Raw genomic sequence first — 280,000 nt, 5'->3', positions numbered from 1 at the left:
GCTCTGTCGGTTCAGAAAGGTGGATGGTACCTTCTGTATCTTACACCCTGACCATGCTCCCAGTACTGTCCTCGATCACCTCAAACAAACACCCCCGGATCCAATTCACTTTGAAGATAGAAGAAGTCAGAGGCTACTCCTCCTTGATGTGTCCCTTAAGAACTCTCACGACAAGATCACGATTATGACGTTACCTGTTTGACAGAAACCTGGCTCCATGAAGGAATTTCAGATCATTGTATTCAGACTTCAGGCTTCCAGTATCCTCTCAGGAATGAGAGACCTACAAGGGGTGATGGGGTTTGCTATTTACGTTAAGGACGCATTGCTAAACGTATGGAAACATTAGATAAGACTGGCCTTGAAGCATTATGGGTAGAGATCCGTTACAAGAGCAGAAAGTATCTACTGGATGCATGCTATAGAGCAGACAGAGGCGAGCAGTACTGGAATTTGTTAGATCAATCGATTGGGGATGCATTAGATATAGATTTTAGTACAATAATTGTCGGAAACTTTAATATAGATATTTTAAACAAATTAGACACTAAAATAACAAATCTTATGGCGACTCACGGTTTACATCAACTTATAGAATCACCGACCAGAATTACTCAAAACAGTGAAACCGTCATTGATTTGATATTTGTTTCACGTCTTGATATGGTAAAAGATTCTAATGTCTTGCAACCTTTCTGCAGCGACCATTGTCCAGTATCCGTAATACTAAAGGAACGTATGAAATCGACACGCACATATCAGACAAAGGTCTACAATCAGATAAATAAAGATAATATTTGCTCCCAAAAATACTGACAGTACTGGAATAAGCGACACATCATTGAATTGGTTTGAAGGTTATTTACAATATCGAAAGCAGAGAGTAGTTATTCAGGGTACAAAATCAGAATCCAAACCGATAATAGCCGGAGTTCCCCAAGGATCAGTTCTCTTGCCTCTTCTATTCTTAGTACACATTAATGACATAGTTGATGGAATCGAAAGTAATATACGTCTCTTCTCAGAAGACATGTCGCTGTACGTGATAATTGACTATCCTTATACAAGTGCGTGTATGCTAAACGCAGATCTAGACAGTTTATCCCAATGGTCAGAAATCTGGCAAGTTAAATTTAATCCAAACAAAACTGAAAATCCAATTCTCACGTAAAAGTGAACATTCCGTGAAACCTCCCCTCACCATGAATGGTAGGATCATAAAAAGAAGTTCAGACTCATAAACACTTAGGTATTACCTTTCAGGGTTACTTTGGCATTCCCACATCAATGAAATGATCAGCAAAATTAGCCCCATGATTAATTGTTTTCGTAGTTTCAAATATAGGCTGTCACGCAAAACATTGGAAATAATGTACAAATCCGTTATTCTACCAATATCTGATTATTGTTGTCGTCATTTCTGGGACAATTGCACAAACGAGCAACCCTTGTCACTAGACCAACTTCACTTAGATGTCATACGCACAATATGCACGAACCATGATAAGTTGTATAATGAGACAAATCAAACCTCCTTAGCGAAAAGAAGAGAAAGATCCAAATTAACATTGTTTTATAAAATGATAAACCACATGGTTCCTGATTATCTTTGTGATCTTGTTCCAGGGATTGTATCTGACAATAATGATAATAATGTTGGAAATTATGAAAATTACCAAACTATCAGATACAGATCTACAAATTACGCCAATTCGTTTCTACCCGATACAATCAGACTGTGGAATAATGTACCTACAAATGCGACTAGTGCCTCTCCTGTTGGACAGTTTAAGAATCAAATCACACCCCGCACAAATACTGATATGAAGTTTGATCTTGACTATGGCAGTCGATTCTGTCAAATAATACACAGTCGCCTTAGACTGGGATGCAGTGACTTAAACAGTGACAAATACAACCGTTTCATTTCTGATAATGCTTCTTGTTCGTGCTGACACGTTTCTGAGGATGCTTTCCATGATTTCTTCACGTGTCCTCAATATAAAAGTATACGATATGAATCATATTTCTATATGAAAGTTCACACTGCGGGACGCGCTGAATGGCAATGATTCAGTTTCACAACCGACAAATGTGGATATTCTACACCCAGTTCATCAGTTCATCATTGCATCAAAACGATTTGATACTAAAAAGTTTTAGTAGGTAATAATTTCTTTGTATTAACTGGCCACGAAACAGAAACAAATATGAACAAATATTAGTAAAGCAACTATGTTTACTTCTTAATGTAACTTAAAGTTTATCATACCAATGCAATCTGTTCTTATTTGATGACTGATTTGTTTATCGTACGAAACATTCTGACTCATCTAAAATAACAATACTATGTCAATGTATAGTAATATCATGTAAAATTTCCACGTACAAATGTGAACAAAGCATGTGTTCTGGAGAAGCATTAATATAAGCCATACAGGCTTGTTGGCCAATCCATTTCGAAGTGATAGACTGACCACCCCTTCAGTATATCGGAAACCCACCCATGCAGATCAGTATATCCACCACCCCTTCAGTATATCGGAAACCCACCCATGCAGATCAGTATATCCACCACCCCTTCAGTATATCGGAAACCCACCCATGCAGATCAGTATATCCACCACCCCTTCAGTATATCGGAAACCCACCCATGCAGATCAGTATATCCACCACCTCTCCAAGCACCATCATCAGATCAAGTGAGTCATAGCAGCAACCTTGACTAGACGAGCCAAATCCATCTGTGACCCCGCCCATCTCCCAGCTGAAATAGACCACCTCAGAGCAACATTTGTCAACCTCAACCCCAAACATCTAGTAGGAGAACTAGAGCCTCAACTCTCCAGCAGCAAGATGAACGCCCTCCCAAACCTGAACGTCCCCAGTCAGAATCAACACACTCTACCGTGTCCAGGTCAGACACATCAGCCGTCTCTCTAAAGTAAACTGCCGGCATCCATGTAACTCCGACAAGACCCTGAAAACCATCCTGAGAGCAAACGGACGAGTTTCCTCAAATAATGCCCCAAGCAGGCCCAGGGGGTGCACATACAAACTGCGATGTGATTTTAGCTCCCCATACACAGGTGAAACATCATGCTCATTTGACATACGACCGAAAGAGCACAAAACATCTGTAGAAAAAATGGACCCAAAATCAGTTGTCTGAGAGCACATCATGAAAACCCCTTCTCACTCCACTGACTGGCAACAATCGACTATGCCCATGATTGGCGCAAGCGCAAACTATTGCATTCTTTAACGATACGACAGTTACAGCCGTGGCTGAACAGGGACTAAGGAGGGTACGTACCAAGTGCCTGTGAAGTCAGTTAGATCATTACTGACTTCTACTCATATCTGTTAGTTACTTGTATAAACTCTTCCCTTGTATAAACAATATACCCATTGTCTGCATATCTCGCCATTTCATGACCTGTTTCTATTTCAATTTATTGAATAGATCTTGTTTGTATCAATTCCCCTGACGAAGGATCAAGGAATAGCCCAGAAACGTTGTGACATCCAATAAACCAGAAGTTGTCATCCATGTTATTTGCCTGTCGCTTCACCATGTTGCATGTCCCCATCATCAGCTGTAGTGTTGCCCGTACGTAGTGGAAAGAGTGATTGTCCTAATCTTTGACTGTCCTAATCTTTGATTGTCCTACTTCCGAGGAAACTGCACGGCTCTTCGGTCGTTGGTTTCATAAACAACACAACAAAGGTCGGAAGTTAATGTATGAGTACGTATTGACTGACATCCTTTCATATGGAAGTGAATAACAATAGATTATGTTTAGATCTGAAGTTTTGAGGAAAATATACATTAATACAATATTAAAAGAAGCTGGTCACTGACGCTGAGAGTGACTGGTATGACTTACAGACCCCTAAATAGTGATGTTGCCTTAATATTGCCAGCTTTGCTTTTCTGTAGTTGACGAAAGATTAAGTTCACATTAGATACTTTTGTATATGCTGCACTATCTCTCACTAACACCAGTACGTAGGCTTGAGTCTTGTAAATTTTATCAAGTTCAAGTAAACTAGCAGAACAATTATCTCGGTGTGTTTTCTTAAATTGTTGAGGGAATATGTGTATCCTGTACAAAGGGCACAGACCAGTGTGCGAAACAGCAACTGGCCGGCCAGCCCGTGGCTAGTAAAATTCTAATCGGGCCAGTAAATCTCTACAGTCACTGGCCCGCCTGTCTAGTGAATTTCCAAGGGGTCATTTAGACACTATACCATTCTTTCGGACTTGTTAAGTTTATACTACACTTTTATATCACACAAGATGGTGGCATGGTGAAATGTTCTTGATATTAGCAGCTTAATGATGAAACACGTGTCATTCCGACAATCGTTTTCTTAGTTTCGACATTCAAATTTCGGGCCGATAAATTATTTTGTGGGCCAGCACCTTTCAGGCATAGCTAGCCACACTGGCTAGCAAAATGTGGAAACTACTTCGCACACTGGCACAGGCCCATGTACATTTCATAACATGGTCTTTAGGGACAGTTGTACATATGATGGATATATCAGCATAATAATGAAGAACGTGTAGACAAAGCTTTTTTGGAATTATTTTGAACTCTTAGAGGTCACATGCAACGTAACACACAAAAATACAACTTTGCAGGGTCTGAAACCTTTCGGTATGCACTTACCGAAACAAATCATCAAAAATGCCAATTCAAACTATAAAGTTAAGATGAAAACGCGCCGAAAAAGCCCGCGAAATCGGAGTTCAAATGATTCACTAATTTTCCCCCAGCACTGGGGAAAAAGTGCTTTCAACAGCTATGTTGCGCTGCGCTCATAACGCATGCGCAGTAATGAGCTTGAAACAGAAGCCGGAGTTTGAGGTTGTGAGCAGTAGTCTTATCTTGGTTGCGTACACAAACAAGTATATTATCTACTCGTTACATAAAAAAAAAGATGTTCAATGTGATAAGCAGACTCTGTCACAGAGGAAACTCAATGCCTGGTTTATTGACACTTGTATGTCTACCTGTCTGTCTGCAACTTCAGTCACTTTCCACATGCAGTTAACACCTGTGGGGCTTATAAGCCAGAAACAAAGAGCCGGCTAAGTGTATCGGCAAATGAACCAGTGGCCAATGAAAAGGCTTCGTTACGCTTGAGTGAACACCCACCCGCTCTGACTGGGTACGGTATCGCGGCTGCTTCGTTTCGAGGGAGGAAAACTCAAGTACAAAATATTGCACTTTTAATTTGCGATTATACGCTTATAGTTCGTTTGGGTTTTTTGTTTTTTGTTGTTTTTTTCTTCACCAGCAATGCATTTCACACATCATGAATAAGTGGTAACTGTTTTAATTATGTTTGATTGTGTGGTTGCATGTGGCCATTTTAATGAAAGTCGTCAGAACTGAGTGTATGTGTAAATGTGTTTTTTTGTTTTAATCTGCATTAAAATATTTAAACATAAAATCGTAATAAATACCACATTCAAAAATAAAATAAAATTAATTCTTTATGACATTATAATGACAAGCTGTATACATGCTCAAATTTATATCAATGCTCTCCTCTAGCAACATTTTTCTCTATTTGTTTTACATGCACCTATCATCCTTCTGATGCATTAATGATAAATTGATTTCAATGGTGAATATAAATTTAAATTCAATTGATCAATAATCTTTAAAAACATGTTTCAAAACAAACCCAACCCATATGAGTAAATAATTTTTTGTAATGTTTGAGGCCCATCAGTAATCTTGCCGTGTTGTCGTTTTATCTTTATTATACTGTAACATTGTTTTAGGTGCCTATTATCAGATGTGTCAACAGATTTACACCAATATCTGACACGTTTACGTTTTCACAAATAAATATCAAAACGCACACAACAACAGCCGCTCTGTCGATGACTCTCCAACTCCCAGTATATATCTGCACAGGTGCTTCCCATTTTAGCCACCCTAAATATCTCACCAAAACAAAATAATAAGGTGTTGTTTTTTTTGAGAATGTTAGAGAAAACTCAAAGAGGAATAATTGCTTTCTGAATGTATGAAAGTAAAATCCAAGTTACATTTGTGGTAACTAGATGATGTTTGTATAGTTCATGATCAGTCAAACTGTAACTTCCACAGATCAACCTACCCATTTATCTAACACTAAATGTGACTGGTCTAGAGAATTCTTTCAGCCAATGAATAATGTTGTTCTTTTCTGATGGCACTGACACTAAATGACGTAACAGTGACCACCACGTCATGGTGTTATTAAATTTGCTTTTGCACACCTTTAAGTTTATTCATTAATTACTTTCTTTTCACACAATATCTCAGTTTCCTAAATTTAATACAGGGCTGGTTACGCGTTAACAGGGCCGGCAACATTTTTTAGTTATCAGCCCTGTAGGCGTCCTGTCTTTTGTAAGAGTTTCATACACTGAAATTTAAAGGCATTATATCTTTTTTTCAGTATGTTTACGTTTACCACCAATAGGGAATGCAAGAATTTCAGTTCACAAGCTTGGAAAATAATAATAATAATAATAACAACCTTGTCTGACAGCATTCTGAAATACTACCACAGCTGTTGTAGTTATAAAATAGACATCACGAATAATATTTAACATTTGGGTACTGTTTTACCATGGGCAATGATTTTGAAAAGAAAATACCACAAGTCTGTCAGTGGAATGACGGGTTTTGTGAAGTCGACAATTAGATAATATAATGTACCTGCGATTTTGAAAAATGTTAAGAATATCATGTAGAATATCATGTATATGTTTTCATACCAGGTAGGAGGTGATCGGACTTTACTCGGGGAATAAACAAACACGGTATTTTGTTCAGCACACTTTAATTGTTGAACATTTCTCTAGAGTGAGTGAGTGAGTGAGTTAGTTAGTGTGGTTTACACCGCTTTTAGCAATATTCCAGCAATATCACGTCGATGGACATGCATGAGATATGGACTTCACACATTGTATCCATGTGGGGAATAGAATCCGGGCCTTCGGCCAGACGAGCAAACATTTGAGCTACGACCCCACTGGCCATTTTTCAGGGAACTGTAGTATGGCTCAAACACTAAATGCAATCAACAAGTTAAACGACATATATCGAACATCCATTGTGATGAACACGTGAGTTGAGGACAACTAGATATACAGCAAAGCTAGTAGGTAGTTTCTGTTTAAGCTGGTAAGTGTCAGCAAGGTGTCTATTTGGGAACAGACCGAAGTACACCTCACACACACACACATTACTGCCCTTGGAAGTCGTCTTGTAATTTACTGGATGTGTATCCCCACATTCTGACTGTGCGTACACAGGTCAAATACAGTATTGGCATAGGGAAAACTGATTTTCATTTTCATCTGTACAATTTATTTAGTTGATATGCGAAAATGTGAAATACCTGTTAAAATAAGCTTGGCCTAACTACAATTCCAGTGGCAGGGGGATAGGAAATGTAAATGCACTTTACTGAGGACAGGTTAGTGCTGAAATGAGCGATGCGGATTTTTTTTTTCGAAGTCCAAAGCAACTTATTTGGTACGGACCATGGCTTAATGCAAATTTGTGTGCGATGATATTGTGTTACAAAGGACACTTTTTATATGCCCATTTTGATATTAGACTTACCTTCATTTTTAACAATAGCTGACGTAAAAAATCCTAACTTTCTTGCTGAAACTATTACGGATGTAGGTGCCGTGGAGTCTCACTGTCACCATAAAAATAAAGGCAGGAGCGGGGTCGTCCTGAGTCGTCTCAAAATCAAAACCAGGACGAGTGAAGAAGACAAGGGCTGGGTAGGACTAGGGGAGAGGGATATCAGATAAGATATCATAATCATATGGGGTAAGTGAAGCAGGGAAGAACGCGGCATGTCCTGACACACATAACAATATCCAGTCCTGTCGATCTTCAGGTAATCATTCCACATATAAATGGATACATTTAATACAGATAATACTAATAATAGTATGCTTTTATATGGGTATCAGGTATCATACTCTTTTACATACCTTAACATAAACTTTATGAAAGAAAGTGGCGTAAGATGTAAATCAATAGAGGAGACATATTGAACGCACATGAACAAGCACCAAATATCTTTGAGATGGCCCCTCTGTGCCAGTAGGCAGTGCATGCATTTCATGCCAGGTGAGTCGACTGTCGGTTGTCATACCGAGCTGAGCGACATAATTGCTGTCTATAATATAATCTATTGTTTTCAGCAGCTATTCGTACTTTTTCTAACTTTTACCCGAATTTATGATTAAACATGCTTTTCTGGATATCCTTTTACGTATCCCGCTTAATGACCAGTGGTCGAAGTGAGGTATTTCGACATATCCTATGAGTTGTGTAAGTTTCCGACAGTACTTTAATATCCTTGCAAGGTGTGCCACATTGGTATTGTGTGTGCACACGGTATTCCGGCATTGTGTTTCAAGTACAATATAACAGAAGAAGAATACAAACAAATACTCGGCCGAGGGTTGCTCTACAAATAGGGGCGTAGCGTGTTTGTTCATCGGAGGATATGTCGTAATGTATTCTTTCAAGTCGGAACGACTAATGTTTTGGAGCGTTTCTGCACATGACCGTGCTAGTAAGTCACATGTACACCGTGTGACAGTGACGAGTCATAGTTTAATGCAGGAAAGTCCTAACGTTGTTTTGGGTCGCGGCTAAACCGTCCTCTTCAACGCCGACGTCAGTGCCGGATTGACGACGTCGGACTTTCCTCAGCATCCCGTGATAGTTTTCCTCGTTCCTTGTCGGTTGTCACAGATGCATGTAAACCTGATCGTCACTAAGCCCGCTGCCAGCCATACATTTCTTCTGGACGAGTCGAGATGAAGCTAGTCTTTCAGTATTCTGGATGTTCTATAACTGTGTATTAAAGGCGGTGTTGGCAATGCCACCCGGTGAAATATATTGGTATCGCCATGTTAGGTACAGATGTATTCAACGCGTAATCCGTTATTCCACTATATGAGATACAATATCATTGATATATCCACCATATCAACATAATTTATGACAACAGATATATCACTTGCAACAGACTGGTCATGTGATATGCATGATACATGTATGATATGTCTGTCAAAAGTCATATCGCCATATGCCATAACAGTCATATAATCATATGTCATAACAGTCACATCATCATATGTCATAACAGTCACAATATCCGGGTTAGGAAATGTCTTGAGAAACCAATGCTTGTGAGCGGCGACTAACGGGATCAGGTGGCCCGGCTCGGGACTTGGTTGACACATGTCATCTTATCCCAGCTGCATACATCTATGCTCGTAATCTTGATCACCTGATTGCTTGGTGCAGACACGATTGTTTACAGACAGCTGGAAACCTGGAATTTCTTAAAAAATAAACAACACGAACGGTTTATCCCAAACATGCCACTCAGTTTCCTACCTTTTGTATTAGACCCGGCTTGATTCAGCTGTGATATTGCTTCACTGCACTAAAAAAGAGAGGCATGGGGTGAAACAGACAAAGAGGAAACAATCACAGTATGACATGAGATATCAGTCATATCTTCATCCTCGATACCAGTAATCTCATCATTATGCAACGTCCTGTCTATGTGGAATGCATTCATGTGATTCTGACAAGAGGGTCCATGGTGCATTCTGTAACGACTGGACGTTATCTGTGATGGAGGACACTTGACTGTGCTGTTGTCCACTCGCAGTCTCCCTTCATCCAGGAAGGTGACCAGATATTGTGGTACTGTTATACTTTCCCAGGTCAGATAGACCTGATTGACCCACACAATAACAGCGCCAGTAGACAGGTGCAACACATAAACAGACAACCACCCGTTAAAACTACTCAAGGAAAGAGGTAGGATAGTTTAGTGAAGATTCTTCTTATGTTGTGGTTTTAATCATCAGCAAAAACTTTTACTACTGCGTATGATTTCAATTCATCAGGTACACATCTGTTTCGGTTAACGTGTTCCCAATTTAGAGGGATATATTTTATCTATTTCAACACGTTATCCAACCCGACTTAGGCCATCTGTATGAATGTGCTTCTCACGCCTTACTTCGACAAGAGAGCGGGACGGATAAAAAGAAACAATTAAAATCATAATTATTTTCACTTATTGTGTTGGGCTTTTTTTAAAAAAAATATGAATTTTTAAATTTAGGCCTCTTTGTCATAGTGCTTATGATAGTTTATGATTTCGATGTAGAGGATGTCGCTAAGGCAAATTGATGTAGGAATACTCTTTTCTTATTTCAAGTCGGCACGAAAATTCAGGGTTGGAGCGAAGTGATATGGTAGCCAAGCAGTTATGGTGTTCGACCGCCAGGACTATCTCACGGTTCTATCTCACAGACTGCAGGAGTAGTGTATTATAGTTCTTATTGATATTTGAAAATATTTGACATACAGTTTTATCTTAGTCATTACTTGTGGTTAAAGCGTTCGCTTGTCACGCCGAAGGTCCGGATTCGATTCCCATGTGGGTAGAATGTTTGTCCTCCGTCGTTTAATTGCTAGAAAGAAGTCTAAACACATCTTGTTCATAATAGCACCAGAGGCTAATTATTTAAAGCATTAGATGAAATAAACTTTAACCATACAACGTTGTAAATGGTGGAGTGAGTGAATATGGTTTTACGCCGCTTTTACCAATGACTGTGGGGGACACCAGAAATGGGCTTCACTTATTCTACTCATGTGCCATCGGGCTGCCGGGCGAACGCTTTGACCACTAGGCTACCCCACCGCCCAGTAAAGGGTGGAGGATACCAGTACCTGGCTTCACATCTTTGTAGCTATGTACCTGTGACTTCAGCATGGTGATCTACCGCTTCAGTCGTTTGGACATCAAACTTAGTCCCGATGACCGATTGATCGTGTATTCACCTGCATGTATGACACAGTATTTCATTTCATGTTTCAGGCGCCGGGTATTCAGAATGCAACTGGGGAAATTTCACGCCATTCACCATGGCAACCAGCGCGCAGAACGCTACAGACACAAGTGAAGGTAACTCTGATAACTTCCTGTCCTGTGTGTGTCACATGTGGAGTGGTCTCACTGCTGCAGTAGGATATACTGGCCCTGATTTCACATACAGCGTTTCGTCTAATCTTTTCTTCGTGAAAAATGCCCCAAACAGCTTCCATTTTGTATCCTTAGACTAACTACCCAATCCAAGTAGATTGGTAGTTCGTTTCAAGTTAACAGCGGTGATACAGAGACTGGTGGTACCTAAGATCGCTAAGGGTCGAGGATCTAGGGTCTATTGTACAGCGTTAGGTCTAGGGTCCAGGGTAGATCTGATCTTAAGTCATATCACGTATTGTACTTTTTTAGCTGGCCTTAACATTTCTTCCTCTGCCCTATCGTCAGGTAATTAAATTTGAAGTGATGTTTCTGAATATGCGATTCGTGACAGCAAATACTTTCGCAAGAGACTTTGACTTTTTCAGGAAGTTCCAGTGGAAGAGTGTAGACATGTCTAAATGACTGATTATGTCGTTCCGACTGGATGTCGGGTACACTGTCGGTGGCAGGTGCGTGGTCCTTCGACAACATGGTGTATTTGTTATGAGGTGTTCCACGGGGGAGATGTGGGAAAGCACAGTGGTTAAAGCGCTCGCTCATCACGCCAAAGACGCGGGTTCGATTCCCGATATGTGTACAATGTGTGAAGCCCATCTCTGGTATCTCCCGCCGTGATATTACTAGAATATCGCTAAACCTAAACTCAGTATCGGTCATTGGCACGTTACACGAGCCCTTCCAGATATTAGAGTCGTCCCTCACGTCTTGACCAATACACTTGCAAGACAAGATCCCTGGGAATCTGACAAAGATACTGTTAAATCGTGACAAAAGTTCCTGAACGGAAGACGTTTGTGATATTTGAGCAAATCAATCGAATCACATGTCTTCCGAAAACATTAATTTCACGTGTGTGTGTGTGCGAGTCATTCTCAATATATGGCAGCGTCTTAGTACGAAACATTCACGTCTGTAGGCAACACAACTCGCCCTCGACGTATGCACGACAGAGGAGTGGTTGGTGATATTGATGCCATTATTTTACCGTTATGTGTGTAGAGACAAGGACGTTATATCCATACAATACTGACCATTATCACCTTGACAACGACATCGAACACAACAGCACACTCGCGTAATACATGTTTCCTTATTTCGTGACCAGTAAAATTGATATTTCCTTGAATGAGACAGCTATATGAGAAAATATCAACTCTGCATTTCACAAGATCAGGTAACGTGATGTTTTAACATTGAAAGACAAACCAAATATTAAGCATTTTCTTCTAAATCTTTCGTTCTCTGTAAACGAGTGTCTGACCTGGACTAAAAGTAGTCCCGGCTCATACGACCAAAGGGAAATATCGATTTTTCGCCGTCAAAAACCACATTATAAATGGTATCGTGTAAATATTTTAGGATGAGTATGTTTTAATAATACAAATTGTCACATTTGTATATTTTACGCGTTCATGAGAGACTTCGGAGTTTTAGCAATGAAGTACCCAGGTGACAGCCAAGGCTGTATGTAAACCTGTGCGTGGAGACTTTGAACTCTGATCATGCGCGTTCTCGTAACAAAATAATTCCACTTCTACCTGCTCCGTGTATCTAAAGGCGCGTATGTTCGCCATGGAGTGTGGGCATCTCTTGTCAGTATTCCAGTAATACTATGCCATAAATGATTGAAAAAGGTAGTTAATGTGAAATCCTATGTTACGTGCACTGGCATTTTCCCAGCCACAACGCACCGGTGCTGGGATTCCTTCCTATTGGATACATGGTTCACGTATGAAAAACAGGACCCGTTTCACAAAGATACCTTAGCACTATGATGGTCTTAGAGCTAAGAACTGGGCCTAGATTTTCGAAGCTCTATTAACGCTGAGATAGAAGTTAGTTACTGGTTATGTATGGCACTTACGACTATCTTAGGGCTAAGAGAGCTTCGAAAATCTAAGCCCTCAGAATATTGTCAAACCTACAATTTTAGGATAGATTTTGGTTTTAGTTAACTAATTTGCTGTAGATGACGCTAGAAAGTAATATTCCGCCTCACACATAAAATGCGGCTATAAATGAAGTGTTTGATCCCCACCACGTTACACGAGATCGGTTCTCGCCATGTGTGATTATCAGTGGGAAAGACAAGGACTTTCAGGTTCCCAGTGCTTTCAGTGACGAATCAAACCCGACAAAATCCCAAATTTCACCCCATATAATACGCATCTGCCGCTATTTACAAGATGTATAGACAGATACCAGTTTAATCTTAAACAAGGATGTATAGACAGATACCAGTTTAGTCTTAAACAAGGATGTATAGATAGATACCAGTGTTATCTTGAGTTGGTGTTTTGGGAGAGATACCAAAACGTTTCTGACGTATTTTCAGGCCTAATAGTACTGATATATCTTGAGTTAATTCCTGATTTACGCAGATTGTTGAATAGAGGAAGTTGTTACCCAACCCACCAGGTATGCATGTCCGGTTTTTCAGGCTTGACTGTGAGTTGCCTGAGTTGCGCAGTATATGTGTGGGTATTTCTACGTTTTCCGTGTTTTGAGATACATTCGGCCCTGTAGATGTGCGGGTATTTCTACGTTTTCCGTGTTTTTAGATATTTCTACGTTTTCCGTATTTTGAGATACATTCGGCCCTGTAGATGTGCGGGTATTTCTACGTTTTCAGTGTTTTTAGATATTTCTACGTTTTCCGTGTTTTGAGATGCATTCGGCCCTGTAGATGTGTGGGTATTTCTACGTTTTCCGTGTTTTGAGATACATTCGGCCCTGTAGATGTGCGGGTATTTCTACGTTTTCCGTGTTTTTAGATATTTCTACGTTTTCCGTGTTTTGAGATGCATTCGGCCCTGTAGATGTGTGGGTATTTCTACGTTTTCTGTGTTTTGAGATGCATTCGGTCCTGTAGATATGGTAGAGTCCTCAGTCTTTCAACTTCTTAGCGTATCAGTTAGATAACACGAACAAGGTGGTCATTCATAGTATCTACATAAAGTCTCGTTCAGTGTAATTAAGTTTGATAAATACCTTTGTGTAGTCATAGAACTATTTCTGTTGTCTTGTCTTTTGTTTGAGTGGTTCTAAGAGTAGTTCCTGTTCCAACGGAAGTTTTTCTGTGTTTGAAAAGACGTCAATTTTCTGCTGGAACTAGTCTCGACTGTGCGACCTGTTCATGTCTCTGAGCTCTTTAAGGACTTCTGGCGATTGCAGATTTCAGCACGTTGGACAGCTTATGATTTTATTTGACCTTTGTGACCTTTGTGTCTGCAGTATTCTGTGCTCAGTGTGAGGAAGTGTTGAGCACGGTGAAGGTCAGGAGTCAGGAGTCCTGCTTCCTGTGTATGGACATTGCCGTCACCATCCTCAACAACAAACCCAACAAAAAACAGGTTTGATATTTTTGTATATGTTGTTTAAGATGGCAGCACGTATAGTTTACGTCATGTCATTTCGTCATTGTTGGGTTACTCTCAACTTACCGGCAGTACGTGTACATGCAGAGAACCGGGATCACGACTAACGTCTAACGTCTCTTCCCCAAACAACCTACCTCACGTCATATATACAAACACACAAAACATTGGTTACTTTAAACAAGTTACACTGGCGACATAGAATAAGATCAATCTATAGTCGTCGCCATTTGGAATGAAATCACGCTCTGGCGAGATCTTGTCACATATTTTCATAACTTTGATGGCAAAAAAGATATAGGGCAAGTAACGAATGTGTCCTTTGATTTACTTAGTGTATATAGTCAGAATTTCAATGTGCTGTAAGATCATTTGACTGCAGGTTTATATGATCTGTATTCAGTTACTCACTGCCGGCGTCATACACCACGTGCATTGTTTTCTGACGTGTAAACTACAATACAGACATTCTCTCAAAACCGGATAGATTGTCTCCCTTTATGACATTGATTCTATATATTGAACTAGGTAAAGGAGGAGAGGAAGAAAGAGAGGGTCAACAAGTCGGAGGAACTTGTCAAGAAGGTGACTGCACTGAGAAACTCCAAGGGAGGAATCCTTCTGGTGCACATCACGGGACTTGACAGAGGGGACAGGTTTCTGGGATACTTTGATGAATTTGTGGATGAGAAGTTGAATAAACTGATTGAAGACGGGAAGCAGTTCGTGGACACGTACAGCCGCGTGTGGTTATCTGATAAACCCGAGTTCGGAACGGCGGACAGCTTCGTGTGTCTGACCGTGAAGTCATCATCAAGTATATCCACAACCGACTTCAAAACAAAAATTCCTCTGGATAGCGCCATCGAGAATCCTTCAACAATAAACATTTTGTCCCTTCTTGCCCAAAGAAGGAAGTTCGCCGACAGAGACCCTCAGATCCGAGGTAGTCTCCAAAATCTCGCGCAGCTCAACGAGAGCAGGAACGTACAGCTCAAGGCTTTCTTGCTTGAAACAAAAAAACGTGACGAACTTCTGAAGGACGTCGGTTTGTTGTGTGAATACATTTGGAAGGACCTGAGGCTCCGGGAGTACATCAGTGCCTTCACCAAGGTCGAATCGGGGGGTTCATTTTTTCTTGGAATCGAAGAAAGAGAATCGAGATCCACACAAGGAGACTATTACACAAAGGTCGTGCAAGTCCACGGTGTTCCTCTCCCACGCAATCTCCACGCCCCGCTGAAAGCCAAGATTCTCGACGTTGTCAATCAGAACATCCTCATCTATAACTACGACGGGGTAAAAGTTCCAATCCCATCCAATTTCGTCCACGTTGTTTTCCATAACGCCAGTGAATACACCCGGAACAACAACGGAAACGCCGACGACAACGTCTATGTCGTCGAAGTCTCCGTCAAACAAACAACTGGAATCGTGTTTTACGAGAACTCTGGTCCTAAGTCATTTCGGTTGGTGAAGAACTGTATTGTCCCCGTGGATGGGAGGAGGTGGTTTAAGATGATCAGAAAACTCACCGAAAGTTTCAAAGACAGGAAGTAGAAGATGGCAGCACGTATTGCAGGTTAGCACCTCCATTATACAATAAAACCCCGTCAATACAGATCCCCGATAATCTGAGAAACCTACAGTCCAAACAATTGAAGTCGACTCAAGGGTCCGTGTCGTTTATGGCGTGGTTTACCATCAACATCAACATCCGCGTGGCTTTATGCGTTTTAGAATTTTGGACTAATTTTACGTTTTCGTTCTTTTACGGAAATTGGTCAGTGAGTCTTGTTTTGACGAAATATTCCCCGAGTCTATTCCATACAGTTCGTCTATTCTTAGCATGTCCTGTTGTATAGTTTAAAATGTATGCACATGTTTCTTGACACCTTCCTGTCACTTTAAGCTTCCTGGTCGCGATGAAAGTAAAACACCGACCCAAACCTACTCGCTTCTAACTTTAGTTGTTCTTGTCTAACCTATCCCACTGTGATGTCACTCTGGCCTCCAGTGATCCGTGGTACTCCCAGGTGTAGAGTCACAGTCACGTGGTGGTGTTTCATACAAGTCGTTCTTGGCGTGTTTGGTGTAGGTCACGTTGATCCCCACAGTGGGAACCTCTGATTTTCCAACACAGTACTTTTATCTCCTAACTCAGTTATCATGACTTTAAATTGTTTGACTTGGTCGAGATGTTGAATTTCTCGCTCAGTTTAAACGATTTTACATATGGTTACTAAAGTATGGATGATTTTGCCTGGTGTGATGAAAGATTCGTATAATGACCCTTTCATGACGAATGTTATCATAAGATATTTGACAAGAGTAACAATAATTAACTGACCAGTGTTGCTGCAATGTTAATGACGGTAATAGTTGTTGTTACTATGGTTACATGTTTGTTCCAGTGAGGCAGGACTCTGGGGACGACGTCCTGGACTCAGGTTTCATCGTCGATATGACAGGTACGTCGAGGTGTCAGAATGTATAAGTGTTCCTCAGGCAGCATTAGTCAGTCGTCTACAACAAAGTGGAAGGCGCTGAAGCATAAAGGTCACATGCAACCAAAAAATCAATTATAAACACAAATTATCAGTTATTCATGAAATATAATATACACTGCTGCTTTTAAAAAACAAATAAACAAAATTATAAGCCTACAGTCGCGATTCAAAAGTGCAATATTTTGTACTTGGGCGTACTTCCCTCGAAACGAAGCCCTCGGGAGACCGAACCCACTCACAGAGGGTGGGTGTGCACTCAAGTGTAACGACGGTTTCATTTGCTGATACGCTGATTGCTCATTGTGTGTGCAGAAAGATGATCTGTTTGGTGGGCATTTTAAAAGTATGGCGAGTCACAAGAAAGATTCTTTATGGATAACAACTTCTTTTATTGTACTTGATGCGTCCTTTCAGTGTCAATTCATATACCGTTTTCAAACAAAATCATTTACACTAGAAGGAGGTGTTCTCCATAAAGAATGTATATACAGCTGTTGGGTTTTGTAAATACATGTTCTCTGAATCTGCGTTCGATCCAATAAAAAATCATCTCAGTAGAGATGGTGAACTACTGACTGGTTGGAAACTGTCATTCGTCCACGTACAAAGCAGGACTTGAAATTGACAAGAGTTTGCACCAGTTTAGGTCAGATCAAGTCATCCGAGAAAAATGGATGTAGTTCGTTTGCAGCCCATAGACATAAAAACATGTCATGTGTACAAGTATCACACCTGCCTAAGTAGATAATGTGGCAGAGACAGGACTCGCGTGCACAAGTCATCAGTCAGTTTATGTTGTTTATGGCATATAGTCTGATAGGTGTTATGTTCAAATTGCGTGTGGTCAATGATTGAAGCTGTGCATCGCATATTGTCTTTGGCAGACAGGCAGGCAGACATAGGTGTCAATAAACCAAACATTGAGCTTTCTCTGTGACAGAGGCTGCTTACCACAATCAACAAGTTTTTTTGTTGTTTTATGTAACGAGTAGATTATTTACTTGTTCATGTACACAACCAAAATTAGACTACTGCCCACGACCCCCTACTCCGTTCTTGCATATTGTTTCAAGTTCCGCGAACCTATTCACTGCGCATGCGTTATGGGCGCAGCGCAGCACAGCTGTTGAAACCACTTTTTCCCCCAGCGATGGAGGAAATTTAGTTAATCGTTTGAACTCCGATTTCGGGGGCTTTTTTTCATCGTTTTTTTCAACTTCATAGTTTGAATTGGCATTTTTGATGATTTGTTTCGGTAAGTGCATACCGAAAGGTATCAGAATCTGTTGTGTTTTACGTAGCATGTGACCTATAAGCTTTATGCATAAAATAGAATGACAATATCAACAACTGAAGAAGGGGCAAGAAGTACCCCAGAAACGTCGTCTTGCACAATAAATAATGAGCTGCCATCCATACACTCGTCGTCTACACGCCAACAACGTCGACAGTCGTTAAATGACGTCGTAACATGCTCTGTTATATTTTTAATCACTTCACGGTGAAACCCACGTTCCAAATATAATCTGAGCTCGACTATACACGTTTATTCTCACCGTTCTGGCTTGATATTTATCTCGACCATTTCCCCACTTAAACTTCATTACGGAAGTGACATCACATCTCGTGTTTTAACGGTACGTCCCAACGTCATGACGTTTGACTTTCAAGAAGGACGAATGTACGATGACGTACAAAAGGATTTCTCATATCAGAATACATTTGATAAGTTCGAGTCACAGCTCCGACGTCATCTAGGCGTCCTGAAAGAAAGGTGTCCGGGCTGTGGAGGTTACTGTATCATAAAGAGAATTAGTTAACTCAAATAGAAGGGCAGAAACCCTGGAGTAGTGGATAGAGCGTCGGTCAGGAGAGCGTAATGTCGCTGGTCCCAATACATAACTGTGTTGAAGTGTCACTTGTGGTTTCCGTCCTCACGTTATATCATTGGATGGAACAATGGAAACTCAAACTCAGTATATAGTGACTTAGTGAGTGGAGCAATCATATTATACTGCGTATCTCAGAGAGCAAGCACCTGCCTTACAGACCATGAACCATACATATCCACGCAAGTCTGTATCAGAGGTCACATGCAACGTAAAACACCACCTTGCAGATTCTGATACCTTTCGGTATGCACTTCCCAAAACAAATCATCAAAAATGCCAGTTCAACCTATAAAGCTTAAAAAACCGCGATGAAAAAGGGGAGAAGAGGTTTCAAAATATTGCACTGTTTGTTGGCGATTGTACGCTTATAATTTTGTTTATTTGTTTTTGCCTAATCAGCAATGCCGTTCATATATCATGAATAAGTAATATGTCATGAATATGTTTGATTTCTTGATTACATGTGACCTTTAAGTCCAGATTTCCTCAGCTGAAAATGAAGAAAGTCTCAGGACTCCCTTTCGTTATATTATGTTTTTAAACTTTGAACTCTTTTTTTCTGCAAAATGTGTTCAGTTCAGAGACTAGTTGTTAGTCTAGCAGTATATAATGAGACCTACTTAGTACTAACAGCCTCGCGCACAGACACGCACGTAATCACGTACACACGCCCTCGCGCGAACACGTGTGTGCAGTTATATTGAATATGGCTTTAAAACCTCGCGCAGCGTCACATTACCTAACTTTTCAGAACAAAACCGAGGGAGTCGGTGTGGATAAGGCAGATTTTGATGGTCGAGATATATCATGTGCATTTGCTCATACGACTGGTCACTGTCTAAAACACGACTCCAAAGTAACCATGGTTTCATCGGGTCCTAGAACAAAAGACATTGTAATACACTAAAACTCCGTATATCTCAGTTGATGTACATGTTTTGTTTTGAGTAAATGTGTAAGTGACACTGACGCCTCCTATGTTGTTGTTGAGGTCTCCGTGGGGAGGTGTGGCGTCATGAAGCCCAGGCTGTTTAGTCGTTAACGCCACACGTCTGTCTGTAATATCGCACAACTAGCTACGTCTCTTGTCGGCGCGGCCATCACAGGGCGACGCTGGCATGTTTTCATCAAATCAAAGTGGTGATTCACCCAAGGCCTACTACAGTAGCCCATAGATCTGAAATGTAGGTTCCCAGTGGTTGAAAATAATCCACTTAGTGGATTCTCAGGCCTACAGAATCAGAAATAGGAGCTTTTCAAGCTCTGGCGATCCTCTGTAGGTCAACCACTTGGGGGTTCAACGGATATACAGTTTCTTTACTGCAATTACAGCGACCTTTGGGTTTAGATACTTTACTTACATAAAGCAAGTTATCTGCAGATTATATACAAGTGGATAAGCGCTGTTTAGAAATAGATGGTTGTAAAGAACGATGCTGTAATGGTATACCTTGAAGAACAAATAGTATTAACAAAGGATGATGGATACACAACGCCTCTAAGAAGGTTGTGAATGTAATATATACAGAACAGCGAACAAACGAAGCTTCGAAAAAATGAGATCTCACAAAAGTAAGCGTTCATGTTTATGTCATCAATTTGTGTTTCGTTTGCTGTTTGGTATGTTATATTTGAGATTACACTTTCTCAATGAAGTACTGATTCCAATACATTCTATGGGTTGGGTCCCACCATGGGCCAACAAATGAATGTCTAGACCACATAGTTTCTTTAACCTTCTGACATGTATAAACTGGAAGGTGACATCCACAATGTCTTTACAAAGTAGTGAAATGTACCATGGCATATTTTAGGATTACACTTTCTGAGTAAAGTACAGATTGTAGTACGTCTTGGTGGTTGAGTTCCATCCGGGATTCGAACCCAGACCCACTAGCCACATTACATAACTAGGGAACCGAGTAAAACACCACAGAGGGTGTTTAGGATAGGAGGTCAGTATTACGATGGCAACGATTAAGTTGTATGTAACGGCTGAGAACGTCAGGGTACGAAACCCAATTACCGAGTGTGGGCACCAGGGCCTAGATTTTCGAAGCTCTGTTTGTACTACTATAGTCGTGTGTTAATGTTAATGTATGGCACTTACGACTATCTTAGCGCTAAGAGAGCTTCGAAAATCTAGGCAAAGGGTCCCGATCCGCAAGGCTTTCGTAGTCAGTCGTGATCTTACCCACACTCACATAATTTCTGTTTAATTCTCCGTTGCTTATTTAGCAAATGGCAACAGTTTAATCACCATGTGTACAGTGCCGTGAATTCCTTCAACATGGCGGCCTATGGGATTGTGTATTGTGGAACCATACGTTAGTTGCTAAATGAGATGTCTGTAGTTAAATAGTGGTCGGAGAACTCAGCTGAAATTGTGTACGCAGAGCAGAGATCATTTCAAATTTGCGTAATTCTAAGGAAATGAAGTTCAGTGACGAACACTTTTGGCACGGGTCTTTAGTTTTAATCCGAATTCAGTTATGTTATGATATCAAACATCACAAGTCGTGGTATCGTGGTATGGTTGCCATTATCCGGCTGTATGGAAGTGTTGTCCTCGTCCCCGCGACGTCGTGCAGGTAGCAAAACGCGTTCTAAAGCTTCCGCCTCCGTTTTTGTACTCTTGTAGTTGAAGGTCAAGGACATCGGGTCGCCACGTGTCGCTTTCAGTTTCGTAATAAGGAAAACTTTGGATTTGAAAAGTCGGTTTGTGGGAGTGACCAGTAAATAAAATATCCGTGAATATCTCGACAGTCATGCGCGTAATATTACTGACCTTGAACCTTGACCATGGCGATATAACAAAAGCATCCGTGTACGTATCATCAGCTGTTTAGATAGCACGAGATTTTCTGAATATTTTTGCTGTCGCCCGATGGCCGCTGAATGCTCTCGGAAGACAACATCTCGTCATCTTGTTTGCATGACCGACTGCTGTAGACACATAGGTACTGACCCACGGTCAGTGACGTGGCACTAGGACGAAACAGGCCTACGAAATTGTCGTATTTAGACAGATTTCCCGTTAACTGCGGTTTCCTGTGGTTTTCGGCTTCCCATTAATTTCCTTGAATTTGTATGTTTAGATACTCGCTACTATCACCAAGACCTGAACCCGAGGAGGATGCGCTCAGACTTGCGACAGAGGCTTGCCTCGTTGACACTCACACTTGGTCTTACTTATTGGTGCTTTCAAACAAGTAGTAACAGGTTCCTGAATAGATGAATAAGGAAGTGTTTTGTATCACAACGGGTCATTGGGCTGGCATCAGCAACAGTGATTATACATTTAACAACAATTTCATTTAAGTTTCTTTTTAAAATGGGACCTGCGGATATAAACATAGGTATATATTGTGTTTCCTTTAGTCACAAAGTCAGTGAGTTGACTTCTACGCCGATTTTAGCAAATGTCATGGCGAGGGACACAAGGTTGGCTTCACACAATGTACCCATGAAGGGAACAGAACCGAGGCCTTCGGCGTGAAGAGTGAACCCTTGAATAAATAGGCCCGTTGGTACCGAGGTGTGGTCAGCCTGGGGTGTCATTCCTTCAGCCAGACAAAGACAGACATGTGGCGACTGTTGCAAAATGGGCACTTCTCGAAAATGTGATCTTGTTTCGATTTGCTATTCATGATGGCATGCACTGTTCTAATATAACATCTGCTAACAGTCTAAAAATTTTGTTTCAGCTCGCATCAAAGAGGAGAACTGCCGCGATTTCGAACTGTCCAGCAACGATCCATTCCTGCCGAATCTACACCAAATTGGGAACTCCCTCGATGACATTGCCAATCACTTAACGCCCAGAGGTCACTCACTCGCTCACACACTCACTCACTCACACACTCACTCACTCACACACACATTCTTCATATTATTATCCAAAGTTTCAGTTAAATTGTTTTTATTTTTGGCGACATGGGGCATCAATATATTGTTCAGAAGAGAACGGTGCACATCTGATTCGTTTTTCTCATGTTGGCATTCTTAATCATCACACGGGTACTCAGCTTTATCCATTTATTTAGTAACACTCACCTGTTAAATTGCTGATACTTACTAGGGATAATTACAGGTGGCGTGAGCTTTTACCCCAGGAACATGAGAAAGAATCCTTCCGAGTTGGTAAAGAATCTGTGCTCCCGGATAGAGAAGAACTACGGGTCGGATCAACAAAGTTTGGTGTATCTGGCTAACTCGCTCTCCGTCACCATCAACATCCCCGTCCACAAGGTCCCTCGTGAGGTTGTCTGTGACGTATGTATCGTGTCCCAAAGCGCACCTGTCGTGGTGGTGACGCTTGTGAAGAAATATCCTGAAGCACTTGACCTGGTCGAATATAACCTCCTGATTACCAAAGGTTTGGTGTCTCAGGTTCGTAACTTTACCGATGAACACTTCAGTGCTATGTACGGTGTTCTTCAGGAGAGTGACGTTGTGTCCGACGCCTCCTTCCAGGACGCCATCGAGAGGATCAAGTCCAGCTCCTCTTCTTTCTGTATTCCTGACTCGCTTAGTATGAACGAAGACAAATTCCGGAACATCCTGAAAGCCCTAGCGGCATCAATAGCTGTATCCAAGGCAGTGCAGGCGACCAAGTCGTCCTCAACAGAAGCTACAGACGGGGCAAACTTTGAGGATGAGGACCTCTGGTTTCTTACAAAGGAACAGTTTGTGTTGCTGACGGAGAATATCGACACCTCTGGAATGGTAGTGGTATGGGCATCCCAACATACGGGTTCTAGCACGCTCTTGATGGAGGTCGCGAGCAGACTCCAACAGAGTGGGAACACGCTATTGGTGTCGGGGTCAGAGGTCGTATGCAAATCCGCAAGGTGAGTATTGATACTTGTATGCCTGATTTATTTGTGACACCATCATATCAGAACTACAGCGTTCATTCATTCGTTCGCTCGCTCATCCATTAACGCATTCATTCCTCCATTCATTTTTATGGCTGAATTTGTGTAAACTGCCGAGTAAGAACCCTCATTAGAACAGACCCTCATCATTCCATTGCTGATCAGGATGGGGATGTATTCCACTGTTCCAAATTCCCAAAACTGTCTGTCGCAGATGCAAGACTTTACTCCGTTGATACCGACTGGTTCTCCATAACCTAAATAGCCACAACAATCAAACAGATAGTGTGTGGAGCATAGTAAAACAGATACATAAAACAACTGTCCATATTTTTAGGAACAAGCGGGTATGTTACCGGGTTTTGAGCAGTAAGGACTTCCGGCAGCTGCGAGCGGATACCGGCGGGATGTTGGCTGAATTCGAGCACATTGTCGCCGAGGACGTCCCCGAGGCGATGTTGCACAACGCCCGGAAGAGCCACGTGTGGCTCTGTTTAAAGCTAAAAGGTGACACAACGGGAAACTTTCAGTCTTCCTCAATTCATAATAACTGAGTATCAAATTTTTAAAAAGTGATTTAGTATTGGAGTGTTTTCGTGGTTCATAATAATTCGTTTTAATTCACAGAAAAATTATAGAATATAAATCACAGTCGAGTGTTGGTCGATGTGACATGTGAGTATGACATTTCGTCTCTCATTCAGAAAAAACTCCGAAAGCCAGCGCTCAGCCCCCGAGGGCACCTGTCTTTGACACAAGGAACGGAGCCTCCGTCTCTAAACCCGGCCCAGCTGCCACGGTGAGAGGAAAAGACCCCGCTCACATCACTACCATCAGCTTCGACCTCCCTGTCGACTCTATGGACCCCTGGGTTTACGACTTCACTGTTGTCACGGCCAACAACAAGAAGATCATTGTGGCCATAGACAAACCGAACTGCAGGATCAAAGGTTTCTGCAGAGAAAACGGAGAAGTACAAACCAGCTACTTATCTGTGGATAAAGACACTACGGGGATTACGAACATTGACGACAAGGTGGCACTCACCGTACCCAAGTCTCGCCTCATCCGGTTCATCGAAGTCCTACCTGAATTTGTCCCTGTCAGTATCATCCACACTCAGAGACGTTACTATGATATCGCCACCTTAGCCTTTGAGAAGATGGCGGTGAGTGCCCCTCATGACGGCCTCCCTTGTGTCGACATCATTGACTACAGCGGGAACATTCTCAAATCCATCGCCACCGACAACGAGGGTCAGAATTTCTTCAGTCATCCTCTCACCGTTCAGGCCATCTTCCCCAATAAGATTCTTGTGTATGATAAGCAGAACGGCGCCATTGTGTGCGTGTCAGAACGAGGCCAGTTGTTGTTCAGATATATCCAGGAAAAGAGACTTGAAAACCCGTGTGGGATGACTGTGACCCCGGCCGGGGACATCCTCGTGGCTGACTCTAGACAATGTCTTGTAGTCCATCTGAGCCAAGAGGGTAAACTCGTGAGAAACATTCTGACCCGCCGTGACATTGTCTTCCCCTATCGCCTCTGTTGCGACGATACGGGGTTGCTTTATGTGGCTTCTCATTACAAGGAGGTCAGACTGTTCGAGTTTAAGTGATTTGTTGCAGCAATGAGACCTTCATCTACAGATCAGACTGTTCGAGTTTAAGTGATTTGTTGCAGCAATGAGAGCTTCCTTAACAGACCAGAGTGTCAGAGTTTAAGTGACGTTTCGCAACAATGAGACCTTCATTAGCAGACCAGACTGATTGAGTTTAAGTGACGTATAGCAACAACGAGACGTTCCTCAAGAGATCATAATGTTTAAGTTTAAGTGATGTATTTCAACACCAAGAACGCCATTAACAAATCAGATTGCACTTTAATGGAAACTGCTGATGAAAGGCAAGCCATACTTCAAGCATCGTTCATATCAACATCGCCGATCTCCGCCCATTGTGAACCAGTCGTCTGATCATATTTCAAGGTGGTCCAAGGTTTTTGGGTAATTATACAGCACGTTGTTGCGATAATGTTACCTGATTACACAAGGGAAATATGTATTTCATATTCAGTGTCTATACCCGAAACCGAAAATGAAACCTCTTTACGTGGAAACACTTAACTGGATCATTTATAATCATTTAGTTGATGGCGTCAGTCATTGAAATAATAATCTAGCTTTACTAACTTTATTGCTGTCGTGATTCCCACTTGAAGAGTGAAGGTCATTAGTCATCTTCACATTGCAGTACAGAATGGAAAACTTTTTCACATATATGTAAAACTCTTTAGCATTTTGGAGATATTACTTGACGTTTGCAGAAAATGCAATATTTGACAATAATTATTCCGTTAAACTATTTGATTTGACGATGCATCTAGCAGTGCTACTGGTTGTAAGTGTTTGGGATAATATTTGATGTTTGTCGGTGTGCGGCTGTCAGTGTGTTGGATTAATTCAGTGTAGGTAGGTGTCACAGGCGACTTGTCTCACCACTTGAATGTCATGGGTTCGATTCCTCATCAGTCGGAGATAGCAGTCAGCTATGGCTATAACGAACGAGAAGGGAACACTAATATTAGTTCATAATGCGCATTTTGTATTATTTGTAGAGCAGGTGCCCGTTAAAAAGCCCCAAACAACAACGAAAATCAAACAAGTTTGTGATGTCTGTCACTTCGTTATGAAAGTGTTCGCTAGAAACCTAGTTTACTGTAACTATACTGAAAGGCAAAAGAAACGTCGTAATATTGCAAATGGCATTTTCGTGGCTGTGGAGTATATGAACCTACTTTTTCAAAAATATAGACCGGAAGTCAAGTTTGAGGCAAACATGAATCATGGTCATATAGCCTGTTTTGTCCAATAAAGTATTGTTTGGGATTGAGATTAAGAATGTTTTTGTTTATGGAAAGGGTTAGCACAAACACAAATTTGAAATCTAGATGCATGTGCATCATGCATGCATGCATGCATTCAGGCATGAAGTGGTGGTTCGATTGGCAATCGTTCACTTGCTTCGTGAACAGCAGCTATGGCTAGGTTAACGGGAGATAACAACAAGCCTTTAGACGTCTACACGCTGGTAAACGTGCTCCAGTCATTGCTGATGACTTGCAGCGCACGAACGATAGAACAGAAGACAGCTGTACATCTCCACCAACAGCACCTATGACCGTTCACGCAATGATCGACCGCATGTAACATCAAGTCTCCAGGACCATCATAGCCCCCATCAGCACCAGCAAAACCTATTCGCAAGGGCAACAGAAAGCAAATGAACGATTGCCATTCAAGCCGGCAATTTATCCCTGAATGCATGCACGGTGTGCGTGCATCTCGATTTGAAGCTTGTGTTTGTGCCAAATCTTGCCTTTCCACAAACAAAAAAAACATGTCTAACCTCGGTCTCAAAACTGTATTGGGCAAAACAGGATATACGACCACGAACCAAACTTGACTTCCGGTGTATATTTAAACTAAAGGTTCAAATACTCCATTGATACTTAAATGTCATTTCTAATATTGCGAGGTTCTTTTGCCTTTCGGTACATTAAGTATATTAAATCATAAGTCGATTTCGTGGGATATTAATGCCTTTTCGCCGCTTTTGACAACAACAACATCGTGTCCCCAAACACCATAAATTGTATTCAAGCGTGATCATTCTTGCTCTGTTGAGGGCTGTTTGGCTTACTGATCAAAATTGCAAATATTGGTCGGTGATACGGAGTGCTTATCCGGATACGCAAGGATCTATATTTAAACGTAATGCCCTAGTAACAAAGTGACTGGGGGACATGGGTTGGTCTCTACTCACTCACACTTATTCTCATCCAGTGTGCAATATACATCGACGTCACACCAGCGTGAGATGTCTCACAGGCAGCAAACTTTGCATGAATTATACAACCAGACCTTTACATCAACATTATATGCAGAGATGCTTCCCTTGAAGGTCTACAAAACCTGGTTCGGAGCTACTTGTAGATTCCCCCACTTTATGATCGCGAATGTCAGGCGCTGCCCTCACTTTGGGCTAAACCAAAACGATCTTCATCTCGTGACCTACGTCTTGTGGATGACATTCCGTACAAAAGTGGAAATGTTGTTGAAACCGGGGCGTAAAACTATTTTGATCAACTCTTCAACATGTCCGTTATATGCCCTTCTCGCACTCCATGTAGCGTTAGACAAGGACTCGGATTACACAAACAGTGTGTCTACTGACGCCTGTCTGAAGACTTGACACATACCATGCGGATAACGCGGAACCTTCTAATGAAATACCACCTTGTTTTCAATAATTATTGTTGCCCCTTTATTGTTATGGGTGTAGTTACATTGTGTTCCGATATATACATTTTTTAAAAAAGAATTTGTTTATTATACTTGATCTGTACCAAACAAATTGTTAAAATATTTTCAAATTTATATTGATTACTTTTGTAATAAATTTGTCGCAAACAAACGTTGCTTTAGTTATATATTTTCCATATACAACCTGTTGAGCAGCAGTAGAAGACTTAAAAATAACTCAACAATTTTCAAAGCTCATGTAGTTTTACTTGCATACCTTCGAATCAACGAAATATTCCAACGTCACTATATTCCCCAACATGTCCTGATTTGACACGACACGTGACACGATATAGACAACGGTCTGAACGGTCCCACCATGTGGTTTAAGCTGAAGTCCTTATTTGACTTCTAATACTTGTGCCCTGATTTGGCACTATATACGAGACAGTCACCGACCGCGTGGCTACCCTAATGAAAACATATCTAAAACTCTCCTGCTCAGATGCACGTTTTTCACGAATCGCTGGCCACCGTGTTCAAGTGGTGCGTTCGTGCGAATGTTTTGGGTTCGTTCGGACCTTCTGTCCACAGCCGCCACTGCTACTACTACTACTACCACTACTGCTGCTGCTGTTGTTGCTGCTGCTACTACTACTACTGCTACTACTAGTTCTGCTGCTGCTGTTCCTGCTACTAGTACTGCTGCTGCTACTGTTACTACTTCTTGTACTACAACTGCTACTACTACCGCTACTAATACCACCACTACTACTGCTGAAAATACCCAAGTTGCTACTGCAGAGGTCAAGCTGACATGCGCGAGAATTCCAGAGCTATCTATTCTGGAGCTTTCTGTAAAATGATTGATCGGAATATGCTGAGTTATACCTGATGCTGTATAATCTTCCAGATCAGACTTTACTCCCTCTAGCACATCACTGCCCCGTACAGCTGTACAATAAATGACACTCACTTCCTCATAAACCACCCCCATCACCTCACAAGGCCCGAACCACATACATGATAATCACTTACATGAGCTGTACTAGGTATGGATGTTTCAGATAATCCGGCGGTGGCGGAAATGTTGATAGTAACCATCTCCCCGTGTTCTATGATCTTATAGGGATTTAACGGGAGCTTCTGTCTGTATAAGACAAAATAATATGGACGTCAGGTTGCCTTTATTGTATACACAGCGTTTCTGGGCTTTCCATGAGCCTTCGTCATTCACCACAGGGAGAGGCAAAGAAAAGCCCATAAGCGTTGTTTATACAATAAAAGAGAAGCTGACATCCATCATATTTTGCGTTATACTTGAATACCAACTTCTACATGCCTCTCAAGAAACGGTTCTATACATACTGCGACGCGAGGACACAGACAGCTGGCGTTGTCATGAAAAACTTGAAAAAGAATCTTGTCAAAGACACAAAGACAGAGCTCTAGTGACGACTATAGTCACTGATTTGTCATGGAGTGGTCATGGAATATGACTTACTCCAAGTCAAAATTTGAGACTAATTAATTTAAGCTGATTTGCCCTTCTTAACTAGAGCGTTTTGGGAGCTTCGAATTATACTGGTTGAGAAAGCGATTTATAAGAGTGTTTGTTGGTATACATTTCGTGAGACCTCGCTTGATTGCTCGTATCACGCGATGGACACCCAGCTGAGCATTGTGTCTTACTCCAGGACATATTTCAAGCTGAACCGTCAGGAACTTTATCAAGGGACATAACTCGTGCAGGTTTATAGGAAATTATGTGCAGTTCCTGCTGCAAAGTGTTAGTGCGATTTGACAACTGAAAAGTAGGCTGAATGAGCCCATATCCCTCCCTCCCTCCCTCTTTCTCGATCGATCGATCGATACTTCAACACCTGTATACATTAATACTACAAGTAGAGTACATTATTACTTCAACAAACATAGCCATTGCCGTGTGATAGTCACGGCATCAACGACAATACTTGCAACAGTTAATGCTTATGAGGACGGCGACGACCACCGTAGATAAAACAATCGTCGTCCTCTTTTGAGATGAAGACGGTGGTGTGTAACAACGGCGACGATGATTACGTTAATCACTAACGGGCATCGCTACAATCGCCAACGAATACTGAGGGTTATATTAACAGACACTGACCTCTGGCGATTTCTTCCTTGTAAAAAGTGGAAGTATGGGCCATGTGACCAATATCACCTGCGCGTTTACAAACAAATGCGCAGACGGACAGACAGTTGCAAATATATCTAGCCATGTCGAGGACTCCCGAATCAAAATGTCCGGCCTTCTTTCTGTTGATCAACGTAGCTTATATATAAAATGGGCCCTGACACCCCAGACAGCCCCGGGTCCCTTGGCTACCAGCAATATTAACCGCTACAATCAAACTAACTGTCGTAAGAGAACGGTAGCATTATCGCTCAATCAACAACCCAGTCGAACAGCTCGGGCTGGCCACAGACACACAGCACTGCTCCACCGATAGGCGTGTGCTGGCCAACGGTCTCTCCTCGTAATTGGGTTTATTTGGTCGTTGGATTTCCTTCCCTTTTGATCTGCTTCAGTCGTGTTAAGCTATAAGCTTGATATAATCTGTTTTCTTCGCTATCAAATTTCCTGTTGCAGTGATCTGCTGTTCATTTGCAACAGAAGACGGAGACAGACTTGGAGCGATCACACCTCGTTGTCTGACCAAGCACTTCTGGCCTCACTTTTGGCTATTATTAAATTTTGTACTAAGTCCATGGCGATATTAGTTCGTGTTTCAGTACATTATCTGTTAGAGATGGAGCAGGAAGAATGGTAAAAACGCGCTCTGTCACCGATTTGCCTGAAACCGGTGATGGAATAATCCGCAATCCGCCCCGAGATGTGCCACCATTCTGGGCGAGAGGTGCCGTAGAGACGTGCTTATGTTAACGATAATTGAAATTGTTGGTTATTTTGTGATCTGAAAACTGTTTTGTCAGAATTACGTCTTATTAAGATAAATCGATAAAAATTAACTTTTACAGTATTTAGAGCTATTCCTCAAGACGGGTAATCCAGAGGTAGACGCTAAGCTTCGCAATTGACTTTGGCATCACCGTAATTTAATTCAGCAAACCAATTTCACCAGTTCTCTTATTTTGCAACTTAAAGGCGTTCCGTAATGTGTGATGTGAAAAATAGAGATTAATGCTCTTCGATTTCATTATTTGCAAAATAAATGATTGTGGCGATTTATCCTGTGAATGAAGTTGAATCAGTTACCTTCCTACTGTAGGAAGGACGTTCAAGGCCTGAGATTTATTAATTAGCCAAATTCATAAGTGTCTACATTCCGTGTGAACTTTGACCTATGTTTTCTGTTTGGCTTGAATGACGATAGATATTCTGATAATGTGATGTAATTACTGCTGCTCTTGGACAATTCATTTACAGTAAATGTAAAGCAAAATAAACTACCCTAAATGGCAACCACTTGAACAATATACAGGTACATCATTCAAACAAACGAAACCAACAGACGCCAACATATTCCAGACCATGTTGATGTTTCACCATGCACTAGCTCAGGTACATATGTCTGTCTCTAGCTCAGCGGTCTTCATTAGTAGTTACAGTCATTCTTGTTTGTGTAAACAATATTATCTTTCGGGATGACACAACGTTATGGATGATCAACTTCTTTATTTCGAAATATGCTTGAAAACGGGTTTAGAACTATACCGAAACGTCATTATTGTTAAAATAGAGAAGTTGCTTTCCCATAAAGTAGTGTCAACTCTATACTAACATATTCTAGAACGTCACGCAAACAGATAAATATGTTTTGATGTTACTGTTTTGAACTTTTGTATAAGTTTGTACAGAATGGGCTCGAAAACAAGTGTAATATGAACATGGCTAATAGAATGAAAATGCAGGTAGATTCTGAAACTACATTGTGGAACTAGAAATATCGAAACAGTTCACTGTTTGTTACGAGGGAGGAGGGCAGAGATAGAGACAGCCAGGTGATCGAGAACTTCAGGACAGCCATGTCCAAATATTTCTACAGACACCTTTCTATGTGCCTATCATTAATTATGTATCAAGGATGATTCCCCAAGTTCTACGTCAAAATGAAGAGATTGCAAACGTCTTGATCAACATGGATCCTCAAAGTCGCCATCTTGAATAGAGACCATACCGCAACCACCTTTTGGACAACCCACAAGTTAAGGAAGTAGGAAGGCAAGTAGGTACGTCTCCCCCATAGAGATCTTATCACAGCCATCAACATGGAGAACATGTATTCATCCAGAAGCCACCTTATGGACAACCTACAAGTTAAGGAAGAAGCGAGATACCACAGACCAAGCAAGTAGGTACGTCTCTCCCATAGAGATCTTATCACAGCCATCAACATGGAGATCGTGTATTCATCCAGAAGCCACCTTATGGACAACCTACAAGTTAAGGAAGAAGCGAGATACCACAGACCAAGCAAGTAGGTACGTCTCTCCCACAGAGATCTTATCACAACCATCAACATGGAGATCGTGTATTCATCCAGAAGCCACCTTATGGACAACCTACAAGTTAAGGAAGAAGCGAGATACCACAGACCAAGCAAGTAGGTACGTCTCTCCCACAGAGATCTTATCACAGCCATCAACATGGAGATCGTGTATTCATCCAGAAGCCACCTTATGGACAACCTACAAGTTAAGGAAGAAGCGAGATACCACAGACCAAGCAAGTAGGTACGTCTCTCCCACAGAGATCTTATCACAACCATCAACATGGAGATCGTGTATTCATCCAGAAGCCACCTTATGGACAACCTACAAGTTAAGGAAGAAGCGAGATACCACAGACCAGGCAAGTAGGTACGTCTCTCCCTCAGAGATCTTATCACAGCCATCAACATGGAGATCGTGTATTCATCCAAAAGCCACCTTATGAACATCTTCAACACTGACATTGTGTACAAGACAGATCATTAGGATTTACTGATCTGTGTGTACTTAAATGAACTGAGTGCAGGATATACAATGTGTTGTTGTTGATAAGTGCAAGCAGGTATGTTTGATCATAGACCAGTACATTACTACCTTGTTATGTCTATACCATATTGTATTTCATGCATGTGAACATTGATTACTTATATAGATATAAACTGAAGTCAGAATAGGAATATTCTTTTGTCCAGATACCCATAACCACATTTTTATCATGTGTCAATATTATATTAAGGCACTAACAGCAAAGTAATATTCAGCATTTTAAAATTTTGAAGTCAGAGTAGGGTTGTTATTAATACTTCTTTATTGGGCACAGCACCCACAATATATGGGCAAGCTCTGTCAACGACACAGGAATAGCCCCCACTGTAGGAGTATTTTTTTTTCATTGGGCATAGCACCCGCACTATATGGGCAAGCTCCGTCACAGACACGGGAAGAGCACCCATCATACTTAAAAGGGCAACAGTACCCACAGGTACCGTCTAAGTCGCGCGCTAAAGTTAGACTCCTGGTTTCAAATATCGTTGAAATTTTTGCTGAGATGTTTAATGCATACTTTTATGACGCTAATTATTATCACTGCTTGGTACTGAACCTCACCGCAAAGCCAAACTCTATCAATATGATGATACTTTCTCTGAAATGATCTGTCCGAAGTCGCCAATACCTGAAAGTGAAATGTACATTGCAACGATCCTTTGATTATTTTCCCAATGTCAGATTGGCTAGATGATCATTCTCTTACTATCACTGCATAGATATATTTGCTGCATGGCATGTCAACGACATGAAGGATTGCTTTACAGTGAATATGTACAGATTCGCACTGTTGGTATTTACATAGCTTACATAGCCATGTCCAAATATTTCTACAGACCAAAAACTATGTAGCCAGGCTATATGATATGTAGTTATTATTATTCAATCTGCAATCTTGATCTTTATCACTACCGCAGAGTACATTGTTTTTGTCAGCTACCTTGTTTCTCTTTGTCACTTCCATTAATTACTGTATATGGCATATGGCCTTTATTGGTGACCCCCCTTGGCTGTGTCTGTCATCACAACAACTGTAGAAGGAAGCACTATTGTTTCTCTAGCTGTCCATCCTTGAATCTTTGCCTGTCTATTGCTGTTAAAAACTATATATATGTATGCTATCTATACTGTACGTGAGATGTGAGTGTGGAGACCGGCATTCCGACTCACCTCATTCATGTATACTTGTTTGTCATGTCTTGTGAAACCAACTAAAGAAGTTTGAACAACTAAACTATGCCTTCGTCTTCATCAACGTATTCATTTGTTTTCGTCAACGTAATGTTCATCAAAATCATGTGCTAATTCACTACAAGTCGATAACTACAGGCACCCGTTGACAGAAGCAAAAGCCTGGTTCCCTGGGTCCAACACTGAGCGTTAGCGCAGGCGTAACAGACACAGCGAACCAAGCTGGAGAAGTGCCGGCAATGGGTTTTTTTTAATTCATTAAACTGAGCTGTGCCATCTTCATGCTTCTTCGCACATCTGGCTGTTCCTTTCTCTGCACTCCTCCCTCGTAACAAATACTGAACCGTGTGTAGATTTTAGTGACAGATTATTCAACACTTTTTAAAAAATCATTTTTAGGACCAAAATTCTGCAACAACCTCACCGAGTTGGTATGATGTTTTTGATTATGATCGGCGTTGAGTATTTTTGTTTATTAGGTTTCAGGCCCGTGAAGGTCTCGGGGTAGAATAGGCCTTCAGCAACCCATGCTTGCCATAAAAGGCGAATGTGCTTGTCGTAAGAGGCGATTAATGGGATCTGACTGTCAGGCTTGCTGACTTGGTTGACACGTTATCGGTTCCCAATTGTGCAGATCGATGCTCAAGTTGCTGATCACTGGATTGTCTGGCCCAGACTCGTACATTCGTACAGACCGCCAATATATAGCTGGAATATTGCTGAGTGCGGCGTAAAACCCAACTCACTCAGATTGCGATTCATCGGTCCGCTTTTGAGCCAAGCGGACTATAACGAGATGTGGTCAGTTTCGCTGATTTGGTTGACACATGTCACCGTATCCCAGTTATCGATGATGATCTATGTTCATGCTGTTAACCACTGGATTGTACGGACCAGACTTGATTATTTACTGGCCACCATCATATAGTCGGAATATTGCCGAGTGCGGCATGTAAGTAAACTCACTCACTCACTCACTCAAGGGACGTGGAAGTGAAAAGTAAGCCAAATAAAGCCCATTCCACAACATGTTCATTCAATTCCGATGATTTCCGTTGGGCAGTTAAATATTACCATAAACAATGAAAACTGGGCATTTATTCAGTTTTAATTTTCGTGAAAACAGTTCTTTAAGAATAATCCAATTTGGAGCATGGAGAAGAGCTTCATTGACGCTAAACCGGTTTAATGAGAACCCCCGGCATGTTACTGCACGGGACCAACATGGTAGCTGACTGAGAGCCTATTATAATCTTAGAACTATTTTAATTATAGATATTAAAATAGTTTTGCAGGCGGGGTGCAGAAATGGTTAGATAAAAAATAGATGAACCAAATACAGAAATGAATAAAACAGCATAAAAGCTTTCCCTGAAAAACCTTTAGTAACAAAAAACAATTTTTCCTAAAATCAAAACCCAAAGGATCCATAACTTTACTCCTAGCTTCAAGATGTGTTATATATGAATAGATGACAGGTTTATAGGTATATGGTCAAATATCGAAGCTGGCTCTGAGAAGCGAACAAAATGAACACCTGAACAGATCCACAGGAGAGATTCAGTCATGACTGCATTTGAAACCCCGTTTTTGGTCTTGTGTGACAGAATCCGAGATATCTTAAGCTTGATCTGTTTATAAATGCTCCTCTCGGTGTCATGTGAAAATAGCATTGATAGATACGTTGTCAATTTGGACAGGTCTCTAAATATAGGACTTGAAACTGGTGAAAATAATATTGTGGAGGACTTGGTTTGATAAGAAGCAACACTTGAGCTGATGCGGGCCTCTCCTTCACCTAATCAGCTGTGGCGACATCTCTGTAATTGGCTCCGGTTGTGGGAACCGATAGTGAGGCAGGTCATTGTGGCTAGCGTAGAAATGTGAGTGTCCCAATATGTTTGATGTAATGTAATAACGGGTGACACGATGTGACAGGGACATGCAATAACAAGTGACATGTAATAGAGGATGACGTGTACTATATTAAGAGGCAAAATAACTGGTGATGCGAGGAACAAGTGACGTGTAATCAACGATTCTAAGCAAGAATTTTCAGGATTGTTTGTGGTGGCTTTGACGGGAGGATTGGTGGAAGTGCTGGTACTATTAGTGTTAGTATTGATGGACGTACTGGTGTTGTTGGTGTTAGTATTGATGGACGTACTGGTGTTATTGGTGTTAGTATTTTTGGAAGTGCTGGTACTATTAATGTTAGTATTGGTGGAAGCACTGGTGTTATTGGTGTTAGTATTGATGGACGTACTGGTGTTGTTGGTGTTAGTATTGATGGACGTACTGGTGTTGTTGGTGTTAGTATTGATGGACGTACTGGTGTTGTTGGTGTTAGTATTGATGGACGTACTGGTGTTGTTGGTGTTAGTATTGATGGACGTACTGGTGTTGTTGGTGTTAGTATTGATGGACGTACTGGTGTTGTTGGTGTTAGTATTGATGGACGTACTGGTGTTATTGGTGTTAGTATTGGTGGAAGTGCTGGTGTTATTGGTGTTAGTATTGATGGACGTACTGGTGTTGTTGGTGTTAGTATTGATGGACGTACTGGTGTTGTTGGTGTTAGTATTGGTGGAAGTGCTGGTGTTATTGGTGTTAGTATTGATGGACGTACTGGTGTTGTTGGCGTTAGTATTGATGGACGTACTGGTGTTGTTGGTGTTAGTATTGGTGGAAGCACTGGTGTTATTGGTGTTAGTATTGATGGACGTACTGGTGTTGTTGGTGTTAGTATTGATGGACGTACTGGTGTTGTTGGTGTTAGTATTGGTGGAAGTGCTGGTGTTATTGGTGTTAGTATTGATGGACGTACTGGTGTTGTTGGTGTTAGTATTGATGGACGTACTGGTGTTATTGGTGTTAGTATTGATGGACGTACTGGTGTTGTTGGTGTTAGTATTGATGGACGTACTGGTGTTGTTGGTGTTAGTATTGATGGACGTACTGGTGTTGTTGGTGTTAGTATTGGTGGAAGTGCTGGTGTTATTGGTGTTAGTATTGGTGGAAGCACTGGTGTTATTGGTGTTAGTATTGATGGACGTACTGGTGTTGTTGGTGTTAGTATTGGTGGAAGTGCTGGTGTTGTTGGTGTTAGTATTGATGGACGTACTGGTGTTGTTGGTGTTAGTATTGATGGACGTACTGGTGTTGTTGGTGTTAGTATTGGTGGAAGTGCTGGTGTTATTGGTGTTAGTATTGATGGACGTACTGGTGTTGTTGGTGTTAGTATTGATGGACGTACTGGTGTTGTTGGTGTTAGTATTGGTGGAAGTGCTGGTGTTATTGGTGTTAGTATTGGTGGAAGCACTGGTGTTATTGGTGTTAGTATTGATGGACGTACTGGTGTTGTTGGTGTTAGTATTGGTGGAAGTGCTGGTGTTGTTGGTGTTAGTATTGATGGACGTACTGGTGTTATTGGTGTTAGTATTGATGGACGTACTGGTGTTGTTGGTGTTAGTATTGGTGGAAGTGCTGGTGTTATTGGTGTTAGTATTGATGGACGTACTGGTGTTGTTGGTGTTAGTATTGATGGACGTACTGGTGTTGTTGGTGTTAGTATTGGTGGAAGTGCTGGTGTTGTTGGTGTTAGTATTGATGGACGTACTGGTGTTGTTGGTGTTAGTATTGATGGACGTACTGGTGTTGTTGGTGTTAGTATTGGTGGAAGTGCTGGTACTATTAATGTTAGTATTGGTGGAAGCACTGGTGTTATTGGTGTTAGTATTGTCCTGTCCTGTCTTTTGCTCTGTGTTACATCGCTAGCCACCATCATACATCTGTCTCGTGTGATGGTGTTCCCTCGGTGCTCCTCTCATGCACATCATTCAGTTCCTCTCTGAACTTTATGAAATGAATAACATCTAACGCAGCTTTGGGTTCATCATCATGTGTCTTCATTACAATCCTACATATTTCACGTCAACAGTCAGCCAACGATCAAACAAACCCATCTAAAAACCCATAATGCATCAGTATTCATGTTTCCGCCCGGACCTCCATACAGCGTTTCACAAAGCGGAACCCGCTCTCGGTGACGAACAATGATGTTTTACAAACACAAAACATCATTTTCTCAAACCCCAGGGACGCCTCATCAGATACCGGAGACATGAAAAATAGTTAGTGTGTGCACAAGAGCTGCCCGGGGGTCGGACTGTCTCCAGCTCTAAACCTCACCCCCAGGAGCGACGTGGCCACGGTAATGGGCGTCCAACATATGGATACCGTTTTTGTACACGTTCATTGTGATGAACACGGGCTTTTGTATGCGGCAATACTTTGAGAGTACGTTCACTAATACTTTGGTAAACAACGTTTGTCTTGGGCTTGACATGTGGTAATTACAAACATTCATGAGGGAATGAGTTAGGGGACATCACCGCTTTATATTGCCGCTAGTTATATGTATGATCAATGTATTCCATATTAAATACACAATACTGAATGTGATTAAAAACAGAGCTGTAGATAAAAGACTGTTGTCTCCACTATACTTTCACTTGGACTGGTAACAGTTGTATGACTAAGGCCATTGTCTCCGCTATACTTTCACTTGAACTCGTAACAGTATTGTAACTAAGGCCATTGTCTCCGCTATCTTTTCACTTGGACTCGTAACAGTACTGTAACTAAGGCCATTGTCTCCGCTATACTTTCACCTGAACTCGTAACAGTGTTGTAACTAAGGCCATTCTAAGTAAACTTAGTCGTAGTGTATTTCGTTACAGTCCACCACCTAGTAGAAGGTCGCGTCAGGTAACCTTTGAGCTACTTATGACCGTCCAATCAAACGCGAGACGGTTAAATAGATTGAACCAATCAAACAACGGCTACTATTTAGAGATCGATGGGACTTTCAAAATATTGAGGTTACCGACAGAGATCTGTCAACAAAAGAAATCTGTATATAACACAGTTATTTGACCAGCTGTATATACGCTTTGGGGTTCTGTTGACACGGTTACCATTCGCCAATGTTTCCGCAAGAATCCTTGAATATTGCCAAAAACACTATTTTTAGGGACTGTTTACTCACCGTTGTCATTGTTGTAGCGTGCGCCGTGTGCATCACCCGGAAGGGATCGTACACTAAATAGCATTCGGAATCGTTCGGGTACGAACCTTTTCGAGATAAAAAGTTCAAAAGGTATGTGCGAATGTCCACTTTCGCTATTTGGTAAGCTGTGTTCTCATTGGTCAATCTCAAAGGTTACCTGACGCGAGGTCCCATAAGGTTTTGTTAGACTCAGTGGTAGAGTGTAACGAAAAATACTGAGGATAAGGTTACTTATACTGAACTAAGGCCATTGTCTCCGCTATCTTTTCACTTGGATTCGTAACAGTATTGTAACTAAGGCCATTGCCACTGTTATATTTTCACGTGGACTCGTAACAGTTATGTAACTAAGACCATTGTCTGCGCTACACTTTCACTTGGACCCTTGGACTTACAGTTGTATGACTAAGGCCATTGCTATTTGACATGAATTCGCGAAGAAAATATAGCCAGGAGTATTGTCACCGCTATATCTTTTCGCAACTGTTTAACTGTACGACTACATTTACTTCTATACTCTGACGCTGACTCATCACCGTGTGATATGACCGTCACCGTGTCATATGACCGTCACCGTGTGATATAGACGTCACCGTGTGATACAGACGTCACCATGTGAGATGATCGTCACCATTACCATGTGTTATATACGTCACCATGCGATATGATCATCACCATCACCATGTGTTATATACGTCACCATGCGATTGTGATATCATCATCACCATCACCATGTGTTATATACGTCACCATGTGATATGATCGTCACCATGCGATATTATCATCACCATCACCATGTGTTATATACGTCACCATGCGATATGATCATCACCATGCGATATTATCATCACCATCACCATGTCTTATATACGTCACCATGCGATATGATCGTCACCATGTGATATTATCATCACTATCACCATGTCTTATATACGTCACCATGTGATATGATCATCACCATGTGATATTATCATCACCATTACCATGTGTTATATACGTCACCATGCGATATGATCATCACCATGTGATATGATCATCACCATCACCATGTGTTATATACGTCACCATGTGATATGATCATCACCATGTGATATTATCATCACCATGTGTTATATACGTCACCATGCGATATGATCGTCACAATGTGATATAGACACCACCACGGGATATGATCGTCACCATCACCATGCGATATACACGTCACCATGTGATATAGACGTCACCATGTGATATACACGTCACCATGTGATATACACGTTACCATACTGTAGATAATATGCATTTGTTGCCATGGTATTTATTAGTTACCGCTGAATAAAGACTGTATAGAGCCGTCACGAAGAATTATGGGTGATGCCAGGCGATATAGCTATTGGTCATATAGCTGTAACATGCTACAAAGCTGTAACAGTAAAATGAAGCAATAAACCCACTTCACTCACACGGCCTTTGCATTCACAGTCCAATGCTATCAGAAACAATCACATATTGACAAGCGATACCGCATTCTATAAGTAAGAACTATTGACGTATGCATAAAGAAATCTGAGTTTGTAAAACATGAATTCGTCACCGTGAGCACTTCATATTTGATCTGTCAGTAAATTCTCCGAAAACTAATTCGGAAAAATAGATGCAGCTCATCTGGCTAAGTCCGATTTGTAGATCAAATCTCTATTAAGCAATTCTCTTGTGGGAAACTGTTAAACTCCCTGTTAAACTGGACATTCTGTGGCTGGACAGTCCCTGTTTGTTTCATCAAAGTGGACATTTAAAGTCGCCGCCGACACGTGGCAATCTGAATAATACGGGTTGTCGTGAACGTAGGATACAAGTTTTGTTTCCACGTTGATCCAATCAACGGGAATTATTTAAAAAAGAGCCGGAGGTCAAAGATTGTGAATACTTTATGGACTGACGCCGTATGCTTCAGATGGTCTGAACACTCCGCAGCGATTGCCTTGCACAACGTGGCAGTAGTATCTGTAGGCGCCTGCTGAGGCCGGGGTTGATCATCCATCAGTGCTGATGGCGCCAGGTATCGCCCTAACGTCTGGGTAATCTGGATGATGGCAATTCGTGTATCCACGGCAGGTCTACTGGGATCCCCTCTGCCACCCGAAGTCAGACATCACAAATGACAATTATAATCTTTTGGAAGAATCCCAACCAGATAAACACAAGTTGGAAATGCTAACAATAGGTATAGCCACTCGAAACAAGTATGGCGAAAATGAAAGCTATGTAATAGGGACTGGCATTTCTTCAAATGAATATGCAACCGGTGTTTAGACCCGGGAGGGCTTTTTACATCTGTTATAAACGTACTATCAGAACATCACAACTGACGTCACCCTGGTACATAATATGTCAGTACGTTCTGCCACTGGCAAGACGAGCAAATGAAACACGTAACATTTAATGCCATAATGAAAGTGTTCTTCCTCACAAAGATTTTAGTGATACTACACGTTCACTGGTCATACACTTACCATCTGTTCAGACGCAGTGAGTGAGTGAGTGAGTGCAGGATGGTGTAAGGCCAATTATAGCAATATTCCAGCAATATCACAGCGGGGTACATCAGAAAATGCCTTCACACACTGTACAAGTACTTCACCGAAGAAGATAGGCACCAAGCAGCATCTGCGTTGACAGTTATATGACATTCACGTGTAGAAAACATATCATCAGGGCTGAGGTTCATCAAAGTGGTCAGAATGAGTAAATGAATGTTGTTTTATGTTACAATGAGAAAGACTCCACCCACATCACAGCTGTTTTTGAGAAGGTGGGAAGTGTGTAGGGTTTTTTCGTTGTTGGAGGTTTTGCCAAATTCCTGAGAGAGGCACGTTACATGCTTTAGTGTTGAACACAATGTTGTGTTTTTATGTCAAAATGTTTTCATAATGCAATACCGAATTTCGCAATTCAGTTAGCTTCAGTGGACTTTGTCATGATTGGAATAGTCGGTCACGTGACGTTGCGTAGAGCTCTCTGTCACGTGATGGCCCCAAGCCACAATGAACAAACCAGGAAAAGATGTAAGGTTGAAGGATCATGTGCAAATTATTTTGTAATGACAATTTATGAACACACTCCTTCCACACTAACATCCCTGCTGCCTATATAATGAGAAACTTCAATGAGAAACAGTTTTTCTTTTATTTTCATTCAATTGAAACTTGTCATAAACCAGCGCGATTGAGACACGCCGGGTAATTTTGGAGCAATATGGCGTAATTGTTCCTTGTTCGACAAAATTGATAAAATGATTGTTATTAAAGAATGTGAAATTGAACAGGTCTTATTACATGCGAGTTGTTTTTAAACGGATTCTTATTAACAATAACAGTTTGAGTTCGAGAACCGATATCATCAGTTCTATTGAAACTGGTTTGAAATTGGTTGGAATTATTGGCCTGTTATGTTGAAATCTGCATTGACGCATTTAATTACTTAACACACGACTAATGGAAAGCCACGTGACTTGGAAAAACGTAAGCGGAGGCTTCGAACATGAAAGCATTGCGTAGACCTGTTACGTGAGTCGTTGACGTCAACGTTGGCAGCAAATGGCGACGTTCAGAGCGAAGACACAATGTTAATTAACGCGATACAAATAATTCTCAATGTTCCAGGTTCACGGGCTATACTGTAACTACTATTTTCCGTCCGGCTCCAGCATCTCATAGAAAGTCATCTATCCTATTGAGAAAACAGTCCCCATTGTTTTGGTATGGGTGCAGAAAGCCTTCAGGATTGGTCACTTCACGGGTAACACTGAGCTACCAAAGCGCACATAAAATATACCCGCTTTTTCTGGCAAACTTCAATGACGGTACCCGGTGCTCACAAGGGTCCTCCTCGCGTGTGTGGGGGAACGCATGTGGTGGCCGTGTACTTCGCAACATTGGGGTGTAGCGGACTTCATTAACACCCGAATTAAAATGTTTTCTGATTACTGTTAATGGATTAAAAAGAGGTATTAAAAACAGGGATGGTGGGTACAGGTAGACAGAATACAACAAATGCACGCGGTTGTAAAGTACAGGCCATATACATATTGAGGGGATGGGGGATGGGGTGGTAGGATGGGTGGAGGGGCGTGTCGGGGAGAGTAATTCTGTCCGGCCGCTGTAAGTTGAACATACAGTCGGGGAGACGTACCACAGCAGAAATGCGCCCGATGCTGTTAAATCTCAACTGTCTGTTTCAGTTCGTAATCCATGTTAAACTCAACTGACATATACATACGACACATATGTAAATTTGGCGCGTCCTGCTGTTATATTTTGTCACGAAATTTTCAGATAACAGCCATTACGCAACCCCTGCCGTGGTAATGTTGCATGCCAATGTATTCAATTTCAAGGAGCCGAGTGGCATTGTGTGTCAGATGGGAATGTAGGATGTTTGGATGTCATTTAACGGCGGGGGACAAACACATTACACAAGTGATAAATGACAAGATTCGAACAGATCTTTCAGCAAGGCAGTCTAACCACTCTCAGTCCCGTACTCACGGGATGAAATGTAGATCATGGAGACGTGTGCAGACTATGAAATGTTGCGGTATTGCTGTGTTACAGTATTGTTGAGTTGTATTGGTGTGTTACGGTACTGTTGTGTGGTATGGCTGTGCTACGGCTTTGTTGCGTGGTATTGCTGTGCTACGGTATTTTTTATTTTTCGTTGTGTGGTATTACTGTCTGACAGTATTGCTGCGTTACGGTATTGGATTGTTTTGGTATTGCTGTTATGGTATTGGATTGTTAAGGTACTGGTATGTTACGGTACTGGTATGTTAAGGTACTGGTATGTTACGGTACTGGTGAGTTACGGGGATTGCCTATTGGAAGGTCTGACAATAAACAACAATGAATCACCCATTCTATCAGAACGACTTTTTATGCATGTAAATATATGTATGGAAGGCTTGGGACCGAGTTAGTTACATGATTTGGTCGACAGCCCGACTTTCATGTCGCCCTGACGCCAGGAGCTGAATATAATACATAGATATATACTTTCATAGATATATACTTTATCATGTCGTGAAATAACATTTGGATGTGACTTGTCTTTAATCAACTGAATATATCAGAAGTGCGTTAGACAGGAACCAGTTCGGTGACTAGGGACGGAGTTGGTCTCGACAGCCACGCTATGCTTGTATCACTGTCACAGATCTAGGTACGGCCCTGTCCTCGCGACGTCACGCCATGCGACACCGTGACGCGCACCTTGTATACAATAAGCGCTCCTTGGTTCTACTCCGTTGCACCCGGCCCTGTCTTGGCTCCTGCGTGAAGTTCATACTGAGATTCACTCAGGACCTCGGTTCATTCATTCTCCTGTCGTTGAATTTATCCAACAAGTCCCACGGCAACACACGCGTTGTTGACAGTCGTCCCATCCCTACCCCAGTTATCTCCCCTTGTATGGAACACTCCTCTGTCTCTGTTCTCTCGTGACGTATTCAGGCTAACTGAAAAAACTGATGAATTTCAAGAAGGGTTTAGGATTGAGACAAGACACAAAGGATTAGAGATATTTACATTTTTAGGCTGACTTGTATAGAATACCCGACTTGACTGGGGGCATTTTGTATAAAACCTACACTACTTGGTTCGACAGAGTGGATGAGGGAGATATCCCCACCGGGTGTATTTCCTCTCAACTCAGTAAAACATTCCCCATGCAAGAGCGGATTTCAGTCCAACTACATAAACGTTCTTCCAGAATAATGTTGAACATCTTGGTAGCTGCAGGGTGGTTTTGTTTGTGTTAAAGTGCTTAGGTCGATAGTTGTACACATCCTGTTACCGCCGATACCTGCGCTCTTGTTAGACTGAAAGGTCAGATACTCTGAGTACAAAGAATCATGTTTAAAACACATGCTTTGAGTGTCAGGATTTAGTCCATTAGAAATAATTCCAGTCTCACAGAGTGGCAGAGACCAATGTGGAGGTCAGTATGACCAGTGTGAAGGTCGATATGCACCGGCATGGAGAGCTAAGTAAGGCAGGGTGCATGCCGGCAGAGAAACAGTATGAAGATCGACATAAGAAACAACTCCTAAACCCGACCCCGTGTAGGTCGATGTAGGTCAATGTTAGGGTGATCTACAGCATTGTGAAGGTAGATATAGGGCAATGTTAGGGTGATCTACAGCAATGTGTAGGTCGATATAGGTCAATGTTAGGGTGATCTACAGCAATGTGTAGGTCGATATAGGTCAATGTTAGGGTGATCTACAACGTTGTGAAGGTAGATATAGGGCAATGTGTTGGACGATATAGGGCAATGTGATGGTCGACAGAGCAATGTCAAGGTCGATATAGAGCAATGTGAAGGTCGATATGAGCCAGTGTGAGATTCACATTGAACAATGCGAAGGTCGATAGAGCCAGTATGAGGATGATATCGAAAAAGAACAATGTGAAGGTCGACAGAGCAATGTGAAGGTCAATACAAAGCAATGCGAAGGTCGCAATACGACCGTGAATAACGTGAAAATCCATACACAGCAACGTGTGGGCTGTGATAGGGCCACCCATTCCAAAACAACAATATACTGAAGTGTTATTATAACTCTCTCCATCTTTACATCTCTCTCACCCGCCTTTCAAGTCAACTTCTACCCACAGAATCCCCGACCCTCCTGTCAATACATCTCCTCCTTCACCTATACGTCACCCCATCTTTCGAAACAGTCACCCTCGCACCTCCTTTCAAAACAACCTACCCAGCCACCCATTCTCCCCGCCATCCACACCCACACCCAGCCTAGATCTACATATGACACAACACGTAGCCATCTGTAGCATCAGATTCCTTCAATGAAGGACAGAATTGGTCACAATACCTTCACTCAATCATTAGGGCCATCTGTCAGAAGCAAAAGTTCCTGGACAAAATGTGTCATGCGGATACTTCAATACTTTACTGTGTAGTCCGTCTCACAGTCCCTGTACCACATTATTTCCCTATGCCTAGCCCTGCCTGCAGTTCATAAGTCAGTCTCACAATCCCTATACCACATTATTCCTCTAATGCCTAGCCCTGCCTGCAGTTCAAAAGTCCGTCTCACAGTCCCTATACCACATTATTCCCCTAATGCCTAGCCCTGCCTGCAGTTCAAAAGTCTGTCTCACAGTCCCTGTACCACATTATTCCCCTAATGCCTAGCCCTGCCTGCAGTTCAAAAGTCCGTCTCACAATCCCTCTACCACATTATTCCCCTAATGCCTAGCCCTGCCTGCAGTTCAAAAGTCTGTCTCACAGTCCCTATACCACATTATTCCCCTAATGCCTAGCCCTGCCTGCAGTTCATAAGTCTGTCTCACAGTCCCTATACCACATTATTCCCCTAATGCCTAGCCCTGCCTGCAGTTCAAAAGTCCGTCTCACAATCCCTATACCACATTATTCCCCTAATGCCTAGCCCTGCCTGCAGTTCAAACGTCCGTCTCACAGTCCCTATACCACATTATTCCCCTAATGCCTAGCCCTGCCTGCAGTTCAAAAGTCCGTCTCACAGTCCCTATACTACATTATTCCCCTAATGCCTAGCCCTGCCTGCAGTTCAAAAGTCCGTCTCACAGTCCCTATACCACATTATTCCCCTAATGCCTAGCCCTGCCTGCAGTTCATAAGTCCGTCTCACAATCCATATACCACATTATTCCCCTAATGCCTAGCCCTGCCTGCAGTTCATAAGTCCGTCTCAGTCCCTATACCACACTATTCCCCTAATGCCTAGCCCTGCCTGCAGTTCAAAAGTCCGTCTCACAGTCCCTATACCACATTATTCCCCTAATGCCTAGCCCTGCCTGCAGTTCAAAAGTCCGTCTCACAATCCCTATACCACATTACTCCCCTAATGCCTAGCCCTGCCTGCAGTTCAAACGTCCGTCTCACAGTCCCTATACCACATTATTCCCCTAATGCCTAGCCCTGCCTGCAGTTCAAAAGTCCGTCTCACAGTCCCTATACCACATTATTCCCCTAATGCCTAGCCCTGCCTGCAGTTCAAAAGTCCGTCTCACAATCCCTATACCACATTATTCCCCTAATGCCTAGCCCTGCCTGCAGTTCAAAAGTCCGTCTCACAGTCCCTATACCACATTATTCCCCTAATGCCTAGCCCTGCCTGCAGTTCAAAAGTCCGTCTCACAGTCCCTATACCACATTATTCCCCTAATGCCTAGCCCTGCCTGCAGTTCAAAAGTCCGTCTCACAGTCCCTATACCACATAATTCCCCTAATGCCTAGCCCTGCCTGCAGTTCAAAAGTCCGTCTCACAATCCCTATACCACATTATTCCCCTAATGCCTAGCCCTGCCTGCAGTTCAAAAGTCCGTCTCACAGTCCCTATACCACATTATTCCCCTAATGCCTAGCCCTGCCTGCAGTTCAAAAGTCCGTCTCACAGTCCCTATACCACATTATTCCCCTAATGCCTAGCCCTGCCTGCAGTTCAAAAGTCTGTCTCACAGTCCCTATACCACATAATTCCCCTAATGCCTAGCCCTGCCTGCAGTTCAAAAGTCCGTCTCACAATCCCTGTACCACATTATTCCCCTAATGCCTAGCCCTGCCTGCAGTTCAAAAGTCCGTCTCACAATCCCTATACCACATTATTCCCCTAATGCCTAGCCCTGCCTGCAGTTCAAAAGTCTGTCTCACAGTCCCTATACCACATTATTCCCCTAATGCCTAGCCCTGCCTGCAGTTCATAAGTCTGTCTCACAGTCCCTATACCACATTATTCCCCTAATGCCTAGCCCTGCCTGCAGTTCATAAGTCCGTCTCACAGTCCCTGTACCAGATTATTCCCCTAATGCCTAGCCCTGCCTGCAGTTCAAAAGTCCGTCTCACAATCCCTAAGCCACATTATTTTCCCTAATGCCTTGGTCTCCATGCAATACTAAAACCCAAAATGAAACTGATGTCTAAATTTCCCCAGGTTCGGAATCTCGGGTCCTCCTGTGGCCCCCATTCAATTCAAATGGGTTTACTTGTTACAATCAAAATTACGTGTATATTCCGAAACTAAGAGTTCGTTTATGTGAAGTCCCATGGGAACATCTTCTTAAGATGTGCTAACGTGTTGTCTCTGAAACATATTTCACAGAAAACAGTAACCACACTTTTGTAACAGAATGTGGTAAACAAGAGCCATAACACTTTCATAATCTACACAAAAAAGCAGCTGGACAAATCTAGTCAAATCTAGTCCTTCCATCTGCTTGGTTTGTATTTGGGTAGATTTGTTTCAGGGTCGATCCCTGAACATTCGGATTAGAATAGGTCTTCAGTATTGCATGCTTGCCACAAATGGCGACTATGGTTGTCGTATGAGGCGGGATAGAATGGTCAGGCTTGCTGACTTGTTTGATACATGTCATCGGTTCCCGATTGCGCAGATCGATGCTCATGCTGTTGATTACGGAGGTCATTAAAATGTTGACGAATGAAGATCTGTTATCGTCACTGTGTGAGCGGAATAATGTCACTGTGACGCAAAGTCCAGCTTAACGCCACGACGGAGATCTGTTTAAACGTTTGTACAACAACATCGTACACATCTCCAAATGGTCATAGTTCTGAGCCATATAACATAATTGGTAAAAAAAGGAAACAAAATGACAAATTGATAAAAAAACTCCTAAAACTAAACAGAACAGGAAAGGGCAGTACAGTCTCTGAACTTCACTATATCCCCTGCTGTCTAATCCTTTAATTACTGCAATGCTAAAGCCCTAAATGAAGCAGGACGAGATTTCCCCAGGTCAGGGATCTCCCAACTCACTGATGCACCTTTTCAATTTAAATGGGTTTATCCTTTGTCCTGAAAGTGTCTTCATGAAAATGAAAGAGCTACCTGCTTAAATAACAAATGCCATGGGCCAACTACAACTGGTCCTTGCAAAATCCATTTCAGAGTGTATGTGATTTTATTATCAAAACATAATGTTTTACTTTTAAACGTGACACATTGATGATTGTTTTCGTACAGTAAGCGGATTTTAACCTTTTTAGGTGTATACGTCATGTATGAAACGAGTTGAAATCGTTTTCTAAAAATCGGATTACATTGTGGAAACAGATTCCTGAAGCGGCAATGAGGTGCTGTATTGGTTTCTGTGACAATAAACTGGCACTTCCTCCGTCCATCCCCATAACGTGACACATGCGGACCATACACATCATTAGCCGTGTCAGGCAGAGAAAGCCTTCCCAGCTTTATCTATCTCCGTAACTGGAGCTCCGGTGCGGTGATTGGGCCTCTGTTCATTGTCCGTTTAACCAAACACAACTGAACGCCATACTCCAATACTGCATCAAGACTACAGAGAGTGTTCCGTTGACCGGCTAACTGTCTTGATTTCCCTTGACGTGCAGGGGTATTATGTCTCGAAATCAGGATCAGATATCAAATAAATAACACAGATTACCTGGAGGCAGCCCGAGCGTGGTATCCCAAAGTCAGTATTAAATACAACGACTCCGGGCTGGGATGTGAGTATGCCAAGGGCGAGACTGATCCTACTAATTAAATCAACGGTGAAACATATCTGGTCAGAAGCCGCGAGACATCACTGTAGAGTTACTATAGGCTGTTCATGGTGTTAACACATCACTCTAGAGGCCGGTACTGTAGACTATCACTGATGGTGACACTTCACTGTAGAGGCCGGTACTGTATTGGCTATCCATGGTGTGGACACTTTACTGTAGAGGCTGGTACTATATACGCTGTCCATGGTATGGACACTTCACTGTAGAGGCTGGTACTGTATAGGCTGTCCATGGTGTGGACACTTCACTGTAGAGGCTACTACTGTAGGCTGTCTATGATGTGGACACTTCACTGTAGAGGCTGGTACTGTATAGGCTGTCTATGATGTGGACACTTTACTGTAGAGGCCGGTACTGTATAGGCTGTCCGTGGTGTGGACACTTCACTGTAGAGGCTACTACTGTAGGCTGTCTATGATGTGGACACTTTACTGTAGAGGCCGGTACTGTATACGCTGTCCGTGGTGTGGACACTTCACTGTAGAGGCTACTACTGTAGACTGTCTATGATGTGGACACTTTACTGTAGAGGCTGGTACTGTATAGACTGTCTATGATGTGGACACTTCACTGTAGAGACTGGTACTGTAGGCTGTCCATGATGTGGACACTTCACTGTAGAGGCTGGTACTGTATAGACTGTCTATGATGTGGACACTTCACTGTAGAGACTGGTACTGTATAGACTGTCTGTGGTGTGGACACTTCACTGTAGAGACTGGTACTGTATAGACTGTCCATGATGTGGACACTTCACTGTAGAGGCTACTACTGTAGGCTGTCCATGATGTGGACACTTTACTGTAGAGGCTGGTACTGTATAGACTGTCTATGATGTGGACACTTCACTGTAGAGACTGGTACTGTAGGCTGTCCATGATGTGGACACTTTACTGTAGAGGCTGGTACTGTATAGACTGTCTATGATGTGGACACTTCACTGTAGAGACTGGTACTGTAGGCTGTCTATGGTGTGGACACTTCACTGGAGAGACTGGTACTGTATAGACTGTCCATGATGTGGACACTTCACTGTAGAGACTGGTACTGTAGGCTGTCTATGATGTGGACACTTCACTGTAGAGGCTAGTACTGTAGGCTGTCTATGATGTGAACACGTCACTGTAGAGGCTGGTACTGTATAGACTGTCTATGATGTGGACACTTCACTGTAGAGGCTAGTACTGTAGGCTGTCTATGATGTGAACACTTCACTGTAGAGGCTGGTACTGTATAGACTGTCCATGATGTGGACACTTCACTGTAGAGACTGGTACTGTATAGACTGTCTATGATGTGGACACTTCACTGTAGAGGCTACTACTGTAGGCTGTCTATGATGTGGACACTTCACTGTAGAGGCTGGTACTGTATAGGCTGTCTATGATGTGGACACTTCACTGTAGAGGCTACTACTGTAGGCTGTCTATGATGTGGACACTTCACTGTAGAGGCTGGTACTGTATAGACTGTCTATGATGTGAACACTTCACTGTAGAGACTGGTACTGTATAGGTTGTTCATGGTGTGGACACTTCACTGTAGAGGCTGGTACTGTAGGCTGTCTATGATGTGGACACTTCACTGTAGAGACTGGTACTGTATAGACTGTCTATGATGTGGACACTTTACTGTAGAGACTGGTACTGTATAGACTGTCTATGATGTGGACACTTCACTGTAGAGACTGGTACTGTATAGACTGTCTATGATGTGAACACTTCACTGTAGAGACTGGTACTGTAGGCTGTCTATGATGTGGACACTTCACTGTAGAGGCTGGTACTGTATGGACTGTCTATGATGTGAACACTTCACTGTAGAGACTGGTACTGTAGGCTGTCTATGATGTGGACACTTCACTGTAGAGACTGGTACTGTATAGACTGTAGATGATGTGGACACTTCACTGTAGAGACTGGTAATGTATAGACTGTCCATGATGTGAACACTTCACTGTAGAGACTGGTACTGTAGGCTGTCTATGATGTGGACACTTCACTGTAGAGACTGGTACTGTATAGACTGTCCATGATGTGGACACTTCACTGTAGAGGCTGGTACTGTATAGACTGTCTATGATGTGAACACTTCACTGTAGAGACTGGTACTGTAGGCTGTCTATGATGTGGACACTTCACTGTAGAGACTGGTACTGTATAGACTGTCTATGGTGTGGACACTTCACTGTAGAGACTGGTACTGTATAGACTGTCTATGATGTGAACACTTCACTGTAGAGACTGGTACTGTATAGACTGTCCATGATGTGGACACATCACTGTAGAGGCTAGTACTGTAGGCTGTCTATGATGTGGACACTTTACTGTAGAGGCCGGTACTGTATAGACTGTTTGTGATGTGGACACTTCACTGTAGAGGCTGGTACTGTATAGACTGTCTATGATGTGGACACTTTACTGTAGAGGCCGGTACTGTATAGACTGTTTGTGATGTGGACACTTCACTGTAGAGGCTACTACTGTAGGCTGTCTATGATGTGGACACTTCACTGTAGAGGCTGGTACTGTATAGACTGTCTATGATGTGGACACTTTACTGTAGAGACTGGTACTGTATAGACTGTCTATGATGTGGACACTTTACTGTAGAGGCTGGCACTGTAGGCTGTCTATGATGTGGACACTTCACTGTAGAGACTGGTACTGTATAGACTGTCTATGATGTGAACACTTCACTGTAGAGGCTGGTACTGTATAGACTGTCTATGGTGTGGACACTTCACTATAGAGGCTGGTACTGTATAGACTGTCTATGATGTGGACACTTCACTGTAGAGGCTGGTACTGTATAGACTGTCTATGATGTGGACACTTTACTGTAGAGGCTGGCACTGTAGGCTGTCTATGATGTGGACACTTCACTGTAGAGACTGGTACTGTATAGACTGTCTATGATGTGAACACTTCACTGTAGAGACTGGTACTGTATAGACTGTCCATGATGTGGACACATCACTGTAGAGGCTAGTACTGTAGGCTGTCTATGATGTGGACACTTTACTGTAGAGGCTGGTACTGTATAGACTGTCTATGATGTGGACACTTTACTGTAGAGGCCGGTACTGTATAGACTGTTTGTGATGTGGACACTTCACTGTAGAGGCTACTACTGTAGACTGTCTATGATGTGGACACTTTACTGTAGAGGCTGGTACTGTATAGACTGTCTATGATGTGGACACTTCACTGTAGAGACTGGTACTGTAGGCTGTCCATGATGTGGACACTTCACTGTAGAGGCTGGTACTGTATAGACTGTCTATGATGTGGACACTTCACTGTAGAGACTGGTACTGTATAGACTGTCTATGGTGTGGACACTTCACTGTAGAGACTGGTACTGTATAGACTGTCCATGATGTGGACACTTCACTGTAGAGGCTACTACTGTAGGCTGTCCATGATGTGGACACTTTACTGTAGAGGCTGGTACTGTATAGACTGTCTATGATGTGGACACTTCACTGTAGAGACTGGTACTGTAGGCTGTCCATGATGTGGACACTTTACTGTAGAGGCTGGTACTGTATAGACTGTCTATGATGTGGACACTTCACTGTAGAGACTGGTACTGTAGGCTGTCTATGGTGTGGACACTTCACTGGAGAGACTGGTACTGTATAGACTGTCCATGATGTGGACACTTCACTGTAGAGACTGGTACTGTAGGCTGTCTATGATGTGGACACTTCACTGTAGAGGCTAGTACTGTAGGCTGTCTATGATGTGAACACGTCACTGTAGAGGCTGGTACTGTATAGACTGTCTATGATGTGGACACTTCACTGTAGAGGCTAGTACTGTAGGCTGTCTATGATGTGAACACTTCACTGTAGAGGCTGGTACTGTATAGACTGTCCATGATGTGGACACTTCACTGTAGAGACTGGTACTGTATAGACTGTCTATGATGTGGACACTTCACTGTAGAGGCTACTACTGTAGGCTGTCTATGATGTGGACACTTCACTGTAGAGGCTGGTACTGTATAGGCTGTCTATGATGTGGACACTTCACTGTAGAGGCCACTACTGTAGGCTGTCTATGATGTGGACACTTCACTGTAGAGGCTGGTACTGTATAGACTGTCTATGATGTGAACACTTCACTGTAGAGACTGGTACTGTATAGGCTGTTCATGGTGTGGACACTTCACTGTAGAGGCTGGTACTGTAGGCTGTCTATGATGTGGACACTTCACTGTAGAGGCTGGTACTGTATAGACTGTCTATGATGTGGACACTTTACTGTAGAGACTGGTACTGTATAGACTGTCTATGATGTGGACACTTCACTGTAGAGACTGGTACTGTATAGACTGTCTATGATGTGAACACTTCACTGTAGAGACTGGTACTGTAGGCTGTCTATGATGTGGACACTTCACTGTAGAGGCTGGTACTGTATGGACTGTCTATGATGTGAACACTTCACTGTAGAGACTGGTACTGTAGGCTGTCTATGATGTGGACACTTCACTGTAGAGACTGGTACTGTATAGACTGTCTATGATGTGGACACTTCACTGTAGAGACTGGTTCTGTATAGACTGTCCATGATGTGAACACTTCACTGTAGAGACTGGTACTGTAGGCTGTCTATGATGTGGACACTTCACTGTAGAGACTGGTACTGTATAGACTGTCCATGATGTGGACACTTCACTGTAGAGGCTGGTACTGTATAGACTGTCTATGATGTGAACACTTCACTGTAGAGACTGGTACTGTAGGCTGTCTATGATGTGGACACTTCACTGTAGAGACTGGTACTGTATAGACTGTCTATGGTGTGGACACTTCACTGTAGAGACTGGTACTGTATAGACTGTCTATGATGTAAACACTTCACTGTAGAGACTGGTACTGTATAGACTGTCCATGATGTGGACACATCACTGTAGAGGCTAGTACTGTAGGCTGTCTAGGATGTGGACACTTTACTGTAGAGGCCGGTACTGTATAGACTGTTTGTGATGTGGACACTTCACTGTAGAGGCTGGTACTGTCTAGACTGTCTATGATGTGGACACTTTACTGTAGAGGCCGGTACTGTATAGACTGTTTGTGATGTGGACACTTCACTGTAGAGGCTACTACTGTAGGCTGTCTATGATGTGGACACTTCACTGTAGAGGCTGGTACTGTATAGACTGTCTATGATGTGGACACTTTACTGTAGAGACTGGTGCTGTATAGACTGTCTATGATGTGGACACTTTACTGTAGAGGCTGGCACTGTAGGCTGTCTATGATGTGGACACTTCACTGTAGAGACTGGTACTGTATAGACTGTCTATGATGTGAACACTTCACTGTAGAGGCTGGTACTGTATAGACTGTCTATGGTGTGGACACTTCACTATAGAGGCTGGTACTGTATAGACTGTCTATGATGTGGACACTTCACTGTAGAGGCTGGTACTGTATAGACTGTCTATGATGTGGACACTTTACTGTAGAGGCTGTCACTGTAGGCTGTCTATGATGTGGACACTTCACTGTAGAGACTGGTACTGTATAGACTGTCTATGATGTGAACACTTCACTGTAGAGACTGGTACTGTATAGACTGTCCATGATGTGGACACATCACTGTAGAGGCTAGTACTGTAGGCTGTCTATGATGTGGACACTTCACTGTAGAGGCTGGTACTGTATAGACTGTCTATGATGTGGACACTTTACTGTAGAGGCCGGTACTGTATAGACTGTTTGTGATGTGGACACTTCACTGTAGAGGCTACTACTGTAGGCTGTCTATGATGTGGACACTTCACTGTAGAGACTGGTACTGTATAGACTGTCTATGATGTGGACACTTCACTGTAGAGGCTGGCACTGTAGGCTTTGAGTGATGTGGACACTTCACTGTAGAGGCTGGTACTGTATAGACTGTCTATGGTGTGGACACTTCACTGTAGAGGCTGGTACTGTATAGACTGTCTATGATGTGGACACTTTACTATAGAGGCTGGCACTGTAGGCTTTGAGTGATGTGGACACTTCACTGTAGAGACTGGTACTGTATAGGCTGTCCATGGTGTGGACACTTCACTGTAGAGGCTGGCACTGTAGGCTTTGAGTGATGTGGACACTTCACTGTAGAGACTGGTACTGTATAGGCTGTCCATGGTGTGGACACTTCACTGTAGAGGCTACTACTGTAGGCTGTCTATGATGTGGACACTTCACTGTAGAGACTGGTACTGTATAGACTGTCCATGATGTGGACACATCACTGTAGAGGCTAGTACTGTAGGCTGTCTATGATGTGGACACTTCACTGTAGAGGCTGGTACTGTATAGACTGTCTATGATGTGGACACTTCACTGTAGAGACTGGTACTGTAGGCTGTCTATGATGTGGACACTTCACTGTAGAGACTGGTACTGTAGGCTGTCTATGATGTGGACACTTCACTGTAGAGGCTGGTACTGTATAGACTGTCTATGGTGTGGACACTTCACTATAGAGGCTGGTACTGTATAGACTGTCTATGATGTGGACACTTCACTGTAGAGGCTGGTACTGTATAGACTGTCTATGATGTGGACACTTTACTGTAGAGGCTGGCACTGTAGGCTGTCTATGATGTGGACACTTCACTGTAGAGACTGGTACTGTATAGATTGTCTATGATGTGGACACATCACTGTAGAGGCTAGTACTGTAGGCTGTCTATGATGTGGACACTTTACTGTAGAGGCTGGTACTGTATAGACTGTCTATGATGTGGACACTTTACTGTAGAGGCCGGTACTGTATAGACTGTTTGTGATGTGGACACTTCACTGTAGAGGCTACTACTGTAGGCTGTCTATGATGTGGACACTTCACTGTAGAGGCTGGTACTGTATAGACTGTCTATGATGTGGACACTTTACTGTAGAGGCTGGCACTGTAGGCTTTGAGTGATGTGGACACTTCACTGTAGAGGCTGGTACTGTATAGACTGTCTATGGTGTGGACACTTCACTGTAGAGGCTGGTACTGTATAGACTGTCTATGATGTGGACACTTTACTGTAGAGGCTGGCACTGTAGGCTTTGAGTGATGTGGACACTTCACTGTAGAGACTGGTACTGTATAGGCTGTCCATGGTGTGGACACTTCACTGTAGAGGCTGGCACTGTAGGCTTTGAGTGATGTGAACACTTCACTGTAGAGACTGGTACTGTATAGGCTGTCCATGGTGTGGACACTTCACTGTAGAGGCTACTACTGTAGGCTGTCTATGATGTGGACACTTCACTGTAGAGACTGGTACTGTATAGACTGTCCATGATGTGGACACATCACTGTAGAGGCTAGTACTGTAGGCTGTCTATGATGTGGACACTTCACTGTAGAGGCTGGTACTGTATAGACTGTCTTTGATGTGGACACTTCACTGTAGAGACTGGTACTGTAGGCTGTCTATGATGTGGACACTTCACTGTAGAGACTGGTACTGTAGGCTGTCTATGATGTGGACACTTCACTGTAGAGGCTGGTACTGTATAGACTGTCTATGATGTGGACACTTCACTGTAGAGACTGGTACTGTAGGCTGTCTATGATGTGGACACTTCACTGTAGAGACTGGTACTGTAGGCTGTCTATGATGTGGACACTTCACTGTAGAGACTGGTACTGTATAGACTGTCCATGATGTGGACACATCACTGTAGAGGCTGGTACTGTATAGGCTGTCCATGATGTGGACACATCACTGTAGAGACTGGTACTATAGGCTGTCCATGGTGTGGACACTTCACTGTAGAGACTGGTACTGTATAGACTGTCCATGATGTGGACACATCACTGTAGAGACTGGTACTGTATAGACTGTCCATGATGTGGACACATCACTGTAGAGACTTGTAGTATAGGCTGTCCATGGTGTGGACACTTCACTGTAGAGGCTGGTACTGTATAGGCTGTCCATGGTGTGGACACTTCACTGTAGAGGCTGGTACTGTAGGCTGTCTATGATGTGGACACTTCACTGTAGAGACTGGTACTGTATAGACTGTCTATGATGTGGACACATCACTGTAGAGGCTAGTACTGTAGGCTGTCTATGATGTGGACACTTCACTGTAGAGACTGGTACTGTATAGACTGTCCATGATGTGGACACTTCACTGTAGAGACTGGTACTGTATAGACTGTCTATGATGGGAACACTTCACTGTAGAGACTGGTACTGTAGGCTGTCTATGATGTGGACACTTCACTGTAGAGACTGGTACTGTATAGACTGTCCATGATGTGGACACATCACTGTAGAGGCTAGTACTGTAGGCTGTCTATGATGTGGACACTTCACTGTAGAGACTGGTACTGTATAGACTGTCCATGATGTGAACACTTCACTGTAGAGGCTGGTACTGTATAGACTGTCTATGATGTGAACACTTCACTGTAGAGACTGGTACTGTATAGACTGTCCGTGGTGTGGACACTTCACTGTAGAGACTGGTACTGTATAGACTGTCCATGGTTTGGACACTTCACTGTAGAGACTGGTACTGTATAGACTGTCCGTGGTGTGGACACTTCACTGTAGAGACTGGTACTGTATAGACTGTCCGTGGTGTGGACACATCACTGTGGAGGCTAGAACTGTAGGCTGTCTATGATGTGAACACTTCACTGTAGAGGCTGGTACTGTATAGACTGTCCATGATGTGGACACTTCACTGTAGAGACTGGTACTGTATAGACTGTCCATGATGTGAACACTTCACTGTAGAGACTGGTACTGTATAGACTGTCCATGGTTTGGACACTTCACTGTAGAGACTGGTACTGTATAGACTGTCCATGATGTGGACACTTCACTGTAGAGACTGGTACTGTATAGACTGTCCGTGGTGTGGACACATCACTGTAGAGGCTAGTACTGTAGGCTGTCTATGATGTGAACACTTCACTGTAGAGGCTGGTACTGTATAGGCTGTCTATGATGTGGACACTTCACTGTAGAGGCTGGTACTGTATAGACTGTCCATGATGTGGACACTTCACTGTAGAGACTGGTACTGTATAGACTGTCCATGATGTGGACACTTCACTGTAGAGGCTGGTACTGTATAGGCTGTCCATGATGTGGACACTTCACTGTAGAGGCTGGTACTGTATAGACTGTCCATGATGTGGACACTTCACTGTAGAGACTGGTACTGTATAGACTGTCCGTGGTGTGGACACATCACTGTAGAGGCTAGTACTGTAGGCTGTCTATGATGTGAACACTTCACTGTAGAGGCTGGTACTGTATAGGCTGTCTATGATGTGGACACTTCACTGTAGAGGCTGGTACTGTATAGACTGTCCATGATGTGGACACTTCACTGTAGAGACTGGTACTGTATAGACTGTCTATGATGTGAACACTTCACTGTAGAGACTGGTACTGTATAGACTGTCCGTGGTGTGGACACTTCACTGTAGAGACTGGTACTGTATAGACTGTCCATGGTGTGGACACTTCACTGTAGAGACTGGTACTGTATAGACTGTCCATGATGTGGACACTTCACTGTAGAGGCTGGTACTGTATAGACTGTCTATGATGTGGACACTTCAATGTAGAGGCCGGAACTGTAGGCTCTCCATGGTGTGGACACTTCACTGTAGAGACTGGTACTGTATAGACTGTCCGTGGTGTGGACACTTCACTGTAGAGACTGGTACTGTATAGACTGTCCATGGTTTGGACACTTCACTGTAGAGGCCGGAACTGTAGGCTGTCCATGGTGTGGACACTTCACTGTAGAGACTGGTACTGTATAGACTGTCCATGATGTGAACACTTCACTGTAGAGACTGGTACTGTAGGCTGTCTATGATGTGGACACTTCACTGTAGAGACTGGTACTGTTGGCTGTCTATGATGTGAACACTTCACTGTAGAGACTGGTACTGTACAGACTGTCTATGATGTGGACACATCACTGTAGAGGCTAGTACTGTAGGCTGTCCATGATGTGGACACTTCACTGTAGAGGCTACTACTGTAGGCTGTCTATGATGTGAACACTTCACTGTAGAGGCTGGTACTGTAGGCTGTCCATGGTGTGGACACTTTACTGTAGAGGCTGGTACTGTATAGACTGTCTATGGTGTGGACACTTCACTGTAGAGACTGGTACTGTAGGCTGTCCATGATGTGGACACTTCACTGTAGAGGCTGGTACTGTATAGACTGTCTATGGTGTGGACACTTCACTGTAGAGACTGGTACTGTAGGCTGTCCATGATGTGGACACTTCACTGTAGAGGCTGGCACTGTATAGACTGTCTATGGTGTGGACACTTCACTGTAGAGACTGGTACTGTATAGACTGTCCATGATGTGGACACTTCACTGTAGAGGCTGGTACTGTATAGACTGTCTATGGTGTGGACACTTCACTGTAGAGACTGGTACTGTATAGACTGTCTATGATGTGGACACTTCACTGTAGAGACTGGTACTGTAGGCTGTCTATGATGTGGACACTTTACTGTAGAGACTGGTACTGTATAGACTGTCTATGATGTGGACACATCACTGTAGAGACTGGTACTGTATAGACTGTCTATGATGTGGACACTTCACTGTAGAGGCTAGTACTGTAGGCTGTCTATGATGTGGACACTTTACTGTAGAGGCCGGTACTGTATAGGCTGTCCATGATGTGGACACTTCACTGTAGAGACTGGTACTGTATAGACTGTCCATGATGTGGACACTTCACTGTAGAGACTGGTACTGTATAGACTGTCCATGATGTGGACACTTCACTGTAGAGACTGGTACTGTATAGACTGTCCATGATGTGGACACTTCACTGTAGAGGCTGGTACTGTATAGACTGTCTATGATGTGGACACTTCACTGTAGAGGATGGTACTGTATAGACTGTCTATGATGTGGACACTTCACTGTAGAGACTGGTACTGTATAGACTGTCCATGATGTGGACACTTCACTGTAGAGACTGGTACTGTATAGACTGTCTATGATGTGGACACTTCACTGTAGAGACTGGTACTGTATAGACTGTCCATGATGTGGACACATCACTGTAGAGACTTGTACTATAGGCTGTCCATGGTGTGGACACTTCACTGTAGAGGCTGGTACTGTATAGGCTGTCCATGGTGTGGACACTTCACTGTAGAGGCTGGTACTGTAGGCTGTCTATGATGTGGACACTTCACTGTAGAGACTGGTACTGTATAGACTGTCTATGATGTGGACACATCACTGTAGAGGCTAGTACTGTAGGCTGTCTATGATGTGGACACTTCACTGTAGAGACTTGTACTGTATAGACTGTCCATGATGTGGACACTTCACTGTAGAGACTGGTACTGTATAGACTGTCTATGATGTGAACACTTCACTGTAGAGACTGGTACTGTAGGCTGTCTATGATGTGGACACTTCACTGTAGAGACTGGTACTGTATAGACTGTCCATGATGTGGACACATCACTGTAGAGGCTAGTACTGTAGGATGTCTATGATGTGGACACTTCACTGTAGAGACTGGTACTGTATAGACTGTCCATGATGTGAACACTTCACTGTAGAGGCTGGTACTGTATAGACTGTCTATGATGTGAACACTTCACTGTAGAGACTGGTACTGTATAGACTGTCCGTGGTGTGGACACTTCACTGTAGAGACTGGTACTGTATAGACTGTCCATGGTTTGGACACTTCACTGTAGAGACTGGTACTGTATAGACTGTCCGTGGTGTGGACACTTCACTGTAGAGACTGGTACTGTATAGACTGTCCGTGGTGTGGACACATCACTGTGGAGGCTAGTACTGTAAGATGTCTATGATGTGGACACTTCACTGTAGAGACTGGTACTGTATAGACTGTCCATGATGTGAACACTTCACTGTAGAGGCTAGTACTGTAGGCTGTCTATGATGTGGACACTTCACTGTAGAGGCTGGTACTGTATAGACTGTCCGTGGTGTGGACACTTCACTGTAGAGACTGGTACTGTATAGACTGTCCATGATGTGGACACATCACTGTAGAGGCTAGTACTGTAGGATGTCTATGATGTGGACACTTCACTGTAGAGACTGGTACTGTATAGACTGTCCATGATGTGAACACTTCACTGTAGAGGCTAGTACTGTAGGCTGTCTATGATGTGGACACTTCACTGTAGAGGCTGGTACTGTATAGACTGTCTATGATGTGGACACTTCACTGTAGAGACTGGTACTGTAGGCTGTCTATGATGTGGACACTTCACTGTAGAGACTGGTACTGTAGGCTGTCTATGATGTGGACACTTCACTGTAGAGGCTGGTACTGTATAGACTGTCTATGGTGTGGACACTTCACTATAGAGGCTGGTACTGTATAGACTGTCTATGATGTGGACACTTCACTGTAGAGGCTGGTACTGTATAGACTGTCTATGATGTGGACACTTTACTGTAGAGGCTGGCACTGTAGGCTGTCTATGATGTGGACACTTCACTGTAGAGACTGGTACTGTATAGATTGTCTATGATGTGGACACATCACTGTAGAGGCTAGTACTGTAGGCTGTCTATGATGTGGACACTTTACTGTAGAGGCTGGTACTGCATAGACTGTCTATGATGTGGACACTTTACTGTAGAGGCCGGTACTGTATAGACTGTTTGTGATGTGGACACTTCACTGTAGAGGCTACTACTGTAGGCTGTCTATGATGTGGACACTTCACTGTAGAGGCTGGTACTGTATAGACTGTCTATGATGTGGACACTTTACTGTAGAGGCTGGCACTGTAGGCTTTGAGTGATGTGGACACTTCACTGTAGAGGCTGGTACTGTATAGACTGTCTATGGTGTGGACACTTCACTGTAGAGGCTGGTACTGTATAGACTGTCTATGATGTGGACACTTTACTGTAGAGGCTGGCACTGTAGGATTTGAGTGATGTGGACACTTCACTGTAGAGACTGGTACTGTATAGGCTGTCCATGGTGTGGACACTTCACTGTAGAGGCTGGCACTGTAGGCTTTGAGTGATGTGAACACTTCACTGTAGAGACTGGTACTGTATAGGCTGTCCATGGTGTGGACACTTCACTGTAGAGGCTACTACTGTAGGCTGTCTATGATGTGGACACTTCACTGTAGAGACTGGTACTGTATAGACTGTCCATGATGTGGACACATCACTGTAGAGGCTAGTACTGTAGGCTGTCTATGATGTGGACACTTCACTGTAGAGGCTGGTACTGTATAGACTGTCTATGATGTGGACACTTCACTGTAGAGACTGGTACTGTAGGCTGTCTATGATGTGGACACTTCACTGTAGAGACTGGTACTGTAGGCTGTCTATGATGTGGACACTTCACTGTAGAGGCTGGTACTGTATAGACTGTCTATGATGTGGACACTTCACTGTAGAGACTGGTACTGTAGGCTGTCTATGATGTGGACACTTCACTGTAGAGACTGGTACTGTAGGCTGTCTATGATGTGGACACTTCACTGTAGAGACTGGTACTGTATAGACTGTCCATGATGTGGACACATCACTGTAGAGGCTGGTACTGTATAGGCTGTCCATGATGTGGACACATCACTGTAGAGACTGGTACTATAGGCTGTCCATGGTGTGGACACTTCACTGTAGAGACTGGTACTGTATAGACTGTCCATGATGTGGACACATCACTGTAGAGACTGGTACTGTATAGACTGTCCATGATGTGGACACATCACTGTAGAGACTTGTAGTATAGGCTGTCCATGGTGTGGACACTTCACTGTAGAGGCTGGTACTGTATAGGCTGTCCATGGTGTGGACACTTCACTGTAGAGGCTGGTACTGTAGGCTGTCTATGATGTGGACACTTCACTGTAGAGACTGGTACTGTATAGACTGTCTATGATGTGGACACATCACTGTAGAGGCTAGTACTGTAGGCTGTCTATGATGTGGACACTTCACTGTAGAGACTGGTACTGTATAGACTGTCCATGATGTGGACACTTCACTGTAGAGACTGGTACTGTATAGACTGTCTATGATGTGAACACTTCACTGTAGAGACTGGTACTGTAGGCTGTCTATGATGTGGACACTTCACTGTAGAGACTGGTACTGTATAGACTGTCCATGATGTGGACACATCACTGTAGAGGCTAGTACTGTAGGCTGTCTATGATGTGGACACTTCACTGTAGAGACTGGTACTGTATAGACTGTCCATGATGTGAACACTTCACTGTAGAGGCTGGTACTGTATAGACTGTCTATGATGTGAACACTTCACTGTAGAGACTGGTACTGTATAGACTGTCCGTGGTGTGGACACTTCACTGTAGAGACTGGTACTGTATAGACTGTCCATGGTTTGGACACTTCACTGTAGAGACTGGTACTGTATAGACTGTCCGTGGTGTGGACACTTCACTGTAGAGACTGGTACTGTATAGACTGTCCGTGGTGTGGACACATCACTGTGGAGGCTAGAACTGTAGGCTGTCTATGATGTGAACACTTCACTGTAGAGGCTGGTACTGTATAGACTGTCCATGATGTGGACACTTCACTGTAGAGACTGGTACTGTATAGACTGTCCATGATGTGAACACTTCACTGTAGAGACTGGTACTGTATAGACTGTCCATGGTTTGGACACTTCACTGTAGAGACTGGTACTGTATAGACTGTCCATGATGTGGACACTTCACTGTAGAGACTGGTACTGTATAGACTGTCCGTGGTGTGGACACATCACTGTAGAGGCTAGTACTGTAGGCTGTCTATGATGTGAACACTTCACTGTAGAGGCTGGTACTGTATAGGCTGTCTATGATGTGGACACTTCACTGTAGAGGCTGGTACTGTATAGACTGTCCATGATGTGGACACTTCACTGTAGAGACTGGTACTGTATAGACTGTCCATGATGTGGACACTTCACTGTAGAGGCTGGTACTGTATAGGCTGTCTATGATGTGGACACTTCACTGTAGAGGCTGGTACTGTATAGACTGTCCATGATGTGGACACTTCACTGTAGAGACTGGTACTGTATAGACTGTCCGTGGTGTGGACACATCACTGTAGAGGCTAGTACTGTAGGCTGTCTATGATGTGAACACTTCACTGTAGAGGCTGGTACTGTATAGGCTGTCTATGATGTGGACACTTCACTGTAGAGGCTGGTACTGTATAGACTGTCCATGATGTGGACACTTCACTGTAGAGACTGGTACTGTATAGACTGTCTATGATGTGAACACTTCACTGTAGAGACTGGTACTGTATAGACTGTCCGTGGTGTGGACACTTCACTGTAGAGACTGGTACTGTATAGACTGTCTATGGTGTGGACACTTCACTGTAGAGACTGGTACTGTATAGACTGTCCATGATGTGGACACTTCACTGTAGAGGCTGGTACTGTATAGACTGTCTATGATGTGGACACTTCAATGTAGAGGCCGGAACTGTAGGCTCTCCATGGTGTGGACACTTCACTGTAGAGACTGGTACTGTATAGACTGTCCGTGGTGTGGACACTTCACTGTAGAGACTGGTACTGTATAGACTGTCCATGGTTTGGACACTTCACTGTAGAGGCCGGAACTGTAGGCTGTCCATGGTGTGGACACTTCACTGTAGAGACTGGTACTGTATAGACTGTCCATGATGTGAACACTTCACTGTAGAGACTGGTACTGTAGGCTGTCTATGATGTGGACACTTCACTGTAGAGACTGGTACTGTTGGCTGTCTATGATGTGAACACTTCACTGTAGAGACTGGTACTGTACAGACTGTCTATGATGTGGACACATCACTGTAGAGGCTAGTACTGTAGGCTGTCCATGATGTGGACACTTCACTGTAGAGGCTACTACTGTAGGCTGTCTATGATGTGAACACTTCACTGTAGAGGCTGGTACTGTAGGCTGTCCATGGTGTGGACACTTTACTGTAGAGGCTGGTACTGTATAGACTGTCTATGGTGTGGACACTTCACTGTAGAGACTGGTACTGTAGGCTGTCCATGATGTGGACACTTCACTGTAGAGGCTGGTACTGTATAGACTGTCTATGGTGTGGACACTTCACTGTAGAGACTGGTACTGTAGGCTGTCCATGATGTGGACACTTCACTGTAGAGGCTGGTACTGTATAGACTGTCTATGGTGTGGACACTTCACTGTAGAGACTGGTACTGTATAGACTGTCCATGATGTGGACACTTCACTGTAGAGGCTGGTACTGTATAGACTGTCTATGGTGTGGACACTTCACTGTAGAGACTGGTACTGTATAGACTGTCTATGATGTGGACACTTCACTGTAGAGACTGGTACTGTAGGCTGTCTATGATGTGGACACTTTACTGTAGAGACTGGTACTGTATAGACTGTCTATGATGTGGACACATCACTGTAGAGACTGGTACTGTATAGACTGTCTATGATGTGGACACTTCACTGTAGAGGCTAGTACTGTAGGCTGTCTATGATGTGGACACTTTACTGTAGAGGCCGGTACTGTATAGGCTGTCCATGATGTGGACACTTCACTGTAGAGACTGGTACTGTATAGACTGTCCATGATGTGGACACTTCACTGTAGAGACTGGTACTGTATAGACTGTCCATGATGTGGACACTTCACTGTAGAGACTGGTACTGTATAGACTGTCCATGATGTGGACACTTCACTGTAGAGGCTGGTACTGTATAGACTGTCTATGATGTGGACACTTCACTGTAGAGGCTGGTACTGTATAGACTGTCTATGATGTGGACACTTCACTGTAGAGACTGGTACTGTATAGACTGTCCATGATGTGGACACTTCACTGTAGAGACTGGTACTGTATAGACTGTCTATGATGTGGACACTTCACTGTAGAGACTGGTACTGTATAGACTGTCCATGATGTGGACACATCACTGTAGAGACTTGTACTATAGGCTGTCCATGGTGTGGACACTTCACTGTAGAGGCTGGTACTGTATAGGCTGTCCATGGTGTGGACACTTCACTGTAGAGGCTGGTACTGTAGGCTGTCTATGATGTGGACACTTCACTGTAGAGACTGGTACTGTATAGACTGTCTATGATGTGGACACATCACTGTAGAGGCTAGTACTGTAGGCTGTCTATGATGTGGACACTTCACTGTAGAGACTGGTACTGTATAGACTGTCCATGATGTGGACACTTCACTGTAGAGACTGGTACTGTATAGACTGTCTATGATGTGAACACTTCACTGTAGAGACTGGTACTGTAGGCTGTCTATGATGTGGACACTTCACTGTAGAGACTGGTACTGTATAGACTGTCCATGATGTGGACACATCACTGTAGAGGCTAGTACTGTAGGATGTCTATGATGTGGACACTTCACTGTAGAGACTGGTACTGTATAGACTGTCCATGATGTGAACACTTCACTGTAGAGGCTGGTACTGTATAGACTGTCTATGATGTGAACACTTCACTGTAGAGACTGGTACTGTATAGACTGTCCGTGGTGTGGACACTTCACTGTAGAGACTGGTACTGTATAGACTGTCCATGGTTTGGACACTTCACTGTAGAGACTGGTACTGTATAGACTGTCCGTGGTGTGGACACTTCACTGTAGAGACTGGTACTGTATAGACTGTCCGTGGTGTGGACACATCACTGTGGAGGCTAGAACTGTAGGCTGTCTATGATGTGAACACTTCACTGTAGAGGCTGGTACTGTATAGACTGTCCATGATGTGGACACTTCACTGTAGAGACTGGTACTGTATAGACTGTCCATGATGTGAACACTTCACTGTAGAGACTGGTACTGTATAGACTGTCCATGGTTTGGACACTTCACTGTAGAGACTGGTACTGTATAGACTGTCCATGATGTGGACACTTCACTGTAGAGACTGGTACTGTAATGACTGTCCGTGGTGTGGACACATCACTGTAGAGGCTAGTACTGTAGGCTGTCTATGATGTGAACACTTCACTGTAGAGGCTGGTACTGTATAGGCTGTCTATGATGTGGACACTTCACTGTAGAGGCTGGTACTGTATAGACTGTCCATGATGTGGACACTTCACTGTAGAGACTGGTACTGTATAGACTGTCCATGATGTGGACACTTCACTGTAGAGGCTGGTACTGTATAGGCTGTCTATGATGTGGACACTTCACTGTAGAGGCTGGTACTGTATAGACTGTCCGTGATGTGGACACTTCACTGTAGAGACTGGTACTGTATAGACTGTCCGTGGTGTGGACACATCACTGTAGAGGCTAGTACTGTAGACTGTCTATGATGTGAACACTTCACTGTAGAGGCTGGTACTGTATAGGCTGTCTATGATGTGGACACTTCACTGTAGAGGCTGGTACTGTATAGACTGTCCATGATGTGGACACTTCAATGTAGAGACTGGTACTGTATAGACTGTCTATGATGTGAACACTTCACTGTAGAGACTGGTACTGTATAGACTGTCCGTGGTGTGGACACTTTACTGTAGAGACTGGTACTGTATAGACTGTCCATGGTGTGGACACTTCACTGTAGAGACTGGAACTGTATAGACTGTCCATGATGTGGACACTTCACTGTAGAGGCTGGTACTGTATAGACTGTCTATGATGTGGACACTTCACTGTAGAGGCCGGAACTGTAGGCTCTCCATGGTGTGGACACTTCACTGTAGAGACTGGTACTGTATAGACTGTCCGTGGTGTGGACACTTCACTGTAGAGACTGGTACTGTATAGACTGTCCATGGTTTGGACACTTCACTGTAGAGGCCGGAACTGTAGGCTGTCCATGGTGTGGACACTTCACTGTAGAGACTGGTACTGTATAGACTGTCCATGATGTGAACACTTCACTGTAGAGACTGGTACTGTAGGCTGTCTATGATGTGGACACTTCACTGTAGAGGCTGGTACTGTATAGACTGTATACGGTGTGGACACTTTACTGTAGAGGCCGGTACTGTATGGACTGTCTATGATGTGGACACTTCACTGTAGAGACTGGTACTGTATAGACTGTCCATGATGTGAACACTTCACTGTAGAGACTGGTACTGTAGGCTGTCTATGATGTGGACACTTTACTGTAGAGGCCGGTACTGTATAGACTGTCCATGATGTGAACACTTCACTGTAGAGACTGGTACTGTAGGCTGTCTATGATGTGGACACTTTACTGTAGAGACTGGTACTGTATAGACTGTCTATGATGTGGACACTTCACTGTAGGGGCTGGTACTGTATAGACTGTATATGATGTGGACACTTTACTGTAGAGACTGGTACTGTATAGACTGTCTATGATGTGGACACTTTACTGTAGAGACTGGTACTGTATAGACTGTCTATGATGTGGACACTTCACTGTAGAGGCTGGTACTGTATAGACTGTCTATGATGTGGACACTTCACTGTAGAGGCCGGTACTGTATAGACTGTCCATGATGTGGACACTTTACTGTAGAGACTGGTACTGTATAGACTGTATATGATGTGGACACTTTACTGTAGAGACTGGTACTGTATAGACTGTCTATGATGTGGACACTTCACTGTAGAGGCTGGTACTGTATAGACTGTCTATGATGTGGACACTTCACTGTAGAGGCTGGTACTGTATAGACTGTCTATGATGTGGACACTTCACTGTAGAGACTGGTACTGTATAGACTGTCTATGATGTGGACACTTCACTGTAGAGGCTGGTACTGTATAGACTGTCTATGATGTGGACACTTCACTGTAGAGGCTGGTACTGTATAGACTGTATATGATGTGGACACTTTACTGTAGAGACTGGTACTGTATAGACTGTCTATGATGTGGACACTTTACTGTAGAGACTGGTACTGTATAGACTGTCTATGATGTGGACACTTCACTGTAGAGGCCGGTACTGTATAGACTGTCTATGATGTGGACACTTCACTGTAGAGGCTGGTACTGTATAGACTGTCTATGATGTGGACACTTTCCTGTAGAGACTGGTACTGTATAGACTGTCTATGATGTGGACACTTCACTGTAGAGACTGGTACTGTATAGACTGTCTATGATGTGGACACTTCACTGTAGAGACTGGTACTGTATAGACTGTCTATGATGTGGACACTTCACTGTAGAGGCTGGTACTGTATAGACTGTCTATGATGTGGACACTTCACTATAGAGGCTGGTACTGTATAGACTGTCCATGATGTGGACACTTCACTGTAGAGGCTGGTACTGTATAGACTGTATATGGTGTGGACACTTCACTGTAGAGACTGGTACTGTATAGACTGTCTACGATGTGGACACTTTACTGTAGAGGCTGGCACTGTAGGCTTTGAGTGATGTGAACACTTCACTGTAGAGACTGGTACTGTATAGACTGTCCATGATGTGGACACTTCACTGTAGAGACTGGTACTGTATAGACTGTCCATGATGTGGACACTTCACTGTAGAGACTGGTACTGTGTAGACTGTCCATGATGTGGACACTTCACTGTAGAGGCTGGTACTGTATAGGCTGTCTATGATGTGGACACTTCACTGTAGAGGCTGGTACTGTATAGACTGTCCATGATGTGGACACTTCACTGTAGAGACTGGTACTGTATAGACTGTCCGTGGTGTGGACACATCACTGTAGAGGCTAGTACTGTAGGCTGTCTATGATGTGAACACTTCACTGTAGAGGCTGGTACTGTATAGGCTGTCTATGATGTGGACACTTCACTGTAGAGGCTGGTACTGTATAGACTGTCCATGATGTGGACACTTCACTGTAGAGACTGGTACTGTATAGACTGTCTATGATGTGAACACTTCACTGTAGAGACTGGTACTGTATAGACTGTCCGTGGTGTGGACACTTCACTGTAGAGACTGGTACTGTATAGACTGTCCATGGTGTGGACACTTCACTGTAGAGACTGGTACTGTATAGACTGTCTATGATGTGGACACTTCACTGTAGAGACTGGTACTGTATAGGCTGTCTATGATGTGAACACTTCACTGTAGAGGCTGGTACTGTATAGACTGTATACGGTGTGGACACTTTACTGTAGAGGCCGGTACTGTATAGACTGTCTATGATGTGGACACTTCACTGTAGAGACTGGTACTGTATAGACTGTCCATGATGTGAACACTTCACTGTAGAGACTGGTACTGTAGGCTGTCTATGATGTGGACACTTCACTGTAGAGGCCGGTACTGGATAGACTGTCCATGATGTGAACACTTCACTGTAGAGACTGGTACTGTAGGCTGTCTATGATGTGGACACTTTACTGTAGAGACTGGTACTGTATAGACTGTCTATGATGTGGACACTTCACTGTAGGGGCTGGTACTTTATAGACTGTATATGATGTGGACACTTTACTGTAGAGACTGGTACTGTATAGACTGTCTATGATGTGGACACTTTACTGTAGAGACTGGTACTGTATAGACTGTCTATGATGTGGACACTTCACTGTAGAGGCTGGTACTGTATAGACTGTCTATGATGTGGACACTTCACTGTAGAGGCCGGTACTGTATAGACTGTATATGATGTGGACACTTTACTGTAGAGACTGGTACTGTATAGACTGTCTACGATGTGGACACTTTACTGTAGAGGCTGGCACTGTAGGCTTTGAGTGATGTGAACACTTCACTGTAGAGACTGGTACTGTATAGACTGTCCATGATGTGGACACTTCACTGTAGAGACTGGTACTGTATAGACTGTCCATGATGTGGACACTTCACTGTAGAGGCTACTACTGTAGGCTGTCTATGATGTGAACACTTCACTGTAGAGGCTGGTACTGTAGGCTGTCTATGATGTGGACACTTCACTGTAGAGACTGGTACTGTATAGACTGTTTGTGATGTGGACACTTCACTGTAGAGGCTGGTACTGTATAGACTGTCCATGGTGTGGACACTTCACTGTAGAGACTGGTACTGTAGGCTGTCTATGATGTGAACACTTCACTGTAGAGACTGGTACTGTATAGACTGTCTATGATGTGGACACATCACTGTAGAGGCTAGTACTGTAGGCTGTCTATGATGTGGACACTTCACTGTAGAGGCTGCTACTGTAGGCTGTCTATGATGTGAACACTTCACTGTAGAGGCTGGTACTGTAGGCTGTCCATGGTGTGGACACTTTACTGTAGAGGCTGGTACTGTATAGACTGTCTATGGTGTGGACACTTCACTGTAGAGACTGGTACTGTAGGCTGTCCATGATGTGGACACTTCACTGTAGAGACTGGTACTGTATAGACTGTCTATGATGTGGACACTTCACTGTAGAGACTGGTACTGTAGGCTGTCTATGATGTGGACACTTTACTGTAGAGACTGGTACTGTATAGACTGTCTATGATGTGGACACATCACTGTAGAGACTGGTACTGTATAGACTGTCTATGATGTGGACACTTCAGTGTAGAGGCTAGTACTGTAGGCTGTCTATGATGTGGACACTTTACTGTAGAGGCCGGTACTGTATAGGCTGTCCATGATGTGGACACTTCACTGTAGAGACTGGTACTGTATAGACTGTCCATGATGTGGACACTTCACTGTAGAGACTGGTACTGTATAGACTGTCTATGATGTGAACACTTCACTGTAGAGGCTGGTACTGTAGGCTGTCTATGATGTGGACACTTCACTGTAGAGACTGGTACTGTATAGACTGTTTGCGATGTGGACACTTCACTGTAGAGGCTGGTACTGTATAGACTGTCCATGGTGTGGACACTTCACTGTAGAGACTGGTACTGTAGGCTGTCTATGATGTGAACACTTCACTGTAGAGACTGGTACTGTATAGACTGTCTATGATGTGGACACATCACTGTAGAGGCTAGTACTGTAGGCTGTCCATGATGTGGACACTTCACTGTAGAGGCTACTACTGTAGGCTGTCTATGATGTGAACACTTCACTGTAGAGGCTGGTACTGTAGGCTGTCCATGGTGTGGACACTTTACTGTAGAGGCTGGTACTGTATAGACTGTCTATGGTGTGGACACTTCACTGTAGAGACTGGTACTGTAGGCTGTCCATGATGTGGACACTTCACTGTAGAGGCTGGTACTGTATAGACTGTCTATGGTGTGGACACTTCACTGTAGAGACTGGTACTGTAGGCTGTCCATGATGTGGACACTTCACTGTAGAGGCTGGTACTGTATAGACTGTCCATGGTGTGGACACTTCACTGTAGAGACTGGTACTGTATAGACTGTCCATGATGTGGACACTTCACTGTAGAGGCTGGTACTGTATAGACTGTCTATGGTGTGGACACTTCACTGTAGAGACTGGTACTGTATAGACTGTCTATGATGTGGACACTTCACTGTAGAGACTGGTACTGTAGGCTGTCTATGATGTGGACACTTTACTGTAGAGACTGGTACTGTATAGACTGTCTATGATGTGGACACATCACTGTAGAGACTGGTACTGTATAGACTGTCTATGATGTGGACACTTCACTGTAGAGGCTGGTACTGTATAGACTGTCCATGATGTGGACACTTCACTGTAGAGACTGGTACTGTATAGACTGTCCATGATGTGGACACTTCACTGTAGAGGCTGGTACTGTATAGACTGTCTATGATGTGGACACTTCACTGTAGAGGCTGGTACTGTATAGACTGTCTATGATGTGGACACTTCACTGTAGAGACTGGTACTGTATAGACTGTCCATGATGTGGACACTTCACTGTAGAGACTGGTACTGTATAGACTGTCTATGATGTGGACACTTCACTGTAGAGACTGGTACTGTATAGACTGTCTATGATGTGGACACATCACTGTAGAGACTGGTACTGTTGGCTGTCTATGATGTGGACACTTTACTGTAGAGACTGGTACTGTATAGACTGTCTATGATGTGGACACTTCACTGTAGAGACTGGTACTGTATAGACTGTCTATGATGTGGACACTTCACTGTAGAGACTGGTACTGTATAGACTGTCCATGATGTGAACACTTCACTGTAGAGACTGGTACTGTATAGACTGTCCGTGGTGTGGACACTTCACTGTAGAGACTGGTACTGTATAGACTGTCCATGATGTGGACACTTCACTGTAGAGACTGGTACTGTATAGACTGTCCATGATGTGGACACTTCACTGTAGAGACTGGTACTGTATAGACTGTCTATGATGTGGACACTTCACTGTAGAGGCTGGTACTGTATAGACTGTCTATGATGTGGACACTTCACTATAGAGGCTGGTACTGTATAGACTGTCCATGGTGTGGACACTTCACTGTAGAGGCTGGTACTGTATAGACTGTCTATGATGTGGACACTTCACTGTAGAGACTGGTACTGTATAGACTGTCCATGGTGTGGACACTTCACTATAGAGGCTGGTACTGTATAGACTGTCTATGATGTGGACACTTCACTGTAGAGGCTGGTACTGTATAGACTGTCTATGATGTGGACACTTCACTATAGAGGCTGGTACTGTATAGACTGTCCATGGTGTGGACACTTCACTGTAGAGACTGGTACTGTATAGACTGTCTATGATGTGGACACTTCACTATAGAGGCTGGTACTGTATAGACTGTCCATGGTGTGGACACTTCACTATAGAGGCTGGTACTGTATAGACTGTCTATGATGTGGACACTTCACTATAGAGGCTGGTACTGTATAGACTGTCTATGATGTGGACACTTCACTATAGAGGCTGGTACTGTATAGACTGTCCATGGTGTGGACACTTCACTGTAGAGACTGGTACTGTATAGACTGTCTATGATGTGGACACTTCACTGTAGAGGCTGGTACTGTATAGACTGTCCATGGTGTGGACACTTTACTGTAGAGGCTGGTACTGTATAGACTGTCCATGGTGTGGACACTTCACTGTAGAGACTGGTACTGTATAGACTGTCCATGATGTGGACACTTCACTGTAGAGACTGGTACTGTTGGCTGTCTATGATGTGGACACTTCACTGTAGAGGCTGGTACTGTAGGCTGTCTATGGTGTGGACACTTTACTGTAGAGGCTGGTACTGTATAGACTGTCTATGATGTGAACACTTCACTGTAGAGACTGGTACTGTAGGCTGTCTATGATGTGAACACTTCACTGTAGAGACTGGTACTGTAGGCTGTCTATGATGTGGACACTTCACTGTAGAGGCTGGTACTGTAGGCTGTCTATGATGTGGACACTTCACTGTAGAGACTGGTACTGTAGGCTGTCTATGATGTGAACACTTCACTGTAGAGACTGGTACTGTAGGCTGTCTATGATGTGAACACTTCACTGTAGAGGCTGGTACTGTATAGACTGTCCATGGTGTTGACACTTCACTGTAGAGACTGGTACTGTAGGCTGTCTATGATGTGAACACTTCACTGTAGAGACTGGTACTGTATAGACTGTCTATGATGTGGACACATCACTGTAGAGGCTAGTACTGTAGGCTGTCCATGATGTGGACACTTCACTGTAGAGGCTACTACTGTAGGCTGTCTATGATGTGAACACTTCACTGTAGAGGCTGGTACTGTAGGCTGTCCATGGTGTGGACACTTTACTGTAGAGGCTGGTACTGTATAGACTGTCTATGGTGTGGACACTTCACTGTAGAGACTGGTACTGTAGGCTGTCCATGATGTGGACACTTCACTGTAGAGGCTGGTACTGTATAGACTGTCTATGGTGTGGACACTTCACTGTAGAGACTGGTACTGTAGGCTGTCCATGATGTGGACACTTCACTGTAGAGGCTGGTACTGTATAGACTGTCCATGGTGTGGACACTTCACTGTAGAGACTGGTACTGTATAGACTGTCCATGATGTGGACACTTCACTGTAGAGGCTGGTACTGTATAGACTGTCTATGGTGTGGACACTTCACTGTAGAGACTGGTACTGTATAGACTGTCTATGATGTGGACACTTCACTGTAGAGACTGGTACTGTAGGCTGTCTATGATGTGGACACTTTACTGTAGAGACTGGTACTGTATAGACTGTCTATGATGTGGACACATCACTGTAGAGACTGGTACTGTATAGACTGTCTATGATGTGGACACTTCACTGTAGAGGCTAGTACTGTAGGCTGTCTATGATGTGGACACTTTACTGTAGAGGCCGGTACTGTATAGGCTGTCCATGATGTGGACACTTCACTGTAGAGACTGGTACTGTATAGACTGTCCATGATGTGGACACTTCACTGTAGAGACTGGTACTGTATAGACTGTCCATGATGTGGACACTTCACTGTAGAGACTGGTACTGTATAGACTGTCCATGATGTGGACACTTCACTGTAGAGGCTGGTACTGTATAGACTGTCTATGATGTGGACACTTCACTGTAGAGGCTGGTACTGTATAGACTGTCTATGATGTGGACACTTCACTGTAGAGACTGGTACTGTATAGACTGTCCATGATGTGGACACTTCACTGTAGAGACTGGTACTGTATAGACTGTCTATGATGTGGACACTTCACTGTAGAGACTGGTACTGTATAGACTGTCTATGATGTGGACACATCACTGTAGAGACTGGTACTGTTGGCTGTCTATGATGTGGACACTTTACTGTAGAGACTGGTACTGTATAGACTGTCTATGATGTGGACACTTCACTGTAGAGACTGGTACTGTATAGACTGTCTATGATGTGGACACTTCACTGTAGAGACTGGTACTGTATAGACTGTCCATGATGTGAACACTTCACTGTAGAGACTGGTACTGTATAGACTGTCCGTGGTGTGGACACTTCACTGTAGAGACTGGTACTGTATAGACTGTCCATGATGTGGACACTTCACTGTAGAGACTGGTACTGTATAGACTGTCCATGATGTGGACACTTCACTGTAGAGACTGGTACTGTATAGACTGTCTATGATGTGGACACTTCACTGTAGAGGCTGGTACTGTATAGACTGTCCATGATGTGGACACTTCACTGTAGAGACTGGTACTGTATAGACTGTCCATGATGTGGACACTTCACTGTAGAGACTGGTACTGTATAGACTGTCCATGATGTGAACACTTCACTGTAGAGACTGGTACTGTATAGACTGACGCTCTTAGTCATTTCACGTAATGACTGATTTCACAATATGACTGTAACAGAAAAGCCTGGTACAACATCCTCCTTTTTAGCTCCTGCCTTGACTCAGGGTTTACATGGTTTACAACACAGAAACCCTGCGACTGCTGGTGTCTCTGTCCTTCCACTGCCTCAACTGAGCATAATATACCAGAGCAACGAGTCCGTCATAAACTCTATCCACCCCGTCCAGGTCTTCTCACCATGACTACCAAATCCCGTCCACTCAGCACGCTCATCCTCTCCAAACACACTCCTCCACCCCCAAACCACGTGTCTCCTGCCCATTCCAAGGCAATAATGTGTTGTGCTTTGATTGCTAGGGGAATGGGGTGGGGGGTGATTGTGGGGTGGATTAGAGAGATGGGTGAGGGGAATGGTGTGGGGAGTGATTCGGGGTGGATTAGAGAGATGGGTGAGGTGAATGGTGTGAGGGTTGATTTGGTTGTGGATTAGAGTGAGGTGAATGGTGTGGGGATGATTGTGGGGTGGATTAGAGAGATGGGTGTGGACACTTCACTGTAGAGGCTGGTACTGTATAGACTGTCCGTGGTGTGGACACTTCACTGTAGAGACTGGTACTGTATAGACTGTCCATGATGTGGACACTTCACTGTAGAGACTGGTACTGTATAGACTGTCCATGATGTGGACACTTCACTGTAGAGACTGGTACTGTATAGACTGTCTATGATGTGGACACTTCACTGTAGAGGCTGGTACTGTATAGACTGTCTATGATGTGGACACTTCACTATAGAGGCTGGTACTGTATAGACTGTCCATGGTGTGGACACTTCACTGTAGAGGCTGGTACTGTATAGACTGTCTATGATGTGGACACTTCACTGTAGAGACTGGTACTGTATAGACTGTCCATGGTGTGGACACTTCACTATAGAGGCTGGTACTGTATAGACTGTCTATGATGTGGACACTTCACTGTAGAGGCTGGTACTGTATAGACTGTCTATGATGTGGACACTTCACTATAGAGGCTGGTACTGTATAGACTGTCCATGGTGTGGACACTTCACTGTAGAGACTGGTACTGTATAGACTGTCTATGATGTGGACACTTCACTATAGAGGCTGGTACTGTATAGACTGTCCATGGTGTGGACACTTCACTATAGAGGCTGGTACTGTATAGACTGTCTATGATGTGGACACTTCACTATAGAGGCTGGTACTGTATAGACTGTCTATGATGTGGACACTTCACTATAGAGGCTGGTACTGTATAGACTGTCCATGGTGTGGACACTTCACTGTAGAGACTGGTACTGTATAGACTGTCTATGATGTGGACACTTCACTGTAGAGGCTGGTACTGTATAGACTGTCCATGGTGTGGACACTTTTCTGTAGAGGCTGGTACTGTATAGACTGTCCATGGTGTGGACACTTCACTGTAGAGACTGGTACTGTATAGACTGTCCATGATGTGGACACTTCACTGTAGAGACTGGTACTGTTGGCTGTCTATGATGTGGACACTTCACTGTAGAGGCTGGTACTGTAGGCTGTCTATGGTGTGGACACTTTACTGTAGAGGCTGGTACTGTATAGACTGTCTATGATGTGAACACTTCACTGTAGAGACTGGTACTGTAGGCTGTCTATGATGTGAACACTTCACTGTAGAGACTGGTACTGTAGGCTGTCTATGATGTGGACACTTCACTGTAGAGGCTGGTACTGTATAGACTGTCCATGGTGTGGACACTTCACTGTAGAGACTGGTACTGTATAGACTGTCTATGATGTGGACACTTCACTGTAGAGGCTGGTACTGTATAGACTGTCCATGGTGTGGACACTTTTCTGTAGAGGCTGGTACTGTATAGACTGTCCATGGTGTGGACACTTCACTGTAGAGACTGGTACTGTATAGACTGTCCATGATGTGGACACTTCACTGTAGAGACTGGTACTGTTGGCTGTCTATGATGTGGACACTTCACTGTAGAGGCTGGTACTGTAGGCTGTCTATGGTGTGGACACTTTACTGTAGAGGCTGGTACTGTATAGACTGTCTATGATGTGAACACTTCACTGTAGAGACTGGTACTGTAGGCTGTCTATGATGTGAACACTTCACTGTAGAGACTGGTACTGTAGGCTGTCTATGATGTGGACACTTCACTGTAGAGGCTGGTACTGTAGGCTGTCTATGATGTGGACACTTCACTGTAGAGACTGGTACTGTAGGCTGTCTATGATGTGAACACTTCACTGTAGAGACTGGTACTGTAGGCTGTCTATGATGTGAACACTTCACTGTAGAGGCTGGTACTGTATAGACTGTCCATGGTGTGGACACTTCACTGTAGAGACTGGTACTGTAGGCTGTCTATGATGTGAACACTTCACTGTAGAGACTGGTACTGTATAGACTGTCTATGATGTGGACACATCACTGTAGAGGCTAGTGCTGTAGGCTGTCCATGATGTGGACACTTCACTGTAGAGGCTACTACTGTAGGCTGTCTATGATGTGAACACTTCACTGTAGAGGCTGGTACTGTAGGCTGTCCATGGTGTGGACACTTTACTGTAGAGGCTGGTACTGTATAGACTGTCTATGGTGTGGACACTTCACTGTAGAGACTGGTACTGTAGGCTGTCCATGATGTGGACACTTCACTGTAGAGGCTGGTACTGTATAGACTGTCTATGGTGTGGACACTTCACTGTAGAGACTGGTACTGTAGGCTGTCCATGATGTGGACACTTCACTGTAGAGGCTGGTACTGTATAGACTGTCCATGGTGTGGACACTTCACTGTAGAGACTGGTACTGTATAGACTGTCCATGATGTGGACACTTCACTGTAGAGGCTGGTACTGTATAGACTGTCTATGGTGTGGACACTTCACTGTAGAGACTGGTACTGTATAGACTGTCTATGATGTGGACACTTCACTGTAGAGACTGGTACTGTAGGCTGTCTATGATGTGGACACTTTACTGTAGAGACTGGTACTGTATAGACTGTCTATGATGTGGACACATCACTGTAGAGACTGGTACTGTATAGACTGTCCATGATGTGGTAACACTTCACTGTAGAGGCTGGTACTGTATAGACTGTCTATGGTGTGGACACTTCACTGTAGAGACTGGTACTGTATAGACTGTCTATGATGTGGACACTTCACTGTAGAGACTGGTACTGTATAGACTGTCCATGATGTGGACACTTCACTGTAGAGACTGGTACTGTATAGACTGTCCATGATGTGGACACTTCACTGTAGAGACTGGTACTGTATAGACTGTCCATGATGTGGACACTTCACTGTAGAGGCTGGTACTGTATAGACTGTCTATGATGTGGACACTTCACTGTAGAGGCTGGTACTGTATAGACTGTCTATGATGTGGACACTTCACTGTAGAGACTGGTACTGTATAGACTGTCCATGATGTGGACACTTCACTGTAGAGACTGGTACTGTATAGACTGTCTATGATGTGGACACTTCACTGTAGAGACTGGTACTGTATAGACTGTCTATGATGTGGACACATCACTGTAGAGACTGGTACTGTTGGCTGTCTATGATGTGGACACTTTACTGTAGAGACTGGTACTGTATAGACTGTCTATGATGTGGACACTTCACTGTAGAGACTGGTACTGTATAGACTGTCTATGATGTGGACACTTCACTGTAGAGACTGGTACTGTATAGACTGTCCATGATGTGAACACTTCACTGTAGAGACTGGTACTGTATAGACTGTCCGTGGTGTGGACACTTCACTGTAGAGACTGGTACTGTATAGACTGTCCATGATGTGGACACTTCACTGTAGAGACTGGTACTGTATAGACTGTCCATGATGTGGACACTTCACTGTAGAGACTGGTACTGTATAGACTGTCTATGATGTGGACACTTCACTGTAGAGGCTGGTACTGTATAGACTGTCTATGATGTGGACACTTCACTATAGAGGCTGGTACTGTATAGACTGTCCATGGTGTGGACACTTCACTGTAGAGGCTGGTACTGTATAGACTGTCTATGATGTGGACACTTCACTGTAGAGACTGGTACTGTATAGACTGTCCATGGTGTGGACACTTCACTATAGAGGCTGGTACTGTATAGACTGTCTATGATGTGGACACTTCACTGTAGAGGCTGGTACTGTATAGACTGTCTATGATGTGGACACTTCACTATAGAGGCTGGTACTGTATAGACTGTCCATGGTGTGGACACTTCACTGTAGAGACTGGTACTGTATAGACTGTCTATGATGTGGACACTTCACTATAGAGGCTGGTACTGTATAGACTGTCCATGGTGTGGACACTTCACTATAGAGGCTGGTACTGTATAGACTGTCTATGATGTGGACACTTCACTATAGAGGCTGGTACTGTATAGACTGTCTATGATGTGGACACTTCACTATAGAGGCTGGTACTGTATAGACTGTCCATGGTGTGGACACTTCACTGTAGAGACTGGTACTGTATAGACTGTCTATGATGTGGACACTTCACTGTAGAGGCTGGTACTGTATAGACTGTCTATGATGTGGACACTTTACTGTAGAGGCTGGTACTGTATAGACTGTCCATGGTGTGGACACTTCACTGTAGAGACTGGTACTGTATAGACTGTCCATGATGTGGACACTTCACTGTAGAGACTGGTACTGGTGGCTGTCTATGATGTGGACACTTCACTGTAGAGGCTGGTTCTGTAGGCTGTCTATGGTGTGGACACTTTACTGTAGAGGCTGGTACTGTATAGACTGTCTATGATGTGAACACTTCACTGTAGAGACTGGTACTGTAGGCTGTCTATGATGTGAACACTTCACTGTAGAGACTGGTACTGTAGGCTGTCTATGATGTGGACACTTCACTGTAGAGGCTGGTACTGTAGGCTGTCTATGATGTGGACACTTCACTGTAGAGACTGGTACTGTAGGCTGTCTATGATGTGAACACTTCACTGTAGAGACTGGTACTGTAGGCTGTCTATGATGTGAACACTTCACTGTAGAGACTGGTACTGTAGGCTGTCTATGATATGGACACTTTACTGTAGAGGCTACTACTGTAGGCTGTCCATGGTTTGGACACTTCACTGTAGAGGCTGGCACTGTAGGCTTTGAGTGATGTGGACACTTCACTGTAGAGGCTAGTACTGTAGGCTGTCTATGATGTGAACACTTCACTGTAGAGACTGGTACTGTAGGCTGTCTATGATGTGAACACTTCACTGTAGAGACTGGTACTGTAGTTTGTCTATGATGTGAACACTTCACTGTAGAGGCTGGTACTGTAGGCTGTCTATGATGTGGACACTTTACTGTAGAGGCTAGTACTGTAGGCTGTCTATGATGTGAACACTTCACTGTAGAGACTGGTACTGTAGGCTGTCTATGATGTGAACACTTCACTGTAGAGGCTGGTACTGTAGGATGTCCATGGTTTGGACACGTCTTTAAAGAGTCTGGCACTGTAGGATGTCCATGGTTTGGACACGTCATTAAAGAGACTGGCACTGTAGGATGTCCATGGTTTGGACACGTCATTAAAGAGACTGGCACTGTAGGATGTCCATGGTTTGGACACGTCATTAAAGAGACTGGCACTGTAGGATGTCCATGGTTTGGACACGTCATTAAAGAGACTGGCACTGTAGGATGTCCATGGTTTGGACACGTCATTAAAGAGACTGGCACTGTAGGATGTCCATGGTTTGGACACGTCATTAAAGAGACTGGCACTGTAGGATGTCCATGGTTTGGACACGTCATTAAAGAGACTGGCACTGTAGGTTGTTATCATAGACTAACAACTAATCTGTGAAATGAACATATTTTACTGAAGGAAACGTTCATAGTGAAAAAAAATAATACAATGAAATGGAGCCCTGAGACATTCTTCATTTTCAGAAGCTATGTAAATCTAGAAATGCCACATTTTCTAGACTTGCGTGGGCTTTCTTGAATGTATTTACTTCAGGGCCTGTATGATAGACTAGCTGTTATCACTGGGTATGTCACAAACAATAAGCATCCTTTAACGATCCTTTGACGGGTATATTATCAGTTCACAGAAGTGTTTCACAAATTGGTAAATACAAATTGACTCGGTCTGTATCGATTAGTTGTTTTGGGAGTCTCGCCATCGATTGACTGGCGTCTGTGGGTGACACGTTGTTAGGCAGTGTTCGACATCAGTGATTACATCTGATTCACTCGAGCTAATTTCTTTGACCGTTGAGTCGCGCAAGTCTCAACTTATCATATCTGGGTTAGGGTCAAAAACATTTGACATATTGTTTTTAAATGAGTCATTTCTGAAGATTCGATTTTCTTCAATAATTATGAACACAATAGCGGGAGGACAGCGTGACCCGTAGTCTTACTATATGTCGAGAGCCAGAACACTCTCGTGATAGCTGGATTGGACCAGCGGTTTCATATATATTTCTGTGTCGTGTCTATGTGCATGAGTTGCGAGGGTACACGGTACATTTGACGGGCACAGGTCAATCAGACACTTCAGGTTTGATTCTAGTGTGTCTTGCAGTCTGTGAACATTATTTTATCTTCCCCTCTCCAGCACTTTTTGCATTGCTAAATGTCTACATGAAGCAAGTTCCTCAGTTTCAGGCTTAATGTGGCCTTTTCAGTTAAAATGGGATTATTTGTTTTATCTATACTAACAACTACTCTCTGAAATGAACATATTTTACAGAAAAAACTCATAGTAAAATAAAAAATAGAATATGATGAACAGGGGTCGGCTGTGGAAATCTAGACTTGCTACGTTTTCTAGACGGTCGTGGGCTTTCCTGGATATATTTGCTTCAGGGTCTGTATGGTAAACTAGTTTTTATCAAAATCATATGGATTCAGAGGCTAAGCCTTAGTTGGTTTGATTGAAAAAACTGGCGAAGTGATTCCAGCAGTTCCGCCTGATGGACGCAGTGATGTTAGTAAGGTAAGGAGGATCGTCGGTGGGGTGGCATCGCCATCCTCATCGTCATTATCATCGTCATCGTCATCTTTCTCTACTTATTGCCATAAAAAAAACCCCGAGTTTGAACATTTTACGTTCGCCTCAACAGATTTTAATATCCATTCACAGATAAGCCAACAATTATGACGATTACTGTCTGCCAAAAACAACATGACCTCGTGTGGCTCGGGGCAACATGCAACGTTGGGCTCTGAAGTTAGGCATTCAGGAATTTTGGAACACGATGCGCATCCGGTTCACTGCGCACGGCACGCGCGGGCGTAGGTCCGAGACCGGCGTCATTAACAAGCGGTCAATGGTCTGGCCAAGGGGGCTGCGTCTCCAGTTTCGACCCCCTCTATCGCCCACCAAGTCCGGCTGCAACAATTTATCTGAAATTCCCCGTCTCTGCATTTCAGCGGTCCTTGCTCGGAACAATACCCAAATAACTGCTGTCGTGGCTTTACGCCTCAAGTTTCAGGCAGGGAATTCTTTTTATCTCCAGGATATTTTTTCCCAAGTTTAATGTTTAAAAATCTGTATTGCACCGGGGAAAAACTGCTTTGCATGATGGTTGTGGCGCGGTGTTGGTTGAACTGCACTTGGAATAAGACGCCAGACCTTTTCAGTTCCCCTCTGCTTTCACAGTGGTGATAGAGTAAGGACGAAATTCGTGTCTTTCCACTGCAAAATACCGCCAAGGTTGTGACACCACACCATTACTATTGATTTTGTTAGGCCTAACCATACTGATGCTTTTTTCATTTTAGGGTAATGTCCTCGACCAACAACCAGTTAACTTGAAATGCTACCATCACCCGGTTCGAAGCACTCAAGCTAAAAATAGCCATCCTACCAAATGACGTCACCCTGAAGAACTCCGTCGGGAGGTGTCATGGCATGGGAAACAAATTAAGCTGGATAATCGAGGGTTGTGTTTGTTTGATCTTTGACACCGCCCTCAGTAGTATTTCAGAGAGTCCACAGTCGAGTCTGCCCCAGACAAACCGGTGATTGGTATAGACTTCCTCTCCATGCTGCCAGGGGGTGACATAAGGGCAACTTGTCCCTTTTATTCATTTTCATAAAGAAAACCCCAAATGACTATAGCCAAAGAGACTTGGACAAGTCTAAATAGATTCCTTTTATTTCGATGGGTTCGTGTCTGTCAAAACAACAAAATGCGACTATAAAACTACTCTATGTAACAACCAGCTGCAGCAACAAAGAGGAGAGTCAACTTACTGAGTTCGCTTCTGTCACTTTCCTGGTGCAGATGCTAGAACCTTTATCGAACTAATTCCGAATGTCAATCTAATAAGTTCAACAAGACGTCGATTTCGTGCATCATATGAGCAGTATCTCGTTTTCCCATTATATGTTGGAGTCACTATCTCATCTACCTTAACGCTAAATTACGACTAGCCTGCTCTCGCGCGTGACTGTAATTTGACTGCGGGACTATTTTTGATGTCAAATCGGGCATAAAACGAAGCAATAAGTTCAAAAGGGGCCAGGATATTTATCCTAATTGAAAGGAGATGTTACACCCCTGAGAACCGAGGATGGTATCCCCGACAAGTATGGCTGTCGGTATTGTGACATCGACTGAAAGGACGTGCACCAATACATGAAACATGATGACTCAGCCGATACGTCTGAGGTACAATAAAACGATATCAAAGTGAAGAATATACACTGGCTGTTTCAGATGCCAGAGTAATTAAACACGTACTTCTCAAGAAGCAATAAAATTACTACAGTATATCGGGTATGCAATCTACATGTGCGGCACGCGAACTTCAGTCTTTGTTGTTATGTTGTGTGTCAATTAAATGAAACTGTAAAACTCGCTTCAAAGTGGCAGTACTCGCGGTGTGAACAAACAAGTAACTGCTTGTGCTCTGTATCGGTAGTTACACAACCACCTCCCATTGGGCAGGTTTATGGACGAGGTACGACTGAAGTCCGAGACTTCAAACGAGGGTTAATTGGTGTAATTAATAGGTGATTTACACCACTCCCTATCTGCAGTTACCTGCCCTAACTTCCGACACCTCCCGGCCACATCCCCGCAGCGTTCCCTTTCGTCCAGGTCCCCCTCCCCCACTGCTTCACCCACAAGCAACCCAACCCTTAACGTGGCGATTACTTTACGGCAGGGAAACGGTGGAACGGGTAGCAGCATCTGGGGCTGGGACGGGCCCAAAGTTTCTTTTATGCACAAGGTGAAAACCTCATGTGTCAAGATCTGTGGGATGATGTTAGTGTTTTACCGGATCGTGATACGCTTGTCCACATTTTAAGTACACCGGATATTGTTTCTTATACTGCCAGCACCTGCCACTCAGATATATATATATATTCTGTCTTATTATATGTACATAATATCATGAATTATCATATACTTGCCATCATAAAGCGGTGGGCGATTGGCAGTGCACCCCTGGTTTAACTTCTGTACATTATGATGTTATATGGATATGTTTTTATGTACACAGTTGAGACGTAAATAAACATTTGATTGATTCTCTCTACTAACCTGTCACACCCGGATTCCGATTATGGTAATTTCTGTCATCAAATTCGTGATAATTGGGAATACATTCTTCAACTCCGTGGCTACAATTTCGAGTTCTTCATCGTGTATTAGATTCAGAACAGGTGACTGGAAATTATGCCCTTTTAATCATGAAAGAATAACATATTCCATTAGCTACATGGCCATAACGGGTCCAGGCACTGAGTCGGGTAGCGGGGTGCACATATTACCCACATACCCTGGGTCAACATACTTCGGTCATTTCATGAAATTTCACTTAATAACTTCATCTACATTGGATCACAATTTCAACATCACTTCTTGTCACTAACAGTTAAAAGTAATGTCGCAGCGGCTGTTGTACTACAGTTCGGCTTGGAAGTATTTAACCCTGTTTGATATGCTGTGTCCAGAGCAGCCACACCTCACAGACCCCTGTTGATGAAATTTCATCAAATGACCGAGATGTACTGATTGTTGTCACACAAAACGATGCGAAATGACTGACGCTCTTAGTCATTTCACGTAATGACTGATTTCACAATATGACTGTAACAGAAAAGCCTGGTACAACATCCTCCTTTTTAGCTCCTGCCTTGACTCAGGGTTTACATGGTTTACAACACAGAAACCCTGCGACTGCTGGTGTCTCTGTCCTTCCACTGCCTCAACTGAGCATAATATACCAGAGCAACGAGTCCGTCATAAACTCTATCCACCCCGTCCAGGTCTTCTCACCATGACTACCAAATCCCGTCCACTCAGCACGCTCATCCTCTCCAAACACACTCCTCCACCCCCAAACCACGTGTCTCCTGCCCATTCCAGTCGCCCCGCTCTCCATCCCACCCGACTACCCCACCAATACCCCATCCTCGCATCTCCCCACCCCCAAAATAAGATGCAGGCTTGACTCCCAGTGCGTATTTGGCCTGGACACAGAGTCTGTCTCTCAGTCCCTGAACCACATTATTTTCCAAACAGCCCGCTCATCCCTCCAATGCTAAAGCCTTAATGAAGCAAATCTAGATTCATTCAGGCTCTGAATTTCCCATCTGTCTGGGACTCCTTTTCAGTTTAAAATTATAACAGGGACTAAATGTTTGGATACCAGAGACACTTCACCAGGGCCTGTGATGCATCTATCACTTCCACTCTGACCGCTATACTGTTACACTACCGACTACACAGCGACGCTGCGTTCTGGCTGTATACGCGTTGACACATCAGTCAGCATACAGAAACACAAACACGCAACCTGCTGGTCACTTAGTGGGTCATTCTAGACCTGGTTCCTTATCACATGTATCGAACCAGTTTAACGTTAACAATACGGGTGTATGTCGGCTCCACCCTTTCCTTTTGTACGACTAGACGGACTCAAGTCCACTTGATGACGCTTTTGTTTTCAAGTTTGACCAACGTGCTGCATTGAAAAGTTGTTTCTGTTCGATATTTGGCGTTAAAAGCTAAGGCGGAACATAATTATTGTACAGTTCCATAGAAAAACGTCAGGACAAATTTCTTTTATTTCCTTTTCAAATGTCGGCTTGCTCAGAAAACACATGGCTTGCCCGGTAATAAAAGCCGATGTTTTCCCTCAGAGATTGGGAGACGTTGTAATAATGATTTTTTACACATATCGATCGGATCCTTTTTAGAATTGTAGAAGTAGATTTTTTGTTAGCGTTATTTTAAAAACGAAAATTATGACCTGGTGTGCGCCACTGTAATTGTGTTTCATCACACGTGAAGTGACTGTTTGTGAGTCTTCTCAACATCAGCTCTAGTCGTAACACATAACGAATCGAGATATAGTGTGGGTAGCCTAGTGGTTACAGCGTTCGCTTGTCACGCCGAAGACTCATGTTCGATTCCCCACAAGAGTATGAAGCCCATTTCCGGTATCCCCCGCCGTGATTTTGTGGAGGTGTGTGCTGCTGTGCATAGAACTCAGGTCACAAATCAGTAGAAGTTACGCAAAGTTGGGAGTATTTGGATGGGTACCGTATTTGTTAGGTTGACTCATGAGATGTTCTTGAATTTCAGTCCTGCCTTACGACGAAGTTCATAGGCAAGTGAGAGGTACCCGGTGGGATGACTCACTTGACTCCATATAACCTTCTAGCGCCTCAAAGGCAGCATGGGTTATCTGGGGTAACAGCTGCCTGCACAATGACCGCGCTGTTGGTGTTGATTAAGCGCAATATAAACGGACCAATTACCGTGATATTGCTGGGATATCGCTAACAGCGGCCTAAAACTAAATTCCCTCAATTATTCCAAGTGTCCTTTGACGTGGATATCAGCGTTCGCTGGTGTCATGGTGTCACGCCCAGTGTTTCATGATTGCTGTTCATTACCTCCGTCTTAGTCATATTTCGGGAGGAGTGTTCTACCCCAGGGCTCGGTCATCTCGACGAAGTCCCTGGCTCGATTCCCCACATGGGTACCAACTGTGGAGCCCATTTTCGTCTTGGTAGTGGTAGGTTTGGAATATCGCTTGAAACAATATTAGTGAGTGAGTTTAGTTTTACCCCGCACTCAGCAATATTCCAGCTATATGGCGGCGGTCAGTAAAAAATTGAGTCTGGATAAGACAATCCATGGATCAATAGCATAAGTATCGATCGGATCCAGTGACATGTGCCATCCAAGTCAGTGAGCCTGACCACCCGATCCCGTTAGTCGCCTCTTACGACACTCAGTGAAACAGTATAAAACATACTAAGTCACTCAGTGATGTTTCAACGGCTTCGTCAACGTGGATGGCAACGACGGGACAACGACACTTATTAGTGTGAAAATTTTTTTTTATTGCAATGAGTTATTTTGTAATTCCCACAATAGACACTTTCGTTTTCGTATTATACCCACTTTTACACACTCGACCACTTAAAAGACCATTCGAGCGAGGGGTCAAGGTTCAGTACACGTTGTAACAATCTTCTACCGAATTTGCAATTCTTTCACAGAAGACACATTCCCCGAAGTCTGAGGCTTATAGTCACTGAGGTGAACGAAAGCTGACAAGCGGCTAGGGGATGTTCGCGCATAACGTATGTACGGCCTGTTCAACCCCTGGACGAGAATGAAAGACGCTTATCTCATATACATTGCAAAGGTGTGAAAAGGGACAGGTTGGGGTCAATCTAACCACAACCGTTCGTGTAATGAGCGGTCAGAATTTTTCAAGTTAATAGCAGAATAAACACGAGCCTCGCTAGGGTTTCCCTTTCTGACGCAGGTCGCTTACTTACATTGTGAACCCAGCCTAAAGATATACAATCCGACCGTGTGGATTAATGCCACACACAAAATCGTTTTATCCCATCGTATTGTTTACCATTGGACCCGGCTGACCAATCAGATTTGGTGCTGGAAGCGCTGACCTCGTGACGTCACAGGGTCAGTGAAAATCAAGATGGCTCACTTGAGCGAGAGGAGAATAATTTTGCACATTTCTAGCGTCTGCTGTCAAGCCAGTGTCGGGAATATGCATGTATGCAAGTAGATTGGAGCTTACCGCTGTATTCAGTAACTTCAGTGTGCGTGATAGTAACGCACAAGTGACCACAAGTGTTGCAAACGAGGGATATTGGAGGAGTTAACCGAGCGGAGATCGACAGTGCCAGTGTTGAGGGGATGAGAAGAGGGAGCATGTTCACGTTCTGAGCTGGAGGATGCGCTAGCACCTCTGCTCCTCCTGGGTTCAGCGTCTGGATAGATCCCCCGAACATGGATGGTGTACAGTAAGAAGGGGAGATGCAGCAGTGTATATTGAAATGCTCTGTTAACAAATCTCTGTCCAGCTAGCGCTTTGTTCCGTGGTGAACACCGACGGATCTCCCCAATATTTATTTGATGACAATGAAAACATGTGTCTTGTTTCCTTACCCCCGTGTGTTCGGTGAGGTCGGACATGGATTTTGGGGCACACTAGCCGCGGCCCACCCCACTGTCCGGCAGTACACTCTCAAAGAAAGCTCTTGAAAGCATTTTATTTACTATTGGAATACGTCATCTACTACAATGGGAGTTTTGGCGAGACGGCTTGTTTTGGCATCAGTTTTTCTGTGCACAGCAAATCTGATGTGTTTGGGGGAGGCGTGTGTGTTGAGTTGTCACTGCACCGCGATGGGATCGAAAAACAAATCTAAAGTTAGAAAGGTGGACTGCGCGAAACACCCCCCTCCGTTTACAAGCCTAGCCCACATAGCGTTCCCACTGGATACAGCTTACTTGTAAGTATCTCCTTGAAATGAACACATGGATACTAGCCTGCCTGTCTACACTTATTGTACTCGTCACGTTTTCTGGTGTTGTCTTTGTCATTGTTGGTATGCAGGAACTAAACATACTTTGTTATAAACACCGACAGGATGTCTTAACCATTTTCTTATCAGTATATTACCTGATAAGCTAATAACATGAGTGTAGACTTTAGTCATACTGCCATAATGCTACATGTGATTCCCAGCGCTGTGACTGGGATGATATGAATATATATAGCCTGGTATTTGAGGTGAGTAAGCACCTCACCCAGCCCTGATGTGTATACAGTCTGTTAATCTATGACACATTTATCCAGATAATTAACGTTCTAGTCTCTTGGAAATAAACAAGAGCTGGAGTCATTAGCAATTACACCTTGTGGCTTCACACCTTCCCTTATGGTGTACAATCTGAGATATGCAATGAAGGGTTGTGGCATAACACTTGTAACACCATCTGTGAATGTCCAATCAGTTGCCACTTGTGTAACACTGGATAATGGTAGGGTTCGCCTTGTGCAACTGTGTGTAGTGCAGGTACTTTGATTGGAGAAGACTTTCTGATTCATTTGGTATTGCATTAATGAACAAATTGGCTTTATGGGTTATGTGTGATAGTTCAACTATACTTAGCATTACATATATTATTACTTATTGGTATTATTATGAACTGTTAGTGCAGAACTGGTCATGTCTTCAACCAGCGGAATGGAACAGTGTAACTGGCTGTACGCGTTATATGTTTCTGTCATACTTGAGCTTTTCATTATGTTAGATACAAAATTACTTGTTTGTTGATATCATGGAACTGTTTATACGGGACCGGTTATGTCTTCGACCAACAGAATGGAACAGTTTAATGTTTTGAACTATTTATAGTGTTACAAACTAGGACTAAAAGGTACTACTGATATAGCACAAAATACATATTGCACAAAATACATATTGCAGTAGTTTTTCTAAGAACGGATGTATTGGGTATAGACCACATATAAAGATTTTATGATTTATGGTTTTAATTAAAATCTACACAGACTTTCATTCACAACAAAATGTTAGCCTTTGTTATTCATCACAAAATGGCATACTGTAACACTATAAATTGTATTAAAAAGAAAATCGAATCCCTGGTTATGCAGACTAATTTTGTGATTGTTGTTATCAGAACAATAACACATATGCATGGGGACTTGTAATGTAGAAAATAGGATTGACATGCACAATTAGTGTTAGTGTCATTCACTGTCAAGGACTTAAATTCCCACTATATTGCAGTATTTTTCGCAATATGGGTAATTCAATTGTAATGTATTGTAGCACAATTTATTTCCACTACACAGCCCCTTTTGCATGCAATATCACTTGATTAGGGTTATTTCGGGAAAGGATGGACTGGTTTAATTGTTAATTTGTTTTGATGAAACAGTGATACATAAATTTCAGTAGGATGGTAAAGTGAGCTATATCAGAGATTTGTTTGAATGGCTTTCTGGAAATCAGTGGTGTAGATGTGACAAGACGTTTTGAGAGATCAACTTCCTATTTTTGACAATGGTGACGTTTCAGTATAAATTCATATACTGATTCCATCCTGACAATCTTGTAATCTCTACATCAGACAAGTGTACCAGTGATGTTGACACCTTCATTTTCAGTTTTGGTTATTCCACAGAAATTAATTCAGTGAGTTATATCTCATTTCATATCAGTTTATTTTCTCATTAAACTTGAAATTCTGAATTATCTGTGTATAATTCTATGCATGACTTCTCAGGAAACTCTTGAAGCTGATACCCAGCTTTGGACTGGTGCAAGGACTCATACATAGTTTTGTTATCTGTTTGGGGGCTGTGATGTAGATAATAGGTATGAGTATTTTATGGATACATACTTTTGGAATACAAGAGTGATGTGGAAATAATTTAGAAGAACCTGTAATATCAGCAAGTACATACAGTTCCACATAAAATTAAGATTAAATAATGTTTCCTGGTGATAAGCAAACATTGCTACATTATTTTCTCTTCTGTGTTAAATCGTTCTCTATAGCAGTGCAGCTAGGGTTTTCATTCCTGACAATGAGTATGTTCGGGTCGTCTGACATCTGTGGGATGTAGCACCTAGCTGGGATTTGCCATAAATCTTACGCCAGGTAAAAACTTGAGCCAGCTTGAACATCTTCTACTTCTTTAACAGCATCATCGTCACAAAGTTTACAGATTCTATCGAGGATGCAAAGATGTACCTATACTAGGACACTAAGCTTCAAACTATTAGCGTACAAATGAGAGGAAATACACTCTGGGTACCCTGTACTTTTGTGCAAAGAATTTTTAAAGCTTAGGAGTTCTGTACATTGTTGGGTATTAGCCAGCCTGCCATGCAACTCGACTCCCAAACTTGACCCTGGAAGTCCCTTACGTAAATGATATGCCTGGAGGAAGACCACCCTTTAAACTCTATAGCTTGATATATACACCACATGCTGGTGCTGTACACTGACTGCTCCCTGTTACTGTTGCAAGCGTTTACAGGTTAAATCGTGAAGTAGATTGTGTTGTCCATTCAGGTTAAAACTGTTACATGTATTTATGGTAGGAATCCTGGATTTCCTGGACTCAATACATGCTGAACAGCAGAGGAATTGCAGGTTTTAAAAAAATGAAATCTCATAAAACTTAAAAGTAAATGCGTACATGGTTATGACTTGTATTTAAAAACTTGACAAAAAGCAGAGTTGCATTTCTTTTGCTGTTCAGGATATATAATTTTGATAGTAACAAATAAGCCAAGGAGCCTTGGTCAGATGGGAAATTCAGAACCTGGGAAGTCGCTTGATGGAGACTTTTGAACTGCAGGCAGGGCACATAGTAGGGAAAATAATGTGGTTCAGGGACTGTGAGACACACTGTTGGAATCCTAGAAAATGCGATTGTATAAATGGCATCTCTCAGATGAAGATGCTCATCAGATGCTCATCTATTACATATTGAAACTGATATGTGTCCATAAATGGGGTTTTGTGTAGACTGAGTTACATTCAGTTTATAGAATATGAGCACTACCTTGTTCTGTATTCCTGGTTTGTCCAAGTGTCTATTGACATGCCTCCATGTGTGTATCAGTTTGCTATATCTTTTAACATTCACAGAATAGTGGCATATTTAAATATGAATTTTGAAGTTTATGAATGACAATAAACTCAAGCAATAAAGTGTGGAAATAGTTATGCAAGTTTTGTAACAAGACGATTTCTGTACACCTTCTCGCCACATAGATGTATAATGCCTAACAGCTACATTAAGTTGAAAAGTCTTTACTTGTTAGATCAACTCTTCAGCTTTGCAAGCATGATTTAAAGACAACATCATGAAAAAGACTTATGTAGGTTTCTGTGTTAGTCATGAGATGATTAAGTCTGCAACTATTTCTCTGTATATTTAGTTTGCAAAAATTAATTATGAGATGCAACAACTTTTCGTGTACCGATGTAGTAGGTGGAATGTACAGTGTTATGTTCATCATAACAACATGCTCCACATCTCACACCAAGCATAGGTGTCAAGTTTACTCCAAAGTTTGCTGATGAAATATAATAAGTTTCCTTAGTAATGGCTTTGCCACAGAGGTTTGGCGTAGGTGGTATGTTGAGGAGGTCGAAGGGCAGCACACATGAACAACACCACTGAGTCTACATCCAACAGCACTAATTGCTAGGGAGAGCCATATTCAGTGACTGTGCTCATCACTCACTGATGTAAACCCTATAGGATTATCTGCCAGCTGATAAATTTACACCTGAAACAATTAGTGTCATAAGCCGGTTACGCATTCTTGTGGTGGTGTATAACATTGGCCAATGTTACACTTACCCCAACATCAGGTAGCTGGCTAAACAACAACACCTGGACAGGCGATAGGCATCTTCCTCCAGAAATATCCTGGTGTATAATAGGGACAGGTAGCTCCACGTAAATTGAAAAAGACACATTGAGATGGGAGATTCTGAACTTGAAGAAAAGCTAGAGTTGCTTCATGTTGGGTGTGGGTTGGTTGTGCGGCCTTGTGGGTTAAGTATCTGCTCATCACACTGAGACCAGGGCTTGATTCCCTCCCTGTATGGGTACTGTGTCTGCTGCACAGCAAATTGTTGGATTAAGGAGAATGTTGGAATAAATAAATGAGACTAAGTTACATTTATTCAGTTTGTTACCAACAAATGTGTCGGATAAAACCGATTGTTGGATAAACAGGGTCAGATTTTCAAGACTTTACTCTATGTATGCAGCGTTTGAAAGGCCTGTCTGACTGTCTGGCCGTGTTATTTTCAACACAGACTGTCAGATTCTCAAACTGACCGGCCCGATGGTCATATTAAGTTTTAGACTTGTACATGAAGATATTCATCAATTTATTCTTTCAGGATAATAAGTCATTATTAAGTCACTGGTAAAAATAATTGATCAATTCCTATTGGATGATAAACTATGTCGCTTTTAGAAACCTAAATTATTTGTGGACAGGTAGGTTTGGGTCTGGGCTTGCAAGTTTTACATCAAACCAGCTCTGTAGTCTGGCTGAATATTTGGGAGTTTCACACCCTGATGCATGGTGAAGTAAGTCAAAACTGTTGTTTATGTAAAACCTTTGAGCAGCTCTTAGGAGTGATGTACCTAAAGGTGAGAATTAATGGATGTCAACATCTCTATTTAGAGGAACACACCATTTTGGAGTACCTGATAAGGGAGTACACTCTGAAGTATGTTCCACAAAATGAAAAAGTTGACATCCATAAAATATCATCTTTATGTTGTTAATTGAAATTTGAACTTGTAGGCGGTTAAAACAGAGAAGATAGTGTAGGGCTGAGGGTAAGGTCTGGTATTTAGGGGCTTAAGGAGATGATTAATGCTAAAACTAGTAAGCAACTGTGCTTATCTTCCATCATGTGTACAGACAGGATATTGACTAATAAACACAACACTCATTATAAATAGCAGTCTAAATAATTAGTCAATAATCCATAGAAATCATTTTCATTAATCCAGTTACATGGTGAATATTTTTGTAGTAACTGATGTTATTTCCAGCTTTTCCATATTCATAGTCCTATCTAGCCTCTGTAGCTGATGTTGAATAATCGATAGTATCTCCGACACAACTTACCTTCCAGACTCCACATCGTTGGTTTTTTTTGTTTTTATTTTTGTAGTTATGTATTTATTTTTGTGTAGGGGGTGGGGGGAGAGTTATAGTGGTAAATAAATAAATAAATAAATAAATAAATAAATAAATAAATAAATGGTACTATGGTATAGGGTAGAACATATATGAGGGTAATAACATGGGTACAGTGTGTGAAGCCCAGTTCTGCTGTCCCCAGTCGTGATATTGCTGGAATACTGCTAAAAGTGGTGTAGAACCAAGCTCACTCACTCTGAGCAACATAACTGAAGAACTGAAGTACATTTGACATTATCTCAGTGTGTGTCATAATGTAGCTGACAAAACTAGCATGTTGATTAGCATTATCAGGCGTAAAGACGTAGTTGTTTTCACGGGAGCAAACACAAACTGAATTCAGCAAATCAGATCTCTCGTTTTTCAAGTATGCCTGATCAAAGAGTCTTTGCCAGTTTACTTTGTAAGATCAGTTTCAAATATCAACCCACAAATGTATAAACAGGGGACTTGATGGGCTCAACCGGCCAATGGTCGTCAGGTTTTCATCCACACTAGCACCCTGCCACCTACAGTCAACATGACAGTTTTAAGTACATTTTATCTGGACACAGGATTGATTCTCTTGAAGTGTTGGTGTTATGGTGGCGGCCATTGATTGGTATCCACTAGCTTGCATGTAATCAACTCTCTGTGTGTTTATTGCAGGGATTTAAAGAAGAATCAGCTTACCATTCTGCGAAATGGTTCCTTTATCGGCCTGTCCAAGCTCACCAAACTGTAAGTAATCGTTACTTATTGCTATCAAATGTTTTACACGGAAGGCTTAGTGGCAACTGGAAGACACCAAACTGTCGAAGTTAAGACAGAAGAGGTCTTCCATATTTGAGGTGTGTCTTCGGCTATTGCTTCATCTTGGTTACAGCTATTGCTCTGACTAAGGTTCTCACTATGGCTCTGGATGTTCTTGGCTTTCTCCATCAGGTATTTCAGAACTGAATATTTGTTGGTGACTTTAGTTGCAGGTCAGCTTGTGTTATAAATTTCAGTGATTCAACTTTTAAAGTTTAGCTCACGTCAGGAAGTTGTTAATGAGAGAAAAGATTCATTTCTCAAAGAAAATGTGTCTTTTCCCAGATGTTTAAATGGGACCATTTGTTTCTTTAGCAAATTGGTCCTCAAATGATAAAGATCCATGTCAATGAGCTATTTCAGTCCTGTATTTGTTGGTGGTTTGGTAACGTATTGGCAAACAAACTATTTGTTGACTTTGGCCTGTTGTTAGCTGGTATTAGAAAGCTTGCTGTTTCCGTCACGCTCTGAGGAGTCGGGGGGGGGACATAGGTGGTCCCTCACACACCATGGGCCATTGCATTGGCAGTTCTCCACGGTATACTAGTTGCCGTGTGTACAGCCATTCCTCTCAAGATGAAACTGTATTTGAGGCAGTTATTAATTCTTGTCAGGGTTGGTTGGTTGTGATCGGGCTTGATGATTGTAGCTTTTGTCTGAGCTGCTAGCTCCGCTGTTGATTATATACATATTGGAGTTGCTGGTTCACATCCTTTCTGCCCTTTAGTGTTTCTTCAGTGGAGAGATTGTTTGCTAGATCCTGATGGATGTGTCATCACTGAAGCAGAGGTAGTGATGATGGCTAAATGTGTGTAATAAGTTGTAAGGTACCAGTGGTTTAATGGGTTATTATACTTTTTTGTTTGCAAAAATCTAATTGCAAGGTTATAACAGTTTATTTTTCAGTAGGTTATAACTATTAATTGTTCAGAAGGTACAACAATTTATTGTTTGTTTCTCATAACTTGATAATACTTTTGTTTGTTGGGTTATAGGAAGTTATTAATTTAATAAGGTGATGATGTGTTCTTGTGCGTAAGGTACTAATAGTATATATTGTTCATAAGTTTATGTAGCAGAAGCACTGTAAGTCCCCATGGACCCTGGTATGGTGATTTACCTTTGGTTGTTAGTGATAGGTGGCCCATTTTTATGTGGTATTGTCTAAAATAGTTTTCTGCTTTTAAGAATACATGCTAGATAGTTTTGATTCCTTTTTGTGATACTCTTGTTAAATTACAGTCCATCGATGACTGGTTCTTAAACTACCTATATTTTTTGTGCATCTACAATACCTCTCGTCGTCTATATGGCTGCAACATTGCTGATGTGACGTTAAATTTTAACTCGCTCACTCACTCATAAGTTTATTACTGATAAGGTGACAATAGTTGTTAATCATAAGATGGTACAAATATATTGTCTTTGAAGTTATAACAGTCAAATTTTTACATTGTCTTAGTCAGCTAATTTCCACAACAGAAAAATGATATTGGCATCTTCTGATAGTGGTTCAGAGTCCTACATGTTGAGGGGTAGGTTACAGTGCCATGTGTTGTCAATGTGATTCATGGCGAATACATCGATGGGAATTACATACATGAAGTGTTTACCCGTGGAAGTCATTGTTTGAGAATCAGTTTAGACCTCCAAGTTAGACCTTCACAAGCCTCCAGTCTGAGACATGTATTGGGCGTTAGATGTCTTTGTGTGACAACTGTTAAGGTGTAACTCTAATGAGGCTTTGGACCTGATGCAGTTATGTTAAAAGATTGTTAAAGGTTTCTATATTTGTGACTATTATGTCACCCCACGTTCTGCAAACAGCAGCAACAAGGGAGACAATCCTCAAAAGTGTTCATTTTTCAATGCTCTGTTTGAAATGTGGTAAAATGTAACCTACTGATGAATAATTAACAAGTGTATGTGTGCAAGTATTGACTTGTTGAATGAAGGCTTGTGGAAGATGTCTTACGGCGGAGGTGATGCCGTGGGTGACGCTGTTTCTGTTGGATGCAGATGTGGAGACAGCAACAGCGACATGGCGGATGTTGTTGTTAGGGCATGCCCTTGAAGATACTGAGTACAGATGTATGTGTACATGACAAAATATTAGGAGAAGAGTTACATATACACATCACTGTAAGAAACACAACACATAGTGTTAACGCCACATATTGTGTGCTATGTTATCAGCTGTGGTAGATCCCTGCACATCTACCAGGGGTATAAATCCCAGTTTATACTGTTTATACATCTACAAACCTAAACATACCTCCACAATGACATCCAAGACCTTCACATGGTACAACACACCTCCACAATGTACAACACACCTTCACAATGTACAACACACCTTCACAATGTACAACACACCTCCACAATGTACAGCACCTCCACAATGTACAACACACCTTCACAGTGTACAGCACCTCCACAATGTACAACACCCCTTCACAGTGTACAGCACCTCCACAATGTACAACACACCTTCAGTGTACAGCACCTCCACAATGTACAACACACCTTCACAGTGTACAGTACCTCTACAATGTACAACACACCTTTACAGTGTACAGCACCTCCACAATGTACAACACACCTTCAAAGTGTACAGTACCTCCACAATGTACAACACACCTTCACAGTGTACAGCACCTCCACAATGTACAACACACCTTCACAGTGTACAGCACCTCCACAATGTACAACACACCTTCAAAGTGTACAGTACCTCCACAATGTACAACACACCTTCACAGTGTACAGCACCTCCACAATGTACAACACACCTTCACAGTGTACAGCACCACTATATACAACACACCTTCATAGTATACAGCACCTCCACAATGTGCAACACACCTTTACAGTATACAGCACCACTATATACAACACACCTTCACAGTGTACAGCACCTCCACAATGTACAACACACCTACACAGTGTACAGCACCTCCACAATGTACAACACACTTTCACAGTGTACAGCATCTCCACAATGTACAACACACCTTCACAGTATACATCAGCTCCACAATGTGCAACACACCTACACAGTATACAGCACCACTATATACAACACACCTTCATAGTATACAGCACCTCCACAATGTGCAACACACCTTTACAGTATACAGCACCACTATATATAACACACTTTCACAGTGTACAGCACCTCCACAATGTACAACACACCTTCACAGTGTACAGCACCTCCACAATGTGCAACACACCTTCACAGTATACAGCACCACTATATACAACACACCTTCACAGTATACAGCAGCTCCACAATGTATTCCACACATTATGGACATGTTGCACTGACTTCCTCTGTAGTGAATGAGTTAGTGAGTTTAGTTTTACGCCGCACTCAGCAATATTACAGCTATATGGCGGCGGTCTGTAAATAATCGAGTCTGGACCATGAGCATCGATCTGCACAATTGGGAACCGATGACATGTGTCAACCAAGTCAGCGAGTCTGACCACCCAATCCTGTTAGTCGCCTCTTAGGACAAGCTGAGTCGCCTTTTGTGGCAAGCATGGGTTGCTGAAGGCCTATTCTACCCCGGGACCTTTACGGGTCGACTTCCTCTGTAGTACATAGACAATTAGTCTTGAGGTCAGTTGAGGTCAACATGAGGAGTACTTGTGACAAGTGTATGAAAAGAATCAAACATTACACACTATACTAGATACTACTGTTGCAGTAGATGATTATGTCCTATCTTATTGAAAGATTGTTTTTTATGACGGTACCTAGCAGTGGGTAAATAAAATAAAAAATAAACCACTGAAAAATCCCACAAGTCTAATTTGTCAGCTGGAAAATTTTCAGTGCAAATTTACCTACTACTAAATGTAAGGAATTTATCTGACATCCAGTTTTTGAGGTGGTCCCTAATCAATCGTGGATAATGAAGTTGTTTGCAATGTATCTGATACAGGGTGGAAGTCTCCTGATATCAGCTGCCGATAACTGCAGATGGGCCCAGTCTGACCTCAAGGTACAGGTGTCTGCTACCCAGCATGCAAGACGAAGATAACTCTTTCTGCTTGAATTTCGAGATCCAGTCTGGAAACACTCGCTGTTTACGTTTCACATTAAAAGGTTTTTAAATATGGAAGAGCTTGAGTTTGTATCTAGAGGTGAAATTAAGGTGTTCTGATCAAATTACAAGTAGTCTGAGATCTTGGAGAAACATGATAGCACTCTCAGGGTGTTTAGTCCTGGGCCTGAGTAGCTCTCAGTATTAAGCCAAAATAGAGCCCCGTGTTTGATAACTGATACTTGTATACAAAGGTTGGTCCTTTTAAGTGTGGGGTTTTAACCCCGACTGACCTTGCCTCCTAGACTTGCAGACAGGTTGTGGCTTACTGCCTGTGTCCCTGTAGACTGTTGACAGAGACTGTACTGGCTGAACTCTGACCACCTCCCCATTTGGGTGGGTCACTTCCCTCCCAGGTGACAGGTGCCTAAATGTGCATGACAGTAACTTTGAACATAATGGTGGTAACTGAGAGGAGAGTATGGTTGCAGTAATCAGGTTAGACATTTGCAGGAAACAGGAGACAGAAAGTAAATAGTGAGAAAAGTCAGAAGCATCCCTTCTCTTCATGGCAGGCTTGGGGGCTGTGTAACATGATACTCCCCTCCCTCATTGTAAGACTGTGACTGGAGACATGAACCGTTTGTGCTTGTAGGCCATATTGAAGTTATACTTCATGTTAAAAGTGTTCAAAATATTGACAGTAATCATTTGTCATACGTGCATCTATATATCATTAGTGAAAGGGTGAGAAAGGATTTTGTGTAATTATGAAAACTTTGCATGTAGGAATTTTTGTGTGTCCGTTGGTGAAGTGAAGATGTTTTGTTTATACAGCCTATTTTCATTGTTAGTTGTAGGATGTTAAATTAGGTATGGACAGTGCTGGACAGGGGTAAGGTGCTGAATGGGTCTGAATTTGACTGATATCAGATATGTGATGACGGTATAGGAAATTAGAGGTGTCTGAGTATTGATGAATCTGTAGAAGTACTATATGAAGGGGAATAACACAAGATGGACATATCAGTTGCCCAGAGTTTCTGGAACCATAATATTTCATGCTTATGACTTGTAGAGACACTTGGGTTACTGTTTCTGTCGATGCATACTGGGCACATTGTGGTCTCTGGAATACACTGACATGGCTCTGGAAAATAACTAACCAGTGCTTCATTTTGTGTAACTATGTACCTGTTGTATACACAAGCATATGACATGTTTGACATATCTGTTGTATACTAGAGCATATGACATGTTTGACATATCTGTTGTATACTAGAGCATATGACATGTCTGACATATCAGATGTATACAAGAGCATATTACATGTCGAACATATCTGTTGTATACATAGAGAATACTAACTATGTCCCTTGTAATACCATATTTATGAAACTTGTGAATTGTTCAGTATCTAATGAGTGAAAGCGAGTTAGATACCGATACCATTCACAAGTTTCATAAATATGGTATTACATGGGACATAGTTTAGTATTTAATTTATTACTCATGCAACATTACCAAAATAATATTGAGAAAAGTACTTCTTCCTTAACAATGCAACGACTGTAGTGACTCTCAGCTTTCCGTGAGTCAAGCAAGGTCTTATACTATTGTGACAGAGAAATTAGCATTGTGACATCATAAGTTTGATGTCATACATACGGCATCACACGATGTTATTACACAATGTGTAATAACTTTGTAAAATTATTGAAAAGTGATATCTTCAACAGGTGAGTAATAAAGAGCATATTACATGTCTGACATATCCGTTGTATGCACTGAAGTGTGGTACATGTCCACATTGTCTGCTCCAGACTGAGTGTATTACATACTGTGAGAGACATATCTGTTTTATACACTGGTCTGTGGTAGATGTCCACATTGTCTGCTCCAGACTGAGTGTATTACATACTGTGAGTGACATATCTGTTTTATACACTGGTCTGTGGTACATGTCCACATTGTCTGCTCCAGACTGAGTGTATTACATACTGTGAGTGACATATCTGTTTTATACACTGGTGTGTGGTAGATGTCCACATTGTCTGCTCCAGACTGAGTGTATTACATACTGTGAGTGACATATCTGTTTTATACACTGGTCTGTGGTAGATGTCCACATTGTCTGCTCCAGACTGAGTGTATTACATACTGTGAGTGACATATCTGTTTTATACACTGGTCTGTGGTACATGTCCACATTGTCTGCTCCAGACTGAGTGTATTACGTACTGTGAGTGACATATCTGTTTTATACACTGGTCTGTGGTACATGTCCACATTGTCTGCTCCAGACTGAGTGTATTACATACTGTGAGTGACATATCTGTTTTATACACTGGTCTGTGGTACATGTCCACATTGTCTGCTCCAGACTGAGTGTATTACATACTGTGAGTGACATATCTGTTTTATACACTGGTCTGTGGTAGATGTCCACATTGTCTGCTCCAGACTGAGTGTATTACATACTGTGAGAGACATATCTGTTTTATACACTGGTCTGTGGTAGATGTCCACATTGTCTGCTCCAGACTGAGTGTATTACATACTGTGAGTGACATATCTGTTTTATACACTGGTCTGTGGTACATGTCCGCATTGTCTGCACCAGACTGAGTGTATTACATACTGTGAGTGACATATCTGTTTTATACACTGGTCTGTGGTAGATGTCCACATTGTCTGCTCCAGACTGAGTGTATTACATACTGTGAGTGACATATCTGTTTTATACACTGGTCTGTGGTACATGTCCACATTGTCTGCACCAGACTGAGTGTATTACATACTGTGAGTGACATATCTGTTTTATACACTGGTCTGTGGTACATGTCCACACTGTCTGCTCCAGACTGAGTGTATTACATACTGTGAGTGACATATCTGTTTTATACACTGGTCTGTGGTAGATGTCCACATGGTGCTTTGTTCCTTGAGGGCAGGTCATCATTTATTTCTGAAGGTAACACTGCTAGATTACCCACATTGAAGTATGTGGCTCGTACCACTGAGAGCCAGCCAAGTTTTCTGATAATTATCCAATTTTCTTCTCCGTTGTCTGTATAGAATTATTGGCATATTTCAATCAAGTGGAAATGGGTTTTGTCAGTGCCAACAGGCCATTTCCATACCCTGCTTTGAAAATAAATATGTGGCCAATATTGTCCAATATGGTTAAGCCGAGGACTGCCCGGTGCAGTCCAGCTATGTGGAACAGCAATCACATGCATCTATTTATAGCATGCATGCACATGAATCATGATGCCTTTATGTCTTTGTGACAGTACATGCAAGTCTTCCCGACGCTGCAACAAATCGGTGCACATAATTGTGTGTGCTTTAATAATAGCCCTCTGCCAGGAGTGGGGTTGTTGAGTAGGGTTTGAAGATGGAAGGAGGTTGTTGAGTGGGGTTTGAAGATGGAAGGAGGTTGTTGAGTGGGGTTCAAAGATGGAAGAAGGTTGTGGGGTGGGGTTGTAGTCAATATCTTCTAGAATATTGTTAATTTCCTCTGATGTCATAAACATGCTGCATTTTCTGAGATTATAACTTCAGATCCTCAAGAATTTCGTAACAGTGTGATACAGAATTATATTCCCATATGCAATTTCCACTTTTCTCTAAATGGGATTTAATGCAGGAAACTATCACTAAGAACATGAAGAGAGTAGTTCACACCAGTCCATCACTTGTGGACATTTGTGGAGTAGTTTTGTGTTGTATTACGTAGGCTAATACCAAACCATCTTAATAGTGTAGCTAGCGGGTATGAGGTGAGAGTTGTAGATTTGAGTGTTTACACTTCTCTGTAGCAGCCAGGTTAGGACAAAAGAAACCTTGACGTTTATTGTTTAATGTACACACTGAACTGGACGGCAAATCAGATGGTTGAGTTTCAGTCTAGTGAATGATGTATTTTGCAACAGTGTGGAATTTTTTCCAATCATTTGTTAATCAATTTGCAGTGTGGCTGTATTTCCGCAAGCTCCAGGTTTGCCTAATCCGCAACAGGGCATCTCAGTTAATGAAACATCAGTTTTAGGGGTTTTTCCCCCTTGAAATTGTCAGTTTATGAGGTGTTTACCCAAGGTGAAGGCGAGAGTACCACAGTGCAGCCATATCTTGTCTGGGTTGCAAGTTATTTGTGAGATGCTCAGTACTAAACGACTCACCCTCGACATTCTCTTGTAATAAAAGAAAATTTATTTTCTAATTTGTTAAAATTTGCTCTGTTGGCTGGGAATCAATGGACTAAGTGTGGGTGGAGTGGCCAATTTGGCGTTACTATTTTCATTGCATTGATCCTCATAGGTCTCCTGTCAGCCATTGTTATGCTGAACAAAAAATGTGAGGAAAGACCTTTTTGAAAAAAAATCCAGGGAAATAACAGAACATGGTTTTGGAGAGTATTTATAAACCTTTGAAAGTAGAGAGGAGCCGGGTCTTGTTATTTTATCTATATTACTGCTCCACATCCAATTATTAACAAGTCGCATCCTGGGGGAATCTCGCATCGGTATGTAAAAAAGTGAGCCAAAAAGTGAGCCGGGATATGTTGAAGGTTTATCTGGAGCATGTAGGGGAGCAGTTGTAACCCCCTCCAGGTGGTAACTCTTAGATTTGTCAGGAAAGTAGTACAAGCAATATATCTAACTTGTGGAATGAAAACAGGCATGTCAACATGCATCTTTAAGGCCATTTTGTCTGAACACTTTGATAAAACCATTGTATGTTTCTTATCAACAAAGAAGTTGTTATCCATAAAGTTGTAGTTACTTTTGTGAATGAATGTACATCTTCTAAAAGAACATCTTTGGTAAAGTGCCTGGAAGTTGGTGCCAGTTTGTCCTGAGTTTCATTCCCAGATTTAAATGCTGTAGTAGAAGTCTTCACAGAAATTGTTGGACCCAACTAGCTGGCTGGCTGGCTGGCTCGCTCGCTTACTTACTCGGATTTTGACAATATTTGAAATCCTGAGATACTGTGGCATAACCCAAATACTTTCCAAAATTTAGTTAAATTTGTTTTTTCAAAGCTCCATTAGTCAGGTCCAGTAAACTTTTAAAATCCACTTGACCACAGTTAACAATTTGGTTTCTTTTGCAAATAATCTGTGTCAGTTATAAACAAGAGAACAGGTAATAAAACATTTCAGTAGTTTCTCACTACTGCATGATGGTATTTTGGTAAAGTTTACTTCACAGACCAGAGAATTCCACTCAAATTGCATTTTTCAAACCCTGGTCCTAGATTAAGATGCTGTGTAATAACTGAGGCACTATTCAGTATGGTATAGCACTGTTCAATATGGTATCGACTCCATCTCACTGAACTTCAAGAGATCCTGCAGCACAACAAATGGTACTGGATGAGTTCAAGGCATCTGTTTATAGAAGATGGGTTGACAATTGGAATGTATGGGCAACATAGGTATAGGCAATGTAGATATAGGGGATATAGATATAGGCGATATATAGGTATAGGCAATATAGATATAGGCGATATAGATATAGGCGATATAGATATAGGCGATATAGATATAGGTGATATATAGGTATAGGCGATATAGATATAGGCGATATATAAGTATAGGCAATATAGATATAGGCGATATAGATATAGGCGATGTAGATATAGGTGATATATAGGTATAGGCGATATAGATATAGGCGATATATAAGTATAGGCGATGTAGATATAGGTGATATATAGGTATAGGCGATATAGATATAGGCGATATATAAGTATAGGTGATGTAGATATAGGCAGTATATAGGTATAGGCGATATAGATATAGGCAATATATAGGTATAGGCGATGTAGATATAGGTGATATATAGGTATAGGCGATATAGATATAGGCAGTGTATAGGTATAGGCAATATAGATATAGGCGATATATAGGTATAGGCGATATATAGGTATAGGCGATATAGATATAGGCAGTATATAGGTATAGGCGATATAGATATAGGCGATGTAGATATAGGTGATATATAGGTATAGGCGATATAGATATAGGCAGTGTATAGGTATAGGCAATATAGATATAGGCGATATATAGGTATAGGCGATATATAAGTATAGGTGATGTAGATATAGGCAGTATATAGGTATAGGCGATATAGATATAGGCAATATATAGGTATAGGCGATGTAGATATAGGTGATATATAGGTATAGGCGATATAGATATAGGCAGTGTATAGGTATAGGCAATATAGATATAGGCGATATATAGGTATAGGCGATATATAGGTATAGGCGATGTAGATATAGGTGATATATAGGTATAGGCGATATAGATATAGGCGATATATAAGTATAGGTGATGTAGATATAGGCAGTATATACGTATAGGCGATATAGATATAGGCAATATATAGGTATAGGCGATATAGATATAGGCAATATATAACTATAGGCGATGTAGATATAGGCAGTATATAGGTATAGGCGATATAGATATAGGCAATATATAGGTATAGGCAATGTAGATATAGGCAGTATATAGGTATAGGCGATGTAGATATAGGCAGTATATAGGTATAGGCGATGTAGATATAGGCAGTATATAGGTATAGGCGATGTAGATATAGGCAGTATATAGGTATAGGCGATATAGATATAGGCAATATATAGGTATAGGCGATATAGATATAGGCAATATATAACTATAGGTGATGTAGATATAGGCAGTATATAGGTATAGGCGATATAGATATAGGCGATATATAGGTACAGGCGATGTAGATATAGGCAGTATATTGGTATAGGCGATGTAGATATAGGCAGTATATAGGTATAGGCGATGTAGATATAGGCAGTGTATAGGTATAGGCGATGTAGATATAGGCAGTATATAGGTATAGGCGATGTAGATATAGGCAGTATATAGGTAGAGGAAATATATAGGTATAGGCGATATTCAGGTAGAGGAAATATATAGGTATAGGCGATATATAGGTAGAGGAAATATATAGGTATAGGCGATATATAGGTAGAGGAAATGTATAGTTATAGGCAAGATAGGTGTAGGCAGTCTGGGTATAGGCAATCTAGGTATGGGCAGTCTCGATGTAGGCAACCTAGATGTAGCTAGTATGTATCTGTTAGCGACCTTCATTGACTCCCAACATTTACCCAACTTTTCCTTGTAATGGACACAAGCTACAGCCATTGAATACTCTCTTTGAAATGCTTATTTAAAACTCTGAAAAATCTAGAAGATCTAAAGATTTTAACTTTACAAAATTGCACCACATTTGGGAACTCTATGGATTCTCCATGTTTGTAATATTCTTGCAGTAAGGTGAGTGGTGAGCACAAAGCATTTTCATTTGGGTTGGTGTCATGTATAAAATTTATGGGTTTGAAGCACAAGATAAGAATATCTGTTTGGATTCGCTGCACATGTAATATTGAGTTTTTGAAAGAGGTGTGTGACTTATTGAGGGGACAGGAACATCTACATTACCCTGTGATAAGGAACGCAGCTCCTGAAGACAGGTCTGTGGAACATTGATGGTGCTTCCACCACATGAGAGACGGGTCCAGGCTTTGATCCCTCTGACAGACAGGATGGTTTCACAATCACGGTGGGGGTTTTACAATCAGGAATGGTGAGAACGGATCTTTGACATCAGGAATTACAACTTCAAAGGATGGCGTTGAATGGAATCACAATTTGGAGTGGAGTTCTTCCATCAAAATTTAAACTTGAGTTTTCTGCTTGATGAAATTGGACAAATTAAAAATTTTGTAGCACATCTTGTACCCCATCTTTTTCAAATGGACTTTTCCTTCCTTTTATGTGGCTGGAGCTGATGCAAGGAAATGGAAGAAGAAAATTCATGGTCCTCATATCGTCATGTAAAATGAAAAAAAAAAATATATAACTTTTGATTTTCTGATATTTGGGTTTGTTTTTGTCCATGTTGTTGTCGCCACTCACTTCATTGATTCATAAGTAATTTTGCTCAAGACCAACAATTCCATTCAGATGAAAATTAAACTTTCCACACTTTGAATTATTTTGAAACTTATGCCATTAAATTCAGTGACATTTCACTGCTAACATCCGTGTGAAAAAAGAAATGGAAAAATTGCACCAAAACTAAAAACTTGCTTTTCTGCACCAACTTCAGCACGAATTCTGCTGCAGAAAATATATCATGGCTGGTAGTTTTTCCACCTTTTTCCCCACTCCCACTTTTTGTATTAACTGCCAGGACATACTCGTGTCCTCGGTGATTGATAAGCCTGGGGTTTGTTTCATGTCTGCATTTCCCCTGTCGTCTGCTCAGCAGAAAGAAACCTATTCTCTTCCTGGACCGGTTCCTCCGTAAATTTCCTGACTGCCTCACTGTAAAGTTAGTGAAAAAACTAGGGTCACCAGAGATTAGTGATTGTGAGGGCAGACTAGACATGATCGTCACCTCAGGTTATGAGATCATCAGCTTTCTGAATGAAATACCTTTTTCATATGTTTGTTACAGTTGGAAACCAGCTTTTTGATTAACTATTCACAATGTTCGGGATCATTATGCTGTCAATATCACAGTCGTGTAAATGCAAATTGTACCGCCCATTATGAGTGAATTGATGATCACAGAAGACATCAGCTGCATTGTGTATTGTTTGAATAGTATATTACATATAACTGGTTGTACAGTATGGTGTAAGGTACTTGGGTGAGTTAGTAATGTGGTGTACATGTATGATGTTAAAGCAAATGTGTGGAGTGTCATGTTATGGCATATGTGAAATGTAATGTTATGGCATGTATGTGAATTTTTACATCAAGGATGTGATATGGCATGTTATTTCATGGGTGTTATTTGGAGTGTTATGTAACAGATATCATATTTTCAGTTTCTTTAGAAAAGGTTCAGTGAGTATTTGTCCTTTAAAACTGTTTCCTTTTACGATTGATCACAGTTCTTGATAAGAGATATGTAGATAGTTTCTTTTATCAATGAGGATTGATTTATGTCACTCATACAACTTTTAGCCATCGACGCCATATTAGTTGTTTCTGCGCCTACTGTTGCTGCTACTGTGGAATCTCGGTGAATCGGAACTGCATCGCTAGAGACAAAGGATATTCCTTGCTTGATAGAGATCTGGATTTGTCATCTTGGAGCCATTTGTTAAGAGAGGGCCCTTTCATGTTGGTTTTATGACTTCGTTTCCCCAAGACACAACTTGGCCTGTATGGCCACACGGCTTGGCTGGATTGAAGGAGAGTGTGAATGTGTATATTTAACACTGTTAACAATGGCCATTTGGAACCCGAGTTGTGTACATAGTCACGTTAGATTTCTTTGATTCTAATGTGGATGGATTTTGAATCACATTGAACATTTCTGTGTTTCAGTTTTGATCCAGATGTGAGGTCATTGGCTTTGTCAACGTTTCCCAAGTTTAATAAAAAAAGTGCTTTTTTTTCATGGATCAATTTTGAGTGGAATTTTAACTGCCACTTTCTAAAGCGTTGATACCTGATTTTTTTCTGGCTGAATCTTTGCCTGAGTGGTATTGTGCTCACTGCGTCTCCCCCAGCACTATTATCATTCACTGCAGTCTTAACTTGCTGAAATAAGCCTTGATTCCTTCTTCACAGTGTATGTCCGACTGCATTGCGTTAAAACAGCCAACTGGTTAGACTTGCACCATTCTCTAGGGTAATACTTATTAGTTTAAATGTAAATGTGTAAAAATATAAATAAGAGATTGCCATCATGTCTGCTCATCTAGACTTGCCTCTTTAGAGGACAGAATTTCTATATATCCAGGGCTTAGCATTCAGTAAAGCTTTTGGGGAAGTCTACCAGCTGGTATGTCCTTCTTCAAATACCGCAGCCCCCCTTTTCTCTGACACAAGTACAGGGTTGTTATTGCACTGCAGCCATCGGAGAGTAGGGGTCGTGTCTCACGTGTCAAAACACACACACAACTATACCAGAGGAGGACTGCTGTCAGTTTCTAAATAATACATCTTGTGTCCATGTTCTGACTGACTTGCCAGGATGAGATGGCCACTGTTTTAGTGCTGTAGTAAGTCTGACTGGACTTCCTTTGAGTGTTATTTTTGAAGGCAATATACTTATCTTTGTCTTATCGAAAGGATGCTTGCCAGGCAGTGTTTAGGCAGGTGTCTGTGTGCCTCTACATCTACACTGACATAATGCCAGTGTCGTGTTTGTTTATTTTTATCGTCCAGCTTTTGGATGGCATGTGTTGAAATAGAATTCTCTGGTTTTGATTGTCTCAGCTTGCATGTGTGATGGTGGGTTGGTTTAGGAATAGGGATGCTGTTGGACTAGGCGTGAGTGATGGTTGCATGAGTGAGGGTCTTGGTGGGGTTCTTTCTTTGAGTGAGTGATGCTTTACTTTTACACATGTCACACCCACTTGAAGGGGGACATGCAGTCTCATGCTTTAACTGGTATCAGAGATATGTGGAATAATGTCAAGATATTCATCACATTCTGGTGTCCCCTTCCTTAATGCTGTTGAAATACTGCTGAAAGCTGAGTTAAACTAAACTCACTCACTCATTACACGGACGTCCTGTGTTGTGAAGTGTACAAGTCTCTTCTCTCGTGGTGCTTTGTATGCAGTCCATTTCGACCAGTGAATCATCGGTCATCACAATCAATATCATGATCATTGTCCTCGGAGTCCATGGTCATTCATTCACTGACCAATAGTGCCACACCTCACGCGAGCATAAGCTGGCAGCTAGCTGATCTAACAAGGATCGTTTAGAAGCCAGAGGCTGGAGGTGGTAAAATGTCATGTGATGGATGTGTTCAGCAAATTCTTTACTGACCTACTGGCTGATGGCAGTGTTACTTCCCTTGGCAGGTTTCTAAAACAGGCTTCTCACATTGATTCCTTCGTCCTGCAGTTGAATATGGCATCTCTGCCATCTCTGAACAAGCCATATGGGGTATCCTGGTGGTTATGCATCCGCTCGCCATGCTGAAGACTTGGGTTCGATTCCCCACATAGGTACAATGTGTGATGCCCATTTTCAGTGTCCCATGCAGTGATATTGCTGGAATATTGCTGAAAGAGATGTAAAACCAGACACCTGTAGTGATATTGCTGAAATATTGCAGAAAGATGTGTAAAAGCATACTCACTCACTAAATGTAAACCCACTAAGATCTGACACAGGAACCACGTGCCACTTTCTGTTTAATGGAGGTATTTTCTGATCAGTGACAAATTTACGTGACATAGAGCCTTTTGGGATGCTGCCCATGAATATACTTAGCTTAATGAATGGCCGTGATGCTGACATGGCACATAAAAAGGCAATACGTTCAGGTTTCCACACGTGGGGAGTGTCATGATAGTCATACTTCCCCTCAGCTCACCTGATCACAAAAGTGTGGAGACCTCCAGATACTGTAGCAACCATCACCTGCACATTGTGTCATACTTCCCCTCAGCTCACCTGATCACAAAAGTGTGGAGACCTCCAGATACTGTAGCAACCATCACCTGCACATTGTGTCTGAGTTTCTCTGTCAGATATGACTTGCACATTGCGTCTGAAACTCTTTGTCAGATGTGACTTGCACATTGTATCCAAGACACTGTCAGATATGGCTTGCACATTGTATCTGAGACACCGTCACATATGACTTGCACATTGTGTCTGACACACTCCATCAGATATGGCTTGCACATTTTGTCTGAGACGCTCCATCAGATATGGCTTGCACATTGTGTCTGGGACGCTCTGCAGAGGGGCACTGGAGTAGTCTTGTGGTTAAAGTATCTGCTCATCATGCCGAAGAAGTGGATTCAATTCCCCACATAGGTACAATGTGTGAAGCAGATTGCTGATATTCCTAGTCGTGTTATTGCTGGCACGTTGCTAAAAGAATCACTACACTCACTCACTCACTCTCTCATTGAAAGTGGAATTTGTTTTATACTTAATAGAACCAAGCCTGCTGTTTGCTATCAGTAGGACTGTTGTCGTGAAAACAACTTAAAGCACAAAATTGGAAATAATCAAATGAAGCCCATTTCTTGTATTCCTTGCTGTGATATTGTTGGAACATTACTTAAAGTGAGAAAGTCGATAAAAAAATTAAAATTCCATTTCTGGGAAATATTTGAACAAGATCCTCTTTTTCGGAGGACTGTAGTGATCATTGCTGAAATACATAAGACATAGTCCAATATGTACGAGAGCCTTGTGATGACGGCATTAGCTGATAATGCCCAGGACGAGGGTTGTCTACTGGCAAAGTAAGAAGGCATTGTTGTCCAGAGTCATGATGCCATTTAGTTGATTTGTACAGCTCACTTATCAATCTGGATTTAAATGTCTCATCACCAAAGTGTATATGTTTTTAAGAATTTTGGGGTGCTTTGACATTGTGTAGTAGGAATGGAACTGAATGTGGAAGTATTGCCACAACAAAGGCAGGGAAGTTAGGCTACATTGGAATGAGGCCTTGAATCTAGATATAGCGACTGTATGGATAACCCTGATGTAGATTTGCTACTTAGAATGTTCCGCTTTGAAGTCTGAGCTGTAGACGATGATGAGCTGGGAACTGATGGGGAGGGGGATGGGGCACAGCAAGTAATGTGCTTACAGCTAGAGCTGTACTTGGAGGAGGAGAAGATACACTAGCTGGGAAGTGTACAGATACCAGAAAACTACATGCTGCATTTTCAATTTGTGTGTGACCTTCACCTTGCTTGCTGACTATGGCAGCTGTCTTCTTGGTACAGATTCAGCCTCTAGGCCAGATGCTAGCAAAAGAAACAGAAAGGATAATTGTTTCTCTTTTTCTGATTAGAAAATTTAATAACACAGCATTTGCTGTTATATATTTGATGAAAACTTTCAGGAAAAATCGTCCAAGATGTTGCTCCATTTTACAAAGCTGATGGTTTTTATAAGTAACCCAGCTTTTCGAAGTATCAGATTGAGTCAGAATAATGGGAGATAGAGATGGGGACTTAAATGAGGTTCAGAAACGGAGAAGAAGGAAGGGCAGGAGGGATCGCAGGGAAAATAACTATTTCGTGGTATGAAATATAATTTGATTAAAATGTCTTGAAACTCTCACGAAATATATGATCATGTGAGGTTTAAGTTTGTTGTCAAAAAGTTGGGAACTTATCATATTGTTCAGTTTTGATGTGTTTGTAAATCTGTGACTCACTGTCTCACTGTCTTTGAACGGGAGGGAAACTGTACGAGTTAGAGGACATTTATCCTCTGTGCTGTTAGAAATGTAGCTGAATTTTAAATCAAGTGTGCCATTTTCATGAACTCCTACACCTGCTGAGTAAGAAGAATTTGTCATCATTTGTGCAGATCTGATGCAAAGCTGGTCTTTGATTAGTTACGTATTGAACTGTCTCTGTTATCAACCTGTTCATACAGTCAAGTGCCACAGTCCAGGTTCAGCCATTGGTACAGAGGTTAGGAATAGAACCCAGACCAAGGTGAGCCAGGCCAGCGCTGTCCTAGTGGGTCTTCTCTATGCAGGATATTTCTATGTCCTTCAACAAACACCCCGTGTAAACTGACAGGTACTTTTGTGTTATCTCATGGTGATATTCCCTAGTTTATTGCCAGCTCTATTTTTCTAATCACCTGAACGGGTTCACCTGTAGCACCTGACAGGTAAGACAGGTGAGTGTTGTTCTGACAAAGTCACTTTTACTAGAGGCCTATCAGGTCATGCCCCCTTCATCAGATAGCAGGGTGGCACTGTCACTCACTGTTATGTAGCGTGTTCAGATTGACTGCAGTCAATGACAGCTTCCTGGTGCAACAGCTACTTCAGTCTTTTCCAGACTGTAACTGACTTCAGGCAGATATATAGAGATAGTATACATATTTTTGTTTCTTTTGACTGTTTCTCTTTTTTATTTTTTTTCAATAGAATCTGGGCAAAATACCATCAATAACCTGTTAACCATTTTGCAATGGCATTGATAAATTAAACTTCAAAAATGATGTATTGTCATGTTTACATCCAACTTTCAAAAATATACATAGTTCCTGTGATCAACTTTCATGTTCCACCCACAGGCGTTACTGACGGATGGACAGACGGGCTCGCTCGCTCGCTCGCTCGCTCGCTCGCTCGCTCGCTCACTCACTCACTCACTCACTCACTCACTCACTCACTCACTCACTCACTCACTCACTCACTCACTCACCCACCCACAGGCGTTACTGACGGATGGACAGACGGGCTCGCTCGCTCGCTCGCTCGCTCACTCACTCACTCACTCACTCACTCACTCACTCACTCACTCACTCACTCACTCACTCACTCACTCACTCACTCACTCACTCACTCACTCACTCACTCTGAATGTCGGTGTGGTCTCTCAGTCCTTGAACCATATTATTTTTCCTACTGCCTGACCCTCTCAGCAATGCTAAAGCCTAAATGAAGCATGTCTAGATTTCCCAAGGTTTTGAATCTCTTGTCTCCCTGGGGCTCCTTTTTAATTTAAATACCTTTGTTTGTTACTATCAAAATGATATATATGTATATATTCAGCGAGTGAAAGATAGACTATTGGTGTGGGTTGCTGTGTGCTGTAATCTGTGGTTGTCTGTTTGTTCTCAGCTTTTCTCAGGAAGTCACTGTGTCTTAGCTACTGTGCTGGGCAGAGTTTTGAGGCTTCCTTTCAGTAAACATTTACAACTGAGCAGTGTCTTCCTGACTGCGGGCAGAATTTGCTGCTGATCACTCTCAGTACAAACTTTCTAACTTGGGATTTGGGGCAGAAAAACTTGGAAGTTGATACAAGGCAGAAGTTCTCGGCAATAATTTCCTCATTGAAGAAAATTGAGTGGCGCACTGTACGATGAGCCACAGGAAGGGAGAATCTAAATAGAATCTGCTGCTGTACCTTGTCATCATTCCTAAGCAAAACCCACTACTGCTGCATCTGCAACATTCAAGATGTTTACTGAACTCAGCGTGAAGACCTTCAGTTTCTAAGCTCGCTCGCTCGCTCGCTCACTCACTCACTCACTCACTCACTCACTCACTCACTCAGGTAGTGTGATGATGCCACACAGCTTCAGGTTTCAGTTACTTTATGAAATTGGAATCAGGTTTCTTTGTTAAAAACAATCCTTTGATGTGAAAACAGCTGTATTTTCTCATCTGTTTTTTTTTCCTGGCCGTTTCTGACCAAGCGCTGACAACAGGAGGTCTCGAGACAATCTCCCTCTAAACTCCCATCATTGGTCATGATTTGAAATTTCATGAATAATGAAAATGGCCAATTCTTCATGAGACAGTTAGGAGGAAAAGGCCATTGTCTTCCATGCTGTGTAATTGCCATGCCCTGCCGTAGTGGCGGGCTGTGATTAATGCGCAATGCACATGAAAACATACTTTAAATGTCAGTCTTGTCACTAAAGTATTACCTGTTTTTGAAAAAAAAATCTTCTTCCTCTATTTTCTGAATTTGAGGTCTAAAACTGAAAGGAAGTGTTTTTATTTGTTTCCCCTCGTCTACTCAGCTGTATAAATATGAAGGAATACGCAGCTCATGACTGGCTTCAGGTAGCACCTTTGAGGCAGGTGTCTTTTGTTAGGCAACACCGCTTACCTGGGTTCTTAAGGAAACATCTTGAACTTTTAGAAAACATGTCAGTGTTGAAGTTGACGTGAGGAATTTGTTAACACCTGGTGTCATCCCTGATTTTCGGAGATCCATTGATATGCTTGTTACTGCTAATATGCCTGTTACCTTGGGAAATGAATTGTGTGGACCAGGTTTTCTTTGACACTGATGTGTTCAGGTGTGATAAGCCTGTAAAGATCTTTTTACTTTATCAACATGTTCCTCCCAAAATGGCCCAAATTCATGTTATGGTGTAAAAAAAGTCTTTTTGGAGGAGCTTGGTCACATTACCAGCTGAAAAATGTAAGGGGTTGCCTTATGGGTTGTTCTGAATCCTCAGTGGTGTCTCTCACAGGTATTGGATCTGTCTTGTTTGGTGTGAAGGTGACCCACTGTGCCAAGTGATATCATGTAGGGATTGAATCCCAGATTCCTGGTTAAATTTCTAGGTTTGTAAGCCCTGTAACTAATCTCCGGTGTCAACAGAGGTTTGACTAGAAGGTTAAATATTTCAGTCTTGTATGGTCTCATGATAACACAGAAATCCTGGTCTAATTGGTGTTAAGACAACTATCTCACCCACTACTGATGGTAAGATAACATCTATTCATGGGCGTGACTTTTAGGCATAAAAACTATGTTGTGTTTTAAAATTATGTTAAAAAAGAGTTTTTGACTTCTTGTGTGGAGGTGTAAGATGTGAGGCTATTTGAATAACTGCTAATTGAGTTTCTCCCATGCCTAATATAGCTATCCTGAACATAAGAGCAATATAAAACATATCAGCATTCTATTCTGACATTGAGAGTCATAGCTTAAGAAAAACAACACACTTTTTATTTCTTTGATATCTAAGAAAAGATATTTTCTTTGATGTTTAAATGCATTACATCCCCAAAATACTGTGCTTGTTTGTCAAATCTCTATCTTTAAGATGTCTAACGTTGAAGGACCAAAGCAAATATACTAAATGTGTCCCGAAGTAATATCACTGAACTTTTTGGAACAGTGAAATAACCTTTACAAGAAGAATCCTTCCATTTTTTGGAAAAAGAAGAAGAAATGAATCAATCCATTTGAGAAGAACTGAAACGGATTCTGAAGTTTCCGAAGTGACATCACTCAGAGTCCATCCTCCAGTCTTCAAAGCTCTGTAGTAATTGTAATGCGTTATAAATGTCATTGAAATGGGTCGCATACTTCAAGTCCACTCCGAGCCAAGTGATCCGAACTGTGTATTCTCTCAATACAGCTGCTTCAACAATGCTTCTGTGATGCTTCAACGCTGCCTTGACAATGCTTTTTACAGAGCCTCTTTTCTTCCTTTCACAAAAGGTCTACGAAGGACACACAGAGAGAGGGTTGGACCTGAGCCTTTGATCTCAGTTATTGCGTCTTGCTGGTGATGATCCAAGAGGGGCTTCATTTGTTAAATGCTCTATCATGATGATGGAACTGTCAGAATATCAGCCTATAGCACATGTAGCCTTCATTTCCTTTTAATGAAATGTCTGTCTAGTTGTGACATTGCATGATTTTATGAATTGAACTCTGGGGATTATGAATTACTACATGGTCGGGGGGTGAAGGTGCATGAATGTGTGTGTGTGCATATTTGTGTGTGAATGCGCATGCATGCATGCATATGTGTGTATGTGTGCATGTGTGTAAGTGGCTGGTGGGGGATAAGTGATGGTGTGTGGAGGGGATTAAAACGTTTTACAGTGTTTGGGGAGAAGTTAAGGATTATAAGCATGTTTCGGATGGGGCAAGGAGGCCCGTTGAGTGTGTGTGAGAGTCGGGGTTAGAGAGTATTGGACTGGTGTTTCATGGTGTTTCAGGGACACCAGTGACTGTAGATCAAAATGGAGAAAAGACAAGACAATGTGTAACTCAAATAAAATGGTTGGCATGTTGGGACGAGAGTGTTTCAGGTACCATGGCTATGTCTGTTTGATGTCTTTGTGCTTAATGGTTGAGGGCTAAGACTAGACTACCAGTTGTCCGACTTTCATTTTGTGGAAGTCGCGGTGGCTGAGCGGTCTAGGCGGCTGACTTTGTGTGCTGGCGATTAGGTGCCTGACTCTGAGGGTGCGGGTTCGAATCCCGGATAGGACTCAACCGAAAAAAAAAGTATTAGAATTTGTACTTTACTAAGAAAGTGAAATCCCAAATATGACATATGTTGCATTGAGGGCTAAAGTTTTAACTTGGCATTAATATTTAGACAAGGTCAGTTGTCTGTAATACTCTGTCCTCAGAAAATGCTGACACTTGATACCATGGCTCCTGAAATGCTTCACAGTGTTGTTTTTAACCACCTTTCAATATTTCCCCAGCTGATGGCATATCTAACTAACGACCTTGATCTGATGTGTTGTTGTTAATAAGCCCAATTTGTCAGATTCCTTCAGTAAAAGGCTAATCTGGGGACTGTCTAAGTGTCTGTCAAAGTCAACAGGTGTGACTTGACTCCTTCAGCTGTTTCCACCACTGTGCACCCCATTGACTTCTTCCATAGCTCAGGTGACAATGGATCTGAAGAGTCTGGATGTCAGGAAACTGGCAGCTGGTGACTTTCATTATCACCTGCTGGGTTTTGTTCTCTAGACAAGGTTTGCCTCATCCAGAGTGGCTGATGTAAATGTTTCATACCATGCTAAGATGGTGATAATGTCTTCAGAGGATATAAGTCATGGTGGCTGTTTTCATTGGCCAACACAACTGAAACAACTTTATCTCAAGTCACCAGGATCCCTTCCTGTGACAAATCTCCCCAGGGCATTGGGCCCAATACGGCTCATAATCACACCTATAATTCTATACCCTGTATGGAGATTTTTGGCTCCATGCAGGGTTGGTGGTAACACCTTGTTGTGTCTGTGAGGCTATAATGATATATATGTGCTAATTGTGTTCATTCACACACTGAAAGGAGCTGTGACACTCATGGTTACTGGGCTCCTCACACCTTCAGTCATCAGTAGATGTAATCACGTCGTAGGTGAGAATCACTTTGCCACACTGTGTTGGACATGAGTGGTCTTCCTTCACCTTTAGTCGCAGGGTACAATAAGGCTGTCATTCAGAGACTTTCACACAGGGCTGATAATAGCGACTCCCTGCTCTTGTGTCCAATTATGAAGTTACAAGTACAATGGATAGGCTAGACAATGCCACAGAGGACAGTAGATTTCTGGAAGTTTGTGGGAATGGGGATACAGCATTGGTTCTAGATAGTTGCATACTGTTTGCATCGATGTCGGTTATCACAACATGGATTTATGTGTCTCTGACATAAAACATCATTTACCATTGCCCTTCATTGAGTTATTTCCAACCTATACTCGAACTGCTTATGATAAATCATTACTGACTCATATTTCCGTAATAAAACTACAACATTGTGATACGTAGTTGTATTGTTCCTTGTCACCGTGATGTTATCATGATCCTTGCTTTTCCATATGGTTGATACAGGGAGATAGTCACAGTGTTTTAACCACGTGAATAATATTCTCATACGTTTCTTAGCAATCCTGTGGGTTGAGTTCAACACTTATGGCTGACTTGTGCCTCGATCATCTGTGGGTCTGTTGTTGATGTTGCTGAGAAATGAAACCTGGGACATCAGGTGAAGTATTCTCTATACAGAGAGAAATCTCTGTGGCCTGGAATATTTCCGTCCATGCAGAATGAGACCATCACATAAGGGACATGGCTGAGAGAATTAAGCGGACCGGACTGTACGATACTGGGCTGATTCTCATGTAGGATACTGTGTAGGAAGTGTCATTTATTAACGTGACGATCTCAGGAAGTAAATAAACTTACAGGATTGTTGAAAAAAATTCTGTTAGTTTGGCTAAGTTACATCAAATTTGCAGTGACATTAAGTTGAGTGTGATGTTTACTTAATAAATTAAGGGAATGGTTTGTAAATACAAGTCCCTGGTTGTCTGAGCAGTGAGTTGAGAGATATTCCAGGACCGGTGTGGAATGTCGGTTGAGCTTCTTGGTATGCATGTGACCATTGTACAGCAATGTTTGCGTCAAGGGTTACTAGTATTGGTAGCCAGTTCAGCGCCAACTTGCTTCAGTGATATTGGATCTATGTTTTATTCCTACTGTTCAGTATACCCTCAAGGTCATTCTGAGAATCAGTGGGGTCAGGATTAATTTTTGTGGTTAGTTGTCAGAAATTATTGCCATATTTTTATGACTGGGATATTTTTGAATTATTCATGCAATTAACCGCGGTTTGTGAAATATCTGAATGGTGAGAGGATGTAAATAAGTCATCACCAGCTACCATGTTCCAGGATGAGATTCCAGTCTGGGTAGGATGATGTCATTAATCATAGAGACAGCTAAAGTGTTGTACTTATCTGTTTTCAAATGCAGTATGTGGCCATGGAAAGCAAAACCTTTTACATGTTTAGAAAACCCTTACTGAGTCTCAAGTACCTTATTGTTTGTGATCTTCACATACAAACCACCCCACTCCAAAACCATGAAACAACTTAAGCGGGATGATCAGGGACATCGTCAGTGAATAAATTGAAACTGCTCTGAATGAACATACAAAAATTAACTCATTATTAAACTTGGAGAGTTGCTTCCCCTAGTTACCTGAGGACCTAATGGTATTTGCAGAATTTCTAGATTTGCTTTCCTAATGATTATTTGCTTATTATTGAATTGTAGGACATGCTTTGTTTAATATGATGGTGAAACCCTTCCTAAAGGTAACTGATAAAGTGAAATATTATCAGCGTGAAACAAACTCGCTTTCTTCACCAACATCCTCCCCAACTCTCCACCACCATCACCGTAGGTACATCTCCCACCTTGCCCCTTCCTGAGTATTCCCATGTGTCTGCAGCTTCCCTTCCCGAGGTCACTGTAAGTGTAAGTACGATAGCAGACATTTTTGCCCGTTTTAATTACAGGGAGCGTTGTGGGCCATTATCTTCACCAAGGTACATACAGGGAGCACCAAGGCAAGGGAGGTAATTGGGACGGCTTTCACAGCTCTTGGTCTGTCAGAGGAATTAGTGTTTATTCTGGTAATGAATCCCCTATATGTGTTGGTTGTCAGTACAGAATCAACATGAATCTGCTGTGGTTGTTCAGGGTTGTTGACATGACTCTTGTCATTGGTTACTTGCAGTTTGAGATAAATGGGTTTTTAATACCTGAGAAAAGTGCTTGAAAGGTCTAATAGTAGGATCATTGCTATTCATTTTGAATGCTCATTTATTATATTTGTATGGCTTGTGTTCATTTCCTGGACAGTCTGCCGGATGTTGGCTGTAGGTATTACTGTAGACAAGGCTGTGCAGTACAGGACCCATCTGGCTTCTGGTTCAGGCAACACACAGTGGATGATAGTATTTGGTTAGGAGAACATTCCGGATTGATCATTTACTCACACATTACTAAACCTTTACACACTGGATGTGTCATCAGCACAATCATTTTCAGGCAATGTTTTCTTACCTTTTATGTGATTTATTGCTTTCCATGTTCTGTGGACTTACACCTATGGTTCCATTAACAGGATCCAACCTCATGTCCATCTTGAACACTAAGTAGGACATTGTTGGCTGTTCCTGCAAGTCTGACCAGTCGGCATACAGTTAGCCATTCCTGCTTTGTTCAGTGTGGTCTGACCAAAAAACCTGTTACAGTTTTCCATGTAGTATTATCTCCTCATTTCAACAACTTTTGTTGAACGTATTCTAGTTAAGATAGTTTGGTGATTTCATGAGGCTGGTAGCTATAGTAGTAGTTTTTGAAGGCACTGCTTACCACACCCAAGGTCTGGGTTTGAATCTGTTTATGGCGGTACCTCAGAGTGAGAGACAAATGCCTTCTTGAAGCAATCCAGTCCAGTTTCCCACAAAATTGAGCAACTGGAAAGTTATTGATAGGAAGTCAAGTTGATGTCATTTAGAAAACTGATCTGCAGTGAATGTGTGAATGGTTCCATCTTGTTCATAGTAGTATCCAAAAGGCTAATCACACCCAAGGTCTGGGTTTTAATCCCATCCTTGGCAGTACAGATCTTTATTGCTGAAATTCAATCCAATCATATTTACCTCAAATGTGTGAATGGTTCCAGGGTATTTAAGCAATGGAATATAGATGTGATTCCCTGCACTATTGAGGTTGATGTTACGCTAGGAAAACAAGGATGTTCTAGTAACAAACACAGATAAGCCAGGGCAGGAAACATGTACAGCCCACTGCTCTACATGTACACACACTGCATGTTGGAACAGAGAAAGTGACCGACATGTCAAGCATGCAGCTGGTCAAGCAGACACTTTACCCACTAGGCTCTACACCTTGTGACACTTGGAGACACACTGCATGTAGGACGCAGAGAACGTCACTGACATGTTGCGCAGCCTGCTTTGTCATCCAGTGTGATGAAATGCTTCAGTTTGTTCATTTTCAGATTGTATATGCAATGCTTAAAGGTCACATGCAACCAAAAAATCAAACATAATTAAAACACATTTATCACTTATTCATGACATAAAATATACATTGCGGCTTGTAAAAAAACAAATACACAAAACTATAAGATACATTTGCAATTCAAAAGTGCAATATTTTGTACTTGGGCTTACTTCCCTTGAAACAAAGCCCATGGGAGACTGAACCCAGTCATAGCGGGTGGGTGTGCACTCAAATGTAATGACGACTTCCGATTGGCTGGTTCATTTGCTGATACACTGAGGGCTCATTGTGTGTACAGAAAGATGATCTGTTTGATGGGCTTTTTATAAGTTTGGCAAGTCACAAGAAAGTAAGATTCTTTAAGGATAACAACTGTTTATTGTACTTGATGCGTTGTTTCAGTATGGATTCATATACTGTTGTCAAACAAAATCATATACACTAGGAGTTGTTATCCATAAAGAATGTATGTAAAGATGCTGGGTTTTGTAAATACATGTTATCTGAATTTGCGTTCGATCTAATAAAAAATCATCTCAGTAGAGATGGTGAACAACTGAATGGCTGGAAACTGTCATTTGTTCAAGTACATTGGAGGACTTGAAACTGACAAGAGTTTGCACCATTTTCAGTCAGATCCAGTTATCTGAGAAAAATGGATGTAGTATGTTTGCAGCCCACAGACATAAAAACATGTCATGTGTACAAGTATCACACCTGCCTAATTAGATAATGTGGCAGAGACAGGACTCGGGTGCACAAGTCATAATTCAATTTATTTTGTTTATGCCGTATAGCCTGATAGGTGCTAAGTTCAAATTGCATGTGGTTAATGATTGAAGCTGTGTATTGCATATTGTCTTTATCAGACATATAGGTGTCAATAAACCAAACATTGAGCTTTCTCTGTGACAGAGGCTGCTTACCACAAACAACACATTTTTTTAATGTAACGAGTAGATTATTTACTTGTTTATGTACACAACCAAGATTAGACTACTGCTCACGACCTCATACTGCAGGCATGCATACTGTTTCAAATTCCGCGAACATATTCACTGCGCATGTGTTGTGGGTGCAGCGCAGCACAGCTGTTGAAACCACTTTTTCCCCAGCTCTGGGTGAAATTTAGTGAGTCATTTGAACTCTGATTTTGCGGGGTTTTTTTTCACTGCATTTTTTTCAACTTTATAGGTTGAATTGGCATTTTTGATGATTTGTTTCAGTAAGTGCATACTGAAAGGTATCTGAATATGCAAAGTTGCTTTTTACGTTGCATGTGACCTTTAAAGGAACAGTTCACAGGGATTTCTTAAAACTTACCATTTAGTTGTTGTAAAATTGTTAAGCTTAATATCATTGTCTTACAGAGTGGAGATTTGAATCTGTTATGTCTCCTGATGAATGATTCATTTTTGATGCATTTTCCCTGCAGAATTGAATATAAAGTTGGGGACTTGGGTAATAAAATAGTTGCTGTATTATTGATGTGTGCTGTCAGAAGCCATTATAGGTTAGAGTCAGGGCTCATTTGTTACCTTTTTCTGTATTATGAAATTTGATTTCATTATCAGCTGACTTTTAACATACAACGTAAATTGGTCCTTGAAGATTCTGCCTCACATGTATAATAAATTGGCTGCTCTGCCATACAGATAAATATTATTGATCACGTTTTACAAATGTAACAATTAGTTATCACAAAGTAATCTTTTCTGAGTCATCGATCAAAAATTATTTAATGAAATCCTCACCTTTTTATTTTTGTAGAGAAAAAACAAAAAAAAAACCAGAAAAATTTTAACTGTATAAAAATGTTGGCATGTGTAACGAGTCATGATAAACGAGGTGAATCCCAATATGAGGTGAATCCCAATACAGTAGAAAGGACAAGGTTGTCGATTTGATGCATCCACCAACATTTGTGAAGGATTATTTGGAGTTTGTTGTCATCATCACATTAGAAAAACAATTTTCCAACTTTTCAAATATTTTTGAAAAGTCTGTTGTGCTTCTATGGAATTAAGTTCAGCGGAATATGACAGCTTTTTTAAGAGGGTATGAAGCATCAAGAGTTGAGCTGCAGTGACAGTTGGGGGGTTTCCAGCTAGACTCAGCTCTATGTCAACATGACTGACACAGTGCTGTGATATTTGCACCATAAAACAATGCAGGACACACACTGTGAAACGTAATTACAGTAATTACAGTAAGTACAGAACAAAACAGTGCAATACTTAAACTGCAAAGCAAGATGTGGGAGAAAGTTTTAAACTATATCTTCACAGTGGACAATGTATAGGTTACTGAAGACCTGTTCTAATTTGGATCTTTAGGGCAGACAAAGTATAGGTTGCTAAAGACCAGTTCTAATTTGGATCTTTAGTTCAGACAAAGTATAGGTTGCTAAAGACCAGTTCTAATTTGGATCTTTAGGGCAGACAAAGTATAGGTTGCTAAAGACCAGTTTTAATTTGGATCTTTAGGGCAGACAAATTATAGGTTGCTAAAGACCAGTTCTAATTTGGATCTTTGGGGCAGACAAAGTATAGGTTGCAGAAGGTGGAATTTTCTTTGGAAAGTGGCATCCTAACGAGGATTGGATGGTCAAGTTTGTTGACAAGGCAGATTGCTCATACTATCAATCACGTGTGTGGATAGTCCATACTCACTAATTTTTGTTCATACAGTCATTAATTTCTGCATATTTCTGGTTATGGTGCACTCCTTAGGGTAGTGTAAACTGATTGACTGACTCACTCGATTGTCAGGTCAACACTTGATTATTCACAAGCAGCCACCATACAGCTGGAATATTGCTGAAGGCAGTGTGAAACTAAGCTCATTCACTCACTTGCGTTGCTGGGCTCTCACCCATTGATGTTGGCTGTAAGTTACAAAGACAACATGGATGACATATTAGTGTGTTTTCCGTAAGCTGAACTATGTAATACTAGGCACAACTCATGGAAGCATGTGTATCGGTCGTTCTCACAGTGGCGGATGTAGGGAGAGGTTGTTTGGGAGACATGGCTGAGTTTGCTGAAGGGCTGCACTGACAGGCTTGTGTATATTGTAAGGTGTCAGTTATTTCCAAGGGCCTTCCTTCTATGTTTGTGTGTGCAAGCTGCTCCACACATCTGGGGATCAGTCACACACACTCATGAGTGAGCAAATGAGTCTAGTTCTACATCACTTTCAGCAATATTCCAGCAATATCAGTGCAAGGACACTAGAAATGGACTTCAAACATTGGAGTCATGTGGGAATCGAACCTGGGTCTTCGGCATGATGACGCTTTAGCAACTAGGAGCCAGCCTGGAACCACTGGTTTTGTGAGGAAATGAAGAGGTTTTATGTCATCATGATCTGACTATTTCACAATGATTTGTATTCTTTAATAATCGGAAAGCATGACCCATATTCTAAGATGGTGCTGGGCCAGCAATGCGAAAATAATGACTAAAACTTTGAGGGCCTTACATTGGGCAGTTGTCACAACAAAGTGATTAGTGGAAGTGATTACCAGGTTGGAATTTTGAAAGGGAAAACACATGTTGTTATAATGAAAGCTGTACTTGAATAGAATTATTATTTACAAAACATTCAATGAAAGTAAAGACAAAGGCGTTGGTGTCAAACTTTGATCTGTTGAGTCTTGAAGAAAATGCTTAGTACCTGCATATACCTTAATTAATGATCATTTTGCAGTTGCTACTTACTTCAGAGAACTAAAGTGCTTATGTAGGCACTATCAACACAAAGTTCCCAAATTTTTGATTTGTTGGCTGTTTTAAGGTGATGATAATATGTATAAAAATATTGTCTGTCAAGTGGAAAAATCCTTCAGTCACATACCAACAGATAACCTTGGTTTGTTGCCAGCCAGTTTTCCAGGGCACGTGGTGGTGTTCATTAGGATTAATATTTACTTGTTTTTCTTAATTTCTTGCATTAACTCCCATCTGACTGCATTGCTTGATCATCTGGTAGGCAGTAAACACATTTTTGAAAGTTATAATAAGAATATTGTAATGAGAATGTACGAATTGGGAAAATTGTAATTTGAATAAAGGGATTGGAAAAATAGTAATGGGAAGATACTTATTGTGTTTTGTAAACTATAGCGTACATGGCCTGATTGGCTGGAGTGTATCTGGATAACGTGTTTCGTAAACTATAGCGTACATGCCCTGATTGCCTGGAGCGTATCTGGGTAACGTGTTTCATAAACTAAAGCGTACATGGTCTGATCGGCTGGAGCGTATTTGGGTAACGTATTTCGTAAACTATAGCGTACATGCCCTGATTGCCTGGAGCGTATCTGGGTAACGTGTTTCATAAACTAAAGCGTACATGGTCTGATCGGCTGGAGCGTATCTGGGTAACGTGTTTCATAAACTAAAGCGTACATGGTCTGATCGGCTGGAGCGTATCTGGGTAACATATTTCGTAAACTATAGCGTACATTGCCTGATCGGTTAGAGTGTTTCTGAGTGATGTGTTTCATAAGGCCTGTACTCATCACATAGAGATACAAGTGTAATTTAGGTACTGTGAAAAAATTGTAACATGCCTGGTCACAGTTATGTTCTTACTTGAATCCTGTGGGAGATTCAGAGCTTGGAGGCTACTGTCACCCCCCATGGGACCATGTCATTAAGCCATGCCATTAAACTAAGGCATTTTCATTTTCTGTGTTTCAAAGTGGATAGCCGTTGCAGCTGAGTTGTTCACACAATAACTGGTGATAGTACTAATGCTGAGTGTACGATCACTGCCCTGTGGTTTTGTTTCCCTGGTCCATGGTTCAGTCATCATTGTCAACTTCCTAGGGAGTATACAGCCAAATCTGAGTGTCAGGTTCACCATCACATGACTGTCACATCCTACCGGGTAACAGTTACTGACTGGATGAACTGAGGCACATTTCTTAAAATTCACATGCATGCACATTTTTTTTCCAACTTTATAAGTTGAATTGGCATTTATGATGATTTGTTTCAGTAAGTGCATACCGAAAGTTATCAGAATCTGCAAAGTTGTGTTTTATGTCGCATGTGACCTTTAACAGTTTCTTTTCTCTGGAGACATCTCATGCATCAGTGTGAAGCAGGCCTGAGACCTGATACTGGAAGCCAGGGACCCGAGGCCTGGGACCCGAGGCCTGGGACCCGAGGCCTGGGACCCGAGGCCTGAGACTAGAGACCTGGAGACCCATTGATGGCAGTATAAACTGAGGCATCTTTCTAGCAAAATCTCTTCAATGGTGACACACATGCATCAGTGTAGGGCAGGCCTGTAACCTGGAACTTAAGGACTGAGAGTCGGCACCTGGGACTTTATGCCTCAGACCTGTGTCCACTCACTCTTCTGGTAACAATTGTTGCACGCCAGTATCATGTGTTCACAATTATGAAGACAAGAGAGGAGCATGCCCTGCAGGCGTATGTCAATGTTGCGCAACTGAGGCTCTTTTTACAATCCAATTTTGTTAACATTTGATCAATTATTCATTTAAGTGCGTCATGTTTTGATTTCCTGGCAGGTGTAATGGAGGCGAAGTGAGTTGCCGTTAGCTGGACGTGCATGTTTGGATAGGGAATGTCTGCTTCCCCACCTCCTGTTAACCACACTGAATATTTCATCATTGTACATCTTGGCCGGCCTTATGTAGTCACTTAACTTAAGGGCACTGGCAGTTCCAAAATTTGAATTAGAAATTGATTATCTGCCGATTTAGAACTGTAAGTGGCAACACTGAGATGGCCTCAGGAGTATGTCAGACTTACTGTCTTGCAGAATAATGAGATGCCAGCATCTGTACAGTATGTTATGGTAGAACACATGGCTTCCACTCTGTTTTAGGAAACATGTGAAATCTCTCTTCAAATTGGTTGAAAGTTGTCATGATATGACATACTTGACATACGGAACTAAATTATTTCTGCCTGGATGTGTTGAGTCTGTTCATGGTGACCCTCACAGACACATTGTTGTTACTTCTCTGAATGAGCCAAATTATGTACACACTCTTTCTGCATGGCTCATTGATGCTTTATAGTATTAAGTTTGTCAGACCATTGTGGGTGCTCACTATACTGACCTTTGCCTTGCTGGCTCCCGAACAGATTGGGCTAGCCTTGTGGTTAAAGTGGTGGCAAAAGTCTGGGTTGTATGAAGCCCATTTCCGGTGTCCCTTGCCGCGTTATTGCTGGTATATTGCTAAAAGAGATGTAAAGCTACTCACTCACTCATTCAGGGTGGAGTGTACTGTCTCATTTATGCTTATCTGTGAAGATTTCAGCACCCCATGCTGGATCTAAGAGGCGACTGACTAATGGGATCACTCTCACTCACTCACTCACCCTGAATTGATCCCTCCAGACTAAACATGGTTTACTCACTAAGTCATCACTCTTTCCCATCTGTTGACCTGACTTGATTGATTACCGCCTGGACTTATTGCCAATATAACAACATTCACTCTTTCATTCATTGTTGGCCTTGACCTTTACTTGATGGCAAAAACACCCTGCAGTTGATGTTGATAATAAGACTGAGGCACATGGAGAATGTAGCCAGATGAATATTGATGTGGAATGAAATTCTGAAACCTGATCTAAGTTTTTAAGTGATGACTTGCGAACATGTATTTGTAGAATATTGGGCTGGAAACATGAAGATCACAAATTCCTTGAAGGTTCTCAATTATGCCATGTGATTAGAATGCGTAAAGCACTTCCTATCAAATGATTGTCATGCGGGGATGTGTTTCGATCGGAATAATTTCATATTTGGAAAAATGAATAAAAACTAAACATTGATTAAGCTTAATATTCTTGTATTTGCATATAATGCATTTTTCCCAAATGAGACCTGATTGAAATTCATCATGACTGTCTTGAGAATCACACTGAAATCGAAACTCAAACTGTTTCTAATTGATATGCGAAACATCAGCTGGGAGACAACCTCATCTCTTCTGGTAACCTCCATCTTGTCACATGGTACTTCATCATGTCGCCAACTTGGCTGTGTTTGTAAAGATAATGGGTGTTATGGATGTAGATAGTTAGGACAATCAATCTAATTCTTTGGGTGTTTGAGTGTGAGACAGTCAGGGACACCTCCCAGGTTGGAGTCTGAGCAAAGTGTAATGGGACCAGACATTGTAAGAGCTTGTCACTTCATATTAGACCAGCAGCTTTGTTGGTGTGTTCACATTGCCAGGCAGGCAGAACAGAAGGCACTCTTTAGTGAGGGAGGTGAAAACATAGCACAGAAGGCACTCTTTTGTCAGGGAGGTAAACAAATTGCCCAGAAGACATTATTTAGTGATTGAGGTGAAAACACCTTATATGGGTTACGGACATGCTTCTAGTTTGAATGGTACTGACGTTGAACTTTATGTAAATATCAGATTGATCTGTTTTACTGATATATTGCCTGTCCTTGCCAGACATCAGTATGGAGTTTTCTCAAGTTCAGAGTGAGTGAATGTTATGTACCACAGACTTCGTTCGCAACACCTCTAGGCCACAGGAACAGGTATAAAGCATCAAGCCAATTGACTACATATTTGTGTCTGAATACAATCAGTGGAAGAAGACATACTGCTTCGGTCTGCATGCTTCTGGCTCGTGGTTCCTGGGTCATCTTTCCATCCTAAACTGAGAGGTGTATCTCCACCATTAGTGTTGTTATGCCATTACTAGTAATGGCTAGGATAGCATCTCCGGCTTTGAGCAGGCGCACTTTCTCGATCAGTCAAATACCACTACTTATGTCTAATATGATCCATCACAACACGCTCCAATAAGTTCAGATTGTTCCAAACCACTCCACTGTCCTTCACAGGCTTCACCCATTCTTCCAGCCCCATTTGCTGGGATTAATAATGTATATATACACATATACCCTGTCTTAATATCAAAGAGATTTATTAGTCTAGCTGGAATGGTAGAATACCACTTAGGTCAATTGTTTTCCTTGAGAATAGGTCTGCTTGAGGCTGTTTTAAATGTCAGCAAACCCTTGTGGAGATGACACTCACAGACTGTCCAACGACTCTGATATGGAGGGGAATGAAAGGATTGTCACACATTTTGTGCTACTGATTCAGAAACCACAAGTCTGATGTAATTTGAGAAGCTCATCAGATTGTGGGGCATAGAATTACATTGTACTGACATTCTGGTCCATGTTTCTGATCATCAGTCTGCTTGAATGTTTGAAAATGTGAACAATATGTTTTGTGTTTTGTTAAATTAGTGTGGTGGGTTTGTTTGTAAAGGTAGATTGTATTGAAGTGTTTCAAGGGAGTGTTTTAAGAATTGCTTTTTACTGTGGGTTGTAAGGATCAGTATGGTGTTTGTAAGATGATACTGTTTGCTCTTTTCTATATTGTTTATATGTTATCTCAAAAAGTACAAATATATGCAAACAAGTTGATAAAAGCATACCAAGGAGTTAAAATATTTACTGACACGATTTGACATGTGTGGTTTAACAGATATGGAAGTGAACTATATTCTGGTTATCTTTGCAAATCTTACTTCTGGTTTGTAAATGGGCATTACCAGTGACTGAGTGTTCAGTGTAGAGCTAACATTAGTGACAGCTAATTATGTCATTGATAAAAATTAATTGGAGCAATCAGCCAGGTGATGCCTCTTATCTGAGGGAGATTTGGGTGCTAATTAACAAACAACCACTAATACAAGATAATAGATACAACAGTGTAGAGACAGTGACAATATTCTATAAATGAAATATTTACAAGAGTAACATACATATACCAACACAAATGTATATACTGGCCTAGGACTATCTAGAGATCTTCTGGACTATCTAGATATCTTCTGGACTATCTAGAGATCTTCTGGACTATCTAATGATCTTCTAGAATTGTTTTAAGTTGTATATACAGTAGAATACTGTTTCCATGCTATTTGCTTTGTCATTTGTAAACAGGAAGCTAAATTATTCTGTGGTGGTAATTCTTTGAAAGTAACTAATTTGAGAAGTTACATCAACCATCAGCTTCAGCTGTACCAACATTCCACATTGTGGGAATCAAACCCAGTTCTCCAGTGCGGCAAGCTGACACCTGCAGCAGCTAGCCAACCACCCAGTCCTTGCATGAGTCACTTCAGTGGAAATGTATACATCCTAATACAGGATTTATTCATGAAGTTAGCTTCATCAATTTAGCATTACAAATTTAATAAAAAACGGGTTTCCAGTTCAAAGAAAACCAACCCTTTTCATCCAGTGTTCTTGACACAATGCACGTTGTTTGCAACAAGTTGTAGAGGAATATGAAATGGCACCCATTCCTAATCTGCCCCCAGAGGGCGCCACCTAGCCTCATGAATATGGATGCCCTCTTTGAGTGTAATTGCTAATGCACACCTTCGGCCCCTTCAGATTGTTTCTGTGGACTCCTCCTCCAACAGAGGTCCCGTCTCTGTCACTGGGTACAGCATCGCCTTCTCCTTTCAATCCCCATATCAAATATGTGTCCTATCCATCACTCATATTATACAAGCTGATTTAATGTGGGGACTTGATACCTTGTTTGACCTTAGCATTATGTAGTTTAGAAATTGTCAATTAGTAAATTTTTATGTTTCAATGTATTTGATACCATCTCATGATGTGTTTGTTGTCTGCTTGTTGCATAAATAGACAGCGACCAAGACAGATTAACACAGGCAACAGACCTATATAGTATTCTTACACTTTCCATGAAATAAATAAAGTATAAAGCTTTGAAAAACGTTGTAGCTGGTCAGTGTTTGTTCCATCTGTCTGAGCTATAAGTGTGCTTGTCATAAAAGTTTGTGAGTCTCCAATACATTTCAGATATTGCTTTGAAATTAATGCCTTCCTCTCATTAGAACAATTCATATGAAAGTTAGTCTACTTTTTTTTGCCATGAAAGTCATCAAAATCTAAGGCATCAAGGTTAAATTGTTTATACTAAATACCAAGGCATCAGTCAATGTAGGGATACAAATGTGAAGCTCATTCTTGGTGTCGCCTGTCAGGATGTTATTGGTGAAATATTGCTTAGATCAGTGTTTACTCAAATAGTGACACCAGGTGTTGTACTGATCAGTACCTGGTGTTAGCTGTGTGTCGATATGTTTCCAGAAGTAATAGAGAGTAATTCTGGAGCTGGAAATGGCCTTGCAACATCCAGTGCAGACTGGGGAATTTCTAAATGAGAATTGAGGGAGTTCTTTCTGTGGTTTCAAGGCCAGCAGCTGTTAGTCATCCGGAGATTCTCTGCAGGGTATTGTGGAATAACACTCAGAGGTTCTGTCTCTGTAGACAACAACAACCTATACTGTAGGCCTCTGTAAGCTGCTTTAGTTCTCTGTTGAGGAAGTCATGCTTGGTTTGAAATTGTCAAGAATGGAAGCAGTTTCTGTAATCACCTGAGTGTCATTGTTTCTTCTTGTTGGATCGAATATGTTCCGTGGTAAGGATTCTGAAGTACGGCAACCTCATTGAGGTTTAATCCATGTGAATGTGTTTTCAAACACATTCACAGCATTGATTTCTGGATTGGTATTATGCCAGAGTAAACATCATTCCAACTGCTTGATTGTGGATCTGACAATCAAGTGATTGACATCATGAGCATTGGCATCTGTGACGATGACTTGCAAGTCAGTGATTGTCAACAAGCATAGGTGGCTGACAAACATTTCTTGTTGGGCTTTCTTCCAGTGTAGTCAGTAGACTCCTGAACGAGTTGAGTTAAGAGCTATGCAGTCTGATATCAGGGGCACCTGCCATTTGTATCTCAAGTTTACTGGGTTAATCCTTTCATCTTTACATGTCTCAGATAAGGTCTGAATTCTGGGTTATACAAAGATATAGTCTGTGAAACCTTTATCATTCATTAAATTTCATCAATTTGTGTAGATTTTATGTAGATATTAAAATATTCTGATTGTGATTGTACATGAAATTTGGACTGCTTTTTGATAAGTGAATGTAGAACTGAATTCCTGCATACAGGTGGACTCTGTGAGCATAGACCACAGTGACTTGTACACAACACTATTGAGCTCTACTTGAGAAATCTGCCAGTCTCTACTTGTTGGACAAAGGACCATTTTGAGAAATCTAATGGTCTCTATAGAGCACCAGGGCTAGTGGTAGCATTGAGCAAGGGCCATTGGCTCTATCGTGCATAATGAATGGACGACTTTCCACCCATGGTGTAATTACGACTGGGGAAAAGTCAAGTCATGATCAGAAGCCGATTGCAGTGAAAAAAGAGATTTAGGGACTAATTGTGTGATAGTACGCCATTGTGTTGGCCACAATATCTGGTGGTGGATGAAGTGGCTGTTCTGCCCTGAGCTAGTGTGTGTGGTCTGGTCCACTGTTATTGTTTGCAGGCTGTTGAGATTCTGCTGGAATAATTTACGCATATTTTCAGTCTCAGTTACTTTAAAGATTACAGAGCTGTGTTCTGTACAACAGCAAGGACTGTTTAGTAAACTGGAGCAACAAGATGTCATCACAAGACCAGGATCATGTTTTTGAAGAAAGTTGTGAAAGAACAATATATATTGTGCATGAAATGCTCTAGAATGACAGTGTGAGATGTAAAACCATTTTGCTCCACCTCTGAGTATGTGGGAGTATTACATGTTACACAGACTACTCAGTTGGATGAATAGCTCAAATCCCACCACACCCTTTCCCTTTCTCTCTCTCTCACTTGCTCACTCACTCACCCTAATCCCCGCCTAACCATATAAATCACACACTCTCTCACCTTCTCTTCACCCCACCTCTGCCCCCCAACAGCATAACTCACACTCACTCATCTTCTGTTCACCCCCCCCCATTTTCTGGTGTCCCCTGCCATGATATTGCTGGAATATTGCTAAAAGCGATGTAAAACTAAATTCACTCGCTCACTCATTTCCCACCCCCCTCCCCACATCCCCCTCCCCACATCCCCCAAACACATAACTCAGGCAGTCACTCATTGTCATTGCCGTAAAAGTAATACAGTAGCTGTAACAGAGGTGAAGAGAGTTTTTACATTCATTCTCAATTTTTGTGTTGATTAAGAGTTGAGTTACAGACTCCAGCAACCATTTTCTTTAAATGAAATGTTTTGGACATTCGCTCAGAAACACAAAAGCTGAATGCTGTGAAAAAATGTTTTGTGTTCAGTGCACGGAGGAGCAGGTGCCCTGTGTTGTGAAGCAGGTGCCCCTGAGACAAACGAGCCTGCTGTTGATTGTGACACAACACTTGCTCATCTGTCCCAAAACACAACCTGATGCTGCCCTCTTCACCCTCGCTGGAACATCCATATTGTCCCAGGAACAGCTTGGAGGAGCCAGTGGTCTGAATTTGTGTTCTTGATTTCGATTGGCTGGCATCGTATATGAATCAGTAGGAAAGATGTTATATATTTGTTAGTTGTAGCTCCTTCGATGTTTTTGTCTTATCAAGAAGAAGTTACCACTGTGGTTTTCTGTATCTATGCGCCTGTGTTATTATGATAGGTATGTCAGTTTAGATGTAAATATCAATGACATACAACATAGAGAACATCAAAGTATGGCTTCTCTGGCTGGTCGATGCTGATGTGATAGATGTTGCTAGACACCATTATCTTTACTTATTTCTTTGATAACTTGATAGTTTTTCCTGAATAATGTACACAATCCGACTCACTATGTGCTGAATCTACATCTACACAATCAGTCACAAAAGAGGGATTCATCGCTGCTTACCCACTATAGTCTACAATAAGTCCAACTCCCAAGTCAAATAGTCAAGGATTACTAAAAGCAATTAGCCATTAACCATGGCTTATCTGGTCACACTTCTCATCACTCTATGGGCCGCGATGGCTCATTTCCGCTGGCTACTGGAATCGGAAAACGTCCTCAGCTATATTTCAAGCACTCTTTCCTACTGTGTCTGTGACTTCCTGTCAGCTCAAGTAGCAATATTAGACGACTGCAGTTACTGTGCCTGCTACAGTGAACACAGCTTCGACTGTGGTCACAACCTTAACCATTCACCTTGGATAATGAAGGCAGACTGTGTTTCCACATAAAAATTACTGTAATGAAAGTCCACAAATCAACAGACATACCTTGTGCTCTTCCATGAAGGTTATTTGTTCAAAAAAATATAAGCCTGAAGATGAATTTGTAGATTCATGCAGTGGTTGCGTCACATTTAGAGTGAGTTTAGTTTTACATTGCTGGTTGCAATATTCCAGCAATATCACATCAAAAATGGGTTTCACACATTGTACCCATATTGGAATCAAATGTGGGCCTTCATGTCAATGGTTGAAGGTTACCCCATCACCCCGTTGAGTTTGGATCTCCATGTCCTGTCTTGACATATTACTTGGTAGTGGATTTGGTGGGGTAGGCTGCTGGTTACAGCCTTGGTTCATCACCCTGAAGATCTGGGTTCGATTCCCCACATAGGTACGATGTGTGAAGTCCTATGTCTAGACTAAAGCTTAGTCTCTGAATATATATGATTTTGATAGTACAAACAAACCTGTTTTAATTGGAAAAAAGACTCAGGGCGACCAGAGATTCAGAACCTGAGGAAATCTAGACTTCAAGCACTGCAGAGAAGGCTTGGCTTCAGGCAAAATAATGTGGTTCAGGGACTGTGAGACAGACTACCCTATGTCTGGTGTCTCCACCATGATATTGCTGCATTATTGCTAAAACTAAGGTAAACCTAAACTCACTCACTGGGATGTGGTTAGTCTACTCCAGACTGTTGTTTGCTCTTTAACATTATTTCCCCAAGGACATCAAAGTTATGGGAGCGAACACCCAACTGCCTGAATTCTCTAAAAACAGGCACCCACTCATCAACAGAGGGTTGAACTAGTGCCTTTCACTAGTTAAGATTTTCCATATCTGTTATTCCTCTGCGGACAAAATCAATGATGCTGTATGCAAAATAGGCTTTGTTTGAGCATAGCAACAAAATGTGTGGCAGTTTTTCTTCTGACCTTTCATACCCACTTCATCAGGGTGGTGAGTTCAGTATTAGATTTGCCTCCAGTCCATTGTTTCCGAAGACTTCATGCTGGTGGTTGTTGCAGGGACAAAAACCATGTGTCTGTATTCTGAAGATGATCAGTCAGTTGTACATGGACCTCGACACCTTTTGTAGAATATTCACTTCATTTTTCAGCTTGCTAGATCAACCCCTTCATGACTGACCAAGTTGTCATTCACATGAACAAGACTGCAACATCTTTCATGATTATTGCTTAAACGTAGCTTGCTTGTCCTTCCTAATTGTTACTGGCCATGGGTTGATGGGTAAGCCACTATTGCCTACTTTCCTGGACGGTATTCATTAAAGAACTTAAGTCAGAAAATTTTTTTATGTTTTTGAAAAAAACTATGTTTTTCATTCTTTCTGACTTACTTTTTGTGATTTTACTTTAGTCATATTCATAAAGCAGCTTACACTTAGGTTTTTGCAATTTCTGACTTAAATCTTAAAACTGGGCAGAGGTAGGGTTAACCAGAAGTTGTTTACCAGTTGGTCAGTTTCACCAAAGAAGGCAAACTCTCATTGAATACAGTGATGAAGAACTAATTTGGAAATACTGCTGTTCATATTCTTCCATTTTTTTATTATTTCTGACCCACCTAAGTCAATTTTTAAAAACTGAAGACAAAACTTAAAAAAAATCTTTTTTAGAATACCGCCCCTGGACTAACCAAGCCAATTAACAACAATTTTATGGTATGATACACAAGTTATTGTATGATACACTACATATCATATGATATACAAGATACAGTATGGTGCCATGCTTGCGATACATAGTGGTATAATACTAACAGTGTGGTAAACGATCTACTTAATGGTGTGATATAGAAGATACGTCATGGAATAATATATTACATAGTTGACACAATTTGTGGGTAACAGCTTCTATTTGATAACTGTGAAAGGATATTTGCTAAAACATTGGTATTGCATTACATTAAGGAAATTATATGGTTTAATGTTGTCTACTTCCTCACCCATCAAAACTTGCCTTTCAAACAACATTTTTAAGATCAGAAGGCTGTGTAACCACTGTGGCATCCGCCTTGTGTGTGGTGTCGAGGGATGCTGTCTTGTGTGTGATGTTGAGGGATGCCCAGAAATGGCTGGTCTAATTTCTTATCTGGGTACTTTTATGTCAGAATCACTGGAAACTTACAGAGCAAATTTCACAAATTATCACATGTTTTTTCCCAAGCATAAATGTGAGAATTTTCTCACAAGTTTTCATTGAAGCTCTTACCTTTAGGTGAAAAAAAGCGCTTTTCACAAATAAGAAGTGTAGGTGAGATTTGAGCCAATAACAGAGTGCCCATATCAAACCCACAGATGGACGCTTTGAATACATCGCACACAATAATCTCACTGTCAATATTTTTTTGCTCTTTTAATCAAAATATATCATTTTGTAGCCGTATGATGTGAAGTGTTTGCCATGCGGAGCCCGTATGCACAGCTCTTACTGGCTGTTCTATATGTCGGCTATTTAAGGCAGAATGGAGCAGCGAGTCTTTGGACGTACAAATTTTTTTCTAACTAACGGTTGTATTTGCCATGATGAAAGAATGATCAAAGGGGTTGTAAAGTGTTTTGTGATATGAAGAAGAAACGGCTTAAAAGAAGTAATAATCTTGACAGATGATGATGATGATGATGATGATGATGACGATGATGATGATGGGATATTTATATCTAGGCAACTTGTACATGCATAAGGCACAGGCATTTTTTCCCAATCAATCTCAACGACACATCATATTATCAATCTCAATTCCCTGGGGAGTAGGCAATGTCTTCTGATGATGATGATGATGATGATGATGATGATGATGATGATGAAGAAGAAGATAGAGCAGTTTATTTATTACAGACAGGTACAGACATAATAATATCTGAGCCACCATACAGTCCCTGAGATAGAAGCATGTCTTCAACAGTATGTAATAGCTCAAGGCCCACAGCACAGAAATGTATTGAATCCGTGTTCGTCAAGATGGGGGCTTACGCTCAATATGGGTCAAAGCAACAAGCCCCTACTATGTGAAGGTCAAGCTGAAAGCACACAAAAGCCTCCTCTTCTTTCTTCACAGCCAGCCGGTGTCAGTAATGATGAAAATTTAATATGAATGATTTGACAAAGCGTGTATGAATGACTGTCAGACACAGGTGAATAGTAATCGGTGGGGAGCTGGTGGTAAGAGGGAGGCGGATACTGGGATTATAGGAATACCCGAGATCAGTGGAGGGGGCACGGACATGAAAACCTCCATAAAGCCCAGAAGGAGAGTCAAACGACCAAATGACTACTGCAGTGTCACTGGCAAAATATGGAGAATAGGTAGTGTAGAAAGGGTTATCTGGCTCAGAATGAGTTGTAAAGAAAGTCTGTGTAGGGTGACTGACTGTGTTGTGGCTGGGTCTCTGATGTGTGGAGGAAGGTATTGTTGGTTGTCCTCAGCGTTTAATGCTTGATGTCTCTTTAAGGCTGTTAATTCTGAGACGTTGTGGGGCAAGGTGACTTTAGTGGTCGTATTTAATGTGTGATACTTCACTTTAGAATTTGTTGTAACAGAGAATGTTGTTGATAGTGAAGATATCAATATTTCAAACATTCATTCATTTTGATAGATGATTGATGGCCTGAAGGTTAATATGTCAATTTGATTTGATTTCACACTTTAATGCCATGTTTTGCCAAGTTGCTTCAGTGAGTGTCTTGTGTATATGTGCGAGGATCAGGTGCCCTGAGCTAGTGTTGTCATGGAGTGTGCTGGAAGAGAAAGAAGCCTAATACTATACATGACTGACTGTTTGATAATCTTTAGTAGTTTTAAACAATGTAGTTTTGCAGAAATCTTTCCCCAAAATAGCACTATTCAGTGTATGTGGTGGGATGCAACATGTTTGAAATAGGAATCAAAATGTATGGTCCCTTCCATACCATAAAAATAACCATATTTGAGAGGACAGTTGTGATTGTTAGAAAATAGTTTGGCAAGTTGCATGTTCAATGACAGTTGCTGGACCAGGCACAGGAAACGAGAGTTGAGTTTTTATATGGTGGCATATATCGCCCTGGTGGTGCCAGCTGAGATGAAGTTGGTGCTAATTTGCCAAGGTGATGGTGGATGTGATAATGTCACAATCAGACATGTACAGGCCAAGATTGCTATCTTTAATTACAGACGTGTAGCACTTGATCTGTCAGGCCATTCTCCTCCATCATGTGCACCCACACTCCACTGTGACAGTGATCGTCATCGACAGTGGCAGTACCTACATCACACAGGATCATGGTTAGTGTTGTAATGAACAAGTGTGGACATCTGGGAAACTGCTGAAATGTGAGAAAAAAAACATGAACATGTAATATGTAAGTGAAACATGTAATATGTAAGTTTTGAGGTATAGACAAGCTGGTTAAATATTGCATCAACCTGAATTTTATAACAAGTAATAAAAAGTTAAATTTTTTCTAATTTTGTTGATACGAGTTACAGATTAGTTCAGCTGAAAGTGACACCTGTCATTATAAGAAATAAATGGAAATTCCAAAGATAATGAAATGTTTTGATAACATTTGTGAAGAAATACAGCTTGATTTGGAGATATACAGACTTGCTTGGCAAAATAATTGTTTCCTCCTCAGAATAATAATATAATCAATCGTGACTGTCACCTGTTCAGCATCAAAACAACTTTTGAGCAGTTGTCACTGAAGTCATTCAGTTGTCATGGTAACATAATGGAAACAATGATGTAAAATAACTAATGAAGATGAGAAATGATGCAGTATTGTCAAAGATCTGTTTTTATGGGTTGAGGGAGGGTCTGTCACGGAACCAGGTTATAGCGGTCCTCTGGACCGTCAACTCATGGTACTGGATCATAATTTCATTAGGCTTGCTAAGCGTACCAATTTCAATGTTAATTGAGTTACTAAAAACATGAGGCCTGTGAGGGTCCACATTTGCTCAAACTGAACTCAGAAAGTATAAAACAACTGTGTGATTCTTCCAGGCATGTTTTATGTCAATCAATAACTAGGAGTATGGCAGCTCATGGGGCTGAAGTGGTGATACCAGCACTGGATAACAGCTGCCCCAAACACTGGGCTCATTGGACTGGTATGGATCTGGGGCAGGGACAAGGGGTTGGTGTGGGGTGAGGACCCAGCTGAAATAAGCATGAAAAAACCATGGTATACCATGGTATACCATGGTAGACCATGGTTCACAGACCATGGTTTCCATGGTCTAGCATGGCTTACCACATCCGGTAAATGGCACCACAGTTTACCATGGTAAAATAAGACCATGGTCTACCATGGTCAACCATGGCAGAATTAGACCATGGTAAGCCATGGTCTACCATGGTAGCAAGACCATGGTGGCGGTAAATGGCACCACAGTTTACCATGGTAAAATAAAACCATGGTCTACCACGGTAAAAAGTGACTATGATGTACCATGGTAAACCATGGTAAAAGAAAAACCATGGCATACCATGGTCTACCATGGTAAACCAGAATAAAATATGTCCATGGTGGACCATGGTCATCCATGGCAAAAATAGACCATGGTTCACCATGGTCTACCATGGTAACAAAACACCATGGTGGTAGTAAATGGCACCACAGTTTACCATGGTTAAGTAAAACCATGGTCTACCATTGCAGAAAGAGACCATGGTGTACCATGGTTTGCCATGGTAAAAGGAGACCATGGTGTACCATGGATTACTACTGAAAAAAATGAGACCATAGTAAGTACAGCATGTTCATTAGATTGCACAACAGTTTACCATCAGAATAACCTTTGGCTATTGAGACCATGTTGAAAACCAACCATATCACACAACCTACATAGAAAATTGATATAGCACAAACACCATGGCATAGAAATCAATTAGAATATCAAATATTAAAGAATTAACATAAAAAAGACCCATGCACTGAAAACAAACTGTTTACATTACGAAGACAAAGTTTATTACGAACATTGCCTCAGATTTAAATGAAAGACAATTTGACGATACCTGTTGGAAAGCTCACAGGGATTGTGGGATATCCTGTGCAGCTAGAATTATAAATCCAGTTACACTGCTGAGGACAAATGGTATGTGGACATGTTCATCTTTTTTCAGAAGACATTATTATTTATTATTTTAAAACAGAAATGGGATGTCCTTCAGTCTGTATCCAGGAAAATGAACTCTTTCGGGACAACATTTCATGCAGTAATATACAATTTCAGAAATCCCATTAGACTATATGATTTAAAAGTAGACACAATGAGAGTCATGACCAACACAGAATTTACACGAGTGCCCCAAATCATCTACCTGGCAGTTGTACAGGGGGCATCACAATTTCTCTCAGAGGAGACAGGATTATACACACGTTGGAAGAACCTTCAGGAAGAGCTGTGGGGACATCACAGAAGATACCCACATTGCTTCAGGGATAGTGTGTTAGTGAGTGAGTGACTGAGTTTAGTTTTGCTCCACTTTTAGCAATGCTCCAGCAATAGCACGGCGACAGACACCAGAAAGGGGCTACACACACTGTACCCAGGAGAGGAATCAAATCTAAGTCTTCAGTTTGAAGAGCAAATGGCTCTGGAATATAACTTAATCTTCAGTGTTTCAACATTAGTACCATTTCTTCAGAACTGTCCAGTGGAAATCTGAAAAACACACAAACAACATTTAATAACAGTGTTTCCCCATTTCAAAGGTTCTTGTGTTGTTTAATTGTATATTTATAACTGCTGAAAAAATGTTAAGTATTTTCCCATACTTCGGATATTTTTTCACCTGAGTATTATACTAAATCATGTTATTTAAAAACATTTCTATACATTAATGACTTTGAATCACTTTCTTTTAATGTGAAGAGTGTATACCTGTAGCAAAACATGCAATAGAAGTTAAAACACCAAACTGGCTTCCAAATCACTTGTCTACATTCATAACCAAATACAATATTCTGAAATGATGCATAAAATTTCATAATACTTATAATAATCAGCACTATCATAATATTGATAAAAACGTATCTCAAAAACGTATAAAAACGTATTTGAAGCTATTTCCACGTTAAATGAATGGCAAAATGTACTGACACATTCAGTATTGGTTTACAAACAGCAGTTATTACAAAGCTGAATACAAATTTATAAGATAGAAAGAAAATGGAATGTCCATAAACGTGCCTATAGCAATTACCTCCCTTTTATGATCATTTGAGAGTATTTTATTGTGTGTGTAATCTGAGAACAAACGGAATCTTTCAGGCTGACCTTACAGGCACCGTGAACTTTGACACCTTGTGCTACACATTTTTTTAAGCCATAACGGTTTTTAAAGTACCGTTAGATACTGATCGTGTCTTAACATAAATGAATGGGAACATATTACATAAAAGCTCAAATTAACGTTCATCACACATTACTCCTTCCGTTTGAGAGATATTCACTGAGAATGTACGACATAAACACTTCATACATTGCTGTATATGTTATTGTTACATTGTCTTACGTCATTCTAATCAAAGAGTGTTGCTTACCCCTTTACCTATGTTCGTATGCGAACCTTAAGGTACTCAAAACAAGTTAAATATCGGGGCACTCAAAACGATTTCAATATTGCTTTTGTTTACTTACCGCTCGTGCTCATCTCCATTGGAAATCAACCTTAGACGTATCCATCGGCATAAATCTAGTCTATTCCTTCTTCACATATCCAGCATTGGATTATCCTCGAAATCCGTGAATCGCTAATACGTTAGGGTATTCTTCGCTTAGATCGTTGTCTGTTGGCAAAAGTTGTGTTTGGCGCCTCTCGCTCGCTTTGCGCGCTCACACAGGTCTACGTGACACATAGCACTAGCAGCAATGGCATCGTGCCGCGAAGAGATCGTCCCCATTCGGCTTGTCCCGGAATGGTGTGAGTTAGAAGTGGAAACGTATTTTTTAAGAAAAAAATTAAAGCCAACACGTTTTCATAGATATATACACATAGATCTACTACGACCAGGAATATAGTCGTAACTGTATATGTAATAAATAAGCTGTACGGTTAGCGCTCATGAAGTCGCAATAGATTACGGAAGAACGACGGGCGTGGCCGTGTTTGGCGCGAAAATCGGAGCCATGTACCGCGCGATCGTGTTACTTCACAACAGTGGATAATTTCTAATCTTACGATGTAATAATGGCTAGAATTACAGTATTTCGGCATAAACATCGAAATTTGAATAAATATATATGTCGTATTATTTTCGACGGTGGGAATTGCGAAAACTTGATGTTCTGTGTGCACACGTCCCTTGATCGATTTGATCGATCTGTGGAAGGACAGTTTATGTACATATCCCCGCCCATAAATTTAATTTCATTAGTCAAAATTGACCTAATTTCTTCATGGTCGTATTTGCACGTGGTGAACAGAATGTGACAGTGAAATGTGTTCAAAAGTGGAGAGCACTGATTTTTTTTTCAACGGGTAGATCGACGTACGGGTTTGGAAAGCTGTAAAAAACCACATCGATATCAAAATACTTTTCAACATTTCTTTCTGTTTATAGTACCAAGTGAATTGTTTGTTGTTTTTACTGTTTTATGTTTTTGCTTCACCATAAACACTGCGAAAGACGTACTTAAAAGTATCTGCTCACTTGCGATCGAGAAAATCACGGGAGAAATTCAATGAAATGAGACGAATTTGACAGCGTACTTCAAAGTTTTACTTTATGGATAGACTAACAACTAGTCTCTGAAATGAACATATTTTACTGAAAAAAGTTCGTATTGAAAATACTATAGTATAATACTATAATAATATAATGAAATAGAGCGCTGAGACTTTCTTCATTTGCAGCCTGAAGTTAAGGGAATCTACAATCCATATTTTCTAGACTTACATGGGTATTCTTGGATATATTTGCGTCAGGGTCTGTACTTTATGGATTAAATATCAATATTCAGGGCAATTAGAAAACCTCTACAGTATCAACTAGTTGCGTAGCTATTAACAAAAGGTGAGTTTTTCTTTGAACTGTCTATATTGCTGAGACAACTCGTGTTAGACAGAGCATTGTTTAGCTTTTCTGTCGTACAATGTTTGTTGTGTTTATTTTAAAACAAGAAGAAAAAGGCACCCACACACAAAAAGTAGTATTAGAGAGAGACGAGATTTACACAGTTTAAGGGACAACTTTAACAAAGGGATCGGGAGAAATAAACCATGCCTATTTTATTTTCAGATGAACACAGGGTTATTTTTGTTTTGCTTTTCCAGAGTATAAGACGTCAGTTGTTTTGTTTGTGTATCTCTGCAGCAATTATTAGTAAGTAAAATCAGTGAATAGTTCCGCTTATGAGTATTTTTATGACATCGTGTTCTATTTTTTTATTTATTAAATCACACTACATTTTAACACTCACTGAGGTGTTAAGATTTAGTTGTTTAATGCACACAAATGTAAGAACAAGGACCTACAAGATTTGTTATTCATAAATGAAACACAGTCATGAAACCATCAGGTTTCCCCTTTTAAATTTTTTATTTATCACAGTTTAAAATGTAAAATTTTTCTGTGATGACCATGGTCTACCATGGACTTTCATGAGATGACCATGGTCAACCACTGCTTTGAACCAGAACACCATGTTTTACCATGGTTTTGTCTAGGATGACCATGGTCTGCCATGGCAAAAGGATGATGACCATGGTCTACCATGGTTTCTGGTGATCATGAGTTGTGATGACCATGGTCTACCATGGTAAAATGGAAAAGACCATGGTCTACCATGGTTACTGGTGACCATGGTCTATAATGACCATGGTCTGCCATGATGACCATGTTAGACCATGGTCTACCATGGTCTAGAAATGTTGGTGACCACTGTTTAGCACGGTAAACCATGGTAATACCATGGTTTACTGTGGTAAGCCGTGGTTGACCATGGTCAACCATGGTGCCGTTTCAGCTGGGGAGGCATGGTAGGGTGAGACAAGCTTAGGGAGGGAGTGAGTGAGTTTTATGCTGCACTTAACACTATACCAGCTATATGGCGCTGGTCTGACAGGAATGGGGTAAGATGGGATGGGCAGGGGTGGGGCAGGGATGGGGATAAGCTGTGACAGGGATAAGGTGAGATGAGCAGGGGTAAAGTGGAGCTGGGATGGGGGTATGGTAGGGGTGTGACAGGGGTAGGGTAAGGTGGGATGGGGAAATGCTGAGACCGGCTGGGGTAAAGTGGAGCTGGGATAGGGGTACAGTAGGGGTGCGACGGGTAGGCTAAGTTGACATAGGAGTGGGAATATAGTATGATAGGTATGAGGTACTGGTTGGATGGAAATGGTTGCTTGAGGGTTGGAGGTGGGTGGGACAAGGGGGTTGATTAAGAGTGGGTCAGGTTGATGGTCTATTTTTTGTTGTTGTGATACTTGTGGTAAAGTGGATTTTTGTGTTATTAAAGTTTCGCCTGTCTGGTTGCAACATTGTGGCCTGTGACTTAATGTTACATAAAATTAAAAGGGAAGTTGTTCTCCAGTTCCCTAAGTGTGTTAGGGGGACACAGGTAGCTCAGTTGTCTATGCTGCCTTGGGTAATCATGGGTTTGAATCTTAGATATCTGTATGTTTGTTTTATATCCCTGAGTTTGTTTGTTTCATGTATATTCCATCACATTGGCCTTCCATATATCACTGCATTGTTATTGTGCATTAAGTGTTCTCTCATGAGAAGAGGTCTGGGTTTGAATCCCAATAGTACAATGTGTGACGCCCATTTCTGGTGTCTCTGGCTGTGATAGTACTTTAATTTTGCTGATAGCAGAGTAAAACCCAATTCACTCACTCACTGCATGTCACACTTGTGAGGAATGGTAGGGTAGCCTAGTGGTTAACATGTTTGGTTGTCGTACAGAAAACTAGGGTTTGATTCCCCACATTGGTACACTGTATGATGCCCATTTCTGCTGTTCCCCCACCATGATATTGCTGGAATATTGTTAAAAGTCGCTTAAAACCAAAAAAGTGAAATGATGTATAGGATAACCTTCTCAGTCAGCTTCAGCAGTGTACATTCAGTCTGTGTCACCATCATCTTTGATGGCTGCTTGAAGTGGTGCCCTCAGCAGTGTACATTCAGTCTGTGTCACCATCACTTTGATGGCTGTTTGTAGTTGTGCCCTCAGGAGTGTACATTCAGTCTGTGTCACCATCATCTTTGATGGCTGCTTGTGGTGGTGCCCTCAGGAGTGTACATTCAGTCTGTGTCACCATCATCTTTGATGGCTGCTTGTGGTGGTGCCCTCAGGAGTGTACATTCAGTCTGTGTCACCATCATCTTTGATGGCTGCTTGAAGTGGTGCCCTCAGGAGTGTACATTCAGTCTGTGTCACCATCATCTTTGATGGCTGCTTGTGGTGGTGCCCTCAGGAGTGTACATTCAGTCTGTGTCACCATCATCTTTGATGGCTGCTTGTAGTTGTGCCCTCAGCAGTGTACATTCAGTCTGTGTCACCATCACGTTGATGGAAGTTGTGAGTGGGGCCCTCAGGAGTGTACATTCAGTCTGTGTCACCATCATCTTTGATGGCTGCTTGTAGTTGTGCCCTCAGGAGTGTACATTCAGTCTGTGTCACCATCACGTTGATGGAAGTTGTGAGTGGTGCCCTCAGGTGTGTACATTTAGTCTGTGTCACCATCATCTTTGATGGCTGCTTGTGGTGGTGCCCTCAGGAGTGTACATTCAGTCTGTGTCACCATCATCTTTGATGGCTGCTTGTGGTGGTGCCTTCAGCAGTGTACATTCAGTCTGTGTCACCATCACTTTGATGGCTGTTTGTAGTTGTGCCCTCAGGAGTGTACATTCAGTCTGTGTCACCATCATCTTTGATGGCTGCTTGTAGTTGTGCCCTCAGGAGTGTACATTCAGTCTGTGTCACCATCATCTTTGATGGCTGCTTGTGGTGGTGCCCTCAGGAGTGTACATTCAGTCTGTGTCACCATCATCTTTGATGGCTGCTTGAAGTGGTGCCCTCAGGAGTGTACATTCAGTCTGTGTCACCATCATCTTTGATGGCTGCTTGTGGTGGTGCCCTCAGGAGTGTACATTCAGTCTGTGTCACCATCATCTTTGATGGCTGCTTGTAGTTGTGCCCTCAGCAGTGTACATTCAGTCTGTGTCACCATCACGTTGATGGAAGTTGTGAGTGGGGTCCTCAGGAGTGTACATTCAGTCTGTGTCACCATCATCTTTGATGGCTGCTTGTAGTTGTGCTTCAGGAGTGTACATTCAGTCTGTGTCACCATCACGTTGATGGAAGTTGTGAGTGGTGCCCTCAGCAGTGTACATTTAGTCTGTGTCACCTTCATATTTGATGGCTGCTTGTAGTGGTGCTTTCAGGATCAGTTGTGATCAATGACTAATTGATTATTCTGTACCTGTGATCAACTGCAGGTGTCTTCAATCAATTGTGGAGGAAAATATTAGTTAATATTTAATGTGATTCAAACATTCTTTATTGATCCATGTTAGTACACATATCATGTACATGAAACAGTTTGGTGTTTCACCTTTTTGAAAAGTTTTCGAGTTTTGATATAAAGTGACTTGATACTCAATTTTTCTTTTACTATCGTGTGTGTCCATCATGAATCCAAACCTATCTGACATTCATCAGTTGGAAAATGCATACTGTGAAAGCATGCAAAAGCATTATGACAGGTTGTGATTGTGTCCAAGCATCGGTGATGTTGTCTCCTCTGTTGTCCACATATGTCGATCTTTGCCATGGGGTACATGATGTCTTTATGGAGACGGAGTTGAAGATGAAGGTGAAGATGATGGTGATGATGCTTGAGTCATCTGATTGGGTTTCATCTGTGAATGTATCCTACCTACCACGGAACCCCTTCAAGGTGAATGAGCATCACGTCATTGTCCTGACTTTGTATTTGACGTTGGGCCAAGTCGGTCTTATCCTGACCTACATCTTACCAGGACTAAAGGTACACAAATTAAATTGAAGTCTTTCCAAGCACTTGTGGTAAATTCAATTTCGCTTCCATCCCCATTTCTTGTTGGATTCCCATATTGAATTGTTTCTGAAGTTCTGTAAGGATTTTCTGAAATTGAAGCTTATTGATAGTGGGAGCTATCTGGACTGATTCTGAGGTTCTGGATGAGCATCGGAGCCTGTGTAACGATCTTCTCAGTCTTCGTTCATCATTGCTGATGCTGCATGTTAAGGTGAGAATCTGTAGCATATATTCAACCACAAGATGATGCTCTGAAGGCTCAAACTTTCACAAAAATACTCTGGCTTGGAAACTATGTCTCAGGGGCATCACAATCTCATTAGAAATCTCCCCAATTACCATTTTATGACATTTATGGTTGGGATGTGAAGGTTTTAGATAAATGATTGATAAATTTATGGACTGTTAAAATCTTGACACCCACATATAGTAAAAGTCAGTATATGAAATTTATTTTGTTCAACAAATATGGTGTGCAGGGAACCTATTCTGCTCTGGCATGACTGTGGAGAGAGAAAGTGTATGATGAACCTATTTTGTTCTGGCACAACAGTGGAGAGAGAATGTGTATGAAGAACCTATTTTGTTCTGGCACAATAGTGGAGAGAGAATGTGTATGAAGAACCTATTCTGCTCTGGCACGACAGTGGAGAGAGAATGTGTATGAAGAACCTATTCTGTTCTGGCATGACAGTGGAGAGAGAATGTGTATGAAGAACCTATTCTGCTCTGGCATGACAGTGGAGAGAGAATGTGTATGAAGAACCTATTCTGCTCTGGAACGACAGTGGAGAGAAAATGTGTATGACAAACCTATACTGCTCTGGAATGACAGTGGAGAGAGAAAGTGTATGACGAACCTGTTCTGCTCTGGAATAACTGTGGAGAGAGAAAAAGTATGACAAACCTATTCTCCTCTGGAATCCCAAGGGGAGACAAGCAATAGGTACTGGCCTCCTCTGAGCTGGTTTCAGGTGTTTGAATGACATTTAGAAGTGCTACACTTGTGGAGGAGCATTTTATGGATGTCAACTGTTATGAATGTATGTATTACAAAACATTGTGTTCCTCTTAAGAAAAGAAGTTGACAGCCATAAAAATATCTTTTTGAGGTCACCAGTGTATTGATAAATATTCTAAAGCGAAGAGGTAAACATCTCTACTTTCCACCTGCACAGTCACAGAGATACTTCACAGTGCAGCAGCAAGCAAGAGATCATCATACTGTGTGGTCCTGTGAAGGAGGTAGTCATACTCTGTGATCCTGCTGTGAATTATATAGTCATACTCTGTGATCCTGTGAAGGAGATAGTCATACTGCATGATCCTGTGAAGGAGATCATCATACTGCATGATCCTGTGAAGGAGATAGTCATACTGCATGATCCTGTGAAGGAGATAGTCATACTGCATGATCCTGCTGTGAATTATATAGTCATACTGCATGGTCCTGTGAAGGAGATAGTCATACTGCATGATCCTGTGAAGGAGATAGTCATACTGCATGATCCTGTGAAGGAGATAGTCATACTGCATGATCCTGTGAAGGAGGTAGTCATACTCTGTGATCCTGCTGTGAATTATATAGTCATACTGCATGATCCTGTGAAGGAGATAGTCATACTCTGTGATCCTGTGAAGATGTGGGTTAGAATTCGTTTTCAGTAACCCGTGCTTCTTGTAAGAGGCAACTAATGTGATCAGGTGGTCAGGCTCGCTGACTTGGTTGACACATGTCAGTATATCCCAGAAGTGTAAAGAGAAGCTAATGGTGTTGATCACTGGATTGTGTGGTCCAGATTTTGCTGTTTACAGACCGCCACCCTGTAGCTGGAATATTGTTGAGTGCGGCATTAAACAACAAACCAACCAACCATACTGAGTGAAACAGAGTCCACACATTACAGCTACACTTTCTACCAACAGCTTACTTGAGAATTTGATGTTGCACCTTGGCAGTAATTTTGTTGCGTATGAAAACCACATTTAAAAAAAATGGCAAAAAAACCCAACCCCTCAAAAACAAAGACAGAGTGAAAGTGGACTCCTATTGATAAGACATGTTTGCAGATGCTCAAAAACAAATATTTTATGGATCACATGACTTAGGTTATAATCCTTTAAATGGGTTACAAGCACTCCAATCTGTGATTTAAAATCCAGCTACAATATTTATTTTGTCAAGTTTAAAGCCAGGGCTATATATCTCCCAGTGTGTATAGCTCATGGGGCCAGTATTCCACATTCTACTGTTGTGTAATGACTAAGGTCAGGGAATATGGCTGTATATTCCCTTCACTGGTATCTCGTGGGATCTCATGTTCTCTATGATGTAATCATGGCATGTCTGTCTTCTCTTCTCTACAAGAAAGGGTGTGAATGGTGAAATGAAATAGCTGAGCATAATTTCTGTTATATAAACCCTTTTGTTGACAGTTAAATTATATACATTGGGCCTAGTTTATGTCCTTCATACGAGATATGGATTTTTTGTGTTCTCAACTGTGTTATGCAGAGTTAGATATGCTATGTTGTGATGAAAAGGAATACATGCTACTATGTCTGCTGCACAGGAGAATCACTGACCAACTGTGGGAGATATTGAGCTATTTAGGGATATTCGTACCCAGAGAATGTTTTCGTCTAATCATGGTTAAGTATTTGCGGTAAGACAACATTGGGAGTTTGTTGACTAGAGAAAAGTATGGTCTGTCTGTGCTTGGGATGAATTGTGTCACTTACTAAAGCGGTGTTACTGCCGCCGGGTGTGTGGTGGCAGACATGCCAGCGTTGTCACCTAACCCAGACAGACCAGGTCATGATAGTATGGAGTATTTGAAGCTGTATTGTCTTCCTGTAGAGGAGTTCGGTTGGCCGATATTGACTCCATGCTTTCAGTCTGTTGTTTCATGGAACTGTGGGATTGTTTCCAGGTTTTGTTGAGTTATGTTGTACGGGATTACTTTGCTGAGTATTGTGAGAAGCTAATTGTGAGATGGATTAAAGAAACTGGGAAATTATGTTTTTCAATAGTGGCATTCTCTGTTAAATGCTTTCTGTGGCGAGTCATGTGTAATGAGGTTAGGATTCATTGCTTTTGTGTCAGGGCAACAAAAAAGGAGAAGATTAACAAGATCAAAACCTGATTTACAATAAGATACATTGAATATTTTCTGCATTTTGAGACTTCATGTAAAGAGTTATTCAGCATGATAGTGAAGGGATACAATTTAGATTGCACAAAACATCAGGGTTGATTTATCTTTGCATCAACATTGTTTTCGACAAACAAATTTTATGGGATTTTTAGACGTTTTGCTTTAGAATGTGAAAAACTGGAATGAATCTTGCCTCAGATCTGCATACAAGTGGACACAGGAGTAACACTGTCACAGAGATAGAATCCATCTTTATTGGCAAGTCCTATGATGACAAAGGAAGAAATTCACCATAGGCCTTGATAGTAATAAAATCCAGGAATTTGATTGAGACCAATTTTGCCCAGTGAAGCCCTTCCCGAACATTGGTATTCATATCATAAAGAGCGGTACTGCAAGAAGTATCTCATCTCTCTCCATCTTCAAGGGAAGCTATTAATTGGGGAACTTACATCCCTCCTTGTGATGATGGTGATAGCACTTGGAGCTATTAGGCTGCCGACTAGTCTCAAAGGCTTGGATCAGGCTTGTAGCGACCCCAGTATCAGTCTTCAGGGTAATCGAATGTGGATCCCTGCACTCTGTCCACTTTCACTGTCTTCTGTCTGACGGGACTCGTAAAATTTGTTCCATTTAATGAAAAATCAAGCAAGTACTGTTTGTAGTTAGTGTGGTGCTGAGAGTAGTGCATCAGAAGTGTAACCTAGGCTCTTTCTTCAGTATGATGGGCATTAGTTCCGCTCAGGGCCCCCTGCTCTGATTGGACTAATGAGGGTTTATGTTTTATGGCTAATGGGACATTTCTGTATTTCCTTTCACCATTCTAAAACCTGACTGGGTGATGAACACTTTATGATTGACTTAACAAAATGGTATTTTGAACTTCATGATGTAAGTTTTGGAAGGGTTTTTGAACGGATGCTTACACAGGCTGGAAAAGAGTCGGATGGGATAATATCACACAGTTCATAATAGCAGTCACACATCTGGTAGCTCACACAGTTCATAATGGCAGTCACACATCTGGTAGCTCACACAGTTCATAACAGCAGTCACACATCTGGTAGCTCACACAGTTCATAATGGCAGTCACACATCTGGTAGCTGTTCTACAAGGTGGCAGTCACAGATCTGGTAGCTGTTCTATGAGGTGGCAGACACAGATCTGGTAGCTGTTCTATGAGGTGGCAGTCACAGATTTGGTAGCTGTTCTACGAGGTGGCAGTAACACATCTGGTAGCTGTTCAATGAGGCGGCAGTCAGACATCCGGTTGATCTTCACTATCCCATACTTATCACATGGGATCAAGTTCACAGGGAACAGGATCGGGTGGTCAGGCTTGCTGACTGGGTTGACCATATCTTTGTATCCCGTGGCGCAGATCAGTGCTCTTGCTGTTGATGCCTGGTTTGTCTGGTGAAGATCTGATTATTTAGACTGCCATCATACAGCTTTAATACTGCCAAGTAAAACTAAACTCACTCATTGACTGTGCATGGCAATCGCATGACTTGTGTAAGATTTACGATATATGATAGCTTGACATATCCTTCATTGTCCCGTATGTTTACTGTAGTTTGTTTGGATAGAGTTGATATGAAATGCTTTGATCTCACTCTTTACATTAAGTGAAAGACTTTGCTAATATGCTGCTGGTACCAAGAACTGATTGGCTTGCTAATATGCTGCTGGTACCAAGAACTGATTGGCCTTGTAAGGAGGGAATGAAAACCTGAACTGAAAACCCTGACCACAATGTAGCCATGTCAGTGTTCAGGAGCCTTTTGCCTGACTGCTGTACGCTGTCACTGCTGTCACTTATCTATGCATCTCCCGATGACAACTTGCTCCTAACATTTGTGTCTTGCTTTCCTTCAGTGCATCAAATTTCCATGTCTGCACCCAGCAGTCAACTTCACTGTGTGGCACCTCCTTGTATCTGCTCCTTATGTCTTGTGACTTCTTGTGACCTACATTTGATTCATTAGTTTGTTCCTTCCATCTGCTGTGTATGTCTGTGACTCATGTCTTCTGCTTACTTCTGCTTCTCATGTCTGCTTTTGTTTCAGTTGCTTGAAGCTGCTTCTTACTTCTGCTCCATGTGTCTGCTTCTTACTTCTGCTCCATGTGTCTGCTCCTTACTTCTGCTCCTTACTTCTGCTCCATGTGTCTGCTCCTTACCTTACTTCTGCTCCATCTGTTTGCTTCTTCTGCTCCATGTGTCTGCTCCTTACCTTACTTCTGCTCCATCTGTCTGCTTCTTACTTCTGCTCCATGTGTCTGCTCCTTACCTTACTTCTGCTCCATCTGTTTGCTTCTTACTTCTGCTCCATGTGTCTGCTTCTTACTTCTGCTCCATGTGTCTGCTCCTTACTTCTGCTCCACGTTTCTGCTCCTTCTGCTCCACGTGTCTGCTTCTAAGTTCTGCTCCACGTTTCTGCTCCTTACTTCTGCTCCATGTGTCTGCTCCTTACTTCTGCTCCACGTTTCTGCTCCTTACTTCTGCTCCATGTGTCTGCTTCTAATTTCTGCTCCATGTGTCTGCTTCTAACTTCTGCTCCATGTTTCTGCTTCTTACTTCTGCTCCATGTGTCTGCTCCTTACTTCTGCTCCACGTTTCTGCTCCTTACTTCTGCTCCATGTGTCTGCTTCTTACTTCTGTTCCATGTGTCTGCTCCTTACCTTACTTCTGCTCCATGTGTCTGCTTCTTACTTCTGCGCCATGTGTCTGCTCCTTACTTCTGCTCCACGTTTCTGCTCCTTACTTCTGCTCCATCTGTCTGCTTCTTACTTCTGCTCCATGTGTCTGCTTCTTACTTCTGCTCCATGTGTCTGCTCCTTACCTTACTTCTGCTCCATGTGTCTGCTTCTTACTTCTGCTCCATGTGTCTGCTCCTTACTTCTGCTCCACGTTTCTGCTCCTTACTTCTGCTCCATGTGTCTGCTTCTTACTTCTGCTCCATGTGTCTGCTTCTTACTTCTGCTCCATGTGTCTGCTCCTTACTTCTGCTCCACGTTTCTGCTCCTTACTTCTGCTCCATGTGTCTGCTTCTTACTTCTGCTCCATGTGTCTGCTTCTTACTTCTGCTGTTTCGATTTTCTTTGCACTTGTTTTCCTTCCATCTACTCCTGAAGTGTGCTGCAGAAAGGATGTGCAAGGAACTGTGTGCTAGGAGTGTGATTGTTTTACCAGTTTGCATAAATCAACTGAACTGATGTGGTCAGACATTCTTCACATGGTAGCTGCATGTCTATCATTGTAGCCACATCGGTCATCTTGTATTTACGACCTCTGTAATCAGGTCCAAGAGGCAGCCATGTTCAGGAAGGAGGAGGGAGTTTACATCGGGAGACAGGTGGTCAGTTGTACTCTCCACTCCTGGGTCACTCCAGAATAATGGCTCATAACTCTGATCTATAGCCTGCTCTGCTGTCAAGCAAAATAATGTGTTTAGCATACCCAGAGAAGAAGTACAACATTGTGGCAGATATATCAGTTAGAAAAAATTCTGTTGTCAGTGTATGCGTGGAAAATGGGCAAATGGGCAGCAGACTAGAGAAATATACCTCTCGGGGGAAATCTTCGATGAAGCTCTTTTGTTTCCATATGATATGCTTTAGTGAGCAGTATTTTTGCTGTCAGGCATGATGGGTTGCTTATTGATCTCCAAGAAGACATTGTCCACCTTGAAGCGAGCTGGGGATAATTTGAATAAGTGGCACCTTATCCTGAGGAACTATGTAAGTATGCATAACACAGAGTCAGAGGTGGTCCTCCGTGTTAAAGCTCTTAACTCCTTAAGTGGAACCTTTGGTTGTTTGTAATCAATCAGGAATGTGATGCTGTATTACAAAGCAGTGTACAGATTGTGTTCAGTTTTGTTTATACTCTACGACAGAAGCTGTTGTATCGATATTCATTTTGCCTCTTGCTTTGATATCAGTGGTTAGACATTTTTACAGCTATTGAATCCCATTCTGGAATGAGAGGGTCCTTTTCTCATCGCCTCGTAGATATACATTCACCAAGTGGATGTTTAGATGGTTTTATTGTATACCTTAGAGTCAGTTGCTTGGTACAGCAAAACCTGAGATAAAGCTCTTAAGCCAGTTCCTTGAAAATCAGTTAGTATAGAAAGGGTGGCAGTGAAATGTTGATTATAGTAAGAATGTGTCTATTTATATAACAGATACCAAACTCCACACTAGGTATGCTCATAGCACTAGCAATCAAAGCACAACACATTATTGCCTTGGATAACCAAAACGTTGCTAGAAGGTTATAGTCACATGACTACGCACCCATTTTCTGCGGCAATTTTGAACTCACTTTCCTAAGGCGAGATCATACGTATCACATGTGCTTAGTTGTGGGGTAGTTATAAAACCCTAGAAACTCTCAGGAGTCAAGCTGCCAAACACAGTCACCCATCCAGTTCTCTGAACCCAGAGCACGGAACTTCACCTGATTTCTGACCTGAATTGTTCGCACATATTGGCACACCACCACAGTGTTCTTCTAAAGGTGCTGAGTTCAGTTCCCAGAATGGATACCCCTGTCTACTTACCCAGTTTATTGGTTAGGGCATTTGGTCAGTGGTTGTTTGACAAGGGAGGCACAGCACCAATCAGTGTTAATAGACTGTAGCTCTTGTAGCTGTGTGACATTATGGGAATGAAACTGGTGTTACTGGTGTGTGATGTGTCTGAAGGGGCAACCCTTTAGTGCCCATCCAAGCCAAAGAAGATCCATGTTTTATTATACAAATGTCACAATCTGAAACAGCTGTTAAAAACCATTTCATCTCACCTTTGTTTCGTTCACAACTATTTCGCTTTCATATTGTTAAAAGCAGTAAAATCATGGTGACTCATGCATACAGTTTTTAAAAGATGATTCTGGCGTCATTATGTTTGCTGGTCATTGTACCATTATTATGCCAGTATTATGCTTCAGTACACTTCTGATTGTTTTCCAGTAATCAGTCGGTTGCTAAGCCCTAAAGTCCTAGTAATCATCTGGTTGTAGAATGTGATGTGAAATATTATACCAGATTTATTCCTTCCCATTGTGAAAGGCGCTGTCATTCTTTGATGCATCCCGGCCAGGAAGTATCTCCTTTGTAGATCAGGAGCATCAAGGCTTGTACGGAACATGACTTACAGCCGGCACCTTCCTGTTACTGGGTTTGATGGTGAGGCTCTTTAGAAGTGCAGCTGAGGAGAATGAGTCTGATGTTTGGTACAGTTGTGGTGCTGCAGGCCAGCTCTCGTTCTAACACTTCCTCCAGGTATAAATACACCTCTGTTCTCTTTGATTACCAGCCAGGACATTTAGTTTTGGCTGCTCACATGTTGGTTATTGGCCTAGTTATCGGCTGGAGGAATGATGGAGGTAGTGAAAGGAACGGAGAATGTCAGAGGTGTGTTAGCTGGGGACTTCACAGGATGAGGAACGAGATATGCTGGAAAAAAACAATGGGTGAGGTGAATGGAGGGGTTACTTTAGAAATGTTCTGGAATTAAATTAAAAGTTAGAGATTTGGAGTAGGTGAAGGAGGAATGACTTTGTGAAGGCTGGTCCCCTGCTGTCTTGTGTACTCTATATAGGCCTGGAGGCTAGTGATTGATGGAGGATGTTGATTCACTTGATCATCTGTACCTCAGTGAGCCACTGACATGCCTAGCTTCTTGGATACCTGTAATGCTGATGTTGTACATCATGGAGATGCCTTGTACTTAAAGTGTAAGATGTTGTTGGTGATAGTCACGACGATGTTGTCCATGATGAAGGTTGTGTGCTGTTGAGGGAGTCACAGTGATGTACTTCAGTGCTAAGATCTTGTTGGTGGCACACTCATTGTGGAATGAGTCAGGGCAGTGTTGTACTTGATGAGGCTGGGTGTGCTGTTAAGGGAGTCATGGTGATGTTGTACATGAGGAGGGTGAGGGTGCTGTTAAGGGAGTCATGGTGATGTACATGAGGAGGGTGAGGGTGCTGATGAAAGAGTCAAAAGACTGGTGAAGGTGAAACACAGATAAGTCTGTCAGGATTCAGTGTGATGTCCAGATGCATTGTAGGTTACCAGGAATTGCGTGTGATAGAGAGTGAGTGATGACTTTGAAATCAGTCCAGCTTACTGACAAACTATTTAAGTTGTGTGAAGATATAAATGAGAGCTCTCTTCACATGCTTCCTATATATCTGTTAATGGTGCATTGGAGATAAAAGCTGTTCTTTGGTCTTTTAGTTTGGAAATGAAATTAAGTGTCTGCAACATTTACACGAGATCTGCATCTTGGATGTGTCACCTTATTAGATGAACCATCAGATAGGAGAACTCTCATGTACCGAGTTTGATTAATTGAAGGTTGCATGGAATTCATGAAGCCATGCTACTAAATGAACCACCTGCTGTCTTCAAGGGAAAAAGGAAAAAGACATTAACTGTGTTAGGGATGGTGTTGATAACAAAAAAAAGGTTGAAGAATTCAGGGATGGGTCACATGTTGAACTGGAGTAAATTTTCAGTCCAGATGCATCATCGGCTAAATCTACCTGGTTTCATCGCTTGTTTCAATCATTTGTTTCAATCATTTGTTTTTTTGTAACATTAGTAAAGGTTGATGAAAAGCAAATATTCTTTCCTCACTTTCAGTTTTAATTCACATTCATTTTGTCCTGTATTGCTGATCCAGCAGGAGACAGGTGTTTTGTTCATAGTGTTGGTTCATTGGAAAGTGTTACATCCCCTTTAAGTGCCTGGATTTTATGATGATATGTTTGAATCTCAGATTTACCTGAATGATGTGTAAATATCAATTATCTGTTTTACTTCTCACATCAACTGAGATAATGCTTGAATGTAACTGAAATATCCCTTCATCAAGTGGACACACAACAGTAAAGCTGAAATATCCATACATCAAGCTGAACAACTGTGATATAACTGAAATATTCCCACTTCAAGCTGACACGCCGTGATATAACTGAAATAATTCTACTTCAAGCTGAACAACTGATATATACCTGAAATAGTCCTACTTCAAGCTGAACAACTGTAATGTAACTGAAATATTCCTGCTTCAAGCTGACACACTATAATATACCTTAAATAGTCCTACTTCAAGCTGAACAACTGTGATATACCTGAAATATTCCTACTTCAAGCTGACACACTGTGATATACCTGAAATATTCCTACTTCAAGCTGACACACTGTGATATACCTGAAATAATCCTACTTCAAGCTGAACAACTGTGATATACCTGAAATATTCCTACTTCAAGCTGACACACTGTGATATACCTGACATAGTCCTACTTCAAGCTGACACAACGTGATATAACTGAAATAATCTTACTTCAAGCTGAACAACTGATATATACCTGAAATAGTCCTATTTCAAGCTAACACACTGTGATATACCAGAAATAGTCCCACTTCAAGCTGACACACTGTGATATACCTGAAATAGTCCTACTTCAAGCTGACACAACGTGATATAACTGAAATATTCCTACTTCAAGCTGACACACCGTGATATACCTGAAATATTCCTACTTCAAGGTGACACACCGTGATATGCCTAAAGTAGTCCTACTTCAAGCTGAACAACTGTGATATAACTGAACTATTCCTACTTCAAGCTGACACACTGTGATATACCTGAAATATTCCTACTTCAAGCTGACACAACGTGATATAACTGATATAATCCTACTTCAAGCTGACACACTGTGATATACCTGAAATATTCCTACTTCAAGCTGACACACCGTGATATGCCTAAAGTAGTCCTACTTCAAGCTGAACAACTGTGATATAACTGAACTATTCCTACTTCAAGCTGACACACTGTGATATACCTGAAATAGTCCTACTTCAAGGTGACACACCGTGATATAACTGAAATAATCCTACTTCAAGCTGACACACCGTGATATACCTGAAATATTCCTACTTCAAGCTGACACACCGTGATATGCCTGAAATAGTCCTACTTCAAGCTGACGCACCTTGATATACCTGAAATAATCCTACCTCAAGCTGAACAACTGATATATACCTGAAATATTCCTACTTCAAGCTGAACAACTGTGATATAACTGAAATATTCCAACTTCAAGCTGACACATCATAATATAACTGAAATATTCCTTTTTGAAGCTAACACACTGTGACATAACTCAAATACTCCCACCTGAAGCTGACACTGTAGCAGTGAACCTGTAGCATGACCTCAGCTTAATGTACCTGTCGCGTGACGCAAGCCTTTGTTTGGTTGGGTTACCTGATCACAGCTCAGATCAGATCATCTTTGAAACTGTGTCTGAAAGCTGTGCTTACTAATAGACAGGACTACTTGAAAACTGTCTTCACCTGATACACAGCTCTTGTCTACAGGTTCTAAGATCTGGATGTACCTTCATAGACTTGAAGGAACAGGACTGTGTACAGATCAGAGATTTTGTCAGGAATATGCCAGACTCTGCGTAGAACTGATACAATCAGTTACTGCCTTGAAAATATATCTGATTTTACAGGACAATACTTTATTTAGTCTAGTCTTGCACCTGATCATTTTCCTTCCCTGTTGGTAATATTTCACTGTAGTGAACCCTATAGAATGCCTGATCCAGTAGACAATGATGTGGGAATACATTCAACATATCCCAGTTAGAAGATTCCAGGTGCTGTTGATCAAAAGTCATTGCACAGGATATCAAGCAGTTCCTTTCAATTGCTTGCTTTTTTTAATTAGTGCTTAGCTCCCTCGGTGATGTAAACATATGGGTGATCATAAACCTTACTGGATCACCAAGTGATGCGGTGTATACACTAGTCATCACTGATACTGATATTCCCAAGGTTCCATAAACTGTCTGTCTATACTACTGTGGGAATCCAGGTTAGTGAGAAAGAACAGTTTTACATAGTGTTCATCAACATGCCAGGTATAAGATGTCGTCTGTAAATATTCTGGTAGAATTGGCCTTTAGCAACCAGTGCTAGTCATAAGAGGCTACTGACAGGATTGGGTAGTCAGACTCGCTGACTTGGTTGACACATGTTATTGGTTTCCAAGAGCGTACATTCATGCCCATGCTGTGGATCACTGGATTGTCTGGAGCAGACTCAGTTATTTACAGACTGCCCCATATAGCTGGAATATTGCTGAAGCGGCGTAAAATTCAAGACTTTACCCTGATAAAACATCCAATCTCCTGGTCGCAGAATGAGACAAATGAAAGAGTTTCATTGCCATTTAGTAAAAAATAAATCTGCACAATTTGATACAAGGTAATTGAAAAGATGTCAATAAATCAATCAAGTGGTCCTGGCATAATGAGAGTGATGACAAAGACAAGATTGAGACAGTGGTAAATCAGCTCTAATGTACTGTATCCTTAATGCCTGACCAGCTCATTGATTTACGGCTGCCTTGTTAAAGCTTCACTTTGAGGCTGGTGATTGGGATTAGCAGGGAACTGAGGTGCTCCTTGCTGCCATGCCACATTCTTAATGTGTTGCCTAAAACTTAAATGGCTGATATTAGGGTATAAAATCAATATTTAAAAGGTATTGATTGGACCATGTTATCAAATGATAATGACCATGAGTCAGTGTCATATGTCGTTACTGTCAAGTGGCATTTGTTATGAATCATAAAATTGATGTTATGAACGTGAGTGATGTGTGATTGCTATTTGAAATTGTCAAGAAGGAAAAAAAGGTTCATTTCAATGCAGGTTTGACCTAGAAATGTTAGGCACCACAATTTCCTGTGCTGTGTTGCTTGCCTAATGGTTGGGTAACTTAATAGTTAAGGAGTCTGTTTGTTTCGTGAAAGACATGGGTTCGATGCTCCATAAGGGTACAATGTGTGAAGCAAATTTCCTTTGTCCCCTGCCCTGATATTGCAGGTATATTGCTAAAAGCCAGGAAACCCATACTCACTAACTCTTCAACAATGAAACTGTAAACTCATTCAGAACATGACCAGTTTAGTTTTTGAGGATAGCCTTGAGTGTTGCCCATTTTGTTTCCCATCTCTGATTGTGCTCAGCCTCTCTTGCTGGCCACTCCCCGACTTGGTGCACAGACTCCGTTATTTTAGGGAGGCAATTTCAGATGAAAGAAACTGTTTGATTATGACATGTTGAGAGATATGGTGGAAGGTTTAAGAGCTCGGCATGTGTGTTGAGGTATTAGTGTATCAGTGTTTTTAAGTGGGGATGATAGGGAAGATTGAGACTCATAGAGGAACAGTTCCTTCCAGAGTAACAGACTTGTTTTCTTGTGAAACTAAAGATGATTGTTTGTCCCCTTACACACATGTATTATAGAGCTGAGGTGACTCAACCATCAGTTGTTTCAAAGGACAGGATTGTTGTAGACAGAGTTTCAATGAAATGGATTGTTATGGAAGGAGGTGTGATCTTGAATTCTGCACCCAGTAAGGTCGACATATAGGTTATGAGCAAGTAGATGTTTGAATTTATCTCACATCTGGGTTTGTTTTGACAAAGTGAATGTTTGCTGATAGTCATCGTAATCAGACTGGTGGGGGATTCTGTGTTTATTTACTCAGTCTGAAATAGTTTTGTGGTCAGGTCACTCCAGATACCAAGATACTTGATGCCTGCTTTTTATGGATACAGTTTCGTGGCTGTTTTGAAAATCTTCAGCCTTGATACATCATATAATGTGAATTAAAAGTTGTGGCTGTTCAGGGTTTGGGGACCCGTGAAGGAACAGGGCAGAATAAGCCTTCAGCAACACATGCTTGCCATAAAAGGAGAATCTGCTTGTCGTAAGAGGTTGCTAATGGGATCAAGTGGTCAGGATTGCTGACTTGGTTGACACATGTCATCAGATCCCAAATGCGCAGATAGATAGATGGTCATGCTGTTGATCACTGAATTTTCTGGTCCAGACCGATTATTTACAGACCGCCACCGTATGGCTGGAATATTGCTGAGTGCATTTGAAAACTAAACTCACTCACTCAAGGTTTGGGTTAGAGGTTAGCCCTGTTCAGCATTATAAATCTATGTATGACCAGAACTGTTATTTGGTAAGGTGAATTTAAATTGATGTGAGCCATTAATTTATGACTTATTCTTGTGCATACTTAAACTTTCTCTACAACCCTTTTCAGTGCTAATAAAAGGATATTTAAACCTATATGTGAGAGTTCTAAAAATTAGCTGTCTGCTCTGAACATCTTTAGGTTTAAGATGCTGCCTTTAGTTGATTTTATTGTGTGTGAAAATGATGACAATTTGTCTCCTGGCTGATTTTGTTAGGAACACATATTTCTAGAAATCAGATTCTAACCTTGTTGGTCAGTCCACAGTATTCTAATACTGTGAAGCTTCTATGAAGCTTACCTAACAACTTCACTTCATTACTTGACCTTGGTTTTCTGCTTTCCTAAAAAGTGAAAAAAGAACAGTGTATATTCATGATTGCTTTGATACAAGTATGTCAATGATACAGTGATACAGACTTCCATTGAACAAACCAGGTTTGTTGGCATTTAGAGAAGCAACAAGAACAAGACTTTCAGTCTCTCAGATATGGAGAGCTGACAGGGGAGGCTACCCTGCTCAAGTGCTTTCTTCTAAAGTGGCTGCCATTAGGCTTGTAATGGGCTGAGTGGATTTGAATGTTTAGACACTGCTCTTAGATTGTTTGTAAACAAATTAATTGGACGACCATTTGACCTGCTAGGTTGCCAGAGTGTTGGTAATGTTGAAGCACAGAACGAGAAAGTGGGTTCCACAAGAAAAAAATATTTGGCTTAGGGAGGGGTAAAGCGTAGTAGTCCTAGTCTCCAGTATATGGCAGAGTCTTTCTGGGGTCCCTGAATACAGATTGGGATAAGAAGGTTCCCCTTACATCTGTTGGTCAATAGGATTTACTTAGAGCCAGTTAGTTCCCCTTTCCATACTTTGGGTATACAGAGGTCAGGATTAATCTGAAACATAAAAGGTCCCTTGTGCTTCTGTTGGTGATCAGTGGTCTGAGGATTAATGTACTTTTGTCGTTGCCATAATCTGTAATCTGCGTCAAATGTAGGTTCCCTGATGCAAGGCTGATAATCTAAAATGTTTTTGACATATGGCTCAACTCAATCTGCCTTGGTTGGATTTTGAAAATACTGGTACAATCTTAGATCAAAATGTAACTCCTTTGAAGGAAACTAATTTGAGAAAAACTCAACAGAATTAACAAACTGCACTAGCAATCAACATTTGCAAAAACTTCCAAGGTCAAATAAGTTTGATGCACAGCAGTGAGCATTTACGCTGCCATTAAGTATAATCAGTCAGTCTCCGCGCTGATTCATCAGCATGTGACACTCTCCTGAAGAAACATTAGCTTGCTTTAGTGTATTACATATGCTGCAGTGACTTCAGGCAAACAGTGCTGGCAGCTTAGTAAATAATGCAAATTGAATTGCAGGCCAGTTTGCATGTCCTAATCGCCACACGCATAACGTGGGTCGGACAGTATAATGAAACCAACTACACAATAAATGTTCTGCAAGCTTCATCACACAAATACCAGTGTGAATAATTGTGGCTGTCTTGTTGGTAAATAATGGAAATTGAATCGCATGCGTCTAGCTGTGACCACAACAGAGTAATCAACAGGCGCAAGAACTTGCCTCATCAGTGCATGCTTCAGATTAAATCCTGCATGTCTGGGGGTGAAGAGGAAGTCATCCAACGACCAAAATGCCCCTTTGTTTGTTCTGTGGCCCCTTCTGAAGCTGCTCTACCCTCTAGGGCTCCGATCAAGTGGCCTCTTCGGTAGTAGCTTCTTGTTCCGCTGCTGATTGCTTCTGGAGGGGCTGGCCAGGGATGGAGTCGGAGACATCTGCTCGTTCTGTTTCTCAGTCCCCACTGTATGTTGGCTATGATTTCACAGGTAACCGATTTGATGAAACCCCTCCGTCAGCCAGTGCTGCACTGATAAGCCAGTTTTCTGGCTGTTTAATCACAGAACAGGGTTTTCTGTGCACTGTCATGAATATTGTGAAAAGAGAAATCTTGTCTTTTGCATTCCCATCCTGTTGGAAGGTGATTGAGAAGTCTAATAGTTGGATGTAAATATTAGTGGAAGGTTTATCGCTCGCTGAAGCTCATCGGAGTGGACTTCAACATTCAGATTCTTGACTCGGACATTTGAGAAGCAGCAAATGTAATTGTGCAATAATCACATTTGATTTTGAAACCTTGGCAGGGTAGAAAGCTTGACAGGGCTGTGGAATCTAATTATTGGTTTGTCACGAGGAATGCATTGTCTGTCAGTCGAAGAACTGTTGAGAGAAGCTGAGGTGATCACACAGCAGCATGCTTTGAGCAGAACTCGGCAACGTGCAGATGGCCATCATGTCCACATTGTGTGTTCGCTCAGTGTCTACTGAGCCAATATTTCTGGAAGATGAAAATGTCCATCATCGTAAACCCTAACATTTGTGTTCCCCAAACCAGCTTTGATGTATTGTGTTAAAATAATGACTAAAGGAGAAGACAAAAATCCCATTTAGTACTCTCCATCTCCTGACTGAGTTGTCTGATGGGTTAGCAGAAAGGCATGACACAAATTGATTCAACCTTTCTGAGGTCTAGTAGCCTTCCATATTTGTTTACAATGAAATGAGCATGAAACTTTTGCAGATGTCTTCTTTGTCCAGGCACACATGCAGTTTAATCTACATACAATGAGTTGTAGGGAACTAATATCCTGGGACAAAACATGGACATAGAAAGGCTCAGTCCTATTCTGTCTTTCTCATTTATCTGTCTTGAATGTATAATTTATCTGTTGTTAAGAAATGGGGCTTTACTGAGGTTTTGCATAATTTACAGTCATGAAGAACTTTTTCATTTGAAGAACAGTTATTGGAGACAGAATAAATGCCTTTAAATTCAATGAGCAGAAGTTTGAAGTTAAACTGGGATGAAGGAAGTAGCTTCCTTTCTGATTTTCTGTGATCCTTCGACATAAATTCTATAAATATGCCAGACAAGCAGTTCAAAATGTGCTGTCACCATAATCCATAGTTAGGCAGTACAGTTATGGTATGAATGCTCTGTTATTGTCATGTCATACATCTCCAGATAGTTAAATCATGTCTTAGGCAAATATGACTTGTAATTTACCTGATGAAGCTTGTCATGTTAGTGATTACATATGTGAAATGAAATTTGATGTCCGAATTGAGAAGCCATGGTTGGGATTTGAATGAGCGATTGGAAGACTGCACCAGAGTAAGGGCATGTTGCTGCAGCTCTGATGACCTAACCATGTTGTAGGTGAGGGGTTGCCTTGCCTCCTTCATCAAATTAACAGTAGCGATCTACATCCCATATGGAGGACGGTGAGAAAGCGTATTTCACAGACGGGGGACATAATAATGCTGCCCACTGATGCAAACTGCTCGGTTATAAAGTTGTAGATTTGCTGCAGTTTCTCCAACAAGCATTCATCATTTCTGGCAGATGAAACATTTATCAATATCATTGCAAAGGTGCTGCATTTGATGAAGTGGAGGTTTAAGTTGTGGCAAGAAAAACCCTGATGAAACAGTTTTCATAATATTTCGAAAAATGTATTTGATTTGCGTAGAATTAAGTTTATTGTTGCTATTTGAAATATTTGTTTGAAATATATATATGAGGTTGTTCTGTTTCCATATCATCTGATATGGTGCCGATTCTGTTCTGTGTCATTGTTGTTTCTGGTGTATGTAGACAGTAATTAAATATTAGTGTAAGTGATCACATTGGACATAGAACTTGTTTAATACTAATGGGATCCAAATCTAGTATTTGCGAGGGACTGTTGTCATGGAAACAGCATAAAGAACAAGAATGGCAATGTTTAAAATGGACAGAATTTTTATAAGCATGGCTGTGTTGTAGCAGGGATGTGTATAGGATTTTGAACTAAGTCCCTCTGCCAAGCAAATTGAATTTTATTTTATTTTGTTCAAAATAGAAATTTTGAAGTTTTTATTTTTCATGTGAAGTGTATTTTGACATTGTATTTGAGATTGCAATAATATTTTCCAAGCAATGCAACAACTTGAAACTAAGCCTGTTCTGTTTATTGCTTCAGTTGTCAGTAAAGTATAAGTTACCAAAGTTTGTTAAAAGTGTGGTGTCTTCAAAGCTACCTCTTGCCATAAAGTTAGTTATTGGTTACATATGACATGACAGATTTACTATAGGTACAGATGATGAAAGATCCTCACATTCACCTTGTTTTTATTCCTTGTTTTGATGTTCAGGAAGTGTTCCACTTTGTTTGTTGGATATGATGACAAACATGTGACTAACATGTGACAAAAATTTGACATACTGTAGGAGCAAGTGTCTTGCCCATGTAGGGTCTGGGGTTCAGCATGCAAAATGTGTGTAGTTGACAGGCAAGCATTACATGGATCGTGACATGATTTGTTGTGCTTTTGGTGGGGAGCTCTGAGATTAATCACGGCAACCTGTTTGGCACACAGACCACATCCATCCCTGGCGCGTGGCTGTAGCAGCAGTCTGTTCTGTCTGAAGAACACTGCAGGATATGGCAGTCTTGTTTGGCCAGGCAGTGATCAAATTAAAACTCCAGCATTATACTTAATGTGCAGTGTCTTGGCTAAGTTCCTTAACACGAAGCTTGTAATTGTCCATTATGTGTGAGGGCTCTGGTTTCAAGGCAAATTTACGTTGTGTTTGAGAAGTTAATCTTGGCATTTCGATATATATGTATTTGTTGGTGATCACGTGAACAAATTTACGTTGTGTTTGTCTGAGAAGTTAATCCTGACATTTCGATATATCTGTTTGTGTTGGTGATCATGTGAACAAATTTCATATTGTCCTCACGTGTGATTGGATATTTGTGGTAGTACATCCATTTGATTGGAAGAGAAAAGTTATTTAGTGTGTTGAATAAAACTTTCTCCCAGGTGTAAAGGTGCTAGAGAATATTTCATGGGAAATAATCACATACAGTTACTGATCAAACTTAGAAATTGTTTTGAAGGATATGACTCTGCCTGTTAGTTGTGACTTGATGAGCTATGTTATTTTATTCGCCATTTGACAACCTTGGTTTGTAAAGATGCCCCAGAAATTGTCTGGTTGTAAGAGTGACCAATGGCTCTGTGATGCTTGACTGTCATCTCCCATGGCATTGGTCGCACTATCACTGCATTGTTTGGCCCAGATTTGATACAGCCTAGTTGTAATATTGCTATGTAGTATTAAAAAGTAAGAAAAAAAGTTTTTAGATGTGCTTGGAGCGCTGTTTTAACTTTTAGCTAAGTTTCAATAATGCCCTGGCTGCTCCAGGCTCCATTCCCCTTTGCTTGAGATTGTTGTAATTTATCTCCACGTTAAGCAGTGGATAACTTCCCTCTTGTACAGATGGACATAGTGTTGCCTGTTTGGCTTTACCGAAACTTCAAACAATATTCTTTCGGAGGCAATATTTAGAGCAACGATAAAGTTTACAGCCTTAAATCAAATAAGGGAAGCAGTTGATGTCATCAGCGTTTGAAACTAACTCATAGCCTGCTATGGTGTCAACCGTCAATCACGTCTGTCAGACTAACACCAGGTTGAAATTCATGTGTATTTGACATTTAAAATGAACACAAATTTGAGAACAACGTGTAATGGATGAGGGCGAAGTGGTTAAAAATGGTTTCGCTCCACCTGCAGGAGACGAGGATGTTTTCATTGCCAGTGACGCCATTACTTGCTTCCAGCATGGTTCTGCTATGTGGCCATTTGTGTCCTCAGAAAACAGACTTGTAAAAACATGTGTAATTATATAGGAGAAGGAACTCCCTTAAGGGCTCGTTCCGACTCAGGTTTGACTGATAGTCAATGTAAATTTCTAATGATTTTACCTTTTTTTCTTTGCAGGAATCTAAGTCACAACCAAATAACAATAATTGAACCTGGGGCCTTTGCCGGACTGGAGAGTTTACGCCGATTGTAAGTACCGAGCAATTATGTAGATGATGCATGTGTAGAATTAGCCGGCTGGAAGTGATACTTATTGTTGGTTTTAATGTATCCCTGCACCACAGTTTATGCTGCTCCATTTGAAGAAATTGCCAAGCAATTCACTCTCATCCACAAGCTGGCATACCATTAATTTTCAAATAACATCAATCATAGTTAATTAATCTATAATCAGTATTGCCTTAAACATGTATAAAAATACTTATGTTCAATCCAGTAGTGGCCCTTATTGTGAGAGTCAGGTTGAGGTCAGAACTAACCTTTCTGATTTCTTCGGTTTAGGTTAGAGACATCAGAGTAGGGAGGGACTGGATGCAAATTTGGGGACAGACAGATGACATTACTTCAACAAATAAAAGAATTTTTTGTTACGTGTTTTACTAACTTTTCTTAATGAGAGTCAAGACAGGTTCTGACTTTTGTTCTTATTGAATACTGTGTGCATGAATGAAAGCTGACAGAGTCTGTGATGACTAAAATATAGCTCACCGCTGAGTTGGACTTGGATTTGTCTGGTGATGTATTGTTTCGTGTTGTCCCCTTTAGGTATTGCACAATCCTGTGATGTTGTCTTAAGTTTTACTTTGTTTCCCATTTCTAGATACCTTGAATTTTCATTTGAAAAAAATTAAAATTTTTATGGCCCAGCTTTCTAGCTATTAGGAAACGTATGCCCTGATATGCTACAAGATAAGCGTATCCTTGCACTCTCATGAAAGCAGCAGGTCCACTTAATATTTCATCATGCACATTTATTAGAAAATTATTTCTGAATCAAATGACTAAGTCTTCATCATAAATTAATTATATGACTATTATGAAGTGATATTAATTTTATATCAAAAATAATTAAGAAATCCTACAAGATATATGAGTTTTTTTTTAGTATCAACAGTTAGGTTCCCCTTAGATGTGATGTGTGACTTGAGATTTTAGTGACTTTCAACATCACTTTAATTATGTCTGACACACTGTAAAACAAAATATGTTTCTTGCCACAAAATTGCAGAAAAACTGAGTTTATTTATTTTGTTCATTTTCACATATTAGTGAACGTTTTTGCTAGTTGAGGCTGGTGACGTTGATGTCAGCACCATCAACATTCTCATTGGCTCAATAGACTAATTTTGGTAAAGGTGTGATGCAGTAAATCAACTGAAATACCACTGTTTGAAGCAACATTCTCTCACTCACTCACTCACTGTGTGATATAGTATAGTGATCGCACATCAATAGTAGCGTCAGTTGTAATCGTAAATCAGTTTATTTGCATACGTGCTGTTGGCCACATGATGGTGCACACCGTTTCTTACGTCTTTCCGCAAACAAATTCTGAAAACAAGTCCTAAATAGAATGATTTACATTCTTTGCATGTGTGAGAAAAAAAAAATTGGTCAATGAAATATTCACTACTGACAGAATTAGCCATCCGTCCAACAGTTGAAGTGGGTATTTTAATGGCTGTGTGATGGGATAAGACTGCATAGACTCGGAGAATGTAGGATGTTTTCTGGAAGGGCCCCCAGCAGAGAGTGTTATTAATAGGCGTTACATATCTTGTGGAAATCAGTTAGTTGTGTTGCCGCCTCCTTCTCCAAGTCTGTGAAGTCCTTTAGTCACATGACCACATGGCGAGTAGGCATCAATAGACTGGGATACGACTTCCAGACTATTGCACCTGTCTGCGTCAGGCGCAGTTGTCTAGGTAAAAAAGTATATTTGGAAAAATGTCTTGATAAGTAAGAAACATTTGGCAACAGCCAGCTGCCAAGGAAGAACAGATAATTACACCTTTGCTGGTGAGGACAGGATGTTCTTGATAATGAAATCGGATCAATATGTTTGTTTAATGCTTACTGTTCGGAACATGGGAGTTAAACATGGAAGTTAGTTGCTTTGGTCATGTTTAGAACTTCTGTGATTAAATTTTATGTGCTTTACATCTCATATGAAAACGTTTCAGATGAAGATAGGCTTTTGTATAAATATCATAGCATGGAGTTAAGAACAGGGCAGGCTTGTGGTTGGAGTTTTTGTACACCCTGGAATCTTTTTCTGCAAAGTAGTCTTAGCCCTGAGATGATTGTAACTCGGCAAACTTCGACAGGCTAGTGGTTTCCTTGGAGAACAGCAACCAGGGCCTGCTTGCACAGAGCAATCTTAGTTACAGTCAATCCTAGGCGTCTCCAATCAACTTTACAATCACCATACAATTGCTTTAATCCACTTGCACAAAGACGATCTTAAGACAGCATGGATTTAAGATTGCGATCTTAACTAAGATCAAACTCTTCAACATCGGAGGCAGAAATTTCTTAAACTAGTCCCACGTCTACAGTTGTCTGCAAGTGCGCATAGCATGCAGCGCAAATAAAGCGTGGAACTGGTTACTGCACACAACTGCCTTGCCTTCCTTAGTCGCACCTTGCAGAATTTTCTTGAATGAATGAATGAATGAATGAATCAATCAATCAAACAAAAAGCAAAGAAAAGAATGTGATACTGCAACCACAGAAACATCATGTTTTATGAAAATATTGAAATACAAACAAATAGATTTGGGTTTTGGGTTATAAACAAAAATTCCTTGTGATAATACACCTAAATGTACCATGATTTGTCAATGGTTGTCACTGAAACATACTTTGGCATCTGGTTGGTGTAATTTGGAGTAAAATCCCAAACATATCCCACAACCATTAGATTTGTAAAGATATGAAATGGTGACATGACTGTGGGAGTGTCGTGGAAAATGCATGCCAGGGAAATATGAAAACGATATTATTCCATGTGTGTTGTATGTGTTGTTACATACTTATCCACAGTATGTTAATTACTTTACTCTAGTTTGTTGATAATTATTACTTCTTTTTGTAAAAAAAACGTTTTACTCAAATTTCACATAGCTCTGCAGATGTATTTTTCCTGTTTGAAGAATACTTGCATTATATTTAAAATGCATAGATTTAAACTCTTGTCTTCAAACTTAGTTGGTTCCGACCAATTGTAAGTTTTGATTGTAACTTACAATGATCTTAGCCTACAATCGCTTTGTGCAAGTGGATGGCAATTGTAGCCAAAGCCTAAGATCACAGTCTTAAGAATTTACAATGATTGTAGCTCTAAGATGGTTTTGTGTAAGTGGGCCCTGGACTTGGTTGATATGATGATGTTTATACCTGTAAAGAATTCTTCAGTAAACCATCAAGATGTATAATGTTAACTTCAAACAAATTCCGAGTTGGCCATGAAGACTCATTATTGAGGGGCAAAGCCGCTGTAGTGATATTTGTATGATATAATGCCCAACAATACGTTATCACCATTAATTGAGAGTTTGGAGATTTTCTGAAGTGATTTAGACACTAGAGTCATTGAGTTCTGTTTTATGTGACACTCAGCAGTGTTCCAGCCATATGGTGGCAGTCTGTAAATAATCTAGTCTGGACATACAATCCAGTGATAACAGCACAAGCATTGGTCAACACAACTGGGATAGGATGACATGTATCAACCCAGTGACATTTTTGGCCTTTGGTCAGACAAGTCAACGAGTCAACCACCCAGTTCTCGTTAGTCGCCAATAAGACAAGCATGGGTTACTGAAGATCAGTTCTAACACGGATCATCAGTGTCTGTAGATGCTGGCACCCAAAGTAAGAATTGAATTGTAAATCCAGTGAACTTTCCAGACAAGTCCGTAATGAACTAACCTTGCAATTTTCATTACTTGTGTTAATAGGAGTTTTGATCAAGGGACTTGGCAGCAAAGTTAGAAAATGGTTCAAGTTTTTAAATTGGTGCCATAAGACAATGAGCCATTTGGGGCAGTACACAGACAATGTGTGCTCTTCATCAGTGTAAATGTCTGAAACACTTCAACATTTCATCAACTCAGATGGCTGATAGACTTCATGAATTACCCAGTGACTAGACGTCTTCTAGTTCCTATTGAATAGAATGACCTTTTCAGACATATTTCCTGGGAGAAGCATCTTGTGTGCCAGTTGGTGAAACACTTGGTGAGGAAAATGGTAGCAACAATATCGTCACCCTCCTTCACCTGACCATGAAATACAAGGCAAATATTTAAACTGCAGTTTACTGATGCCATTGTGCTGGCCGAGTGTTGGTGTAGACTTGTTGTATGTCAGAAGGACAACTCATTCTGGGTACTGAAACTGGTAATTAGCAAGTCCTGGCCAACTGTACACCAGGCTCATATGACAGCTTAATGTTGCCTCAGATTTATGTTTGTTCTTGATTCTTGATGCTTGATGTTGTGCTGTCAACATTTTATGAGGCAATAGTTTTCCTGGAGTCTAGGTTGATGTGTCATGACATAGCTGTGCCTGAAGGCTTGTTGTACAAACAGTTTCCCAACACTTCTCAAGTGAAGATGGCAATTTTTTCAAACCATGAGCTGTATGCACATTTATGTGTATCAAATTTCAGTTTTGATCGTCAGGTGAAAACATGTTGGTATCTATTTCTGGATCCGTAGATGTTAAAGTGAAGTTGATAAGTGTTCTTGAAGTAAATTAAGACTAGACTACAGATTGTTGTGTTGTCTTGTTGCAAGCATGAACAAAGAGACATGACAATGTGGTCTCTAGCACCTCAACTGAATGAGCTGTTGTGCCCCTTTGCTGTGACAGGATCTGTAGTGGGTTTGAATCCTGGGTTTGAATCCCACATTAACTTGGTGGGTTTGTCAGTTGATTGAAGGATTTCGGGTGTAGATCCTGCTAGTATGGTATACTGTGTATGAAAATGTATTTTTTCGGGTTGTGAGTCTCATATCCATCCTCATCATGATAACTGGCTTGTGGCCATCATTCTCATGCAAAACGTCTCCCACATGAATGCAATATGAACTTGAATGTGATTGTTTGTCCCATGTCCAATCCAAAATCTTTCTTTGATGTCATCATATCTCTCCAACATCATCTGTATTTTAGCAATATTTAAAACAACATGTCAACCCACTCACTAACCTAATGGTCCCCACCAACCCTTTGATCCACCTAGGCAGTTAGACTGAAACACTATGGAACGCCCCCCATCTGTAGAATGTAACATATTGGCAGGCCCTTTTTACCAGCCCACATAACTTACACTACTTTGATCTTTCATTAAACCAAATATAAAAGAAAATGTCACATAAAACACAATATTTCTGATGATATATCAAGTTTCCTTTGTGTATGTAATTCTGAAATATTTTCGCTTTGAGAGAAACTTAATGCATTGCGCAGAGTGTGAAGCAGCAAATGAAAACAGCTGACTCAGCACAATAATTCTGTAATTACTTAGATGTACCGGAGCTCATAATAAGCTGCATATTTGCCTAAAATACATAAAATAAATCACTCGTACCAACAATAGTTGAGTTGTGTAGAAATATGTATATAAAATGTCAAAGCCCAATATAAAAACAATAATCTATGTAATATTTTGTTTCCTTTCCAATTACCGAACCAGTATTTCTTTGAAGATTTTTATTTACTACTCTAATGTCAACAACACATACATTAACTCTAGTCTACTGCCGCGTATAATGCATAAACAATGTGATAAACCTTGTAATTATAAGCGTAAAGTGTTTTCATGAGTTTATGTGACCTGTTACATACTTGAAAGGTGACGTTTATTAATATTTCCACTATTGTGGTTCTATTGCATTTGACAGTCATACATTTTCCTCTTCTCAACCAAAGTACCAAGTACTTGAAGAACGAAGACACTTATATCTGATTGATGGACTGATATATATAACTGATTGAAAGAGTTAACTGTTATGGTCTTCATCACTTGCTGTACATTTTACTCACAATCTAACAAACCACGATCACAGAGAATAAAACTGAGGTGTCCATTTTGGTTTGTCATAACCATAGTGGAACTCTAAGTTGGAATTCCTGCTTACCAGCACCACCACAGTGTTGTAGTATTTGTAACTAACTAACTGAAGCTATATATCTGTCGATTACTACACATGGTGGGTTCTACTGACAGTCCTATTTTATTGATAAAGGTCTGTTTGCATGGTACTATGGTAAGTTGATCATTTGTGGTAATTGTGACAATTTGGTACACTCCTGAAAGCAACAGTTTATTTCAGTGGGCTTCTTGTCTTCGATCATGAAAGCTCTCATTTGTTTTCTGATTTACAGATGTTCATATTAGTTATGTCAAGATGAAGACTGCGAAGTGATTTAAAAAACTCATAAACTTTCAGCTTAACTTGATCTGTATCTCTTTGAAGTTTTGAAAGAACAAAAAAAATAAATATGTAAAGACTGGCATATGTTTTATTAAGCACTTTTTTCTCTGTGCAATATGTAGAGAAGTCTTACTTATCAAGTATGGAAATATGAAATGATTATGGAAGTAGCTGGGAGTGGAAGTTGTGAGTAACGTCTACTCTTGTATCTGCATGGAATACTGCAGACCGTGGACAGGGTGACCGCTTTCTCCTTCTATTTGCAGAGATCTGTCTTGGAACCAGATCGGCACCATCAGTAGTAGTATGTTCACGGGACTGCCCAAGTTGGAGAAACTGTAAGTTGACTTTCTTGTTACGTCACCTTGATTTTGAAGGAAGTGAGGAATTATTTAAGTGAACTTAGTTTTATGCTGCTTTTAGCAATATTCCAGCAACATCATGGCAGGGGACACCAGAAATGGGCTTCACACACTGTACCCAGTGGAGTATCAACCCATGTCTACAGCCTGACAGGTAGTTGGATCAGTGAACGCCCACAGGAACCAATGGTAGCCATATAAACCAAATAAAGCAAAGATGCCCGGTTTGAGATGTGTTCCTTCACTACGAGTGTCAGGGGCCCAGATAAGCTGTGTATCCGGGTAAAATACACATACAAAAATTATGCTTTGAAAAAAATTGTTGCGGACTAAGTAAGCATTTAAAGTGTTAGATACCCAAAGAGTTCAAGACACATGCATACGGAATACATTTATGAAACTCGCATAATGAAAAAGACGTTGATTGCTATCAAGTTGTACTGTTAGTTTGCTTCTAGTGTTGTACTGTATGAAATCATTTCCCTTATATTTACGTTGGTTTTGATTTACTTATGACATTAGGCAGCACACACCTGCTTAGTAAACTTACTCTATGACATATATTTAGGTGAGTAAAATCATTGAAATACCTGCATAGTTGAAAGCAGTGGGTAACGGAAAATGAAATACTCACTCAACATTCATAATACTCACTCCAGAAAAAGACAATGTGTACAGTGCCCACATGAGCTAAATGTTATGTAGAGCTGTGAGTGTGTTCCACTGCCATGGATGATTGCACATGCTATCTGCAAATGGTTTGTCAGGCCTAAACTGGATTAATATGATTTATCATGCCATTGCTGGACTGTCAGTGTCTACGACACCAGGTGTTGTCACAAATGTCTCAGAGCTGCTATAGTCATCATAACATTTATTATTGTCACTATCTGTACAGTGTGAATGTAGAAATGGCTGATGTCATTGTGATATACTAATGAAGGAACACCTGGTGTTTGTGTAATTTCACAGCGTGTTGAGATACCTGAGGCAGTGTTCGCGGTAGGTTTTGTAAGAGCGTGTGCAGAAATCAAGTTATAAATATGTAGCCCAGATATTTTGCACATAAAATTTTCCTTACAATCCTGAATCATTTCAAATTGTCTTGCTTTTTTGTATTTTGCTTACTTTTTAAATATAAGTAGATAAGAATCTATGCATCCAGAACATGCAGACCAAATGTTCTGCATGCTTTTGTCAGTGTTTGCTGTGAAAAACGCAAGTTTCTGTGTTAAAGCGAACACTAGCCTGAGTTCATGGGAGCTACACTTAAAGTTCTGTGTAGGGCACGTTATGTCATCACTACCTTTACAGTAGTGTTCTTTAGGCCAAGAATGATTTCCATGTGCTGATTTCAATGTTTGTTTCAGATTCCTATCCCGCAACAGAATTAACACCATCCCAGAAGGAACATTCAATGATCTCACTGCACTCAAACGAATGTAAGCTTTGTGTTTCCTTGCCGATTGAGTAGACTGTTCTGTAAAATAAAGTAGTTTAGTGTCCTTTTTGCTTTTGCTGTATCTGCACTACAATCCTTTACTGCATTCCAGTCATCCACATAGTACCCACCCATCAACAACCACGCCCTAAGCCCCCTCCCCAACAAATGATTCAACCATGCTCTTAGCGAGTCTCCACCCCACCCCACCCCACCCCACCCCAGTCCAGCCTGACGTAAAATCTTCCATCCCACCCTCCCTTTGATGACTCGCCCGACAAAAAAGAAGAGATACCAACCCCACCTTGTTTCTTCCCATCCTCACTCCGGAAAACTGTGTGCACACCGCTGCTCTCAAAGACTTAATTCCCATAATGTCAGCTTTGTGCAGCTGTGCCATTAAGATTGCCTTGTGAAACACGTCTGAGGTTTGCTGCTATTGGTGTTCCAGTGACTTCAACTCGGAATACCTTCGCTGTGACTGCCACCTCAGCTGGATGGTCCGCTGGGCTAAGGACAAGGGGGTTCGAATCCAGTCTTCCACCAAGTGCCAGCTCCCCGATGCCATGAAGGGGCGGATACTCTCCAAGTTGAAGACTGTTGATCTTCATTGCAGTGAGTTGAAAGATTTCATTGTCCTCACTATGTAGGAAGTGACAAAGCTGTGGACATTTGGTACTGAAACAATGTGTTGGGGTAACCTAAGATGTATAATTTTAATAGTAACAAATAAACCTATCTAAATTGAAAAGGAGCCCCACTGGGACCAGAGACTCACCTGGGGAAATCTAGACTTGCTCTTTAGCATTACAGGGAGGGAGAGACATTAGGAACACAAATGTGGTTCAGGGACTGTGAGACAGGGCATAGATTTTCCAATCTCTCTTAGCAATAAGATAGTGGTAAGTGCCGTACATTAACATTAACTTACAACTATCTTAGCGCTAAGAGAGCTTAAAATATCTAGGCCCAGACTACCACAGCAGTTACCTGGCACTGTACATACATGTGGCTATGTACTGCTGGACTTGGAAGGGATTACAGGTAGAGCAACTAAGTGGATCTTGGGGATCTTCCTGGATTTATGGTGTTGTGAAGGGGCGAAATAATTTGTGATCATTTGTGTGTATTGAGGGAATACTGTTTGAATCTGCTCTAATCTACCTTTCAAGACCGCTTCTCACTCCCCTCCCCTCCCCCTTGTAACAGCACCCAGACCCCCCTTAACTGTTGGTGTGGAGGGTGCCATACGTGTGTAGTGAGAGTCATACCTGTGTAGAGGGTATGGTGTTAGCATGCAGACAGATATCTGACCTGTCACGGTTTCCCTTCTACAGTGCAACACTGCTTGAGAAACTATTTGCCTTTGAAAAGTTTTGATTGCTAGATAACAAAGTACTGGGCAGGATTGCCAACAGACATAAAATAAGCAGACCAGTGATAATGTGAAACATCTAGATCACTGACTAGAGGCAATTGACTAGCTGATAATGGAACCGAGACTGAATCTTGGAGCTGGTGGGGTGGAGGGAGGGGAAGTGTTGTGGATACAGGTAGACGACACTGGTTATCGTATCCATCTTGTACACAGGTTATTACAGACAACTGGTTAATGTTAACCAGGTTTCAGAAGGAAACAAGTCTTTAGATTTTCGCTAGTTACTGAGTAACAGGTTTGTAGTCTTGTCTAGCACAGTGATAATGTAAATCATGAAATTAATCCTTGTACAAAATTAACGTCAGAGAATGTTAATGTCTCTTGCTTGCATTAACACATCCTTATCTCATGTGTGTATGTTACTTAGTGATGTGAGGTTCTGGGCACATGGGCAGATACAGTGACATTAATAACTATGTAGTCTATAAATAATGGCACTGAGTGCCAGACTTGGAAAGTGCTTCCCAGCTGGATCAGTGTGAAAAATGGTCACTTTGTTGACACAGCCTGACCAAGTGTGACAGTCATCAACCATGTGTGATGGCTGCATTAATCTTAATAAAACTGTAATCTTTTAATTACAAACTAAACACGGCTCACTCGGGTGATAAAGCTGTCCAGATCAGCAGACTCTGGTGAATGCAAAAACATAACTCAGAGGATTGCTCCAGAATGGGGTATGTTTAGATGGAGGGTGGAAATGGCACATGGCACAGTTTGTGTGGAAGGTTAGGGATGAGGGGGTTACATTAGAGAGATAGATGGGAGTCACAAGGATGGGGGAGTGAGGCAGGTATTGGGGGTGGATTAGAGTGAGGTGTGAGGGAAATGGTGTGGGGGGTGGATTAGAGTGAGGGGTGAGGGGAATGGTGTGGGGAGTGATTGGGAGGTGGATTAGAGTGATGGGTGAGGGGGTGGGGGGTGATTGGAAGGGGGGAAGGGAGTGGATTAGAGTGATGGGTAAGGGGAATGGGGTGGGGGGTGATTGTGGGGTGGATTAGAGAGATGGGTGAGGGGAATGGTGTGGGGAGTGATTCAGGGTGGATTAGAGAGATGGGTGAGGTGAATGGTGTGAGGGTTGATTTGGTTGTGGATTAGAGTGAGGTGAATGGTGTGGGGATGATTGTGGAGTGGATTAGAGAGATGGGTGAGGGGAATGGTGTGAGGGGTGATTTGGGGGTGTATTTGAGTGATCGGTGAGGGGAACGGTTAGGGTGTGATCGGGAGGTGGATTAGAGTGATGGGTGAGGGGATGGTGTGAGGGGTGATTGGGGGATGGAGGTGGATTAGAGTGATGGGTCAGGTGAATGGTGTATGGGGTGATTGGGAGGTGGATTAGAGAGATAGGTGAGGGGAATGGTTAGGGGGTGATTGGGAGGTGGAATAGAAAGATCGGTGAGGGGAATGGTGTGGGGAGTGATTGGGTGGTGGATTAGAGTGAGGGGAATGGTGTGGGGAGTGATTGTGGGGTGGATTAGAGTGATGGGTGAGGGAAATGGCATGGGGAGTCATTGGAGGGTGGATTAGGGTGAGGGGATTGGTGTGGGGAGTGTTTGAGGGGTGGATTAGAGAGATGGGTGAGGGGAATGGTGTGGGGAGTGATTGGGAGGTGGATTAGAGAGATGGGTGAAGGGAGATCGGGAGGTGGATTAGAGAGATGGGTGAGGGGAATGGTGTGAGGGGTGATTGGGGGTGGATTAGAGTGATGGGTCAGGTGAATGGTGTGGGGCACGAGTTTATGGTGGAGAGGGGATGGGGGCATGTATTGTGAAGTGGATTAGAGTGATGGGTGAGGGAATGGTGTGGGGAGTGATTAGGAGGTGGATTAGAGTGATGGGTCATGTGAATGGTGTGTGGCACGAGTTGGTGGTGGGGAGGGGATGGGCCATGTATTGTGAAGTGGATTAGAGTAATGGGTCAGGTGAATGGTGACGTGCATGAGGTTTTGGGGGGAGGCAGAGGGGAACATGTATTGTGACGTGGATTAGATTGATGGGTAAGGAGTATGGAGTTGGACATGCCTATATAAAGTTAAAGGTGTTTTCAGTGTATCCTTGCATGCCAGGTAGGTAATGGCAGCATCTGAGAGATAGAGCATGAACCGAGTCAGAAAAGTAAAACGATAATGGGGAATGAGAAGGTACAAGGTGTGGGTGTTGATAAGGACAAGAGTGAGGTAGTGAGTTGAGTTGCACTCAGCAATATTCAAGCTATATGGTGGCGGTCTGTAAATAATCGAGTCTGGACCAGACAATCCAGTGATCAACAACATGAGCATTGATCTGCACAATTGGGATACGATGACATGTGTCAACCAAGTCAGCAAGTCTGACCACCTGATCCTATTAGTCGCCTCTTACGACAAGAATAGTTACCTTTTATGGCAAGCATGTTTGCTGAAGGCCTATTTTACCTCAGACCTTCACAGGTCGATTAGGAGAGGAAGCGAAGGAGATGGATGTAGTAGTGGGGGAAAAGTGTGTTATGATCATAATTTAAGAGTGTTTATACTGGCAGTATGAAGGAGGTTTTGTGGAGGACCACTGGGTGACATGGTGGTGGTCATGGTAGTTGAGGTGGCAGTAGTACTTACACTATCCTAAGTATATATGTGTCCAAGCTTAAATCATTGCACATCTGAATGAGAGATGGATTACAAACAAGTGCAAACCTCGCCACTTTCACTTTTTGCTGTAGCTTAATTATCTGTAATAACACCTTGTTAAAGCAACTACATTTCTGAGGGGAGATCAAAGCTTGGCTAGGACATCTTTGGTGCCAGTAAGCTTTTTTCTGTCTTATGCACACTTCAGGGATCTTGTTCGCAAAAAGACTATTTTTGCCCTCTAAATTTGACATATTTTGGAAGTCATTTGTCGTTTGTGATCTTTTTTTTCACTGGACATATTTGTTGTATTTTCTGATCTGAAATGTATTTTTGGTTCTGCTAGTTTTGATGAAGGTTAAATTGGTGTACTTTGGGAATTTCCATCACCTGTCCTCACTGTAATCAGCAGTAATAAAAATGTGAGTGTCACAACAAGTTGTGAGGGAAACAGTCTTGTCAAGTCGCCACTTTTACACTGTTAATGTCAACTGAGGGAGCAGCCACCTCATTGTGATATCAGTTAGTGCTGACCTTCGTTGATGTTAGTCGGTGGTCGAGTGGCAGGTTAATGGCATACACTGTAATTGCTTCAAAGGATATGAAATGTCATGTGTGATGAGTTTAATATGGCAGAGGGAGATAGGCACTGAGTGAACAGCAGAGCACTCCCTTGGTTCATGAAGGCATAACACAGGACTGGTGTTATTTGACATAGTGTAAACACAGGTTGGGGTTGTTTTAGTGAGGAAGAAAATCATATTTCCTGTTCCACATATTTTATTTACTCATAAATTTTTGATGTATTTGAAAATATAAGGTAGATATTTGTCAAATTACAGATGTATACCATTTTTAGGTCTGTGCATATGTTGAAATACGATCAGTGGTGTGCTACTAGATGGAATATCATCATAGTTGTGCCACTTATTAAAATATCATATAACTGTGCCACTCGTTGAAAAACCATATAGCTGTGCCAAGTGTTGAAATGCCACTATGGCTGTTCCGATTGTTGAAATACCATCACTATTGTGCCACTTGTTGAAATACCACCAGGGTTGTGCCACTTGTTGAAATACCATCATGACTGTACCACTTGTTGAAATACAATCACTGTTGTGCCACTTGTTAAAATACCACCAGGGTTTGTGCCACTTGTTAAAATACCACCAGGGTTTGTGCCACTTGTTGAAATACCATCACTGTTGTGCCACTTGTTAAAATACCACCAGGGTTGTGCCACTTGTTGAAATACCATCATGACTGTACCACTTGTTGAAATACAATCACTGTTGTGCCACTTGTTGAAATACCATCATGGCTGTGCCGATTGTTGAAATACCACCAGGGTTTGTGCCACTTGTTGAAATACCACCAGGGTTTGTGCCACTTGTTGAAATACCATCACTGTTGTCTAATTGGTCTTTTCCGCCATCTGTAGCCAAGAAAATAGTTTTGCACTATCAACCAGTCCTTTCATTTAAACTATTTAAGAAAAAAGACATATACATGAAAATTCAAAGAAATTATTCATTTTGCCCATTACTACATCATACGACGTTGATGTTATTTTACCAAGCTTTGTCTGTGAATGTTGAATAGCTCATTCCTGACAAGACAATCTTCACTTCCTTCACCTAAGGGTTGATAGTGAGAACACCAGTTTGGAAATATGATGGCACACATTTTACCAAGACTGATTTCTTGTGGTCCTTAGCAAATCATGGCCAAAAATCGGGGTATTGTAGTCTTCCAGCATGGTTGCATGCATGAAGGTTGAGTCTAGTAAAATTCTGTTTTGTCAAGTAAGTTCACCTTCGTGGTGGAGTATCCTACCAGTGAAAGCTTGTCACACTGAAAGTCCAGCTTCTATTCTCTGCATGAGTACACTGTGCGTTCAAGGTAACTTTTGCCTGATGGATGACCTTGATGTTTCAGAGCATGACCTTCAGTTGCCATTCTTCGTCATAAGTCCTCAGGAGAGTCAGATCGTGTTTGAAGGTGACAAACTGCCATTCAACTGCCGAGCCTCTTTTATACATGCAGACACACACATAGCATGGATACGGAAAGGAGTTGCTGTGGAAACCAACAAATCTGCTGGTGTCTTTGTTGTCACATCCAAAACACCAGACGATACAATCATCACGCACACATTAGCATTGAATAATTTACAAAAGTCACACTCGGGTGTATGGAGCTGTCAAGTTTCCACGCCTCAAGGAAAAGTTTCCCGAGATGTCTCAATAACAGTTATTAAAGATCCTGAGAAAAACTGTCCTCATATCCATAAAATAACAAACAAGGGAAACTACACGTGGCATGAAACCATCGCTGGGGTGACAGTCAAGAAACCTTGTAAAGTCGGGGGCAAGAACGACTTTGCCACATATTACTGTGACGAGTATGGATACTGGAAGTACCTCAACATATCCCAGTGTGACTACGTCAGCGACAGGACACGCATGCTTCACAGACTGGCACAGGTGACTTGCAGTGGTTTCACTTTTCTCGATCATGTAATAGATCTACAGTTAGAATACATTTTTTGTCGTGTTTTGGGGATTATTAGAAGCTAGAACTTGAAGCTACGACCTTGTGTCACGTCGGATGAGAGTGACCTGGCAAAATTCCATTGAAAATGTGGCAGAGTACATACGCTCTAGAGCTACAGTTATCTTTGTGAACTATTAAAACATCACCTCTTAAACACTGCATGAAGAAGACATGTTGATTTAAATAATAATAATCTGTGTAACTGTTTGATTGAGGAGTTTGACTTTTGAATGGTTTACTGTTTCCCTGTGTTTGAGATTTGATATTGGTTTGTGATTGTATCTGTCACCATATTTCAGGAGGAGATAAATGCAACCACAGTGTTTGAATACATCAGCAAAATCAACATGACTCTCAACCTGCCCATGCCTATCTTCCCTGATATGTCTGTCATGGACGCTGTGTTTGTCTCCGATGCCATCGACAAACTCAAAGGCTTTGTCTCTGTGGGTGCTGAGGTAGGGATGCAATATGGCTGAAGTGTTAGAACGACCTTCGTCTTGTCAGACATGTTGACAGGGAAATGTTATCAACTGTCAATAGCGTTTCTGCCCACATGATAAATTTGGTGCCAATTAAGGGACATTTGGTCAAAGGGACGTAACTCTGTCAACCTTACTGACAGCTGCTTGGTTGAGCGACAGTTATTTTACTCAAATGTTCTGATGTACAGAGGAAAGAGAACAGATTAGGAAGTGTTGCTTGACTGAAAGTTCCTGTTTGTTCCCTTAGTGATTAGTATCATTTAATGTTTTTGAAATTATTCCTCTTCTGTGTGTAACTGTTTGCCACAGTCTGTCCACAAATATTAACTAACTGATCATAAGATTTTGGTTAGAGAGGCTGTGATTTTGTATGGAGGCAAGATATTAATTCACCTATAGCTGAATTACGAGTTAATTTAAAACCAGGTATAATGAAAAAAATATTAGCCTAATTACTTTTTTACAGAACACAGAACACATATTTTTGGCAGAAAATGTTTTTTTCAACTTGTCTGACTGTTAATAAGTTTTCAAGGAAATATTCTTGGGGGAAACTTTTAGGGGATAAAATCTGTGTACCACTCATAACATCAAATGGCTGGTCCCTATTGATATTCATGCTCATTTCATGGAACTATTCATTCTCAGATGCTTAATTTCCTGCAGGTCTATAAATGTATGTCTAATTCTGAAATCATTTATTATATTTAGAATAATAATTCAGCTTTCTGGATGATATTTATATTAGTCCATTGAGAAAAATTGTATGATTACATATTTTTACTTTTGTTTCAATAAATGAAATGGTCCTGAAAACATTATCAATTTTCGACAAAATAATGCCTTTCATCACAGGCAGCAGTTTGTACTTTCCATGTAGGATTGCCGTAAGAGGATGACGACGATGATGATAATGATATGTCGATGATGTCAGTGATGTTGATGATGATGGTGTTGCATCTGACTCACTCTCTTACTCTTTATCTCTTGCAGATATCTGATGCCATTGTGGAAGTGGTGAACAATGTTACCATGGCAACACCAGCAACCCTTGCAGGAGCACAAATGCAAAAGAAAGCTTGCAGCAGGTGTGTGTCATTGATGTCAACACTGAATTATTTTATTATGAAAATAACATTTCTCAAAAATATCCCTTTTCGAGACAGTTGTGACGTAATGAGAAACGTGTAATGTTTTTCACTTTTATTTGTGCGTGTAACAATTTTTTATTGCCATTTAGAAAACATAATTTTTTACGATTTTCAAAGAGGAAAAACAAAAATGTGTTCCTCCCTTGTCACTTTATTTTCAATCAAAGTCCTACCATCCTCATCACTTATGAAAATAGTGTGCCCAAGAAACAGTTATTTTCTTTTTATTCAGGCTATTAAATTTGGTTGAAGCAAATGCTGGTACCTGTAATAAGTGTGCCTTTTAATGGTTGAGTGAGTACTGTACTTCTGACTTGAGTTAAGAAATATATTAAGTGTTCAGTGTGGTCACTGGAATGTGCTATTGTTTCCAGGTTTGTCCTTGCATTGGAAAACATGACCCAGCAGGTGGCGCCACCATCACCATCCAGGAAATGGAGTCGCTATGCTTTCAACATGGCCATAAATGTGTTACGGGAGTCCTTGACCAATCCATCTCGGATATACTGTGCTCTAGAGAAATCCAGGAAGAAGGCAAAGCGGGGATATTCTCGCAGTTTGTTTTCCTGTTCACGCTTTGGGAACACAACGGATGACCTCCACTTGTCCATGAAGGTAGGAAGAACTGTTGGTCTGCATGTACTAATATTCTTCAAACATTGATGTCCTGGATGACATAACAGGGCAGAATGTCAGCTCGATAGTTTATGCTTGTGAGAGTAGGCACAAGATTCACCTTAGATCATATGAAATGTTTATCGATGTGAGACCTGGCTCACCCTATCAACCACAGAGTTGTCGAGGTCACCATGACACGGATGTCACTGTATCAACCACTGAGGTGTCGAGGTCACCATGACACGGTTGTCACACTATCAACCACTGAGGTTTTGAGGTCACAATGACATGGTTGTCACACTATCAACCACTGAGGTTTTGAGGTCACCATGACACGGTTGTCACACCATCAACCAGTGAGATGTTGAGGTCACTGTTTCTTTTGGTAACAAATGGTCCAGCTGTCACTTTGTCACTCCTGGAACAATCAGTCCACATGTCATTGTCTCTCCTCGTAACTTACTAACAATCAGTCCCCCTGTCACTATGTGGTTTCTCCTGGTAACAATCAGTCCATGTCACTGTCTCTTCTGGTCAGTCCACTTGTCACTATGTTTCTTGGTAACAATCAGACCACCCAACATGACGTCACTCTCTGTAATAGTCAATCCACCTATCACACTGTCTCTGGCTGTAACAAACCTTCCACCCAAATACATTGTTGACTGGTTTACTATGTCATCTCTGTTACTCTGAAAGGTATACATGTTCAGAGTTTCTCCAGCCCACCTGCATCTTCTTGGACATACAGTGCTGCCCTCCCAGAATAACAAATATACTGCTAGGTGTGGCAGGTGACAAACACCTCTCCATGTGTGTTGTTTCTTGACTTCATCACGTGTCGATTAACTCTTTGAATCATAATTATTATGTTCAACATACCAGGTATTACATAAGGTGTAGGTTTATCCCAAACACACATCGTGTGTAGGGCCTGAAACGGGTACAGGGAGACAGGCTTCGTTGTGTGTGTGGCGGTCTTTTTGCATCCCAACACACATCACATGTTCGGCCTGAATCGGGTATAGGGAGACAGGCTTTCGTTTTGTGTGTGGCTGTGTTCTTCCATCCCAACACACATCACATGTATGGTCTGAATCAGGTATAGGGAGACAGGCTTCGTTGTGTGTGTGGCTGTTATCTGGACTCCTGACATACATAACGTTGAGGACCTGATTTGAGTACTGGGAAACAGGCTTTGTTATGTGTGCCTGTGTTCTGGGCTCCCAAGATGAATCACAGTTAGGTCATGTCACCACCCAGCTCATGCCACACCCAGCACAAGCCACACCCAGCTCATGCCACACCCAGCACAAGCCACAACCAGTGAGTCTGTCAGGAACAGGAAGGGCTGCCACTTGTTTTGGTAGTTGTTACTTTACTCCTGTGTGGAAAATTCAAAGTTTGTTCTTTATGATGGTTTATGAGAGAGATATTTCTTTCATAGCACCACTCTAACCACCTGTGGGTTTATTGCTTCAAGCTGATTGAGGCTCTCCACCACTTGGGCAACTTGTGCTTTGCTTTCACTGATTAGTGTACAGCAGGCTGAGATGGCAGGCTGTCAGCCTCATGATCTTAAATACATTTGATAGAAGGATAAATTTCATTTGCTTGTTTCAATACCCTAACAGAATGGGTAACAAGTGCTTCATTGTTTGTTTCTCATGCCGAATCTGGTACAAAATAGGTCCCCCACTACCTAGTATTTGACACTGGTGATAAATCTGGAAGGGAATAGGTCCCCCACTGCCAGGTGTTTGTCACTCGTGATAAATCTGGCAGGGAAATGGTCCCAAGAACTTGATGCTTCTCACCTTTGATGTACATTGCACAGAATAGGTCCCTGAGTACTTGGTATATACTCCTCATGTGTTAAGACTTGAATATTTGATAGATGAGTGACTGTGTTGAAGTGTAAAACTATTTATGTGTTTGCAAGCCCTCCCTGAAGACCCTCATGTGTGTAAAGTTTCCCAGTGACCTAAGTTTTGTTCTGCATACACAGACTATCCATGAAGGAGGTTCAACAGCCGTGTCCTGTGGGAGTCACAGAATGTGCACACATCTTGCAGCAGCGGCAGTGACAGCAGCAACACCTTTATGTGTGCTTTATTGCAGGGGAATGTCAACCTACGTGATGTGTATTGGCCATTGACACGGCAGGTCATAGCTCTCAGTGATTATTAATGCTTCACTGGATGTTGTGACTTGCTGTACAGGAAGTGAAACGTTTGCTGGGCAGATATTCCTCATATACCTGGTGGATGATATTCCTCATATTCCTGGTTGGTGAAACTTACTCCTCATATACCTGGTGGATGATATTTCTTGTATTCTTTGTGGGTGAAATGTCCTGTATTCCTGGTGGTTGATGCCCCTCGTATTCCAAGTGGGTGATGTTCCTTGTATTCAGTGGGCATCATTCATCATATTCCTGTTATATGATATACCTCGTATTCCTGCTGGGTGATATTCCCCATATTCCTGTTGGGTGCTATTCCTTGTATTCCTGGTGGATGATATTCCTCATATTCTTGATGGCTGATATGCCCTGTATTCCTGGTAGGGAATATTCCTCGTATTCTTTCGATGATATTCCTTGTATTCCTGGTAGGTGATATCACTTGTAGTCCTAGTGGGTGATAATCATCACAGCCCTGTTTGTTATATTGGAGGTGAAAGTCAAATAATATGTCACTGCCTATGACATTACTTGTGTCGTATCATTGTTGTGAGGAAACAGTAAGTTGTCTGAGTTTGGGATATGTGAGGAAATGACAGGTTGAACACCTTGTGAGTTTGCTCATAATATCAACCATCTGTTTTGTTGCCTCTGATAAAGCTGCAATATAGCTTACTGGTGAGCAACATCGAGCAAGTGTAGCTTCCATTTTTGTAATATTTTGCAGAATTGTTTTTGAATTTATTTTTGTAACTGTCCTCCAGTAAGCTATTATAAACTATATCTTCCTATTTTGATTTATGTATATTTTCCAGAAGAAAATAAAATATTCAGTGCAGTTTATTACAAAGCATGATTGCGTATCCTGCACATTATTGTATGTAGGATTTCTGGGATATTGACCTTTCCATGTTTATCTTACTGATTTGAAAAAAAAAACTTGCTTTTTACAGTTGTTCCCTTGTAGTATGAGCAAGAAGGAGCTGAACTCTACTAAAGCCACCATTGCTCATTAGTCTCTTTGTAGTCCTCCTTTAGAAAGATGTATTGATTGAAAAAGTTTTTAACCAGCACATCTGAGAACACCTAGAAAGGATAGCAAGCAAGTACAAGAAGAATAGCAAATAGGTTTTCTAGGATTCTATAGACATTTCTTTACAAGGAAATAACTTGGTGGGGATGTGATTGCTGGCATGTATTTGATTGTGCAGTGAGCTAGGAAAAGTCTGTTGCAGATGGAGGTGGATGAAAGGTAGCTTAGCGAGAGCCTAATTGTAGATGATAGAGAGCCCTGCCATAATGGAGGATGAGTAGGACTTCAAAGATTCCTGTACTTAATGAATCACATGTCATAATTGCTTCTCACTTATGGGAGCCAGTTTGTCAGTTAAACTTGAAATAGTAGTGAAAAAACTGTATCCACAGTAACACTTGACTATATGGGTTTGAACAGGTTAGATTGATGTGGTCTCATGTAAATACACCTGCCATATTGGTACTGTACTTTCTTGGTTCCATTTGAACTTTAGCAAATATCAATGCTTACCTGTAGCAGTAGGTGTTAAGGCGTGCTGTGTTTTGGTATAAAGGTAGAAATGTACTGTGGCTTGGTATAAAGGTAGAGGTGTAGTGTTGTGTGGTATAAAGGTAGAGGTGTAATGTTATGTTGTGTAAAGGTGTAGTGTTGTATGGTACTTGTATGGTATAAAGGTAGAGGTGTAGTGTTGTGTTGTATGAAGATAGAGGTGTAATGTTGTGTGGAATAAAGGTACAGGTGTAGTGTTGTGTTGTGTAGAGGTGTAATGTTGTGTGGTATAAAGATAGAGGTGTATTGTTGTGTTGTATAAAGGTAGAGGTGTAGTGTTGTTTGTTATAAAGGTAGAGGTGTAGTGTTGTGTTGCATAAAGGTAGAGGTGTGATTTTGTACGGAATAAAGGTAGAGGTGTAATGTTGTGTTGTCTAGAGGTGTAATGTTGTGTTGTATAAAGGTAGAGGTGTAGTGTTGTGTGGTATAAAGGTAGAGGTGTAATGTTGTGTTGTCTAGAGGTGTAATGTGTTGTCTAGAGGTGTAGTGTTGTGTTGCATAAAGGTAGAGGTGTAATTTTGTATGGAATAAAGGTAGAGGTGTAATGTTGTGTTGTCTAGAGGTGTAATGTTGTGTTGTATAAAGGTAGAGGTGTAGTGTTGTGTGGTATAAAGGTAGAGGTGTAATGTTGTGTTGTATAAAGGTAAAGGTGTAGTGTTGTTTGTTATAAAGGTAGAGGTGTAGTGTTGTGTTGCATAAAGGTAGAGGTGTAATTTTGTACGGAATAAAGGTAGAGGTATAATGTTGTGTTGTATAAAGGTAGAGGTGTAGTGTTGTGTGGTATAAAGGTAGAGGTGTAATGTTGTGTTGTCTAGAGGTGTAATGTTGTGTTGTCTAGAGGTGTAGTGTTGTGTTGCATAAAGGTAGAGGTGTAATTTTGTATGGAATAAAGGTAGAGGTGTAATGTTGTGTTGTCTAGAGGTGTAATGTTGTGTTGTCTAGAGGTGTAATGTTGTGTTGTCTAGAGGTGTAATGTTGTGTTGTCTAGAGGTGTAATGTTGTGTTGTCTAGAGGTGTACTGTTGTGTTGTCTAGAGGTGTACTGTTGTGTTGTCTAGAGGTGTAATGTTGTGTTGTCTAGAGGTGTAATGTTGTGTTGTCTAGAGGTGTACTGTTGTGTTGTATAAAGTTAGAGGTGTACTACTGCTTGTCATAAAGGTGGAAGAGGTGTAGCGTTTAGTTGTTTTGTGTAAGGGCCAGTCAGTATGTTGGTAAATGTGTATTTAGAAAGGTATACTGTTGATTTGTGAAAATATGGCCGAAGGAAAGACTGAAACAGGCCAGTATGATGTACTGTAATTTTGCAGACTACAGGTCACCATGGCAACTGTGATATTACTGTCCTCTATCCAGTACTATATTAGTGTTCATGGAGAAATCACCAACAATATGTACTTTATCATCACACCCAAGTAACACTCTGAAAGCTGTATGCAGTCCGACTGTGATACCAGATCAGGCTGACTTGCATACTGATGAGAGCCTTGCTAGAAACAGCATACTTCTTGTTTATGCACCCAAAACATAAATATTCATGTGACGTGTCCCAAGTGCAACAACTGTAGCTTGTTATATGTCAGCCCAACACAAGCCCATGCCCTGATTTGCTGTGGATGTCAGTATAGGTATATCCTCATCCGCTGATGCAGAAATTGAAGCGAGAGCTTTTGTCAAGTATACTGCAGGAGGTTTTAATGAATATTTCCTTGGGAACCGAGAGACTGGAAGCTGGTGTCCTTGTTGGCTGAGTTAGACAGGTGTTGAAGTGTGGGAAGACTGTAGAAACTATTGTTTCGAGGATTTTGTAACAGCGTTCTTATCTTTCACCTTATGCGTTTAAATGCTTTTGGAATTTTGAAATATTGTATTTAACTATCATGTTGTTATGTCAGAGTGGATGACCTTCAGGAAGTGTGTTGATGTCAATATTGATCACATTGCTCAGTACTTATGACTGTGCCATTCTTGTCATACAGTTGAAGGTTTGTGGCACTATCTGTAAGATAATTGGATTATGGTATGTTTATAACTTTTGTGATGTTTTTTGCAGCTGTCATTCTCTACTTTGAGACTGGTTAAGGTTATAATGTCATCTGATGAAGGAGGAGACATGTTGGTTTTGCAGCCCACATATCACACATAATTGTTGTACAGCGACAAATGGGCAGATCATTGGGAGCTGACATGCTTTTCATCAGATCTGGCGACTAACAGGATGGGTGGTCAGGCCTGCTGACTTGGTCATGGTATCCCAGTTGTGTAGATTGATGCTCTTGCTGTTGATATCTGGATTGTCTCATCAAGACTTGATTATTAACAGACCGCTCTCATATAGCCGGGATATTGTTGAGTGTTGTTGAATAACACAAAACATCAAAAACAACAGCAACAACAACAGCACACTCACACACACATACACTTACAGAGTGCAGTTGCATTTGTGCAGATGTTATGAGCGTCTTTAAGCAGTGTAAGTAAACTTATCCTCATTACTTTTCGTTACACTCCACTACTGAGTCTAACAAAACCTTATGGGAGGTCGCGTCAGGTAACCTTTGAGATTGACCAATCAGAACACAGCTTTCCAAATTGCGAAAGTGGACATTTGCACATACCTTTTGAAGTTTTTATCTCGAAAAGGTTCTCACCCGAATGATTCCAAATGCCATTTAGCGTACGCTTGTTTCTGGGTGATGCACACGGCGTACGTACAACCATGACAACAGTGAGTAAACAGTCGCTGAAAATGGTGTTTTGGGCAATATTCAAGGATGTCATTTTGCGGAAATATTAGCTAACTGTAACCATGGCAACAGAAACCCCAACGTGTGTATACTGCAGGTCAAATATTTGTGTTACATGCAGATTTTTGTTTGTGTTTAGATTGGTGTCAGTGACCTGAATTTGTAAGTCTCTGCAATCCCTTAATAGTAGCCGTTGCCTGATTGGTTAAATCTATTTAACCGTCTCGCATTTGATTGGACGGTCATTGGTCGCTCAAAGATTACCTGACGCGACCTTCTGCTAGGTTTTGTTAGACTCAGTGGTGGAGTGTAACGAAATGCACTGAAACAAAATACACTGCGACTAAGTTTACTTAGACTTGTCTTTACGTTTTGCAGTACTGAAGAATATAGCCATATCACGTTTCCCCTTCAACTGTTCTCATGTATGATTCTTTGTTGCAGAACATACAAGCATCTGCAGACATCCCACCAACGCTATTGCAGGATGCTGGTGTGGCTGAGGACGCCAACATCCAGGTCACAGTCTACCGAAACCATGCTTTGTTTCCTAGAACTAAGAAACATTTTGAAGACCCCGTGCTTGGAGACGGCAACTGGTCCGTGGTCTCCCAGGTGTTTTCCATTGCTGTTGGTGAGTCGGACTTGTGAGGAAACAACTAAACTGAAAGTCAAACATTCAAAATCAAATTTCAAAATTTCAAAGAGTTTTTGTTGATAAATTCTTTTAAAATTTGCAAGTAGAAATCAAACTAGGTTGGCTGCATGTCTTGTTTATCAAGATGTTTCAGTGTTATACGGGCTAATATAATATCTCTGGGGTGGTGTTGTCATTCACTCGTTAGTGTGTCTGGTCACAACAGTTGTGTAGGACATAGTAAATGCTGTTGTGAATGCTGTTTTCGTCTATAGTGAAGATGATGTTCTGATATTGATGGTAGTGAAAATGTCCAAACATCTTTCACTCACTCCCTAACTCCTTTTCGTTGCAGAGGAACCAGTTTTAAATCTGTCGAATCCCATCACTCTCAACTTCCACGTGCCTGACCCCCACGCATCCCTAGCCGCTGTCTACTGGGACTTTGGAGCTCATGGTGGGTACAACTTGTGTGTCAGGGTCTAAATAGACTGAATCTTGTGTTTAACTCACCTCCATGTCAGAATGTTGAAATCTGATTGGTTGATGCCACATTGATAAAATACTGGAAAGGAAATAAGAGAGCAGGGAAATAAATCTTATACCCCTCTGGAAGAAGGATATGAGTTGCACAGTGAAATGGGTGTTTTCAAACAGTCAGTATTTGAGTAAATTATTTTGCGTGTAGCAGGTTTGAAATATATCTGCATATGATATAAACATGCGGTATCTAATAACGTATATACCCCTTCTGATACTGGAACAAGCGACATCATTACATTGCAACAGATTCTCCCAAGTAATCATAATATGTCACAGATCAGGCCAAAATAGTTACAAAAGTGAGTAATTTTTCAAGAAAGTATTTTTTATGTTCAATTGATTGAAGCATTATTTGCAGGATGGATGTGATTCAGATTAGTCTGTATATTGTCTATTTCAGGAAGTATAGACAGAAAAATACATTTCGTGGTCTTGGTGTATGTTTGGCCTCACCTTTGCTTTGAGACGAAAATCTACTGAATAAAACATATTTTGTTGTTTCCAAGTAGTTGACTTCAGTAAATGTACACATGGTGTTTGTTGGAGGCAGTATTCTGTTGTATGTATGTTGTGATCCCCTTGACCTTGACCTTGTCTTGTGACAGGTGGACTAGGAGACTGGTGTACGGATGGCTGCGAGATCGTCAGCTTCATTGGCAACATCACCACCGTCAAGTGCTACCACCTCTCCAACTTCGCCATCTTGCAGGTAGAGATTTCAAACTTGCTGTACTCATGCATGTTAACAGCCTGTATACATTTAATATTTGAAACAGTGTTTAGAGGAAGTTTCACCTTAATGGATCGCCAAGAGACTGTTTGAAATATGTCCTTGTACATCCAGCAATGAAAGGGTACCAGGTAGGATGAGATCAAGCCGATCATGAGGCTGAGATCAAATTTCTTCTTATTGTTTCAAAGTAACGATGTGTGTGACAAAGGTCGCTCTGTGTTTCAGGAGAACGCCAAGGATCATTACGGCCGATTCATCATGGAGCCCATCATCTACGTCGGCAGCTGCATCTGCATGTTGTGCATGATGGCCGTCATCATCACTTATGTCACCTGCTTCAGGTAAGCTGCTGGAGATGCAGACATCACAAGCCCCGTGTCCTCCTAAGTACATTTAATTCTGTTCATAGGTACAGTTGGTGCCGCATATTTCTGCTGCTCACTGGGACTGACATGAGAATGTTGGTTAATGTTTGGATATTTGAATCGATGTGTTATTAGGTATTTGATGATATATGTGGCTACATGTGTGACCCAGTGTTTGATGCAGTGTGTGATTTATTGTTGCAGAATGATCTACATCCCGAAGAAGATGAAGCACTCCGTGATCAACATCTGCATCAGTGTGCTGTTGCTTATAGTGGCCTTCACTATGGGCATCAACCGCACTGACTTTGAGTTGGTGTGTCAGATTGCGGGGATTGCCATACACTACCTCACACTGTGTGCAGTCTTCTGGATCACGATCACTTCTAAGTAAGACAGCCACAGCACTAACTTTCTCTCATAATTGGAGCAAAACACAAGATTTGAAATCTTGTTTGGAGGCTAAAATATTCAGTGATAAATCAGTTTGAATAAAGATCTAATCTTTCACTCCTGTATGAGACTTCTCTGTGAAGCTCTGATGACGCCTCTGTTGGAGTTTGTGTCGCTGAACTCTTACAGAAAGGTAGAATTCTCATTTTAAGGGAGGACAGCTTTCTGATCAGCTCGTGATTACCTGTTTAAAATACAACCATAAACAATTAAGAAAAAATGTAACATTTCCTGATTGTGGTGGACATTTCTATCCTGCCATCTATACATGAGTGTAGCCTGCTTTTGAGTGTACATTCTGTGTTCTTGCTAAAACTGAAAAACCTGAATAGAGAAAGTGAAAAAAACAATGAAACTGAATTGTTGTAGAAAGCTTACATCTGATTAGCCTAAGAACCTCCATTTTGATTGATCAGTTCACCAGATGCAACTTTCTATGGAAGTGTTACCATAGCTCATCACAGTGTAGACAGAGAAGTTGATAATACAAAAGGGAAGTAACTCTAGTGTCACGTGCAGGGAAGCAAAAGGATAATTCTTGCATGTCATTTTGTTTTATGTTTCATCCAGACTATCTGATTCTTTATTCTTGTGTAACCTGACTGTTGAACATTGTATATTAAACCACTCCTTACTTCTTCCCTGAAGCAACATGTTCAAGAAGTTCCTGAAGGCTGAGCGTCCTCCTTCACCACCACCAGAGCCAGTTGTCATGCCTCTACCCCCCAAACCCATCCTCAGGTTCTACTTCCTGGGCTGGGGCGTCCCCATCATCATCTGTGGCATCACTGCTGCTGTCAACTTCAACTTCTACTCAGGAAGTGATTAGTAAGTGTAGAGCCGCTGTAGCGATGCTGACGAGTTAACGTTGTGGACATACGAACATAAGCTTATGGAGGCCACTCTTCAGTCTCAATTTTACAGTATCATCAGCAAAACAGAAAATAATTTAACCTTTGACCCAACCTTGGTTGAGTTATTGTTCTGGGACCTTATAGAATTCTATACAACATTATGTTCTGTCAAATATCACTTCTTAATCACTTCATGCTCTAAGCAGCTGAAGCTGTTACTGGTGTTTTCCAGTGCTGTCCGTCCTGGGCCCATTGCTGCATTTGTCCACAGGTCCTCTTTGTGTTCTTCATCTCTGCCTCCTCAGATTGTCTCCAAGTCCCCTCCCTGTCAAATATTATGCCTTGCAGTGTCAAGCAAAACCCAGCTGTGTTAAACACTCTGCCCTGTAAACCATTATGAACTGTCTTACACAATGCCCTGTAAAACACTCTACCCTGTAAACCATTATGTCCTGTTTTACACAATGCTCTGTAAAACGCTCTGCCCTGTGTTTCAGCTGCTTCCTGGCCTGGGAGCCAAGTCTAGGTGCATTCTATGGCCCAGTAGCTCTCCTTGTGGTGCTCAACCTCATCTTCTTCTTGAGGATCTCATGTGTGATTCGTGGACAGCCCAACAACCTGAACGAGACGGATGAGACAGAGGAGATGCATGTGAATGAGATTGAGCTGGTCCCAAACCAGGCAGATACCAACCTTGAGACCCAGAGTCTAACTCAGCTCCATAACGACGATGATGACAATGCATCGTCCATCAGCATCTTGGACCAGGAGAGACGTCCCATCACACAGCTGCGAGCCCTCGTGGCCATGTTGTTTCTGTATATTGTGGCCTGGGTGTGTGGAGCTTTCGCTGTTGCCAGACCATTTAAAAATATCATCCCATACCAGGAGTTAATCTTTAGTTATTTATATGGAGTGACAAGTGCATTGCTTGGTGTGTTCATGGTGGGATATTTCTGCCTGATGAGGAGGGACTCACGTTTGAGCTGGAAGCGGTTCTTTGGATGTGGACCTCAACCGCTGTACAGCTTTCCTGTAAATACTGACCCGCCCACTCAGGTGACACAGGTCAATGGCAATGTGGTCAAATCAAACAGTAGTGTGGATGTATCCACAACGTATTCTCAGAAATCCTCCAATATTGCAAAGGCTTACCAAATGAAGAACAACCCTGGTAAGCAGTCTAACATCAATCTAGTCCCAGTGCCGAACTCCTCCAAAGAGGGGTCCGTCAGCAGTAACCAGGAAGGGTTCCCTAATTTTTACAACCCCAGACAAAATGGGGCAGCTAAGAAATTCTGGCAGAAAAATCGCCACACTCATTCGAAAATAATGAACAAAGATGTGAATAAAGACCTCAATTGTGACAGTATGACAGACAATATGTCAACATCGGACATCAATCGAAGACTAAGTCAGGGCACAAACAGTGATGCAAACACTCACCTAAGTATTGAAATACAGATTCAAACCAAAGACTCGGCGGGCAAGCCCAACATGCAACACGGGGCCAACTTGAACAACCCAGGGATAGCGATACACCACGGGGCTCCACAGCTTCCAATGAACATCCAGCACAGCCCTGGGAGGATGCCAGGACCCCCAATGGACCGGAGTCAGATGACCCCTGTGGGGGGCTTGAAGATTCCTGACAGAGGTGGGGCTGTTAGCCCATGTTGTAATCTGACCCCTGGGGGGCCTCTGCTACCTCAACATCAGCGCTCTCCCAGCGCCTGCTCCCTGGGCACAGGATCCCACCCGAGTGCCTTCACCCCTGTAGCTCCCCGGAATAACACCTTGCCCCGTCAGCTCCGTGCAGGGGTGGTGCCAGTGATTCCTGCAGGGGAGTATGTGGTACGGGATGGTTCTGTGCCCCGCCTCAGAGACTTCGATGGCCAGAGTCAAGTTAGTGATAATGGGATGGAGATCCTTCACCCGCAGAAACTGCCAGTCTTGCCTAGTCACGTGGACCGTGGTGGTCAGAATGGTTTTATACCACCGGTCAGTCCTCATAAGTCAAGGAATGATCACATAAAATCCCGAGGACTGAGTCCAAGACGGAACTCTCGTCCGTCATCAGGTGAACGTGTACATAGCCCGAATACAGCACGACCTTTGTCAGGGGACTATAGCTCTGACAGCAGTCGTTATCGCTGTCACAAACGTAACCATTCAAGTTCATCTAGTGTTGTACCTAGGACAAAAGGTGATGGCTCGAAGAGTCCGGTCATGTCAGATGACCAGTCACGTGACTTAATGTGTCCGGCAGACTCGGATGGTCAGCTGCACAGTCAGCGGAGACCTGTGATCAACGAGTCTGACCATCACTCCGATCCAACACATCGAAAACGCCACCGACCTTATGATAAATACTCTCGCCATCGAGGCATGCAAAAACAACGTTCTCTTGGTTGGGAGGAACAGTTCAAAGATCGTCCAAGGAAAATAGCATATGCATATGTGAACCATTCATACCAGGAGAAAGTGCTGCATAAACTCATATCACAAGCTAGTGAGAGTGACGACCTTGCCAAGAAGGCCTTTTGGCTACCAAGGTCGATGAGTGAGTATGACCGACTAACACAGTCAGGATTCCGAGGCCTGTTGGAGGACACAAGTTCTACCTCGGAGGATGATAGTTTTGACAATGTGTGGCTTCCTCAACAAGACAGTGGGGATAGTGCATTTAAGAAGGAGACAAGTGTATAGGTATTGTCTCTCTGTATGCTGATTTCTTGGTGCTTTATTCTCTGTACAGCTTTGAAGGGGAGGAGTGAGTGAGTGAGAAGTTTTATGCTGTTTCTTGGCAATATTTCAGCCATATTACAGCAGGAGACACATTTAGATAGGCGTATTTTGAGATTCAAACCCTGATCTGTGGTGTGGCTTTATGCCTTAACCACTGGACCACCCCACTGCCCTTAACAGCGTAAGACTAATTCATCTTATGAAATCCTCTTTGGAATCAATGTATTTCTTGAGCCAGTTTTATATGTGATATAAAATTTACAAATGTTAATGAATTATGACACTTGGTTTTTTTCACATATTGTTTTTTTGTGGCAGTTTTGCAAATTATTATTTAAAATGCTTCAGTCATTGCTTTTTGTAAATGGGAGATATGAGTGAAAGGTATATTTCCCAGTATCCCTTAGTTATCATGACTCCCCGATCAAAGCTGAGCAGAACGGTTATTAGTGAACTTTTGTACAAGAGAGTGAATTTTGTATTTTCTAGTGGTTAGTGGTAGTGTTTTCTGTCACTATGCTGCAGTGCCAGCAGCGTTAAGGGCGTACCTAATGTGACTGGACATCTAACGCATTTTACTACAGCAACCAAGGCTAAGTGATGTTTTAGAAAAAAAGTTATGTTTAACTGTAGACACACAAGAAGTACAGACATGTGAATGATTTGTACAGACCAACTGTCATGGTAACATTGCTGGTATTTACTTAATCCATATATTTTTGGTATAGTTATATTTTGTATTGACTGTTTGAAGTGAGGATCAGGAGAATTGTGCTGGTACTAAACACCTGCCATTACAACCCATAGAATGCCTGTTAGTACAGTCTAGAGAACACCTGCCATTACAACCCATAGAATGCCTGTTAGTACAGTCTAGAGAACACCTGCCATTACAACCCATAGAATGCCTGTTAGTACAGTCTAGAGAACACCTGCCATTACAACCCATAGAATGCCTGTTAGTACAGTCTAGAGAACACCTGCCATTACAACCCATAGAATGCCTGTTAGTACAGTCTAGAGAACACCTGCCTTTACCTCAGCTGACTGTACAAATAAAAGATGTTGCCATGCTTCTTGTTTTGAACTCATGTTTTGGAGACATGACATATTCAAAAGCTGTGAAAATGCTCATTGACTGAATTTGAATTTTATGTTTGGAATGTACCAGACTGACAATGTGATTGCAAAATTTGAAGGGCCAAGATCTGAGTTTCATTATTATCTCTTATTTTTTATTGTATGATTTCTTGGCATGTTAGTAATTTTATCCTTACATTTATGATTTTGTGGAAACAAGTTACCAAAATGGCTTCTGATTTGTGTGTTCATGCTATGCCATTTTATCTGATAAACATGCAGAGAGTGCCCTTGTGTCTTACACAGTATATCTTCACAGCATGTTGAAAGTAGTTTTGTATTTTTTTCATACCAGCATAATGATCACTTGATTGTCTGGTCCAGACCTAATATTTACGCTTCTCTTTCATACAGTTTGAGTACTGAGATCAGCATTAAACAACAATCTCTGATCTTGCACCTGACTTACAAAGTTTTTGTCACTGTTGTCATGGTAACTGATAAATCCCTACTTACATGAGATAAGTGTTTAGTACCAGCAGATTCCAAGTCCTGATTGGTTAATGTAATGTTGAACAATCCTATCAGTTGATAAATGCCCAAGGTGGTTTTATGTTGTTTTATAATGTGAATGTATTTGAGAGCTGCTGAAATTGTACAGGTTATACTAACTCCTCGTGTACATTGTCCTTGATCTTTTATTATATCTCTCAGGCTAACCTCCGTTTTCTAGCAGCTGAAGAGAAATTACATCACGACTCTCAACCTGTACACTTACTGAAAATATTCAAATATTTAATGGGAATATTTATTTTGATTTAATATCTGAACATGACATGCTGCTTGCTTTCAGATGAAATGGCATTTTTAAGTATGCAATCCTTTTTTAAGCATTTTCTTCCACTTAAGAAAATTATGTAAACAAATCTTCTTGAATCTCATGAGTCTGAACTATACAAGTATTTATGATATACCAGTGTATATATATTTATTATATACCAGTATATATACACAATGCAGATGGTTACAAGTTTAAATTGTAATGTCATCGGAAAGTTATTTTACGTCCAAGGTCACATGTACTTGAGTTGTCCGCCCTTACCTCTATGTCTGACCAATTCTTGGGAACAATACACTGGCTGTGGTCTGTCCCAATACTACTTGTTTTACAACTGTTTCACATCAAGGCATTCACAATAGTCACAAGATGTCACTACATTTTGTATGGTTATAATTTTTTACACATTTATATGATTCAGAGATATACTTTGTGAAGTGTATCATCAGTTTTAAGCATTTTGTACTTATGACACTACTTTAATGATAATGATCTAGAAATATGGGACTCCCTATTATTTCACACAGGGCTCTATGTTTGAAGTTGTGTAGATGGAAGAGATGTGGCAGCCATTGACAACCTATGTCAATATCACGTAACAACAGTATTGTTGAATGTAAATGCATGCTTCCACAGTAACAAACTTCTGATGGTTAAAAACATATTAGGATCAGCTTGGTCATTGAATGATGTTTTCTCTGTTCGATCCAGTCTCGTTAAAATATAACTCCAAATGCTAGATATTGACAAACAGTTGCATCTGTGTCGAGTTGCACCTGTCCTAAGCTTGTGGAACTACGGCTGTACTATCTCAGTCATATTGGAATTTTTGCAGAACTTTCTTTTTCTCCAGTTTCCCATTTATTTATTACGAAATTTGCAAAGCATTTTTAGAGTGTTTCAAAGTTTGTTTGAACTAATTGTCTATAGTTGATCTCTGACTGGCCATTGTCATTCATGTGTTAATGATTTGCTTGTTGGTCCATGTTTGTTTTGTAGTGTGTAACTCTACCTGTGTTTTAGTGGGATCGAGCGTTGTGATATGATTTGATTATGTTGGATATGATCAGAGTATCCAGGGAAAGCATGCCAGTTTAATGTTGGATTGCCTTGATGGGAATCAGTTTTGTGTCACATACCAAATTTAGAAGTAGCTTTTACAGTTGCATTCAGGGAAAGTCATCGTCATTTATCAGTGTAGAGAAGTTGTTGTTGGGCAGATAGCAGCTGCAGTACTAAAGTCATCAACGTCCACTAATCTACTTGCTTCATGATATTTTGTGTTTCCTTTGTCTACAGTAGACTGGTCCACACCAAGAACTTTGTCAAAACCATGTGATCTTAAATGTGCAACTATGTATTTTCAGTTTGCTTGTGGCTAGTGAATGAATTATCTCTCAACACACTATGGACATGGAATTTACACAAGGTTGTTAGCAGTTTAATGTCACTATATCTGAGCAAAAACCTCTAACTGAAATTACTGAAAAGAAATGTCTTTCATATTTCTCTTGATAGAAATGCAAACACATTTTTGGTATTTTTTGCCTTTTGTAGGAATGTTTTGTTAAGAGGGTTGAAATATGGAACTTTATAACTGTCTTTTTCGTTTTTCAAACAGACTGATCTGGCTTGATAAAAATATAAACTTAGTTCAGCATGTACTGGATATTCAGATTGAGGTCACATATGTTTCTAATATATACATGCTATTATATTAATTTATATTTTTTAGAAAATGATAGTCTTGTTATATGAAATCTTAATGCCAAATACATTTGCACATGCATTCTTAGCACTGATACAGAATTATCATTGTAAGGACTCGATAGGAAAATAGTGTCACATACTCCTTTTCTCCATATGGGTAAGATGCTTTAACTTACCATTCTCATTGCCAAATCAAACTAACTTACATTTTGTTCCTAGTTTTCATCCAGTATAGAAAACATTGCCAAAGCCTCTCACTGGTGCTAGGTATAAAACTGCTAGAGTCAGAGGGTTTCATGAAATTATGCACCGCTTAAAGTGAGTTGTGATTTTTATGATCAATAACTATGTCTTTCTTGCTTAGAGAGCCAAACCTGTTCCAAATACCAAGAGAAAGGTGGAAGCGAGGAGAATAATACCACAGCTTTACCAGCTGTTAAGCTTTATTTGTAGAGTCAGCTGCTAAGTCATAGAGAGTCCTTAGCAACACTCAGTTGTCTGGTGTTCTAAGCAACTACATCATACCATTGCAACACTTGTAATAGTGTGTTCATTGCAGAAATTAATACCAAATGTTTAGATAGTTACTGAAAGATTAGCTTTGTTACAAACATTCACAAATATATATATTTTTTTTGAGTGATGCTGTAGGTCATCAGTATATTTCCTCTAATCCTGCTTAACTGCTATGCTAATGTCAAAGTTATGAAAGTTTGTTTCATGATATTGTGAACAAGAAGAGCCCTTGGCCTATACCACTGTTCTAAATGGTAATCAAAATATATTTCATCATAGAAGAAAGGAGACAATTGTAACTTGGCCCTGGAGTTTATCTGCTGCTGCAGTTGCTGGCTGTTGCTTCTTCATTGTGGAGAGGTTTACACAGACTGCTGGTTTTAGTTTTCGAATTAAATTTTCAATGTGATCTTGGATCTGTGACAGAATGGTTGTCAGTCATTGCATCTCCATTGTAGCTTACACGAACAGTCCACCCCAATGCTTATGCCCAAACTTGCTTTGTCCATTTTCTTTCTCCAGTTTCGATTATCGATCTGTTGTGGCCTTACCTTCATACGTAGACTTGTGACAGACCATGTTTGGAGACCAGGTCTGAGATGAGACCCTCATGGCATCATGTCTTCTCACTTTTTTCATATTTGTGACAATCAGACGAACATCATCTTTCTCGGCAACACTGTCGCCATTAACCATTATTTCATATCACAGATGAAGGATGAACACTTCCCATCATGCAGTGCTGGATCTGTGATCATCGTTCTCCAAAAATTAATTTTTTTGTCTCTTTGATTTTGAAATTATATTCTTCATATGAGCATGTCTAACAAAACCAGCATCTGTTTGGAAGTGAATTTCCCCTTGAAGACGGGGTATTATGTACTTGTCTGACTTAGCCTACAGTGTATGACATTGTTTAGAGGTACTGACTTTTAATTGGCATTTTATCACAGTTTTATGGACCATTAATTTGTATATTTAACTGGATTTACCGGGTATTGTTTAAATGAAGTCTGCAATTAACAAAATTGTTTTATTTATTATTATTGCTGACAGTGAGCCAGACGTACTGTGTTCTCTCTCCAGACAGCTGTGTTTGGAAGTCTTATACCCTTGATGTCTACAAGTCCTCAGTGTCTCTTGTATAGCGTGTAAATAAAGTGTACAAACCTGGTCTCAGACTGCTTGTCCTCCTGCATCGACATGTTGCCTACAATACCACCTCTTGCATGATCCATGACTTTGGCATATACTGCAATTCATATTGCCAGTGTTTCTGTGGGCGGGATTTACATGTTTACAATTTGTATCACAAGGTTGACCTAAGAGTGACCTTAGAGTGAGTGAGTGAGTGAGTTCAGATTTATGCTGCCATTAACAATCTTATCACAATATTTTGCTGAGGGACACCAGAAATGGGCTTCACGCATTGTACCCATGTGGGGAATCAAACCCAGGCCTTTGGTGTAATGGGCAAACACTTGAAGTACTAGTACTACCACCTCATCCAAGATTCAAACCCTACAAGGTAATGAATAATGTGAATTCATGAAGCAATGACACGAAATTAATCAAAAGTGAGGGCTGTTTATCCCCATTTCATAATTTTACCACAGGGGATCTTGACCTTCATTGTTTGTGATCATGAACCTACTTTAGGTATATCAAAGTTTTGTCAAATTTCCATTATATACTAGTATATAAAAAGTTTTATACAACCTTTTGGACGCCTACATTACAGACAGTCTAAGTAAACTTAAATCTCATTGTATTTCGTTACACTCCACCATGGAGTCTAACAAAACCTAGTACGAGGTCGCGTCAGGTAATCTTTGAGCGACCAATGACCTTCGAATCAAATGCGAGACGGTTAAATAGATTTAACCTGGGAGCCTATATAGAAGGGGAGAAGAAACTCCTCGAAAAGCCACTGAACATATGTCTCGGGTCATTACATAACCAGTGTAGCCAATATGGTGGCAGCGTAGTATTTAAGATTGAGCCCGGGTTTTTTTTAGCAGCTGATTAAGTTCGCTGAGTGTTGTAACAACTGAAATCCAACATGTAGAAAATAGGTTAACTATTTTGTAACTTGAGTTAAAGTCAAATAATTGGTATTTGTGTCCATATTAGGACAGTAGATTTGTAGTAAAGTTTCAAGTCTGTAAGTTATAGCTCACTGGCTTCTATTCTCGATTCACCACTTCTTTCACACATTCATTTAATTTTTAGATGGAGAACATACCTTTAGTTGAAAGGTATTTGCAAGTAAAAGTGACAGTTTTATGACTTAAAAAATTGTCAGGGTGTACTTGAGGTGTGTGAAAAATGCTATACGCCGTTGTTTGATTCTTCCTAGTTACTTCCTCAAAAACATCTTTCACATACACCTTTAATTCCTATGAGGGGAATATACTATCAGGTGAAATGTGTTTGCAAGTAACAGTGATAGTTTCATAATCTAAAAAAGAAAGTTAAGGTGTATTTGAGGTGTGTGAAAAATATGATGTATTGCTGATCTGATCTTATTCACCATTGATGCTTGAGGGTTATAGTTCCATAACGTCCTTCTTTCTTGTTGATCTTATTATTTGACAAAACTGGAAAGGTGTTTTAGAACGCTTTGTGAGAGTTTCACACTTTATTTTTGAGGGCTGTGTGACAGTGTCAGTTAACATCTTGTTAATGTCCTTTACATTCCCCACATGCAATAAGATATCTGAATTAATAATTAATGTAAACAAAAATGATTCAAAGTAGATTTTTTTTACAAGGACAGCTGGTGTTAACGCGTGTTTTCGCGATACTTTTGCGTTCATAACATGTTTTGGGAGGGAAGGCCGCAGTTTATCATTTATTCTTTCATTCATTCACGTATGTACTTCTTTCTTTTATTCTTTATTTCGTTGATTCATTAACATAATTCTTGCTCATAATTCTTACTATAATTCATTCATTGTAAAATTCCGACTGATACAATAAACTGACTGAAGTTCTGTTAAACCAGGGATAATCTACAATGTATATACTCTGTATAGTCTCCCTGGTTAAACACAACTGAAGTTGCACTGGGAACGGGCCAAGTCACTGTGTGCGTTGGAGCATGAAGAGGCACACGTTAATTAGTACAAATGGTAAAGAACGCAAGCGAGTGACCTATCCCTGATTTAACCAATCAGACAATGGCTACTATTTAGGGATCGGAGGGATTTTCAAAATATTCAGGTCACTGACACAGATCTCTCAACGAAAAAAAATCCGCATATAACACAATTATTTGACCTGCAGCATATACACTTTGGGGTTTCTGTTGACATTGTTACCATTAGCTAACATCCTTGAATATTGCAAAAAACACCATTTTCAGTGACTGTTTTCTCACCGTTGTCATGGTTGTACGTACGCTGTGTGCATCACCTGGAAGCGAGCATACGCTAAATAGCATTCGGAATCGTTCAGGTACGAACCTTTTTGAAATAAAAAGTTCAAATGGTATGTGCGAATATCCACTTTCACCATTTGGTAAGCTGTGTTCTGATTGGTCAATCTCAAAGGTTACCTAACGCAACCTCCCATGAGGTTTTGTTAGACTCAGTAATGGAGTGTAACGAAAAGTACTGAGGATAAGTTTACTTAGACTGACATTACAGAACAGCCCCAATTGCAAACAGGTTGTTTAACTAAAATGATGTCTCCACAGTATGTTGATGATTGTTTCATGAATTCAAATGAAATGTTAAAACTTTATGATTCATGGTTAGATCACACATTCATCACTACTTTACACCATGCTCCACTCATGACAAATAACCTTGACCTTCCACATACAATCATGTCCGAAATATTCCAGTGGACAGAAGTGATCTTTCTCTTAACATCTGGTTGAGAAAAGTCCACCCTGGAGGCAGTGACAGAGCACAAATCGGAGTGAGCGGTTAGTTTAACATTGCTTCTACCAATATTCCAGCAATATCATGACATGACGACAGAATCTAAGCACAGATTACATTCATATTCAATAGTGTGGAAATGACAACACAGATGACTTGAACTACAGTTAATTTATTGCTATGGATCGTAATGACCGCACACCTGTAGTACAGGCCACAAGGTGCTCTGGGTTCAAGCACCCCGTCTGCTGGAAGACCCTCCATAAAGTGATGCGCTACTGTCATATCCAACTGTATTATGCAAGTTGATCTCCTTATCCCAAAACCCTTGTGATTTAAAAGAATCAAAAACAAGACACTGTAGCTTTGTCATTCATGAATTCAGACTCGGTGTTGCATTTGCCATATAAAGTTATGTCTTGTGTAAATAGTCCAACAAAAAGCCGGTGTAAGAATGTAACAGTAACATATCCTTTGATAGATTACAGGAGAGCTATCTTTGTAAGCAGACAAGGCAAATACTATTATAATAGGTGACAATATCAATCTGAATCACTACTTAACACAGGAAAATATTCTGACAATGTAAACATTCATTGGCAACATCAAGCCGTTAATAAAGAGCTACTTTGAGAAAGGTCAGACAATAAATACTTACTACTGTCACATCATGTAGCAGTTTGTCATGGTAAATCATACAATACTCACACTTGTAAAGCAGTTGACATGATTACTTCATTAAATGCAGTTAAAAAGTAATTCAAATTCAAAACAAAACAAGGCATCTTCAAAACAACAAACAAGGAAGACTGATAACAAATGTGGAGTGAAGCTGCCAAAGACTGAACACAATCAGACCAGAAGTAACATCACTGACTGGCATACTTGTAGCACTTGACAACATCATGAATCAAACAAAAGACCCAAGGACTGTCCATGACTAGAGAAACGCAAATAAGGATAAGTGAGTGAGTTGGGCATTACGCCATGTTAACCCTGCTTCAGCACCATCTGTTGAAATAAAGATTGGCTTCACACATTGTCACCCAAGTGAACTTAATGACTGAGTGCCACCACCACCACAACCATCACCAATCCAAGACCCACCTTTTTCTACTACAAGAGCACTGCAAGAGGGTTTGTTTACCGGGATAATAAGTGAACAGAAAATTTCCTTGGAGACAGACTGAAAAAAGTCAACACAATTAACTGGCATTCAAGGAAACAACTTGCTTTTTGGCAAATTCTATACTTAAATTTTAATCTTCATACATCTGACATCACTGTCGGTAGTGAATAGACCAAAATATCCATATGGCTTGGGCTGAATATACAGTACTGACTGCACATGTAAGTTACTGCTTGCTGTTTCGTGTGTATGAAGTCTACACACTGACAGCCAGTCACCTATCTGTGGTTAAGTTGGAACACACAACACTGTGCCGTATAAATCGTTGTCAACTGAAGATCAGAGCTCCAGATAAGCTGCATACTTGTGTAAAATATGCTATAGAAAAGTTAAAATGCACAAGAAAAATAAATGCCAGTGTATGAAAAAAAAACCTCAAAAACAAATATGTATGTTTATCTATGTGAAAATAACTGCGTCCTTACCTAATACATCAAAATCATGTTACACATCGTTTCAATTCAAGCCTAGCGAACATAAAGATTTTCCACCTCTGAACACATTTGTGATTAAAAAGCTTCTAAACGCAAATAAAACGTGCTACAGATATGACCATCTATAAATAGTGACCAATCAAATAGTTGTTTTCTCTTTGCAAACAAATCGAAAATGGTGAGCAAGTGTGATAGAAAGTTTCCACACACTCATAGTAAAATATCTTGTTTTATTCAGCTTTACATTCAGAAGCCTACTTCATTGGAGGACCACTAGATGAATATTAATAGGCAAGTACAATCAGAATCAATTACTGGTGATATTTTAAATGAAGTTAATATCAGCTATTCATGGCATGGAAGTGGAACAAGATGGGAATAATTCTTTATAAAAAATAACAATAAATAAATAACTGTAAGAGTAATGACATGGCTATTACACCATCTAATATCCATCTTGGTATCTTGTTTAACATCCAAACTGATGTAGATTAAGGCACATAATATTTCTTACAGCACAAATGGACAAAGATTCATTAGCTATCAGCTATAATTTAGCACTGTTGGGAGGATCTTGTCTTGTTTCATAACTGACGAAAAGAATGTCAAACCTGCTGAAATGGTAGAATGAGTACCCAGAAAAACATGGTGGGTATCTATATTTTTAGATGCCCACTTGAAAATAGAAATACCCACTTAGTTTCTAATGTATGGGTATCATACACACTCAGACAAAAACTTATCTGGAGCTCTGGAACATCAAGCATAAAATATCAAAGTGCTGAACAGAATATCAATGCAGAAACCCCTAGCCCGACTATGTTAATTGGTTCATTTGTGTCAACATTCCCTGATTTGTACACATCTATCAAGAGACAACCCCTTCCTTTAATGCTAGCTAAACATCTGTTACCCCATGGAATGTCACGATTTATTTGTAAAGGAAATGCCTCGTAAAATTTCATACATTATTATCAAAATATCTTCAGCAAAATACACTAAGTAATGCCATGTACAAAGATCAAGCCATCAAGCCATATAAGGTAAAACTCTGACCCTATAACAAATAATTTGTGACATTTGATTCACATATAATCCCTGAACACTTTAATCACAACATTATGAGGACAACACAGATGGTAGGGTTCTACTTCCCCTCTTGCCTATACAACAACTTGATGACCTTCAAATCGTCCTCACATGGAACACAAATCGAATTCCCATGGACTTCACACAGAGCTAACAAAGAAGGCTTCAAACAGCGTCTCCAGCAGGGTCTTCACACAATGACCAGCTCAGTCTTGCTGTCCTTGGTGATCAGCTTCACTAAGCTTCCATTGGCTGGACGGTCTGTTCCAGTCGTCCACTTGTAGAACAGTCTGCAATAGAGCAGCAGCATGGTTAGAACCACCAGGTGGATCAAGGTTTTAGCAGGGTAAGATATTGTCAGAAAACATGGTCTGGGACCAGACAGAACGGATGTCCAATCAAAGCTGTCATGACACTGTTACATTATAAGTTGTTCACGGGTCATGGGAGGGGTGTGGGTTGTTATCTTACGTCACACATAAATGCCACTGTCTGATTGGCTGAGCACTCTTCTATTGTTTTCAATGCAACCCATGTACATGCGAGGTGTATAGCAATACACCCCGCTGCCAACAGCAACTCATTCAGTGGTGGTTATCTCGAATAACATTGCATCATGCATGAAAATTACCGTTGTTTTAAGAATTCAAATCGATGGAAGGGAGATAACTGTAAATCTGTATTTCTTGTGCCCTCCACCATGTTGAGCGATGGCTACAAAAACATTTGCCTCGCATTCCAATGAATTAATTTGACAAAACATTCAAATGTGGTCCTTGTGAATATTAAGATGGGGGATTACATGGCGGTGACTTTACTCAGATAATACCAATGCAAGATTTGATTCAGACAGGTTGGCTGAAGTGTCGGATAAGATACACATGCTTCAAACAGTTCAAAATTAACACTGAGGTGTTCCGTAAGATAAATACATTGTTCAATGGTCCCTCAGGCTCAGGGAACATACACAAAGATTGAGGGTATCGCAACCCATGGTCCCCAAGGGACCAGTGATTAACTTATAATGTACCCTTGGTATTTGTTTATGTTCCCTGTTCCCATCAAACAACTGGCCCCAGGGGACCAGTGAACAACAATTCATCTTACTGAAGACCTCAATATTAATTTTGAAGCATCGGTATCAGATCGAACACTTCATACCTGATTCAATGATATTCGAGATAAAGAATTACTACCACGAAGTACGGAATGAGTTGCCAGTGGCAGCAGCATACATTGAAATGTACCTCACTTGTAAGTAGGGTGCACTGAAAATAATATAGGAGCACTTAGCCAATAAGAAAGCAACATTTATGTGTGAGGTAAGATAATTTAACATGTTCACTGGCCAGGAGGTGAAAATGGGTTAATGTACCTTCGATGTCTGCTTATGTTCCCTGAGTCCTGAGCCGAAAAGGGTGAAAGGAACATATTCAAACATCAAGAGAACAACAACCATGGGCCCCGAGGGACCAGCGAACAACATATTTATCTCACCTCAATGGTAATTTTGAGTTGTTTGAAGCATGCATACAAAACTTTTTGTAGTGAGTGAGTTTAGTTTTACACCGCACTCAGCAATATTCCAGCTATATAGCGGCGGTCTGTAAATAATCAAATCTGGACCAGACGATCCAGTGATCAAGAACATGACCGTCGATCTGCACAAATTGGGAACCGATGACATGTGTCAACCAAGTCAGCGAGTCTGACCATCCGATCCCGATAGTCGCCTCTTACCACAAGCATAGTGGCCTTTTATGGCAAGCATGGGTTGCTGAAGGCCTATTCTACCCTGGGACCTTCACGGGTCTTTTGTAGCCATCGATAGATTTTGCAGACAAGAAAGACAGGTTTAGAGTTGTCTCCCTTCCATCGATTTACATTCACAACACATTGTTAATTTCCCTACTTCATACACGATTCAAAGTTATTTGAGATAAAGAATCACTACTATGAAGTACCAGTTGAGTTACTCGCTTGTAAGTACATCAAACATAACTGAAGAAGGCTCAGCCAGTCAGAAAGCCAAGTTTATGTGTGAGGCAAGATAAATCATGTCATGATTATTTCCATACAGTTAAATTCTCAACATGACTACTCCACATGAGGTTTTCACTAACAAGCATTTAGTCCTATAACAATCAGAAAGGCAATGCCAACCCAGTGGTTTTCAGGGTGAGTTGTTGTTTGTATATATAAACAATATAAATTCAACAAATATGTATAAATCACTACATGTGTTGGAGTAATGTGTATAGATCGACAGCATCACATGTAACTTCATCTCCTTAATCATGACAACTCAAGTGTTAAGATAAAAGACATGAGCTCAGGTGTCCAAGGGACATAACTCTTGGCCATCGTGCTTGCTTGAGTAACTCCAGAAGGAAACAACTTTACTAATATTTTTAAAGTGGGACTAAGAACACCAGTCCCCATGCAGACATATTGCACAAAGTAAGATATAACTTTCAGAATATGTGTACCATATGTCTAAGTTCAGTCTATTATAATCATCAAAAGGTTTACAAATCTCTCTGGAAACAAAATGTGATGGACACATAATAGATACAAGATGGACTGATAGAGTTTTGTTTTACGTCGCTTTTAGCAATATTCAAACAATATCACATCTGAAATGGGCTTCACGCACTGTGCCCATGTGGGAAATTCAACCCGGGTCTTTGGTGTGAGAAGCAAACCACTAGACTACCCCACTTTACCAAATAAGAATGGAAGTATGGGAACTACACAAGACTTATGCCCCCTCTGACATGGTGGCACGGGGGTAAAACTCTAATACAAGTACTGGGTGTGGGGGGATCCCTGTCCGAGGGAAGTTACTATGAGCATCATCAGTTGGGCACAGTAGCTTGTGCTCTAATATGTTCTGTATTCATTCCCATGTAAAGTCCCTGTCATCACTTGGATAAAGTATTGTTTAGTATTGGTTTAGTATTGGTTTAGTATTGGTTTAAAATTAACTGATCATTCTGGACTGCCTTATGAAGGAAACACTTACTCAGCAACAAACTCGAGTGGGGTCCAGGTGCTGAAATCTGCGTTGGGCATCCACTTCCTGTTCATGGGTGTGTCAAGTGTCACACTGAAACAAGGACAGAGGGGATTCATGTTTCAGTGTGTCAGAATACGAACTTAAACTGAATGTCATGCAACTCAGTGTGAAAACGATGGGCTTTTGTTTCAACAACATAACTGACCAAGTTTCAAAGTGTCTGGACATGCTTCCAGCAAATACTTAAATGTGAAGAACCTACGGCAGTATGGCAGCTGACAGGCTGTTTGCAGGCATCCCACTCTCATTAGCAGCGAGACTCTTCACCAGTTGGTGGACAGCAGCCTTGGCCAGACCATACCCAATCATACCTAGGAAACAGAGGGGAAACAAGTCTTAGCTAGACCATACCTTGCAAATTCGTGTGTGTGTGTGTGTGTGTGTGTGTGTGTGTGTGTGTGTGTGTGTGTGTGTGTGTGTGTGTGTGTGTGTGTGTGTGTGTGTGCACGCGCACGTGCGTGCGTGTGTGCGTGCGTTGGGCTGTGTTGGGGTGTGTGTGTGTTGGTGTGTGTGAGGGTGTGGGTTTGGGTATAGGTGAGGGTGGTAGGTGAGGGGTGTGGGTGTGGGTGTGGGTGTGGGTGTGGGTGTGGGTGTGAGGGTGATGGTGAGGGTGATGGTGAGGGTGAGGGTGAGGGTGAGGGTGAGGGTGTGAGTGATGGTGATGGTGATAGTGATGGTGATGGTGATGGTGATGGGTGATGGGTGATGGGTGGGTGTGGGTGAGGATTTGAGTGTGAGTGTGGGTATGGGTGCGGGCAGTCAAAAAGTTAGGTACTGTCATGTCTCTTGGGTGAGGTACCTGCAGTTCCTTCTAAAGCAGGCAGTGCCCCTGGCAGAGTAAGGACACCCCCCTCCTTCAGGTACTTGGCTGCAATACTGGAGGAGAGCACTGACGTCCATACACTCTGCTTCCACATCATGTCTGCATTCCTCACAAGATCTGTAACCATGGCAACACAAGCCGTTGTGAACATGATTCAAGCAGGACAAACAACTCACTATCATAATGAAAGAATGATAACATAAACAGTCAGTCAAGACCATTCTATTGTCAAGTGTCAGACATCAGTAAGACTGAAAAGAAACAAAAAGTACTGTCATGATACGGATCCAATAGTATGTAAAGTAAGAACATTAGAATAATACACCAGAGACTGATGGTGAGAAAGCTAGTGAGTGAATGAATGAATTCATAGTAACATCAACCATACTTCAGCCACATCATGACTGAAACAAGTAATATATTAACACAAAATCAAGTCAGATTATAAAATCTGTCGATGAAGATTTAAAACTAACATTCAACAGCGCAACAAAACTGAATCATTTGTGGCATAGCCTAGTGTCAGGATGCAGGCCCGGGTTAGATTCCCTACATGTATACAATGTGTGAAGCCTATTTCTTTGACACCTCCCTATGCCCCCGTCATGATTCTGCTAACTCACTGACTGAAGCATACACTGATTGGCACCAGTTGTGGCTTGCTATTCTCGAAACATTCGCAGCCCTACAAACTTCTTAAGCCCATTTTAACACATTGGCAACGATCAAAGTTAAGAATTCTTAGGGCTACGAAAGTTTCGATAATAAGTAAGGGTCCTGATCCAGAAATTCAGCAGAGTGATAGAGGGGTACTTCTGAACATTGAGTTAATTATGAACACATTATGAATACCAAGCAAGAGAATTCTTCAAACACACTGTTGTTTGGATAACAAACAGTCCAACAGCATTGCGTCAAAGTTGAAATGACATATGTAAATATGTTGAGTTACCCAAGGTATGACTGAACCAAACACCAAAGAAGGAACAAACATTACGCCATTAGTTTTATGCCACACTCAGCAACATCCCAGCCATATGGCGGCGGTCTGTAAATAATCAAGGCTGGACCAGACAATCCAGTGACACAAGCCTGACCACCCGATCCGTTAGTTGCCTTTTACGACAAGCAATAGTCGCCTTTAATGGCAAGAATGGGTTGCTGAAGGCCTCTTCTACTCCGGATCTTCACGGGTCTGGTTGACTGAACTTGAACATTGTTTTATCTCATCACTGCTTTTGATAGTGTGAACAGTGCAGCCTAGTCTCTGGGTCTACAACTGATAAGTTGTCTTTTAACAGCATTTAGAAGTTCTTATAGATGACCTAGATCTTTTACGGATAAATCTTCTTTTCATCTTTTACACACAACGTTTTGGCTCATTTCAGATCCCTTCATCAGGTTCATCTGTCAAGATCAGGAAAAATATAGTGGTCATCTATAGTTGTTCAATCAAACATAATGTTCCAATAAAGAAACATGAACATACCCTTAGAAGCAGCATTGCCACCAGCCCAGCCCCCAGCAACACACAAGATGGCGTCCACCTTATTCTCCCCCAGAACACCATCAAGGCTCTTCACAACTTGCTCTTCCTGTGCTGTCCAAGACTCGGCTGGCTTCACAATCACGTTGGCATCTGCCTCTTCATTGGGATGAAGGTCAATCGAACCCACCCACTGAAAGGAGAAACATTCTGTTAATCTACTGCAAAGAAATGATCAAACATCCCAAGTTTCAAACAGAGAAATGTAGACTTATTTGCGTGAAACATGCAGGTTTTTATGTCAGTGCAAAAGTCACCGTATTCATTATTCTGAATGGTTAATTAACATGATCGAATGGTATTCCATTTTTGGAATTGCAGTGAGTGAGTGAGTTTCGTTATATACCGCACTCAGCAAAATTCCAGCTATATGGCAGAGGTCTGTAAATAATCAAGTCTGCACCACACAATCCAGTGATCAACAGCATTAGCATCGATCTGCACAACTGGGAACCGATGATGTGTCAAACAAGTCTGTGACCACCTGATCCTGTTAGTTGCCTCTTACGACAAGTATAGTCATCGTTTATGGCAAGCATGGATTGCTGAAGGCCTATTCTACCCCGGACCTTCATGGGTCTTACGGGACTGCAAGACTGACTGATGCAATTTAAAACATACAAACACCACATTCACCATTGTATTGCTAAGTCATCATTTAAAACATATCGTGATGTAAAGTCAGAATGACATCACAAATGAGTTCCAGATGCTATCATGGGAACCAGCTGAAATGGCCAGCTGATGACACTTCACTGCTTTACTTGTATTTAACATGTTCAATGTCAATGAGTGAGCGATTGTGTAAGCATGATTTGACGCCGCTTTAGCAGTATTCCAGAAATATCAGGGTGGGAACACCAGAAATGGGCTTCACACATTGCCCCCATGTGGAGAATCGAACCCTGGTCTTCTCCATGACAAGTGAACAAGTAGCCTATCGCACCGCACCCACCTTTCAGTGTCAACAAACAAGCACAGGAATATTTCATTTGTAACCTCCAGCTAATGCCATCTGTTTCAAATTAATTCCAGTCCATCAAATCCTCAATAACACCTGGGAATTAGCCAACACATGATGTTTTCTCCAACTGAAGCAGGGGAACATTTCACCTGAAAGCTTTGTCTAATGTTGTCAGGTCCAAATGAATTCCTGTGTTTCAAACGCTCAACATCCAGGAAATTGGTCAACTTGTGATATTTATCTTTTAATTGAATGTTTTTTTGAGTTGTGCTCCAGAAATGGCACCTACCTCCATTTGTACTAAGATGAAAATATTTCCATGTAAACAAGGAAATAGAGTATTTTGAAAAATTCTTAAACATCAGAATGTAACACTTCAGCCCTTGGTTAATACATGTACCAGGTTTGGATGAGAAAAAAAATGCGTTTCATGATTTTCAAGTACTGGCCCTGTTTTTTTTTATATGAAACCCAAATTGTTTCCATGGAAATCAAGAAATAATGTTAAAATTCTGCAATTAGCAAAAGGGATCACTTCAGTATCTGTTTGATATATCTCCCAGATTTTACTGATAGAGTGTATTTTTACTATTGCTCCGGAGTTGAAATTCACTTCTCTTTGAGATTAGTCCAAAAAATTATTTCCATGGAGATCAACAAAAAGAAAAATGCCAAAAATCTGTAAATTGCAACATCACCACTATAAGTTCTGTTAGATATATCTATCAAGTTCTGTTGGAAAAAAAATAACATTTTTTCAGTTATGCTTTGGAATCAAACTGGTTATGGATGTGCAGACAGATAAGGCGAAGACAATATCCCCTGGCATTGATTATCTTAAGAAGCAATTCAGTTTGAAAGCCTTACAAAACTTCTTTTCATTTCTTTCATTCAGAATGTTCTGAATGTCCCAAACATGATACCTAAAGAAACTTGAAACTACCTAATGCAGTTCCAACTCAAGGAAAACGAACACGCAACTATTTAATGCAGGAAGTAAACTGATTTATTTCAGAGAACATTTCAGAGACTTTCTGACTGAATGTTATAAGAGAACATAAGATAATGTGACATTTTAAACCTCCCTACATCATGTACATGTACTGCTGACCGTCTTCTCTAAGGCTCGGCACCTTGTCCACATGACCAATTGTCCAATGAAAAAGACTGATGATTGGGCACTACCAAGGAAGATTTTGTAATGACTAGACTGCTTTGTAATTATGTTCAGGATGCCATTTTGTTTGCATTCCAAGCACAAGTACATAACCACTCATCAGAGACATGAAATACATTCATTTTTGCTGTACTTCTACTGTCTTGAGGTTACTTTCAGTGTTAAATCAAATCTTGGAACCCTGTGCTACAAGCATGGTACATTATCCATGTCATGTGTCTCCCCTTCATTATTTAGACAAATTTTGTACAAATTTTATACAAAGAACACTTAATATTTTACAGTTGGCAATGACAGTCTAGCTTGGGGCAGACAGTGGGATAGTTTTTGAGTTGACTTGTCATGATGAATGAAATAATACAAATACTAGAGACAGTTGGCTGCCTCGCACACACACGAAAGATGAATAATTGATTTAGTGTTTTATTAAAAGTGTAACTTATCAACTACCAAAATACAGAACAAATACACCAAAAACAAATTGTACACAAAATGTATGTTGGCTGGGACAAACATTAGTGAGAGAACAACCAATGTGCTTTTGAAAAGCATTCCTCTCTGGATTTAGGAAAATGTATTGAATTTAGAAATCATTTGTGTACATCTATTTAGATAAACAGCTTGTATACAGAGGACTGAATTTACACTGTGAAAAAGTATGCAAAACAATACCAGATATTCCTGAACACATGGATCAAAGGCTAGGTTCAGGTGACTTTATGTCTAATTTCTAAATCTTTCTTCTTCCATTAGAGAATTGCCAAGTCTTGTTTAAACAATTTTGATTTGATAGTTTCATCTTTTCCTGAAAACGGGATGGCCACAACTTTCTTCGCCAAAATATGCCAGCCAGAAAGTGGACTGGCCACGATTCCGATTTAATAATCAATATTTTTTTCTTCAGCCGAGATTAAAGACGAGAATGTCCAAGAAATATTGCTGGCGCCTGTAAGTCACTCTGTCATGGTTCAGATAGCATTTGCATGACTCGAAAGCAAAACCAAAACCAGCATGCAACTGGAACAGAATGTCATCCAAGGTCACAAGCTCCTGTCTCAACGGCGCAAGGCCTGTGACAGTGTCAAAGAGATTTATGATGCTGATTGATGCAAAGCTGTGACGTAGGCCACTTCCGTAGTTGTTCCACACGCTGATTTCGAAACTGGGAAGAAAAGATTTTGACTGCAATGGAATCAGCATCACGTAAGAAATGCACGTACATAATTTTGAGCTTTGAAATATTTCACAATCACAGAACCCAGTGCACCTCGTCCACCATACACCAACACGCGACTACCTTGCGCCGCCATCTTGATACAATGCCGACAGGTTTCTAAATTCAAATCATTATCATTTTTTTCTGTAACTAGAATTTTTGCCAAAATATTGGGTATAAATGTCCTGGGTGACTATTTGTTTGAAAAAGGATGCAAAAATGAGAATCCCGTCCGGGCGAGTATTTGGCGTTATTTACCGTGACGTCATCATGGCCTCCGCTAGCTGAAAGTGGATTGGAATTCAGACATGAAAATCCTTTGAATTTGTGTAGATCGTTGAGTTTTCTTCCTTTGTCCATTTGATATAGCTAGTTTATTTAGTATTGGTTATCTAGGATCAATTCTTCTCCTTCCCACGTGTCTCTGTGGTTAGAATGTCCCGTCATGAAGGTGGGTATTTTTGATACAGACTTGACCAAAATGGCTTCGTTCTATTTCTGCTCTATGTTGTGCGCATTTGGCATTGATTCAGTCATCAAAGTTAATTCGTACTTTTTCAACCCTTCAGATGATGCATTGTATATTTTGGTACATTTTATTGTACATTTGCTCAATTGTCCATCCACTGCTTTCCCGGAAGTTGAACCCATGTCTGACACATGATTATTTTAGGAAGTAAAGAAATTCATTGGAAATCCCCATGAACCGGAGAATCTGTTTGTTCAGCGAATAACACAGAATATGTTTAAGTTACTGTGAATATCATAACATCGAGAGATATGTTTTTAGAAAAGAGAGCAACGTTTTGGTCATGAGTAATCCTAAAAGGCATAATTTGTAATAAATATGTTTCATGGTGTTTGTTTGAATTTCCATCTGATGCAACTTTCTCAAAGCAGTCCATGAGTCTTGATTACTGGTTACAACCAAGTATGAAATTGATTCATTTTATCGTGTGTATATTATTTAAATAATGCATTTGTCACAATGCTGATGTATGCAATTCAAATGTCATATCATGGTGAAAGGGCACAGATCTAGACGTACTGGTCAGAGTGTATCCTTTTTATTTTGTGTTCATATGAGCTAAAGTTTGAAGCTGAATTTAGTAAAGAATATCAGTACTTTCTATTCCTAAAATATGACTGAAATGCTGATACATCTTTGTTGTTCTCTGCTCAAGATGGAATTAATAACATTTGACAACTCCAAACTAATACACTTACAAGCACAGAAAGTAGGTTGTTTAGCGGGTGATATTCAAAATGATCAGTGACAGATGTATTTAGTGAAGTGTGTGTTAAAGAATGTCATTTTGTTTGTATTCACCAGCAGTTTCAGACTGATGCGAATGGCTATATCTTATCTGCTTCTTGTATGTACGAGATGGTTAATGATACTAGACTAAAATACAAGTGTTATGTATGCTGTCTCTAAACTTTTGTTACAGAAATAAAATCACTAGGTCTGTACTAATGAGATCCACAAGCAAATAAATATAGGATGTGAAAATCAGTTTATTAGAATGGTTAATAACGGTAGACTGTGATGTAACTGTAGATGTTACTGCCTACTATTACTTATTAGTTTTCTACCATTCTTTCAACTTTCAAAGTCAGAAATTTCTGTTAGTGTTACACGTTTGAGCTGATGTAAGGTAAATAGGTACAGTATCACACTGAAGCATGCTTACAATTCATAGCTGAAACTGTCTTTGAATTTTCTTATACATGCATGATAATATGAAGAAGTATTTTCGACTTGCTGCAATAGCTGTATCAATTTCAGGGTCTCCATTATTGACTGATGTATGATGCATGATATGTTCTGATCTAGATGACAGTTAAAGAGTAGTTTTTACATTCTTGTTTTGTTTTCACATTAACAGCTGAACATATCTCTCTTGTTACTTTTGTAAACAAGTTCATGGCACAGACTGATGTTATCCAGGGGATCAGCATTATACTATTATAGTGGTTAGTAGGTATTATCAGTTACAGGACATCTACTGGAGCGTGTAATCATGCCCCTAGGTCACAATAATAGGGGCATAATGATTACACAAGTGACTGGTCATTGACATACATTCAAACCGTGTGACAGTAATGTACTGCAGTGTTGTTACATTGATCATGTTGATAAACCTTGGTTCATGTAACATGTAAAGTGAAAACATTTGTAGCAATGGATATTTTGACTCCTTGAAATTTTAAAATGTTTGTCAATTAATGGGGAAATATGTTTGATGTGTGTTAGTCATCGTCAGTTATACATGTATGTTACTCCTAAATTATTAGTCATAGAACATGTTGAATGGTCTTGAATGTTGGAATGTCATTTTCTGTTACATACCATAAAAATCAAAGGCCAATATTTTATGAAATTCATTCATCACCTTAATATTTTGAAAAAATATTTGTAATGGCAGACAAATGATACAAAGTCGTGTTGGCATCATCCAGCTTATGGGCATGGATTATCGTCATGCTGTTACCCTGTGATATTTCTGCAGGAGTCTTCTATTTTACATGTTGGCAGCATGTTGCTGGAATAATGCTGATGGCTGAGTAATAGGTATTGCAGCTTACTTTTCCCAACTCACTTTTCTTGCTCCCTCAGTTGATGAATATGATTACCTGAACGGATTAACTGGAACCAGTGTGAAATAAATGCTTTGGTGATGCAGTATTAGATTGCTGAAAAACAATGACCCACAGCACTGATATCTGTAGAGTGTTTGCAGTGTCACTTGCACCTGATTGTACTGGTTACATTTGTATTTAAGTGAATCATTTTTATGACACATAGTGATAGGTTTCAACTGTATTACTACAAATACCATGGAAACAGTGAGTGATTTCGTAATCATGCACCTTAATCTTTCTGATTAGTAATTTAGCATAGAATTTGCTTATTCATGAGCGTCAATCATTTGACTGGCGTGCTATTCTGAGCATCATCATGCTCGAAACTGCACCCAGAATGAAGAACAATGGTGAATATGCTCATGACTGAATCAAGTTACTGTTTGAGGATGTCTCAGGTTCTGACAATGGGCTAAAGCATGTTTTGATTTGAATTATTTTCAGGTGTCAGCTGTGACTCTTGCTTAAAAGGAAATTTTCGGGGCAAGAGATACAAGTGTTTGATCTGCTATGACTATGACCTGTGTTCAACATGCTACGAGGCGGGGGCCACTACAACAAGACACACCACTGAACACCCAATGCAGTGTATCTTGACGCGGACAGACTTCGGTAAAAACCTCAATTTATTTCCGTCTCAGACTACCCCTGCTTATAAGATGGTATGCATATTGTATTATTTTCATATATAATGAAGGTAAATATTGAGATTTAACAAATATTCAGAATAATAGTTAAAGGTTTTAGGTACAGAACAGTTCAGTGATGTGAAGTGATAACTACAATCCAAAGCTTGTGTGGAGACACTGTCCGAATTTTCCGATACAATGATGATTAGACTTTAATGTAAATATTTCAATGCTTAAGCATTTCTTATTCCATCAAGCAGTGGTGTGTTCTCTTCAGATTTGAAGACTTCATTGATAGTGTGCATGACCACTTTACTTACTCCCTTCCACAAAACAACATCCACCCAATTTAGCTTTAGTTCATCAGGTGTCAGTGTTGGGACTAAAAGTAAAACTGTTGCTATTGTGTCCTAAAATTCTGTTTGTCTGTCATTAATATTTCAGCAGTTAATCAAATGACTAGCTTGAACACTAACAGCTAAAGTATTTTGATCAATTTGTAGACACAGACATGCATAACTTGATTCACATTGTCATTTTCTGGATGGTCACTATTGTCTTTGTCAGTGTACATTTTTATAGCTCCTTGCAACACTAAAGGATTTTGTTACTCTTACTCAGTAATCATTCAGTATGACAGATAATTACATCCAACTGTTACACTTTCAGTCACAATCTGTAATCTACATTGACATTCATATTTTACTGGACAATAATTGAGAATGCTTTATTCCTTCAATACAGTGATCTACAAAACCGGAGTTATTAAAACATGTTGTTTTCACTTAAATCCTACCAAACGTCAAATATAAACAACCCAGTAACAGGTAAAATCTCAAGCAAATGTTAAATGGGAAAGACAATAAAACAAAAACTCAATGGATTTATTCAACTTTTGCTCCAGATTGTTGCACAATTTTCAGATAACATTCAGTCTCAATTAAGATGGTATTCACATAACCTTTATTTAAAGGTCACATGCAACCAAAAAATCAAACATAATTAAAACACATTTATAACTTATTCATGACATATAATATACATTGCTGCTTTTAAAAAAACAAATAAACACAATTGTAAGCGTACAATCGCGGTTCAAAAGTGCAATATTTTGTACTTGGGCTTACTTCCCCCGAAACGAAGCCCTCGGGAGACCGAACCCAGTCATAGCGGGTGGCTATGCATTCAAGTGTAACGACGGCTTCCGATTGGCTGGTTCATTTGCTGATATGCTGAGGGTTCATTGTGTGTACAGAAAAATGTATAGTAAGTAAATGAAAGTATAGCCAGTCACAAGAAAGTAAGATTCTTTATGGATAACAACTTCTTTTAGTGTACTTGATGCGTCGTTTCAGTATGGATTCATATACTGTCAAACAAAATCATATGCACGAAAAGAAGTCGTTATCCACGAAGAATGTATATAGAGATGTTGGGTTTGGAAAATACATGTTCTCTGAATTTGCGCTCGATCCAATACAAAATCATGTCAGTAGAGATGGTAAACTACTGCGTGGCTGGAATCTGTCATTCATCCAAGTACAAAGCAGGACTTGAAACTGACAAGAGTTTGCACCAGTTTCCGTCAGATCCAGCCATCCAAAAAAAATGAATGTAGTTTGTTTGCAACCCACAGACATAAAAAACATGTCATGTGTATCACACATGCCTAATTACATAATGTGGCAGACACGAGACTTATTTTCTTATTTTCTTATTGTGGTATAGTCTGATAGGTGTTAAGTTCAAAATGCACGTGGTCAATGATTGAAGCTGTGTATTGCATGTTGTCTTTAGCAGACAGGCAGACAGACGTATAGGTGTCAATAAACCAGACATTGAGCTTTCTGTGTGACTGAGACCGCTTACGAGACCTGTAAGAGACTGCTTACCACAATCAACAAGTTGTTTTACGTAACGAGTAGATTAATTACTTGTTTGTATACACAACCAAGATTAGACTACTGCTCATGACTTCAGACGCTGGGCATGCATACTGTTTCATGCTCCACGAACCTATTCACTGCGCATGCGTTATGGACGCAGCGCAGCACAGCAGTTGAAACCAGTTTCCCCCCCAGCGCTGGGGGGAATTTAGTGAAACGTTTGAACTCCGATTTCGCGGGCTTTTTTTTCATCGCCTTTTTTTCAACTTTATTGGTTGAATTGGCATTTTTTTATGATTTGTTTCGGTAAGTGCATACCGAAAGGTACCAGAATCTGCAAAGTTGTGTTTTACGTTGCATGTGACCTTTAAGGCAATAATGATGGAAGAGTTTTCCTGGTCATTCCGAATATCCTGCCATATATTTGCCATAAGATTTTTCATTTTAGAAATTTGCCTATGATTCAAACTCAGAACCATACTGATGGATGACAACAGTGTTTACATCTTCAGGCACTGATCATCATTTTCACATGGCAAACACATTCTCCATTCTCTTCCCTCAGAGTTTACTCAAGCCATGTCTCCCATCATAACATCTATTCTAATATGGCCTTTTCATGATATGAGTGTTCAACATTCGTGATTTGTTGTAATCACATTTAGCTGGGCAGTCAGTGCCATTGTTTCAAAGTGATCAATCGCAAAGCCTGGTTATTTCCATGTGCTTCAGAAAACTAAAACCTATTGCCCGTTATGATGCACAGACATTTTTTTTAAACAGAACTCAGTCATAGTATGGTACATCAATGATGTCTCCATCACCCTGGTTGACAATGGACAAGCTAGCCATGTTAAAATTTATATGTCTTTTGTGTCACATCAACGTAAGTCATCAGCAGAGGAGAGATATTTGTGATCCCATTTTCTATTGCTAGTTTCTAGTTTCACTTACACCACATACTGAATGTATCCTTCAAAAATTGACCAACTAACCCCATGACAACCGCTATATTAGATCCATGTCAATGTAACACATGTTCTGATTGGATAGAAAGAAGGAAGATAATTTCTATTATGATTTTTTTTGCCTTCAAGGGATTTTACGAAATTTGGATGTATTAGCTTAGAACACTGGTTATGTGGAAAGACATGACTGGCAGAGCTTTTGTGGAAGAAACAAAAATAAAACTTGGAACAATGTTCATTTTATATAAACAAATGTTATCCCATCAAAATATTTTGAAAGTTCAACAGTACTTTGCTATATTGCGAAGAGGAGTAATTGAAGAAAGGAACATGTTCCTTGTTATTGGAAATAATACATTTTTACAGCACACTGTTGCACACTTAACAGTTGCTATATTGTGTTTTGAGACAAGCTAGTCTAAAAAATACGATATAGGTCCCACTATAGGACTGCACAGTATGAGCGGTATACCACAATATGCATTTTAAAAAACTGTATTGCAATATTTTTCCATAGAACTAGTATGTTGGATAAACGGTTTGTAACAAGTTTTTCAATGTGTCTTATATATTAACATGGTCATTCATTCACCCCCTGATGTTTCTCTTGTTTAAAGGTCACATGCAACGTAAAACACAACTTTGCAGATTCTGGTACCTTTTGGTATGCAATTACCGAAACAAATCATAAAAAATGCCAATTCAATCTATAAAGTTGAAAAAAAGGCGATGAAAAAAAAGCCCACGAAATCGGAGTTCAAACGTTTCACTAAATTCCCCCCAGCGCTGGGGGGAAAACTGGTTTCAACAGCTGTGCTGCGCTGCGTCCATAACGCATGCGCAGTGAATAGATTCGCGGAGCTTGAAACAGTATGCATACTGAGGTCGTGAGCAATAGTCTAATCTTGGTTGTGTACACAAACAAGTAAATAATCTACTCGTTACGTAAAAAAAACATGTTGATTGTGGTGAGCAGTCTCTGTCACAGAGAAAGCTCAGTGTCTGGTTTATTCACACCTATATGTCTGCCTGCCTGTCTGCTAAAGACAACATGCAATACACAGCTTCAATCATTGACCACGTGCGATTTGAACTTAACACCTATCAGACTATACGACATAAAGAAAATAAGCTGATTTATGACTCGTGCACCCGAGTCCCGTGTCTGCCACATTATGTAATTAGACACGTGTGATACACATGACATGTTTTTTATGTCTGTGGGTTGCAAACAAACTACATCCATTTTTTTCGGATGACTGGATCTGACGGAAACTGGTGCAAACTCTTGTCAGTTTCAAGTCCTGCTTTGTACTTGGACGAATGACAGATTCCAGCCGCGCAGTAGTTTACTATCTCTACTGACATGATTTTTGTATTGGATCAAGCGCAAATTCAGAGAATATGTATTTTCCAAACCCAACATCTCTATATACATTCTTCATGGATAACAACTTCTTTTAGTGTATATGATTTTGTTTGACAACAGTATATGAATCCATACTGAAACGACGGATCAAGTACACTAAAAGAAGTTGTTATCCATAAAGAATTTTACTTTCTGGTGACTGGCTATACTTCTAAAATGCCCATCACACAGATCATCTTTCTGTACACACAATGAAACCTAGCATATCAGCAAATGAAACAGCCAATCGGAAGCCGTCGTTTCACTTGAGTGCATATCCACCCGCTATGACTGGGTTCGGTCTCCCGAGGGCTTCGTTTCGGGGGAAGTAAGCCCAAGTACAAAATATTGCACTTTTGAATCGCGATTGTACGCTTATAATTGTGTTTATTTGTTTTTTAAAAAGCAGCAGTGTATATTATATGTCATGAATATGTGATAAATGTGTTTTAATTATGTTTGATTTTTTGGTTGCATGTGACCTTTAACTTTTCAAAATGACATACTTTACACTCCACAAATTGTACAAATTAGAATGCCTACCTATTCAAACTATTTTAAGATATATATTTTCTATATATAGAAAAGAGGATCTGCTTTTGCTATCAGTGAAACCCAGTTTCAAACATGGTAGTTCCCATTACTATACTCACAATATGTATTGCAATACAGATACCGCTATCCTGATATGTTCCAAAACAGTTTATTTGCCATTACACTGCCTTTCCTGCTAATATCAGTGTTGACCTCTGGAAGAGAACTAACTGTATTTCTACTTACGTTTTATTATTTCATGTGAAATTGTAGATCAGTCAGTTTTAAATATCTTGTGACATGTGTTTGGTATGTCACCATGATAAACTAATGTTATGGGTTTGTTGTAGATCTATACTATGGAGGAGAGGCCCTCACCACTGAACAACCTCAGTCTTTCACATGCCCTTATTGCGGGAAAATGGGATTCCCAGAGGCCACACTACATGACCACGTTACTTCAGAACATGCTGATGCCTCCGTAGAAGTGGTAAGTTGTCTCATCTAGCCTGTCACATTGGTCACATCTAGGCTGTCATTGTTGGCTAGACCTTGGCTGTTACCATTGATCTGTTTTTGCCTATCACTGTGAGTCTCATCTAGCCTGTCACTGTTGATCATATCAAGACTGTCGTCGTTGGCCAGACCTTGGCTGTTACCATTGATCTGTTTTGCCTGTCACTGTAAGTCTCATCTAGCCTGTCACTGATGGTCACATCAAGGCTGTCACTGTTGGTGGCACATGACTGTTAGATCAAGACTGTCTCCTTTGGTCTGATCTGGCCTGTCACCTTGGGTCTATTCTAGCTTGTCACTGTTGGTAAGACCATGGTTGGATTATTGCATACACAGTCTTGATTTTTATTCTTTGGTTTGAACCCTGTTTGTTTTAAGTTCCATAAACTTTATTAAGTATTTTTAAAGGAATATGTCTACTAAATCAGCCATTCCTAATGATAGTGACTTATCAGTATTTGGTATAAGCTGTTTAAGATTCCCGTGTTGTGACAGGGGTCTCATTACTTCCCTGTTGTCGCATTGTTTGATGGGAATGATGTATTGATGTTGTGCAGGTGTGCCCGGTGTGTGCGGCCCTACCTGGCGGTGACCCCAATCATGTCACTGATGACTTCGCCTCCCATCTCACCCTGGAACACAGGACACCCAGAGATTTCATATCCTTTTAACAAACAGAACATGTGACCGTTACCAACAACAATATTAATTAAGCAGGAAACCTTATAATCTGAAACCCTTAAGAAAAGGCTTAATTTCAATAATTCTCTGACTATTCCTCAAGTTTTAAGCAGAAACACATGCATGCATACTCAGTCATACATGCACACATCCAAGTACACACACGCACACACTCTATCACTCGTGCACACACACGCCCACTCAAAGTCTTACTCATGCACACATGCACTCACTCGCACTTGCATCCAAGTCTACACTTAAACTCATTACAATTTGTAGATTATTTAAACAAAATCTTAATGTTGAACTTCCTTAACCATGTTTACGATGAACCTGCAGGCATGCGTCATGTGCGACGTATTCCTCATCCAGGTAGGGGAGTGAGTGGCTCGCGCACACGGCGAGCTAATATGCATTTTGCATCTACTGGGACGGCACTCACAGGGCTTTCACCAAGTGGTAGAGAAACTATGGATCCAATTGCAGGTAAATGTAACCAGTTGGAACAATATGCTTAACAATGTGTGAAAATGACTCCGTGTTCTGTCTTATTATGAAATAAACCCAGTGTTGCAGGTTTTTGATGTTTTCGTTGTGCTTTTATATGTATATTAACTGTACACGTCGAGGGACAGGCAGTGTTGCGGATTGGTCTTCAGTGAAAACATGCTTTATTTCAAACTTGTGCATCACTGACAGCGTACCTATGTAGAAAGAGTACATGTTTGACCTTGTGAACAATAAGATTCCTTCTTGTTTCATTAGTTACATTATCATTAAACTTCAGTCTGGAAGTGGGAGTAAGTGTTAATGTAACTGGCTCTTTTGACCCTTTCCATGAGGGTTCAAATGAGAGATTAGAATTTGAAATGTGAGAAGTTGGTTAAAGCTGTGGTAAAAACAGGAGAATGTTTCAGGTCTGGTCCTACAATGTGATTTTAGCACTAGTATGATTTTAAGTCTGACTATAGTTTTTATGGTAACAGGTTACATCACTTTGTGGGGACCTGTTCATGTGTTGGTGTGTTTCCAGTGTGACTGAGGCACTAACTGCTGAATTTGGTTTACAGAGCTGCTGTCTCAGCTCTCCAGTGTTCGAAGTCGTGCGGCAGCTGCACAGTCGGTGTCGTCCCAGTTGCAGCAGCTGGAGATGCAACTACAATCAACTAGGTGAGTGTCTCTCCCACGATCACACAACACTGCAAGCAAAGGACCAGCTGACAGATTGTAATGTTTCACTATTGTAGGGTTAGCAGTTTCCAAATGGTAAATTGAGTTATCAGGATATAAGCTCCTACTGATCTGCAAACAATATTATGTTGACGTGAAACTGAAAAATATTGTAAATATAAGCTCCTACTGATCTGCAAACAATATTATGTTGACGTGAAACTGAAAAATATTGTAAAATATATACATATTTTTTCTAAGAATCAAAGAATTTTACTGGAAACAACTTCAAACACTTTATGCTGCGTTGCGATACACAAGAGTCTTGACCATAACCAAACGACCTGGACATATTTTTGACATTTTCAACACAGTATATTTTTATATTCTTCAATTACTGGCAATTCACAAGAAGCTTCTTTTTATGTTTTCTTAAGACAATAAGCAATGGACCATTTGCAGGTAGATATGGACATAGACTAGTGATCACATCTTTGATAATCCAGTATATCAAAGCCCATTCTATTGTGATAAGTACTCGGAAATATGCGCCATCTAACATTTATTTGGAGGCAAGTTTGATTGACATAGGACAAGCAAACTGCTTATGCAGCTGAAACATGATGAATAAAGGAGATAAGTCGGGATCTAGATTTTTATGGCAAGCCAACTGTAAGTCTAGCACATCAAAGTTCAGCATGACAATGTTAGCCAATTATTGCAGCAGATTTCAGTGACCCTCTTTGGGATGGGACAACACACTTTCACTTTTTTTCTAAGATGATAGGGTCAGATAAAAAATTTTTTAGAAAGGTTATTTTCAGTACTTAACATCTGACAAGGATTTATCTCAGTCTCCTAACTGTCCAGTAGCTGTTCAAATGTCATTAATATTCCCATGGAGTAAATGGTTTTTTTTCTTTAGTTGATGCAAAAAGTACTATAATTTGATTGATTGATAATTTTAATATATTTTATGGCTAGGTATTGGATTGAAGCAAAATATCAAAATGTTCCTTTTCGGCATGAAAAGATAACTTGGCTTAATTCCAGTCATTGATTCCAGTAAATGCCAAAAAACCAGCTTTCATTTCGACTTCTTTGATTGACATCCTAGAAGTTGGGTAGATGAAGATTGAGGACTGTTGGATATAGCCTATACAGAACAAAGAAGTTGTGTATCCTTAAAAATAGTTCTCATCCTTCAGGTGTCAATTTACCATTGGTCAGTGAAATTACTGGTAACCTTTGTTTGCACTGTTGTGTGTCCATGACTCCAGTTACTTCCCACTCAGCCCCTCTTTCACCATGGGAAGGTTCATACTGACACTGTACCACACACAACTGTTTGATTATGACAGCATAAATTTCTTTACTTATTTCTTTGGTCCAGTGCACCCCAGCAGTTATAGCCTGTAGTGGTGACTTAGTATAGATTTCATCAACTGTTCTACATGATATATTTGCCAATCCATTTTATTCATGTCTTGATTTGCTTTATTGATTCAGTTAGTTTGGTTGAAGTTATTTGCTTGTTGAAATAGGCTTGTAGCAAATGTTTGGTTTGGGTAGAATGCAGATAATTTCCCTAGTTTATAGAACTTAAGTCTGAGTAATTAGTGATATTGTATGTTTCAAACTTCAAACTTCTGTTTCTCTTAATTCATTTCAACCATTCTTCTTTTCTTTGTCGCTTTTCTCATGACAGTTCCCATGTCTTTTTGTTGCACAATTTTTTTAGTAAAACTGCTTTGTTGTTTGTTACAGAAAGGTAGTTGGGTTTTTTTAATATTTTATTGACTCACTTTGTCTTCTAACCATCTAATATCTTCTGTTCCCGACTCGTGGTGTGGGAATGCCCAAGACTGTCAACACAGGCTAATTCTGTATATGTGAACATCAGGAATTACTCAGGAATTTCTGTAATGTTGAAAATTGATTTTTTCAGAAACAGTCAACAGATATCCTCGTGGTGTTACAACAGGTAAATAGTTCCATCACTGCTCATCCTCTTCTCCTTCTCCTTCTCCTTCCTCAGTTCACCATTAACATCTCTACGTTGTTTCCACAGGAGCCCTTGTGCCTGGAGCCGAGTCGGCCTGACATCTGTTACTGGTTTCTGGTGCATGAGTCACAGATTAGTCATTCTGTTACACTAACCAGTGTATCACAGAATTGGCAATTTGGTCATTGTAGGAAATTATCTATAGACATGCTTTTAACAAGAAAAGTATCAAGGGAGATAATAAGGGAAGGGAGATAATAAGACCTGTCCTGTAAGTTAGAAGATGATGAATAACATTGGTGGACATCTCCCAGGTGACACAATGTAGGATTAGTTGTCACTACCTCAAAGTCAAAAGGTTTCTTTCATAACCTTAATGAAAAAAGAAAATTAATGGGATCTTTGGGCTCAAATACTGAAGCATTGAACCCCAAAGACTCTGGGACCCTATTTTTGAACACTGGTTAGTGAATTGACTTCGACTGGACACATGACATGTCATGGACTTGAAGACACTAAAAGAGGGTGTGACTCATTATCCAGAAGCTCCTCTAACATGACTGTGAGTGAGATATTTAATATTGTGTCCTTGTTTCAGACAACAGCTGGAGAGGTTGCCGCGCCGACAGGCCGAGGCGGCCAAGGTGGCGTTGCCGTCTAATGCCCAGAACAGTAGTGCTGACCAAGGAGGCAGCAGTGGGGGGAGCAGCCAGTCCAATTCTCTCTATCTTCTTGTCAAGTGAGTTCAACGTCAACTCACAGACTGATTAAAATCTCAGTTTGAAAATGGGTTGAAATTTCAAGATTAATTAGTGCCTTAAACAGTTGTTTTAATTGATGACAGAACAGAATGAAAAAATGATTTCCCGATGTTATTGTTGAGTCTTGGAGGCAATGCATCAGCGCTCCCTCTTTCTGCAGTGCCTTTTGAGCAGCGTACTGAGAGACAACTGCATTGATGCCATTAATGTTACTACTGATAAGAATTCCCTTGATAATTTGCAACCAGTGTTTAGCATCTCAATCCAGTCTGAAGCTGCTGCAGCGTTAGAGTTTGAAAACCATTGGTTTATATGATATTGTCTTCTAGGAAAACAGATATGTGAAGAAGTTGATATGAAATGTCCTCAAATCTCATTTTAGATTAAGATGCCACTGTTTACAATATTTGGTACAAGACTTCCTCTTTTGGGTGTGAATAACAAAAAAATGTTGTCTCCTGAGTTAGTTTTGATTCAAAAGCAGACCTGCAGATTAGCTCGAAAACAAATAAACTGAAAATACTTGATGAAACATTGATAAAACTGTCAAAAGTATTGACACAGTTCACTGTTTGTTACAAGGGAAGAGTGCCGAGAAAGGGACAGCCAGTTGTATGAGAAGCATGTGCACAAGTGTGAACAAAGTGTTTGATTCATTAACCTGTGCTGTGCCATCTGCATTCTTTCTCGCACACCTGGCTGTCCTTTTCTCTGCACTTCTCCCACATAAGAAACAGTGTACTGTGTCAGTACTTTTATGATAGTTTGTAAAACAACTTTTTTATTTTTAGCACAAAAATTCTGCAAAAATCTCAGTTGGTATAGTTGGTATGATGTTTTGAATATGATACAGCGTTTCATTGAGTATTTTATGTTTTTTAGTTTTCAAGTTAAATCGCAATTCTTGGGTCCACTTTGGAGCCAAACGGACTATAGTAACATGTCTTGATACAGTTAAAGCAGCAAAAACCTTGACCTTCACATTGAAGCGTTGATGTTAGGTTCATGGGTCTGTCCTGTATAATTGTATTCTCTGTGGCATGTGTTTCATCTGTTTTTATCAATGTCTTCTCATGTCAACACAAGCGTTAGCAGTAATTGTATTTGCATGCATTGCTTGATTATCTCACATTATACATGCTATGCTTGCTTCCTACAGATGTAGTGACGAACTGTCTGAGTCGGAGCAGAAAGCCGAGATGGAGCGCAGTGACCGCAGTATGTTTGTGCAGGAGTTGTTGCTGTCAACGCTTACAGACCAGATACAGGTCCAAGGTGACAGTGATGACCCTTCCGCGCTTCTAGAAGCTCTCAAATCTCCCTCATCTGAAGAAGTACAGAGCGAGTCCAAGGCATGTGATGATAGGAAGCCCTCTGGCCCCGCACAGAGTAAACCTGTAATGCCCTGTGTGGCCCCTACAACTACAAAGTCTGCGGAAAGCCGGCAAACAAGTTCACCAGCCCCTTCCTCAAGCCAAAGGTCAAGTGGAAGTGGTTCTGGTGCTGCAGCCAGCAGCCGGCAACACGTTGGGGGGACATCCAACCAGGGTGGAGGAGGGGGGACCCGTCAAGTGTATAATTCCTTGTCTAATCCTACCGCTGTATCTCCTAGTGTTTCCAGTAGTAGTTCTGCCAGTGGTAGTTCCATGCTACAGATACCTGCCCGGGCCTCGGGGCACTCGCGGGATCCCAGGATAAACCCAGCAGCAGCTAAACGAAATCTGCTCAAACACATGCCTCCCCCTCGAGCCTCGGACACAGAACCTCCTCATTAGTAATTACCCTTCTTCTGGACTGTGACACTAATATATACAAAGAAACCAGATGGGAATAACAAGAGACCTATTCCAAAGTTGGATGACTACTATATTATTTATTGCTTTGATACAAGCAGAGTTGCTTGCTATTGTGCACTTTGGACACATACAATAGAGCAGTGTAATCGTTTGTCGTATTCAGAATTTGTGATGTGCCCTGGTCATGGCCAGGCTCATGGTGATGCCTTTAGTACATTCAAGTACCGTATCAAGTTCAGTACAAATTTGGGGTGTGCCGATTACTGTGAATTGGCACCATATTGCATATTTTCATCATTTTTTTTCAAGACTAAAGACCTGTGATATGTAATATCTTGATCTTTGAATATCCTACCAAAATAAAGTTGGATTCTAAAATAGATGTACTGTAGTGATTGTGACCTCCATTGTACAAACGTGTATCTCACAGAGGTTTGAAAATAACACATTGTTATTTGACTTAGTCGGTCTCATCACCTCACCCGTGTAAACTTGGTAGCCTCACTGAAAAGCCCTTACAGCATCTCTCTCAACAGCTGTTCGTCAGTCATGGTTTAACAGTCACCTCATACTGCACAATACGTAAGGACACACATTTACTGGAACAGTTTTTGTTTCAGAAAGCAAGTCTTCTGAATGTATGGTTATTATGCTTATTTTGACTGAAAGACCGGCAGACTGTGGTGGAGTTAATGTTTGATGTATTTGTACAGTCAATGAGATAAAGAAGATTCATTACGTTTTCTTGTTCGTTCCTCTCATCGTAGCACTGATTAGCTCAGGGAGTGTCCCCCTTTTAAGACACCTGTAGTATGAACACTGCTACCTGCTGTCTGCACCAGGATATTTCATATAAATGCACAATCATTATTTTGTCAGAGTGATCGTTCCCTTTTTCTCACCTGAATGAGGAATGTCTTGATGCAAGACTTCTCTTTTAACCATCTGCATACAGTTTGCGTAAGACGTACAGTAGATTTCCCATTTCTTCACTCAAGCAAGTCAGGATATTGCTGAGGAATAGTTGCATGTCCATCATCAACTACTTACATTGACTTCCTGATGTTGGGAAATATTTCTGCAGTGTTGAAAAAAAAGGTTAAGTGGAAAAAAACAATTCGTTTGTTGTTACTTCTTTATGATTATAAGGTTAACTGTCAGCTTGTGTCTTTCATGTCATCAGACAGTTGGGTTGATCAAGCTGAACCTGATGACATCATGTGTTGAAGTATTACTAATGGCCAAAACTGCTTACATGTATGTGATATTTGTTGGATTCTTCACAAAGCGTGTTGTACTGTGTGACAGTACTTCGTTCCACATTTGCTGTGTTTTGCTCACAAGTAGAAGTGACCTCTTATCCCTTTTTGATTTCATTCACTCCTCTATTTTGTTAACGGATATTTTCTTAAGTGGGAAGTTTTGTAATATTGGAGAAGAAACAACTCAATGACTTAAGTAGATCCTTGAGTTAATAGCATTTGTTGATGATGAACATCTGTTTGGTTTGTCAAGGTACTGACTAGTTGAGGTTTAGAGTGATTTTTGTAAGTGTATTGTTATGCTGAATATGGCATGGTTGTGCATATCATGTCAGCATTTATACATTTGTCATAGGTATCTGATGACTTAACGGGTGCTTCTAGCTTCTTATGCTGCGGAATAGGTCAGAATGCATATAATTAAACTGCTTGTACCATAGATGTTTGCTGAAATTGTATGACAGGTCATTGCAGATTACAAAGCAGGTAGTGTCCCAGAGTGATTGGTGGCTGATGCTGTTGTATCAACAGGATTGTATGTTTGGCTGTGTGAGTGAGGATGACTTTGTGGAGTGACTGATTGTGAGGCAGGTACGTATCCTGGGTGAGGCTGCGGTTACACTGTTCTGGTAGTCACAGGCTTGCTTAGGAAGTAGTATTGTGTCTATCTTGGGCATCAGTTCCCTTGGCAACAAGTTTTAGGATATCTCGTGCACAGAGCAGTCAAGATGTTTGGGTTGTTTTGCCAATTAACTGAGGTCTTCTGATTGGTGCAGTACACCTTAAATAAAAAGGTGTTCAGTTTAGGCAGTGCCCCATGAGAGAGAGAGCTGATACTATGTACAGTTACACACGTGGAGATCTGTTGCTCTGGTGATAGTCCAGGGGACATCAGGTTCTTAGCAGTGTCAAGGAACAGACAATGTAATGAGCTTAACATGTTAGGATAGCATCCTACCTCTGGCAGAAGTGGTGGTTAGGTATGTTATTGGAAGCAGGTCAAATATATCATTGTCTCTGCACTAAGGATGAACAGAGATTGCAGCTGTGTCAGCCATGGTCACAATTGCATGCGCAGGCAACAGTAAGTTGATGTGACGCTCTTTCTTAGCTAACAGCAACGTTCTGGTGGCTCTTTGCTTTAAGCAACGGTGAGATGTAGATACATGTTTCTAGCCATTGTGATGTTCAGGTGATGAGTCCTGAACCGGGAGAAGCAGGTTCCATTCCTGTGTAGGTGATATTTGTCCTTGTCAAGTCCATGGGTTTAATGTGATGCTGTAAGGTCTTGTTCAGAGCTAGGCTGATTGATGTGCCATGCTTCTAGCTGTCAGGGTGAAAGGGCTGGCCTCTGTGTTTCAATTAAGACAAGGATTGAAAGTGCTTTATTTCACAAATTATTGACTGTACAATATTCTGAAGTCTGTGAGAGGATGTGCTAGTGCACAGTGTAATTTCTACTGTTAAGTATTTATACTTATTATTTTTGTTGTAAATTTTCAGTGATATTTGTACATAGTGAAAGGCCAGCAGTGAGGCCTTCATGGAGTCGAGGGGAGGCAGTAACAGAAAAGTCCTGGCTTACTTGGCTCTTTGTAAATGTAACTGCAGACTTCAACATTATTGTTTGTACAAAGGTCTGTTCTAAACAGAATGAAAGGCTGCGTGTTTGTACCTATGTTCAGGATGGAATAAAATCATAAAGAGATATGAACCTGCTGCTTATGTTGTCTCTGAGTGCATGGTCCAGGTGTGCTGGGAGAGTAGGTAGCTTGTCACACTGAAGTAATATTTTGTATTGTTTCTCAGCATTTAAAAACAATAGGAAAGTTGAAGTCTTTGGAAATTTTGTGTTTACTCTGTTGTCTTCAGCCTAAATCGAAGGGTAGAAAGTGATTGGAAATGATTCTGGCAGACGATTCTTTCAACCTACAGATTTAATTAGATGAAGTGAAGCACTATTGATCATGAAAAAGCCCTAAATGAAACTGGTGGTTGTATGTGGTCTTCTCAAATTATTGTATGGCAGCTGAGAACATATTTTGGTAGGTTGTTTTGAGTGAATTTGGTGTGCTGCAAAAATGTTTAAGTAAAAGTTCATTTAATATCTCAAATGTGTTTTTTCAAAACACTATTTGTGTTAGGTTCAAACATGTGAATACATTGCATTGTTTTAAAGATAGTACTGGAGTTACATCCCCTTACCATTAGAACATTCCATTCTTCCCAGAAAACATGAGATGAAGGAGATGTAAAATATTTTATTCATAAATTAATAACAAAATATTGCATTTTTTCGTTAAAAATTGGATTCTCAAGGCACAATTCTCCAGACATTGCCCAAATCCACTTCCCCAACATGATAGTTAAACCATCCCAAAGACACCCAATATTACACATAAAATATATGTGAAATAAGCACAACCACAACATCACTTCATCATGGTTGACTCGTTCTCCACTAGGTTGGGGATAACAGCTAAAACAAAGCTTCCATGCTCCATGATCTGATGCCAATTTCAAGTGACCTGTGGTACACTGGTTCATCATTTGAAATTAATGGTGACATTGTTAGAACTGTCATGTGACAAACGTTACTGCAGGAAGTACCTTTAAATTAGAAAAGGTAAATCAGAGTGAGTTTAATTCCTCATTTTTAGCAATATTCCAGCAATTTCAAGGCAGGGCACAGAAATGGTCTGAACGCTATACCCATGAGGTGAATCCAAATCAGGCCTTTAGCATGACAAGTGGACACTTTCCCACTAGGCTACCCCTACGCCCCTGATAAATCAGAAAATACCTTAAGTTCTAAAACATTTGACATTGAAGGTCAGTCTTAGTAAACTGAGTCTCAGTATTATTGGTTACACTACTCTGCCAAGTCTAACAAATCCTAGTAAAAGGTTGCATCAGCTAACCCTCTGAGTGATGCTAGATGGCTGAACAGATTTCACCAATCAGACAACAGCTACTGCTCAAGTTTTGACGAGACTTAGCAACAAAATTTCCTGGTCACCAACACTGACCTCTCAATAGAGGAAAATCTGCATAAAACACAAATATTTGACCTGCAGTATTTACACTTATGGCTTTCTGATGACGTGGTTACCATTAGCTGATATTTCTGCAAGCTGACATCCTGAAAATTTGACAAAAACATTATTTTCTGCGACTATTTACTCAATTTTGTGGCATGCTCCATGTGAATCGCAAGGAAGTGGCTGTTTGGAAAGTAGCGTTTGGAATTGAAACTTTCTTGAGCTAAAAGTTCAGAAGGTATGCATGGAAGTCAACTTGCGCGATTTAGTAAGCTGTGTTCTGATTGTTAGTTACAAAGGTTAGCAGACGCAACCTTATGCTAGAGTGTATTAGACTCAGTATAAGAAGTGTTACAAATATTGAGCCTACATTTACTAGTGGGAAGTTCTATTTATATGCTATTAATGTAACAACAGTCCATGGCAACTGTCATTGTTAATTCTTGACAACCTACAATATCTCTAGATAATATCAACATTAAGGATCAGATCACAACACACACCCACAGACAGGTTTCATGTCTCACAAAAACACATGGATTTGGACCCTCACCATGGGTCACAAACAGCAATCATTTCTCATTCTTCACAAGTCATTAAATGTTCAGAATATGTGCCAAGGTGTTAGTAAAGAAGTTTTGTGGATGGCAATTGTCTGACCAGGTTTGGGTGCCCAGAGAGACATAGAACTAAACAGAAACCTATGTACAAGATATGAGCATTGTCAGTGGTACAATATTCAAAATATCTGTACTATAGCGTACATTTGAGAAGATCATGTGGGGCTTCCAACACAGTTCAACATGGCAGTCTAAGGTGGCCTTCATGCAACAACAACAGGTTGCAGCCGTAGAGATCAGAGGGACAACATTACTGGTGTGTGCACTTAAATATTCACAATGTGCAGACTACATAATTGACCCAGTCTTTAATTCTTCTTGTGGTCAAAACTGACAGTAGTTTAGTACGTCTAGTCTAGCATTCAAATAGCCACAAGAACATTTCAAAGTAAACCACAAATGGACAGTTAAGATGTAGGTAAGCTTCTCCATAAGACTCTCCATTCAACCACACACAAACAGAACGGGGTGGAGGGTGGGAGAGGAGAGAGAGATAGAAGAATCCAGGAAAGGCTGACCATGTCAATGTCAACTACATTAGCCAGTGAGAGAAGAGTCCAGGACAGGCTGACCTTGCCACTGTCAACTACATTAGCCAGTGAGAGAAGTCCAGGACAGGCTGACCTTGCCACTGTCAACTACATTAGCCAGTGAGAGAAGTCCAGGACAGGCTGACCTTGCCACTGTCAACTACATTAGCCAGTGAGAGAAGTCCAGGACAGGCTGACCTTGCCACTGTCAACTACATTAGCCAGTGAGAGAAGAGTCCAGGACAGGCTGACCTTGCCACTGTCAACTACATTAGCCAGTGAGAGAAGTCCAGAAAAGGCTGACCTTGCCACTGTCAACTACATTAGCCAGTGAGAGAAGAGTCCAGGACAGGCTGACCTTGCCACTGTCAACTACATTAGCCAGTGAGAGAGGTTGCTGAACAGTCAGCCTGAGAAGGTGGGACCCATTTTTTATCCTCCTTACAATCAATGTAATACCACTTTCCTACAGCCAAGTTTTACAAGAATGTTGGAAGTGGCCCACCAGTGTAGGTTGGCTAATGCAATACCAGGTGGTATGTCTTAAACTGCCAATAGTAAAATATTTTTAGTCCTGGAAGATTTTTTTTAGTCCTGGAAGATTTCTTTGACTGGTGATTTCTATTTCTACTTTTTCCCTCCTGCCTGTAGGTTTTCTGACGACACATTTCCATAAACAAGCAACAAAGCTGGTGTGGCCTAATAAAAAAATCACAAAGAATGACATATATTGGCTACATATGTAACAACTGATAAATTATGGATTCCTGTCTATGACAGAAAAATAGAATTGTCCTGAACACTCAGAGGATTTCTGAAAATGAGACTGATGAAAACCCCAAAACCAGATTACATAAAGGATTTAATCCACCATTTCCCAGTTAGAACTGTAATACTTAACAGTGGGACATGTTGATTCTTGCATCAGTGCAGTCCATCCATTCATTTGACATAGCGATTGCAGTACCACAAAAGTTAACTTATGATTAGTATTTGGGTTGCTGTCTTCTTAGAAACAAGACTATTACAGCTTCACTGTTGAAATTTTCATGATAAATGATAAGAAATAAAAAGAATTGCACTAACTATATCAAAGACCATAATAACCAAATTTACAACACAACCTTCAGACTACACTGATGAACATTTCACACTGCTGCTGATAGAAATCATGATGTTAACATCATTTCAGATGAATCGTAACTTTGGGTTCAATTAACAGTTGCAGCTATTTTCAGCCCAATTACTGACACCATAGGCTCTGAACTGACAGGGAATAATGGCTAACATATTCCTTTGATATTAGTGGAAACTATAAACCATGTACGACCTTAATAGCTGCTACAGTAGACAAGTGATAATATCAACCTGTTGTTTTCTCTTCAGCTCCTGAACTGCGTACAGACACTCACGTTTGTTGGACACTGGAAGCACTATCCAGAAAGACAATAGATGCTCTTCACATGACGAGGTTTACTTTAGCCCCACTACCATTACAGTGAGGTGGGCGTGGTGCTGTGTGAAGTGGGCGTGGCACTGTATCAAAACTGTTACCACAGAGTCCATGGTGGCTGGTTGACACGTCCCAAGGGTATACCAGTCACATTGATTGGAATATTTATGAGAGCACTATCCATGTTTAACTGTTGCAGTGTGTGGCGTATCATAGCACTGAAACAGAAGTTACAGAGGATACATATAATAAACTTGGCATGAAAATACAAAATAGACAACAAATGTGATTAACAATTTGACATGGAATACCTCTATTAAGCATGGGTTGTAAACCATACACATAAACTGTGGGAGTGAAATGATTTATTAAATGATAAATTTGTCATTCAGTACACGAAGTTCAGTCAGTTTGTGTTATGTGAAAGGTGACCTGAGGTCCAGTCCAGTGTTAGTGTTGCTCACTATTCAAGCTCCTAAATGTTGTGAATTCAGGATCGCTCTGGGTAGTGATCATAGACCCTTGAACCAAGTATGCTGTCTGGGTTCCTGAGATTCAGCTGCTAATATATTTGACTCCAGATGTTTTAGCATAAGGGTTTAAAATGTCATATTTTAAACTGGACAAGCTAGCTGTGAGGTAGCAGTTTAACCGACAGATATTTTCTGAATGTACAAGAACCTCTGGGAGGTCCTAGCAGGAAACAGTCCTGAGTGACCTTCTAGCAGGAGACGGTCCTGAGTGACCTTCAAGCAGGACAAGAGCCTAGTGTCTGAGAAGACAACCTGTGTAAGATTCTAGCAGGACCAGAGCCCAGCGTCCGGTAGGACATGTGTGAGATTCTGGCAGGACAAGCTTACCCGTCTTTCCCCATGAGGAACATGGCTGGAATGTTCACCTTCCTGCTGGTGTTGTCATCAATCATGTCAACAAACTTCTCATCATTCTCCTCATCACTGTCGCTGATTATAGCACCAATAGCATTTGCCTTTTCTGCATTGTAAGTTTTAGTTAAAAACGAGCATCCCCTGTAAATAACATGTGAACTTAATAAAAATAAGCCCCTAAAAACTGTACCGACAAATTGAAGATCAGCTTGTGCTACTACCTGTTGACATCAATACCTATCTCTGCCATATACTAGTAACTGGAATATTGCTGAGTGCAATGCAACAACAACAAACAAAGACAATGGCTAGCTTCTAAACCCGATAACATACAGTACTAAGCAATGCCATGAGTTTAAAACATCATACATGCACAACGATTACAACTGGTTGCCTAAATATCACGGTGTCATGAGACTGTCAACTTCAGTGAAAAAGCAGTTATCTTGAAGTACCACAGTCAAACACAAGACAGCCAAAAAAAGTGACAATTATTGATAAAGAAAAGGTCTCACTGATGAAAATGTTAAGCTGAAATAAATTCTTAAAATACCTAAACAGACTTATGCCAAAAACAGCTGTTGATAATGTTTTTCTTAGTAATCTATGCAGGAATGTTGTACCACATCTGTGTATTTCAGATATTTATAATAAATTTTTGCTCTAAGTTATTCCTCAGATATCAATTAATACTCATTCAATATTTAGTAAATGACTGTAGATCCCCATGAACTACATCAATGACTATAGATCCCCATGATCTACATCAATAGCCAGCTCAGATGCATGTGGGGAAAACATTCAGTTACAGTATGTAGTATTCACTAGGGCATGATACATTACTAAATCAAAGTGTGTTAGTTGAACCCATCAACAAACTCATTCATCCTTCACCATGTATTTCATACACATGCAATCTTATAGCAATATAGCAGTACAATATGGCGAGCTAAGGTGACTTCCATAATGTACGGCTGCTGAATCTACTTTTTCCAGAGTTCGACAGTACGTGAATCATTTCATGTACACCCATGAAGATCCAGATTCGAATATTGGTGATTAACGGGATAGTTGGGTGAGGCTTGCTGACTTGGATGGCACGTCATCAGTTCCCATTTGCGCAGATCGATGCTCAGGTTGTTGATCACTGGATTGTCTGTGCCAGACTCAATTATTTACAGACCACCACCTATAGCATGAATATTGCTGAGTGTGGCGTAAAACTAAATTCACTCACTCATTCATACTTGTGTACTAGGAATGTCATGGTAGGAGAGAAACAATGTGTACAAAGTATTTGGTTTTATATACGTCAACATCTGGTTCAGTTTCACAACCCGCCAACTGTTGAGTTTTATGATGACTACCATAAAAGGTGAGAATTTATGGATGTCAATTTCTTTATTATTACGAGCATGATAAAGAACCTGACATTGATAAAGTCTCTCCTTCTAAGTGTATCCCTTCTAAATACTGTTTTGGATGATCATTTAATCAATATTCTAGCAGCTTGTGTTTCTAAAAGAAACAAAATAAGAAGACTGTTTTAACAACTAACTACATGAAGATAAGACAGTGGTTGACAGAATACACAACAAACCTCACGCTAATGGCATGTTGCACACTATTCAGACACAACAGGTTGTGACTTGTCCAAGTCGTGGCCTAGATAATATCTATTTGAAACAGTAACATCAGCTAATAAAACTCCACAAGACAATTTACCAATAATAATGCTTAGCACCTTCTTTGGGCTGTTGGCTCCAAAGGCGTTTGATCTTGTTGATAACCAGGAGGTACTTATCTACTTCATATTTCCCACTGTAAGTCACTTCATTGCAAACCACTGGCATCTCCTACAAGGCCGATGGACTGTCAGCCTTTGTTGCTTTGACAAGCCTCAAAACATTTCCCAAAGCTCAGTGTGGCCAGACCAATTATATTTCTTGTTTTATGGATCCACCTGTCGTATTTTTTCAAGATTAAGAAAATAGACAAAAAAACATTTTCCTTGCTCAAAAAATAAGATTTCATTATTTTTGTTGGCCAAAAAAGTAAATATGCAAGAGAATGTGTTTAAATGTCTTATTGGTCCACATATACTTTGCCAAATGTAAAATAATTTTGGTACTTAAAAGAATAATTACTTTGACTGATCATTTTTCTTTTTTTATTCCTCCTGCCTTTCTGAGGACAAAACTCCATAAAACAAGAAATAAACTTTGCCTGGCCTAAAAAGAAATTTCACCAAAAATGAACTATATCTGATCACTTTATTTATCTTACCCACGTAATACAAAGGCAACAGATCCCCTCATGCTGCTGGTAAACGTACCACACCCATCTAAAGGGTCAGCGAATCTAAGCTCCACTTTGTTAAGAGTGTGTTCCTGCAATCAAAACAGAAACTAAGAAAAAATACAGATGTATAAATATGATATAGCACACCTTCCTTATGTGTTACTTCAGATAACTACATTTAAAAAATATCTCACCAGTGTGTAACTTGAGTCACTGTTCTGAACACTGAATCTTTGTACAACTGTGGTCTTGTCAAAGGTACGTAAACGGTTGTAAGGTTTGAAACAATATGACTGATACTGGAATAGGTATAAATGATCAGTATTCAGGCTTGCATACATTCTGGGATAACTTCTGTCCATTGACATATCCAGGTATACATTCCAATAAGACACCACTTTACCCTGGATATATCTACGGGTCGAGACGATGATTTTATTACCTCCCTTCCCTGCATTCTCATAGTAGCCAATCAGCCAAGCTGCCATTACAACTGATCTTGTATAACCAAGACATTTTGAGTTAAAAAGTTTATAAAATATTTGATAGAAATATAAGGAACAATTGAAGTTAAGTTAGGAAGGGTCAATGTACTGGGAAAATGCATTGACCAAGTAATCAAATTTTATGGATTCACTTTTCTCGAGGAAATGGCAATTTCTCTGAAGTAACATAAATTAGGACTTTATAATTCTACATGATTAGGCGGATGGACATTCGGATACTAATGGTCAGTGTGTCAATAAAAGGGACACGCAGAGGATCGGAAATAATTTGTTTAAGTATCTACTGGCGCCTACCAGTCTGAAATATTATTTGATATTTTGTCAGATATGTCAATGTTTGGTTGATGGATGGCTAAAAGTTGATTAACGAAGATATTTAATACTGGAAGAATTTGATGGTACCGATAAAGTCTTGGAAAGGGACTAATGAAAGTAACTAATTATTAAGATTGGGTATGAGTCATTTTTGTATGACGTAGGACATTATTTCGGGGGGAGGAGCCTAAATTGTCACGACTTCTATTTTGTTAGTTGTCCGGTGAGTGGTGCGCGATTCTGGGCCCCACCGTTGACTTGAGAGGTTCTCTCCGTATATTGAGAGAATGGTTCAGATGAACTTATAGTATCAGAAGTTGTGCAAGAGACCTACAAGTTCTTCCAGGACATTGTAACTAATGTTGTGTTTAGACCAGAGTCTAGGAAATATTTGAGGACCTTTGTTTGTGAAAAACTATACACAAAAATAAAAGGACTTGAACGCCAAACTGGACTTATCCTTGAGTATACCGTCTGACTACATCATCCCCAGACAAAGAGTGGAGGAAATACAGATTGCCTAGGGAGAAGGGTATAACACCCCGACACCCTCAGGTAACACTTGCCAGTGTCAACAAAGATAGCGGTCATAGCAGCAAAAGTTTGTTCATAGTGTGACTCAGATTTGGGGGAAAATCACACAGATAAATTGATACGTCCAAAACTTCAAAAAAATATATGCAAGAACTCCTTCTACCTCTTTCAGAGAACCTCTGCATAGTTTGCATTCCCAAGTTTAATTGGTTAGTTAATTTATAAAGCGATTGTGATTGGTTTACTCAGTTTCCCAGCATAGAGAGCTGACAGCCAACGTAGACAACAGCCAAGGGAGGTAACAAATTTATCAGACTGAGCCGTAGATGCATCCAGGGTATAGTGGAGATTCATCGGAACGTATGCCCTGGAGATATCGAGGATAGCGTCTAGTAAGCTCAGGTAGTAAGTTCATATAAAAATTGTAAATTCAACTGAAAATGAAACTAAGAGCAATGGTCGGACTTGCAAGCTCCAAAGCTTCTAGCACAAGCATGACACTCTACTGGACTTAAGCTTAATGACATAGCCTCAATATATCAAATTGTACACATTAATTTATGATGAAGACTACAATCTGTAAGCCTGAACTTGAATTTTGGCATCAGTTTCAATAGATCTGCATGACACAGAATGCTGCCAAAGTACTTGATTAGACTTGGATTGTTAGCTTAACACGTAGACTGACACATTAATCTGTAATGGAACTGAATCTGCTTATGATATTGTCAACTCATTTCACAGATTGCAATAACAATTCCACATATGTCGGCTAAACACGTTCAACATCAGAAATTCCAACTTGATGGCAAAAATCTGTAATGTTAGCATCAACCAAAAGTTAAATTTCATCTTCATTCTTTGTCGGTAAATATTGTAGGATCATAGAGTATGTACATCAGTGTTCAAACAAAACTTCATCATTTTTGTGATCTTACTTACAAAAACTCCTCCAAAGTCTCGAGCCGGACGCAGTTTGTAAGTGTAGCTTAACTGCTCTGGTTCGATGATTTCAAAAAACATGGCATCGTTGAGTACAACATTGACATTGGGTGATGTTGCAAGTTGTAACTCTAGTGCTGTAAACAAACACAAAGAGAAACATCAAGTTTGTAATCAGACAACAGTTTACAGTTTGCGTGCAGTCGAAAAGATCAGGAGATACATAGACAGGTCAATCAGTACTGTTCTCATAAACTGTTTGGATACTTTTTGTACTGGATTTAAATTTTCAGTCGGGTAAATGAAAAACAGCCTCAACAATATCACTAGATAGGTGCGAAATCCTTTAATTCCTCACTCATACTTATGAAGCATGTAACTGAGAGCAACATGCCGTGTACATCAACCACAGTTCTATTTATGAACCAAACATACAAACAATAATAGTAACAACAAAAATACTTCGCAATTAAAGAGATAACTGTCATGACATAGACAAGATTAAAGATTAAAGAAATGTACATCTGCACATTGCAAAGAAGCTTTGCAGATGGTAGTATAGAGTTGTGCCCCTTATTCGTCACAGGCTATGGTCATCTCTGTATTTCATGAATACCCTCATATACTTAAAGTTTTTCATGAAACTGATAAGAACATATCTTTTTCTTCACTCTGTTTTTTTTGCCCAAAACACACTGACAAGCTGTCATATGTATTATTACTAACATCTAACTCTCAAAATGCAGTTTGAGATGGTAATTCGTCTCAAATATTGGTTCAGTCAATTAATTAAATTGACATAATTGAAACCGTCGAATACATGCTTGATACTTTAAATAGAAAACGGAAGAGAAAATAACTAGTGTGGGCCTATTAACAAATAATTTCCCTGACAGATGCATACATATGAACACTGAAATACATGTAACAAATAAGCAAAACAAAAGAACATAAATTCATTTACACATCTTTTCCGGTTTTCCAATTTGTGTGGAAGTTTCTTACACAAGCACATCTGTGTAGCTAATTTACAAAAATGCTCTGGTATTATGTCAAAGTCTTAAACATTCAATGAGACGTGGAGGTGAGAAAGATCTCAACATACTCATCACTGACATCAAGCTACGATATATTCTGTTCACCATGACTCGCTCATGCAACACGGAAGCAATCGGTCATACAAGTGGATAAAATACACACGAAAGAGTGACATGTTTCAAACTTACCGCAAAGTGATATTAAAGTCAAGAAAATCAGCAACAGAAGAAAAATATGCCTTAAGAACACCCTCTCCATGCTGTCATATTTGCTGACGACAACTTCCGCCTGGAAGAGTTACCTCCCCTGTTTCCAGGGCACCTGTTCCAAGCGTATATTTTCCCTCCAATCCTTAAAGGATCCGGAGATCGAACCGGGGTATGTAATAAACACAGTAACTCAAATTTAAAGCTTTACGTTAACTTTCACTTACAGCAATCACTTGCGATAAATATTAGAACACATATACACAAAAACAAACAAAAATCCACAAAAAGGCCAATAAAATAACAAACAACCCCCCTCCCCCGAAAAAGAAAAAAAAAAAGAAAAAAATCTGAAAATAAAAATAAAATAACAACAACAAATCAACCAACCAATAAGCAAACAGCAACAACAAACAAACACGAAAAAAATCAGAACAGCGACAACGACAAGAAAAGAAAAGAAACTTACAAACTTACAAAGGAGAAACGCACAACATATTGAAAAAAAGAAAATGAGACCACCAAACACACAGTGATACACACCTGAATTTTTAAGATTAACGAAAATATGGCTGCAAGGTGGTATACACCTTGGTATTTTTCTAGAGCATTCGTCAATAGCAAGGGAATAAGTTCTGGCACCAGTAACATACTAGTATGCTCAACCTACGCACTCATTAAAGCTATCGCGACACTACATAAAGGGTATTGTGACACTAAATTGAAACTGCTGTGACACAACATTAAATCAAAGCTATCGCGACTGAAAACACACGATTTTAGCTAGTGAAGTTGATATATGTTTCATATGTTTTCGGGATGCAATTTTACCATAATAGCTTATGTCAACGTTTGAAAATATTTATAATTATGTGAAAGAACAGTAAAGATCCAAGTTACTTCATACAACAATACACATATATACAACGGGACTGACTGACTGAAAGAGTGGGGTGCCATCTCACATATATATATATATTGTGAAGCATTTCAAGTCGGGAGTCATCTCCAAATTTTTATATTTAGAAAAAGTCTTTTATCCTCGCATTGACGCTAAGGCCTGTGTGGTGCACAAGACACTGACGTTGAATGTAACGGTGTGTGACCTCGTGTTCATTCCTTAAACTATCACGTCCCTGCAGATGTGACATTGGTGTGGGTGTTGACACGAAGATGTGTACACTGTTGTCTGATAAGTACCAATATTTTTATCGAATATGGGTTGTGTAATCCTCTTCCAGGGGACGTATCAAAACACCGAGTAATTCCCAATGTTGCTGGTGTCACTATAAAACTTTAAGGTTTAGTTCGTGGGGTAATATCGGAGTGTGGATCAGAAAATGTCTGGAAGAGTATCACTGTCTCATTGCCCAATACTCCAGAGAGCATCGAGTACTCATGCGACATGCGTGGAAGAGGGACATTTTATTTTCACCCGTTTTCAATGGTCATTTTATAAACTTTCAAGACAAAACTGGGTGCAGGGGTGAACTGTGTTAATCTTTCAATGATAAGTTTGATAAACACCTTTTCATGTTAAAGATACAATTTCTCCAAAAAGCTGACAGAGTTGGTCTGATGTGTGGATAATGATCAGAGTTTCATTGAGTATTTTATGTTTGTTAGTATTCAAGTTAGACTGCAGTTCATCAGTCCACTTTTGTGGCAAACGGACTGAACATTGTAGTCGCCTCCTACGACAAGCATGAGTTACTGAAAATCAATAGCAGCCCTGATCTTCACGGGTCCAATGTCAAGGTCAGTATCTACAACTGTGTTGGAGTGCAGATGCTAACTGAAACTGACCTCTGGTATGATGTACGACTTTAACAACAACCATGAACTTACATACTCTGGGGTATTTGTTCCATGTGTTAAAGATAAATCATTCTCGGTGTTGAGAGGCCCAAAAAGGGAACGGGGTGTTGTAAACTCAGGCTTGATGGTATTGGGGACATAAAGGAAGGAATCGTAGCTTGGAACAAATATAATTAACTCGAATTTAGGGCAGTTCGTTTTTATTTACGTTCACGTGTGTTACACGGTCATAAAAAGGCTGCCCATAATTACAGAGGGACGATGACAGCATCCACTTCAATGACGAGACACGCTTCGCCCTCCGTGACCACTGTCAGCCCTGGTTGGAGCTGGGACTCTGTGTACGTGCTATACGTCATCTTCTTCCCTCCGTCGCACCAGCTGTACTGGAGATGTCCCCCCTCCAGATCCCCCGCGCCCAGGAAGTCCCCAGGCTGCACCGTGATACGCTCTCCCTTGTCAACATCCCACGTCATCACGCGGTCGTTCATACACGTCATTTTGTTGACACCGACGATCTTGGACCTGGAGATAATGACAAAATCTTTTAAATAATTGTTTTTACACTTCACGATTTCGACCATATCACTGGTCAAGGTGTCGTCACCCGTGCAGACCCGCGTTAGAAATGGTCTTCAGCAACCCATGCTTGTCGTAAATGACGACTAAAAGGATCGGGTGGTCAAGCTCATTGACTTGGTTGACAAATGTCACCGTTAACTAATTGCGCAGATACATGCTCATAGAGATGACCAGTGGATAGTATGGTCCAATCCAAACTTGATTAATCACAAACCACTGCCATATAGCTCCCCACCCCCACCCCCACCCCCACCCCCACCCCCTCACACCAGGTTTTCACGTGTTATTACTGAATTACTGTTGGGAACAGTGTTTAAACCAAACTCTCTATGAAATGGGGAGTACAAGCCTAACATACCTCTTCCTGTTCTTCTTCCTTAGCACCATGAAGAGGACCTCCCCATCCGTGGCGCAGAACGCCTTCCACTGCGACACTCGGCCGTGACGCCTGATAACGGGCTTGCCGTACAACTGGAAGTTACTCGGGAAATTCAGCATGGGCTTGAGGTTACGCCCGTTCACGCTCGACACGGTGTTAGATAGGTCTACAGAAGGAAAGGATGATGGTATAAACTAAATAATTTCATATAAAATTAAAAAAGAAATTTACAAAAAACACGTGTTATGGTTTTCATCAAATGGCGTTTACTCTGCAAAAGAAAGCAACGGTTTGCAGTAAGGGACGTCACTACCTGTCAACAGATAGTCCTAGCCTGCGAATGATGGACATTAAATCGTCTACGAATAGTCATTACTTGGAAATGACCGACATTAAATCGCCAACAGATTGTCATTGCTTGTGAATGACTGACATTAAATCGCCAACAGATAGTCATTGCTTGTGAATCATTGACATTAAATTGCCAACAGATTGTCATTGCTTGTGAATCATTGACATTAAATTGCCAACAGATAGTCATTGCTTGTGAATCATTGACATTAAATCGTTAATAGATAAGGATGGCTTGTGAATCATTGACATTAAGTGTCAACAGATAGTCATTGCTTGTGAATCATTGACATTAAGTGCCAACAGATTGTCATTGCTTGTGACTGACTGACATTACGTGTCAACAGATTGTCATTGCTTGTGGATCATTGACATTAAGTGTCAACTGATAGTCATTGCTTGTGAATCATTGATATTAAATCGCCAACAGATTGTCATTACTTGTGAATCATTGACATTAGGTGCTACCAGAGAGTCAATGCTCCTCAGTGGATGGCATTTTTAGTTAATAACTATATGTCTTCTTCAAGCCAGCATCTAATGTTCTCAGAGAGGATAGTTTATCGCAACGTCTATCTGTACCTGTGCAGACTGGAGCGTCATCAGTCAGAGCCCCCGTCAGCGTGCACGCCCGCTTCAGCGCCCCGGACTTGAGGACATAACCCTTCTTACACCTGTACTTCACGAACTGGCCAGGTGTCAGCTGGGACTGGGACCCCTTCACAGTAACGCGATCAGCAGTCGCAGGTGTCGCTACAGTGCACGTCACATCTGTAGGGAACATTAAGGGTGTACAGCGTGTATGAGACAGGTAGCGATATGAACCCGGATTGGCTGAGTATCTAGATTTAACTTATAGATAAGAGTAGCTACATAACCAATAACTGAATCAACTGTAAGCATACAGATATTTACACTAATATCAGAGACGCCAAAAGGCATGGTCTCAACACTCTTGTGGGAAAGTACTGAAAACAGTCCCGTGTCCTTAAAGAATTTACCATTTCCTATATTAACACATCGTATAAATTGAAACAAAAACAAATCAATCAATCAATCAATCAATCAATCAATCAATCAATCGAAGAAACTCCATTACTATTTGGGTTGCATTGGCTGCAGGTTGCTGGGCAGCTCTTTGCTAGCTTCTTTTTGCACATAGCTGGGTCATCGTGCAAGAACGTCTGACATTCGGACCGGAAGTCACAGCACTTGGCTGGAACACAGAGCTGGGTTTAACACAGTAGGTAAATTAACTCACGGCTGAAACGTTACGGTGATGGTAGAATGGTTACAATGGATCGACCCGCGTGTACAAGATTCACACTGAGTTCTCACACAAGTATAAGTGTATTTAACCCCAAATAACACAGCCACTGCCAGAGTGTTGCAGGAATGAGTTTGATACACTGACAACAATTAAAAAGCATATTTTCTTTCAAATTTTAAGTTTATGAAAACAATCTCGGTATCCATTCTTTGGCCCCTAGTTTGTATCTATATTAGATTGAACTGGATGTGAGTGTTTGGTGGTGTTTTTCCAGAGCAGGAAATGAGTGCTTGTGGGTGAGTTATAGGTGAAAGTGTCAACTGACCACCAGGAATACCGGAGACGGTGTTGGTCCTGCAGATGAAGTAGTTCTTGTTACACCTGTTGGGGATCCACCGACTCCCGACAGACGCTGGTTCCATCACCACACAACTGATCTTCGCCGCAGCGTCACCGTCGGGACCGTCGGCTGGAGACAATGACGTCATCAACTACATCAACAGCCTTTACATCCCACCCCAACTGCTAGGTCGATGCTCATGGTGTCAGTCACCTGGCTGTCTGATCCAGACATGAGCACTAACGGAGGTCCCCATGTAGTCGCGGTCTTACTGAGAACGGTTTTAAACTCTATCTCTATCTGCGAGGAGGTCGATACAAAGGTATTCTGTTTTAACCCACTCCCAGGCAGATAATATGGATACCTAAGGACTTACTGTTTAAGCCGTCACACTAGGACATTTCGATTCATAGGCAGAATAATTCCGTGGCAAGCAAAGTTTGACTGTATCGACCGGTCAGGCTTGCTGACATGTCTGACATGGCCCTCAGTTCATGGCTTCCTAATACCTAATATAACCACGTGGTTGTCTTATACAACATAAGCATCCACACACTGTCGTCACATAGCTCAAATATTGCTGCCTGAGACGTTTCCCAACAATATTAACAAAAAACAGGTCCCTGTCCAGACTCACGGTCGTTGGAGTTCCAGTTGGTGTAGAAGCTGGAGACCTTGAGCTTCCTACCCAAAGGCACCCAGAACCAGTACTGGTCCTTCCTGTTCCACCTAGCGTTGATGAACATCGGAGAATCTGAGAATCTGAGATAAAGAAACAAATGTAGCTCACCTTGATGGATTTCGGTACACAGAATCCTCCTTTGGAAATATTACCGCCCCTTAACCCAGCTTCACCGTCTGGCGACCTAACCCAACCTAATGTAACGTATAATATCTGACATTACCAAGGTGGGGCTTACGGACGGAAGCCTTAATTCAGAGAGCACCGCTGTAGGCTATATCATGCAGATCAAAGTTTGAGGGTCAATGAATCACCGTTACTGCGAAATTCATTTATGTATCGGTACTATGTAGGAGTGGTGTGTGTGTGCGCGCGCACGCGCGTGCGTGTGTACGTGGATCGGGCAGTTGCAAGGTGATTAGATAGACAGACTGACCCTGCGGCAGCTCTGAGTTGGACCAGGAACATGTTGACGGCGGCCGACTCAACAGATGCGATTTCGCCCCCGTCCAAGGAACACGTCCTCTTGGCCTGGCCGTAATTCCTTTTAGAAGCGAAGAATTTATAGCACTGACCATCACCGGCGTATAGGGTGTAGCCAGACGGACACATGCTCATCGTAGGTGGTGACGTCGTTGTCGTTGTTGTCACCGTTGTAGAAGTTGTTGCTGCTGTTGTGGTAGTTGTTGGTGTAATGGTACTAGACGAAGAAGTTGATGGTGTCGTAGTGGTAGACGAAGTCGATGTTGGTGTCGTAGTAGTAGACGAAGTAGTTGTTGGTGTCGTAGTAGTAGTAGACGAAGTAGTTGTTGGTGTCGTCGTAGTAGTAGACGAAGTAGTTGTTGGTGTCGTAGTAGTAGTAGACGAAGTAGCTGTTGGTGTCGTAGTAGTAGTAGATGAAGTAGTTGTTGGTGTCGTCGTAGTAGTAGGCGAAGAAGTTGTTGGTGTTGTGGTGGACGAAGTAGTTGTTGGTGTCGTAGTAGTAGTAGTAGACGAAGTAGTTGTTGGTGTCGTAGTTGTAGACGAAGTCGATGTTGGCGTAGTCGTGGTAGACGAAGGAATTGTTGATGTAGTAGTGGTGGAAGACGTCGTTGTCGTTGTAGTTGCTGCAAAAATAATGGACACAAACCTGATTCACTTGGCCAAGATGAAGCAACAACCTCATTCATCTGGGTTCACGTGACTGACTCAGTGACTAATGTGCATTCGTCACCACTCGCCCCTTTCCGTAAACTCCAAGAAGAGTCGCTATTTGGCTAATGATAGACGATGTCTACTACATATTATGTCTTATTGCATTTCTAGCACCGTTCGTTATCAGACGCTTAGCGCCAGCATAGAAGTTCAGTGGCTAAAATCATGGTTTATTGGATGGGTACAATATATCACTCTCAATTCTCAGGATATCGCTGTGATTTAGCTGCATCGCTTTCAAAAGCCCCGTCAAACATTACACACTCCGAAGATAAGCTAGTAAAGAGATATATACTGGACAAAATAAGTTAGGGATATTGGTATTCTTATGAGTGATATTTCATCAGTATGTCAATGAATAAAAAGATCAGTGTTCATAATTTCAAATTTACATATATCCCTAACTATTTTGTCCAGTGTATTACATACCGTGCTCCTCGCATGTTTTTCGACAACCGATCTGTGATGGGGGTGTGCTGCAGTAGTCCGTGTTGTTGTTGATGAGTTCGTCGCAGTTGTCGTAGCTGTCGTAGGTCCTGCCTAAAACATCATGCGACATCTCTTTGTTAACTGCAGGTTGTTAACTGCGGGAATGGGCAGTTGGGTTGGGGATCTTGTTGAGGGATGTTGTGTGAAGTAGGAATGTGTGACGTGTATGTGTGGACGTGCCTGTGTGGACGTGCGTGCGTGCGTGCGTATGTGTGGGTATGGGTGTGCGTACGTGCGTACGTCTGTGGGTCTTGTCGTGCGTGCGTACGTGCGTACGTGCGTACGTGCGTGCATGTGTAACATTAACAGAACGTACCGAACTGGCACACATCACAGAAGGTGATCTCACAGCTGAACTTGCCGATGTAGGTGTAGCACCAGGGCTGAGGAAGCACCCCTTCAGGGTTCCTGCAGTTGTTGCCGCTGTAGTCGGCCCTGAGGCTGAAGGAGAAAATGTCGTCACACACATCGCAGCTACGAGGGAGATAGAGTGAGAGAGAAAGAGAGAAAGAGAGAGAGAGAGAGAGAGAGAACGAAAGAAAGAAAAAGAAAAAGAGAGAGTATGAGAAATAAAAATTATATAGCGTCAAGCTCTACATCAGGTATGCTCACAGTGCTAACAATCAATAGCACAGCTAGTTAATCCAAATTGACTGCCAAGCGCTAGCGGACTTTAGTCACCTGACTTATCCCACCGGGTACTCATTTTTCTGCTGAGTGAATCCCTAAAGTCCGGGTATTGAGCTGACAAATCAAGGATCACAAGGACGAATCAACGTCCCATTGCTCACCTAGGGATGTAACTCTGCGCGGCAAGATACAGTTTGCGTGAAATATGGACCAAACGTGTCCCCACTGCAATAGTGTAACACCCAGTCCACCCCACCACTCAGGTAAACTTACAGTCCTCGCGCCTCAAGCGAAAACCGACCGGCACAGAAATCAGCCCCATGTGATGGTGGTAAGTCTGGCTACTCACGTCATCTCAGCTGGGTAGTACTCGCAACTGGAGGCCTGGGACCACGGCAGACAGGCGGCGTTGGTGACGGCTATGTTGACGTTCTCGTTGTAGGTCTCTCCCTTGTCAGTGAGGTTGTAGCACCAGTCGTCAGCTGAAGATAGTATCGGTGTCATACGTGTGCCTGTTTGTCAGAACCTCTCACCAATATCGTCCTATTCAAAGTGGCATTGGTGTTACCTGGCTACAGGGTGGGAGCAACCTGGCTACAGGGTGGGAGTTATCTGACTACAGGATGGAGGTAACCTGGCTACAGGGTGGACGTTACCTGGCTACTGGGTGGGAGTTACCTGGTTACAGGGTGGGAGTTACCTGGCTACAGGGTGGGAGTTACCTGGCTATAGGATGGACGTTACCTGGCTACTGGGTGGGAGTTACCTGGGTACAGGGTGGGGAGTTACCTGGTTACAGGGTGTGAGTTACCTGGGTACAGGGTGGGAGTTACCTGGCTACAGGGTGGGAGTTACCTGGCTACAAGGTGGACGTTACCTATCTACAGGGTGGAAGTTATTTGGGTACAGGGTGGTGGTTACCTGGTTACATGGTGGGAGTTACCTAAGTACAGGGTGGAGGCAACCTGGATACAGAGTGGGGAATTATCTGGCTACAGGGACGGAGTTACCTGGCTACAGGGTGGGAGTTACCTGGCTACAGGATGGGGAATTATCTGGCTACACGATGGAGGTAGCCTGGCTACAGGGTGGAAGCTACCTGGCTACAGGGTGGGGAATTATCTGGTTAAAGGGCGTGGGTTACCTGGCGACAAGGTGGACGTTACCTAAGTACAGGGTGGGGAATTACCTGGCTACAGGGTGGGGAGTTACCTCACTACAGGGTGAGGTAACCTGGATACCGGGTTGGAGCTACCTGACTACAGGATGGGGAGTTTCCTGGCCACAGGGTGGAGGTAACCTGGATACAGGGTGGGTGTTACCTGGCTAAAGGGCGGGGAACTATCTGGCTACAGGATGGAGGGTTACCTGGCTACAGGGTGGGAGTTATCTGGTTACAGGGTGTGGGTTACCTGGCTACAGGGGTGGTGGTTACCTGGCTACAGGGTGGGAGTTATGTGGCTACAGGGTAGGGAGTTACCTGTCTACAGGATGAGAGTTACCTGGCTACAGAATGAGAGTTACCTGGCTGCAGGGTTGCGTTGCCTTTGATGTAGCTGTTTGACGCGGCGCCCGCGTCCAGTTCGATGGCCACTACATTGCCCAGTGAAATGATAGACTGACCATATCCAGAGCCACAGTACCTGCAGAAATACACACTTCCCTTGCATGACAGAAACCACAAATGCATTGCTGAAATATCCGATGAAGGTTTTTTTTTTCAGTATGTCTTCATTTTGCTACACCATGATTCAAAAGCCCAACCGAACCTCTTGTTGGCTATTGTTCACCCTGCCATGGCAGTAAATGACATGACATGTCTTTCTCCATCGGTATAACTTGTCATGTCGTCTCGTCAATGCCCGTGCTGCGCTGGTGAAGTTTGACATCGCTGATAATGAGAATGTACATAATTCAAATGACGAAGCCTACAGTTTATAATACCAAAGCGGTGCTACAAGGCTGTCGTAGAGAATGGATTGTACTGACTCGTTGCCTGACTGGCCAATGAGATCCCGCGAGATGTGAAGCTTGGAGACGCAGAATGAGCTGCTGCCTGCCACAAATACATTCTCAATTTCCACCACGATTTTGGAGCCATCCTCGGGCGCCTGCAACCAGATATAAACTGCCCTTAACAAACTTTTGGAACAGCAATGATACATGTTTATGAGCATGTTTGCAAACGGCGCGAGATCCGTAAACTTCTCTGAAATTATTTGTACAACGCGACTGCCGCGTATTAATATACATGACCACAAAGGGTGTGGTCATGTATGGACCTAAATCCGGGACACTGGCGCGGAGATGGACGGGTCATTCCTGGGGCTTCCTTCAGGAAGCAACCCTTACTAACGTTTAATCTTAAACCCCTTAACCTTGATGAATTTCTTTAACATCGCGCTTGGCTTACCTAAGTGACTTACGATCGGTTTAGAGCTTTGTGAAAGGAGGCCCTGGGTGCCTGGGTGTACAAGACAACCTTAATTAGCGTTACGTCAGTCGCAAGTCTGCGTTAAGTCATGTGTCTTACGATCACATTAACGTCAAGATCGCTTTGTTCAAGGCCACCCTAGTTTCCAAAGAACTAAAGGAGAATCCACTTCCGTAAACATACACCTCTCTCATAGAGGTGACTTTACTTTAGTTATTGAGAGCACATGTTCTACCGTAGGAAGAACTACGTGACCATCAAACGCTAAATACGTCCAGATATTGTAGGTAGAAAACATAAACATCACCTCAAATATTGATGGCCGACATGTAAAATATAAAAGAGGAATGTTGTAACTTCTGTGAAAAAAAACGATGACGTCTACGTACCCAGAAGATCCACATGTACTTGGAGTTGGCAGGGACACCCGTGACTGGGGCACCCGGGGTAGAGAACTGCACTTCCGGCTTGGATGGCGTAAGCGAGTACACCCCACCCTGCACTGGAAGCCATCAGGAAAGGGATATAGTTGAGCAATGCACAATACATCGGATACTAAACACAATCCCCAAGCTGAGTGTACTGTACGTCAATAATCGAGGTAACTGTGTGGATGTGGACTTGCACAAGTCTCTAAGGTAATAATTAATAGTTTAAGTCATAGTTTCTAAAAAAAGATATAATTATAAAAAAAACAGACTGAGGTCCTTAGAATGTCCCTTATCCAGACTTGACTCTTTAAAGGACTAAATGACTATGCATGAGTGGACTTAGAAAAGCTATGAGGGATGTAAATCTGAGGAATGACTTCATTGGGTGTCTGTAGGTGGACTGACTGACTGACCGAATGTGGTTTTTTACCGCTTTTAGCGATGTTCCTGCAATATCACGTCAGGGACACCAGAAATGGGTTTCACATGTTGTACCCCTGTGGGAAATCGAACCCGGGTTTTCGGCGTGATGAGCGGACGCGGTAACCACTAGGCTACCCAACTCCGTAGATAGAACAAAACCAAATGAAGAAACTCTGTGTGTTGGCCATGTGAGGACAGCTGTGTGTGATGTAGTTTTTGGTGGATATTAACATATACTAATCTTTAATGTTCATAAATTCCCCCGATCTAAGTCAGGTGCTAAACATAGATAACAAATTAGATTTAATTCTTGTGCTAGAGAAATTCTTTGTGAAGTATTGAGAGAGTGAATGAGTGAGTTAGTAGGGTTTTACGCCACACTAAGCAATAATTACGGAGGGGGACACCAGATATGGGTCACACACATCGCACACATGTCCGGAATCGAACCCAGATCTTCAGTGTGGCGAGCCCCTTGGCCCCTTGTGAAGTATTAATGCCGTAAATTAAGAATGAACTTAAATAACTGAAAGCGAAATTGCTATGTGGGACTTCTTACTATCACAGAACATTGGTGTCAAATGCCGGGAAATTTAGAACCAGTTCGATAGAAAATAATCGTAGCTGAATTCTCCCAAATATATAGCATAATTGAGAACCAGTATCGAAAGAAAATAGTGGTAGGTGAATTCTCCCAAATATATAGCATAATTGAGAACCTGTGTCGAAAGAAAATAGTGGTAGCCGAATTCTCCCAAATATATAGCATAATTGAGAACCAGTGTCGAAAGAAAATAGTGGTAGCCGAATTCTCCCAAATATATAGCATAATTGAGAACCAGTGTCGAAAGAAAATAGTGGTAGCCGAATTCTCCCAAATATATAGCATAATTGAGAACCAGTGTCGAAAGAAAATAGTGGTAGCTGAATTCTCCCAAATATATAGCATAATTGAGAACCAGTGTCGAAAGAAAATAGTGGTAGCTGAATTCTCCCAAATATATAGCATAATTGAGAACAAGTATCGAAAGAAAATAGTAGTAGCTGAATTCTCCCAAATGCATTGGATAATAGAGAGCCGGGATTGAAAGAAACTAATGGTAGCCGAATTCTCCCAAATATACCGGATAAGAAACACGACTGTGAGAATGTCGAGGGTAAATGTACCTCCTGGCTGAAGGGTAGTACACGATGTTGCAGGGTCGAGTAGTTTCGGACAGATGCAGGTGCACGAGTTGTTGTAGATGCCGGGGTAACCTCCGTTAGAGCAGACTGGTGGGGACCCCGAGCACCTGGCTACACAGGAGATAGACATCATTTTCAATCTGTGTTCTCAAGGGAACGGTATACATGTGAAATTAAAACATATATACAGCATGAATATGTTTTCCAGTATCAAGAAAAACACATCAATATGGATATATTCGCCTAACAAATGTATACAGGCAATTACCAACTTCAAAACACTGGTGGTGACAAACACAAAGAAAGGCAATATTTGACTGACAAACACTAAAAGTAAATCTTCAACTCATAAACAGTCTGAAAGGCAATGTTCGACTGAAACGCGAACTGATTACAATGCTTCACCTACACGCACTCTGCTATTGTATTTTCGAGTTAAAACAGTCTGATTTTGTAGTTCTGGCTTACAAGCATACTGTCATTGTATTTCCAACTTACAAGCACACTGTTATTGTATTTCCAACTTACTTGCACACTGATAGGCAATGGTGAGTTCGTGCATTACGATCCAGTAGTCGTTTCGGGTCTCCGCCACATCGTCGGAATACGGGTCGATAGTCTTCCTCGAGGATCTGTCCCTGGAAAAGTCCTGAAAAAAGAAATTGAATGGGTTCCAAGTTAAAACAGTGACTGCCAAACGTATCCCTCCTCAAATCTGATTTGAGATTGACTAATATGCATTTAGATGGCTAGTCCTCAAGCTACCTTTACAAGGCAGGGGAATGTTTTACATGAAACATCGCAGAAGATAAATGATCGTGGCGCTCACCAATCATTTTCTTGTCAAAAGGGCTATTTGTATGTGAATGGTAGTGTAAGTGATCGTGGAACTTAACTATGTGACCGGTCTTGTAAGTGAACACATAGCTCGACTAGGTGAATTGTAGTGGAAGTGAACTTAGAAGTGGACTATGTGAATGGTAGTGTAAAATAACATACAGCTGGACTATGTGAACGGCGGTTATAGAGCTGGACTTTGTGAACGGTGGTGTAAGTGAAACAAAGAGCTGGGCTGTGTGAACGGTGGTGTAAGTGAACACAGAGCTGGACTGTGTGAACGGTCGCGTAGGTGAACACAGAGCTGGACTGTGTGAACGGTGGTGTAAGTGAACACAGAGCTGGACTATGTGAACGGTGGTGTAGGTGAACACAGAGCTGGACTATGTGAACGGTGGTGTAGGTGAACACAGAGCTGGACTATGTGAACGGTGGTGTAGGTGAACACAGAGCTGGACTCACATAGTCTCCGTACATCATGATTGACTGCAAGTCGACTGGCAGGTTCACAAAGTCGTCCTTCCAGCCTTCTGGTGGTAATACGAAGTTTCTCTCCAAACCTGTGTATTAAAGCACCACAATCACTACTAATTGACAAGTATTAGATGAGCCACGACCTGACAAATGACTCCAATTTTCATATATGGGAACGCCCTCCAAAACATTTCATTTGAAACAAGTGGGAGACAGGTTGTCGTCTAAATATTGAAAAGTTAATTTCCTCGTGCGAATCGTGTTTTGATTGTTATACCATACTCCTGGACACATGTTAAACAGAAGCGGCATTGAGTTCACGCTAGGGTCAGCATGTATTGCATGTGCTTGATCCCCGATCTACCTCATGTACTTGTTGCAACCAAGTCTATTCGTCGTCTACATTCCCTGCCCCGCCTACCTGTCACCCACGCGTTTACTGCAGGCCTATCTGATACGCGTGAAGCAGTACTTCTTCTTCTACTACTACTACTACTACTACTACTACTGCTGCTGCTGCTGCTGCTGCTGCTGCTGCTGCTGCTGCTGCTGCTGCTGCTACCACTACTACTACTGCTGCTGCTACTAGTACTGCTGCTGCTTAAATTTCTACTAATTCTGTTACTATAACTGCTACTACTACTATTACTACCACTACCACTGCTGCTGTTGCTACTACTACTACTACTACTACTGTTACTGTTACTGTTCCTGCTACTACTACTTCAAATGATACTAGAAACTCCAAAACACTCACAAATACACATATTAATATTGTCTAGCTCGCAGATGCTCATAAACAGGTTCATAATCACATACATACGCACACGTGCATGCTCGGACGCACACAACCACACGTAAGACAGCAAGCACATGAACTGACCACTCAGGACGTTGTTGGGAAGATACTGCAGGTGCTGTTGTCGCCCGTAGTGTTGATGCTCGTGCCATGCCCCAAGTGCGTGGATAATCTCGTGCAGAACGGTAAACTGAAACAGACAAGGCTTCAGTACAACGTATGACCGACGCATCTGTAGTCTCTACTGGTCTGAGTGGATGAATGAGTACGTGAGTGAGTGAGTGAGTGACTTGGGTTATACTCTGCTTTTAACAACATTCCAGCAATGCCACGGCGGGAGACACCAGAAATGGGTTTCACACACTGCACCCTTGAAGGGAATAGAACCCGGGTTCTTTGGCGCGACGACTAAACGCTTAACCACTAGTCTACCCCTACCGCCCAATGGATTGGTGACACGCAGTGGGCTGTGAGTGTTATAAGGGTGGTACGCGACATCAGGCCTACTCACAAAGTTGTTGCAGGGAGAGATGTACTGCGGATCCCGATGCATCCCGATGTATGACCAGCACCTGTCACAAAAGCAATGAGTGTCAGTAACACACATACGCAGCAGCCACTTGTCGTGGACAATGCCTACCAATTCCTAGTATTATTTATGGTTGGATAATTGCTTTGGTCGCACTAACATTGATGAGAAGTACACTTACGACGATGTTTTGATGAACAAAAGGTAGTTGGTATGGGGGACGCTGTATCCAGGGGAACCTCTCACGAAGAAGCGGATGCAGGTGTACTCTTCTATGGTGGCGATGGCTCGGAGCACTGTGGCCTGCTGGGAACTGCCTGTAGACACACAGTGAGTGAGTGAGTGAGTGAGTCAGTCAGTCAGTAAGTATGGTTTTACTCCACTTTTAGCAATATGGGAGCAGTATCGCGGCGGAGGACACCAGATATAGGCTTCACACATTTGCAGCGATGTGGGATGAAGTGAAACAGGATTTAACGTTGTACTTAAGAATATTTCTCTCATATGACGACGTGCATGCATGTGTGACTGCTTGTCCTAGCCCAGACTTAGGCTGGATTTATAGTGATAGCTCATTGAGATACCATGCCGCAATTAAGCATGAAAACCCCAGTCGGACACATTATACTGAACTGACCAGTCCTTGTTGTATCCATTAATACTGGGTGCCAGGCAGGAACCAACAAGTACCATATTTTGTATAACGCGACTGGGGATCGAACCCGTGACCTTCCGCTCTCGGGGCGGATCTCTAACAACAAACCAAAGAACCGGTCACCAATCTTGGGAATCAAACCCAATCCTTCGGCGTAGACACACAGTGACACAATATTCAGGCAGCGTTATTCATACTCTCTTGTAATATTGTCAATCGGCTTTTAACGATGTGCAGGTCAAACACTATTTACATGCTGACAGGTGGATTGCTCTTCTGGAGTATAGTTTAAATACAATACGTACTTATATTGCCAAATTCATATGGCACGATTCCATTGGTCCAGACTGGCGCCTTGGAATCAACGAAGCGTCTCTCTCGAGGCAACGGCTTTGACGTCACGCTACGTTTCTTCCGTTTCTCCCCGTGCTGTCGTCGTTTCATCTCGAACATCTTCAATTACAGTAACAAACGAGAATGTGGCCATTGCAAGCCTACAGTACCATTATATCGTGTATTGCCTGGACTGTGTGCAGTCGGCAGTGATACAGCTGAACTACAACTGAACGAGTCAGGATTCATTAACCCTTTAATTAACACGCTGCATGTGATTAACGACACTTGATTGGCGAACCGAAATAGTTTTGGCGATTATTGTGTGGGATCAAATTTCCAAAGTGCATTTACAAGTGGAATACATACGAAAAACAAGACGTATGGATGCCAGCTTCATTATTGTGAACAGCACGACGTTTCGGAGATCCTTACCCGATGAAAGATACACTCCGAAAGTAGTTTTATTCAAAATACGCCCAAAAGGTATTGATTGTAAGTATCAACGAACTTAACGCCTGGCCAATCCGTTTTCATGGCTGGACTCAGATGCCATTTAAAGACTTATTAAAATGATGTAATGCTTCCATTGCGGCCAGTACACATTAACATGAAATACTTGCACGTGGCTATCAACATGGCTGCTGTTAACAACGTCATCAACCGTGACGTTCTACGACGTTGTCTCCTACCTCGTGTTGTATTTCCGCCTCCTTAGCACCGCCGTCCCTGTGGTTGACTTCCGGCTGTCAGGGAAACAATAACAATCACGAACACATGACATTGTATACACGATAACAGGCGACCTACGCCGAGGTGGATTCCTGTCATACACAGTTCAGACATTCACGTGAACATCTACGGTAATTGCGATTTCGGGGAGATGGGAATGGGAAGCTTCTTTCACTCACCGGGTGGCGGTAGTGGTCAACGACACCGTGGACGAGGAAGTTGGGGACGTAGTCAGGGACGCCTGGAACCTCGTCATAACGCGGCAGCTACAACAGACAGCATCAGGTTATTGACACGTAGTAGCTGCGGTAAGTGCGCCTGTGAGAGCGCGTGTGCATGTGCGTGTGCTTGTAGGAAAGGCTAATCAATTTTATCACTCGTTATCATCAATTCTACCACGACTTCAGTAAATACTGGATTGTGATTGGTTAATCAAAGTCATCCAGAGGTATATAATCACGTTATATACCAACACGTTAAGTATTTGTTTAAAATCTGAATAACACGGTAATGGTAGAATGGAGATAAACGTATTGTGTTGGAAATTCAGCGGTATATAACAAAATTATAATAGCTCTAAATTTGATTTAAAACCGAACGCGTAGCGTGAGGTTTTAAATACAAAATTTAGAGCTATTATAATTTCGTTATATACCTCTGATTTCCCAACACAGCATGTTTATCTCGTAATTATTACTCATACGGGCTAGGGTAGATAGGTGATTTTTTGTGATATTCGCATATGTGCTTTTCAGTCATTTTCAACACTGATAGGTCAGCTAATCAGAGAAGAAATATGATTGGTTGACAGAACGACTTTTCATGATCCAATTTCATTGACAAATTTCACCGTTTCATTGATCTTTAGAACCTGTTGTACTCATACAATCCGAGATATCAAAAAAAAAGGAAAGATGAAGGTTAGATAATGTGAATGTTCTTTTATTTGATAGTATTATTTTGCAATAAAATCGCGTTATAGATAGTAGTCGTTTTTTAAATGAATAACTGTGAAAAAAACAACCCCAAACAATCGTTGGCATGGGAGCCGCGATGGCTAACCCCGATCAAGATCAATGACCTACTTCAAGTTGACGGTGACCTAATAGGAAGAGTGATAAGAATTTTATGTCATGATTATTTAAAACATCTAATTCATAGGTTTAACGTGTATCGATTTTTGTTCAATGTGTTTATAGATGTAGACGCCCATTTTCATTATATTTATTATAAATGACATAACATTTCAAATTAATAATGTTTCATAACCTACAGATTATAATATCAACATGTTTACAACATTCGGAACTATTTCAGGCTACAAACCACATATTTCTTCCGATTGTTTTTCTGCTTCCTGGCCCGTCGTTTAGACTCCACATGCGTCAACAAGAGAACAACAACGACAACGACCGCGACGGTAAAGCTGAACTTCATGACGTTCAAGAAGTTGGAAGATTCGAAGCGTTCAAACTATAAAATAATACACACAGAAAAAACAAACCACAATATAACTGAAGAAGTATTTAGCATCCAACAAACATGTGGTTGATGAAATCAAAAGGAGCGAACATATATACTGAGGGAGAAAAATAGAGGATCTCTTGAAAAGACAAGTGTTCCTTTATTTATTTCCAGGTTTCATCACAAGCTGTATCGCATAGGTGGTGAAGAAATCTGGAAGGGAGCGCACATGCTTTCATGTGATTAATTCTTTCCCTTAGTATAGCATTAAGAATTTTACACACATGAATACGCGGAACTGACACACTGCATCCCGAAAAAGCAATACGAATAAATTTGTAAGAGCACATTCGACATTCAACCCTTGAACAGAACAACAAACACGTGAACACAGAGAGTTTCAGCATTCAACTCTCGAACATAAGATAACATTCAGCATTCAACTCTTCAACATAAGATAACATTCAGCATTCAACTCTCCAACATAAGATAACATTCAGCATTCAACTCTCGAACAAAAGATAAAGATTAGGTATTAGATTCTAGAACATACGATAAAGACAACACTTTAACTCTCGAATTAAAGATAAGATTCAGCAACATTCAGCATGCAATTCTCAAACATAAGATAAAGATTAGGCATTAAATTCTCTAACATAAGATAATGATTCAGCATGCCACTCTCAAATAAAACATATGATTCGGCATGCAACCATCGAACATAGAAAAGGGTTAGGCGTTAAGTTTTCAAACTCAAAGAAGTACCAATCATAGTAGCAACTGGGTCTTCAGACTAAGTCCGTCCTAGCTCATCACGATGAGCACACACGTATATACAGAACCACTTCAAATGTTTATATAGGTTTAATTAAAGTAATAAAACAGACTGAATAACATACTGTTTGACATATTTCAAAGTGTTCGGAAAAAACTTCGTAACATAATAAAATTAAATGGATGTGTTTGTGGGTAATGCTCTAATTGGAGCCCCAAACACCTGCAAATGATAAAATCCAAATTCCCTAGATTTTTATTACAAATAACATTCACCACACGGTGACTATTGAGGGTTTATATAGAAAGACTGTATTGGGATGTAGGTGTGTATGCCCAGTGCTTGCTGCCCACGGGTATGTAAGTGTCTGATGTCTGGGTTCCACTGACTCGGTGGAGCTTGAAAGGCTTAATAGTGGTATTTACCTCCAAGTATACTTTCAAGCAAATACAAACATATGTACGCATTGGAGTTGTTTACAGACATGAAAAACCTTGTAACTGCACCATCTTAGCTGGTGAGTCACGCGAGGTAAAGGATGTATGAAGCATTGTTAAACATGGTTGACATAGACGGACAGACAGACAAACAGACAAACAGACAGACAGACAGACAGACAGACAGGTATTTAGGTAGGCCCGTAGGTAGGCAGGTAGGTAGGCAGATCATTCAAATGCATACATGGCAAATGTGATACATTGTTCAATGCAAGTGCTTAGGCATTACAAATACGCTCCGTGAACTGTGATCCGGTTTTTCCCAAATGATCGTACAACAGATAGTTTTTTTTTTTTTTCTTGAATGAAGCACAGTGAGACTTATGTCACGTTATTTGTGTTCACCGTCATGATATTGCTGGGATATCGCTAAAGCGGCGTAAAACTGAACTCACTCACTCACTCACTCACTCACTACAAGGAATGGAACAACTCTTTGTTAAATGTACACCCGAAGAGAAAATACAGCGACCACCTCTACCTGCTTCGGAAGAGGTACATGAGAAATCCTTAGATAATTTAAAATACTGCGCATTCCTTAGATAAGAGCTTACACATTACATTGCAAACGTTTATCTACATTACGATATTTCATTTCCCCTATACGAACAGCAGAGGAAAGGGAGTTAGGCCATGATTATAGAAAGTACAGGCCATGATTGTAATATATGCTGACGAAAATTCCAAGTTTTTGCCATATCAAATAGGAAAGTTCTGATGTTTTTGCTCATGTGATCATTATGTTCATACAACAATAAGCACATTCTGCCCGCTAGGATAGTCGCTTAACAAACACTATCATCTGCTAATATGAATAGTCATTGTATTACTCCATTGGAGACACGGGCCAAGCCCTTACTTAACAATGAAATAAAACAAGTCATAGATATCGTAAATAATCATGGTGATAGGACACGACCTTGTCCAACACCTTGTTTAATATGCTAACTCATGAATTCATTGATGCTTTTAACAGTCTCCATAATTGTCCATCAATACCAAAACTTTACAATCTGAAAATATACCATTAAGCCAAACTCAAAAGCTTCCTCATTGTCGAGATAAACGCGATATACTGGAGATTGTCTTAATACAATATGCTTTCAAGCAGTGTAGGCAGTTTTTGCACCTGCACCTCTCCTAAACCTTAAGTTAAATGGTTTGAGAAAGCCTTCAGATTTGATTGCCCACTCTACACTCCTGGTCTTCAGAGGCCCTTTTCTTAAAGCTTAATGCAGGAGCTACGTCATACATAACCAAATTAGACGGGTCATCCTTTTACGATGACTTTTATGGATAGGTACGTTTATTAGTTATTAAAATATTTTGTCCATTTCCATGATAGGTATTTTCATTATAAAATGTAACAAGGCATACACAAAACTATCATAAATGAATGAAATGTGACATATTAGAATATGGGTGATCAGATGACGCGTGATTACTGTCAGAAAGTGGCGCTAAGTGTCGACTTCGATATTTACCTATTTTCTCCGACGTTCAATGCAGTTTTGGGAAAAGAACAGAGGCACCTTAAAAGCTGTATTCTCTATGATCATCAGTCTGCGGTCAGTGGTAGATGCCTTACACAGAAACAGTCAGTGTATATATATACCCGCATCTCTATCTCCCCATCTCGATGTGCACAATTGATGCAGAGATTGGGAGTTAGCTGTAGGACATCATAGGTCAGTGGTCAGTAAATGGTCAGTATTCCCTGGCTGTAAGGATATGTGTTACTTAATAATTAACATCAGATTTGATATGGTCGAGCAATGACACCCCTTGTCCACGTCGTTCGGTGATGCCCGTTGTTTCAAAAGGTCGTTTACTTATTTGCCTGAAGGGGTATTCCAGTATTTGCCCACAGTGCAGAGCTCCTCAAGTTGACGTGATGATTTCATATGTAATATCTGGTTACAAAGATATTACATTTGCTTCCAGGAACGATGTTAACTTTCTGTGGCATGTCGTTTGAAAATATTAAAATCCTTTTCAACATGCATAAGAAATCTCCTCTAGAAACAGAGCTGATTATACAATAATGACTGAATATGTGTTAACACAAACTTGGGACACGATAGAGCACTAGATCATTCTGAACAAATTAGGGACCTTAAACATGTTTTTGTATTAAAGAATAAACACACTTTGACGTAAAATTCAAATATTTTCTTCTTTTCATATGGATCTGTCAAAGAATAGTTCTTTGTCTCTTCTCTATATTTTACGAAAAAAGTCAAACGGTTTCCTCTAATCTGCTGACGACTCAACTGACGAGTTTTGTTAAATTAAAATTTGAATTAGATAATACACACAGACGCACATACACTCGCCATACACACGCCTACATTCACCGTACACACACATGAACATTCACTATACACACAAACACACATATATTCACCATACAAAGACATATACATTCACTGACACACATATATTCCTCATACATTAATACACATGTATTTCTCATACACTGACACACACATATATTCCTCATAAACTGACACACATATATTCCTCATACACTGACGCACACATATATTCCTCATACACTGACACACACATATAGTCCTCATACACTGACACACACATATATTCCTCATGCACCGACAAACATATATTCCTCATACACTGACACACACATATTCCTCATACACTGACACACATATATTCCTCATACATCAACACGATATTCTCCTCATACACTGACACACAGTGACACACATATTCCTCATATATCAACACACACATATATTCCTCATACACTGACACACATATAATCTTAATACACTGACACACACACATATTCCTCATACACTGGCACACATATATTCCTCATACATCAACACAATATTCTCCTCATACACTGACACACAGTGACATACATATAGTCCTCATACATCAACACACATATATTTCCCATACACTGACATAAATATATTCCCTATAAACTGACACACATGTATTCCTCATACACTGTCACATATATATTCCTCATACACTGAAACACATATAGTCCTCATACATCAACACAATATATTCCCCATACGCTGACACACACTGACACACACATACTCCTCATGCAGCGACACACATATTCCTCATTCACAGACACACATGTATTCCTCATTCACAGACACACATACATTCGTAGCCTTCGATTGGTGTAAACTGGTGTTTACCGATAAATTCCTATATTCCCCACGTTTATTTCCCATATTGCATTAACATGTTTGTAATGTTTGCTTCTAACATGCTCTCTGACATAAGTGTATGGGGTTTTAAAGGTACAGAATATGTTCAGGTTGGTGCGTACTTCTTGGTGACACTGTCTCTGATCAGTGACACAATAATCAGAGCTTTCAGGGATACAAACGTGGCGATCTTTTTGACATTCTTCCTTGTAACCGTGTTTACTAAAGCTGCTGGCATGTCCCCAGCTGATGCCAGTTGGAGATATAAAGGCATCCCCGAACTGACAAAAATTTAGATCACTCCAGATTACAAGCTGCTAAGAACATTGTCATAGGCCACTTGGAAACATTCAGTTTCATTCAGTTTCCTAAAATTAACATTCAATTTCTAGACTAACAACTAGTCCCTGTAATCAACATATTTTACAGGAAAACGCTCATAGTACGAAGAGAGTAAATAAAATACCATGAAAAGGAGCCCCGAGTCTTTCTTCTTTTTCAGAAACTGTGGAAATCTAGACTAGCCATATTTTCTAGACTTGCATGGCCTTTCTTGGATATATTTGTTTCAGGGTCTGTATGACCAACTACAATAATATACAACTTCTACATACTGTGTGATCGGTTGTTCGATTCGGCTGTGCTGTACTTCAATATTTCATTATTTATGGTATAACATTAAGAACATTCATCGAACCGGTCGACATGGGGGAAAAGTATATTACCTTGTTTATGCATTAAGTTTACAGATTAATCGTAAATAAAAGCGCATGCAATTTTTTTCAATTACCATTTTATTTGAACCCTGGGATTTCTGAGTCATTAAACGTTCACACAAACTTATGTTTGTTGAATTAACAATTAAAAGCAGCGAGTGGGTGGCTAGAGTGGCTTGTGACATCATCGTTTCACAAATGCCTCCTAAATTTAGGAGGTCGTAGCCCATACGACCTTGTTTACGACCCTCATCCGACCTCCTTTACGACCGTTTCATAAAGACGTCGTATCCATGTCGTACCACTGGGTCCTAAATGTCGTACATCGTTTAAGAGGTTCTTTGTTGCATAGCAACGCATACAGCGAGACCAAACAGGCACCTGCGTATCTTGTTATTCCCAAAGTATTTCAAAATAGAAACAGTTTCGATATCAATGCAAATGTCAAGTTTTTAAATGAAAGTACAGACTATCTCATCGTAATAATTGGATTCTCTCACTAAATTACAAGATAAAATGTATAAATTATTTCCACTAATATTATCAGTTTGTCAAAATTAATCGCTGTCCATTAACCTGTTCATATAAAACTGCAATATTAGTCACAATGCACTGAATATTGTACATCAGAGGAACTAAACATGTTGCCGTTATGACTACGTTTGATCTACTAACACTTGTGTAAAGGTTTAAATATGGACCGCTACTCTAAATGTGTCAACGTCTTTCGTAAATTTTATTCAATCAATCAAAACCTTTCAAAGAATAAACACGTATACCCTGTATCCATGTATGATGTGATATTGAACGCGGTTAAAGGTAGATACTGAAATTGGCTTCATGAAAATATATCTGAACCCAACGCAAAATATACATCATAGTACTGAAAGTGTAATCTGAAACATTTTTGTTTACTCTTGTTCATCCGACCTTCACCTCAAGGAAATGGCCTAATATGTACAACGATGTTGACGTATGACATCACAACCGATGACCGATTTCTTACAAAATGGCGGCTTGGCTGACAAGGGTACATAGGATTTGATAGGACTCTTCCCTCGATTCAGGGTTCGTTTGAACATAAATATGATACGTAAGTAATCAGAGTGTCTCTGACTATCTGTGTGTTGTTATATGTTTTCATCGTTTCCATTGTAAGTATGAGAAGAAGCCAGAATTGTTGATAATTATCGTCGTTCTGCGTGATTTTGGTTCGGAAATGGCGTCACACTGCACGGAAATTTTGACAATTACTTATGAAGTGTGAAATCTTTCCATTATATTAATTTTAAGTTCCTCTTTCCCGCTATGATACTCTTTCCATACATAAATGTATTGGGTCATTCAACTTTTGTGTCCACACCCAATATATGTTTCACTTCATTTTACCTAGACTGTTGTTTATTGTGGCAAATGCCACATATTGACATGTATGGGGAATTCACTGTTGCATTTGTCGCAGCTGACTATGGAATATTCGTGATGTAACAGGCGTCTCAATACCGGCCTTTGCGAAACGAGATTTTGTAAACACTATCCAATATGGCGGAAAGCGCTCTTAGGTGTTCGCGTGACTATATTTTCGAAAGCATCCCAACTGATTCTAGGTACATCGGCAGCGTTTCAGATTTTTCATGGGTAATATCCCGAAACACTTATATCAGTGATCGTTAGCATGCTATTTTATTAAATAGTCATAGTAATTGTCCGATTATCACATTTGAAATCATACTGTACACCAAATAATGCTGTGAATCATGATCTTGTGTTGTGTCAAAAATGGTGGGTCTCTAACGTTCTGCATAGTTAGAAAACAACATGCCTGGAAAATCTTCGACCTGTTCGACCTGTTTGAAAATTTCTCAGGCCTTATTAGTTAACGTGTTTTAATCACTTGCAGTACCATAGTCGTTGACGCCATCTTTGTACTAGTAGTATTTACGACGTCCTAAAGCATTTACAACAGGTCAATTGGGGTCCTAAATTTTGGGCTGTTTGCGACACAGTGTAAATGTACGAGGTCTTTGTGAAACAGGGTAAAAAAGTAATAGGTTGTCTACGACCTGCTTTACGAGGTCGGACCGGTAAGAGGGCTTTGTGAAACGGGCCCCTGGTTTGTTTCGGACATGCCAACAAGTGCTGAAATCTTGATGACTGTGACATAAAGCAACTTAAAAATACGGAATTTTGAATCGGCTCCTTTGTGTCTTACAGTAGATCAGTTATCAAGCACTTCCTTCAAGCCATACATCGTTATACGCTTTTCAACTAAAATATTCAGCATGTGGCCGGAGCAAAACATATTTGGTTGAATGCATCATGGTAAGTTCGTTATAAGGTGATTCGCTATAAGCGTAGTTTGTTGTACTGGATTAGACATCGACAATGTAGCCATTGATGTCCCGACTGCATCCAGTTATTTAAAACTGTCTCTTTTTATAAACATCATAAAGTTTAACGTGCGTAGTGGTACGGGAGTGTTCTTGATTATTTCCTTGTTCAGATTTCGTCATTCTTTACGGAAACATATTTTATCACGACACACTGTCTCTACCAGTTTCTACCGACGTCGTTTCCCTATCGGGAGTATAGAGTTCACTAATGCGTGATTGAAGTGGAGTATATTGCACAGGTCATGATCAGATCACCAATACATGCATCAACTCAACTGATTAGGTAATTGGTCGAGAGAGTGAGTATGGTTTTTGGCCACGGTTATATTCCAGTGATTTCACTGCAGAGGAACACGAGAAATAGTTTTCACACATTGTACCTATGTAGGGAATCGGACCCAGATCTTCGGGGTGATCAGCAAACGCTTTAATCACTAGGCTACCCCACGGCCCTAATTTCTTACTAACAGTGTGAATCCCTCTGTAAGATTGAGGAATCGTAAAACAGTATGTATTTCATAAATGTTTTCTTCAAAAACATGTAACTGTCGATACGGACATCGATTCCCAACTATGATCGGCGTTATACTGTTTTAGAGTTGGATGTGCTTACATTCGTAACGGGCTCAAAATCTGTCTGGACCCCTTTCTCCTTTCACATTTGAGTAAGCATTGTGAGTAAGCTGTCACCGAATGGAAACGTGTCCGCTTGCATCACACTGTTTCGCCAGTTCCTGATCTGTAGAGACTTAGTGAGGCCATATGAACCTTGACGTCAAAGTCTTCAACATTTGTGTGAAAAACTGTGGACCCCGTATTTTACACGGTGGAAAACTATGTGATCGTCTTGTTTCAAGCAGTTTGGATTATACGGGATAATAAGGAACTGTTTGCGCCGTGGGCATTCTGTAGGTGTGGATTTAGCGCAATAAGCTAAGTAATTAATTGATTCAAAAATAAGGTACTGTTAATATGAATATCTCAAAACGTGTTTAATACAGACCTTGCTATCCGGAATGGTATATAAGATTCTAAGGCACAAAAACATTTGAACATTTACTAATTAACAAATGTTTCCCCACCAAAGGAAATATTCATATTTCCAGCCTTAGGATAAATGTCTACACGAACACAATTAAAAGAAATGTATTTGAAATATTCGAGTATTAAGCGTTTCCTGATGTATAAACGTTTCAATCCATACAATGAAATCTGACCATAGCATAAATGAAACAGGTGCCTGTACATGCGACAATAAACGGTGAGCATGTCTTTCAAAGGTGCAGCTTCATGTGAAATCTGAGTGAAGAAATATCAGGAAAAGCACGCAAATACGGTTATAGCATGTATTTCCTACTGCATTTACGTTCATTTCAGTGGTGTAATATATATATATTCGTCTCGTGTGTAGAGTTGTAGAATGTTTCAGCTCGATCTTAATTTTACATTCAGTCACCGTTGTATCATATTTGGTTGTGTCGAACTTACATTTGTCTTGAGATAAACGCATAGCCCATGTGTATATAGAGGATACTAAACACGTTTCCGTGTAATACCATTTTATTACATTTTTAGTGAATGATTTAGTATCAAAGGAGCGAGAGCGAGTTTGATTCTAAATCTTTCACGAGTTTGATGAGAATAGTATTTCACCGAAGCGAGTTTATTATTATGTTTAGTACTCTCCAAAGCAAATTAATAGAAACAGCGACTACACCGCCTGCGGTGTGAGGACTCTCAGATTTCCGCGTGACAAGCTAGGTCTAGCAGCAACATCGGCATTACCATTGTGATAAGCATTGCGAATCATTACGACGTCATACGTCTAGCGGTATTACACTAGTGTATTACTACCGTAAAAATATTACATGATAGTTTATTACTCGCCCGGTTCGTCAGTATTACACTAGTGTAATAACACTTTCGCTCGTTTGATACTAAATCATCAATTCGTTTAGTAAAAATGGTGTTACACGGACGCGAGTTTAGTATCCTCTATATCCTCCATGGGAGAGTAATAAACCACTTTTTGTCATATCATCCTGTTCGGTTGTGACGAATCTAGGATAACTCGAAGTAACTGACACAACCGTGTTCGTAAAAGGTACTTGCATGTAACATAACAACAAGTCTGGCAGCGTAAACTACGCCGCCCTGGAAATGGGGCAAGGCAACACTTAAATTACATTTTCAGTTCTGTGTGTTGGTGTAACGTCTTTGTACGCGTTTACGCAACGCATGAAGAACACGTCAACCTCGAGGTCCGCGGTGAAACACATCATTCAGCATACTTACAACTCACACTCGTTTGTGTTAAGTGTGTGGAGCTCACATGTTGTTGAGCTTTGTTTCAAAAGCCATTCTGACTTATTAAAAACGTAATTACAACAGACGGAGCGACGTGTCACTCAGTTCATGGCACAGAAATCATGCCATCGTATCCCAGTATGTGTGATCACACCATCGTCGTCCTCCATTTGTGTTCAGATCGTTTAGTTGAGGTCAATATCAGCTTTCAGTGGACTTGTAGAAACAACAATAAAGAACTGGTGGGTGTCATGAGGGGTGATCGATAGGCCAATCATCCATGGTTATGTTTAGATGAAATTTTAATCGATTGTGAGCGATGGGAGCATAGCGATCGGAAAAGCAGGCGGGTGGGGTACACTGAAGTGTCCTGCCTTGTCTAGATATCTTGTACTCTGAAGCGTTTCAAGTCGGGGTTCATCTCAAAATTTATATATCTTTAAAAGCATCTTTAATCCTAGCAATGACACGAGGGCATGTAACGTAAATAGGAGCTTCACATCAAGACACGTCATGCTCATGTCATCTAATTAATCAAATAGTCACGGACGTCAGCCACTCACTGCTGCCGTGAAGACATTGTATCGGAGGTAATTTACATTGACGGATGTCAGGGAAGTAGTACTTTTGTTTGAGCCGGAAATACTGCTGTCCACGAGACGTATGATGAATCCGTGTCGATTTGAACGTCATCTGGAAAGAAAAATAATGCTTTCGAGGTATAATGCCTTGGTGTATTTATTGCAGGCGGTTTTATTTGTCTAGCACGTCAGCTGTACAATTAGGGCAAATAAGCGAGGTCATTAATAACGTCACCATATCAAGGAGAGAATATCCTCGGAGGGTAAGATCCTATAGTTGGCATCTTTGGATAAGTACAGCAACGAACCTGTCACACCTCTTGCAGTACATGGTCAGCCGGCGTGGTCGGCGGCCTAAGATGTCGACACATACGTGCTTCATTGATGATATGTTATTGATGAGGTCGTCTTGGAAAACACAACGTCGATCCCCACGCCTTGCAAACTTTAGTCCAGATAAGACAGTGTGAAGTGTGGTTAACTCAATCAAAGGGTGGTGCAATAACTTTACAGAAGTATGATCCGTCTTTCAATTGCATTTCATCCTGCTTTCAAATCAATCAGTCCTGTACTCTCCGCGCTGATATTGGACACCCCGAAAGAGGTCGATTGTCAGTTAGAACTGTTCTTCATCAACCCGTGTTGTAGGAGGCGATTAAGGGGATCGCTGACTTGGTTGATACATGTCATCCTATGCGATTTACGTATAACGCTGCTCATTCTGTTCATCACTGGATTGTCTGGACAGATTCGATTATTTACAGATCGCCGAAATATAGCTGGAATGTTGCCAGACGCCGTACATTAGACAAAACATGGAATGAAATCAAGTAAAGCACAACAGTTAGTGGACCTTTCAAAAGTGCCAAAATCAGGCCGACATCCTACACACGTCTGTAGCACTAATCTGTTTTGAGGGTTTTGAAGAGTAAAACTTTATGGAATGGAATGTTTGTCGTTTTCATTTATCTGAGTTCCAGTACCTAATACTAGCGCGCGCATTATATAATACAGTATATTTTAAGATGACTGTAATTTAGAATGAACATACATACTCAACATAAACGTCGATGGCCATCCCATTATTCAATATTTAAGTAGCATATGGATCATAATATGTACTGTTAAATGTTGTTGTTCTTTTTTAAACTGGGGTGGTAGTTAACTATTGTGTTGAATATATTTTGATCTCATTCGCAAGACATATGTACTGTTTCAACTCAGTTTGTTTTGTCAAGGGAATATTTTTTTCAACATTTATATCAAGAGAAAAATTGCCACCACGATAAAACATTCACACAAAGGAAAGTGTTTTATAAAAATCTACAATTTGACCGACCTTTCTTCAGGGTCGAACCAAGGTCTTCATGCCGGTCAAGAGGTCAAAGTAAACCAAATGAATTTTTTTGTGAAATGTTAATAAAGCAACCTTTTCTTCGTGATACAGATTTGAAAATATGGAAAATATGGAACGCGGGACTTGCAAATCATATAGATGTTCGAATCCTCATGCTTGAATCATATTTATTACACATTTCTTTCTTTTCAGCTCCAGATCCTTGAATATGCGGAACAGAACACGCCTTCAGCAACCCATGCTTGCCACAGAATATGACTATGCTTGTAGTGAGATGCGAATGTCGGGAATCGGGTGGTCAGGCTCGCTGACTTTGTTGACACGTCATCGGTTCCCAATCGCGCATATCGATGTTCATGCTGTTGATCACAGGATTGTCTGGTCCAGTCTCGATTATTTACCGTCGCCAAATAGCTTGAATACTGCTGAATGCGGCGTAAAACTCAACTCACTCTCATTTCAGCTTCCCCTTTCTTGGAAGACCGTGTCACTGCTTGCCAACTGACACATGCAGAAGGAACATGCCTTATGAACTTCATAAGCCCATTCTTAACACATTGACTATGATCAAAGTGAAGAATTCTTATCTTCTTACCTTGTCCTATCTTCAAACGTTTCTGTCAAAAGAAACGAATGTAATAAACATACTTATGTCTTCATAGAAGCTGTTAAAACTCTCTCATCTGTCCAGTAACAGTTCTTGATTTGTTTGAGTTGCATTTTAGAAGTTTGTGGTATGGAGGTGACAAAAGTTTATGGATGACCAACTTTCACAAGAGCGAGGTTCTGTATGTATGAAAACGGTGTAAAAAACCTATACCGACACTTCGCTGTTGTGTAAGTTGATCATCCAGTAAGTTTTGTCATCTCTCGTTGATATTTCTGTTCTTGTTTTGGTCATTCGTTTTTTCCCAGTAACTATTTTGTCCGACTCAGATGATTTCAGAACCAGTGTTAAATAACTCTCTGTATTCACACACTTAAGAAGGATATTGAAAGGTTCTGAGCCATGGAGTCCTTGTGATGGACTGCACATCATTTCCACTTGCGACCACAACCCACCAGTCCACACAACTTATCAACAAGATAAATGGATGTAAACAGCTTAAAGTCTCATATACCACCCGTTATACACTGAATTACTCTGACTTACGTATGCATGTACCCCACCATGATATGGTTGCACAATGGTATCTGAATGTGAATTACCATTGTTTTGTAAACACACCGGGTCGCATTGTACGATAACGCCTTATATATCACATAACATCACAACACCTACACTGTGACGTCACAGACACTCATCAACGGCTGTGACATCGTATAAGGAGACGTATCATCGCCTGCGGCAACATTATGTCAGCCAAAGGAAGACTTCTTCTTGTATGGACACAGACGTCGGTCGCACGTACCTAATCAATCTAAAGTAAGATAAAGATGTCACTTACAATGATGAAATAGTTTTCCAGTGGCGTTTCACTATAAAGGGGGCATTAATTGACAGACTGGTTTCATACTAACGTTTGAATCAGGAGAACATGCTGGATAGATGGAGAAAATGCGTGCTTATTCTTGTGGTGTTCTGTGAAACATCAGCTGGTCAGTTTGTGAGGCCTACGGTCCAAAGCATCTTCTACAATGCGGATAGAATTCGTACAAGTAAGTGCTATAAGTTATGCCTCAGAGCTATTGTGTGGAAAGCGGAGCAACAGGCAACATGTACCGCAGTAATGTCATGCTAACAGTATGTTATAATGGTAAACAACAGTGACAAAATCAATTCCTTAAATGACACATATTTTGGCTCTGACGTGTTCAAGACCGTTGTTCTTTATCAAAGGTATCGCAGTTAAACTATAATCTGTAAGGAAACCTAATCCTGCCACGTCAGTGAGTTCAGTTTTACGCCGCACTCCGTAATATTCCAGCTATATGGCGGCCGTTTGTAAATAATCGAGTCTGGACCAGACAATCCAGTGATCAACAGCATGAACATCGACCTTCGCAAATAGGAACCGATGACATGTGTCAGCAAAGTCAGCGAGTCTGACCCGACCCCATTACTCGCCTCTTACGACAAGCATAGTCGCCTTTTATGGCAAGCATCGGTTGCTGAAGGCCTATTCTACCCCGGACCTTCACGGATCGCCACTTTTGTTGTTAAAATGTTCTTTTCAGTGAAATGTGTCAGTGCTTTCAATTGTTTTGTCCGTGCTTTGGGGATATTTTCTCGTTATTTATCTTGTTCAAAGACATGAGAAATTAATCGAAGCAAAGAGAAATTAATTGGAATAACGAGAAAATGCAAAAAAAGCACTGGCAAATTAAATCTCGCCGAAAAATATTTATTCCACGAAAGTGGTAGAATTAGGAAAGTGGTAGGATTAGGTTGTCGTAAATCTGAGGTGGTTGCCTATTTTCAGATAAAGCGTAACAGTAGTAAGCATAGCTGTTATAAAACGATGACATTTATTCTCGGTGGTTTGACGAAGATAATTAATTTGGGGACTAATTACCTTTATAAACAGTGACTGTGTGGAAAAAAAGCAGTCATGTTTCAAGAAATCTATTCTGTTACTGCTAATATGCCCAAAGCAACTTTCCCTTCAATCATTCTTTACTACAGAGGTCATTAA

The 280,000-nt window shown here is 41.1% G+C and overlaps 8 protein-coding genes across 10 annotated transcripts in view; 4 read left to right on the top strand and 4 right to left on the bottom strand.

The window, feature by feature from the left end:
* Positions 1-15,942: 15,942 nt before the first annotated feature.
* On the top strand, positions 15,943-28,258 carry LOC137264828 (uncharacterized). Its single transcript, XM_067800161.1, has 6 exons — positions 15,943-16,083; positions 16,916-16,972; positions 22,611-22,730; positions 22,997-23,756; positions 24,121-24,290; positions 24,488-28,258. Exons 1-6 carry the CDS (start codon positions 16,065-16,067, stop codon positions 25,399-25,401), a joined length of 2,040 nt encoding a protein of 679 aa, XP_067656262.1. The 5' UTR covers positions 15,943-16,064; the 3' UTR covers positions 25,402-28,258.
* Positions 28,259-34,599: 6,341 nt separating this feature from the next.
* LOC137265104 (GATA zinc finger domain-containing protein 14-like) lies at positions 34,600-38,578 on the bottom strand. Its single transcript, XM_067800415.1, has 3 exons — positions 38,512-38,578; positions 36,455-38,080; positions 34,600-34,658 (listed from the first exon to the last, which is right to left on the bottom strand). Exons 1-3 carry the CDS (start codon positions 38,576-38,578, stop codon positions 34,600-34,602), a joined length of 1,752 nt encoding a protein of 583 aa, XP_067656516.1.
* Positions 38,579-90,139: 51,561 nt separating this feature from the next.
* LOC137265749 (adhesion G protein-coupled receptor A3-like) lies at positions 90,140-200,624 on the top strand. Its single transcript, XM_067801198.1, has 17 exons — positions 90,140-90,980; positions 96,900-96,971; positions 169,488-169,559; positions 176,083-176,154; positions 177,549-177,620; positions 178,071-178,234; positions 183,604-184,151; positions 184,521-184,679; positions 185,700-185,794; positions 186,232-186,472; positions 193,433-193,622; positions 193,981-194,082; positions 194,774-194,877; positions 195,127-195,242; positions 195,471-195,656; positions 196,368-196,547; positions 197,071-200,624. The coding sequence occupies exons 1-17, from the start codon at positions 90,769-90,771 to the stop codon at positions 199,280-199,282; spliced, it is 4,797 nt and encodes a 1,598-aa protein (XP_067657299.1). The 5' UTR covers positions 90,140-90,768; the 3' UTR covers positions 199,283-200,624.
* A 6,887-nt stretch (positions 200,625-207,511) lies between these two features.
* LOC137266445 (dihydropteridine reductase-like) lies at positions 207,512-218,985 on the bottom strand. Its single transcript, XM_067801944.1, has 6 exons — positions 218,877-218,985; positions 215,459-215,648; positions 213,946-214,086; positions 213,349-213,457; positions 213,093-213,176; positions 207,512-210,357 (listed from the first exon to the last, which is right to left on the bottom strand). The coding sequence occupies exons 1-6, from the start codon at positions 218,964-218,966 to the stop codon at positions 210,258-210,260; spliced, it is 714 nt and encodes a 237-aa protein (XP_067658045.1). The 5' UTR covers positions 218,967-218,985; the 3' UTR covers positions 207,512-210,257.
* Positions 218,986-219,121: 136 nt separating this feature from the next.
* Positions 219,122-236,848, top strand: LOC137266444 (E3 ubiquitin-protein ligase KCMF1-like). 2 transcript variants are annotated; one of them, XM_067801942.1, is made up of 9 exons: positions 219,125-219,323; positions 221,963-222,130; positions 227,294-227,433; positions 228,017-228,118; positions 228,467-228,626; positions 229,211-229,310; positions 231,259-231,294; positions 231,914-232,054; positions 233,236-236,848. In XM_067801942.1, exons 1-9 carry the CDS (start codon positions 219,308-219,310, stop codon positions 233,849-233,851), a joined length of 1,479 nt encoding a protein of 492 aa, XP_067658043.1. In that variant the 5' UTR covers positions 219,125-219,307; the 3' UTR covers positions 233,852-236,848. The 2 variants fall into 2 exon arrangements, with proteins under 2 accessions (XP_067658044.1, XP_067658043.1); XM_067801943.1 differs by lacking the exon at positions 231,259-231,294 and having other exon boundaries at positions 219,122-219,323.
* A 532-nt stretch (positions 236,849-237,380) lies between these two features.
* LOC137266289 (PRADC1-like protein) lies at positions 237,381-247,594 on the bottom strand. The gene is made up of 5 exons (XM_067801775.1): positions 247,490-247,594; positions 246,264-246,400; positions 243,952-244,055; positions 241,639-241,806; positions 237,381-240,996 (listed from the first exon to the last, which is right to left on the bottom strand). The coding sequence occupies exons 1-5, from the start codon at positions 247,557-247,559 to the stop codon at positions 240,876-240,878; spliced, it is 600 nt and encodes a 199-aa protein (XP_067657876.1). The 5' UTR covers positions 247,560-247,594; the 3' UTR covers positions 237,381-240,875.
* A 1,914-nt stretch (positions 247,595-249,508) lies between these two features.
* On the bottom strand, positions 249,509-266,357 carry LOC137265450 (uncharacterized). Of its 2 annotated transcripts, XM_067800851.1 has the most exons (25): positions 266,304-266,357; positions 265,401-265,547; positions 264,254-264,340; positions 264,035-264,088; positions 263,315-263,462; positions 262,536-262,671; positions 262,337-262,397; positions 261,910-262,015; positions 261,015-261,112; positions 260,244-260,364; positions 259,698-259,826; positions 258,066-258,178; positions 257,232-257,353; positions 256,767-256,885; positions 255,592-255,724; positions 254,929-255,053; positions 254,553-254,663; positions 253,910-254,035; positions 253,366-253,873; positions 252,885-253,009; positions 252,233-252,376; positions 251,737-251,853; positions 251,220-251,408; positions 250,266-250,452; positions 249,509-249,850 (listed from the first exon to the last, which is right to left on the bottom strand). In XM_067800851.1, exons 2-25 carry the CDS (start codon positions 265,509-265,511, stop codon positions 249,574-249,576), a joined length of 3,447 nt encoding a protein of 1,148 aa, XP_067656952.1. In that variant the 5' UTR covers positions 265,512-265,547; positions 266,304-266,357; the 3' UTR covers positions 249,509-249,573. The 2 variants fall into 2 exon arrangements, with proteins under 2 accessions (XP_067656952.1, XP_067656951.1); XM_067800850.1 differs by having other exon boundaries at positions 253,366-254,035.
* Positions 266,358-278,887: 12,530 nt separating this feature from the next.
* LOC137265452 (peroxidasin homolog pxn-2-like) overlaps positions 278,888-280,000 on the top strand; it is a 14,238-nt gene continuing 13,125 nt past the window's right edge. The window contains exon 1 of the mRNA XM_067800854.1: positions 278,888-279,023. Coding sequence (XP_067656955.1) covers positions 278,903-279,023 — 121 coding nt within the window. The 5' untranslated portion in view covers positions 278,888-278,902. The remainder of the gene's footprint in view (positions 279,024-280,000) is intronic.

This window comes from Haliotis asinina, chromosome 15, assembly GCF_037392515.1.
Source record: "Haliotis asinina isolate JCU_RB_2024 chromosome 15, JCU_Hal_asi_v2, whole genome shotgun sequence".
NCBI lineage: Eukaryota > Metazoa > Mollusca > Gastropoda > Lepetellida > Haliotidae > Haliotis > Haliotis asinina.
Note: the sequence above shows the minus strand (reverse complement) of the source record. Positions and strands in the feature narration are given on the sequence as shown.

What these genes read in the sequence shown, in the direction of transcription:
- LOC137264828 (XM_067800161.1), top strand. An exon ending in GTCGTATGCAAATCCGCAAG is followed by an intron (nt 23,757 to 24,120) that starts GTGAGTATTGAT and finishes CCATATTTTTAG; the next exon opens with GAACAAGCGGGTATGTTACC. An exon ending in GCTCTGTTTAAAGCTAAAAG is followed by an intron (nt 24,291 to 24,487) that starts GTGACACAACGG and finishes TCTCTCATTCAG; the next exon opens with AAAAAACTCCGAAAGCCAGC.
- LOC137265104 (XM_067800415.1), bottom strand. Translation starts at nt 38,578, where the DNA reads ATGAACGTGTACAAAAACGGTATCCATATGTTGGACGCCCATTACCGT. An exon ending in TGGCCACGTCGCTCCTGGGG is followed by an intron (nt 38,081 to 38,511) that starts GTGAGGTTTAGA and finishes GATGTAACACAG; the next exon opens with AGCAAAAGACAGGACAGGAC. An exon ending in TACTAACACCAACAACACCA is followed by an intron (nt 34,659 to 36,454) that starts GTACGTCCATCA and finishes CACACGGTTCAG; the next exon opens with TATTTGTTACGAGGGAGGAG.
- LOC137265749 (XM_067801198.1), top strand. Translation starts at nt 90,769, where the DNA reads ATGGGAGTTTTGGCGAGACGGCTTGTTTTGGCATCAGTTTTTCTGTGC. An exon ending in TGCTTCACAGACTGGCACAG is followed by an intron (nt 184,152 to 184,520) that starts GTGACTTGCAGT and finishes ACCATATTTCAG; the next exon opens with GAGGAGATAAATGCAACCAC. An exon ending in CCAACTTCGCCATCTTGCAG is followed by an intron (nt 194,878 to 195,126) that starts GTAGAGATTTCA and finishes TCTGTGTTTCAG; the next exon opens with GAGAACGCCAAGGATCATTA.
- LOC137266445 (XM_067801944.1), bottom strand. Translation starts at nt 218,966, where the DNA reads ATGGCGGCGCAAGGTAGTCGCGTGTTGGTGTATGGTGGACGAGGTGCA. An exon ending in TGGCAATGCTGCTTCTAAGG is followed by an intron (nt 214,087 to 215,458) that starts GTATGTTCATGT and finishes CCATGGTTACAG; the next exon opens with ATCTTGTGAGGAATGCAGAC. An exon ending in CTGTCAGCTGCCATACTGCC is followed by an intron (nt 213,177 to 213,348) that starts GTAGGTTCTTCA and finishes TCCTTGTTTCAG; the next exon opens with TGTGACACTTGACACACCCA.
- LOC137266444 (XM_067801942.1), top strand. An exon ending in CTTGACGCGGACAGACTTCG is followed by an intron (nt 222,131 to 227,293) that starts GTAAAAACCTCA and finishes GGTTTGTTGTAG; the next exon opens with ATCTATACTATGGAGGAGAG. An exon ending in ATGCAACTACAATCAACTAG is followed by an intron (nt 229,311 to 231,258) that starts GTGAGTGTCTCT and finishes TGATTTTTTCAG; the next exon opens with AAACAGTCAACAGATATCCT.
- LOC137266289 (XM_067801775.1), bottom strand. Translation starts at nt 247,559, where the DNA reads ATGGAGAGGGTGTTCTTAAGGCATATTTTTCTTCTGTTGCTGATTTTC. An exon ending in GAGACTTTGGAGGAGTTTTT is followed by an intron (nt 244,056 to 246,263) that starts GTAAGTAAGATC and finishes TTTTGATTGCAG; the next exon opens with GAACACACTCTTAACAAAGT. An exon ending in TTCCTCATGGGGAAAGACGG is followed by an intron (nt 240,997 to 241,638) that starts GTAAGCTTGTCC and finishes CTTCTGTTTCAG; the next exon opens with TGCTATGATACGCCACACAC.
- LOC137265450 (XM_067800850.1), bottom strand. Translation starts at nt 265,511, where the DNA reads ATGAAGTTCAGCTTTACCGTCGCGGTCGTTGTCGTTGTTGTTCTCTTG. An exon ending in AGTACATGTGGATCTTCTGG is followed by an intron (nt 257,354 to 258,065) that starts GTACGTAGACGT and finishes ATCTGGTTGCAG; the next exon opens with GCGCCCGAGGATGGCTCCAA. An exon ending in CAACGCAACCCTGCAGCCAG is followed by an intron (nt 255,725 to 256,766) that starts GTAACTCTCATT and finishes TACTATCTTCAG; the next exon opens with CTGACGACTGGTGCTACAAC.